Source organism: Pinus tabuliformis, chromosome 2_1 (assembly GCF_031772625.1).
Source record: "Pinus tabuliformis cultivar Carrire ecotype Pingquan chromosome 2_1, CPIR1, whole genome shotgun sequence".
Lineage (NCBI taxonomy): Eukaryota > Viridiplantae > Streptophyta > Pinopsida > Pinales > Pinaceae > Pinus > Pinus tabuliformis.
In genome coordinates, this window is record NC_142299.1 from 990,713,023 (window position 1) to 990,958,145 (window position 245,123).

Here is a 245,123-nt window from a genome sequence, read left to right on the forward strand (position 1 = left end):
CCAATGCGATGCGATGCGATATCGCTATCGGCGATCGGGGATTTCAAAAGGTGTCAATATAAAGATTTAAGTTTTTCCCGACACCCGATTGCGATAAAGCCAAAAGCGCAAACTTCAAAAATTCGTTATAGCAGAGGTATTATGATTAATTCGTATTTAAGGCCTTATCTTTCAAACAGTGATTCACCTGCGCTTAACCGCCAAAACGTCCAAGGCACGCTTAAACAAATCATGCGGCCGATAGGAGATATGATGAGCATTTAAAGGATTGGCAGGTTTTAATGGCCATTTAATGAAATAGTAAGCTTAAAAAATCTTCTCATAGATTGTATCCGCGGCCACTTTAAGTTAATCCCTCATCATGCATTGATCAATATATCTCACTCGTATTTGGTTTTCGCTACCAATTCTCTGTGTTACGCTTATTTCCACTACTGTGCAGAATTCTTCCGAAGTAATAGATTCAAGCAGAATGGGGAAGAAGTCTAAGAAAACCACAGTCGCTTCCACTACACCAGCCACAGGACAAGCCGTCGTTGATCCAGCAAATAAAAAGAAAGGATTAATATCTAATACTACATGTTTAGGACTTGCCAAGACCACTTGGCAAAGTACCTATAATTTGATCGAAGCCGAAGAACCAAAGGTGACGGCAGTACAAGCTACAACGGGTTCCAGTAGAAAATCTGATGGTACTTTGAAAGACTTGGTTGACTCTTTCCTTCATCGGATAGCGGCTCGGGAACAAATTCTCCCATGTATGGATGTAGTAAAGTGGGCAATTGAGGAAATCCCAATCACAGACAGAACTTTCTGCACCAAAGATGGGAGAATCTTCGGTTCATTCAAGGCTGATGATTTGAGGCAAATGTATCATTTGCCTGAGCCAGAGAAGAAATACAACAAGGCATTTCTGGAGAAATTCCGAAATGAGAACGAAACTGAATCCGAACCCATTCGGGAATGGAGGCAAAATCCGGCGAAACACAAGCATGAAACTTCCGGTAAGTACTCTGTTGATTCTCTATGTTCTCCGTATTGTTATGCTGGGATAATGATGTGTAGATTGTGGGGGTTGCACGATTCCGCTAATTTCACTATAGAAATGGTTCCCTTGATGGAAGCGGCATGTAATAGTGAGATAATGGATTGGGCAACCATACTGTCAGATAAGCTAGCGACCACAGTTCTTAGTTTTAGAACTAAAACTTCCGTCTCAGAAAGGATTATTCCCCCATTCTACTACAGTGCTTATATACTAGATACCCTGTGTTTTAATTATGAGTTTCCTGTACTCGGCTGGAGGTGGACTCCACAAGACCCCACGCCTATTCACATATACCATCAGAAATTGTGGAAGACTTCCTATAAGCACCATTTGTACCAAGTCTGCAACGGCTTCATGTTACCCATTCATTATTCTATTTTTAATAAACCTGCTCCCAAGATTTCTTACCAAGCAGGGATTGATTTAACATCAATAGGAAGATGGTTCGGAGAGGAGAAATTTACTTATGTAAGAATTTTCGGCAGCCAAGCCGAACCTCATGTCCTTCCTTTGTACATACCTGACAAACTGCTGGCAAGGGAGATAGCCTATCAGATTATTGCCGAGGGAGTTACACAAACTCTAAAGAAAAATAAGAAGCAGGTCTGGCCCTCCTTTCCTCTGAGATGTGGTGTCTACACTTTGCATGATTTTAAACATGCAGAAAAAGAAGCTACGAAGATGAAATCATTAACTCTAGCGACTCTCCCTAGCAGGCGATTTGATCCCAACAAAGTCGCCTATAATGCTCTTGAACAAGCCAAATTGACAAAGTTTGATCATATGGAAGATAAATTTGATGACCTGTTCTCCTCGGCTGAATCAATGTATCAAGTTAGATCGCTGGCCATAATGGAATACAAAGATGAAGGGTTAGTTGAATTCAACAGACTTAGAGAACAAAGGTTGCAAACTCTGCCTCTAGATCTGTTAGCAACAACCCCAGCAACAAGACCAAGCGAGCCTGAACAGCAACATTCAAAGGAACCGCCGGTTACAACAGAAAAACAGGAGAAAGTGCAAGAGGAAACCTAGACTAAAGAGCAGAAACAGAGCAACATAGAGGTGAATGTGGATACTCAAATTGATCCCAAATTTCTCCAGGAATGGCAGCAATTTGATTCAATTATCAGTAGTCTTGAATGTTCAAAGGACACCGAAACTTCGAAAGCAGCAGATACACAGGAAACCACTTCACAACAGAACTAGCGGCCTACCCAGTTCAAAGGAAGTAGAAATAATCCCAAAGGACCCCTCCGATCAAATTATTTTGCAGATAGAAGAAATTCCTCCCTTGGATGTCTTCTATAGCCCAAGGCACAAAGCTGTGGTAAAACGACAGAGGAAGAGAAGAAGGACTGATCAACCTTCCCTTTTCCCAGAATAAACGGTCACGGGCAATGTGGTTTGGAAGGAGGAATTTGACCCCTCTGATGACCTAACAAAACTATCACAATATGCTGGAGCCTATTCGGCAGCAATAATAGACAAGGCATCAGAGGTGAGTCTTTTATTAAAAACGAAAGACCAGGAAATCTTTTTATTGCAAGCACAGCTAACAGAAGCACAGTAGAAAGCGGAGCAGGCAGAACAGCAATTGTTAACACAACAGCAAATAAATAATCAATTAACTCAACAATTGCGGGAAGAGAAACAGAGGATTGATCACAGCGCAATCCAGAAGCAGAAAGAGTTGTTTGAAGCCTTGGCACAACTGAGGGCAGCAAATGAACAAATGCTGAAGTCAAAAGATGAGCAGATTGCTCAACTATCAGCACAGCTTGAGAAGACAAAGGGAGTTCCACAGATAGCCGAATTCAAATTAGAAGCATTACAGATAAATAAGGCATTAATAACACAAATCAAGCTTCTATGTCAACAAATCGCCCAGGCGGAACCACTATGCGAATTGACGGCATCAATAAGTAAACAAACAGAAAAGGCTAGAACAGAATTGGATCAAGCTGAAGAAACATTAACTGAATTTCTTGACTGGCAAGATACCGATCAGGGACAAACGGCAAATTTACCAAGAATTTTAGAGTCACATAAAGAAATATTGTTTACAGAATGGCAGTCCCAGTTAATGAAAGCAGAGAGGGCAATTTCAAGATGCAAATCAACCACAAGTAATTTGGTTGAATTGGTTAATAATACTCTCTACTTGTCAAACATGATTTCCCAATGCACTCCAGGTAAATTGACAGTGGTGAAAACATTGGAGCAGTCATGTTATCCAGATCTAGAGGAAAAGGGGAGATTAATTGCTGGAATTAACAGTTTAACATGGGACACCTATTGGTTCTTCTTTGCAAAACCACACAGTCAAAGAGCCGCCCTCAAATGCCTTACAGATGCAATCGGGTATATTATCCCCGATATTCAGGATGCCACCTATGCCGCCCAGCTTAACTCTCGCCTCAACAGACCGCCCGAAGTGGAGCCAATGCTTGCGATAAGTCAGCTCAAGTTTAAAGGCAAACAGCCTACTTGATGATTCATGCCGCCGACTGCCAGGTTGCTGAGAAGAAGATATTCAAGATCATTTGATACCAATTAAGTAGGATTTCAGTTTCATAGATAGTTAGTTTAATTCAGTATTTATAGACCCTTTCATGTTTTTAGAAAGGGTCGTAAAGTTTTGTACTTGACTTAAAACCTGAAGTTGCACTACTGTACTTCAGGCATATTCTTTTATAAAACTGGACCAATCATTCTGATTTTGGCAAAGAAGCTTTTATGCAAATGTGCACTATTGTCTTTGTTTGAAAGTATTTCTGCGTTAGAGGAAGAATTTCAAATAGCGATTGATATTGGAGAGTGACTCGCAGCTCATATGGTACTATTATCTATGTCTGAATCCATTCTTTTTATATGAATTGTTATTTGATCGCCTTTGCTATTATCGAATATATGTATGTGTTTTAACAACATTTCTTTATTCCCTCCACTATTGGATGTTTATGGTAATGCTTTTCTTTTGATCATATATGTATTGATGATATAAATGATGAGTGTAGCAATATTGCGTTAATCACCTTGTTTAACTATTTAAGCAAAGTAATCCTTGAATGAGTAAATGTCCATGTTTATTAGATGGAGTCATCTACATGCCTGTTAATAAACATAGATCATCAAGCGCTACACTTCAAAGTACAATAGTTCCCGGGATTAGTAGTAATTTTTTTATTTCGCTGATAAATTAAGTTATTCGCCTATCATTAGATTAGTCAATCAATCATTCATTCATCCCGTTTATTCATTGCTGGGAAACTGGTCCCATTATCCCCAGTCGGAGCCACCATTCCAAACGGAAAAGGAGCTGTATTAAGGTCCGGACCGGGTGGTTATCCCCCAATGTTGATACAACGATTTTCGGGGCATCAACATTTTTGGCGCTAGAAGGAGGGCCTCAACTGTGAATGGCAAGCAAACCCAAATCTGCAGGCCATTCTAAGAGTAATTCTCCCTTGCATCACCTCGTACTTCCCAATTGCATGCTGGTTCTCCAGTATCCAAACAAGAAGAAGAGGAATCAACTACCACTGCTCAAACCCATCATACTCCAGAACAGCTAAGTCTTGAATCCCCTGAAGTTCAGTCTCTTATCCACAAACTTCAGAGCTTCTCGATTTCACCACAGAAATCTGAGGTATCGCAAAGCAGTGCGACTTCGCAGTTCAATTTACCTCACCCTCTCACCAGACTTCAGAGTGGAAAGCTCGGTATTGAACCTACTGAGTTCCCTTTACCCAAAAGGAAAAAAGCGAAGAAAAACACTGAAGGATCTGACAGTGAAGAACTTTCATCCACATCCTCCATCTCACCTTCCCCCGTGCGAAGTCAACCATCCACTCCCTCATCACACATTGTTGTTCATCAGGGATTAGCAACTACAGCATCCCAAACTACTCAATCCTTAATATTAACTCCTTCCCAGACTACTGTAAGTTCAACAGTAATATCATCCACTACTGCGGTTACAATGGCAGATCCATGGACCAGGCCTGGTGCAGTCAATATGCCTGCCCCATTGCATGCATTACCTGATGCACCTGAAAAATGGCTACCCAAGTTTAATCCAGATGATGGAACACAAGCTGAGGAACATATTAATAACTTCATGTTGGCAGTTAACTTGAAGGGAGTAACAGAGCAAGATGTTGTCGTTAGGCTTTTCCCTTATACTTTGCAAGGATCAGCAGGATCCTGGTATTTTTCTTTACCTTCTGGTTCCATTACCAGTTGGACGACTTGCCAAGAACAGTTTCTTACTAAGTATGGTGATGATAGGTCTTTGGCTACACTAATAAATGATCTCTCCAATCTTAGGATAGAGCATAGGGAACCAATTAAAGAATTCAATGCACGATTCAATAAACTCTTGAATAAAATCCCAACGGCCTCCAGACCAAGTGAGCAAATCTGAAGCGAGTGGTATATAACTGCCCTACCTGCCAATATAGCTATTTTTGTAGACAGGGCTGGAAAACCTACTTTAGCTGAAAACATGAAAGAAGCACTTGCTGTGGAGAAACGTATTAATGCTCTAGAGAAGAAAGCCGCTCTTGAAGATAGAAAAACCAAAAAAGTTTCTTTTAAAGATGATTCAAAGAAGAAAACCCCTAAAGATCCATATGACATGGAAGGTCTTCAAAAGGTCCTCAAGACTATGTCAAATGAAATGGTTGAAATCAAAAAACAAGTAGCCGAAACCTCAACCAAAAGACCCTTTAGAAATTATAAGAAAACTGAATCAAAACCACCAAATGTTATATCAAATGCAGATTCAGATCTTGAAGAAGGAGAAGAAGAAACAACTACACCAACTGATGAAGAAGAGGAAGTTGTTGAATGTCATGGAATGTGGGATTTTATATTACCTAACTCCGATACAGAAAACGAAGAAGAAGCGTTTCCTGTCACTACCAGGAGTAAAGGTACCTCCGAACCTGTTCAGACAACTTCGAAGAAAAGAAGTGCAGGTGCTGCTACAACAAAGGAAAAGGTACCCCCGAAGAAGCCACCTGTAACAATTCCACAAAACCAACCTTCAACCTCAACAATCCCATCAACATCTAAGACACTGGTAGTGTCTGATTCAATGGATTACAATATTGTTGATGACATGAAAAAGACTAAGGCAAACATTACCATGTTTGAACTTAGTAAATTGAAACATCAGCAAAAATTGCTTCTCAAAGAATTAAATGTTGTTCCTACTTCACCTCTTCCCAGTGCTAAAGCTGCAAACGATACAGGTCAACCACCTTCTGGTATGGTCGAAGCTACTGATGCAGTCCTAATAGGAGATAGATCAAATTCTCATACTCCACCTTTCCTTCTAACCTATGAAATCTACAATAGAAACCTGCACAACTGCTTGATTGACTCAGGGGCATCTTCTAACATAATGCCAGCTTCAGTTTGTTCCAAACTGAACATTGAACCCCAGAAGTTGTTATTCATATTGTACAGTTGGACAGGACTAAAGTACAGGTTTTGGGAGAGATCAACTCCGTAACTATCAGGTTATCTGCTGATCCCAGAATAGTACAAAGGATTGATATCTTAATCGCCGATATACCTGAATTTTATGGTTTGATCTTAAGTAGGGATTGGTCTGAAAAACTACATGGGTATATTTCTACTGATTGGTCACATATGTGGCTTCCCTATAAGGGTAAGCCAAATCAAATAAGAATCGATCGAGAAAAGCATATGACCCATACAGTTACTGAATTTGAACAAGAAAACCAACCAATAGCATTTAATAACAACATTTTGGGGAATTATTCATCAGAGTCATTCTTTGGCAACTTCGCTGCCCAACCATCCCCTTTCTCAGTAAACCATTTTACATCTCAGATCGAAAATTATTCACAAACAGATAGGTCAAGATGTTTCAATGATACTGAGAAAACTGTAAATAAAATTGTTAATACTTCTTTATTTTGGTCGTTATATTTCGATGGGTCCAAATCTAGTGAGGGCTCAGGAGCAGGATGTATTTTGATTAGCCCGCAAGGAGAAAAAACAATGTTGTCCTGTAGGTTAGAATTTGAATGCACAAATAACACAGCAGAATACGAAGCCTTAGTCCAAGGACTATATAAAGCTATTGGCCTCAAGGTCCAATATTTGAAAGTGTTTGGAGATTCTGAAATTATTATCAAACAGGTAAGGAATACAATTCATTGTCTTTCCACCCATCTCAAACATTATCAATCACTGGTACAGGAACTCACCTCCCACTTTTCGGCATTCAATATTTCTTCTATTCCCAGGTCTCAAAATTCGGCAGCCGACCTGCTAGCCAATGTTGCTTCCAAGCTCCTACCTTCCGAAGACTATAGCCCAGATAGATTTTCAGTAGAATTGCTTTTTAGGCCATCAATTCCCAACAATGTAACTAATTGGAGAGTATTCAACCACGATGAAGACATTTTACAGTTTTTAACTTCCGAAAAGTCCTATGATGATCAAATCATCGAGGAAAACGAGCATGACCATCAAATGAGAGGTAAACCCGAGGAGAATTCAATCCCTAAGCCTGTGGTGAAGCTTGAGGATCTTTATGATATTAAAGACAGGTTTAAACCTGTGACTAATACAAAGCTCCAAAGTTCTACCCTAAGGTTTGAATTGATAAACCTTGGCACTGAGCAAACTCCTCAAAACATTAATTTAGGATTAGGACTTTCCTTGGAAGAAAAGGAAGCATTCATTAGACTGTTACGGAAAAATAAACAGGTTTTTGCTTGGAAATATGATGATTTAAAGACATATGATACATCCATCATCCAGCATACCATTCCAATGCTTCCCGAACAGAAACCAATTCAGCAGAAGTTGAGAAAAATACATCCGAACTTAGAGAGTCAAATAAAATCTGAACTTAATAAAATCTTGAAAGCTAAGATTATTTTTCCCGTTCGGCACTCAAACTGGGTCTCCAATATGGTGCCAGTCAGAAAGAAAAATGGCGACATTAGGATTTGTATAGATTTCAGAAATTTGAACAAGGCGAGCTTAAAAGATAATTTCCCATTACCTACTATGGAGCAGATACTCCAATCAGTAGCAGGCTCTGAGTTAATGTCCTTTCTAGACGGTTTCTCAGGATATAACCAAGTTTTGGTCCATCCTGATGACCAACTCAAAACCACATTCAGAACAAAATGGGGAACATATGCGTATCAGAAAATGCCTTTCGGACTTATTAATGCAGGAGCAACATTCCAAAGAGCGATGGATATAGCTTTTAAAGGGTTGATTAACAGAACAGTAGTCGTCTACCTAGACGATATTACTGTATTTTCTAAGGAGAAGTCCAATCATTTGCATGATTTAAATCAAATCTTTCAACGCTGCAAAAGATATGGTATTTCACTTAACCCTAAAAAATCTTTCTTTGCTCTTGACCAAGGAAAGATCTTAGGCTTTATTGTGTCTAAAGATGGCATTTATATTGATCCCGATAGGATCAAAGAAATCTCTGAAATCCCTTTCCCTCATAATAAAAAATCCATGCAGTCATTTTTAGGCCAAATCAATTTTGTCAAAAGATTTGTTCCAGACTTTTCTCAAATCATTTTGCCACTTCAAACTATGATTAAGAAAAATTTAGTCTTTAAGTGGGGATCAGCAGAAAAGGAAGCGTTTGATTTAATCAAACAATCAATAATTAATGCCCCCGCCTTAAATACCCCCAATTTTTCTAATCATTTCACACTGTATACTATCGCATCCGATTTATCTTATGCAGCAGTACTCACACAGATTAATGATCACAATTCGGAAGCACCCATTTCATTCTATAGTTCAAATCTTTAGGGTGCTGAATTGAATTACTCCGAGGTAGAAAAACAAGCCTTTGTTGTATATAAAGCTGTCAAACATTACAGACCCTTCCTTTTAAAAGCCCACACAAAAGTTATAGTTCCTTTCCCTGCAGTAAGGCAACTATTAATCCAAAGAGAACTAGGTGAAAAAAGGGAAAACTGGGTTACAACACTTCAAGAATATGATTTAGAAATTAAACCAGCAAAGATTGTTAGAGGCCAAGGTTTTTGCAGGTTATTGGCAGGAGCATCCAACATTCCAGAATCAGGTGATACAGATCAAACTGAAGAAATCAACCAGATAAGTATTACTGATTCAGAATCACAATATGCTGACTTAATCTTTTATTTGAAAAATGGGTATGCACCTCCTAACCTGTCTTACAAAAACAAAAGGGCCATTAGATTAAAAGCAAAAAATTTCACAATTATTGATGATGTGCTTTTTAGGCAAAATTATGATTCAATCTTATTAAGATGCCTAGAAAAACCTGAAGCACAAAAGGTCTTGCAGGAATTACATGATGGACCAGCAGGAGGACATTTTGGAGCTGATACAACAGCCCATAAAATCATTCATGCTGGATATTACTGGCCCACTCTGTTTAGAGATGCTCATGAATATGTAAGGAAATGCCGAAATTGTCAAACTTCTAGTGGAAGGCAAAGAAAACCAGCTTTCCCTTTGCAACCAGTCAACATTGAACAGCCATTTGAGCAATGGGGATTGGATATCATTGGGGAAATTACTCCTCATTCTTCCAAACAGCATAAGTATATCCTTACTGCTACTGATTATTTTACTAAATGGGTTGAAGCAATTCCTTTGAAGACAACAAATTCTGAGGCAATCATTGAATTCATAGATCAATTCATCATTACCAGGTTTGGTGTCCCAAATGCTCTTGTTTTTTATAATGCATCTTACTTTTCAGGCAATGCTATGTTTGATTTCGCTATTAAAAGAGGATTTAAATTAAAATATTCTGCTAATTACTATCCCCAGGGTAATGGTTTAGCAGAGTCTACAAATAAAAATCTGATTAAAATTATTAAGCGAACCATCGAACAAAATCATAAAAAATGGCACAAATCCTTAATATTCGCACTATGGGCTGATAGGATAATGCAAAAGGCTTCCATAGGATCTTCCCTGTTCAACCTTGTATATGGAAAAGAAGCAGTACTACCAACAAATCTTGTTCTTCCTTCTCTAGCCCTAGTGCAGTTTATTGAGGAAAGCCCTTCTTCTTCTATTCAACTTAGACATGACCAAATTTTAAAATTAGAAGAGGAAAGAGAAAAAGCCAAGGTTATTCATGCAAAACATCAGCAAATCATCAAGTCATCCTTTGATTTAGTCTCATCCGGTTCAAAACAATTTCAAGTCGGTGATTTGGTCTTGAAATGGGACAAAGCCCATGAGGACAAGGGAAAACACACCAAGTTCCAAAAGATGTGGCTTGGGCCATTTCAGATCTGTGAGAAGATAGGCCATTCGACCTTCATATTACAAGATTTATCAGGTTTGAGAGATTCTCTCCCTGTTAATGGCCTTATCTTAAAGAAATTCTTCAATTGAGAAGGTAACCCCTTCTCCCCTTTTTTAGAATTTTATAGTTTGTAGGATCATTAGAAAATAAAGTTGTGAGATATCTACCATTGACCTTTGTTGTACTTGAAAGTTACTCAAAACAAGTAGGGTTGATATTTACTTTTAAAGTAATAGAAGTCTTAAACAAGAGGGATAATTCTGGGAAATTAGGTGTAATTGCATTCTGAAACTACACTTCAATTTTTGTAAATACTTCCCAAAGTTTAGAAATATTGTAAATCATTTTATGTTTATAAATTGGTCACAAAAAGGTTATCAATATCAAAATAGAAACTAATCCAATTTCAGCATCCTTAACTCTTACCTTGTCATCCATTTACTCTTAAGGAGAAAATTGTCCATCCCACTCACCAAAGCTTATGATTACTCAGAGTGTAATTCTAAAATATTTGATATAAAAGATAAGAGGTCTTATTACAAGCCTGCTTACCATGATCATAGGGAAATAGTTTAACCGACATTACCATTACTGCATACCAAAACAGGGTAATGGCTTAGAATTATAAGACAAGGGGTCTCATCACGAGCCAGCTTGTTCGGTTAAATTACTACTAGTGAATGGCATTGTCACTAAGCTGGCCACCAAACCAGGACAATGGCTTTTTATCTTACAAAATAACAGAAAAGTGGAAAAGAAATACAAAATATGAAAAGCATGTTTTGGAATTCATTCTGTTAATCATACTCTCAAATGAGCAGGATAATGGACAATAGCATGGTTAAAAGGTATCCCTGTCGAAACTATGAACGTTTGCTGGCAGCAGAGGCTCTACCTATGACAAAGGAGTCAATTCTAAAAGCTGATTTGGAAAGGTTTTATGTTTTATCATTATCAACCAATAGAGGCCAATTTAAAACTTAGAATGTATCTAATTTTAAACAAGAGAAGAAATTAGCAAAGATAGTTTCATTTTAAATGCATATATACCTAGTTATATTAGAATTTTCCCCTTTTATGAGAACTCTATTTTGAAAAAGTTTAAGTATTTCCATACTTTTCAGAGATAACTGTTTCTTCCAGCGAATCGCCAATTGTTGTGCTCTACAACAACCCCCCATTTCATACCATTTTATTCATAAAACTATAATATGAAATGGGTCCCTTTTTATTTTTAATTGGTATCAACTTTGTATTATTCAAAAAGGTCCGAAAAACAAAATGAAAGCATTATAAAAACCTTTTTGACAAACCAATTATTTGGTCTTATAATATAAATAATTAATCTTTTATCATTGTGATAAAGCGATCGCAAGATCGCATATCGCAATGACAAAGGAGGCATAACTTAAAGGCCCATTGGTTTTCTCCGATGCGATGACATGCAGTAGGCTATCGGATATCGGCAATAATAAGTTCCCATAACAAAAGTGCCTCCCGCTCCGATGCGATGCGATCACGTCCCTTTCGCTCCGATGCGATGCGATATCGCTATCGACGATCGGGGATATACCATGCATGCTTTTTAAAGTGCCCATACTCCCAATGCGATGCGATGCGATATCGCTATCGGCGATCGGGGATTTCAAAAGGTGTCAATATAAAGATTTAAGTTTTCCCCGACACCCGATTGCGATAAAGCCAAAAGCGCAAACTTCAAAAAGCCGTTAAAGCAGAGGTATTACGATTAATTCGTATTTAAGGCCTTATCTTTCAAACAGTGATTCACCTGCGCTCAACCGCCAAAACGTCCAAGGCACGCTTAAACAAATCATGCGGCCGATAAGAGATATGATGAGCATTTAAAGGATTGGCAGGTTTTAATGGCCATTTAATGAAATAGTAAGCTTAAAAAATCTTCTCATAGATTGTATCCGCGGCCACTTTAAGTTAATCCCTCATCATGCATTGATCAATATATCTCACTCGTATTTGGTTTTCGCTACCAATTCTCTGTGTTACGCTTATTTCCACTATTGTGCAGAATTCTTCCGAAGTAATAGATTCAAGCAGAATGGGGAAGAAGTCTAAGAAAACCACAGTCGCTTCCACTACACCAGCCACAGGACAAGCCGTCGTTGATCCAGCAAATAAAAAGAAAGGATTAATATCTGATACTACATGTTTAGGACTTGCCAAGACCACTTGGCAAAGTACCTATAATTTGATCGAAGTCGAAGAATCAAAGGTGACGGCAGTGCAAGCTACAGCGGGTTCCAGTAGAAAATCTGATGGTACTTTGAAAGACTTGGCCGACTCCTTCCTTCATCGGATAGCGGCTCGGGAACAAATTCTCCCATATACGGATGTAGTAAAGTGGGCAATTGAGGAAATCCCAATCACAGACAGAACTTTCTGCACCAGAGATGGGAGAATCTTCAGTTCATTCAAGGCTGATGATTTGAGGCAAATGTATCATTTGCCTAAGCCAGAGAAGAAATACAACAAGGCATTTCTACAGAAATTCCGAAATGAGAACGAAACTAAATCCGAACCCATTCGAGAATGGAGGCAAAATCTAGCGAAACACAAGCATGAAACTTCGGTAAGTACTATGTTGATTCTTTATGTTCTCCGTATTGTTATGCTGGGATAATGATGTGTAGATTGTGGGGGTTGCACGATTCCACTAATTTCACTATAGAAATGGTCCCTTGATGGAAGCGGAATGTAATAGTGAGATAATGGATTGGGCAACCATACTGTCAGATAAGCTAGCGACCACAGTTCTTAGTTTTAAAACTAAAACTTTCGTCTCATAAAGGATTATTCCCCCATTCTACTACAGTGCTTATATACTAGATACCCTGTGTTTTAATTCTGATTTTCCTGTACTCGGTTGGAGGTGGACTCCACAAGACCCCACGCCTATTCACATATACCATCAGAAATTGTGGAAGACTTCCTATAAGCACCATTTGTACCAAGTCTGCAACGGCTTCATGTTACCCATTCATTATTCTATTTTTAATAAACCTACTCCCAAGATTTCTTACCAAGCAGGGATTGATTTAACATCAATAGGAAGATGGTTCAGAGAGGAGAAATTTACTTATGTAAGAATTTTCGGCAGCCAAGCCGAACCTCATGTCCTTCCTTTGTACATACCTGACAAACTGCTGGCAAGGGAGATAGCCTATCAGATTATTGCCGAGGGAGTTACACAAACTCTAAAGAAAAATAAGAAGCAGGTCTGGCCCTCCTTTCCTCTGAGATGTGGTGTCTACACTTTGCATGATTTTAAACATGCAGAAAAAGAAGCTACGAAGGTGAAATCATTAACTCTAGAGACTCTCCCTAGCAGGCGATTTGATCCCAACAAAGTCACCTATAATGCTCTTGAACAAGCCAAATTGACAAAGTTTGATCATATGGAAGATAAATTTGATGACCTGTTCTCCTCGGCTGAATCAATGTATCAAGTTAGATCGCTGGCCATAATGGAATACAAAGATGAAGGGTTAGTTGAATTCAACGGACTTAGAGAACAGAGGTTGCAAACTCTGCCTCTAGATCTGTTAGCAACAACCCCAACAACAAGACCAAGCGAGCCTGAACAGCAACATTCAAAGGAACCGCCGGTTACAACAGAAAAACAGGAGAAAGTGCAAGAGGAAACCCAGACTAAAGAGCAGAAACAGAGCAACATAGAGTCGAATTCGGATACTCAAATTGATCCCAAATTGCTCCAGGAATGGCAGCAATTTGATTCAATTATCAGTAGTCTTGAATGTTCAAAGGACATCGAAACTTCGAAAGCAGCAGATACACAGGAAACCACTTCAGAACAGAACCAGCGGCCTACCCAGTTCAAAGGAAGTAGAAATAATCCCAAAGAACCCCTCCAATCAAATTATTTTGCAGATAGAAGAAATTCCTCCCTTGGATGTCTTCTATAGCCCAAGGCACAAAGCTGTGGTAAAACGATAGAGGAAGAGAAGAAGTATTGATCAACCTTCCCTTTTCCCAGAATAAACGGTCACGGGCAATGTGGTTTGGAAGGAGGAATTTGACCCCTCTGATGACCTAACAAAACTATCACAATATGCTGGAGCCTATTCGGCAGCAACAATAGACAAGGCATCAGAGGTGAGTCTTTTATTAAAAACGAAAGACCAGGAAATCTTTTTATTGCAAGCACAGCTAACAGAAGCACAGTAGAAAGAGGAGCAGGCAGAACAACAATTGTTAACACAACAACAAATAAATAATCAATTAACTCAACAATTGCGGGAAGAGAAACAAAGGATTGATCACAGCGCAATCCAGAAGCAGAAAGAGTTGTCTGAAGCCTTGGCACAACTGAGGGCAACAAATGAACAAATGCTGAAGTCAAAAGATGAGCAGATTGCTCAACTATCAGCACAGCTTGAGAAGACAAAGGGCGTTCCACAGATAGCCGAATTCAAATTAGAAGCATCACAGATAAATAAGGCATTAATAACACAAATCAAGCTTCTATGTCAACAAATCGCCCAGGCGGAACCACTATGCGAATTGACGGCATCAATAAGTAAACAAACAGAAAAGGCTAGAACAGAATTGGATCAAGCTGAAGAAACATTAATTGAATTTCTTGACAGCCAAGATACCGATCAGGGACAAACGGAAAATTTACCAAGAATTTTAGAGTCACATAAAGAAATGTTGTTTACAGAATGGCAGTCCCAGTTAATGAAAGCAGAGAGGGCAATTTCAAGATGCAAATCAACCACAAGTAATTTGGTTGAATTGGTTAATAATACTCTCTACTTGTCAAACATGATTTCCCAATGCACTCCAGGTAAATTGACAGTGGTGAAAACATTGGAGCAGTCATGTTATCCAGATCTAGAGGAAAAGGGGAGATTAATTGCTGGAATTAACAGTTTAACATGGGACACCTATTGGTTCTTCTTGGTAAAACCACACAGTCAAAGAGCCGCCCTCAAATGCCTTACAGATGCAATCGGGTATATTATCCTCGATATTCAGGATGCCACCTATGCCGCCCAGCTTAACTCTCGCCTCAACAGACCGCCCGAAGTGGAGCCAATGCTTGCGATAAGTCAGCTCAAGTTTTTAGGCAAATAGCCTACTTGATGATTCATGCCGCCGACTGCCAGGTTGTTGAGAAGAAGATATTCAAGATCATTTGATACCAATTAAGTAGGATTTCAGTTTCATAGATAGTTAGTTTAATTCAGTATTTATAGACCCTTTCATGTTTTTAGAAAGGGTCGTAAATTTTTGTACTGGACTTAAAACCTGAAGTTGCACTACTGTACTTCAGGCATATTCTTTTATAAAACTGGACCAATCATTCTGATTTTGGCAAAGAAGCTTTTATGCAAATGTGCACTATTGTCTTTGTTTGAAAGTATTTCTGCGTTAAAGGAAGAATTTCAAATATCGATTGATATTGGAGAGTGACTCGCAGCTCATATGGTACTATTATCTATGTCTGAATCCATTCTTTTTATATGAATTGTTATTTGATCGCCTTTGCTATTATCGAATATATGTATGTGTTTTAATAGCATTTCTTTATTCCCTCCACTATTGGATGTTTATGGTAATGCTTTTCTTTTGATCATATATGTATTGATGATATAAATGATGAGGGTAGCAATATTGCGTTAATCACCTTGTTTAACTATTTAAGCAAAGTAATCCTTGAATGAGTAAATGTCCATGTTTATTAGATGGAGTCATCTACATGCCTGTTAATAAACATAGATCATCAAGCGCTACACTTCAAAGTACAATAGTTCTCGGGATTAGTAGTAATTTTTTTTATTTCACTCATAAATTAAGTTATTCGCCTATCATTAGATTAGTCAATCAATCATTCATTCATCCCGTTTATTCATTGCTGGGAAACTGGTCCCATTATCCCCAGTCGGAGCCACCATTCCAAACGGAAAAGGAGTTGTATTAAGGTCCGGACCGGGTGGTTATCCCCCAATGTTGATACAATGATTTTCGGGGCATCAACAGAGCCCCACCATTGTTTCTTTTAGTTTTTTTCAGTTTCCTTATTTGTAGCAAAATTTACTATTTTTGGCAGTTTTTCCGGTCCTAAACTTCCAGAGTTGTTTTGAGGCCCTAAACGACGTTTTTGGGAAAACCAGGAGCAACATGGCCAATAGATAGATGTTGCTCACTCAAAATTTGTAGTCCTCAGATGGGTCTTTTTAACGAGGTATGGTGTGCGTCAAACGGAGATCGTATGCCAAAGTTACGACCCCAGGAAGTTGATGTACCAATTTACCCAAACGGGGCCCATAATTTGGCGATTCATCTCCTAGGGTTAGGTTTTTGGATGTTTAGGGTTTTCCATTGTTTCTCAACAATAAATAGGCCTTCGAGCCTCATTGTAACACAGTTCAAAGGTAGGTAGTTGCCACATCTCTTCTAAGAGATAAGCTACTATCGCCTGAGCTAGTCTTATTTCCATTCTATTTGTAAGCATATTTCAGTATTTGATATTAGTGAAATGAAGTGTTATTTCTACTGCATATTTGTATTTATGGTTATATCTGTAATTTGTTGTGTTCATGTTTAAATCCGGATCAGTGTTATCAGAGTGGTCTGCTCTTTCTCTATTTTTCTTTGCATGTCCCCAACGAGGTCGAGTATAAGGAGTTAGGGCTTCAATTGGTCAAACCTTTGCAAGACCAGCCTAGAAATCTCGATGACCTCTCATGGCGGATGAAAATAAATATGAGGGGGCAGTAGATCCTATCAAAATCTTGCTCGAAGAAGCCCTTGGGTGACAAAGGAACATGATGATGGACAACTTTGCCTAAATCCTTTAGCGACTACCTAAGGGTGACGCATCTACTTCCAACAGCTACTCTAGAAGCGCCACACCCTTTAAGGTACAAGTTAACTTTGACATTCCCATATTTGAGGGTCAGATAGATGTAGATGTTGTAGATAAATGGTTAAATATGCTAGAAGGATATTTTCCTTTCATGATTTTTCTAGCTGGGAAAAGATCACTTTTGCACTTCTCAAAGAAGTCCCCTACGACAAGGACTGGTGGGAAACCTACTATGAGCAGAAGGATGAAAGTACAAACTCACTGTTTTTAGCCGCACCACCTTGGAACTCGTTCCGGGATGCCATCAAGGAGCAGTACTACCCAGTCGGGAGCTATGAGGATAAATACATAAAGTGGACAACGCTTCGACAGGCAAGGAACCAAGATGTGCCAGAGTTTACCAATTGTTTTCATACCCTTCACACGAAGTTGGGTATCAAATATTTGGAGAAGCATTTGGTCCTCAAGTACCGCGACTGCCTGCACAGGTACATCCAAGACGAGATGGAATTCCTGGACATCTCCTCGCCCAGCACGACATACCGATATGCCATCAAGATCGAGCAAAAGTTTAAACAGAAGAAGAGAGACTTTGGATTGTTGAATCTGAAGCAAGGGAAAGGTGCCCCCAAACCGTAGAACAAGGGACAAATCCAAGGCGGGGCAGCCTAGGACAACCCGCCAAAGCCGCAAGCAAATAACAATTCTGCGAAGCTGAAGAAGGACACAAGAAAGTTGTGTGAGTTCCATAAGAGCTCCACTCACAACACAAGTGAGTGTTGGGCCAAGCAGTCACTGGTGGCCGAGCTAAAGGCTAGATGCTTGTTCCGACTCTGAGTCAGAACCCGACAAGGGGAATGACAAAGGGAAGTAGATTATCGATGAAGAGCCCAATGCCATTGTTGCCACCATGAAGATCCAGAAGGTGGAACCCGAAGATCCAGAGGAGGAGGAGCGCCTATTCCACTCCCAGATGTGTGTAAAGGGTTCCCTACTACAGCTCATTGTCGACGACAGGAGCCAAAAGAACCTCATTTCGGCAGAGGTCATGAAGCGGCTGGGCTTACTGACCATAGCACATCCACAACTGTACACCATCGGGTGGCTTCACTCAGGATGGGATCTTCACGTGAGCCAACAGTGCCGCCTTTCACACAACATCAAGCCCTTCACGGATGAGGTATTATGTGACGTTGCTCCCATTGATGTTTGTGATGTATTGTTAGGCCAACCATACTTATGGAAGTGACATTTTGTGTATGAGTCAAGGCTCGTGTTGTTATTGTTACTTTGGGAAATAAGTTGTACAGGATACTGGAGGTAGCAGCACCTACCGCCATCTCTTTGGTTACTTCAAGACAATGCAGTAAGCTCATTTCCAAAACTGGGAAATTTTGTTTTCTTGATGATACGCCCTCAGGGAAAGAAGAAGACAGTGGCCATGACCTCCAGATAGGGCCCCTCCACACGACAACAGCAGATGGACAAGGTCGTGGAGTATGAGGACATCTTCACCTCCCCTGGAGGGGTACCTCTGCACTGTCAGGTCAAGCACTTCATCGATCTGACCCCAGGTGCGCCATTGCCTAATTGACCAATCTATCGGTGCTCTTTTATGGAAAACGACGAAATCAAGAGGCAGATTCAGGAGTTGCTACCAAAAGGTCACATCCGTCCAAGTTCATTGACCTGTGGGAGCCCTATTGTGTCGGTATAGAAGAAGGATGGGACTTGGAGACTCTGTATTGACTATTGGGCACTGTACAAGATCACTGTCTGGAATAGGTAACCGATCCCACGGATTGATGACCTTCTAGACCAACTAAAGGGGTGAAAATATTTCAGCGAGATCGACTTGAAAACAGGATATCACCAAGTACCAATCGAACCCTCCGATGTGTGAAATACTGCCTTCAAAGCCAAGGAGGGCCTTTTCGAATGGTTGGTTATGCTTTTCAGGTTGACGAATGCTCCTGTAACCTTCATGAGGCTGATTTATGACATATTGGAGCCATTCACCAACTCATTTGTAGTGGTATACTTGGATGACATCCTGATCTTGAGCCAGAGTTGGGAAGAGCACCTCCATCACATCCGACGGGTTCTCCAAACACTGTGGCAAGACAAGTTATGTGCCAATTTGAAGAAAACCACTTTTGGCATTACCCAAGTTCAGTATCTGGGATACATTATTGATGAAAGGTGGGTGCATGTGGATCCAGCCAAGATCCAAGTCATTCAGGATTATCCAGCTCCAACCACTATTACAGAGCTTCGCAGCTTTCTGGGTCTGGCCAATTTCTACTGTAGGTTCATGCTGGGATTCTCTCATATAACTTGGCCCTTGAGTCAAGTCACCAAGGGAGGAGATAAAGAAAAATTATTTTGGTCTGAATCTCAACAGAAGGCATTCACAGAGTTGAAACATCACCTCTGCTTTGCACCAGTGCTCACATACCAAACTTGCAACAACCATTTGAAATGGAGACAGATGCCACTGACTACGCTATTGGAGCAGTCCTTACTCAATAGGGGCATCCAGTGGCATATCACAGTGAGACACTTTCAGACACAGTCCAGAAGTATCCCACTTATGACAAAGAGATGTATTCCTTTGTGCAAGCCTACTGACAATGGAAGCATTACATTTTGGGGAAGGAAATAGTCATCCACACAAACCACCGACCACTGCAGTTCATACAGACGCGAGGGAAGTTGTAGAATTATTGCCATCAAAAGTGGTCCACATACCTGCAGTAGTTCCATTTGAATATCAAGTATAGGGTAGCACCAATAATGTTGCAGGCTACCTCAACCAACCACCGATCATGGCATTAACCACCTTCCTCAACTCTTGTGGGCACGAGACTTCTGATTGGCCACTTCTCTACGAAAGTGACCCAAAATTTGGCCGCACATACCAGATGCTCTTGAAGGTCAGAAAGTTCCATATTTTCACCTCCAAGATGCCCTGATATGCCACCTGGGACACCTTTGTGTTCCTTCAAGCGAGCGATCCAAGATGATTTGGGAAGCGCACTACAATCATGCCGCTAGGCATTTTGGGGTCAAGAAAATAGTGGCAGTACTGTAGAATTATTTCTATTGGCCGAATCTTTGACAGGATGTCAGGAAGTACATCAGATCCTGCACTGCCTGCGCCATTGCCAAACCAACCATCAAGAAGCAAGGCCTCTATACTCCGCTGCCTACCCCTAGTTGACCTTGGGAATCCATCTCCATGGATTACATGTCGGGCCTTCCTTCTACTAAGCATGGTAATGACTGTGTTTTTGTGGTCGTCGACAGATTCTCGAAGATGGCCATTATGGCAGCCTATAAGAAGAATATCACAACAGAAGCCACTGCTAAACTCTTCTTTGAACGAGTGTGGGTACACTTTGGTATCCCACAATCTATCATCTCATATTGGGACATCAGATTCCTTAGTAAATTTTTGTCCAGTCTCTGGTCGATGCTGGACACCAAGCTCACTAAGTCCACAACTTTCGATCCCAAACTGATGGCCAGACAGAGGTCATCAACAGGATGATCATACACATTCTACTCATGTACAACTCAAAGCATCCACGCACATGGGATGATAGCCTTCCATATGTCCGTCACAGTTATAACCGGGCTCTCCACAGCTCGATTGGCCACAACCCTTTTTTAGGTGGGCTTGGGATTCCAGCCACTATGTCCCATTGATGTGGCCATACCATTTGCAACTACTTAGGCAGATTCGGCTCATGTCCAGTCGGAAGCCGATAAGGCAAACAAATTCATTGAGCACATCCAACATATCTGCTAGCAATTCCATGACATTCTGGAGAAATCAAATGCCAAGTACAAGCAGCGACATGATCAACATCGGGTGCCACACAAGTTTAAGGTGGGCGACAAATTCTGGTTGCATTTGTAGAAGGAACGCCTTGCCGGAGCCTATCGGAAACTTAGACCACTCTAATATGGTCCTTACACCATTACCAAGGTTGTGGGAGACAATGCATTTGAGCTCAGCATTCCCCAATTCCTTGTCCTGCACCCAGTGTTCAATGTGGATTGCCTTCGACCATACTTCCCACCATTGCGGGACACATTAGACATTGCAGAAGAGCTCACACCTACAGAATTAAATCCATATTGCATGGAGCAAGCCACAACCGATCGAATCATGGAAACACAGAACAAGAACAGTTGACAGCAAAGGATCCAACTATATCGAGTTGTCAAAGCAGGCCAACTCCTTCACCAGAGCAAGTGGCTCACTAGGGACCAAGTTCAACAGAAGTTTCCTCATGTCATGGAGGAACTCAACGTAATGGGAACCATTGCTTCCTAAGGGGGGAGGAATGATCCAGGTGGATATTGGTGGCCACCCGCCTATTCCACTTGGACCCCCACCATTGTTTCTTTCAGTTTTTCAGTTTCCTTATTTGTAGCACAATTTACTATTTTTGGCAGTTTTTCGAGTCCTGAACTTCCGGAGCCATTTTGAGGCCCTAAATGACGTTTTTTGAGAAAAATGAGAGCAACGTAGGTCATGCACACAATTCATAAACCATGTTGCTCACTCAAAAGTTGTATTCCTCGGATAGATCTTTCTAACGAGGTATTGTGCGCGTCAAACGGAGATCGTATGCCAAAGTTACGACCCCGAGAAGTTGATGTACCAATTTACCCAAAAAGGGCCCATAGTTTGGCGCTTCATCTCCTAGGGTTAGGTTTTTGGATGTTTAGGGTTTTCCATTGTTTCTCAACAATAAATAGGCCTTCAAGCCTCATTGTAACATAGTTCAGAGGCATGTAGCCGCCACATCTCTTCTCAAAGATAAGCTACCATTGCCCGAGCTAGTCTTATTTCCATTCTATTTGTAAGCATATTTCAGTATTTAATATTAATTAAATGAAGTGTTATTTCTATTGAATCTTTGTATTTATGGTTAAATCTGTAATTTTTTGTGTTCCTGTTTAAATCCGGATCATTAGAAGATCTCTATGCCACACTTCTAACAGGTGTCGCAGAGCGCATTGCAAAACTCAAAATATTGGCATAGATGGTCAGACAACTAGTGTAAGCAGAGGAAAAGCTTGGAGAAGAAAGACGAATAGAACCTACACTTGCAACGCAGATAGCACCAATACCTTTCGGAGCCCTCCAGTTTGACTATATCGAGGTACAACAATAGGCTAAAGATTGGAGGTATGTGAACATGAACATCGAATAAGTACCACTTCAGAGATTACACAAGTTACATCTAGAGATCATAGATGAGTTGAAGCTACGCGAACAACACACTTAACAGTTTAACATTTAGGTAGAGAGAGAGGGAGATTCGCTACAACAGAAGCTCGACCAAGAAATCCAGGAGAGGGATCAGGCAGTACAACATCAACAAAAGTTGAAGGAGGTGGTAAGAGCAACATGCTGCGAGATTCCAGACATTAATGTCCGAGAAGAGGAACTAGTGGAGGACAAGGTCGTGAAGCTCGACCTTGCAGTAAAATGATACAAGAATAAGATTGCGGACATACAATTTACATATGAGATGAAGATCAGCGAGCTACAGATGAAGTTGCAACCAACCACACCACAGAGTGCGAGAGCAGAGGGAGGCCAACCTGAAGGCTGAAATGGTCGGCATCTTCACAGTAGGGGAAGATTGTGGGAAGATATTGGATGAGAGCTTACAAATTGTACTTTGCTGCAAGAAGATCCAAATGCACTGAAGCTACAAGAGGATATTTAGCAGAAGCATCAATAACTGAAGGAGATTCGGGAAACTGTGAGAACCTTACTAGTCTCACAGAAGCTCGCAAAGGCCAATGAGGGAAATTTCCTCCAGAAGAAGATAGAGGAGTTGAGGAAGTAAGAGCAGGCTCTGACAGAGAGAACTCAACCATGGAAGGATTAGGCTCTCCAACTGTCGCAAGCAGTGGATGATAAGCTTCAAGAGCTTCAAGAGAGAGAGAGAGAGCAACGATGTAGAAGGCTACAAAACCTACGACAGAAGCACTGCTGGAGGAAGTGCACAATGAAGAGAAATAGGTCACAAACATTCTGCAGCAATTCAAAAGTACCTACAACAAAATTGCAACGAATATCAGAGGCAAATAAATTGAGTGACTTGGGACAATTCACATGTGAGTTTTGGGGACTTGTTGGGCGCAACCCAACTTGGCCTAGATTTTGGCAAAGACTCCACATTTTGTGGGGCATAGCGTGCAGTGGAGTGCGAAGTGGACCACATAGTGGAGCATTTTGAATATACCGTGCGGTGTCGTAAGGGCTTCTGGGTGGGTCGAAGCCCCTCCTTTTTGTAAAAGTGCACGATTTTGTAAGAGATCAATGGTTTTGGGACCATAGTTGATTGTTTCAGGGAGTCCATGGTATTTGGGCCATGGTATTTTGATGATGTAACCAATCAATGGAATAGTATATATAGGGTAAAATAATAAGAAGAGAATCAATCAATAGATAAGAATTGAATTGATCTAGATAAGTGTTGTGGGAAAATTATTGTGATCTGTAATTTGGTAGACAAGGCGAGGCTATACAGCTGAGTGCGCAAAGGCCTGAGTCTGCAGCTGAGTGCACAGATAACCTGCAGCTTAGTGCGTAGGCCAAGAACTATTTGTTGTTCAAAGATTAATTACATTAAGCAACGGTTCTTGTGGATGGAGCCCTACACTAGGGTGAACCATGGTACATTGGTGTTTTGATGTGTATATTTGATTATTTTTTGTTGTAGAGTAGCAGTTGTTATACTTGCATTTTACTTCAGCACAATGATGGTTTATGATTTTATATGGGGTGCTTAAGTTATTAATCTAATGCAGCAAAGTGATTTATAAATTCTAAGAATAAGATAACATAATAATGCCACAACTCCTAATCCTTCAAGGTTGCAGAAACGTGGTTCTGCATCCTCCCATAGTCACTTTGAGTGAGACTGCGATCTTCTTGCAGGTCGTTGTTGAAAGGGCCAATGATTGAGGGTTTTGTTGGTGCGCAATATAGATTGAACCTGGGTCAACCCAAACCAAGCCAACAAACACACTTGATATATTGACCAAAGAATATGAATAACTAAAATTCTTGCTGATAGATGAAGCTTTATTAATTGGCTCTCGATTTCTATATAACAATGAAAAGAGACTTTGGGAAATCATGCACACTCCAACTACCCTATTTGGCAATCTCGACATAATATTTTGTGGCAACTTGTGCCAAGCACAACCTGTATGTGATTGCTAGATATTTGAACAACCATGTCTTAAAGGAAATATTGTTCCTTATAATTTTTGGAAGGACAATGTAAAGACTTATGGACTAAAACAAGTGATGCGACAAGACAATAAAAAATTCCTGGAAATTTTAAACAGAATTAGGACATGTTCTCATACTGATGTTGATCTTGTATTCTTGAACAAAAAACATTATAGACGCCCGCCAAATGATCCATCGTTTCCATATCTTTTCTACTTAAACAAAAATGTACATGAACATAATGAATGAATGTTGTCTCTTATCAACACATAAAAAATCACATTAAATGCATATGATAGAACAATTGAGTCAACAAATACAAATCGCAATAGGAACATCAAAATGCAATTGCCATCTACCATTGTGCTCAAGGAAAATATGCTTGTTGAACTAATTGGCAGAAATTACGATATTCAAGATGGCTTGGTCAATGGTGCTAAAGGAATTTTTAGAGCATCCACAACAATTGAGAATGGATCCATTTGGATTGAATTTTCTAATTCAACTGTTGGCACTATTCAACGAAAAAAAATGCTTCATTTGTACGAAGATGGAATAATGTCTAATTGGACAGTTATTACTAGAGTTTGCAGACATAATGAATCAAACAACAAAAATAGTTTTACAAGAGAACAATTCCCTATCCAATTGGCATGTGCACGAACCATACATCAATCACAAGCCTTGACAATAGACAAATTGGATTTTGATCCAAACAGAGTTACGGAATATGGACTTGTCTACACTGCTCTTTCTCGTGTTAGAGATATTAAATCTTTGTATTTGCTAAACAAATTGGAACATAAAAACTTCTCCCTCAATGACAGAGTTGTTGTTGAGCTACACTGACTTAGAGAAAATGCTTCTTAAGAACTTGAATACATCTTGTATTCAACTGAAACAAACAATTGTTTCACAATATGTTCATTGAACATACATAGCTTCTCATTGTATTTTGAGGATATCATTGTTGACTATGATCTAATGAATGCTAACATTCTTTGGTTTCAAAAAAAAAAAATCACCTCCGTCAAATCTATTTTTTCAAACATTTATCACCACATACACTTGTTTCACTTACATGGAATTCTCACATACTACACAAAAAATATTGCTATTGACAATCAACTCACTTATACAACAAGCCATATTGAATCAACAATTACAACATTTCATCTTGAAAAAAAAAAATGTTACACTTGTATGTTGCATGGTCCAAATACAAGCATTGAAGATATAATTATTTTTATCAAGTTCATTTAAGAACACACATGTAACAAATACCTGATTGTGCTTGTTGGTGACTTCAATTTGGGTATGTTACAAAATAGTCATCAACAAAAAAAACTACTTTTATTCATGCAAAATAACGGCTTTAATTTCCATACAAAAAAGGCAATGGCTGACTATGGCTCTATGATTGAACATTTTTGGACTAATCTCCCTACTAATGGTGTTTCCTTCCATGTATTTGATGCTTATTGGACAGATCGTCATATAATCTGTGTTTCCATACCTTTGTCATTTGCTTGAATCATTCTAGCAATGTTCATGTTCTACAATCCATCATTCATTTGTGACAATAGTTGTTACATATGCAAATGCCCATTCTAGATTTATTCTTTCATTTGAAACCATTGAAAAAGACAAAATCTACACACAACAGCAAACAACAAAACAACAAAAATCCAAATATCAACTGCTTGTAAGTCTCTGAACCATCAACATAAACCTGTTCGAATTGGCGTTTCTAACTGCAATTTTTTTGTCATACCTACAATGGAGTTTGCATATCTCAACTTTCACTTTGTAAAATTTTGTTCTATATACTAAATAGCATTGTTTTCTCTAATTACTAGTTCATGTTTCATTGTTTCTTGTCCAATTGCCTAAAGAAAAACAAAAATGGAACAATGTTTTGCCTGCCATAATGATTCTCAATACAACATCCCATGAATGAAATTTGTCTATGGTGCTCAATGAAATCCTTAAAACATTTTTTTATTTCCATTTATGCACATTGACTACATAGCAATCAACTATGGTTCATAGTAATAGAAAAATAAAATAAATAAGTAATATAAAAAAATTGCCTAGTGTTCATGGAGAGCCATGCTCATTTTAGTTTTTGTTAATTCACTTTGTTCAATTGGCCATTCTCTCTTCATATCCACTTGTTTTTGTTATATTATAGTTTGATCAATATATATATATATATATATATATATATAGAGAGAGAGAGAGAGAGAGAGAGATATATTCTAAAAATAACTATATAATGTATTCCTGTCAAGCATACACAGTTTTGAAGCATCTCTATACATTTGTTTAAAATTTAACCATTTGCATTCCTCTTTTCTAACAACAATTAGTCGAAACATTTGCAACAACAACATGGAAACAACTAGTTCTAGTAAACAAGTGCTCCATAAAGAAATTGTAAAGGGTGGAAATCCAAAACGGTTAGTATTGTGTTACACTTGATATTTGTGTTGTCAAATGAAAAGTTTTTGTTGACTCAATGGCAAGTTTTTCAAGCACATTATTATCATTTTTACATATTTGCAGATAAAAAACAATGCAACCAACTCCCTCCTCAATTATTGAAGTATGCTCAGGAGCACATGCCAAATTTTTTAAGGGCGATATTTTGATTGTCTATGGCCCAACACAGAGTAAAAGCGCCAACTCTCCTGCAAAATCCCAATTGGTGCATGCTGATTTGGTTGATAGCCACAATCAACTAACTATTACAGTGAACATGAGCAATAATCTAATAGATGGTTTCCAAAACATGTTTACTATTGGAAACAATGTTTGCATTTCAGACTTTACAATAAGAAACAAAGGAATTTATGAAGAAGAGACACAAAATGTTGCATCATGTTACAAGAAAAAACCACAACTGAACTAATTGAACAAACTTGCAAAAAACATAGATTGGTTCGAGACACGACAATACACAATCTTCTTGTCTCAAATGATATATAAGCAGTTGGCTCGATAGCAACAATAGTGATAGTTTGTCAACAAAATAACAAACAACTTGAACTCAATATCAAAGATGGTGAAGTTGCAGATGATAATGCAATTATAATTTTGTTGCTAGAATCACCAAACTTGCATTTTGGCCACAAACTAAATAGTTTCTTTCCAACTACATTCTTGCATGTTTGTGTTAAATCATAGTAAAACTAACAATTATTTCATGATTTCTTGTACAATTTGTTTAAGAAAATTTGTGCTCTTTGACTTGCTGCAACTACAGCTTAATGATAGTGATAAAGACCATTTTCTCAAAATTCAGCATGAATTGGAATCAAAGATGACTACACTCTATCTGTTCAAAAGCATTGTTAGAAATGATGTGAAAGGCAGTCAACAGTGGCGCTCTGGATCAACAACACTTATTGATCCATTGAATGATGAGTTTGCAAGAACACATCAATTATGTTTTCTCAAATAAAAAACACGGGTATCTTTCCTAATTCCTTCTTTGTTAAACTAACAATGATTTTACTCTAGTATACAAAATCTTGCAATTTTAACAAAACATATTCCAAGCTAATGATCAATTTTTTCTTCACATAACAAATAAAAGGAGTGCTAAAAGCCAAAAATGTTTTTCTCCTCCTTTCCAACGAATTTGCAGTAAATGCAAACAAATTGTCCATCCAAATATAGTTAGATGCACATTTTGTAAAGATAGCACAACATTTAGTTATGAGCATAATGTTGAATGCACATTGGAAACATATGGCTGCAAAATTGATTGTATGTTACAAATTCCGCAACTAGAAAAACATTGCCCAGTTATAGCTTAAACAAGCTTCCAACAATATATGTAGAGCATATCATATACAATTTTCAATTTAAGAAAACTTTGTATTCAAGGTCTTTTCACCTTAACAGTCAACACCATTATTGCTGAAATCAAAGAGTTGTGACCAACAAAAAAACTACTTCTATGTGTCAACTTTATACATTTTGACAGTTAAGATATTTGTCCTCTTTGCTTCTTTTTTTCTCTTGTGCATTTCTCTAACTCGTAATTCACAAGTTCTTGTAGAAACACTAATGTATACTTTTTCTTTTCTTGCAGGTCCCTGAATCACAACATACAAGAACATTTTGTTCACTACTTTGTTAATGTTTGCTGCAAAATCTATAAGAAAAGAATTTTATTCCTCGATAACAAGTAGTTACACTCTTCTTTTTTTAACTTTTGAATCAAACATTATTCCCTCTGTAGCCAAAAGCACAGAACTAAATGCACACTCTGCAATATGAAATGCATCATTTTTGTTAATCAAATCATAATATCTTGGTTTGACAACAATATAATGTATTTCCAAGAAACTTATTATACCACACTATATATATCGACATCTTTTGCTTTACTCTATTGAAATATTACCTTGAAGTTTTCATTTTTTGCAAGTTATGAAGTTGTGTAGTCCAAAGAGAGAGAGAGAGAGAGAGAGAGAGAGAGAGAGAGAGAGAGAGAGAGAGAGAGAGAACTAGATGTTTGCCAATTTCTTAATTCCTATATATGTTCAATCAAATGTTCTGTGTTGGAGTAGGTCTTGTTGAAAATGGCAACAAGAAATTGCTAAAAATAGAAGTGTTAAAAATAGCAGTTTGGGTACAAGTGCTGGATTGGGCAACAGGGAATGAAAAATGGATGTGCTAAAAATAGAAGTTCTATTTTTAGCAATTCAGGATGGATTCCTATTTTTAGTCAGTCCCTGGACTAAAATAGGAAGTAGAATTCGAATTTGATATTAACAGCAGTTTGTAAATTAATTAATTAATTCATCTTCAGTTAATTAGTTAAGGAAAAACAAACTTGAAGTCTATGTGAGGACATGCAACAATTTATCTATTAATTAAGGAATTTATCCATCAGTTAAAGAGATAAGGATGAGTTCTAATATTGAGTTGTAATTAGTTGGCTCAATTAATTGAGTCAAGTCCAGTTAGATTAATTTAACAGATTGTTAAATTAATGTGAGTTCAGTTAGTTAATGCTTGCATGCATGTAACTACTGCACTTCAGATAACTGAATATTCTCTCATAAATAACTCATGCATGTCAGTTCAGAGAAAGACCCAATTGAGATCAGAGGAGGGACAGTGTACTATCGGTTGGATGGATTTTTCCTATAAAGGAAAATCATCCAAGCAAAAGGATCAAGGTTCCTTGAGGATTGTGCAGTTTTACAAGGTGTGAGATCAGTGTGAGATATCAATGTTACACTTGGTAACAGGAGGATCACCCAAGAGAAACTGTGCAAGGAAATAGGAGGCTTGGAGGGCAGAGGAGAAGGCTTAGCAGAAGTCTTGATTGCCTGTGAGCATCCGGGAGGATTGCACCAAGAGCTGGATAGCTGTGAGAGCTAAGGCTTTGTGTAATCCTGATGTATTTCCACCTTCATCTGTGAGGATTGTACTGAAAGATGGCTAGCTGTGTGAGAGCTAAGGCTTTGTATAAATCCTATGTATGATAATACAGAGTTGGGGTTTTAGGCTGAGGTTTTCCCCAGGTTATTTCTTCTGCATTATGTGATTGATTCCTTCTTATCAGTTATGTGTGTTCATGCTTGATGTTGCTCATGGTTGATTAGCTTCCACAAAGTTTATGGTAGATGTAGATCTAGTATTATGCTTTAGTACATTGCATATATCAGTTTGATCTGCAGGTGAAATTTCTACATGGTATCAGTGAGCTAGCTGATTTGTACAGAAAATTCTACATGGTATCAGAGCAATGGTGATCAGAGCTGTGAACAGTATACGAAGAAGAGAAATTGAAGTAAAAAAAAAAAAAAAAAGGTCCGAGAGTTTGCAAAGCATATCTGAAAATTTCTGTACAAAACTTTCAGAAACAAATAGTAGATTTTATTCCTTGCGGAAAAATACCTAAATTCAAAAAAAAATCGGCCAAATCAAAGTTTGGATGAGGGAGATATAACTGATTTAAAATTATCTCTTTTTCTAGAAAATTTCGTGACAGTGGGAAATATGAAACAAATTGGTGTGCTAGCCAAGAACGTGTATGCACTTGAGGTACAAGATGCATGCAAAGCCTTGAGGAGCAAGGCAAAGGTTAGATACTTGGTGGTTGACAGGGAAAGTAAATTACCTCTCAACATGCAGCGCCAGAAGAAGTCTTAGACGATTGTGGAGGAGCCACGATTCGTGCAGCAGCTTCAGGAGGTTGTGGCGTAGCCACAACAGGGGAAGCTAAGAGGAGATCGAGTAGAGACATATACTCAAGCAGAGACCTCCATTAGGGGGAAACTTTGAGCTAGGTGGGCAGAGGGATCACATGCATCCATACCTCCATGTAGGAGGTGGGGTGATGTGGAGTGATCGTCCCAAGGAGGAGGGGCAGGATCCTTGAGGTACCCAACCTCTTTGATTCGAAATTGCTACAAAAGCCCCGATGAGGAGTAGCAGAACTGACTGATTGGGTAGAGAAAGATGTAGATGAAGTGGCAGAGAGAGCTACAGTGCAGGGAATCCCATGACAACGCAGAGCTAGCAGGTTGCAACAATGCGAGAGGCACAAGTGTGTTGCACTAGTGCAGGGTAGCACAGAGAGGTGTGCAAAGGTGAGAGATGCATGGAGATGTTGCAGTAGCGTAGAGGTCAGAGAGGGAGAACTTTTCCGCAGCAGGTAGAGCTTCAACATCAGAGTATGTTTCTAGCCCAACAGAGAGGTCAGTTGGGGAGTTTTTCTGTTTCGAGAATCACTGGAGCAACCACACATGGTAGAGGTGTTGCATGCAGAACATTCCGAAGGTACAGGATCGGGTTCAAGAGGAAGCCCTTCTTGTTGAGAGGGAGTGTTGAAAATGGCAACAAGCAATTGCTAAAAATAGCAGTTTGGGTACCAGTGTTGGATTGGGCAACAGGGAATGAAAAATGGAAGTGCTAAAAATAGAAGTTCTATTTTTAGCAGTTCAGGATGGATTCCTATTTTTAGTAAATCCCTTGACTAAAATAGGAAGTAAAATTCGAATTTGATATTAACAGCAGTTTGTAAATTAATTAATTAATTCATCTTGAGTTAATTAGTTAAGGAAAAACAAACTTGAAGTCTATGTGAGGACATGCAACAATTTATCTATTAATTGAGGAATTTATCCATCAGTTAAAGAGATAAGGATGAGTTCTAATATTGAGTTGTAATTAGTTGGCTCAATTAACTGAGTCAAGTCCAGTTAGATTAATTTAACAGTTTGTTAAATTAATGTGAGTTCAGTTAGTTAATGCTTGCATGCATGTAACTGTTGCACTTCAAATAACTGAATATTCTCTCATAAATAACTCATGCATGTCAGTTCAAAGAAAGACCCAATTGAGATTAGAGGAGGGGTAGTGTACTATCAGTTGAATGGATTTTTCCTATAAAGGAAAATCATCCAAGCAGAAAGATCAAGGTTCCTTAAGGATTGTGCAGTTTTACAGGGTGTGAGATCAGTGTGAGAGATCAGTGTTACACTTGGTAATAGGAGGATCACCCAGGAGAAACTGTGCAAGGAAATAGGAGGCTTGGAGGGCAGAGGAGAAGGCTTAGCAGAAGTCTTGATTGCCTGTGAGCATCTAGGAGGATTGCACTGAGAGCTGGCTAGCTATGAGAGCTAAGGCTTTGTGTAATCCTGATGTATTTCCACCTTCATCTGTGAGGATTGTACTAAGAGATGGCTAGCTGTGTGAGAGCTAAGGCTTTGTATAAATCCTATGTATGATAATACAGAGTTGGGGTTTTAGGCTGAGGCTTTCCCCGAATTATTTCTTCTGTGTTATGTGTGATTGATAGCTTCTTATCAGTTATATGTGTTCATGCTTTATGTTTCTCATGGTTGATTAGCTTCCGCAAAGTTTATGGTAGATGTAGATCTAGTATTATGCTTTAGTACATTGCATATATCAGTTTGATCTGCAGGTGAAATTTCTACATATATTAGTGAGCAAGCTGATTTGTAGAGAAAATTCTACAGGTCTCTATAGGAAAATTGAGACATTTGTGTTCTACTTTTCTTGCTATATCTCAAATCCTCTTGAAAATTTATCTTCCCAGTACACAGTTGTTGTTCATGTTGTATTCGTTTGTTAATGGGATTTCTTGTACACAAGTTTTGCTTTTTAAAGTTATCTGGCATCCCATTGTGGATATATACAATTGCAAATATATGATATAACGAATTAACAAGGTTTGGATGTCATTTGTCTTTCCTAACTTTTTTGACTCCTTTTATAATGCACTTCTACTCACAAGAATAACAAATCTCACTATCACCTAAGGATATTGTAGTTTTCGTGATGTTAAGTGCTTCGACTATGGTACCTAATAATTTGTTTGCCTCTTTTTTGCTAGTCATGAATGATGGAGAATGTGCATAGTTTCTACAACCACTTGTTCTTTCTTTGCAAAGCATTGACATTCTTACGAATGCTTGGATATGTTAATTGTTTTCAAACTATGGACTATCATGATTAATCCTTAATGGATAATGATAATGAAGGATATAAGTAGTATTTGCAGTCAAGTACTGATTTTTTATAATAACGATGCCATTGTTATGAATGGTAAACATAGTTATTTTTTTGAACTATGTCCTGTTATGAGTGCACTACCATCCTAAGGAAGGAGGAGAGCATTTTTGTTTGGCATCGCATCCAAGAAATTTTCTCACCAAGTTCATCAAAATGATCAGCTACCACGAGTTTCTCACTGGTAAACCTCCTTCTTGAATCTTTTGCTTTGAAATTGCTATTCTATGTTTCAGAGCTCTGTCATTTTGGGTTTCCATGCTCCAAAATCTATTAAAGCACCAATTTGGTTCCTTCTCCTTCAAACACATCTACATGTTCCTTGTGTCTCTAAGTTTCAAGAATGGATGTATAAGGAATTCCTTAATCATTGTCTACCAGGTTAATGATATTACTTATAGTGCTATCAACTTTTCTTTGCAACATTAACCATTGTTATCATGCTAGATCAAAAAACTAGAATTCATGCTAGTAGTTGGCACTAGTTTGATCTCATTCAATATGTTGGTGTTAGTGTTTGCATGAGACTTACTCCGATCATTTTATCTTCATGTCGTCGTGTGACATATTTTTCACTTGTTATCTTGTCTACCATTTTTCCACCAAGTATAATAGTTATCACCACATATGTGTCGTTAGTATGCAGTTTGTTGGTTCTCAAAACAGTTCGGTCATTATGATGGCTCTCATTTGAGATTATTACTCATGTGACACTATGAGAACATGACTATCTTCTCGACCTGCTAGTTGTCGTGGTATTTGAATAGCAAGTCTTATGGAACTGGGAGCTCTAAATCTGCACCACGTAGCAGAAGGTGGTATCTCAAGCATTGTTTTTCTTAAAAATGGATGTGTGTCAAGAGAAAATCCAGGTACCAATAGAGGCTAAGATGATTGGGGTTTTGGTGAGGATGAATTTCCTTAGTAGCCCGGTGAGATTTTAAAGGGCATGGAGGATATTTTGCTGACAGAAGAAGATTGGACAGGAGAACAATAACTGCTCTGCCTCAGGCTTGGAGTAAAAGATCATTTTTTAGGTGTTGATGGTATGCATAATGATTTTGATGATCACAATGTAGACCTTGATGTAGGCATTATAGACCTACATGTAGATATTGAAGGGCTAGATAAGAATGCACCTCTCAAGCTTTTATTGGGCACAAAAGAATTTAATGTCGCAGACCCTCTAGAACTTGTTGTAGGTGTAGATGGCCTTAATGATGCCCAAGAAATGGGGTGTCAATATTAGGAAAAGAACCAATGTTAAATTTTAATAATGGAAAATAGAGTTGTAGAAATTTCACCGTAGATCACCTGATAATGCAATATACTCAAGAAAAATACTAGATCTACTTCTACAATCAAACTTTGCGGAAGCTTAATCAATTTGAGCTAGATCAATCAGAACACATATAATAGAGAAGGAGAATTCATACACATGAAACACAGAAGAATACACTGGGGAAAGCCTCAACTAAAAACCCCGATCTCTGTATTATCATACAAGTGGAAAATAGTTCGGATTACACAAAGCTTTAGCTCACAAGCTATCCAGCTCTCAGTACAATCCCTCTACTGCTCATAGATAGTCAAACCTTTTCCTCTACCCTCCAAGCCTCATATTTCCTTGCGCAGTTTTTCCTAGGGTCCAGTGCTTCCACTTGTGTGAATTCCCACCTCACACTGCTCACTTGGCTCAGTAGTAACTGCGCAATACTGAAGGAGATAATTCCTTTTGCATGGATGAGTTTCCTTTATTGGAAAATTCCTCCAACTGATAGTACAATGTCCCTTCCTTTAATCTCAACTGGGTCTTTCTCTGAACTGACATGCATTGGTTATTTATGAGAGAATATTCAATTATCTGGAGAACACCAGTTACATACATCCATGCATTAACTGACTAAACTCACAATTAGTTCCTCCAACTGTTTGGAACTAATTTAACTAGACTTAACTCAGTTAACTGAGCTAACTAATTACAACTCAAATACAACTCATCCTTATCTCCTTAATTTAGGGATAACTTCCTCAATCAAAGGGATAAATGTTGCATGACTTCACAAAGACTTCATGTTTGATTTTCTCAACAATAAAGAGGCCTTTGAGCCTCATTGTAACACAATTCAGAGGTAGGTATCCGCCACATCTCTTCTCATAGATAAGCTACCATCGCCTGAGCTAGTCTTATTTCCATTCTATTTGTAAGCATATTTCAGTATTTGATATTAATGAAATGAAGTGTTATTCTAATGCATATTTGTATTTATGTTTATATCTGTAATTTGTTGCGTTCCAGTTTAAATCTGGATCAGTGGTATTAGAGCAGGCTGCTCTTTCTCTATTTTTCTTTGCATGTCCCTAACGAGGTCAGGATATAAGGAGTTAGGGCTTGAACTCGTCGAATCTTTGCAACACCAATCTCACAAATCCCGACGGACTCCCATGGAGGATGAAAAGAAAGGCGAGGGGGCAAGAGATCCTATCAAAATCTTGCTCAAAGAAGCCCTCGAGTGACAAAGGAACGCGATGATGGACAACTTTGCCCAGATCCTTCAGCGACTACCCAAGGGTGACGCATCTACTTTCGGCAGCTACTCTGGAAGCACCATACCCTTTAAGGTACAAGTTAAATTTGACATTCCCATATTAGAGGGTTAGATAGATGCATACCTCTGCCAAAAGAACCTCATTTTGGCAAAGGTCGTGAAGCGGCTAGGCTTACTGACCACAGCACATCCACAACCGTACACCATCGGGTGGCTTCACCAAGGACGGGATCTTCGCGTGAGCCAATAGTGCCGCCTTCCATACAACATCAAGCCCTTCACGAATGATGTATTATTTGACGTTGCTCCCCTTGATGTTTGTGATGTATTATTAGGCCAACCATACTTATGGAAACGACATGCTATGTATGATTCAAGGCCTTGTGTTGTTATTGTTACTTTGGGAAATAAGTTGTACAGGATACTGGAGGTAGCGCCACCTACCGCCATCTCTTTGGTTACTGCAAAAAAATGCAGTAAGCTCATTTCCAAAACTGAGAAATTTGTTTTCGTAATGACACACCCTCAAGGAAAGAAGAAGACAGTGGCCATGACCTCCAAACAGGGCCCCTCCACATGACAACAATAGATGGACAAGGTCATGGAGGAGTATGAGGACATCTTCACCTCCCCCACAAGGGTACCTCTGCACTGTTAGGTCAAGAACTCCATCAATCTGACCCCAAGTGTGTCTCTTCCCAATGGACCAATCTCTATCGGTGCTCTATTCTGGAGAACGATGAAATCAAGAGGCAGATTCAGGAGTTGCTGCAGAAAGATCACATCCATCCGAGTTCATCGCATTGTGGGAGCCCGATCATGTTGGTATAGAAGAAGGATGGTACTTGGAGACTATGTATTGACTATCAGGTGCTGAAAAAGATTACTGTTCAGAATAGGTACACAATTCCACGGATTGATGACCTTGTGGACCAACTGAAGGGGGAAAAATATTTCAGCAAGATCGACTTGAAATCAAAATATCACCAGTTACCAATCGAACCCTCCAATGTGTGGAAAACTGCCTTCAAAGCCAAGGAGGGCCTTTTGAATGGTTGGTTATGCCTTTTGAGTTGACAAATACTCCTGCAACCTTCATGAGGCTGATGGATGACATCTTACGGCCATTCACCAACTCATCTGTAGTAGTATACTTGGATGACATCCTGATCTTCGGCTAGAGTTGGGAAGAGCACCTCCACCACATCCGATAGATTCTCCAAACATTGCGGCAACACAAGCTATGTGCCAATTTGGAGAAATGCACTTTCGGCATGACCCAGGTTCAATATCTGGGATACATTATTGATGAAAGTGGGGTGCATGTGGATCTAGCTAAGATCTAAGTCATTCGAGATTGACCAGCTCCAACCACTCTGACAGAGCTCCGTAGCTTTCTAGCTTTGTCCAATTTCTAACGCAGGTTCGTGCTGGGATTCTCTCATATCACTTGGCCCTTGAGTCAAGTTACCAAGGGAGGACCGAAAGAAAAATTCTTTTGGTCTGAATCTCAACAAGAGGCATTCACAAAGTTGAAACATCACCTCTGCTTTGCACCAGTGCTCACATACTAGACTTGCAACAGCCATTTGAGATGGAGACAGATGCCACTGGCTATGCTATTGGAGCATTCCTTACTCAACAGGGGAATCTAGTGGCATATCATAGTGAGACACTTTCAGACATAGTCTGGAAGTATCACACTTATGACAAAGAGATGTATTCCATTGTGTAGGCCTACAGAAAATGGAAGCATTACATTTTGGGGAAGGAAACGGTCATCCGCAAAGACCACCAATCCTTGTAGTTTATACAAATGCAAAGGAAGTTGTAGAATGATCGCCATCAAAAGTGGTCCACATACCTGCAACAATTCCATTTGAATATCAAGTATAAGAAGGGTAGCACCAATAATGTTGTAGACTACCTCAACTGAACATCGATCATGGCATTAACCACCATGCTCAACTCTTGTGGGCACAAGACTTCTGATTGGCCACTTCTCTACAAAAGTGACCTAGAATTCAGCCACACATACCAGATGCTCTTGGAGGGTTAGAAAGTTCCATATTTTCACCTCCACGATGCCCTGCTATGCCACTTGGGACACCTTTGTGTTCCTTTAAGCGAGCGAGCCAAGATGATTTGGGAAGCGCACTATAGTCAGGTCGTTGGGAATTTCGGGGTCGAGAAAAGAGTGGCAGTACTTTAGAAGTATTTCTATTGGTTGAATCTTCAACAAGATGTCAGGAAGTACATCAGGTCCTACACTGCTTATGGCATTGCCAAACCAACCATTAAGAAGCAAGGCCTCTATACTCCATTTCCTACCCCTAGTCGACCTTGGGAGTCCATCTCCATGGATTACATGTCAGGCCTTCCTTCTACTAAGCATGGCAATGACTGTGTTTTTGTGGTCGTCGACAAATTCTCGAAGATGACCATTATGGCGGCCTATAAGAAGAATATCACAGTAGAAGCCACTTCTAAACTCTTCTTTGAACGAGTGTGGGTACACTTTGGGATCCCATAGTCTATCATCTCAGATCATGAGAGCAGGTTCCTTACTACATTTTGGTTTTGTCTCTGGTCGATGCTGGACACCAAGCTCACTAAGTCCACAGCTTTCCATCCCCAAACAGACGGCAAAACAGGGGTCATCAACAGGATGATCATACACATTCTACACATGTACAACTCAAAGAAACCATGCACATCCGATGATAGACTTCCATATGTCCAACACAACTATAATCAGGCTCTCCACAGCTCGATTGAATACAACCCTTTTCAGGTGGGCTTGGGATTCCAGCCACTATGTCCCATTGATGTGGCCATACCATTTGCAGCTACTCAGGCACATTCAGCTCATGTCCAGTCGGAAGCTGATAAGGCAAACAACTTCAATGAGCACATCCAACATATTCCCCAGCATGTCCATGACATTCTGGAGAAATCAAATGCCAAGTACAAGCAGCGACATGATCAACATCGGGTGCCACAAAAGTTTAAGGTGGGTGATAAAGTCTGGTTGCATTTCCAGAAGGAACGCCTTACCGGAGCCTATTGGAAACTCAGACCACTCTGATATGGTCCTTAGTCAATTACCAAGGTTGTGGGAGAAAATGCATTTGAGCTCAGCATCCCCCCATTCCTTGGCCTACGCCAAATGTTCAATCTGGACCGCCTTCGACCATACTTCCCACCATTGTTGGACACATCAGACATTGCAGAACAACTCACACCTACAGAGTTAAATCCAAATTGCATGGAGCAAGCCCCAATTGATCGGATCATGGACATGCAGATCAAGAAAACTTGACATCAAAGGATCCAACTATATCGAGTTATCAAAGCAGGCCAATTCCTTCACCACGGCAAGTGGCTCACGAGGGACCAAGTTCAGCAGAAGTTTCCTCATCTCATGGAGGAACTCAACACAATGGGGACCATTGCTTCCTATGGGGGGAGGAATGATCCGGGTGGATATTGGTGGCCACCCATCTATTCCCCTTGGTCCCCCACCATTGTTTCTTTCAGTTTTTCAGTTTCCTTATTTGTAGCACAATTTACTATTTTTTGCAGTTTTTCGGGTCCTGAACTTCCGGAGCCGTTTTGAGGCCCTAAACGACGTTTTTTGGAAAAATTGGGAGCAACAAGGGGCATTCTTTGATGTTTCTCATTCAAAAGTTGTAATCCTCGGATAGATCTTTCTAACGAGGTATGGTGCACATCAAACGGAGATCGTATGCCAAAGTTACAACCCTGGGAAGTTTATGTGCCAATTTACCCAAATGGGGCCCATAGTTTGGTGCTTCATCTCCTAGGGTTAGGTTTTTGGATGTTTAGGGTTTTCCATTGTTTCTCAACAATAAATAGGCCTTCGAGCCTCATTGTAACACAGTTTAGAGGCAGGCCGCCACATCTCTTCTCAGAGATAAGCTACCATCGCTCGAGCTAGTCTTATTTCCATTATATTTGTAAGCATATTTCAGTATTTGATATTAATGAAATGAAGTGTTATTTCTACTGCACCTTTGTATTTATGGTTATATCTGTAATTTTTTGTGTTCTTGTTGAAATCCAGATTAGTGGTTTCAGAGTGGTCTGCTCTTTCTCTATTTTTCTTTGCATGTCCCCAACGAGGTCGGGATATAAGGAGTTAGGGCTTGAACTGATCGAACTTTTGCATGACCAGCTTAGAAAATCCCAAAAGCCTCAAATGGCGGATGAAAAGAAAGACAAGGGGGTAGGAGATCTTATCAAAATATTGCTCGAAGAAGCCCTTGAGTGACAAAGGAACGCGATGATGGACAACTTTGCCCAGATCCTTCAGTGGCTACCCAAGGGTGACGCATCTACTTCTGGCAGCTACTCTAGAAGCGCCACACCCATTAAGGTACAAGTTAACTTTGGCATTCCCATATTTGAGAATCAGATAGATGCAGACATTGTAGATAAATGGTTAAATCTACTAGAAGGATATTTTCCCGTTCATGATTTTTCCAGCCGGGAAAATATCACTTTTTCACTTCTCAAAGCAGCCCTGCACGTCAAGTACTGGAGGGAAACCTACTGTAAGCAAAAGGATGAAAGTACGAACTCATTGTTTTTTCAGCCACACCCACTTGGAACTCGTTCCAGGATGCCATCAAGGAGAAGTACTACCCTGTCAGGAGCTATGAGGATAAATACATAAAGTGGACAATGCTGCGACAGGGAAGGGACCAAGACGTGCTGGAGTTTACCAATGTTTTTCATACCCTTCGCATGAAGAGCACCTCCACCACATCCAACAAGTTCTCCAAACACTACAGCAACACAAGCTATGTGCCAATTTGGAGAAATTCAGTTTTGACATGACCCATGTTCAGTATCTGGGATACGTTATTGATGAAAGTGGGGTTCATATGGATCTAGCTAAGATCCAAGTCATTTGGGATTGGCCAGCTCCAACCACTCTCACCAATCTCCACGGCTTTCTGGGTCTAGCCAATTTCTAACGCAGGTTCATTTTGCGATTCTCTCATATCACTTGGCCCTTGAGTCAAGTCACCAAGGGAGGAGAAAAGCAAAAAAAAATTGGTCTAAATCTCAACATAAGGCATTCACAGAGTTGAAACATCGCCTCTACTCTGCACCAGTGCTCACATTACCAGACTTGCAACAACCATTTGAGATGGAGACAGATGCCACTGACTATGCTATTGGAACAGTCCTTACTCAACAAGGACATCCAGGGGCATATCACAATGAGACACTTTCATACGCAGTCTGGGAGTATCCCACTTATAACAAAGAAATGTATTCCATTGTGCAAGCCTACCGACAATGGAAGCATTACATTTTCAGGAAGGAAACGTTCATCCACACAAACCACCGACCCCTGCAGTTCATACAGACACAAGGGAAGTTATAGAATGATCACCATCAAAAGTGGTCAACATAATTGTAGTAGTTCCATTTGAATATCAAGTATAAGAAGGGTAGCACCAATAATGTTACAAACTTCCTCAGCCGACCACCGATCATGGTGTTAACCACCGTGCTCAACTCTTGTGGGCACAAGACTTCTTATTGGCCACTTCTCTACAAAAGTGACCCAAAATTTGGCCACACATACTAGATGCCCTTGGAGGGTCACCAAGTTCCAAATTTTCACCTCCGAGATGCCCTACTATGCCACCTAGGACACCTTTGTGTTCCTTCAAACGAGCGAGCCAAGATGATTTGGGAAGCACACTATAATTGAGTTGTTTGGCATTTTGAGGTCGAGAAAACAGTGGCAGTACTGCAGAAGTATTTCTATTGGCCAAATATTCAACATGATTTCAGGAAGTACATCAGATCCTGCACTGCATGCGCCATTGCCAAACCGACCATCAAGAAGAAAGGCCTCTATACTCTGCTACCTACCCCTAGTTGACCTTGGGAATCCATCTCCATGGATTACATGTCGGGCCTTCCTTCTACTAAGCATGGAAATGACTGTGTTTTTTTGGTCATCGACAAATTCGCGAAGATGGCCATTATGGCGGCCTGTAAGAAGAATATCACAGCAGAAGCCACTGCTAAACTCAGGCAGATTTGACTCATGTCCAGTCAGAAGTCGATAAGGAAAACAACTTCATTGAGCACATCCAACATATCCGCCAGCAGTTCAATGACATTCTGGAGAAATCAAATGCCAAGTACAAGCAACGACATGATCAACATCGGGTGCCACACAAGTTTAAGGTGGGTGACAAAGTCTGGTTGCATTTGAAGAAGGAACGCCTTACTGGAGCCTATCGGAAACTCAAACCACTATGATATGGTCCTTACACCATTACCAAGGTTGTGGGAGACAATGTATTTGAGCTCAGCATTCCCCCTTTCCTTTCCCTGCACCCAGTGTTTAATGTGGATGCCTTCGACCATACTTCCCACCATTTGTTGGACACATCAAACATTGCAGAACAGCTCACACCTACAGAGTTAAATCCATATTGCAAGGAGCAAGCCACCACTGATCGGATCATGGACACGCAAATCAAGAATAATTGACAACAAAGGATCCAACTATATCGAGTTGTTAAAGCAGACCAACTCCTTCACCAGGGAAAATGGATCACTAGGGACCAAGTTCAGCAGAAGTTTCCTCATGTCATGGAGGAACTCAACGCAATGTGGACCATTGCTTCCTAAAGGGGGAGGAATGATCTAGGTGGATATTGGTGGCCACCTGCCTATTCCACTTGGAGCCTGTTGTGCTCTACAACAACCCCCCATTTCATACCAGTTTATTCATAAAACTATAATATGAAATGGGTCCCTTTTTGTTTTTAATTGGTATCAACTTTGTATTATTCAAAAAGGTCCGAAAATCAAAATGAAAGCATTATAAAAACCTTTTTTACAAACCAATTATTTGGTCTTATAATATAAATAATTAATCTTTTATCATTTGTGATAAAGCGATCGCAAGATCGCATATCGCAATGACAAAGGAGGCATAACTTAAAAGCCCATTGGTTTTCTTCGATGCGATGACATGCAATAGGCTATCGGATATCGGCAATAATAAGTTCCCATAACAAAAGTGCCTCCCGCTCCGATGCGATGCGATATCGCTATCGGCGATCGGGGATATACCATGCATGCTTTTTAAAGTGCCCATACTCCCAATGTGATGTGATGCGATATCGCTATCGGCGATCGGGGATTTCAAAAGGTGTCAATATAAAAATTTAAGTTTTTCCCGACACCCGATTGCAATAAAGCCAAAAGCGCAAACTTCAAAAAGCCGTTATAGCAGAGGTATTATGATTAATTCGTATTTAAGGCCTTATCTTTCAAATAGTGATTCACCTGCGCTTAACCGCCAAAACGTCCAAGGCACGCTTAAACAAATCATGCGGCCGATAGGAGATATGATGAGCATTTAAAGGATTGGCAGGTTTTAATGGCCATTTAATGAAATAGTAAGCTTAAAAAATCTTCTCATAGATTGTATCCGCGGCCACTTTAAGTTAATCCCTCATCATGCATTGATCAATATATCTCACTCGTATTTGGTTTTTGCTACCAATTCTCTGTGTTACGCTTATTTCCACTACTGTGCAGAATTCTTCCGAAGTAATAGATTCAAGCAGAATGGGGAAGAAGTCTAAGAAAACCACAGTCGCTTCCACTACACTAGCCACAGGACAAGCCGTCGTTGATCCAGCAAATAAAAAGAAAGGATTAATATCTGATACTACATGTTTAGGACTTGCCAAGACCACTTGGCAAAGTACCTATAATTTGATCGAAGTCGAAGAACCAAATGTGACGGCATTACAAGCTACAGCGGGTTCCAGTAGAAAATCTGATGGTACTTTGAAAGACTTGGTTGACTCTTTCCTTCATCGGATAGCGGCTCGAGAACAAATTCTCCCATGTACAGATGTAGTAAAGTGGGCAATTGAGGAAATCCCAATCACAGACAGAACTTTCTGCACCAGAGATGGGAGAATCTTCGGTTCATTCAAGGCTGATGATTTGAGGCAAATGTATCATTTGCCTGAGCCAGAGAAGAAATACAACAAGGCATTTCTGGAGAAATTCCGAAATGAGAACGAAACTGAATCTAAACCCATTCGGGAATGGAGGCAAAATCCGGCGAAACACAGGCATGAAACTTCTGGTAAGTACTCTGTTGATTCTCTATGTTCTCCGTATTGTTATGCTGGGATAATGATGTGTAGATTGTGGGGGTTGCACGATTCCGCTAATTTCACTATAGAAATGGTTCCCTTGATGGAAGCGGCATGTAATAGTGAGATAATGGATTGGGCAACCATACTGTCAGATAAGCTAGCGACCACAGTTCTTAGTTTTAGAACTAAAACTTCCGTCTCAGAAAGGATTATTCCCCCATTCTACTACAGTGCTTATATACTAGATACCCTGTGTTTTAATTATGAGTTTCCTGTACTCGGCTGGAGGTGGACTCCACAAGACCCCACGCCTATTCACATATACCATCAAAAATTGTGGAAGACTTCCTATAAGCACCATTTGTACCAAGTCTACAACGGCTTCATGTTACCCATTCATTATTCTATTTTTAATAAACATGCTCCCAAGATTTCTTACCAAGCAGGGATTGATTTAACATCAATAGGAAGATGGTTCGGAGAGGAGAAATTTACTTATGTAAGAATTTTCGGCAGCCAAGCCGAACCTCATGTCCTTCCTTTGTACATACCTGACAAACTTCTGGCAAGGGAGATAGCCTATCAGATTATTGCCGAGGGAGTTACACAAACTCTAAAGAAAAATAAGAAGCAGGTCTGGCACTGCTTTCCTCTGAGATGTGGTGTCTACACTTTGCATGATTTTAAACATGCAGAAAAAGAAGCTACGAAGATGAAATCATTAACTCTAGCGACTCTCCCTAGCAGGCGATTTGATCCCAACAAAGTTGCCTATAATGCTCTTGAACAAGCCAAATTGACAAAGTTTGATCATATGGAAGATAAATTTGATGACCTGTTCTCCTCGGCTGAATCAATGTATCAAGTTAGATCGCTGGCCATAATGGAATACAAAGATGAAGGGCTAGTTGAATTCAACAGACTTAGAGAACAAAGGTTGCAAACTCTGCCTCTAGATCTGTTAGCAACAACCCCAGCAACAAGACCAAGCGAGCCTGAACAGCAACATTCAAAGGAACCGCCGGTTACAACAGAAAAACAGGAGAAAGTGCAAGAGGAAACCTAGACTAAAGAGCAGAAACAGAGCAACATAGAGGTGAATGTGGATACTCAAATTGATCCCAAATTTCTCCACGAATGGCAGCAATTTGATTCAATTATCAGTAGTCTTGAATGTTCAAAGGACAACGAAACTTCGAAAGCAGCAGATACACAGGAAACCACTTCACAACAGAACTAGCGGCCTACCCAGTTCAAAGGAAGTAGAAATAATCCCAAAGGACCCCTCCGATCAAATTATTTTGCAGATAGAAGAAATTCCTCCCTTGGATGTCTTCTATAGCCCAAGGCACAAAGCTGTGGTAAAACGACAGAGGAAGAGAAGAAGGACTGATCAACCTTCCCTTTTCCCAGAATAAACGGTCACGGGCAATGTCGTTTGGAAGGAGGAATTTGACCCCTCTGATGACCTAACAAAACTATCACAATATGCTGGAGCCTATTCGGCAGCAATAATAGACAAGGCATCAGAGGTGAGTCTTTTATTAAAAACGAAAGACCAGGAAATATTTTTATTGCAAGCACAACTAATAGAAGCACAGTAGAAAGCGGAGCAGGCAGAACAGCAATTGTTAACACAACAGCAAATAAATAATGAATTAACTCAACAATTTCGGGAAGAGAAACAGAGGATTGATCACAGTGCAATCCAGAAGCAGAAAGAGTTGTTTGAAGCCTTGGCACAACTGAGGGCAGCAAATGAACAAATGCTGAAGTCAAAAGATGAGCAGATTGCTCAACTATCAGCACAGCTTGAGAAGACAAAGGGCGTTCCACAGATAGCCGAATTCAAATTAGAAGCATTACAGATAAATAAGGCATTAATAACACAAATCAAGCTTCTATGTCAACAAATCGCCCAGGTGGAACCACTATGCGAATTGACGGCATCAATAAGTAAACAAACAGAAAAGGCTAGAACAGAATTGGATCAAGCTGAAGAAACATTAACTGAATTTCTTGACTGGCAAGATACCGATCAAGGACAAGCGGCAAATTTACCAAGAATTTTAGAGTCACATAAAGAAATATTGTTTACAGAATGGCAGTCCCAGTTAATGAAAGCAGAGAGGGCAATTTCAAGATGCAAATCAACCACAAGTAATTTGGTTGAATTGGTTAATAATACTCTCTACTTGTCAAACATGATTTCCCAATGCACTCCAGGTAAATTGACAGCGGTGAAAACATTGGAGCAGTCATGTTATCCAGATCTAGAGGAAAAGGGGAGATTAATTGCTGGAATTAACAGTTTAACATGGGACACCTATTGGTTCTTCTTTGCAAAACCACACAGTCAAAGAGCCGCCCTCAAATGCCTTACAGATGCAATCGGGTATATTATCCCCGATATTCAGGATGCCACCTATGCCGCCCAGCTTAACTCTTGCCTCAACAGACCACCCGAAGTGGAGCCAATGCTTGTGATAAGTCAGCTCAAGTTTAAAGGCAAACAGCCTACTTGATGATTCATGCCGCCGACTGCCAGGTTGCTGAGAAGAAGATATTCAAGATCATTTGATACCAATTAAGTAGGATTTCAGTTTCATAGATAGTTAGTTTAATTCAGTATTTATAGACCCTTTCATGTTTTTAGAAAGGGTCGTAAAGTTTTGTACTGGACTTAAAACCTGAAGTTGCACTACTGTACTTCAGGCATATTCTTTTATAAAACTGGACCAATCATTCTGATTTTGGCAAAGAAGCTTTTATGCAAATGTGCACTATTGTCTTTGTTTGAAAGTATTTCTGCGTTAGAGGAAGAATTTCAAATAGCGATTGATATTGGAGAGTGACTCGCAGCTCATATGGTACTTTTATCTATGTCTGAATCCATTCTTTTTATATGAATTGTTATTTGATCGCCTTTGCTATTATCGAATATATGTATGTGTTTTAACAACATTTCTTTATTCCCTCCACTATTGGATGTTTATGGTAATGCTTTTCTTTTGATCATATATGTATTGATGATATAAATGATGAGTGTAGCAATATTGCGTTAATCACCTTGTTTAACTATTCAAGCAAAGTAATCCTTGAATGAGTAAATGTCCATGTTTATTAGATGGAGTCATCTACATGCCTGTTAATAAACATAGATCATCAAGCGCTACACTTCAAAGTAAAATAGTTCCCAGGATTAGTAGTAATTTTTTTTATTTCGTTGATAAATTAAGTTATTCGCCTATCATTAGATTAGTCAATCAATCATTCATTCATCTTGTTTATTCATTGCTGGGAAACTGGTCCCATTATCCCCAGTCGGAGCCACCATTCCAAACGGAAAAGGAGCTGTATTAAGGTCCGGACCGGGTGGTTATCCCCCAATGTTGATACAACGATTTTCGGGGCATCAACATTTTTGGCGCTAGAAGGAGGGCCTCAACTGTGAATGGCAAGCAAACCCAAATCTGCAGGCCATTCTAAGAGTAATTCTCCCTCCGCATCACCTCGTACTTCCCAATTGCATGCTGGTTCTCCAGTATCCAAACAAGAAGAAGAGGAATCAACTACCACTGCTCAAACCCATCATACTCCAGAACAGCTAAGTCTTGAATCCCCTGAAGTTTAGTCTCTTATCCACAAACTTCAGAGCTTCTCGATTTCACCACAAAAATCTGAGGTATCGCAAAGCAGTGCGACTTCGCAGTTCAATTTACCTCACCTTCTCACCAGACTTTAGAGTGAAAAGCTCGGTATTGAACCTACTGAGTTCCCTTTACCCAAAAGGAAAAAAGCAAAGAAAAACACCGAAGGATCTGACAGTGAAGAACTTTCATCCACATCCTCCATCTCACCTTCCCCCGTGCGAAGTCAACCATCCACTCCCTCATCACACATTGTTGTTCATCAGGGATTAGCAACTACAGCATCCTAAACTACTCAATCCTTAATATTAACTCCTTCCCAGACTACTGTAAGTTCAACAGTAATATCATCCACTACTGCGGTTACAATGGCAAATCCATGGACCAGGCCTGGTGCAGTCAATATGCCTGCCCCATTGCATGCATTACCTGATGCACCTGAAAAATGGCTACCCAAGTTTAATCCAGATGATGGAACACAAGCTGAGGAACTTATTAATAACTTCATGTTGGCAATTAACTTGAAGGGAGTAACAGAGCAAGATGTTGTCGTTAGGCTTTTCCCTTATACTTTGCAACGATCAGCAGGATCCTAGTATTTTTCTTTACCTTCTGGTTCCATTACCAGTTGGACGACTTGCCAAGAACAGTTTCTTACTAAGTATGGTGATGATAGGTCTTTGGCTACACTAATAAATGATCTCTCCAAACTTAGGATAGAGCATAGGGAACCAATTAAAGAATTCAATGCACGATTCAATAAACTCTTGAATAAAATCCCAACTGCCTCCAGACCAAGTGAGAAAATCTGAAGCGAGTGGTATATAACTTCCCTACCTGCCAATATAGCTATTTTTGTAGACAGGGCTGGAAAACCTACTTTAGCTGAAAACATGAAAGAAGCACTTGTTGTGGAGAAACGTATTAATGCTCTAGAGAAGAAAGTCGCTCTTGAAGATAGAAAAACCAAAAAAGTTTCTTTTAAAGATGATTCAAAGAAGAAAACCCCTAAAGATCCATATGACATGGAAGGTCTTCAAAAGGTCCTCAAGACTATGTCAAATGAAATGGTTGAAATCAAAAAACAAGTAGCCAAAACCTCAACCAAAAGACCCTTTAGAAATTATAAGAAAATTGAATCAAAACCACCAAATGTTATATCAAATGCAGATTCAGATCTTGAAGAAGAGAAGAAGAAACAACTACACCAACTGATGAAGAAGAGGAAGTTGTTGAATGTCATGGAATGTGGGATTTTATATTACCTAACTCCGATACAAAAAACGAAGAAGAAACGTTTCCTGTCACTACCAGGAGTAAAGGTATCTCCGAACCTGTTCAGACAACTTCGTAGAAAAGAAGTGCAAGTGCTGCTACAACAAAGGAAAAGGTACCCCGAAGAAGCCACCTGTAACAATTCCACAAAACCAACCTTCAACCTCAACAATCCCATCAACATCTAAGACACTGGTAGTGTCTGATTCAATGGATTACAATATTGTTGATGACATGAAAAAGACTAAGGAAAACATTACCATGTTTGAACTTAGTAAATTGAAACATCAGCAAAAATTGCTTCTCAAAGAATTGAATGTTGTTCCTACTTCACCTCTTCCCAGTGCTAAAGCTGCAAACGATACAGGTCAACCACCTTCTGGTATGGTCGAAGATACTGATGCAGTCCTAATAGGAGATAGATCAAATTCTCATACTCCACCTTTCCTTCTAACCTAGGAAATCTACAATAGAAACATGCACAACTGCTTGATTGACTCAGGGGCATCTTCTAACATAATGCCAGCTTCAGTTTGTTCCAAACTGAACATTGAACCCCAGAAGTCTGTTATTCATATTGTACAGTTGGACAGCACTAAAGTACAGGTTTTGGGAGAGATCAACTCCGTAACTATCAGGTTATCTACTGATCCCGGAATAGTACAAAGGATTGATATCTTAATCGCCGATATACCTGAATTTTATGGTTTGATCTTAAGTAGGGATTGGTCTGAAAAACTACATGGGTATATTTCTACTGATTGGTCACATATGTGGCTTCCCTATAAGGGTAAGCCAAATCAAATAAGAATCGATCAGGAAAAGCATATGACCCACACAGTTACTGAATTTGAACAAGAAAACCAACCAATAGCATTTAATAACAACATTTTGGGGAATTATTCATCAGAGTCATTCTTTGGCAACTTCGCTGCCCAACCATCCCCTTTCTCAGTAAACCATTTTACATCTCATATCGAAAATTATTCACAAACGGATAGGTCAAGATGTTTCAATGATACTGAGAAAACTGTAAATAAAATTGTTAATACTTCTTTATTTTGGTCGTTATATTTCAATGGGTCTAAATCTAGTGAGGGCTCAGGAGCAGGATGTATTTTGATTAGCCCGCAAGGAGAAAAAACAATGTTGTCCTGTATGTTAGAATTTGAATGCACAAATAACACAGTAGAATACGAAGCCTTAGTCCAAGGACTATATAAAGCTATTGGCCTCAAGGTCCAATATTTGAAAGTGTTTGGAGATTCTGAAATTATTATCAAACAGGTAAGGAATACAATTCATTGTCTTTCCACCCATATCAAACATTATCAATCACTGGTACAGGAACTCACCTCCCACTTTTCGGCATTCAATATTTCTTCTATTCCCAGGTCTCAAAATTCGGCAGCCGACCTGCTAGCCAATGTTGCTTCCAAGCTCCTACCTTCCGAAGACTATAGCCCAGATAGATTTTCAGTAGAATTGCTTTTTAGGCCATCAATTCCCAACAATGTAACTAATTGGAGAGTATTCAACCACGATGAAGACATTTTACAGTTTTTAACTTCCGAAAAGTCCTATGATGATCAAATCATCGAGGAAAACGAGCATGACCATCAGATGAGAGGTAAACCCGAGGAGAATTCAATCCCTAAGCCTGTGGTGAAGCTTGAGGATCTTTATGATATTAAAGACGGGTTTAAACCTGTGACTAATACAAAGCTCCAAAGTTCTACCCTAAGGTTTGAATTGATAAACCTTGGCACTGAGCAAACTCCTCAAAACATTAATTTAGGATTAGGACTTTCCTTGGAAGAAAAGGAAGCATTCATTAGAGTGTTACAGAAAAATAAACAGGTTTTTGCTTGGAAATATGATGATTTAAAGACATATGATATATCCATCATCCAGCATACCATTCCAATGCTTCCCGAAAGGAAACCAATTCAGCAGAAGTTGAGAAAAATACATCCGAACTTAGAGAGTCAAATAAAATCTGAACTTAATAAAATCTTGAAAGCTAAGATTATTTTTCCCGTTCGGCACTCAAACTGGGTCTCCAATATGGTGCCAGTCAGAAAGAAAAATGGCGACATTAGGATTTGTATAGATTTCAGAAATTTGAACAAGGTGAGCTTAAAAGATAATTTCCCATTACCTACTATGGAGCAGATACTCCAATCAGTAGCAGGATCTGAGTTAATGTCCTTTCTAGACGGTTTCTCATGATATAACCAAGTTTTGGTCCATCCTGATGACCAACTCAAAACCACATTCAGAACAAAATGGGGAACATATGCGTATCAGAAAATGCCTTTCGGACTTATTAATGCAGGAGCAACATTCCAAAGAGCGATGGATATAGCTTTTAAAGGGTTGATTAACAGAACAGTAGTCGTCTACCGAGACGATATTACTGTATTTTCTAAGGAGAAGTCCAATCATTTGCATGATTTAAATCAAATCTTTCAACGCTGCAAAAGATATGGTATTTCACTTAACCCTAAAAATCTTTCTTTGCTCTTGACCAAGGAAAGATCTTAGGCTTTATTGTGTCTAAGATGGCATTTATATTGATCCCGATAGGATCAAAGAAATCTCTAAAATCCCTTTCCCTCATAATAAAAAATCCATGCAGTCATTTTTAGGCCAAATCAATTTTGTCAAAAGATTTGTTCCAGACTTTTCTCAAATCATTTTGCCACTTCAGACTATGATTAAGAAAAATTTAGTCTTTAAGTGGGGATCAGCAGAAAAGGAAGCGTTTGATTTAATCAATAATTAATGGCCCCGCCTTAAATGCCCCCAATTTTTCTAATCATTTCACACTGTATACTATCGCATCCGATTTATCTTATGCAGCAGTACTCACACAGATTAATGATCACAATTCGGAAGCACCCATTTCATTTTATAGTTCAAATATTTAGGGTGCTGAATTGAATTACTTCGAGGTAGAAAAACAAGCCTTTGCTGTATATAAAGTTGTCAAACATTACAGACCCTTCCTTTTAAAAGCCTACACAAAAGTTATAGTTCCTTTCCCTGCAGTAAGGCAACTATTAATCCAAAGAGAACTAGGTGAAAAAAGGGAAAACTGGGTTACAACACTTCAAGAATATGATTTAGAAATTAAACCAGCAAAGATTGTTAGAGGCCAAGGTTTTTGCAGGTTATTGGCAGGAGCATCCAACATTCCAGAATCAGGTGATACAGATCAAACTGAAGAAATCAACCAGACAAGTATTACTGATTCATAATCACAATATGCTGACTTAATATTTTATTTGAAAAATGGGTATGCACCTCCTAACCTGTCTTACAAAAGCAAAAGGGCCATTAGATTAAAAGCAAAAAATTTCACAATTATTGATGATGTGCTTTTTAGGCAAAATTATGATTCAATCTTATTAAGATGCCTAGAAAAACCTGAAGCACAAAAGGTCTTGCAGGAATTACATGATGGACCAGCAAGAGGACATTTTGGAGCTGATACAACAGCCCATAAAATCATTCATGCTGGATATTACTAGCCCACTCTGTTTAGAGATGCTCATGAATATGTAAGGAAATGCCGAAATCGTCAAACTTCTAGTGGAAGGCAAAGAAAACCAGCTTTCCCTTTGCACCCAGTCAACATTGAACAACCATTTGAGCAATGGGGATTGGATATCATGGGGGGAATTACTCCTCATTCTTCCAAACAGCATAAGTATATCCTTACTGCTACTGATTATTTTACTAAATGGGTTGAAGCAATTCCTTTGAAGACAACAAATTCTGAGGCAATCATTGAATTCATAGATCAATTCATCATTACCAGGTTTGGTGTCCCAAATGCTCTTGTTTTTTATAATGCATCTTACTTTTCAGGCAATGCTATGTTTGATTTCGCTATTAAAAGAGGATTTAAATTAAAATATTCTGCTAATTACTATCCCCAGGGTAATGGTTTAGCAGAGTCTACAAATAAAAATCTGATTAAAATTATTAAGCGAACCATCGAACAAAATCATAAAAAATGGCACAAATCCTTAATATTCGCACTATGGGCTGATAGGCTTTGTGTAATCCTGATGTATTTCCACCTTCATCTGTGAGGATTGTACTAAGAGATGGCTAGCTGTGTGAGAGCTAAGGCTTTGTATAATCCTGATGTATTTCCACCTTCATCTATGAGGATTGTACTAAGAGATGGCTAGCTGTGTGAGAGCTAAGGCTTTGTATAATCCTGATGTATTTCCACCTTCATCTGTGAGGATTGTACTAAGAGATGGCTAGTTGTATGAGAGCTAAGGCTTTGTATAAATCCTATGTATGATAATACAGAGTTGGGGTTTTAGGCTGAGGCTTTCCCCAGGTTATTTCTTCTGTGTTATGTGTGATTGATAGCTTCTTATCAGTTATATGTGTTCATGCTTGATGTTTCTCATGGTTGATTAGCTTCCGCAAAGTTTATGGTAGATGTAGATCTAGTATTATGCTTTAGTACATTGCATATATCAATTTGATCTGCAGGTGAAATTTCTACATATATTAGTGAGCAAGCTGATTTGTAGAGAAAATTCTACAGGTCTCTATAGGAAAATTGAGACATTTGTGTTCTACTTTTCTTGCTATATCTCAAATCCTCTTGAAAATTTATCTTCCCAGTACACAGTTGTTGTTCATGTTGTATTCGTTTGTTAATGGGATTTCTTGTACACAAGTTTTGCTTTTTAAAGTTATCTGGCATCCCATTGTGGATATATACAATTGCAAATGTATGATATAACGAATTAACAAGGTTTGGATGTCATTTGTCTTTCCTAACTTTTTTGACTCCTTTTATAATGCACTTCTACTCACAAGAATAACAAATCTCACTATCACCTAAGGATATTGTAGTTTTCATGATGTTAAGTGCTTCGACTATGGTACCTAATAATTTTTTTGCCTCTTTTTTGCTAGTCATGAATGATGGAGAATGTGCATAGTTTCTACAACCACTTGTTCTTTCTTTGCAAAGCATTGACATTCTTACGAATGCTTGGATATGTTAATTGTTTTCAAACTATGGACTATCATGATTAATCCTTAATGGATAATGATAATGAAGGATATAAGTAGTATTTGCAGTCAAGTACTGATTTTTTATAATAACAATGCCATTGTTATGAATGGTAAACATAGTTGTTTTTTTGAACTTTGTCCTGTTATGAGTGCACTACCATCCTAAGGAAGGAGGAGAGCATTTTTGTTTGGCATCGCATCCAAGAAATTTTCTCACCAAGTTCATCAAAATGATCAGCTACCACGAGTTTCTCACTGGTAAACCTCCTTCTTGAATCTTTTGCTTTGAAATTGCTATTCTATGTTTCAGAGCTCTGTCATTTTGGGTTTCCATGCTCCAAAATCTATTAAAGCACCAATTTGGTTCCTTCTCCTTCAAACACATCTACATGTTCCTTGTGTCTCTAGGTTTCAAGAATGGATGTATAAGGCATTCCTTAATCATTGTCTACCAGTTTAATGATATTGCTTATAGTGCTATCAACTTTTCTTTGCAACATTAACCATTGTTATCATGCTAGATCAAAAAACTAGAATTCATGCTAGTAGTTGGCACTAGTTTGATCTCACTCAATATGTTGGTGTTAGTGTTTGCATGAGACTTACTCCAATCATTTTATCTTCATGTCGTCGTGTGACATATTTTGCACTCGTTATCTTGTCTACCATTTTTCCACCAAGTATAATAGTTATCACCACATATGTGTCGTTAGTATGCAATTTGTTGGTTCTCAACACAGTTCGGTCATTATGATGGCTCTCATTTGAGATTATTCCTCATGTGACACTATGAGAACATGACTATCTTCTCGACCTGCTAGTTGTCGTGGTATTTGAATAGCAAGTCTTATGGAACTGGGAGCTCTAAATCTGCACCACGTAGCAGAAGGTGGTATCTCAGGCATTGTTTTTCTTAAAAATGGATGTGTGTCAAGAGAAAATCCAGGTACCAATAGAGGCTAAGATGATTGGGGTTTTGGTGAGGATGAATTTCCTTAGTAGCCCGATGAGATTTTAAAGGGCATGGAGGATATTTTGCTGACAGAAGAAGATTGGACAGGAGAACAATAACTGCTCTGCCTCAGGCTTGGAGTAAAAGATCATTTTTTAGGTGTTGATTGTATGCATAATGATTTTGATGATCACAATGTAGACCTTGATGTAGGCATTATAGACCTACATGTAGATATTGAAGGGCTAGATAAGAATGCACCTCTCAAGCTTTTATTGGGCACAAAAGAATTTAATGTCGCAGACCCTCAAGAACTTTTTGTAGGTGTAGATGGCCTTAATGATGCCCAAGAAATGGGGTGTCAATATTAGGAAAAGAACCAATGTTAAATTTTAATAATGGAAAATAGAGTTGTAGAAATTTCACCGTAGATCACCTAATAATGCAATATACTCAAGAAAAATACTAGATCTACTTCTACAATCAAACTTTGCGGAAGCTTAATCAATTTGAGATAGATCAATCAGAACACATATAATAGAGAAGGAGAATTCATACACATGAAACACAGAAGAATACACTGGGGAAAGCCTCAACTAAAAACCCCGATCTCTGTATTATCATACAAGTGGAAAATAGTTCGGATTACACCAAGCTTTAGCTCACAAGCTATCCAGCTCTCAGTACAATCCCTCTACTGCTCATAGATAGTCAAAGGCTTCTCACAAACCTTTTCCTCTACCCTCCAAGCCTCATATTTCCTTGCGCAGTTTTTCATGGGGTCCAGTGCTTCCACTTGTGTGAATTCCCACCTCACACTACTCACTTGGCTCAGTAGTAACTGCGCAATACTGAAGGAGATAATTCCTTTTGCATGGATGAGTTTCCTTTATTGGAAAATTCCTCCAACTGATAGTACAATGTCCCTTCCTTTAATCTCAACTGGGTCTTTCTCTGAACTGACATGCATTGGTTATTTATGAGAGAATATTCAATTATCTGGAGAACACCAGTTACATACATCCATGCATTAACTGACTAAACTCACAATTAGTTCCTCCAACTGTTTGGAACTAATTTAACTAGACTTAACTCAGTTAACTGAGCTAACTAATTACAACTCAAATACAACTCATCCTTATCTCCTTAATTTAGGGATAACTTCCTCAATCAAAGGGATAAATGTTGCATGACTTCACAAAGACTTCATGTTTGATTTTCTCCAACTAATTAACTCAAGATGAATTAATTAATTATTTTTCAAACAGTTAGTGAGACTAAATTCGAATTTTAATTCTCAATTGTAATTCAAGGACAAATTAAAATTGGAATATATCCCGAAATGATATTTATAGCAATGTTATTTTTAGCACTTCCATTTTACATTCCTTGTTGCTATGTCCAACACTGATACCTGAATTGTTATTTATAGTTTTATCATTTCTTGTTGCCATTTTCAAAACTCCTTCTCAACAAGAAAGGAACTCAACTCGAACCTGATCCTGAACCTTTGGAATGTTTTGCATGCAACACTTCTCCCAAGTGTTATTGCTCCAGCAACACTAGAAACAAAAAAAATCGCCCAACTGACCTCTATGGTTGGCTAGAAACACCCTCTGATGCTAAAGCTCCCTCTGCCACTGACAAGTGCTCCCTCTATGGCCTCTGAACTGCTGCAACACTCCATGCATCTCGCACCATTGCACACCTCTCTGTGCCATCCTGCACTAGTGAAACACTCTTGTGCCTCCCGCATTGTTGTAGTCTGCTAGCTCTGCACTGTCTTGGGATTCCTGCACTGTATCTCTCTTTGCCGCTCCATCCGCATCTGTCTCTACCCACTCAGCCAGTCCTGCTACTCATCATCGAGGCTCCTGTAGCAAGGTCTAATCAAAGAAGTTGGGTACCTCAATGATCCTGCCCCTATTCCAGCCTTCTTGGGACTATCACTCCACATCGCCCCACCTCCGACTTGGAGGTATGGATGCATGTGATCCCTCTGCCCACTTGGCATGAAATTTCCCCCTACTAGAGGTCTCTGCAAGAGTGGATGTCTCTACTCGGTCTCCTCTCGACTTCTCCAGTTGTGGCTACTTCACAACCTCCGGAAGCTGCTTCACCAATTGTGGCTCCTCCACAATTGTCTAAGACTTCTTCTAGCGCTGCATGTTGAGAAGTAATGGGCTCTCCCTCTCAACCACCAAGTCTCCATCAGTTGCCTTGCTCCTCAAGGCTTTGCATGCATCTTGAACCTCAAGAGCATACAGGTTCTTGACTCGTGAACTGATCTGCTTCACTTGTCTCGTGGTGATGTGTCGAAGGAAAACCTTTCTCTTACTGAAGACTACATCATAGCCTTTGTCTTCTAACATTGCGATCAACACCAAATTTTTCCTCAGTCATGGTACATACTTGACATCAGTCAAGGTAATGCGAGCTCCATGCTCCCTTTGAAAAACAACCATGCCTACACCTGAGACACTATAATTTTCATCATTACTCATCGCTATGAGTATTTGGAGATCTTTCTCCTCCAAGGTACTGAACAAACTCTTGTCGTCAGTCAGATGGAAAGAAGCTCCACTGTCAAGAAACCAACCACATACCACCATGGATGAAACCATGCATGCGTAAAGGGTTAAATCCAACTCAAACTGTGAGGCCAATGCTTCACCTTCAGATCCTTCCTTGGATCCCATCTTGGATTTCTTCAGTGGACGATTTGTAGCAAAATAACCCACCCCATGACAATGAAAGCATCACACTTTCGATTTGTCAAACTTCTTCCCACCATGGGAAGAACTCGATTTGGGATGAGAAACCTTCTCCTTCCCTTTCTTTGCCTTACTTGTTAAGGCACAATTTTCTTCATCCTCCTTGGATGAAGAACCATCTCTAGTGCTTCTTCTTATCTCCTCCTGCATCAAATCTGACCAAAGTCGTTCCCAATCTGGCAGTTTTCTCTTCCATTTACCAAGTCTTGGTAGCTATGCCAGCTCTTAGGAAGACCGAGGAGAGCAAGACTCACCATGTCATCATCGGTTGTCGTGATCACTACACTTCCAAGCTCATCCCCGCAGGTGGTGAGCTTTTTCAAATATGTAGAGATCGTGTCGCCCTTTTCACACTTGATTTTCCAAAGCTTGTCTTTCAGCGCCAACTTCCTTTGATCGTTGTTGTTCTAATATAGATCTTTCAATTTTTTCCACATCGAAAACGGTGTCTCCTTCCCATGGAGACTCGAGAATCTGTGGTCTCGAACTCCCTCCAAAAGGATTGTCCTTGCTCTGGCCACACATTTCTTCCATTCCGCCAATTTTGTAGCATTAACCGCTGCCGGCGTGGGGACTTCTTGATCAATGAAGTCCTTTAGACCATTATCCTCTAATACTACTTCCATGCAATCCTTCCAAGCTATATAATTTGAGTTGTCATCAAGGGCATACTCGAGTCTTAAACCGTTGAACGCCATTGGTGAAATTGAGATGTGATAAGAACTCGATTTCTATATTCAGGAACCTCAAACTTCAAACTTCTCCCTTTTTGTATATTTTTCTTCTTTTTGATCACCTTTGCTCCGATACCATGTAGAAATTTCACCGTAGATCACCTGATAATGCAATATACTAAAGCAAAATACTAGATCTAGTTCTACAATCAAACTTTGCGGAAGCTTAATCAATTTGAGCTAGATCAATCAGAACACATATAACAGAGAAGGAGAATTCATACACATGAAACATAGAAGAATACTCTGGGGAAATCCTCAACTAAAAACCCCGATCTCTGTATTATTATACAAGTGGAAAATAGTCCAGATTAAACAAAGCTTTAGCTGACAAGCTATCCTGCTCTCAGTACAATCCCTCTGCTGCTCATAGACATTCAAAGGCTTCTCACAAACCTTATCCTTTTCCCTCCAAGCCTCCTATTTCCTTTTGCAGTTTTTCCTAGGGTCCAGTGCTTCCACTTGTGTGAATTCCCACCTCACACTGCTCACTTGGCTCAGTAGTAACTGCGCAATCCTGAAGGAGATAATTCCTTCTACATGGATGAGTTTCCTTTATAGGAAAATTCCTCCAACTGATAGTACACTGTCCCTTCCTTTAATCTCAACTGGGTCTTTCTCCGAACTGACATGCATTGGTTATTTATGAGAGAATATTCAGTTATCTGGAGAACACTAGTTACATACATGCATGCATTAACTGACTGAACTCACAATTAGTTCCTCCAACTGTTTGGAACTAATTTAACTAGACTTAACTCAGTTAACTGAGCTAACTAATTACAACTCAAATACAACTCATCCTTATCTCCTTAATTAAGGGATAACTTCTTCAATCAAAGGGATAACTATTGCATGACTTCACAAAGACTTCATGTTTGATTTTCTCCAGCTAATTAACTCAAGATGAATTAATTAATTATTTTTCAAACAACTAGTGACACTAAATTTGAATTTTAATTCTCAATTTTAATTCAAGGACAAATTAAAATTGGAATATATCCCGAAATGCTATTTTTAGCACTTCCATTTTTCATTCCTTGTTGCTATGTCCAACACTGGTACCCGAACTACTATTTATAGCAATGTTATTTTTAGCATTTCTTATTGACATTTTCAACAAGAGTATCTATTGTATAACAAGTCCTGTTACAACCAAGGACAAGCCAATGCTGAGATCTCTGTATACATAAGTGTTTTCTCTTGGTTTTATGGAAATAGTTGAAAGGCATGTCAGAATAAATGCAGCAGTTGACCTACCTATATAGGGTGAAATAGTTGTCCTTCTACTGGTTAAGTTAGTCAACAACTTGCCTTAATCATAGGCATCTAAATTGGATATTTAGATCTAGAAAATGTAATCTTTGTCATCTTGCCTTCTCTTAGTATCACTGTAATTCTAATATGCAAACCCCCCTGCAATAAGTAATAGATGTGCCAAGAGATTGACCCCACTCCAGCTTAAAAAATGGGGAGTTTCGGTTAGGAAAAAAAATGTGTTGAAGGCCTAGATGAGGCTGCATCTGTCAAGCTTGTAGTGGGGACAACAGACTTTAATGTCGTAGGCCTTGTAGACCTTGTTGTACGTGTAGATTCCCTTAATAATTCTCAAGAAATGAAGTGTCAATATTAGGAAAATAATCAGTGTTAAATTTTAATAATGGAAAACAGAGTATCTATTGTACAACAAGTCTTGTTATGGCCAAGGACAGGTCAATTCTAAGATCTCTGTATAAATAAATGTTTTCTCTTGATTTTATGGAAATTGGTTGTTTGGATCTAGAAAATTTAATATCTACCATCTTGCCTTCTCTTACTATGACTACAATTATAAGATGTAAAACCCCTTGTAGTAAGTAATGGAGTTTTTACTATAGCATAAATACCCAGTTTCAATACGCGTGCTCTCCTCCTTAGGATGGTAGTTCACTCAAGTCCTCTGGAGTGACAAGATACAAGCTCCAGTGGAGGGCACAATTCTTTCGTCTTATATTGGCAGGAAAATATCCTTTTGTGGGTGAGATCATATTCTATGGGTTTGAATCTATGGCCCTGGGAGGCCATGACCATGTGCACATCATAGGACCCAAGCCCACTCCCTTTTTATCCTTAAGGTTTTTCATTTTGATTTATTGGTTGGGATGTGGTCTAGCCTTAGATCTTTCAAAATTTATCACACATGAAAAAGGTTCAATTCATAGTGCATTCTCCATGACTATACATAAGAATCCCTAGAATGACATGTCCCAGGAGATTGACCCCACTCCAGCTTAAAAAATGGGGAGTTTCTGTTAACAAAAAAAAATGTGTTGAAGGCCTAGATGAGGTTGCACATGTCGACGTTGTAGTGGGGTTAGAAGACTTTAATGTTGCAGGCCTTATAGACCTTGTTGTAAGTGTAAATGGCCTTGATAATGCCTAAGAAATGGGATGTCAATATTAGGAAAAGAATCAATGTTAAATTTGAATAATATAAAATAGAGTATTTATTGAACAACAAGTCCTATTAGAGCCAAGGTCAAAACAATGCTGAGAATCTCTGTATAAATAAATGTTTTCTCTTGGTTTTATGAAAATAGTTAAAAAGTAGGTTGGCATAAATGCAATTGTTAACCTGCTACTGCAATAGGATGCAACAATTGTGTTGCTACTGGTGAAGTTATTCAACAACTTCCCTTAATCGTAGGCATCTAAATTGGGTATTTAGATCTAGAAAATTTAATCTCTATCATCTTGCCTTCTCTTAGTAAGACTGCAATTGTAATATGTATAACCCCCTCTAGTAAGTAACAAAGTGCTTAATGTAACATCAAGACCCAAATTCAATACTCATCTTCTCCTCCTTTTGATGGTAGTCCACTCAAGTGTTATGGAGTGACAAGGTGCAAGCTCCAATGAGGCACATAATTATTTCCTCTTATATTGGAAGGAAGATAGATTTTTGTGTGAGAGATTATATTCTATGAGTTTGAATCTATGGCGCTAAGATGCCATGACCATGTGCACATTATAGGACCCAAGCCCACTCCTAATTTCTCCTTAAGATGCCATTTTGATTTGTTGGTTGGAATGTGATCCAGCCTTAGATCTATGAAAATTTAGCACAACAAAACAAGGTTCCAGTCACAATACATTTTATATGTCTATATCTAAGAATCCCCAGAATGGAATGTCCCAAGAGATTAACCCCACTCCAACTTAAAGAAAGGGGAGTTTACGTTAAAGAAAAAAATTGTTAATTTCAAATAATGGAAAGAAGAATATCTTTGAAAAATATATTCCATTATGGCCAAGGATAGACAAGCGATGAGGTCTCTGTATGAATAAATGTTCTCTCGGCTTTATGTATTCAGTTGGTAAGTACGTCAGGATAAATGCATTGTGTGCTTAGTGTAGCACCTGGACCTACAGTATCCAATTGAAGTGTCTTTGTGAATTCTGCCAGCATGGAGGTCTGTTATTGGTTATGAGGAAAATGTTATTAGGTACATCGTAATTGTGTCCATATGTCAGAACAACTAGCATCACTTAATATGTAATTGTTCCCTTTTAGATAAAGAGAATTTTTCTATTGCCAATTATTGCATGCTTATCTTATTAAATGGTTAATGACATGTGTGATCTCAAGTTGTATGATTTAGCTGTAACAATATCCAACAACATATCATTATCTAGTTGTAGTTCTCTAGTTTCGTTTGCAACTTGTATTGATTAGTTTGTCAATAGAGTAAAAAATGCCTTAGTTGTTCGCATTGTTCATGATTTTCCTGCCTAGAAAAAGAAACTTGCAAAAGAAAGAACTCAAGTACCATTTGTACTTCAAACTTATTTTTCTGTTGTTCAACTTCTTGCTTACAAATTATAATATTCTTTCTTACAATAGATAAGATCCATAATGGTTTAAATGCTTTTTGTTGTCACTTTTAAATGCTACTTTCTGGTCTTTGTTGCCATTTCAAGCTCTATACTTTCGGTGTAACAACTGACAATATGACATTGTTTCTTTATGGTCATTTAGTATCATTTCTAGTCTTTTATATAACTTAGGTTCATCACCATTGTACTTGTTTCAATGAACAAAAAACTTTCAGCGAAGAGAACTTTAAAAAATGTCTATATTTCAAAATTACTAGCATGTTCAGACTCTTTCTTGTTGTAACTGCAAATATTGGATTCACTATAGACTTTAATAGAAACATCTTTGTATTCTAAAACTTTTGGCCTTAATATGGTAAAATGTTTGAGTCATCTTAATGTTTTGATGTTGGGGTTGGAGTTTGCATTTAGAATTTGTCAGGAAACAATATAGTTAAGATTGTTGATCAAGTACAAAAAGGCATATTGAGACCAAGAAAGCTCTTCCTCTTGGTAATTTTGTGCAATTTGGCAGAGGAGAGGCTCCAAGCATTTTTTTTGCCACCACATGCAACAAATTCTCTCACCAAGTTCATCAAAATGATCAGCTACGAGGAGATACTAAGTGGTAAACCTCCTTCTCGAATCTTTCACTTTCAAATTGCTATTCTCTATTTCACAACTCTGTCATTTTGGGTTTCCATGCTTCAGAATCTGTTAGAACACGAGTTCAATTATTTCTGCTTAGAATACATTTGCATATGCCTTGTGCATTCAGGTTTCAAGAATGGATGTCTCAAGCATTCCTTAATCATGGTCTAGTAGGTTAATGATATTATTTATAGTGCCATCAAATTTTCTTTGCAACATTAACCATTGTTATCATGCTAAGCCAAAAAATTGAAATTCATGCTAGTAGGTTTCACTAGTTTGATCTCATTCAATTTGTTGTTGTAGGTGTTTGCATGAGACTGACTCTGTCGACAACTGAGATCAATGAGAAGCACACTTCAAAAGAAAAAGTTCTTGCACTACCCATGTTTAAGATATTACATTCCACATTACATCCTTGGATGAACTGTTCTTCTCCTAGTGAAATGACATTATGTTTAGTCTCTCTGCTATAATTTTCCAGAAATGGAATCCTCTTGCTTCAAAAACTTCTTTGATTGAAGGTTCACAACAATTAGGATCTAGATGGGAAATGTACAATACTTCTGTCATTGCCAATGCAAGCACACACCTATCTGATAGAGATTACAAACAACATGTAAAAATATGTTTTTAAAGCAGTTCTTATAGTGTTTTATACTTACACAACATAATGCACATTTGTAGAATCTTTTATCCATCATTGACCATACTCCAATGTTCATCAATCTGAAAAATTTCATCAATTCTTCTTACTATGTGAACCCTACTCATCCTATAATAATAATATTAGAGTCTCATGTTGTGCAATAAATGTCTTGTTCTCTCGTTAAAAGGAGGTACCTTAACTTACCTTTTTGCCTAATCTTGCCTTACCTGCTTCCACATCATGCCATTTTTGTTGTGATATGTGTGAATCCACAAGTTCAAAACATAGCAATGAAGTAAACTAGGGTAACGACCATATGAGTAACTGAGATATGATGTGTAATGTGCAAATTCAGGTTTCTCATCTGTCGACTAAAGAGAAACTTTGGAATTAGAATTGTTTCTGGTGGAGAAGAACGCACCAGACCTTCGCTTAAATTGTTGGGTGTGTGTGATATTATTTCCACGACTAGCCCCACACACGAAGTAAGGGGGTTATAGGGGGGTGGCAACATCCCCTTCATTGTGTCGGGCATAGCAGGGGGGCGACAACCCCCTTGCACAGGGTCCGGGGCAGCCCCCTGCATGGGGAAATTATTTTGGATCCTATATTGGGTGGGCGAACCTACCTATGGTTTTGTGCATGGATTTAGCACATCGTTTTGGGCATGATGGTTTTATGCCCATGTTATCTTATAGATCCAGTTAAGGGAACTATGTTTATGTTCTAATCCAGGGTTAATGGATTAGGGTTTATGAATGCTTCGACATGTATATATATGTATTGTATCATTGAAAGGAATATAATGAAAAATTAATCTGGTAGTCTCGGTTTTGAGATCCAAGGGAAATATCTATGTATTTGTTTTATATTCTTTCCATTGCTTATTTTATGTTTTCTTTTTAGAGTTCGTGTGCAAGTAATTTCTGTACAGGGTTAAAACCTACATTTGGTATCAGAGTTGTTTCGGCTTCAAGGGGATGCATTTGTTGCTGAGGGGTTTTCCTCGGGCCAATGGTAAACCCTGTTCAATGGGAGAACTGTGAGATTGATTATTGCAGTGAAAGAAGATGGTGAGTAGTGGAAAGATAGAGATCAAGAAATTTAATGGCCAGAGTTTTGAGTTGTGAAAGCTCAAGATGGAGGATCTGTTGGTGGATAAAGATTAGTGGATTGCAGTAGATCTGAGTACTAAACCATCGCCAATGTCAGATGAAGGCTAGGGGAAGTTGGATCAAAAAGCAAAGAGCACAATACAGTTATGTATCTTAGATTCAATATTATTGAATGTAGCAAGGGAAGCTACAACGAAGGATTTGTGGGACAAGTTAGGGACTCTGTACCAATCTAAGTCTTTGGTGAACAAACTGTTCCTACGGAAAAAGATTTATAACCCGAGGATGAAGGCTAGAGACTTGGTGACAAAGCATCTCAATGCATTCAATATTGTGGTAAGCTTGTTGTTATCTATTGATATTAAAATTTCAAATGAAGATAAGTGCATCAGTTTGTTGTGTTCTCTACCATATTCGTGGGATAGCTTGGTTGTTGCAATAGGTAGCAATACAACTACCTTGAAGTTTGATGAAATACTCTCATACTTGCTATTAGTGGAGATGAGATGGAAAAATATGGAGGGCCATAATGGAGATGCCTTGTTTGTACAATGTCGGTCCCAGAATAGAACCAAAAATAATTCCTTGAGTGGGAGATCTAAATCTCCAGGAAAACTTATAAAGGTATGTTGGAAATGCGGAAAGGAAGGGAACTTCAAAAAGGACTGTAGATCTAAAGCTCCTAAGAAAGGAGAGTGGTCTGATGATGCTCCTTCTGTAGAGGTGAAAACCACCTCAAATGAAGGTGGGGATGTGTACTTGGCTTCTTCTTCAAGTACACATGTAAATCATGAGGCATGGTAGGTTGGCGCAAGTGCATCCTTTCACTTCACTCCCTATAGGGAGTGGTTCTGCGAGTATGAGAAATATGATGGTGGTGATGTATTCTTAGAAGATGACAAAAAGGATAGAATCATCAGACGTGGAAGAGTTAAGTTGAAGTTGCAAGGTGGAAGGATTAGAACAATTCCTGGTGTTCTGCATATTCCTGCATTGGCCAGAAATTTGATTTTTGTAAGCAAGATGGATGATGCAGGTGTAAAAACAATGTTCGAGAAAGATACCTGCAAGATGGTTTGGGGAGCACTGGTATTGATGTGGGGAGTTCAGATTGGAACTCTATACAAGCTTATGGGTAGTATTATTATTGATGGGTGCAACAATTCTGTGGTTCTTGAAAGTGGAGCATAAAATCTAGTGGTCTCTGGAGAAAATACCATGCTATGGCATCAAAGGCTTGGACATATTAGAGAGAAGGACCTTTAAATACTTCATGGTAATGGTATGGTAGAAGGTATGTCTAATTTCTCTCTAGATTTCAATTTTTGTGAACATTGTGTATATGGCAAGCAGAATCAAGTGAGTTTCTCCTCTGGTGCTAAGAGGGCGAAGGAAGAGTCCCACACCAAAATAAATATGTTTCCAAACCTACCTGGGCCCTATATCGTGGAGAAAAAATCCCATGTACCAGCTTTAACAGTCACTCTGCATGAGGTAAATGAACTTTATACAGATTTCCACACCAAAGCAGTAATATGCAGATTTAACGGTTTTTGGCCCAAACCAGATGCTCTTCATCAATGGATTTTCTCTACTTGGACATCAAAATATGATATTCATCTCTGCTCTAAGGGGTTTTTTATTGTCATATTTGATATAGTCAAAGATAAGGATTATGTTTTAAATGAAGGCCCATGGTTTTGGGGTAATGCGAGCTCTTCATGATACCTTGGTTCCCAGGATTTGATGCCACCACCATGGTGGTATCCAAAATTCCCATATGGGTCAGGATACATAATCTACTGCTGCATTTTTGGAACCACAAATTTTTAGAAGTAATTGGGAACTCCTTGGGGAAATTTCTTAAGATTGACGCAGATCAAATTTCAAAAGGCATCTTCACATTTTCCAGAATATGTGTTGAAGTAGATCTTAGCCAAGGTCTACCTGATCGCATTATGTTGGTCCACAACAATCTTCAGTGGACACAACCTCTAGATTATGAGAATATGACATTTCGTTGTCGTGGATGTCTACAAACAGGTCACCTTCAAAGTGCATGTCCACAAGCTAAAAAAGATCACAAAAGAAATAAGAAACAATCACAAAAACCAAAAGGTTGGCAATGCACTGAATCCCCGGAAGAGCTAGTAGAAGATGCAGACATGCCAAAAATACCACAGACATCAATGAATAGAACACCCAGATCAACTCACAAAAAGAAGAGGTCGAGCATAGCTCTGCATTAGTTCTGATGTCAACCATCCCACAACAATAGAGTGAGCAGCATACATCTGGAAAAGAGGCAAGTGGTAACAAATGAATACATGCTTCAGAAGGCTCAAATTCTGACAAAGAATTCCCAGCTACTATAAAAGAAAATCAAATGCCTATAGTATCATCCACACCCAACACTGGTGGTTGGAGAAAAGTGAAAAAAAAGAAAGGCAGAAAAAAGTAGACTAGTTTTTTTATGAGTTTTTAAAGATCCCAAGAAGTCGGGATCCTAGTCTTTATGCATATGTTTTTTAGCATCTACAACATGTAATTTTGCTAAATATGAATAAAACTATGATTTTTTCCTTGGGAAAAACATTGCTAATCTTGGTTCTACTTGGCACCTGTATGGTTACTAGAGATAGAATACTAACCCCAGCATTTATGGTTTGTTTTCTCATCTTAAGAATAACCCTGTGTTTGGACAACCGTTTCTTCTTTCATAATGGCAATGCATTTTGCTGATACATTAATGGCAATGCATGCAGTTTTTTCTACAATATCTGGGCTCGAACTTTCCATGACAAGGGAGCACCAAGAATGTAAGCTCTTCTTTTATGGAATTCTTCAATTTTTTGCCATAAAATACACAAGGCCCAAGGATTCTTAATATTTGAAACATTTATTATTTGAAATCATTGTGTGGCACTCTAAATTCCAAGAGGCAACTTTGCATTATGTTTTTTGTTCTAGGCATGGAATCATCTAAACTAAACTAAATTAATAAACCAACTTACAATACACTATATGCTCCTTCAAGACAAAGCTTTTTGGATATGTCAATTGGAGTTTGAATGATTCTAGGCTATACAAAGTTGGGAATGAGGCTTGTTTTATTAGTTTCCACATTTTGTAGGGTGTTGCATCACGAGGCTTTGTGACCGTCAAGCCCCAACATGATGATTTGGGGGGGACAAAGTCTACCTTAATTGTTTTCAAAGTGAATATATGGCCGCACACTCGTGCCTACACATTTTCAATATAATTGCACATTATATTTCTGGTGGGGGAGGAGGGAATTGGAGTGAGGTTGTCTTTATATACGTAATTAAGATAATTTCTACCAAACTACCTATTCAATAATACAAATCCATGTATTTTTAACATCAACTGAGTTTAAAATTCGCATGAATTGATAAAATAAAATGGTTTTGTTAATTTATGCATTTCTTTAGTGAAATTGTCAAATATCAATAACCAGCACAGAAAGTGCACTTATTTCCAGTTCATTATTGATATATCTAACTTTGAGCTTTCCTTAATTTTTTTAGTAAGTTGGTTGTACAATTGATTTCTTACTGTTATTTCTTGCAGATCGGTCTAGCTCTTAGCGAGTTGAGGTCCGTGACAAAATTTTATGGTTTCAAGACATTTGTTGTATTTAGTGATGTTCATCACTTCTTGAGTTCGATTGCTCCATTGTTGTATTTCCAATCTTTCTACAAAGAACAATTCTTTAACATAAATACATATTACAATTTTTGTCAGAAGAATTTCATCGTTCAACATATCCTGTGTTTCTTGCATTCTAAAATAAAATTCGCCCTTTGTTAAGCAGATTAGATAACATTAGTTAGAACATTAAATACACAATTTTTTAAATAAATAAATATGTTTTTAAATAAATATATTTTTGTTTTATGAGAAGTTTTTTGTTTTTTTTATTAAATAAGCAAACATATCATCCCAACTAAAGAAACTAAACACTACATGCACAATATTCATTTATGCTAAAAACACTGACATGCCACCACGTGGCTCTTGTTAATTATAATTTTAAGGAATGAGCCAAACTTGTTTACTAGTATATCTTATATCCAATCTCAAACACATCCCTCCACACCAAACCTGTTCCACTACTAGTCTATCATGTATCCAATCTCAAACACATCCCTCCACACCTACCCTACTTTATAAAGAATGCCTCCACTACTTCAAATCACACTTGAATCCATAAAAACAATAGATAAATAAAATGAGAAATAAATTCTACTTCAAATTCAATTTATCAATATTATATATTATCAATATTTACACCAAAAATATCCTTTTTTGAAATTGGTTAGGCTAGGCAATGTCTACCTTTTTCATCTCCTTTTGACCGGTCTGCTCTTTTGCCTATTAAATAACATCTAGTCAAGACATGATGCATCAACCCCGAACAAGTACAAATCAGAACCTCGACTCAAGTAAAAATCACTTTCCTATCAAAATCATTTGTTTCTCATGGTTAGTATACCACAACAAGATTCTCACATGGGAGAACTTGAAAAAGCGTCAATGGCACAGGCCAAGTATGTGTGTGATATGCAAGCAGGAGGAGGAAAACAATGACCATCTATTCCTCAAGTGTCACAACGTAATCCAGGTATGGGAAAAATTAGCTTTGCATTTTGATTTCCCTTATAAACAATTTCTTGACATTGCAGATTGTATGGGGTGGTGGAGTAAACAAAAGCCTGCCTGGAGGAATATTCCGCTCTTTCTTTTCTGGTCCATATGGAAATGGAGGAATAAATTCATTTTTGAAGACTTTGTTGAATACTTTGGACTGATACATGAGAAGATCATATCATTATATTCACTGTATCCTATTCAAGACATTGTACCAAAAAAAATTCATCTTTCAAGGAGAAATTGCCCTCATATGGTGTTCCTGATTGCTTTCTTCGATGGTGCGGCACAAAACAATGTTTGCGGTTGTGGTATCTGGTTAGTAATGTCAAATGAACTACAATATAGAGCACACTAGAATGTTGGTATGGGATCAAATAACAAGGCTGAGGCAATGGCACTATGGGGTATCTTATGGCTTATAAATTTTCTCAACATCCCCGAGATCCATATATATGGGGATTCTAAGATCATCTTGGATCATGTAAATGGCAAGGTACATATCAAACAACTAGCTCTTCTTGGCTGGTTAAGGAGAATTGGTAGTCTTTGGTCTAAGCTCGGGAGACCTCTAATCAACCATACTATCAGAGAACATAATCAGATTGCAGATGTGCTCTCAAAGAAAGGACTACTAGGAAATGTGGGAGGAGTGTAGATGGACATAATTATGGAGGAGAATACTATGGGCACCGTGGAGTTCATGTTTCCACGATAGTATTGCATATAGATTTTTTGGCTTTTTTGTATAACATATTTTACTTTTTTTTATGACAGCAGGTAAAAAATGAACTCAGGACGATATGTTTTCTTATATGTTTCACTGTGAATATGGGCTGATGGTTTTATCAGAAAGTTTATATTTGATGAAATATCTGTGGTGACTCTCTTTCATATCTGCTACACTCCATATGCAGCTCTTAGTTTTATTTTCTATCACTGGATGTACATGACTGTATATAGTCTGTTTATTGGGGTTGACTGTCATAACAACCTGGATTATATGGTTTTATGATGAACCATGCTAAGTAATGTTACTATGATGTATAACAAAAATCAAGTCACTGCCAGATTCCCCTTGTGCTTTATGGAGCCTCCAACACATCAATCTCTCATTTTGCCGCAATTTCAAGAGGCTCCCAAATTCTTTAGGTTGCATATTGCAACTCCAACACATCAATCTCTCAAATTTCCATGATTTGGTGAGGCTGTCGGATTCCATTAGTCATTTAAGGTGCCTCCGACACATTGATTTGTGGGGCTATCATAATTTGGAGAGCCTACCAGAGCTTTTGGTGATTTGACCGACCTCCGACATTTCAATCTTTCAAGTTGCCACAATCTGCAGAGGATGCCCGATTCGTTTGGTAAATTAAGATACCTCCAACACATTGATCTGCAGGGGTGCCACAATTTGGAGAAGTTGCCCAATTCTTTTGGTGATTTAATTAACCTCCATGATATCAATCTCTCAAATTGTCACAATTTGGAAAGGTTGTCGTACGTTCTTGTTCTATACGCATTATATATATACCAACTTAATTGTTGCACAACATTTTATTTAAAGCCAAAAAATTTTGAAAGGTTGCAGTGCGCTCTTGTTCTATAAGCATTATATATATACCAACTTAATTGTTGCACAACATTTTATTTAAAGCCAAAAAAATTCCAAATATATTTTAACATGGTCATATTTCCTTATATTATTTGAAAAAAACAACCATCGCTGTAAAACACAAATACTTAGTACATTTTTGAAGTATAAAACTTTACATTATTCTCCATACAACATCACCCATTTTGAAGTCCCCTTATTTATTGTAACTTACATGTTTTATTATAAAATCATCTTTATACAATTTAAAGAATGAGTAAAACGTAGAACATATTCTTCATATAACATCACCACTTTTGAAATCCCCTTACTTAAGTCCAATTGATGCAGGTCCTCTAAACCCCTAAAGGTATTCAAAAGCCTTAAGTTGTATCCTTCTCCCCATATATTGGGGGAGGGATACAAAACCAGAATATGATCCCTTGTTTTCAACTAGATCATCTTCTCTATCAATGTTGTTTATAGTTTGGTTCAAATAATTTTTTATTATTAATTTCCACCCTCTAGGATTTCTCCTAATACCATTACATGGAGAAGAGACATAAGAAGATGATTGGACTTCCTAAAGGTGTTTGGTTCGCTAGAATGATCTATGTTTGAAAGCTATGCTTTCATAATCTAACAACTAGATAAAATTGAAATCATCCCATTATATGAGTATCTTGTTGGGTAAACAATGATTGAGGTCCACATCAATATGAGCAAAGGTGACATAACCTTGTGAAACACAATCTCCATCTATTCTAACAAAGTAACATAGGGAGTTTCCAATAACTTCAAGTTAATGTCAAATACCACAAGTGAAGAGGAAGATTTGGAAGTCTTACACATACTAGAGTTGTTGTGACAATGATGGAGGTTGATCAAATTTTAGGAGTCATGGTTGAAAGGAGAAGTCGACTCTGACCCAAAAACTAAGTTCCTTCAACGAACACTTTTGGAAGATCCTTCATTGTTTTAAAATTTGCAAATAAAAAAACCCTTGGAGTGCTAACACAAATTTTGAAATCCTAATGAAATGTTAACGAGCCAGTATTCATTGCATCCTTGAAAGAATAGGGTTGGGAAGTGGAGGGTGCATTGGCACCTATGGCTCATCCAAAAGGATTAAGAGAAAATGCATTATAGCATCCTTGTTGATGACATCATATGCTATAAGGAAACCTTCGATGAATTTACTTCCCAAATGTAGAAACCTCTAATGATTTGGTTTGACACTCCTTTGTTTGGATTGGAAAGTTTGGCAAAACATATAGGCATGCATGCATTTAGCAGTGGCCTCTGTACCTGGTGAGACGAAAATCCAATCTTCTACTCTTTCTGCGTACCTTTGCACCTTTAAGACCAATTACTAGCATATATTGAAATCATATTTCCTATTTTAAAAACTCCATTCAAAATTTTACTTCAAATAAAATAAATCTTCAAAAATATTAATGTTAACTCCATTAACTTCTCCTCATAAATTTTGACATGGACTAATTATACACATTCAAACCTTATTTTTTATTTCAAAATTCTCATCCATATTCAAATGACAATTGTCCACCAAAAAAAAAAAAAAATACAAAAAAATGACACAATTTACCTATTGAACAAAACAATAACTATGATGTAAACTGAATTTTGTTCAATAACTATGATGTGAATTGAATTGAATATTTTTCGTAGTTAAATTTAAATCAAATCAATCACTAATATTTCACACAATTTAATTTTAAAAATACATTGTGATAATACATATTAACAAAATAGTTTTAAATATTTATTTTAATAATAAAATGATAAAGTTTTTATTAATAATGTATAAATATATATATCATGGCGAGTCTATAACGTATTGGAGTAATAGAGGTGAGATACTCATGCACCACGAGTAAGTTATAAGTTATTAGTAAGATATGAAAAGAGGAGAGGAGCGGAGCGGAGCGAACGCTTGCGACGTGTCGAACCACTTGAACGGACAGCATCCAGGCGTCCCCCAACTACCCAATCCTGGTCTGCGACGTGATATCTCGGCAATGCTCGAACCATTGGCAGTCTATGCGGGGGCCATCAACTTTTGACGCGTCCTTCGGACATGCAGAATGAGGGAGGCGGGAATCATTTTCAGGGACTGGTTAAATGCCAGTTTTCTACGCTGGTCTCGATTTTCCTTTGTTTGTCTACTTAAAGCCCAGCTACGCCACCTTCTATAATTTGACTTCTGAGCTCTGTATTGACACAGCTCACGTTTTTCCTTTGTTTTTTGCTTCGAGCCCAGTTTCGTCACCTTCTGTAACTAGCCTTCAGTGTTTGAGCTCTGCTTCGCCACCCTTTCTGTAAACGACTCAAAACTTCTGTAATATCCCTGTTAACTTTTTTATAGCCTTTGCGCCGCTGGCTGGATGGCTGTTGTATGTTTCATTTGGTGCGCACGTTTGGGGTGTTTCGGCTCTGGCTCCAGGTTAGTGAAAGTTTGTCCATAGCAAAGCTCTGTGTTTTATATTTATATTTTTATACATTTCTGCCTGTAATGGTTTAAGAATTCAAGGATGTATGATTCTCTGTTCTAGCCTTATGTAGTTCTATTGCTGTTAAGCTTTGGATTATGGCTCGAGTGTTAGTGGTGCAGTATTAGTGGTTATAGTCCATATTTCTCGGGGCTTAGATGTAGAAAGCTCAGGATGATTAAATCAATTTTTCTCAGACTCAGGAATTTAATTGTCATATACAAACCTTGCACTGATGTAAGGTTTAAGATAGGCTATTGGTGGTGTATCGTTAAGGTCTACTGCTGCTGTCTGCTCTGTGATGAGCCTTCATCATAGCTCTTAGGGTCTTTCCACAGAGGTCCTGGAATTGAATTCCGGCATCTCTGGTCGTGCCGCTACCTGGATTTTCCTTTTCCGATAGCCGATCAGAATAACGTCATTCCTTGGCTGTTCAAATTGTTCCAGGCATTATGGTAGAAGTTAAGTCAGCATAAAATCCCTATACCTATCCTTACAACTAAATCCTGGAATATATCCGTTTAGGGATTATGCGTGGCATGGACGTTGGCTTCTGAACACCGCAACAAAAGGTTCTGTCACGATTTGTACTTGATATCTCTCTTCCTGTGTCCTCTTTCTATCCTCATATGCTTTGGACATTTATTTCCCTTTGGGTGAGTCAGATAGGGTGGTAGGTTCCAACAGATATTCGGTCCTTTTCTGAGAATTGGATCTTTCTGGATTGTCCTCACTTTTCGAGGATTCCTTTTTGGCGGTGCATGGAGGGGGTCTATGACTCCATCGCCTCGGAAGACCTTGTCAATGCTATCGTGGACGCTGAACATGCCTGGTCTGCTGCCACTCTGGCAACTTTAGATGACTTGGTGATCAAACCATCTACGTCAAGGGATGGCACCAGCTTTAAGGGTATGAATCGCAATTATAATAAGCAGCACAAACCTGCCAAAACCTCCCCTCCTCCCCAGGCGATAAGAATCGAGATTGCTCAGCTTGACGAAAGAATAGACAGCCTGCAGAACAAGGCACTCATAGGGAAATGACATTTCCCAGAAATGTCTGACATCGACATGAGGAAATGGCTGGCCAGCTTCTGGAAACCAATCATTGGCTATGTTCCGGTAATTTCAAGCCTAATGAGGGAGTGGTATTGTTTCCATTTCTTAAATGCTGCAGACGCTGAAGCCATCCAGAGTCGGCCATGGGTTTTCAAAAGGAGTTTTCTTGCGTTGTATAGATGGTACATCAGCTTTAATCCTTTGAAAAACACTCCAGTGAATAATCTTATTTGGGTAAAATGCCCGAACCTTCCTCTGGAACTCTGGTCAAATGAAACTTTGGAGGTGATTGGAAATGCTATAGGTCGTTTTGTCTACGTCGATCCTTGGTGCCTGGGCGAAAAGGATAAACGAATTGCCTGGATTCTTATTCAAAAGTCGTTTAGAGGCGGCTATCCAGACCATATTGAGATTAGTTGGAAGAATCAGATCATTAATCAATGACTGGATTTTTGGGGTATACCTTTCAGGTGTGTTGCTTGCAGGAAAACGGGTCATTTACTTAAAAACTGCCCCAGTGCCAAATTATATGCATACAGACGGTTCAGGAAAAATTCATTTGTCAATGGTAGTCCTTCCTCTCCCATCTCCCCGTCTTTTCCGCTCCACAGTCCAAGAAGTCCCGAGCCACAACGTGATCATCGTGATCAATCGGTTGGCCCTTCTGTGCGCCCTCAATTCACCCCTGGTCGCTCGTCATCTGCCAATAGCCCTATTAAAACAGGGCTCCATAGTTCACCCTTTACATAGCCAAGAGATGATTGCCCTGTTCCATCGTCGGCTCCCATGCTACAGAAGGATTTTATCCCAGACTCTCATCTTGGGCTTCCGAAAGGGGTAGATTTTTCTGTGGGTTCTATTCCCATTCCTATTTCATCCTCGTCGCCGAATCCTGAACATGCTGGTCCGCACGTAAGCAAATGGAAAAATCAATGTGTTGGGCCTACTCCTTTAAATTCCCCGACATCGTCTCCTGTTAATCTTCTTGACAGTGATCTGGATCATTTGCTTAATAGGGAATCTCTCGAACTGGAGCCTCTCACGATTCATAAGCCTGGTCCAAGTGTAATGTCTGTTATAAGCCTGGATTCGGCAAGAAACATCACGATCTGGAAGAAATGTAGAGGTGGCAGTAGACACTTTAGAGGGAGAACTATAGTTTCGAATGAAGGTATTAGAAATTTGTCTTTGGTTGAGGTGCCTATTCTTGATGTCTCTGAATCACAGCCCCTTAGAGCGAGTATGGCTGTCGAATCATCCAAATGATTCCCATTATATCCTTGAATATTCGGGGTCTTGGCGTTGATCCTAAATACATAACGCTAAAAAATTTCTTTTTCCATTCCAGGGCTGCAATTATCCTCATACAGGAAACAATGCACAAGAAGGAGGATACTTTTACTTATTTCAGGAAAATGCTTCCCACTTGGTTCATGGTTGCTACAGAGGCTAATGGTTTATCTGGGGGTATGGCTACTTTGTGGGATCCTTCTTGGGTAAAAGCAAAGGCGTATAAATGCTGCGCAGGGATTATAATCGCAGCTTCCATCAGAGGATGTGATTTTCCCATTAATATTCTCAATCTATATGCGCCATATAAATCCCACATTTAATTTTGGAATAGGTTCTTTAATTCAGACTTGTATGATATTGACAATCTCCTTATAGTTGGCGATTTGAATGCCGCTCTGAAATCGAATGAGGTATGGGGACAGGGGAAGTTTAATAATGCTATTGTTGATCTCATTAATTCTGAGATGCTCAATAGGAATATGGTGGATATTGATCCTGCTATCATGAAACCGTCCTGGTCAAATGGCAGAGTGGGCAAGGCCTATATAGAAAAAAGACTTGATCGGTTTCTTCTTCATATTAGCCTCATCGATAAAATGGGTATGCCAAGGCTATCTGTGGAAAATGTTATGGTTTCGGATCAAAGTCCTATCCTTCTAACCTGGCCTCCAAATCCTTTCAGAAAGGGATATTTATTTAAGTTCGAAATAGGTCTCCTTCAAGGTTCAGCGTTCAATGAATATATTCAAAATGCATGGAAATCGATAAAGGACAGGGATAAACAATTTATTTTCTCTACCTTCAGAGAAAAATTGGCTGAGATAAGGCGATTGATGAAAAAATGGCAGATACAAAAACTACAGAAGGATAAAATGGACCTACAGAGGATTCAACAAGATCTGGATGTGGTGTTGGCATCAACGGATTATTCCACATGCTCTATTGAGATGAAGTGTCGTATTAGGATTCTGGAGAAGGAGAAACTTAGTTTGTTGCAACATGAGGAAGCTAGATGGAGGCTCAAAAGCAGAGCTTTGTGGATACAGGAAGGTGATAAAAACACCAAGTTTTTCCATAAATATGCAAATGCAAGGAGAGTTAGGAATTTCATATGGAAAATAAAGGACGACAAGGGTGGGTTTGCTGTCTCCCAGGAGGACATTACAAAGCAGGCTATCTGTTTCTTCAAGAAACAATATTGTATAAGTGAAGACATTGTTTTCAGCGACATTAGATGGAGCATTGACTTGATGCCAGAAATGTTCGACCAATAAAAGAATGAAGCTCTGTTTAGACCAGTTTCTGAAAATGAACTTCTTGAAGTTATGAAATCCTTTAAGAGGGACAAATCCCCTGGTCCTGACGGATGGACAATATATTTTCTGATCCATTTCTTCGACCTCTTCAAAATGGATCTGCTCAGCATGGTGGAAGCATCCAGACTATCGGGCAATATCCACAGCCATACCACTTCCACTCTCATTGCTCTTATTCCTAAGAAGGGAGAGCCCGAATCTTTTCTGGACTTCAGGCCGATTTCCCTATGCAACATAACATTCAAGATCATTACAAAGATTATAGCAGAAAGAATTAAAGGGACTTTGGCATCCAGTCTCTCTCCTAAAAAACATGCTTTTTTAAAAGGTCGTAATATTCTAGATGTCGTCGCCAGTACACAAGAGTGCTTACATTCTATGTCTGTGCATAAAACTGATGCTGCTATTATGAAAATCGACCTTCAGAAAGCATATGATGTACTGGACTGGGGATATATGCAATGTCTCCTGGCAAAAATCGATCTGAATCCTGGCCCTATTCGATGGATTATGGCTTTTATTGAAAATGTTAACTATGATGTTTTAGTAAATGGCATTCCCTCTCCATTCTTTCGGGCGGAAAGGGGCCTTTGACAGGGTTGTCCACTGTCACCTCTCCTATTCATATTGGCCATAAATGCATTGAGCTTGCACATCAACCGCGCAGTGGAGGAAAAAGCTTATGCTCCGGTCAAGATCTGCAAACAAATATATATCTCTCATAATCTGTTTGTAGACGATGTATTGTTATTTGCTATGCTATCCAAAGCATCCTGGATGTGTATTAAGAAGCTTGGAGTTCTGGTTCAGGTTTGGCTCCATTGGAATCAAACAAGGGTTTGCTATCTGGCTAAGTTTCAGGAGAATTGAGAAATACTTCCTTAACAATCTTAAATGGAGGATTTTCTCTGGAAGGAAAATCTTCATCGGCTTCGACTCTTTTGCTGGTTTCAGGGGTAATCTACAGGTTCCAGCTCCTCTTCTTTTTTTCCTTCACAGATCGGGGATTTTTACTTGGAAGAAGGTTATTGAGGAGTGGAGGGGGCTCTCTCCTACGCTCAAGACTGCAGCTGATATTGGCCTCCCTCAGGCCTTGTCTCTTCTTTGGGATAACTTTAAGATCGCACTTGTTCAAGGAGGCATGAAACAGGCTGAGACTGATGATCATGTGGTGTGGTCTTTATCTCACTCTCATTCTAGAGCGACTGTAAATGATATCTACTCTGATCTCATATCCAAAAAAATTATGCCTGCTAGACAGATTTTTCCGGTGTTCTGGTGGAAACTTGGTTGCCCCCTCAAAGTGATTATCTTCTCTTGGTTAGTCTTTTACAATAAGAATTTAACTTGGGAAAACTTGAGGAAGCGGTCTTGGCACGGTCCCAGCAGATGCGTGTTATGCAAAGCGGAGGAGGAAACAAACTATCATTTGTTCTTCAAATGCACGGTCTCCCAACAAATCTGGTATGAATTAGCTTCTTATTTTTCTTTTCCTCACCTCAATTTCATTTCTGTTAATGCAGCTTTTGCCTGGTGGGGAAGACAAGAAGCTTCCAAGCGCCCAATCCTTCCCATCACAATATGGTGTCTTTGGAAGTGGAGGAATTCAAAAATCTTTGAAGATTCAAACAATTCCTTCAAATATGTTCTGTTTACTTTCTCAGCACTCTATCTTTCCATCCGAAGATAGGTCGAAGGTTGCAGTATGTCTGGCGCTCAAGTTTCGTTTTTGTGCCATGGATAGATCTCTGCCTGCTTTTGGGGGCTTCCATTTGGATGCTATGGGATCCCCTCTTTGTACTTGTGGTTTCTTTTTGTCTTTTGCCATATCTGTAGCACATTATGGCAATGTTGGTGCTAATGGTTTTCATCTTTTGATCCTATGTGGTGCTCCATGTTTTTATTTTGTATGCCTCTCAGCGATTTGTCTTCTTATATCTGTTCTCAGATGTGGTCTCTTTTCATGAGATCCATTCCTCTTTCTGTTCTCACAGAACATGTTATATATTGCCTCAATATAATATATTGCTTTTCTTTCTGAAAAAAAAAAAAAGTTATTAGTAAGATATATTTTTGGTGTTCTAGTGGTATTTGATTCGTAACTATTACTCCAAACCTATTACCTATTATCTATTCATTATGATTAAATTTAACAAAAACATATTTATATTGTATATAAAAATATATTTTAATATGCAAAATTGTTGTGTTGAGAGACTTTCTCTAATTTGGTATGGAAGAAATGTTATAATATTATATAAACATTTTGATTTGATCAAATTAAAATTAAAAAATTAAAAATTTAAATTGGAAAAGTGAATTATTTAAAATAAAAATTAAATTAAATTAAAAAACTATAACAAACTAATGCTTATAAATATTGTTACAATAGTATATAGGTAATATATCTTTGCAATTTGCTTTCTAAGCATAAAAAATTAATTAGGCGCATATATATATATATAGTCTAGATCCATCTGGATCTATCAAAATTAAAAAAGATGAAATCTCTTGAAATGTAAACATTTTTTAAATTTTATATTAAAAAAAGATTTGCTCTTTAAAAAATTTGATAAATCTAAACTAACACTATTATAATAATATTGTGATGAATCATCCTGTACCCATAAAATTTAATATCAACCAATAAAAAAATGAGAAATAATATCATGGTCAGGCATCTTATAGCGATAGAGTTTGCATAGTTTGACACAATGAACATTGTACTCACCCTTTTCTTTCATAAGGTAGCATCATATATATTCAATTATAACCATTAAAATAAAATATACGTAAATTGCGACGTCATTCATGATGTGTCATTTTAGTATTATTATCCCTACCGTGTAGGGTATAGCGCATTTGGTTGATGCGTTGATCTTTAATGAGAAATTATAACCATTAAAATAAAGTATAGTATGAATTAAACGTAAATTGTGACGTCATTCATGATGTGTTATTTATAGTATTATTATCCCCGCCGTTTAGGGTATAACGTATTTGGTTGATGCGGTTGATCTTTAAATTTTTCTCTGTAATTTTAATTTTATAAAATATAAATAATTTATTTTATTAATTATTATAAAAAAAATGTAATGTTTAATTGGTTAATTAAGTTTTTTTATTAACTGCCATGTGTAATGTTAATTTTATAAAATATAAATAATTTATTTTATTAATTATTATAAAAAACTTGTAATTTTTGATTGGTTAATTAAGCTTTTTTTATTGAGTAATTATAAATTTGTATGCATTGATAGTCACATGTGAAATTATTTAATAATGACTGAAACATTGTAAAAAAAATTAAAACCTTACCATTCAGCTCCTAACACGTGGTAATCGGAGGCTTTAACAATAGGCTTCTAATTTCATGATCGTAACCTTGTCTTTCATACTATTGTTGTTGTTATAATTAGTAAATCTATTAATTTTAGTTTTCACTACTGAGTGCAAAGTTTTCTCACCACACTAGAGGTAATACGATAATGAATATAAATTTACTAATATAAAAAATAAAAAATAAAAAAATTATTTTAAATGTTTATGAGGTTAAAGATAGTGTATAAGACAGATGACATTTAAAAAGACACAAATTATGATTAGACACATGTTTATTATAATATGGAATTGTATTTTTCTAAAAATATGTATTTTTTTATAAATTAATTTAAATTTAATTTATAGTTTGAAAGTTTTTTTTGGTTAATTAAAATGAATAAAAATGGTTATAGAGAGACTTTTTCCTTCTTATAAATATAAATATAAGTTATATATATTTTAGATTTGATCTTTAGTTAATGTGTGATTTTAAATTCAGTTATTATTATTATAATAAAATTTTATTGTGAAATATGTATTAATTAAAAAAAAAAACATTTTTCTATAAATATATATATATATATAAATATTATTATGCAAGAAGTGATGAATGTTATATTATATTTTTTATAATAAATTTTAATAATTTCTAATTATATTTATCTATTTTGATTTGAGTATATATACATATACACAAGCCACTTTTATTAATAAATATATATATATATATATGAAAGTGGCGTGGTGATATTATTTATTTATGTTTTGAACTTAATAGAAATTCTTGAAAACTTAAGATGTGAAGAAAAATTACATTGTACTTTCAAGAAATAAATTTGAGCATTATACATTGTTTCTTAGACTTAGAAGTGTGGTAGAATAAAAACAACATTTTCCTTTTATAAAATAGGTATGTAAAAGAGTAATTTTAGAGGCTTGATATATAGATTGTAAGTTGTTGGAGTTTGGTTTACCTAAGGAGCACAACAACTTACTGGATGTAATCCCCCATTAAGTATTCATAATTTTCACTTTAATTTTTTGAATTCAAACATCGTGTTTGTTGTGAAAATATAATAGGTTAATATTTGATAAATTGTTGTATTTTTTACACATAACATTTTATCAGTCCATATGTTGTTTATACAAGCATTTTCTCATTGTCAATAACAACGTCATTAGTTGAGATTTCATCAACACCAAAAACCATTGTGAGCATTTGCTTTCAACAACTCACTCATCAATGCCACTCTAGTTGACATTGCTAATAGAAGGGGGCATAGGGGAAATACTCCCAATGTTTCTACAACCTCCACAATTTCTTGTTCATTATTTTTCATAATGCACACTAAGTTATTCACTATGTATGCACAATTTGGTTTCCCATGCATCCCAAAAATTCCAATATTCCTTGAGAATATTGGCCCTATATGCCAACCATTTGTGCGAGACCTCATGAATCCATTACCACATTACCACGAGATTTATTGCCACCAGGGAAGAACAATATATTCTTTAACATTGATATATTCTTTTCCACTGGAAAAATTGTAATCTTTCATTATGATTGAAAAATTACATGTTGTAGATGCCTTTCGGCATATGCTGTAAACAGATTTCAAAAATGGTGCTAAAAAAAGATGCACAAATCCTTCATCACCACGCAGGGTGTACGGATTTCAAACATGTAAAGCAAAAATATTAATGTACATGTGGGGAAAAGTCAGAGTTTTCACCCTTTTTTCTTCTCAACTTTTCTCCAACCCCCCTGTGACTTTGTTGGAGTTATAAGTGCTAGTGTTGTTTCAGCCACAGGTTGTGGATTGTCTTTATCAGAATCTGATGTGTCTGATATGTGTTGACGTTTATTTCTGCCCATATCCATAGTATCTGATATCCTTGCCAGTGCTGTGTCTATATTTTCCTGTGGATTTGTGTCTTCTACTGCTGGTTCTTTGTTCATCTGATTGGTTTGATTGGGGTTAGCAAAATCCATCTCTTCTTCCTCCTCGTCATCTGAGGGAGGTGGAGGAAATTTCCACCCCTTTACTTGTTTTTCCATTTTCTTTTTTCTGTGATTGTCTTTTTTGACTGTTGGACACGTGCTTTGTAGGTGTCCTGTTTGTCAGCAAATTCGACATCTGAATGCAGTATTTTCATAATCTAGAACCTGTGTCCAGCTCCTCTGTCTATGCTTCAGCTGAATCTGGTCTGGCAGGCCTTTGCTGAGGTCTACTTCCACACATATTCGTGCAAAAGTATAAATTCTTTCCTCCACTCGTTGGGTGTCCATTTTGATGTAGCGCCCAATAGTATTTCCAATTCCAGCTAGTACTTGGTGATTCCAAAGATGTATTGGGAGATTGTGTAGCCGCACCCAAACTGGCATCTTGGAGACGACCATTATGTTTGCATCAAAATCTGGGAACCATGGTGTGATGAAGAGTCTAGTGGATCCCCAAAACCAAGGTCCTTCCTGTATTATTATGTCTCTGTCTATTGCTGATAAAAATTTCACTATGAAAAAACCATTGGAACAGAGATGTATTTCGCATTATGTGGTCCAGTGCGTGAAGATCCAGTGGAATAGATAAGCCGGTTTGGGCCAAAAGCAGTTAAATCTACATATTATTGCTTGTCTTTCATATATAGTGCAATGCTCATCTATTTCTGGTGTATCTATGTTGTATTCTGGGGTATGATTCAATTGTTCCATAATGTATGGCCTGGCATCCATACCTGATTGATTTGGTGTTGCTCCTCTTGTGTTTTTCCCTTGTAGGATGTTTTTGAAGGAAATGCTGCCTGGTTTTTTCCCTATTGAACCAGTACCACTTCCTTCAGCCCTGTAAGGATTCTTGCTATTGACGGTTGCACCCCCTCTTATTCTCAGGTTGAGGATGATTGTTGACAGAGGTGCAATTTTGTATTCCCAGAGGTATTTTGTGTCTTGTAGCACTCTGCCCCCATGTATCAGATTTTGTGATCTGATGGGGTATCCCAACTGTTGCATTATAATTTTCTGCATTTGCTTAATAGATTCTGTCTCTTTTACCCAAATTAGTTTTGATTTGCCTTCCGGGATTTTTACAAATACTTGGAAACCTCTTACCGGGGATCCAGATCTTGTATTCGGCAGATCTAACCCTGAGATTCTACTCTGCGTCTTTTGCTCACCTCTAAACAGCTTATACAGTGAGTGGGCTTCTAGATCTGACCAGAAAAGGGGTCGATCTACAGTACGAGGGTCTGGATCGAAGAGCCCGAGGCTCGATCTGTGCACAATGCCACGGATCAAGGAAAATGTTGCCCAATTAGGGCTCAATGGTGGTCGCTCGAACAGATGGAAATCAAGATCTGCATCATAATAGTACAGATCCGAGGTCTGGGATGCAAAAAGCTTGATTGTTTCTTCATACGGTGTCAATGATTGTTTGTTCTAATAACTCCCTTGTTTCTTAAGACAGCACCATCACAAAGCATGATCTTAGGGACCCTCGCCCTTGTCCACCCACATCCACAGGTATCCTTTGCGTCTGCATGAAGAGCAGCTCCATGGCCACCTATGCCGGCTCCAATGATAATCAATTCGAAGTCAAAAGCTGTGACATGGCTTCCGATTTCTGAAGCCGATGCCCTCACTCTATAGCCCTGCAATCCTGTCCTTTCTGTTTGCCGGGCAGCCAACGCCGCTCTTCTGAAACATCACTCGGCAGGTTCTCCTAAGATTTCCTTGCGCAGACCATAGAAGGTAAGACGAGAGAGCTCGCCATCATTGGAGACCCCACGATTGTCAACCTTGGGAGGCTGCGAAGGAGCATACGAAAACACTGCAGATTGTGCGGCCTGCATGACTACCAGGTTTCGAAACCCTCGAACCCTTCCTCCCCCTCTACCTCTTTAACATTGAAATATTGAAAAAAGTGTTGCTTTAATTTGCTTTACATATGAGTACATTGAAGCTTCTAAAGTCAATCCTAACAAAAATGTTGTTTTAGTTTCAATATGGGGTATGCATAAGACCTGTAGCAATTCTGAAGGGAAAAAACACCAACAAACAAAATGGAAACGTAGCAACTCTAAAGGGAAAAAACACCAACAAACAAAATGGAAACGTAGCAGTATTATATGGTTACTAAAAAAACACATTATTCTCCCTTCATGTATATCTTTATTATTTTTTACTCTAATTTAACTATATTCAAAGTTTAATAATTACACCAAACTATAAAGAACACTAGCTATGTGACCTTGTTTAAAATAAATTCCCATACTAAACCTAACCTTATGAGTCATTCATGATAGTCTATTTAATCAAAAATTATTTTATATATAATATTTACATGAAAGATAAAATTGAATTTAAAATATTATTTAAAAAAAATTTGTTATAACAAAAATTTAGTTTTAGTTTGAATATTTAATGTTTATGAACCTTTGAATTTGGAACTCCACGAGGATAAGTTACACGAACTTAATTGGGCTTAACAAAGGTGTTTTTCCGTTTTATAGGTAGCATCACACATAGTCAATTATAACCATTAAAATGAAATATAGTATGTATTAAGCGTGACGTCATTCGTGATGTGTCATTTAGAGTCTATTCAAAATAAAATATGATATGATGCTAAACGTAACACTATGCTGTTTTTTTTTTATAGGTGGGAAAACGTAACATTATGCTGTTATTCATTCCAAGATTCCAAGATTATTATATTCATAATAAAAATTAATAAAAGTATATATATTGTATAATATTTAAATGTTAGATAAATTTAAGTTAATATGTTATTAAAAAAATATTATAAAATAAATGAAATTAGTAAAGTTATTTATATCTGGTTATTGATATAATAATTCGAAGTTATAGGTTTTTGGTTTTAAATAAAAAATACAAGGTTTGATAAATATTTAAGTTCTAAAAAAAGTTTTTGAGAAATTTTATGTAATTATAGTTTTATTTAGATATGCCAAATATAGAAAATGTGATTTATGGTATGATATGTTGTTTTTGTTTTGTTTTTTTTTTTTTTTTTTTAATAAAAGTGGATTTTATTTTCTACATCATCAAATTTTTGGTAAAGAGAATAATTTTTCCTACATTATAGCTATGAAGGGTTACATAAAGGATTTCAATGTTGTTTGTAGTTATTTGAGAAAGAGAATAAAATTTTCTACATTATAGCTATGGGTGGTTATGTAAAGGATTTCAATGTTGTTTGTAGTTATGATTTTGACAAATTGAATCTATTTAGATTTGTTAAAGTAGATTTAATTTTTTACTTCCTAAGTTGTAGCTATAGGTGGTTACATAAAGGATTTGAATGTTATTTGTAGGTAGTAGATTCGTAGTTTAATTATGGTTTATACAAACTTATCCAATTTTAAGTAAAATTAATCAAAGTTCTTAAATTTTTTATTTTTATTTTAGTTAGGAAAAAGTTGAAGTCACTAAGAACTTGTAATCATAAGCTACATATAATTTTTTGAATATATTTCTAGTTGGCAAAGATATGATGACCATTGTAAATCTAACCATATTTCTCTTTATTTCAGCTTGTCTTTTACTTTAATAAAAAAATTACAATATATGTGGTTTCTTTCTAACAACAAAATTTTAAACTCTAAATTTTATATTCTAAATTATAATAAAAACAATTTTTATCTATTTTTTTTAATAAAACATAAAATTAATAGGTACAGAATCTTTTTTTATAAATATTTAAAACCTTTATTCCTTATATTATTTTAATTTTTTTTATTATATTAATAATATTAATATTAAGAAAAACCGGTATGAAATTGATCAATACTTCATTTAAAATCCTACGAATAATTACATATAAATAAAATTAACAACTTACCACGATTCATCGATAAAATTTACACGAAAGAGAAATATATCTCAAACTTTTCTATTAAGCAAAAAAATATTTTTCTATTAAGCAAAAAAAATACACTAACAAATAAATATTCAAACATAAATGATATTTTCCTATACAAACTAGGTGCACATAAAAGCTATATATCATATAAATTTATAACAAGTCTATTAAAAAAACATAAAATTACATATGACAAAACAAACCTAGGTGTACATACAAACTATATTTCATATAAATTTATAAAAAGTTTCCATGAAAAGAAACATAGAAACTACATAGGACAAAACAAAAGGATGCATAAGATAGGCATCATCTTCACTATTATGTGATGATCAAATATGTCTCAAATATACTATCTATTTGATGATTAAAGAAAATTTTTACAATCCATAATAATAAGGCAATAATTTCGAGATGTGTCCAAAGTGATTAGCCATATCACTTTATTGGCTTAATCTATTGTTTTAATTTTAGGATATACACTTGAAAGTTGGACATTACACCAAGATATTGAGGCAACTCACCTCCTTAGTGCCACAAAACCATCTTATTTGTCCAAAACTTCGATATACTCACTTGTAATGCTCCTTTGTCAAGCTGGGCGCAGACTAAAACCTATAAAGTTACAATTATCAGGTCAAATCGTACAACCTGGTTGCCATATTTCACAAGTCAAACCAAAACTTTCTAGAGCCTTCATCATACATAAAAAGAAAAATTGGACATTTATGTTATATGTCTAATTTTGTAAAGATTAGAAAAATAAATGAGAGATCGATAAACACTTGTAAATATATAAAATAATATGATATCAGATATGAATTAATTAGTTTATGGTACAAATTAAATAGGTTATTTAAAGTATAAGTATATAGTATGCGCGAAGTAGAGTTACTGTATATATATTTTTTAATTTAACAAATATATTTTAAAGGAGATAAAATTAGTGATTTCAATGTTTTTACTAATTACAAAATTGAAATAAATTTTAAAAAAATAAAAATATTTTTATAATTATGAAAAAAATTAATTTAATTGATGTGAAAGCTTAGTGTAGAGTATATGGGTAAGCGTTTGATCTTAAATGTTAATATTTTTAATTTTTTTTAATTGTAATTTTGTTTTTATTAATAAAATTACCAATAATTTTTTTAGATAAAATAATATTATAACATGCATATCACATTAAAATGTATAACATATAAATAGTAGTTATAAATTAGCATTTTACCATAAAAATTAAAATAGTGATTCTCTAACCATATTCAAATTTAATTAATAAGCACATAAAATTTAATACTTACAATATAACAAAATTTGTAACCATGAATATTCACCTCATTTTACCATGTATATTATTAACTTCTAACTAGTACAACCACATTAAAAATATTAATATGGTTGATATAGCGGAATACATCATAAATATAACAAAAAAAATGTCTTATTAATGCACACATTTAGATTAACCATGTATCAAAAGATTATGGGTCAATTTTAACTTGAACAAAAAAAATTAGACATCTTATTATAAAATGAACCATTTTGCTAAATACAATTTGCTCTTATATTAATTTCCCCATCTAATTAGAATATGAACTTATTAGAATTGGAATAATCTCAAATCCCTAGGAAATTGGTGGGCGAGGAGCCACTTAACTTGAGAAAAAAAAAATTACACGTCTTATTGTAAAATGGACCATTTTACTAAATAAAATTTGGTTATTTATTAATTTCCTCATCTAATTAAAATATGAACATATTAGAATTGGAATAATCTCAAATCCCTAGGAAATTGTGATGAAAGGAGATTTTGGGGGTAAACCAATTTCCCCTTTCTTTATTAATTTTCGATCCTGAGGCCTGTGGGTTATGGGCCCACAAACCTATCGGAATTGTTATTTGCTTTAAACCCCAGGACCATACAACATATCGGAATACATGGATGCACACGGGAATACATAGAAACTCCGCTCCGAACCCTTTGACTGTACTTTAAAAACATTATGGCCTCAACTATAAAACGTCGGGTCCACTCCTCTAATGTTTCCAACAGCGCTGCGCCGACCTTCGTTATCTCCGGAGATCGACGCTCCATCGCTATCGGCGTATTGGCCATCGCTTATCGGCATTCCTCCGTCCTTTGATCTTGGCCCCTCTGATTTGCGATCAGGAATTAGATCGCGATCGTCGATCCTGACTCTCGATCTGACGGTTGACGATTAATTGCAAGATCGCAATCGCATTGTTTCAAGGGTCGGTTCCAATAACTCCGGAAGGTTTCCGCCGATGCGATAAAGTGAGATCGCTCATCGCGATTGGATCCGGACCGTTGATCTTCTAGATCCAACGGATCTTGTGCATTACTCTTCACTTCTCGTTCTATTGATGGACTTACGCTACGCTCGAGCTTCCTCTGCCTTACTCTGCCACTTACACTGTTATCACTCCATACAACATTCATATAACACAGTTATTCGTTTATCGATGGATCGCCATCGATCCTCCAGTGATCGATGGTCGATCAAACCTGCAACACTGGAACATTCAGACGGTTTATAAAATACACACAGGCGCACAAAATCAACACAAGGCACACTTTTTGTATTATACAAAACAATTACATGCTAAGGCGTTTCAGCCTTAGAACAAGCTCCCAATCAATTACATTTTGAATACTCTATCTCTCACTCTGTATTACTATATTACTCTCTCCTTGAACATGCACGTTCATCATATTTATATAAGAAATATTGGATCGGATCACTCAGAAGGATCCGATCAATCTTCTCCTTAATCTCCTATCGCAAATATCTCAACAACCCTTAATTCTCTCTACATGCATACATATGAATACATATGGCAAATTACATTTAATTAAGTCCATCTAATTAGCTCTGTTTTAAACATATTTTCCCAGTTTTGCTCCGATGGTCCACGTCCTCTCGTTCTCCACTTTGGATTCCTCTTTTGATTAAGGGGGGTCAGATGCTCTTGCATCGGACTCCTGAGGCACAAAAATTTATGACCTCCTGGTCATATGCTTCTCCTTATCCCTTAGCAATTCTACCCACTTCTCAGTGGAACTGCCTTCATGATCTTCTATGAGCTGCAACCAACCTCTGTAGTAACATCCTTCTCTGTTACACGATACCTCACCAAGCTTTCTCCTCTGAGCTTAGTCTTTTGGCATCCTTCTGGTTCTCTCCTCTGGAACTAATTGAGCACTGCTTGCTCCAGGTTGCTGCAAGTCTTCTCACCTTTTGCCACCGCTATCTGCACGACAATAAGACCATAAACTCTCCATAATTTTAAACAATTATACCTCCTCTCCTTCTGCTGGCACTCTTTCTTCCTTCTCGTAGGAAATCTTTCCATCTAACCTTTCCTTGCTCTGATACCAAATGATGAAAGGAGATTTTGGGGGTAAACCAATTTCCCCTTTCTTTATTAATTTTTGATCCTGAGCCCTGTGGGTTATGGGCCCACAAACCTATTAGAAGCGTTATTGGATTTAAACCCTGGGACCGTACAACATATCGCAATACATGGATGAACATGGGAATACACAGAAACTCTGCTCTAAACCCTTTGACTGGACTTTAAAAACATTATAGCCCCAACTATAAAACATCGGGTCTGCTCCTCTAATGTTTCCAACAGCGCTGTGCCGACCTTCGTTATCTCCAATTGACACTCCATCGCTATCGACGTATCGGCCATCGCTTATCGACATTCCTCCGTCCTTTGATCTTGGCCCCTCCAATTTGTGATCAACGATTAGATCGCGACCGTCGATCCTGACTCTCGATCCGACGGTTGACGATTAATCGCAAGATTGCAATCGCACTGTTTCAAGGGCCGGTTCCGATAACTTCGGAAGGTTTCCACCGATGCGATAAAGTGTGATCGCTCATCGCGATTGGATCTGGACCGCTGATCTTCCATACCCAATGGATCAAATATGTCTCAAATATACTATCTGTTTGATGATTAAAGAAAATTTTTACAATCCATAATAATAAGGCAATAATTTCAAGATGTGTCCAAAATGATTAGCCATATCACTTTATTGGCTTAATCTATTGTTTAATTTTAGGATATACACTTGAAAGTTGGACATTACACCAAGATATTGAGGCAACTCACCTCCTTAGTGCCACAAAACCATCTTATTTGTCCAAAACTTCGATATACTCACTTGTAATGCTCCTTTGTCAAGCTGGGCGCAGACTAAAACCTATAAAGTTACAATTATCAGGTCAAATCGTACAACCTTGTTGCCATATTTCACAAGTCAAACCAAAACTTTCTAGAGCCTTCATCATACATAAAAAGAAAAATTGGACATTTATGTTATATGTGTAATTTTGTAAAGATTAGAAAAATAAATGAGAGATCGATAAACACTTGTAAATATATAAAATAATATAATATCAGATATGAATTAATTAGTTTATGGTACAAATTAAATAGGTTATTTAAAGTATAAGTATATAGTATGTGCGAAGTAGAGTTACTGTATATATATTTTTTAATTTAACAAATATATTTTAAAGGAGATAAAATTAGTGATTTCAATGTTTTTACTAATTACAAAATTGAAATAAATTTTCAAAAAAATAAAAATATTTTTATAACTATGAAAAAAATTAATTTAATTGATGTGAAACCTTAGTGTAGAGTATATGGGTAAGCGTTTGATCTTAAATGTTAATATTTTTATTTTTTTTTAATTGTAATTTTGTTTTTATTAATAAAATTACTACTAATTTTTTTAGATAAAATAATATTATAATATGCATATCACATTAAAATGTATAACATATAAATAGTAGTTATAAATTAGCATTTTACCATAAAAATTAAAATAGTGATTCTCTAACCATATTCAAATTTAATTAATAAGCACATAAAAATTTAATATTTACAATATAACAAAATTCGTAACCATGAATATTCACCCCATTTTACCATGTATATTATTAACTTCTAACTAGTACAACCACATTAAAAATATTAATATGGTTGATATAGCGGAATACATCATAAATATAACAAAAAAAATGTAAATGTCTTATTAATGCACACATTTAGATTAACCATGTATCAAAAGATTATGGGTCAATTTTAACTTGAACCAAAAAAATTAGACATCTTATTATAAAATGGACCATTTTGCTAAATACAATTTGCTCTTATATTAATTTCCCCATCTAATTAGAATATGAACTTATTAGAATTGGAATAATCTCAAATCCCTAGGAAATTGGTGGGCGAGGAGCCACGCGGAGCGAATTTAATTTAACTTGAGAAAAAAAAGAATTACACATCTTATTGTAAAATCGACCATTTTACTATATAAAATTTGGTTATATATTAATTTCCCCATCTAATTAAAATATGAACATATTAGAATTGGAATAATCTCAAATCCCTAGGAAATTGTGATGAAAGGAGAATTTGGGGGTAAACCAATTTCCCCTTTCTTTATTAATTTTTGATTCTGAGGCCTGTGGGTTATGGGCCCACAAACCTATCAGAAGCGTTATTGGCTTTAAACCCCGGGACCATACAACATATCGGAATACATGGATGCACACGGGAATACACAGAAACTTCGCTCCGAACCCTTTGACTGGACTTTAAAAACATTACGGCCTCAACTATAAAACGTCGGGTCCACTCCTCTAATGTTTCCAACAACTCTGCGCCGACCTTCGTTATCTCCGGAGATCGGCACTCCATCGCTATCGGCGTATCGGCCATCGCTTATCGGCATTCCTCCGTCCTTTGATCTTGGCCCCTCCGATTTGCGATCAACAATTAGATCGCGATAGTCGATCCTGACTCTCGATCCGACGATTGACGATTAATTGCAAGATTGCAATCACATTCTTTCAAGGGTCGGTTCCAATAACTCCGGAAGGTTTCCACCGATGCGATAAAGTGCGATCGCTCATCGCAATTGGATCCGGACCGTTGATCTTCCAGATCCAACGGATCCTGTGCATTACTCTTCACTTCTCGTTCTATTGGTGGACTTACGCTACGCTCGGCTTCCTCTACGTTACTCTGCCACTTACACTGTTATCACCCATATATAACATTCATATAACACAGTTATTCAATTATTGATGGATCGCCATCGATCCTCCAGTGATCGATGGTTGATCAAACCTGCAACACTGGAACATTCAGACGGTTTATAAAATACACACAGGCGCACAAAATCAACACAAGGCACACTTTTTGTATTATACAGAACAATTACACGTTAAGGCGTTTTAGCCTTAAAACAAGCTCCCAATCAATTACATTTTGAATACTCTATCTCTCACTCTCTATTACTATATTACTCTCTCCTTGAACATGCACATTCATCATATATATAAAAGAAATATTGGATCAGATCACTCAGAAGGATCCAATCAATCTTCTCCTTAATCTCTTATCGCAAATATCTCAACAACCCTTAATTATCTCTACATGCATACATATGAAAACATATGGAAAATTACATTTAATTAAGTCCAGCTAATTAGCTTTGTTTTAAACATATTTTCCCAGTTTTGCTCCGATGGTCCATGTCCTCTCGTTCTCCACTTTGGATTCCTCTTTTGATTAAGGGGGGTCAGATGCTCCTGCATCAGACTCCTGAGGCACAAAAATTGATGACCTCCTGGTATATGCTTCTCCTTATCCCTTAGCAATTCTACCCACTTCTCAGTGGAACTGTCTTCATGATCTTCTATGAGTTGCAACCAACCTCTGTAGTAACAATCTTCTCTGTTACATGATACCTCATCAAGCTTTCTCCTCTAAGCTTAGTCTTTTGGCATCCTTCTGGTTCTCTCCTCTAGAACTAATTAAGCATTGCTTGCTCTAGGTTGTTGCAAGTCTTCTCACCTTCTGCTACCGCTATCTGCACGACAATAAGACCATAAACTCTCCATAATTTTAAACAATTGTACCTCCTCTCCTTCTGCTTGCACTCTTTCTTCCTTCTCGTAGGAAATCTTTCCCTTTAACCTTTCCCTGCTCTGATACCAAATGATGAAAGGAGATTTTGGGGATAAACCAATTTCCCCTTTCTTTATTAATTTTTGATCCTAAGGCCTGTGGGTTATGGGCCCACAAACCTATCAGAAGTGTTATTGGATTTAAACCCTGGGACTGTACAACATATTGGAATACATGGATGCACATGGGAATACACAGAAACTCTGCTATGAACCCTTTGACTGGACTTTAAAAACATTATAGCCCCAACTATAAAACGCCGGGTCCGCTCCTCTAATGTTTCCAATAGTGCTGCGCCGACCTTTGTTATCTCCGATTGACACTCCATCGCTATCGGTGTATCGTCCATCGCTTATCGACATTCCTTCGTCCTTTGATCTTGGCCCCTTCGATTTGCGATCAACGATTAGATCGCGACTGTCGATCCTAACTCTCGATCTGATGGTTGACGATTAATCGCAAGATTTCAATCGCACTGTTTCAAGGGCCGGTTCCGATAACTCCGGAAGGTTTCCACCGATGCGATAAAGTGTGATTGCTCACCACGATTCGATCTGGACTGTTGATCTTCCAGATCCAATGGATCCTATGCATTACTCTTCAATTCTCGTTCTATTGATGGACTTACCCTACGCTCGGCTTCCTCTGCCTTACTCTGCCACTTACACTATTATCACTCATATATAACATAGTTATTCATTTATCGATGGATCTCCATCGATCCTCTAGTGATCGATGGTCGATCAAACCTGCAACACTGGAACATTCAGACGGTTTATAAAATACACACAGGTGCACAAAATAAACACAAGGCACACTTTTTGTATTATACAGAACAATTACATACTAAGGAATTTCAATCTTGGAACAAGTTCCCAATCGATTACATTTTGAATACTCTATCTCTCACTCTCTATTACTATATTACTCTCTCCTTGAACACGCAGGTTCATCATATATATATAAGAAATATTGGATCGGATCACTCAGAAGGATCCGATCAATCTTCTCCTTAATCTCCTATTGCAAATATCTCAACAAACCTTAATTCTCTCTACATGCATACATATGAAAATATATAGCAAATCACATTTAATTAAGTCCATCTAATTAGCTCTGTTTTACACAAATTTTCCCAGTTTTGCTTCGATGGTCCACGTCCTCTCATTCTCCGCTTTGGATTCCTCTTTTGATTAAGGGGGATCAGATGCTCCTGCATCAAATTGGTGGGGAGGGTGTAGGTTCTAAAAAACAGAAAATAAATAATGGCGATAACATAACACATAAAACAAATATACATAGAGATTTTCCTTTGGATCCCAAAACGGGACTACCAGATTGATTTTTCATTATGTTCCTTTGAATGCTACAATACATATATATATACATGTCGAAGCATCCATAAACCCCAATCCATTAACCTTGGATTAGAACATAATCGTAGTTCCCTTGATCGGATCTACAAAATACCATGGACCGAAAACCATCGCGCCCAAAACCATGTGTGAAAACCATGCACAAAACCATAAGTAGGTCCACCCACCTAATATAGGGTCCATTTTTTTTTTCCTGGGGCGCTGCCCTGGACCCCATAGAGGGGGGCTACCTCCCCCCTCAAACCCCCCGACAAGAGGGGCCGCTGCTCCCCCTATGACCCCCCATTGCACCCCATGCAACAAAGGGGGGGCTCCGCCTCCCCTCTAAAGACTAGAAGTCATGTGGCACAAATTTAATTTTTGAAATTTATTAAAAGTCGGTGCAATCTAACAAACTCTGTAACACACTACGCTACAACCATTGATAAACAATAAGACTAAACATATCATGAGCATATTCCCTCGAGAATCAATCTAGTCAGTCAATAAAAAAAAGTAACAGATCCTCATCCACCTTAAGTTAAAATAAGAAGGCTTCAACAAATCTTTCTTAACACACTACGCTACAACCATTGATAAACATGCTTTCTTAACGCACTACACTACAACCATTGAAAAACACTAAGACTAAGCATATGCTGAGCATATTCCCTTGAGAATTAATATAAATAAAGAATAATAATAAAAGGTCAACTCCTCATCCACCTTAAGTTAAAATAAGAAGCCTTCAACAAATATGATTTTTTACAATACTACGGGCCAATACCATAGCTTATCAATACCACATACTAAAAAAAACATAATTCATTTCAATATATATATATATATATATAATTAAAACTTAATACTTACAATAAACATACAATATAACAAGATTCTTAACTATGAATATTCACCCCATATTATCATGGACATTATTAATTTGATAAATAAGCTTTGTTACAATACCATGAGCCAATGCCATGGCTTAATACCACTTGCCCAAAAATCATAACCCATTTCAAAATCAAATTATTATAAATATTTTATTTTTATTATATTTTATAGCATTTTAAAAATTAATCTAAAATGCCATGGCTTAATACCACTTGCCCAAAAACCATAACTCATTTCAAAATCAAATTATTATAAAAATTTTATTTTTATTTTATTTTATAGCATTTTAAAAATTAATCTAAAAGCAAAAAACTATAGAGAAATGTCATAGTGGTGTAAATGTTTGTAAATAGTTACATGTGAGCTCAATTAAGAATTAATAAAAGGCTAAAAGTAATTGCCTAAAAAGTCTAGTATGTAGAGATGTTGTAATGTCGTGTAAACATTTTGATTAAAAAAAATTAAAAATTAATAATGATAATTACCAAAAAAACATTTTGACTTGGTCAAATTACATGTAAATATTTTCACTCGATAAAAAAATAATAATAATGATAATTATAAAAAAAAAACATTTTGACTTGATCAAATTACATGTAAACATTTTTACTGCTAAAAAAATAATAGTAATGATAATTATAAAAAAAAAACATTTTGACTTGCTCAAATTACATAAAAAAAATGTGCCAAGAGAGATCAAATCTCCTTTCATTTTAAAAAAGGTTTGCATTCCAAGAAATTTATCTAGAGTTAAGATGAATCTAAACTGATATTTATATCTTTCAAAACTATTGTAAAACCATAAATATTATAGAGTCAATATTATTTTTAATTTTTACTCTCTATGTAAAAAAAAATAAAAATAAATTAGAATAATATTAAAACCGAATAAAATATAGTTGCTAAGTTGATAAATATAATATATAAATAGTAATAATTCTAATATTAATACGAATATTTAGTAACATTGTGATTACTTTATTATTAGTTTTTAATATATAATGATTTATATATATAAATTAGCATATTATATTTATATATATATATATATATAATTAAATATTAATATTATTTATTAATATGAATATTAGTTTTATCAATAATCATTATATATAATTAAATATTAATATTATTTATTAATATGAGTATTAGTTTTATCAATAATCATTTATATATATTTATTATATTATATTATATTTAATTTTTATTATCAATTTTAATCTTTAGTTATTTATATATATGTATAATAATATATATATTGATAAAATAAAAAGAATTGAATATTATTAATCCTAATTAGATAGAGTCCTTAACAAGTTGAAATATATATATAATTGATTAAACTTGTCTCCTCTCCCTCCCCAAGTCAAACATAGTCGTTTTCTTCTAGCTGTTAGGTTGACCCGTCTCCATATTTAACCCTCTTTCTGGTTCTTCTTCTAGCTGTTAGGTTGACCCGTCTCCCTATTTAACCCTCTTTCTGGTTCTTCATCATGTCCTGAAGATGAACCACACTTGTTGGTTCCAAAAGCATCGACCCAAATCTTCAATGTGACTTCTTCCGAAAAATTCTTTATGCATTATGATATAGATCACAGAAGCTTGAATTCGAACATAATAAAATTGTTATATTTAAAGCAACTAATTGAAACCAAATCTATTTTGATTCCAAACTAATTACAATATACACTGCCATTAGTAGGTATAAAATTTGGTTTGAATATTTAATGAAATATTTGACTTTTTTATGATGAAATTTGATAGGTAAGAATTTTTGAATTTGGAACTCAACAAATCTATCTTTAAGTTTTATCAAGTCATAAGTTATCTAACGAGTACAAAATTACAAAGTGATTAGTAATAGAGGTTTATACAACCTATTTTGTTGGAGTTTGGTCACTTGATTACACTATTTTTCATGAGTTTCATAGTAACATACCATGGGATGAAAAAGCTTGTCCCGTGTGCGATACTAAGAGGGTTGAAAATAAAAAACACTTTCTCTTAAATTATACCTCTTATACTCGCATTCTATCTAATTTTCAAAATATTTATTACACTATCGATCTTTTTTGACAACAAAACTAAAATAATCTCACAATACTTTTATTACTTTTTTTTTAAGATAAAAATAAAATGTTAAAAAATTTCAATTAATCCCCTACTTTACTCACTTTAATAATATCCCATATCTCATTTAAATTTTAATAAACAGTTCATTATCATTAACATTAATCAAATAAATGATTCTCGTAAAACTTTTCCTAATATGACGCTAGCTATAAATTCAATTTTTCATGATATTAACAAAAATTTACGGAAGAGCTACTCTGATATAGATCCTTTTTCGAAAATGACTGCCACTAATTTCTTCATTTTAAACATGAATATCTGAACACAGCTAGCAGTCTAAATTGTTTAGAACATAGTAAAGGGTAAAATAAAATTATACTAAGAGTGGAGGTATTGAGAGATGGCAGGTCCTCAGTGCTGCGAGTCGGCTCCTCATTTGCAACCAGTTGTGGGTATTGGACGCGTAGAGACATTTCAACATCTGTCGGCCTACGTTACCTCTTCTCCCGACGCCAAAGCGGCTGTCATTCTTGTCTCCGACATCTTCGGTACGTTAATATCAACCTTCGATTCTATGTTTGTTTGTTTGGTAGAGCTATTGCCACAGCTTTGGACTGTGCTGGATATTGTCAGGGGTTCCTTTATTTCACTCCCTCTAGATTTTGGAATGTATTAGTTTTTCTAATGCTCTCTACATTATATTATTCAAGTCGGAAGTGAGTTCACCTTCCCATTCATTTCACAGAGGATTCCTTCTATTGCTTTACTAGATTTGAGTTTTAGAAAAAGTTATGTTATAACCTGAACTTTTGGAAACTTACCTGATTATTCAGACAAGTGACAACTGTTGCAAACATTATTGTGTTTTTCAGTAACATTTTGATGTTTGCCATCTGAGTATCTGCTGGTTGGACACTACCAAAGTTCTATATGCAAACGTTTTGATAGAGGAATTTCATCTTATTAATTGAAGGTAACACTTATTTGGTGTGAACCTACTTTGTTTTGGGGGGGTTTTCTGTAGTGTGTTTTTAGAGATGTGTTTGACCGTTTGTGATAAGCTTAAAGAGTACATGACTCTTGGGATAGATTTCACTGAGTGAAGTTGGGATGTTTTGGCTTTTTATAAGTTATTAGTATAGCTAGAGTTGGATGTCTTGACTGGTCTTAAGTTATTAGTATAGCTGGTTTGAAGGCTATAGGATATATTGTGAGTGTTATAGTGGCAGTTGAAAGGTTTGATCTTAGAGCTTAGACCGCAACGTTTCTTAGAGTTAATTTACGTCAAGAAAATTATATCATAAATTTTTAATCCAAAACGCAATAAAAATTTCACAAATCCCCATCATAAAAATTGCCAATAAAATTAAAATAAAATTTGCAATTGTGAAAAACCCAGAAATTGATGAAAATGCTGCAGCTCTAGCTATATATTATTAATGGAAATCTCAGGAGGAAATTTACATAAATTTTTGTAGCAAAACTTGGGAAATGTTTCTTGAAAAATTAGACTCTCGTTCTTTGCCAATTTGAGCTCCAAATAGACCGAGAATTAAACCCTCGATTTTCACACAATTCGTGACTTTTCTACAATTAGAATTCGGCCCTCTTTATATGCATTTCGACCCACAATTCGGCTACCCAAAATTTTGAAGATTTCGGCCTTTGGCATTAATTAATTTTACCCCTTCAGCTGATGTGACGCGGCCTCCAAATTAGGGTTTGATTATGGTTCTTAGCTTATTGGATTTCAGCCCCATTTAAAGAATAGAATTCGCCCCTAGAACTACAGAAATTCGATTGGAAATTTCAACTCCATTTTATCGGATCTCAGCCCACACAGATTGATAGCCATTAACCAGCTTGACCCTCCGCAATTTCACCCTAGGAACACTAGGGTTTTAGACCAATTCGTCCTTTCAACAGTTGTGCCCTAGGAATTGGAATTCACACTAGAGTTTTAAGATCAATTCAACCTTTTAGTGGATGAGATTTCAGCCTCCCTTACTGCTCAGTAATTCGGCCCCTTTGTTTGGGCTGACTCAGTCTCTAAGGAAGCACAACTTCGGGATCTGCAAATACTCTTTGGTTCAGCCTCCTGAAGCACAACAATTTAGCCCTGTCTCTGTAATTCCCCTCGTTGTAGCACATTGTTTCCCTGCAAAAATCAATAATTAGTTAGGTTGGCTTTTACAGCCACTGAAACTAATCACCGCCATCTAGGGTGTGTATTCCGACGCCGAAACTGGGAACTATTGAGGTTTCCTCCCTCACTCAATAAGCTGCTCGCTATAAAATTCACCAATAATTCTTCACATGCCTTCCCTTGAGTCTCCGTCTCTTTTTAATAATATTTTCCTCCTCCGAAAACCATGGGTGATAAACAAAAAGTATAGGTCACTTTATTTTTCCTAAAGTGACTTTTACCATATTTATTTTATTCTGGTGAGCCCTTTTTTTTGGTCAATAGCCCACAGGATTCAGTTAGGCTATGACTCCAACCCTTTCATGCTCCTACAAATTGGAAAGGGACATCATAGTCCTTCCTTCCCTAGTTTGCTTGCCCTCAAGCAACTACAACACCTGTTCACCTTCCCATGTAGCATCTTCTACCAACATACTCTTCCATCGAATTAAATACTCCCGGATGACTCTACTCCTCAATTTCTTCTCCCTCCTGTCCATGACCTACTTTGGAATGAGGACCAATTGTCCTTCCTTGTCTAATGGCGGAAACTTTGTTGTGGCTCTAACTTGTTGTCCAAGTACCATTTTAAGGCAAGACACATGGAAAACATTATGGATCTTGTTGTCTTCCGGCCATTCTAATTCATAAGAAACCTTCCCAATCTTCCTAATCAGCTTGTAAGGCCCATAGAATTGCACTTTCAATTTCTCAGAACCATTCTTTTTCAAGGATGATTGCCTATATAGTTGAAGTCTTAGGAAAACAAGATCCCCCCCTGAAAACTGCTCTCCATCCTATGGCGAACTGCGTACATCTTCTGCTGATTTTGGGCTTCCAGTAGGTTCTCTTTGAGGATTCTAATAATATCCTGGCTTTCCTAGAACCAATCCCTGACCATTGGTGCCCCACTGTCTCCTAGTGCCATTTTTAAGAACTTGGGAGCATCATACCCATATAGTGCCTTGAAAGGAGACATCCCGATAGACATATGGTAGGTGGTGTTATAATAGTATTCACCCAAGTGTAGCCACTCGATCCAAGTATTATGTTGCCCGGCCACATAGTTCCTTAAGTATCCTTTCACCCACTTGTTGACTATCTTTGTTTGGCCATTCGTATGCGGGTGATAACTAGTACACGGGATTAGCTCCGTGTCTACTAATCTAAATAGCTCCTGGAAAAATGCAATGAGGAATTTGCTATCTTTGTCATTGACAATGTGCTTGGGGACCACGTGCAATCTAAACACCCCCTGAAAGAATGTCTCCACCACCTGTGCTGCTGAGTAATTGGAAGATATGGCCATGAAATGGGCAAATTTTGTTAATCTATCTACCAGCACAAAGATGCAATCCTTTCCTTACACCTTCAGAAGCCCTGTGATGAAATCCATAGAAATGCTCTCACATTTATGGTTTGGGATTGGTAGTGCCTACAATAGTCCCGCTGGATGGGTTTGCTCTATTTAGTTTGCTGGCAGATGGCACATCAGCTACATGTCTCCAAACATCCCCCTTGAGGCCTTTCCACAAAAATCTTTCTTGTATATGCTTGTATGTTTTGAAGAAACCCTGGTGTTTAGTTAGGGTTGAGTCATGCATGGTCCTCATGATCATCTCCTTGAGTTGTGACTCAGGGATCAATAATATTCTTCCTTTGTAATAGATAATGTCACTGACGATCTTGTACTTGTCATCTTGTATTATTTCGTCCATCAACTCACATGTAAACTTATTCTTTGAGTATTCCACTAGTAGAAGTGTCCTCCAGTCACTACTGATCTCCATGAGAGAGCAAGCTGCTGGCATCCTAGGAAAGCATCAACCACCACATTCTTCTTCCCCTTCACATACTTGATGTCGAAATCATATGCCTGAATTTTGCTAACCCATTTTTGCTGCCTCTTATTGAGATCTTTTTGATCCAGGAAGTATCTTAGGCTATTGCGATCTGTTTTGACCACAAATCTTGCTCCCACCAAGTATTACCTGAACTTTGCGAGTGCATGCATTATGGCCAACATCTCCTTGTCATATATAGAGTAGAGCCTCTCTGGCTCCCTTAGCTTTCGACTTTTGAAAGCGATCGAATGCCCATCTTGCATCAATATTGCTCATATGCCTTCACTTGAGGCATCACATTCTAAAACAAAAGGCCGTGAGAAATTTGGGAGTGAGAGAATGAGACAAGAACTGATTACCTCCTTGTACCTTCCAAAAGTAGGTTGTGCTTCTTTTGTCCATTTGAAAGCCCCCTTTTTCGTCAAGTCTGTCAGATTTGCCACCCTTTGAGAATAGCCTTTAACAAATCGTTGATGATAATTGCATATCCCCATGAATACTCTCAACTCCTTGTGGTTCTTGGGTGTTCGCCACTCAATGATAGCTCAAATCTTCTCTTGGTGGACTTGTACTCCTCTTGCATTTATGATGTGCCCAAGGTATAAAATCTTCGTCATTCCAAATTCACATTTGGACTCCTTGGCAAAGAGCGACTGCTCCTCTAATATGCTCAACACCTTGTCTAAGTGCCTCAAGTGCTCCTCCTAGGTTTTGCTGTAAATGAGAAGATCATCAAAGAAAACTAGCAAAAACTTCCGTAACTACCTCCTGAATATATGATTCATACATGACTAGAAGTTTGCTGGTGCATTCGTAAGTCCAAATGGCATGACAATAAATTCATAATGTCCAAATTGGCATCTGAAAGCTGCCTTTTGTATGTCTTGCTCTCAGACCCTAATATGATGATAACCCAACCTCAAACCGATTTTGGAGAAGTACACCACTCCATGTAGTTCATCTAAGAGCTCATCGATCCTTGGTACTGGGTACCTATTCTTAATCTTCTTCTTGTTGAGGGTTTTGTAGTCTATGCACATCCTCATCTGTTGAAATTATGATGTTCTATGCAGAAACAATTACTTATTCCTAAAACTTCTTTCTACTGCAATATTAGTTAAGCAATTGTAGATAGAACATAAAGCAAATGCACAATAAAAGACAACCAAGAACAAAATGAGACATAGAGAATTTAGGTCCAATTACCAAGGCAAAACCCACAAGGAGAAAACCCATCCAGATTCTTCTTCTATTAGATATCAACTTTTCAATAGAGATACAAAGTACAACGAGAGATCAAGAGAATGAGTAAGTTCCCCCAAATTTGAACAAGTTGTAGCATGAAGATCACTGGTAGAAGCAACAGGTGCAAACATTGAATCAACCTTCCCTTCAACTGAATCAACACTCAAACACTGAAGCATTGAATCAACCATGGCTCACAAAGTTTTTCTCTTACTCTCCAAGTCTTTCTCTCTCACAATCTTCTTCAAGCCTCTCCAACTTTCTCTCTCTCAAGTTCGAATTCTTCTTTCACAATGCACTAGTAGTAGTCAAGTGAAAAGGCATGAGACACATATATAGGAGGAGCAACAAATTCTTGTCATAAAAGGAGGAGCAATACACATGCCTTGAGGAAGAGTAACATATGCCATTTAGGGGAGAGTAACTCATGCCATTATGGAGAGAAACACATTCCTTAGTAACTTATGCCATTAAGGAGAGGTACACATGCCTTAGTAACTTGTGCCATTAAGAGAGGAATGCATGCCTTAGTTAAGGAGAGTATAACATATGCATTAAAGAGAGTGTAAGAGGAATCTTTTATGACATGCCTTTAGTGAGTGTAAGAGGAATATGCCATGAGTACGTAAGAGAGAGTGTAATGTATCATTAAGAGAGAGAGAGAGTTACATAGTGCCATGTGAGTCATTAAGGAGAGAGGTGCGAAGTGATTGAGGTGATGAAGGTAAGGTGACTTGTAATTCCTTTTAATAATAATATCGTAGTATCATAAAGGATAATGATAATATTAATAATATTGATGATTAAGTCGAGATTGAACTATTATGATTGATTAATGATAAGTTAAGTGATTTTCCGTCAACTATACTTGATTACCAATTGGTGCAAGGTGATTTACTATTTTTGGAAAGTCATACTTGAGATATTAGACATGACTTTCTATTTTTAGAAAGTCAGTACAAAATTGTTAGAAATGAGATTTTATTTCAGGAAATTCATCCCCGAGCTGCCAATTTTCAACATCATTGTCCCATATTTCTTTTTAACTAGTACCACGAAGGATGCAAATGGACTGGTGTTGGGCCTTATGTGCCCCATATCCAACGACTCCTTAATAGTTTTCTTGATCTCCTCCTTGAATCTCTTGGGTGCCTATATGGTGTAATGATGACTGGCTTGGACCCCTCCTCTAATTTTGTAGTGTGTTCAAAACTAAGTTGCACGAAACGCTGAAACATTTCAGAGTTTCTGAAACAATTACGTTTAGAAACGTCACCTCCCAAAAATGGAAACGTCGGCCGAAATGTCACTCACACACACACACATACATATATAAATGAATAACACATTATCTGTTGATTTTGGGTAGCATCAGATGTACTTTAGCTCCGAAATTTGGTGGAGGGGCTAGAACACATGAGATCTCCAGAACCCAGAAATCGTTTGGAGGAATTCCACCGGGATGAGGAGTTATTAAAATAATTAATATTTTTAATGGGTTCCCAAGTCTAAACTTAGGAAAATAAAAATATTAGTGTATTAATAAGAATACGAGTGAGAAACTTCTAAGTGACGAGGATCAAGTTTGTTTTAATCTTAGTCGTTGATTATAGATTAGATCACGACTGGTGATTCATCAACAGGAAAAGTATAAGAGGAGGCTTGAGGGTCAGTTGGAGATACACCGAATTGATCAAAGAGTTCGATTTTTCTGGGCAAGGTTTGCTGAGAAAATCGAACTAGTGATCTGAGTTGTAGTGTGGGGCAGTTCGGCAAGGGAACTTCAGTATGAGGCCGAAGAATACATAGCAGAGAGGCAGAGCAGCACTGGGAGAGACAACCCAATCCTAGAGAGGGTGATGCAGAGGCTGTAGGGGTTGATGCAGGTGACGCAAAAACCGTAGGGGCTGACACATGCCCTTAGAGGCAGCGCTAGGGAGATTCTGTGGGGTAGAGAGGGAGCAGTTGAACAAATTAACCTTCTGAGCAAAGGAGGCTCATTGTGGGGGTGATGTAGCTCCTAGAGGAGGTGATGCAGTTCTAGCGCAGAGTTTGCAGTAGCCATTGCTGCCCAGCACTGGGAACATCCGGGTCATCTGTGGCGTTTGATCATCCAGTTGTTGAATTTGCCGAAATATTTGTCTCCGGATAGAGGTACTTCTACGAGGATTTTTCTCTGTTGGGTGAGCCATATTTGGCACCCTAGTTGTATTCAAGAATCTGCTTAATAATACAAACCCTCTATATGCTGCACCAATTTTCCCGAATTGGGTTTTTTCGAGGACGATTGTCCAAAAATAACAGTGTCCCTTGTGTGATTGTCTCAGTGTATTTCAGTTCATGATCTGTATGTATGTGTAGGCTGCAATAGTGTTTTACATCGATATTTATGTAATTAAATAACTTGTTAATGCAAAGAACAAGTAGGAGATGTTAAACCAGTAATTGCAGTAGGGGTTTCTGATGTGTAGATTCAGAAATTTTCACATGGTATTAGAGCGATTGCAGATCATAGGCGACTAAAGACACCAGCCAAGAAATCTGGAGAATTTGTAGCAGAAAAGTAGTTGTCCCAAGTGACAGTGTTGTTCCAGAGCCAGAGATGCAGAAGGAGTGACGCAGTGCAGAGAAAGTGACGCAGAGGCTCATGCAGTGCCTGCGTTAGCACTCTGAGCTAGGTGGAGATGACACAGTAGTTGGGAGGAGCCCACACAATAGCTGCGTCAGCTATCAAGGCCAGTGCAAAGGCAGAGGGGCACAGATCAGGTTCACGCGGAGCCACATCATCTTTCTGAGCTAGGAAGGATTGACGCAGTTGGCCAGAAGGAGTTGATCCAGCCCACACAGTGGTTGTCTAGAGCCTGAAGGGCTTAGATTCTTCAAGTTGTCAGGCTTAAGAAAGCTAAGCAAATTTTTGGTTTGAGGACTATTTTTGTTGGTGTAGAACAATGTTTAAGGAGACTGAGCCAAGGTAGAGGGAATCACTACCTTGACAGATTTCTAGCAGGAAATCTAGATTCGAGTTGCAGCAACAAAGGAGGATTGGAGAGGAGCGATTCGACAGTTGGCCGGAGGATTTCCAAGAGGGAAATCAAGACTTAGAAGGAGTCTAGAGAGGAGTTGTTTCTTAGAGGGTTTCTTGCGCCCAAGGACCCCAGATCCAAATCTTGCTAGATTGACAACAAGAGAGGGAGAAGAGAACCAGTTCTATTTTTGAGCAGAGATGGCTATGAATGGGTTAAGGGATTAGGACAGATTGGATGGAGCATCCAATTGTCATCTGGAAGGCTAGGATCCTGGCAATCCTAGATAAGCATCACGTCAAGGACTATGCCTTGAAGGTGGTTGCTGTTTGGGTTGACGTTGATGCAACACAGAAGTATGAGGAGGCCCAGGCGAATCTCAAGTGCATGATCCTAGACGAGGTCAAATATCATGTAGTACCACACATTGCTGAGAAGGACACAACAAGAGAGATGTGGGAGACCTTGACCACCTTGTACCGAGGCTCTTTCGTGCAATGGAAGATGCTATTAGGAAATTAGCTGAGACAATACCAAATGTAGAAAGGAGAGGAGATAGATCCCTTCCTTCTTAGGTTGCAAGGGATTCGCGACCAACTGACTTTCGTGAGGTCTACACCAGATCCAGAGTTCATGGTCAGGACTGCCCTGAACGCAATCACTGAGGACTGGAAGACATTTGTTCAAAGTATCTTGGGCAGAGTGACTCTCCCTAATTGGGAGGAGATGTGGGCAGCGCTTTGACAAGAAGAGCTCAGGAGGTTGACCAAGGCAGGAAGTAGTGGCAAGGGAGCCCGAGTCAAGAAGGAGGAGGAGGAGGAGGATGCAGCTCTTGCATCAGTGGGACAGCAGGGGCAGCAGAAGAGGAAGAAGAAGGACATCACCAAGGTCAGATGCTTCAACTGTGGGGAGCTGGGACATTATGCCACTCAGTGCCCCAGGAAGAAAGGCAAGGGGGAGGCTTTTGACTCAAAGGTTGCTTCAGCAAAGGTATACAAGGATGTCGAGGATGACAATTGTGCCATGAGTGCTCATGCACCTCTGGAGAAGAGGTGGGGCGATATGGAGTTGTAGTCGAGAGGACTACATGTAGGGGCAGGATCCTTGAGGTGCCCAAACTCTTGGATCACATACGGTCACAGGAGCCCTTAACGACAGTAGCATAATGATGGTGTTAGTTGGCGCGAGGAGTGATGGAGCGACAGTGGCAGAGCTAGAGTGCCAAAGTCTGAGGCAACACAATAGATGTTGCAGCAGTGCAAGAGGCATAGAGCAGTTTGCAGTGGTGCGGTAGCAGCAGAGGGTCAACACAGATTAGCGGCAGAGGTAGCTTCAACATCACGAGGCATCCATATTGACCTTGATGTCAGTTTTTGGGTGAAATATCAGTTGCTTACTTCTCAACAATTGAGTTGCAGTGCAGTTGTTAGCAGTGGCAGTGTTATGGGTAGCATGATGCAACATTTTGAGAGGGATCTGCAGTACAGATGTAGCAGTGGCAGTGGCAGAGTCATGGGCAACAATACAGGAAGCAACAGTGCAATGGATGAAGGGCAACATGCTAAGCATCGGTAGCACAGAGGACCAATGCAGTGGATCAGTGTAATGCTTCTATGGGGAGGTATTGCCAGAGCACATTCCTCGCTAAGAGGGAGTGTTGATTTTGGGTAGCATCGGATGTGCTCTAGCTCCGAAATTTGGTGGAGGGCTAGAACACATGAGATCTCCAAAACCTAGAAATCGTTTGGAGAAATTCCACCCAGATGAGGAGTTATCAAAATAATCAATATTTTTAATAGGTTCCTAAGTCTAAACTTAGGAAAATAAAAATATTAATGTGTATTAATAAGAATATGGGTAAGAAACTTCTACGTGACGAGGATCAAGTTTGTTTTAATCTTAGCCATTAATTAGAGATTAGATCACGACCGTTGATTCATCAACAGGAAAAGTATAAGAGGAGGCTTGAGGGTCAGTTGGAGATACACCAAATTGATCAAAGAGTTCGATTTTTCTAGGGCGAGGTTTGTTGAGAAAATCGAACTAGTGATCTGAGTTGTAGTGAGGGGCAGTTCGGCAAGGGAACTTTAGTCTGAGGCCGAAGAAGACATAGCAGAGAGGTAGAGCAGCAATGGGAGAGACAACGCAGTCCCAAAGAGGGTGATGCAGAAGCCGTAGGGGTTGATGCAGGTGATACAAAAGCCATAGGGGCTGACACAGGCCCTTAGAGGCAACGCTGGGGAGATTCTGTGGGGTAGAGAGGGAGAAGTTTAGCAAATTGACTTTCTGAGCAAGAGAGGCTCATTGTGGGGGTGACACAACTCCTAGAGGAGGTGATGCAGTTCCAGCGTAGAGCTTGGAACAACCATCGCTGCCCAGCATTGGGAACAGTCGGGTCGTCTGTGGGGTTTGATCATCCATTTGCTGAATTTGCTGGAATATCTGTCTCTGGATAGAGGTACTTCTGCCAGGAGTTTTCTCTATTGGGTGAGCCATATCTGGCACCCTAGTTGTATTCAAGAATATGCTTAATAATACAAACCCTCTATATGCTGCACCGGTTTTCCCGAATTGGGTCTTTCTGGGGACGATTGTCCAAAAATAACGGTGTCCCTTGTGTGATTGTCTTAGTGTATTTCAGTTCATGATCTGTATGTATGTGTATGCTACAATAGTGTTTGACATCGATATTTATGTAATTAAATAACTTGTTAATGCAAAGAACAAGTAGGAGATGTTAAACCAGTAATTGCAGTAGGGGTTTCTGATGTGTAGATTAAGAATTTTTCACATTATTTTGCAATAAAAAGGGAATATGACGCATAGATGATAATTTAGAAGGAAAATCAAGTCTATATTAACTCTCATAGATGATTACATGATGGCAGAGTTTCAATGGAGGTTTGGCCAAGTTTCGAAGTTTCAGGTACCAGTACAGCCCAAAATGTTAGGTTCCTAGAAGTTTCGTTCAACATAGGTTCAAAATCCATGTCTGGTGGTCTACCAAGAGGGATAGCTTCAAAAACCTTCTGGTGTTTATCCAACAAGGATTGGATAACTATTGAGTAATGCCAATCCCCTTTTGATGTCTTCCGCTGCATTATCATGTATTGCACAACCCATGCTATGTCTCCTTGGCAAAAAATAACTTCCATCTTCTTAGCCGTGACCACCTTTGGAGTGTCGGTGGTCATTCATTTTTGTCACACCCTTTGTCCTTTTGGTATGATTCATTCCATTTCCATGGTATGATAATCATTCCAGTGCCTCCATATGGAAATGATTGATTATACCCTTAGCACCACGTTTGTATTAGCAAGCTTTACCACATAGAAATCATCCACTAGGGTGTAATGACCCATCTTCAATTCCATTTGTGGAACCATCCTCAAACACGAAATCCTTCATCCTCCATCCTCATCTTCGTCAAAACCCTCAAACTCTTCTAGAGCCAAATGCCTCCTAGCGACCAAGGATGCATCTATAAAATTATGAGTGGATTCTCCATCAATGAGGATCGTACCGTTGCCCCTGTATGACTTCCCTTCCTCTAAAGGTGTTGTATCTAGGGACACATGAGAGCTTGGTTGTACTAGCCCCAGTCGGTTTTCTTTTTGGTGGCTCTTTGTCACTGTTGCTGCTGCTATGCTCCTCCTCTTGAGTCGCTACTTGTTCTTCCTCCTCTTCATTGTCTGACATCATCTCTATGTAGTGAACCTTCCCTTTGCCCATGCATATGTGTCCTAGGACCCAAGGTTCTTTGCAGCTGTAACAAAGCTTTTTTCTTCTTAACTCATCTCTGGTTTCTTCTACTTAATTCTTCCCTTGCCAGTGCTTCTTCTCCTCATTCTTTTGTGGGGGAATGTAGCCGATGCCTTCCTGGGCATTGCGTCTTCCATATCCCTGGTTTTGGAAATAGTGTCCTGAAGTGTATTAGGCTTAAAAGCCTTCACCCAGCCGTGCAATGGATTACTTAGCCCTTCCAAGAATAGCATCACCAACTGATCTTGGGATATATATGTCACCATCACTGCTAATCTTTGGAACTTCGTGATGTAGTTGTTCGAGCTCCTTTTCTGCTTAAATTGTGCTAGATCTCTAAAATGTAGCTTCAAATTCTTCTTATCAAATCTTTGGATTAATCTATTAGTAAACTCCAAATAGGAGGTGATGTTGGCATGCCTGAGTGTGGACAACCCGTGATACCACCATTCATGTGCTTCGCCCTCCAAATGTAGTGTGGCATACTGGATTGCCTCTGACTCCCTCATGGGGTTAAGCTAGAAATATGTATCCAGCTTCTGTACCCATGCTCTAGCTATGCCACTGGAAGTGCCATTGAAAGTTGGTATATTTATTTTCCTTGGCTTCTTCGGCACATCGTTGTTCATACACCACTTGTTGTGATCTCTTGATTTACTCCTATGCATGATAACGCAGTAATCCTAGAGTGATATTTGCGCTTAGAACTCTGCTCACATTGCTTGGTACTCCCTCATGTAGTCCAATAAATTTTCATCTAGCCTTTGCTGGTTCCTCCAGGAATTTGGGCATTAGTGGCCTTGACGAAGCTTGTTTTAGTGGGGGAACTGGATTGGAGGAATTACTAGCTTCAGCATGGTGATTATCATCTCCTCTAAACAAGATGTAATTTCTGTGTGAGCCTTTTTGCTCCATTATTGGACTGACTCCCACAGAGGCTAGCCACAAATTGAGCAACATCTTTTAGGGCCTAGGCCATCTCATGTTGTCCTCTGTTTATCATCTAGGCCACTCGTTTTGTCCTTTTTTAATCACTTGGGCCACCTCATTTTGTCCTCTGGTTATGACCTAGGTTATCTCACGTTATCCTCTAGATATCTCCTGAACTATCTCCTATTGGCCTTTGGCTAAACCATTCAACATGTGTCTGAAGCTTTCCCAGGGTTGTTCTTCACGGTCCCCCATTTTTTGTTCTTCTTTCTCCTGTTCTAAGTGGAGATTCTCCTTTTCCTTCTTTTTCTTCCTATAGGTTATGTACCTTGATCTCTTGGAATCATCAACTGTGGTAACCCTTTCAGGCTGGCAGGAACATCGAATTCGATACCATTGTAATATCCCTTAGGGTTATTTTCACTGAAAGTTAGGGAATTTACTTTAGTAAAATTATATCATTAATTTTTAATCCAAGATACCATAAAAGTTTCCCAAATCCCATAGTAGAAATTGTCAACAAAATTAAAATAAAATTTGCAATTTGAAAAACCCAAAAATAAATGATTTTTTTTTTTTTTAGTTTCTAACTCTGTCAATATGTTATTAATTAGAATCCTAGGAGGAAATTTACATAAATTTCTGTAGCAAAACTTGGGAAATGTTTCTTGAAAAATTGGACCCTCATTCTTTGCCAATTCAAGCTCCCAACATACTGAGAATTAAACCCTTGACCTCCCCACAATACATGACTTTTTTGCAATTAGAACTCTGCGCTCTTGATATGCATCTCGACCCACAATTCATCTATTCAAAATTATGAAGATTTCGGCCTTTGGGATTAATTAATTTTGCCCCTTCAACTGATGTGATGTGGCCTCCAAATTATGGTTTGATTCTGGTACTAAGCTTAATGGATTTCAGCCCCATTTAAAAATAGAACTCGCTCCTAGAACTTCATAAATTCGATTGGAAATTTCGTCCCCCTTTTTATTGGAATTCAGCCCACACAGAGTGATAGCCACTTAACTAGCTCGACCCTTCACATTTTTGCCCTAGGAATTGGCAATTTGCACTGGGTTTTAAGATCAATTCGAGCTTTAAGTGGATGAGATTTTGGCCTCCCTTACTGCTCAGTAATTTGACCCTTTCTCTGGGCTGACTCGTTCTCTAAGGAAGCACAATTTTGAGACCTGCAAATGCTCTTTGGTTCAACCTCCTCAAGCACAACAATTTGGCCCTGGCTCTGTAATTCTCCTTGTTGTAGCACCTTGTTTCCCTGCAAAATCAATGATTAGCTAGGGTGGATTTATAACCACTGAAACTAATCGCCACCAGCTAGGCTGTGTATTCCAACACTGAAACTGGGAACTATTGAGGTTTTTTTCGTCACTCAGTCTACTACCCGAGCTACAAGAAAATTCACCAAGAATTCTTCACATGCCTTCCCTTGAGTCTCCTTCTCCTTTTAATAATATTTTCCTCCTCTGAAAACCATGGGTGGTAAACAAAAACCATGGGTCACTTTATTTTTCCTAAAGTGACTTTTACCACCTTTATTTAATTATTATTTATTTTATTATGGTGACCCCTTTATTTTTTCTTAATAACCCATAGTTAGGCTATGACTCCAACCCTTTCATGCTTCTACGGATTGGAAAGGGACACCGCTCTTGCCTAGATTACTCCAATGAGCTAGTGATTCACCATGGTTACAAAGAAAATAAAAGAGTAGACTCTAGAGTTTCTTTTTGAGACTAAAAAACGTTGTTTCTTATTACTCTTTGACATTTTACATATTCACTTATTTATCTTTATGGGTCTTTACTAGTTGTCTTTAGGGTTTTATACTAGAAATGGTGTCTCAGAACCAAATATCTATTCTCTAGCACAAACAACTTGTTTATATAAATTTATATCATAATAATCAAGTTGACGGTGAGTAGTCTCAAGGACTTCATTTCTGTTATTGAAATGAAGTTCCATTAAGGTGTATGCATGCTTGTGGCATAAAGAAAACTAGTTACTCTTCCAAGGATATTTATAGAAGAGATGTGTGATGTATGGGTACCATTTTTAATATAATAATGTTGATGATTATGGCTCGGATAGGTGCTTCTACATAGGCTAGGTGTCAAACATGTAGAAGTTGTCGAAGCCTCTCTAGGTACTTGCTTAATTTATTCAATGACTTTTATGATTCTTTCCTAAGTATAACTTAGAAAAATCACATTTGATTAATTTATTAATTGATGTTGGCTATTGGGCTAAGGTTTTCTAATGAAAAGTAAATTAATTTACTTTAGTGTGTTCGATATAATCTCTACCGTTGATCTAAGTGGTTTAGGTTTTAATCCTAACCATCACTTTAGAGATCTAGGGTTAGGGATCTAGCTCAATAAGAAATTATAAAAGAAGCCAAAGGAGAGGTGGAAGACACATCGTTGAGAGAGAGATTTCCTCAAAAGGAGTGAGAGACTTGTTGAATTTGTAAGTATGGTCGGTCTTCACAATGTATATTTGGTCACCTGATTTACTTGTATTTATTATTGTAAATCATATTTTAAATGCTAGAGTCAAAAGAAAAATATATTTTGAGTCAAAGTCCCATTGCGACTTTTGAAAGAAGAAAATTTGAATGTTTGAATTATAATTTTTGGCTCCAAAAGAAGTCAAGTCAGCCTCCCTCCAAATCAAGTCGGCCCAGCCAAAAGACACAGCCATTCGGCCAAGACAAATCACTATATAAAGACAGTTCGATCGCCTCCACTTGGGCATTTCACATCTCTCACACAAGACATCTTTTGGGCAAGCAAAAGAGGGACAAATAGGACGAAGAAGAAGATGGATTGGCTCTCTCTTGCAACTCACACATGTGGATAGATTTTCTTCTCTCTGGTTTGCAGTTTTTCTGGGCATTTTGTTGCAGGGGGCCTAAATTTTGGGCAACTGCAGGGGCCAAAATTCTGGGGAAATTGGTAGTTGTAGGAAGGCCAAAATTTCTGGTTCAGATAAGGTAGAGTGAATCTCTAGATTAGATTGGGTGACTTGACTTGGAGTGGAAGACTAGGTTTGACCATAGGTTTAGGTGTATCTCTTGTTGAACAGAAAAATTTCTCTATTGAAAAGGTTGCTGGGTTTTCCCAGGGTAAATCTTGTCTCTTCTTTGTGCATTTTAATCTCTACCGTTCTTGTATGGTTGAATTTCTGAAGTATAATTGCAGAATGATATATTGGAATAATTTAAAAGAAGACCTACATCAAAAGTAATTATCAATAATTCAGAAATATTGTGCTAGTCTACATTGCTCTTTGCTCTTAGAAAATCAACATGTCATCAAAGCTTTGGTAAAGAAAGGAACTTTGAGATCACTTCTGAAGAAACCCTAATTTGAGATTATCATTGTTGAAGTCCTTCTTGATTCACATCCATGGCCTCCTCTATGAAATCTAAAAATAAGTTGGAAGGAGCCTCAAACTTTAGGGCTTGGAAACTTAGAGTTGATATTATTCTTGCAAAGAACAAGGTATTGGATATTGTAACAAGGAAAGTTGTGGAACCAATAGATGTTGCAGGAAAAGAGAAGTTTAAGGAAGATGATCTCAATGCCATGAGCATCATTGTGGACTCCATTAGAGATCATCTTATCCCTTACATTGCAAAGTTGGATACTTCTAAGAAGATGTATGATGCCCTAACAAATCTATATACTATCAAGAATGTTGGTCAAGCCATGAGTTTGATTTGTGATGTGATGATAACAAATGATGACACAGTTGCTTCATATTTTGTAAGGATTTCTCAAATAAAGGATCAAATTGCAACAATTGGAGAAACTATTCTTGAAAGTGAAGTTGTGACGACAACACTCAATGGTCTCCCTAGATCATGGAATGCATTTGCAACAAGAAGGAAACACGTACATTTGAAGAATTGTGGGCCTCTTATGCAGAGATAGGAAAGAAGAAGCTTCTCAAGCATTAGCAACTCGCTAAAAGAATAAAGGAAAGAAGGGAGGTGGCTCTCAACACAAGAAGTCAAAGAAGAAGGACATTTCTACGATTCAATGTTATGGCTGTAAAAAATTTGGGCATTTCAAAAGGGATTGTCTCGAGATGGCTAACAACAAAAAGAGAAAAGGAAAACAACATGCTTCCACAGTTGATGTTGAAGAGGAACATCCAAAAAAGCCCAAAGGTGACAAAGATTTCTTCTATTTTTCTGCTCAAACAGGCTCTATTACAGATGATGATGATATGTGGTTGGTAGATAGTGGCACATCAAGGCATATGACCAGAGAGCGTGGAAATATTTCTAGCATAACAGAAAAGAGGCTGTCCCAAATGGTTGAGCTTGAATACAATCACAACTATGGAGTCAAAGGAGTTGGAAAGGCATCCATAGAGTTGGAATTTGACAATAACATGCATCTAAGCAATGTTTTATATGTACTAGGTTTGAAAAAGAATCTTGTCTCTATTTCTTGTTTGGAAGATAAAGGAGGTAGGGTAGCTTTTTGTGGATGGGAAAGTACTTGTTTGGTCCAAGGGATCTAGTATAGATGATGCTAGGGTTATTGGGATTCGTGAAGGAAGACTGTATAGACTTGTGAGTCAACCAGTTCAAGCCCTAGTTCATGATGAAATCAATCCAAGTGAGCTATGGCATAGAAGGTATGGACATCTTCATTATAGAGCATTACCTGAATTGAATCAAATAGTTTCAGGGATTCCTGAACTGCAGATAGATCATGAAGGTGTCTGTAAAGGTTGTGCTCTTGGGAAGAACATCAAGAAACCATTTCCAAGCAGTGACAACAGATCTAAAGAAGTCTTGGATTTGATACACTCTGATGTGTGTGGTCCAATGCTTGTGAGATCACTTGGAGGTTCATTGTACTATGTGACATTTATTGATGACTTCTCTCGCAAGACATGGATTTATCTTTTGAAGACTAAGGATGAAGTCTTCACAAGGTTTCAGGAATTCAAAGCTGAAGTAGAGAACTTGATAGGTAAGAAGATCAAGATTTTGAGATCTGACAGTGGAGGAGAATACACCTCGAAAGAGCTTGTAGCTTTTTGTAGAAGGCTGGAATTAAGAGGGAGTTGATTTCTTCCCTATAATCCACAACAAAATGGTGTAGCAGAATGAAAGAACAGTTCCATTGAAGAGTTTGTCAACGAAATGATGCATGACCAAGATTTGCCATTATTCTTATGGGGAGAAGCATCGTTAACAACCATATATATTCAGAACAGAAGTCCTCATCGAATTCTGGAAGGTATGACTCCTGAAGAAGCATTTTCTAGAAGGAAGCCAGAGGTTGGGCACATGAGAATCTTTGGTTGTCCTGTCTATATCCATGTTCCTAAGGATAAGAGGAACAAGCTTGAGCCTTTAGGGAAGAAAGGCATATTTGTTGGTTACAACGAATCATCTAAAGCTTATAGAATCTACATTCCAGAGAAATGACTGATCGAGGTCAGTTGGGATGACACTTTTGATGAGAAAGTGACATATTGGAAGTCCAAGGAAGTTTTAGTGGACTCTCTTGATGAGGTAAAACATGAGGGCGAGCATTCGAGTTCTACAGAAGGTCCTGTTGCACACATTTTGTCAACATTCCAAGGAAGCAATTGTATCAAATTTTTCAAAGGATCAAGATCATCGACCATCAGTTCTTGAGTCATTGTAAACCCATTCTACAAAATTTGTAATGTAAATGATGCTAGTAATACCATGTATGTATGTAACAACCTAGGTGAGCCTATTATTTTGGCGACAAATTTCATCCTAGGAGGTTTTTCGTCTCACTGATTCACCTGTGTTTCTAAACACGGGCGATCGACATAGTTTTTTCCTCCAACCTCACCCCATAGCTAGGGTGGAATTTTTCGTCAAAGTCTTAGGTGAGTCCTAATGTTTTAGTCGAGTCTTTTGTAAAAGTGATTTGGGAATAATTTAAGCGTGTTGGCTAAATTATTTTATCACAAGTCACTTGGTCTACTAAATCATATTGTGTCGCAGAATTGGGTGTGTATTTGAGGGTCTATAATGAACGGGTATTCTCCCTTCAAGGGTTGAATTATGTAAAATCTTATGTAAAAAATATTTTATTGCATGGTCCCTCATGATGATGATGATGGTGGTGGTGGTGGTGGTTAACGTCCACTGAGACCAAATTGGTCTATCAGACCTATAATTTTCTTAGTTCTTAATTGTTTGGCTTCTTGTCATTCTTGGCGAGATTGGTGCTGTAGCTTTCTTTTTTTTCTCTACGGTCTTCCAACTTCCTTTATCTTGCATCTCCTTCATCTCTTCTGGTTCTTGGGACATTGGTGTCTTAGCTTCGCGATCTGTTGTGTTCGTCCTTTTGAAGATAGTCGGAGAAGAAGTTTGGTCTGGGAGATCTGCTTTGCTGTTAAATGAAGATTTATTTTGTGCGGTATTCGAATCCTCATAACTGTTGATGCTTGAGGGGTTGTCGAGTTCACTTTTTTGCTGTTGGGCAGGGCTTTCCCCGTGCTTGTCTTGAGAGTTGTTTCTTTCTTGCCCGATTTCTTGCGATTTAGAGTTTTCTGGAGAGTGTTCTTCCTTGATGACAATGTAATGTTCTTTTTGTGCTCCTTCCCACCATGTAGATTTGTGGTGATTCTTTCTAGCATAATTTTTCTGGGAGGCTTTTGGGCAATTTTTGGCTAGATCGCTTGTCTCAAAGCACGATTGACATCTGAAGAGGATTTCATAATTGAGTTTCTGGTTCCACACAGTCTTTACTTGTTAGGTTTATTTCAGCTGGGAATCCGGCGCTAAAGTCCATTTCTATATAGATGCGTGCATAGGTGGTTCTGGCATATTCCTCTGTTTCTGGGCACCTGCAGTAAAATTTCCCAATTGGATTTCCAATGGCTTTTAGCGAGGAGAAATTCCAGAGATGCGAGGGTAGGTTTGGCAATCTCACCCAAACTGGTGCTGAGGTTATGACTGTTGTTGAGGGATTGAATGATGGGTTCCATGGCTTCATGAATAGGCCTGAGTTTTCCCAAAACCAAGGGTCGGAATCTTGAATACATTGTCTGCTTATAGGGTTTCAAAATCCACTATAAAGAAACCCGTAGCACAGGGGTGGATATTAATTTCATCAGAAATGATAGGCTTCCATACCTCTGAAATCCAACTGTGGAGAGCTGTCAGCCGCGGCCAAAAACCATTGAACCGGCAGATTAGGACACTTTTAGAAAACTTCAAAGCCTCATTGAGTGAGGCTTGGACCACCTGGACAGTGGGAGTTGGGGCTTCACTGACGATATGGGCAGGAGCTTGCCCCCTAGAGGCGGATAGAGCTGAGCCAACAACTATCTTCGCGAAGCTGGGAGCCATCTGGAATCAGAGTCAAAGTGTTTCTTACAATGTTGTCCCTCTGTCGTTTAATGAAGTCCAGATCGCCAAGCAGAGAGCTCAGGAGATCGTGGTGAGACTCGTTAACAGTGCCAATAATAATATCGATGCCAAGCATCCCAGGGTGGAAGACTTCGCCGAAGATCGTCACGCTCACAATGGTTCAAATCTCATCGACCACCATCATGCTCAAGCAGTCAGATCTGAAGACAAAGCCCCAGATCTAGCAGTAGATCGCCTAGCAACAACGCTTCCTCTCATAGATCTCGCGGCAGTAGATTGCCTAGCCCAACAATAGATCGCCTAGCAGTTTGCCCTCGCGGCAAGAGATAGATGGGAAAAATAACCCTGAAAAGGATAACCCTCGTTGCAGTACAATAGATCGCCCTCGCGGCAGTAGATCGGAGTTGAGAGTAATATCAATTGTGGAATTGATGGAAATAACTATGTAGATCGCCCAACAATTCGCCCTCGCGGCAATAGATCGCCCTCGTGGCAAGAGATAGATGGGAAAAATAACCCTGAAAAGGATAACCCTCGCGGCAGTACAATATATTGCCCTTGCGGCAATATTCCTCCGACTTCTGAGTAATGGCTTCTTTTGCTATATTAATGTCTCATGTTTTTTCATCCAAAGAATTGCCAAGCGCTGATTGTATGGGCTTCCAGAAACTGCCGGCAGTTTCGAACAGTCAGAGAGGAAATGTTAGATTTCGGGAGTTCTTCAAGGTGAGAACAATGCAGCAGGCTTTTGCGTTGATCTCGCGGCAGTAGATCACCCTCGCTGAACTGCGTTTCAGCACTTGGAGTACGTATTTGTTTTCGAGATGGAAGATGATCAGGAGATAGACAAGGTTAGACAAACGTTAGATAGGAAAAACCCGTATAGATCTCGCCGTAGGATGGAAGAACCCATATAGATCTCCGGTAGAACGGAAAAACCCGTATAGATCTCGCGGCGGAACGGAAGAACCCGTATATTTAGACACCATGGCTAAAATATTTGAGGGTGGAAAATAATTAATCCACTCAAGTGTCGATTAATTAACTTTTTTGGCAAAAATAAAATAAATCCTAGGATAGAAAATTAATTAATTAGAGTAAAAAAATTAAAATGTTAGAGAAATTAAATTCTCCAAATGGAAAAATTTGTGATTCTTAAAGAAATTAATTTTTAGAGGTCCCCCACCAAGGGAATATTGGAAATTTCAAGAAAAATTTGACCTTTGGGCCTTGGTGGTCAAGTTAAAGTCAATTTTTTGAGGATGTTAGCTCAAAATAATTGTTTTTGAGCTAATAAAAAATGGGTTTAAAGAGAGATTCGAAAATTCCTCAAAAATAATTATTTCGACGACAAAGATTAAAAGATCATCAAAGATTTATCAACGATTGAGATTATTTTGATGGGGATCAAGCCAACTAGCCATTATTTTCCACTTGGAGGATTTATTTATAGATTAGAGGTCATTTGTGTCTCAAGCCATCTGATATTTGGCTAATGTAACTCTGTAAAGTTGATGTAAAGCTACTTTCCCGCTAGGAACGTTTTTGAATAATCATAATAAAAGGTTTTCGGGTGCAGTTCATGGTGTCTCTGTTCTACTGATTTGTGGTGTGTGCTGGGCAGGGGCATTCCTATATTGCGCTTTAAATTTTTATTAAATCATTATTTCATTGTAGATGATAGGAACATTCTATTGATAAGTTTTTGTAACAACCCATCTAATTGACCCATTAATAAAAATGTTAAACCTTATAATATATGAATATATCTATACATTAAACTTTATGATATATAGTTAGACCTTACAAATATAATTTAAAAGATATATATATCATTAAATAATTATAAACATATTTTGAAATGTTATAAGATATATATATCATTAAATAATTATAAACATATTTTGAAATGTTATAAGTATATATATAACATTAAATAATTATAACATACATTTGATAAAATGTTATAAGTAGAAATCGTTTAATCTTCATAAAATATATTAAATAAAGGTTATGAGAAATATCATTTAAGATATACCATGTATTAAGGAATGTTATGAATATATATAAATTAAAAGTTATGAACTATGGAAACAGCGTGCCAACATTGATATCACATTTGTTCAAACGTATAAAAAATATCTGAACTCATAAAGACCCCCTACCTACTGAAATTTATTACTGGAAATATCGCGAGAGACTTCAATGCTGAGAGGCGGTGGCTGCAAGTGGGAGGGCGGCCACCGCCAGGCAAAGGGGGATATTTATAGCAGCAGCCTGACCCGGGAGCAGAGAGGAAAAACCGGAGGAGGATTGAGGATTGATCAGCAAAAACCAGGAGAGGTAACCTTGCAGTGGCAGAGTCTTGACTGATCTGAGTTCTGGGCACGGAGGGACAGAGAGCCTCTGTGGAGAGCTTCTCTGGATTGAGCAACCAGGTTGCTCTGTCTGGTCGGGTGGAATTGGCCGTCTCAGAATTGAATCAAATCAGCCAGCAGTTCAGGATTACCAGTTCTGCAGCGGAATCGGAAGTCGGCAAGCAGCTCAGGTAGGTGCAGATTTCAATTTTATGTATTACTGTTTTCAAATTTATATGCGTGTCTATCTGGTTACTGTAAATTCATAAACAGGGCACTACACATGGTATCGGAGCTGCGTTCAAAACCTTCGGGACCTCACAGGCCCTACGCAGCGTGAACTTCGTATAAATCCCTGTCTGTCCGAAAATATTTATTTCCTTTCACATATTTATTCCCTTCACAGGCTGGTCAATTTCCGGAAACCCTATATTAAGTCATCCCCAATACAAGAACTTCGGTACTTAAAGCATACAGCCTGCGGTTGCAAAGGATTCGGGCCTACATCTTAAACACGCAATTAAAATCGTTAGTGCTCTGGTTGGCTGTGATAAGTTAAAAACTTAGCGGTTGCATGGGTCACTCGCTCGAAACCCCGTCGAACGATTTTAGTGCAGACAAAAGAAATTTCAGAAACGTCATAAACTATAGTAATATTCCGTAGCGTATTATAATACGATTTTGTCGCTGCTCGTCTTTTTTTCCTTTTCTTCAAATTCGCGGTGCATAGTTGCTTGTGCTGTGGTTCCGTAAGATAAATTGTGTCCCTTTCTTGCGGTTAAAATGTTTATTACACAGTCACCAATTAAAACTGCCAGCGGTTCGCATTTGACGCACGTGGCTGTCAGGACGGCCCTTCTGATGCAATCTTAGCAAACACGGGCTTCCTCTAAGTCGGAATCGGAGAAAACCTGGTATTTTGTTAAGTTTCATCAATTTATATTCAATGCGAACTGTTCAAGTCTTTATTTTACGGCCTGGTGGAATGCGTGGACGTTTCAAATTCCTCTTGTCGGTATTTAAAATGAAAGGCTATTTATTTGTTTCTGCACAATAAGGATTCATTATAAAGTCTTTTCATAGGTTATCTTTTCATGTTTTTAATGAAATCCTTAATTTTGGTTTATTATTGATGAGACAATATGAAAATAACCGTTTTTGTTTTGACTTTGATGATCTTATCGATTTTGTATCTGCACACCCACGGATTTGATGACGCCAATTATTTTATACTTATGTTGTGAGAGATCCTGGAATTTATAGCAGTAAGTCTAAACTCAGTCTATAGATATTTAGGTCATCTATAACGACAAGTGATCGATTAATGTATAAAATTTATTAATGCAAATATTTATATCTAACGTGTATTCGTGTTAAACTTAGAAAAACATATTGCCCGGGTGGGGATGTGTTCATAGAACTATATCATATACAATTATAATTATGTATTTTGAATTTATGTTATATATATTTAAAAAAAAAAAAAAAAAAAAAAAAAAAAAAAAAAAAAAAAAACTAAGATGAAATCAACCTCACATCTATTATACTATTTTATAGGTAAATTAATTTTGGAAAATACGACTTTGTTTGTTTGATATGTTAAATTATTTTCTCTTAACATTATTTTTTTATTATTTTTGAAATTTTTTATGTGAAGGTTTTTATTCTCAATATTTTTTGGTAAAAACATGATAATATTATTAATAATTTCCATATTATAATGTTTTTTTTGGCACAAATATACACTCCGAATAACAAGAGTAGGAGAACTGGTGTGTTTCTTCCAGCAAGATAACTATCTGAATATCGGTCCTTCTCAAGTTGAATACAGCAATATATATTAGTCCTCTTCAGTCAGTTCCAGCAGTATATACTCGAGTGATTCGATCCAGCTACGGGTGGATACTCGTCCCCATCTCCAGTGTGTACTCAGCAGGCAGAATGGATGGAAAGTCAGCCTCTATCAGCATATATGCTCAGCCTCTAGGACCCCGAAACTCAGCCAACAATTGATGTATATCAGTCTGCAACCAAGAGAAGAGTCAACCCCCTTTCAAACAAGAAAGTCGGCCCTCTTCCAGCAGTAGTAAACTCAAACTTTGGCTTATTTGTCATTATCAAATGCCGTTGTAAATGTCGCTAATTCCAAAGGATTTCATGGGAACTGACTTGTTTCTTTGGGAAAGAGATTAGGTTCTGTTGTAAAATATTTCAGAATTCTTTCCTGGTCAATGATCCTGCCCTCCCAGCTTCCCAAATTTCAAACCCATTTTCCCAAATTTCAATATCTTAAAAGTAATAAAGCCCCAGTAGTTGTTTAAACTTCACTACTATCTCTATATTTTAAAATATACCTTTTACATAGAAAATGTACTAATTAAATAATGCCTTAAGCAAAATGTTAAAAGTATATGCCTAAAACCTAGGAAAGAGAAACAATCCTTCTTTTATGGATTAAATCCTCATCCCAGTAATATATTCGAGACATAAATATATATGAACCCTTAAATGTAATAGTCAGGTTAAGGTATGACGGGTATGTTACCGATGTACCTTGTGATCGAGACATCTAACATTTCATTTTGTGGATGTTGTTAGGTAAATAAACTTTGGATGGTCTACCTTAGGGGCTAATAACCATACACTTCTGCATTATTTATTTTTAGAAAACCCTGCATTAGGACAAGGAGGTCGCGTGGCCACCCTCCTTGACCTCGGTACCAGTAAGATCCGCCTAGCAGGTAAAAATAGCAAAACTATACCCGTTTTAAATGTGAAGTTGCAAGGAAATTGGTGTGTTAAAATTCGGTTATCCGCCCCACTTTTTTTATATATATACATTTTATTTGTGTTCAGGAACCATTACTATGGTAAAGACGTATGAGCGACGACGACGTGACCAGGCAGCATCATCACCATTAATGCCGCCACCGTCGCCATCGCCACCGCCACCGTCACCATCCCCCTCACCCTCGTCACCACCAAGGCAGCAATCAACATCAAACGCTCAAGCGCCAGAGTTGGCTGTGATAATGAACTCTTTGCAGGCCTTGTTGGAAACATTAAAGGAATCAACTAAGGCTAAAAACAAAGAGGAATCTCAGCATGCAGCCACCAGTTCAGCGGAACCACATAATTTGGAGCCCAGAGGATCGAGAGAAGACATCTCTAGAGAGCTTCAGAAAATTAGACTCCCAGAATTTTCGGGAGGTCGAGCTGGTGAACGCGCTGAGGCATGGCTGGAAGGGATGAACCGGTGCTTTAGGTTAAGAGAATATTCGCCTTCAGCAAAGACAAAAATTGCCGTGTTTCAACTAAAGGAAAGTGCCCTGATTTGGTGGGGAAACCTGGAAAAGCAGCTACACCTTACATCAGACAACGTTCCTTGGGATCTGTTCGAGGAAAGGTTCCGAGCGAAGTATTTACCTCCATATTTTCAACAACAGCAAGCCAGAGCCTTTCATACACTAATTCAGGGAAGTAAAACGGTGGAAGAGTACGAAATAAGGTTTATGGAGTTGGTAAAATACATTCCCTACTTAGACTCTGATGAACGTCAAGCTGAACGTTTCATATTTGGGTTAAACCCCCGCATCAGAGCCTTGGTAAGTATGTGGAAACCATCATCGGTAGCCGAGGCAGTCGAATGTAGCCGTTATGCAGAAGAACACCTTGGAATCAAAAAGGATATAGGGCCAGCAGGGCCTTTACAATCAGGACTCCCAGGGAAGGCTCCACGGAACTTTTTCAGAGGAGGTAGCTCGAGGCCACCTTACGGTAACAGGTTTACCCCAAGTATGGGGACAAGAGTTCCCATGGCTGTAAACACTATAGCTGCGGAATCATCCAGCACCAGACCTTGGGCATCGCGAGGGACTACCAGCAGAGGAAGGGGTGCGAGAGGAACCAACATGGGAGGACGTGGCTCGTTCTCTAGAAATTCACACCCCGATTCAAGAGGATCAGCACAGCTCAATTGTTGGGGATGTGGGGGGCCGCATTTCCAGCGTAACTGCCCAGAAGCGTCCTCGGACATACTGCAAAGCAATGGGAGGGAGCCGATATCAGCCAAGCGGAGTAATCATAGAATTCATGCAGTAGTCAACCACGACCAAGCAGCCCATCAATCCACTGTAGTGGAATCCTCAGGTATTATCAATGGTGTAAAACTCAAAATCTTATTTGATACTGGTGCCACAGATAGTTTCATTTCGTCATATGCATTAAACAAATGTGGGCTGGCAGCTCGTAGACAAAATGATTTCCACCAAGTGGAAATGGCCTCAGGAGAACTCCAAACCGTGGGCTTGAGTGTGGATCAATGCAAAATTGACCTGGGGGTCTGTTCGACTAAACTAAAAGTGTACGTTACCGCCCTAGGGACCTATGATCTTATCATAGGTATGGATTGGCTGGAAGCTCACCAAGCGTGGGTAGATTGTTATGGAAAAAGGATTTTGGGCTTAAATGATGAGGGAGAAGTAATCCAAATTCAAGGAATTAAGAGAGAAATCTCTTTACGCTACATTTCGGCAATGCAGGTGAAGCGTTGTTTAAGGAAGGGTTGTCAGGCTTATGCAATTCACGAAGTAAGCCAGGAAAAGGGACCGTCCTTAGAACAATATCCGGTGTTAGCCGAGTTCCCGGATGTATTTCCAAAGGAACTACCAGGATTACCCTCGGTAAGAGAAGTGGATCTCACTATTGAATTAAAGCCAGGTACCCAACTGATCTCTAAAACGCCTTATAGAATGACAGCTCCAGAACTTCAGGAATTACAAATCCAGTTGAAGGAACTACTCGATATAGGGCTTATTCGACCCAGTACCTCACCTTGGGGCGCTCCTGTAATTTTTGTGAAGAAGAAAGATGGATCCTTAAGATTATGCATAGACTATCGGGACTTGAATCGCGCTACAGTAAAGAATCAATACCCTATGCCGCGGATCGACGATCTTTTCGATCAAATGAAAGGAGCTTCTGTCTTCTCAAAAATTGATCTTCGATCAGGATATCATCAGCTAAGGATTTCTGAAAATGATATCTCTAAGACAGCATTCCGGACACGTTTTGGGCACTATGAATTTACTGTGGTACCATTTGGGTTAACAAATGCGCCAGTCGTATTCATGAATCTTATGAACAGTGTTTTCCGTCAGTATCTTGATAAATTTGTACAAGTCTTTTTAGATGATATTCTCATCTATTCCAAGAATGAAGAAGAGCATAAGGAGCATTTGCGGTTAGTATTGTCCTGCCTTAGAGAACGTCAGTTATATGGAAAACTGTCCAAGTGCTCCTTCTTTCAGGAAAAGATTCATTATTTGGGTCACATCATATCAGGTGAAGGAATCTCAGTAGATCCTGAGAAGGTAAAAGCGATCATGGATTGGCCAATACCGAGAAATGCGCATGAGATACGAAGCTTTATGGGCTTAGCTGGTTATTACCGGAGATTTGTGGAAGGGTTCTCCAAAATCGCGAAGCCAATCACAACCCTCCAGCGTAAAGGTGTTAAGTATGAGTGGACCGAGGAATGTAATAATGCATTCTCTGAACTCAAAAGACTACTCACCAGCGCACCAATCCTAAGAGTCCCTGATATGGGCAAAGACTTTACAGTATGTACTGATGCATCCAAGCAAGGGCTGGGTGCAGTATTGATGCAGGATAGGGGAGTGATAGCTTATGCTTCCAGAAAGCTAAAACCTCATGAAGAACTCTATGCTACTCACGATCTAGAATTGGCCGCTGTGATGCTAGCTTTAAAGATCTGGAGACACTATTTGGTAGGACGAAAGTTTACACTTAAAAGCGACCATCAAAGTCTACAATATTTGTTCACCCAAAGAGACTTAAATGCCAGGCAAAGGCGATGGAGTGAATTCCTAAGTGAGTATGACTTCGGAATATCATATATTAAGGGAAAGGAAAATGTGGTAGCCGATGCCTTAAGCAGGAGACCCCGGATATTTTCTCTCATACCCATTAAGGTGGACTTAAGACAGCGAGTGCTGGATCGCCTTATAAAAGACAGCTGGTATTTAAAAGTGAGGGCAAGTCTTGAGGGGATTAAGGCGAAAGAATCTAAGTTCGAGGGTTATGAATTAGAAAGCGATGGGATCTTGCGATTCCATGGAAGGATGTACATTCCTGATGATAAAGATCTCCGAGATACCATCCTCAGGGAAGCTCACAAAGCCGTATATTGTGCTCATCCTGGAGTAGGAAAAATGTATGCGGATACCAAGAAACTCTTCTTTTGGGCAGGCATGAAGCGGGATATCACTCAATTTGTTGCAAAATGTTTGGAATGTCAGCAGGTAAAGGCAGATCATTGTCACCCAGCAGGTCTCTTACAGCCCCACGACATTCCTATGTCTAAATGGGAGACCATCTCTATGGATTTTATCACTGGACTACCTCTTACTTCTCAAAGACACAATGCCATTCTGGTAGTGGTGGATAAATTAACAAAAAGCGCCCATTTTATTCCGGTAAGAGATACTTATGATGTTGCTGACGTGGCTCGAGTATTCATAAACGAAATTATCAGATATCATGGAGTACCTAAGAAGATTATATCCGATAGAGATTCGCGATTCACTTCCAGATTCTGGACGTGCATGCAGACAGCCTTAGGTACTCAGCTAAATTTAAGCACTGCCTACCATCCTGAGACTGATGGGCAAACTGAAAGAGTAAATCAAGTACTTGAAGACATGTTGCGGATGTATGTAATGGATCAGCAATCCCACTGGGAAAAGTATTTACCCTTGGTTGAATTCGCTTACAACAACAGTTACCACAGTTCGATTGGGATGCCTCCATTTGAAGCTCTATATGGCAGACCGTGCAGAACACCGTTAAGTTGGGACAGGTTAGAAGATCGAGTGATAATAGGACCAGAATTAATCCATGAAATGGAAGCGCAGGTCAGACAGATTAGACAGCGATTAAAGGAAGCGCAGGATAGACAAAAGAGTTATGCCGATGCTCACCGATCTGATAGGAGGTATGAAGTAGGGGACCAGGTCTTCGTCCGCATCAAACCAAACAAAAGTACTATTCGATTCGGAAAAGGGACAAAGTTGTCACCCCGATTTATAGGACCGTTTAAAATCGTGGAAAGAGTTGGACCTGTTGCCTATCGTCTTGCCCTGCCATCCCACCTGCATAGAATTCATAATGTATTTCATGTTTCTGTATTAAGGCATTATGTATCTGATCTATCTCATAACATCCAGTGGAAAGAATTGCAGGTTTCGGACGAGGGAGTCATAACGGTCAAACCGTTACGTATACTGGAACGTAGAGTTCGACAGCTGAGGAACCGCCTGGTGGACCAAGTTAAGGTCCAGTGGGACAAGTATAGTCCTGGGTCAGCGACTTGGGAGGATACAGAGGACATATGTCAGAAATACCCTAGTTTATGTCCATTTTGAAGAACTTTACACTATGTTTAGTATATATATTTACTTCACCTTTGTCAGAGAACCAAAAACATTTGAATGATTAGTGATAAACATGAAACTTTGCGGCATAATATATGTTTAAAAATTCCTGTTGGTATGTGGATACCAAAATAATGTGTGTTCAATTCCTGCTGGTACGTGGATACCAAAATAATATGTGTTCAATTCCTGCTGGTACATGGATACCAAAACAATATGTGTGATTATATGACTAAATTATAAATGTTGAAGTAAAGTTAAGACCGTCAAAAGGGTTTACTTCGGATAGAAATTAAACAATATAAATCTGTTTTAGTTTATGCATGTCAAAACGAGCAACTGAAATAAAAGACAGGAAGTGAGTACACCTATAGAAAAGTCAGAATACATGCATAGAAAATAAACAAAATTCTGTTATATGTAGATAATACATAAGTTATTTCGAATATGCTGATGCACATTTTACAAATGCTGGGTAAGTGTAAGATTGCAGGTAAACTGGCAGATAAACTATGATTGCAGATAATTGATCCAATTTTCGAGATGGCCACGTGATGACAGAACTCAGATCAGTTAAGCTCAAAGTGATTCTATGATAGGGTAGTAGCCCTGATACTACTGGAGGGGTGGAGGTGTTACCCATCGTTTATCCTCCGAAACCTGGAGTCATGGGAGGACTGTGCGAGTCACGCTCCCCTAGACGTGTGATGATGACTGCCGGATGCCTACTAGTAATCAGGTCGGTGTAGTCGACGCTGTTACCTTTGTGTTATGAATGGTTAGGTCAGTAAATTGACGCCATGGCATACTCTAGTAGAGGACGGATAGGATGGGAGCAGAAGAGATTAGGAAGGATAGGATGAGTTTGAATAGCTTGGGAACCTGGATAAGAAAGGGCATGTCCGTTAAAACCTTGAACCTGAAGCTCTAACTTCGGGACGAAGTTTTCAGAAGGGGGAATGTATGTAACAACCCATCTAATTGACCCATTAATAAAAATGTTAAACCTTATAATATATGAATATATCTATACATTAAACTTTATGATATATAGTTAGACCTTACAAATATAATTTAAAAGATATATATATATCATTAAATAATTATAAACATATTTTGAAATGTTATAAGATATATATATCATTAAATAATTATAAACATATTTTGAAATGTTATAAGTATATATATAACATTAAATAATTATAACATACATTTGATAAAATGTTATAAGTAGAAATCGTTTAATCTTCATAAAATATATTAAATAAAGGTTATGAGAAATATCATTTAAGATATACCATGTATTAAAGGAATGTTATGAATATATATAAATTAAAAGTTATGAACTATGGAAACAGCGTGCCAACATTGATATCACATTTGTTCAAACGTATAAAAATATCTGAACTCATAAAGACCCCCTACCTACTGAAATTTATTACTGGAAATATCGCGAGAGACTTCAATGCTGAGAGGCGGTGGCTGCAAGTGGGAGGGCGGCCACCGCCAGGCAAAGGGGGATATTTATAGCAGCAGCCTGACCCGGGAGCAGAGAGGAAAAACCGGAGGAGGATTGAGGATTGATCAGCAAAAACCAGGAGATAACCTTGCAGTGGCAGAGTCTTGACTGATCTGAGTTCTGGGCACGGAGGGACAGAGAGCCTCTGTGGAGAGCTTCTCTGGATTGAGCAACCAGGTTGCTCTGTCTGGTCGGGTGGAATTGGCCGTCTCAGAATTGAATCAAATCAGCCAACAGTCCAGGATTACCAGTTCTGCAGCGGAATCGGAAGTCGGCAAGCAGCTCAGGTAGGTGCAGATTTCAATTTTATGTATTACTGTTTTCAAATTTATATGCGTGTCTATCTGGTTACTGTAAATTCATAAACAGGGCACTACAGTTTTGGGTTTATCTTAGGTGATCTGATTCATTGTTGTTCTAACGGTTTATTCTTGAGAAATTTTATAGTGTTTGTAGGTTCCCTAACCCTCTGGCTCCAAGTTCACAAATTGTGGGCACAGGCTGACTATGTTTGGATCCTAAATATTAAATCTGATTTTATAACTTCACTAAGGTTGTGGTTTGACATTTATCTTTCGAAATACATCTAGCCATCGTCAAAATTTACAAAAAATTATTTCTCAAAATTTCTCTAAGCATTATACGCTTGTATATTTTGTAAACATAATTTGTATAATATACTTGTAAATTATTTTATTTTCTAACCCTTGTTTTGTCGCTGGGGTTTTTCTAGGGTTTTGGGATTTTTGAATTTATATATTGGGGTTTTGGGTTATTGTAAATACATTTGTGCAGATGAGATCAAGGGAAAAGAACTGGATTAGAGCTAGATCTAGCCTTTACAAGTTTTTGCAAGGCCAACAAATTGAACAATTATGCAGAAATTGAAGATTTGAAGCAAATTTAATTTCTGGCAAGGGTTTTGAAATTTTTTTAGGGCCTTGAGGCCCCATCGCCCTCCCTCAAGCTTGCCATCCAGCCTTTGAGCCTCAACGTTAAGCTTTTTTTCTAGCCTTGGAGGCTAGCGGTAGACCCTAGAGGTCTTGGCCTGCCTCCTTGCCCTTGGCCGTGGGTTTCTAAGGCCATTTTTGGCCTAGCCGTAAGCCTTTGAGGCTTCGGCCTCCCCTTCTGCACCTAGACGAAAACCCTAAGGGTTTGTTGTAGGCCTTCTAAGGCCTTTCCCTACCCTCGACCCTCTCCTTATCCCTTTGTCTCCCCTCTCGTAGCCTCGACGTCTTCTGTCTAGCGTGCCGCTGCCTTTTCCAGCCCTCTCACCCCCTTCTCCTCCCCTTGTCGTGGGCTCTAGGCATCTCAGCCTGCCCTCTACTAAGCCACAACCCTTGTGGGGCCTACGAAAACCCTAAGGGGCCCTTTTCTCCCTAACACAGGCCTAGCTAGGCCTTGTGTCCCTCCTCCTCCTCAACGCTGGCCGTCTAGGGCCTTGCATTGCCCTTCCTTAGCTCTCTCTTGCCTTCATTTCATCTCTGAAATTTTTGGGACTGAATATTGGTGGGTTTTGCAGGAGAAATTGTCTCAAGTTTTGTGGTTTTAGATGGCACATCCATTGGAAAAATTTTGGCAACTTGGGCAAGCAATTTTCAAGGCCTTGGGGCCTAGGGTTTGATCTCTAAACCCTCATTTTCTCTCACTGTTAGCTACAACTCTCTGAATAAATTCATAACATTGACTAAAGTTAAATCTAAGTACTCTAAAATTCACATTTAAATTGCATCAATACACAAGAAATTCATCGTATAAATTTACCAGTCATTTGGTGAATTGGGCATTGTTCGTTGGGCATAAAACTAATTGATTTCATGACTGATATCTCTGCATAAAAGTCATAAAACTAATTGATTTCATGACTCATATCTCTGCATAAAGGTCTAATCAGATCTGATATAATCTGAGGCTACATCACAAAGGGTGCTTGTTAACCCAAAATTTCATATTGGCAAACTTATTTTGGCATCTAGAAATTTTTTGGCATATTTTGGCACACACTCTCACATTGGTTGCTCACTGTTTTCATACTTTTCTTGCTGCTGTCATAAGTGTTTTAGGATCTGATATAACACTGAATAACACATCATAAGAAGGTTGACTATCTCATATTTTCACTTGGCAAGTCATTAGGTGTTTCATTGCTCATATTTGGTTCTTACATGCTTGTCATTTCTTGGATTTAGCATGATTTACTTACTGCTGTCCTAAATCTAGCTTACCAGTGAACTATAAGTTACAAAAGTGCTTTTAATTGTTTCATGCTCTACATAGTTCACTGTGGAGAAGATTTATGCTATTGAAACCTAACATTTACTTGTCTTGTGTTAGCTCTAAGATCATTAACTTAGCACTAAAATCACTCAATAAGCACTTGCACATCTAAGCTCTAATCTTGTTAGATGGTTTAAGTTACTTTGGGCATTAATTGGTATTGAGGTATCTCTTTCTCTTTCTTAAGTATCTTGGCATCTAATTGGCATTATTGTGTTGAGCATCTAATTGTCTAAGGAGCATTGCTAAAGGAATCATTAGATAATTGCTAAACACGTAGTCTTGTTTTGCCATCATATCTTAGGAGGCTTTGATAATTTTATTTTCTATCTTGAGCATTGGCATATTTTGGTAAATCATTCTAAGTGACCATCTCTTCACTGGCATTTACTTTGTTTAAATATCTTGAAGATTTTTAAATTATCGCAAGTAATTGTCATCATTGTTGAATTGGATAAGTGTTCTAAACTTGCTATCATCTATTGTTTAACGTTGGCACTTGATAATTGACATATTCTTGGAGATAAGATTGTCTTTTCATTTATCGTTGAGTACTCTTGTCATAAAAGCTAATCATAACTTAAGTATTTGAACCACGTAAGCAATCTTAACTCAAGACTCACTCATATGCCTTGCACAAGCATCCTAAGTCTAGTTGCATCAATAATATACCTCCAAGCATAAGCTTGGTTGATAAACTTCTAGGGCCACCCTTTCTCAATTTAGCTTAAGGGATTCAACGCCTTTCTAGTGGTTAACACGGTGACCATGTAGTGGTCAGAGCCATAGTCTTTGCAGCGCCAAAGGTATCGGGTGGTTGGAACACAGGGGGAGGTATCATTAATCAAGCTTTTTCTTGCTTCCCGTTGGCTTCCATCCCACAACCTACTCTAAAGACTAGTTCCAAAATAGTTAAGAGGAAGGTCTTACTTAGAATAGGCATATAACTAAAAGTAACCAAGACTCTTGCATCACACCTAGTTCTTAGGATTTGCATAGCATATAGGTTAGTGAAGCATCTAAACAATGATTGTCCATCCGATTACTTGGTCCCTAATTGATAATAAGCAAGAAGTTGACTCCATAAGGCAGTGGTCTCACATTTGAATTTAATCTAATCCTTAAATCTTGCTAAAATTAACCAAAGCTAAGTCACTCAATCGTGTTTGGCGGACTCGTTGGTTGTCAACTTGTTCTCCATCTTCACATTCCCATAAGGACTACTCCCCATAGCCTACTGTTGAGAGATGACTAGAACGAAGAGGTCGAGACTTAGAGTGACAACCTCTGACCTGAGTCGTTGTCGCAGTGCCTGTACAATTTGAGCGACAACATTTTCTGGTGCTGTTGCTAGGGACCAATTTATTGGACCTTGGCTTTGCGACATTTGTCTTAATCATCTTCATTTTTCATCACCTTATCTTTTTTCCTCTCACTAATTTGTGCATTTTCTCTATCTGCACCTTTAGCACCTAGACATTTCGATTGGTTTCCTGTTTGGGTGGTGACTCTACTTATTCATCCATTTTTCTTAGACAAGAGGCCCTCCTTGACATCTATCTGATTTTTCCTGACTAACCTTTTGATTTTCGCCTTTTGGATCTTGGAGTTAGATTCATGTTCAATTGGCGACTCCTCTTCTTTTATTTCTTACATGAATTTTTGCTAGAAGTTCGCTTCTTGTGGATCTCTTGCTTTTCTTGAACAAGGATCTCTCTCTTTAACGTCCATTGGCTCCTTTCCCCTTTAAGCAAGTCATCATGTATGACTTGTCCGCTCCTTGTCGTTTTATTAACATTCAAGGTTATCCTCATGACCTTACAAAGAAAGAGGTTAATCAGGTTAAAGAATTAACATAAATCGTTAAAAGTATGTGAACCGAGTTTAGAAATCAAATTGCCGATATGGAAAATCAACTAACTAATATGATGAAGGCTTAGGAGGATGCGACACATCAAAATGTGCCATTTGTAGACCTTGTGACCATTTTCATGATGAATCCACTTGTGCCATTGCAATCAGAATCTGAGATTGTGGAAGGACATGAACAAATGATCAAGGGGATCTTATCAGGGAATTAACTAAAAGGCGTAGAGACATGCAATTCAGTCAAGCTCAGTTCATGAAAACTATGGAGCTTAATCAAGATAAATTGATAGCAAATCCCTGCACATCAGGTGGACGACTATTGAGAAAAATCATGATGAAGAGCTAAGCCTGATAAAGGAAAATCATAAGAAAGAAGTAAGCTCTATTCAGGACAAGGAAGTCGGTCTTTAGAACAGATTATTAGCCATAGAAGAGCAGCATGCTGAGGCGCTGAAGACCATGGAAATTAATCATTCTAATCAGATGGCCACCATGCAAAATTATTTGATTACTATGGAGGCAAATCATAAAGAAGAAATGAGTTCTATTCAAGTAAATCATGATAAAGTAATAAAGGACATGGAAATCGGTTTTCAGAGCAGGTTGTCGGCGATTGTTTGGCCCTCAAGCCCCTCTGGTAATCCACAACCTCTGCTGAACTGTGGCCATGGATGCATCTAACCTCCTAGCCAGCTCCACCAGATACCAACTCAATATCTCTCACCATCCAACCTCGAGAGAGGGATCGAATGCACAAACAACATTATACAGAACAAGTCTTCCATCCAACAAATGCTGCACTCTGCGCAACTCGTGTCGCCTCTTCTCGCTAGTCTAGCCAATCCATGTAATCTGCCCAGGTAACGCGACCTCTCTCTCACCAACACGCAGAGGTGGCCCAACAATGCTGCAAGCCCCATCAATGTATGCCTGAAGGGGACTGCCATTTGAAAGTATGACAACTTTGCTGGCTGCTGATGCACTTGATTGCTCCTCATTGATGGCTGACTCCAAGGATGGCTGCTCATCCTCCTCCACCATGGGCTCAACATGAGCCACTAATTGCCCCTCCTTCGATAGCTCATCATGCATAACATCCTCAACAATCAACTATAGGTAGCTACCATCTGGAAACTCTGTCACGACTTTAGATAACTTTGCGCTTGCCAACACTTCGTTACTCGACATGTCTCTGGGCACCTCACCAATCTGCTATGGGATACTACACTTGAAAACTTGGACATGACCTTGGACACGTCATCAATGGATCACTCAACAATGAACGACACCTCATCCATGGGTACCTCATCAACAGTGGCCCTCTAAGTGTATTCTCTACTCTCTCCACTAGGGTGTCAATTAGAGCTACCAAAGGGATCTCCAACAAGGGTGACTCCTACGTCACATTGGACACATCGACATGCTCCTCACACTCCTGTGTGCCCACAACCTCATGCTCAACCTCCTCCTCTGGCTCCTGATATCTAAAGTCAGGTCTCCATCAGCAAAAGCGCCTCTTGGTCTCACCCTCTAACTGTCCGTGTCCTGTCTGCTCCTTTTGAGGAGATCTGTTGCCCTTATTCTGTCGACTTTCCCCACAGTGTAGATGGATGTACCCCCACGCCCTGCGCACCTCTAGTGTCTCTACTGTAAGGATGAGGATGGATTTGGTCTGTCACCTTCCTCAACTGGGCCAACCTCTCATCGTTCCAGCAGATTCCACCCCAAAATTCCTGCATATTGAATCTTCCTTGAGCCATGGGTTTGTCTATGGTTTCACCCGTCACTATGCATACATGCCCAAATCTTCCATGATCTTGCTGGTTACCCCACAACTGGCCAAGATCATGCTCTGATACCACTATAATATTACTAATTAGAAAATAACATTAAATACCAAAAACATGAGCTAGGAACAACAATTAAAATTAAAGTCCAAAGACCCAAATCAGAACACCATAGAAAATAAGCAGAATAACTGAGCCATTTTATTAATAAATGGGAACCTGAGTACATAATGAGTAAGAACAATGGAACCTGGGCTTGCTATGCAAGCTACGCAAACCCCAGGGGAAATCTTGTTGACCCAACTACTGAAATGTCTTCAAACTTTTAATGGACACTGCCCAGAAAATCTGCTATAGGCTACCAAATGGAATTGGAAGTTTTGCTCAAAATAATGCCCGGAATGCTCTAAAATTGCAGCCACGAGCTCCTCTCCTCAAACCCGAAATACCCAAAAAAAGTTTGGCCTATCTCCAAGCCAAAATCGAACCCACAAAGTGATGCAAATTCCCCAACTAACTAGCAATTCACCCTGCTATAAGAATGAGGATTTCAAGCCCAAATATCGCCCGAAAAATTATGTAAAATTAGCTAAAGACTCCTCTCAATAAACCCACAAAAACTTAGAAAGGGTTTGGGCTGAATCCACTGACCCCTGGAGACCCCCAACAAGTGCAAATTGCCCAATTTGGCTAGAAAACGCCCCACAGCCTTGATACTGCTGAATTAAGCCCAAATACACCATTGGAAATCTCTCCCAACTCTAGCTAAATTCTCCCTTGAGGTATACCTCCAATCTCTGACCCTTATCTCTCCTCAACTTCTATTCCTCCAGCCCCTGCGCAAGCTTGCTTGGAGACCCCTGAGCACTTCCAGAAATGTAGAATTTCGGCCCCAAGAATTCCCTCAAACTTAGACCTACTAATCACCACAAAATATCTAGATAAAGTAATGGAAAACACCTGCAAATTCTTCGATGTTCTGCTCCTCTATTTCTGATCTCCCCACAAGTAATTCGAACCACTTCTGGGCCCTAGAAGAAACACACACTAGCTGTAATAACCTACAAATATGCCCAATGGAAACTCTGAATTGAGCTCCTCAAATTTGCCTCACTAGGGACACTAGAAGTTCTCCGAAATGAGGGTGGAATTCTGCTTGGAACTCCTGTGCTAAACAACGCTTCTCTTCTTGTGCTAAGCAACTCCAAGAGAAGATGTAATGTGAATTGTAATAGACAAAAAGATGATCAACAAATGAGTCTCTCCTCCTTTTATAATTTCTCCCCATGCTTCTAGACTCCCTTTTTAATTATTATTTTATTGGCGGGGCCATTTTCCACTAAGTAAATTTTTCCTTCATTTAATTAAATTAATAGTCTGCCGCCAATCTCCAATAAAATAATACTTGTCACCTTTCTCCAAAATAATATTTGTCCCTTTTAGTTAATATTACCAAAATTGGGCAAAATTCCCAAGCTCACAAAATTGGGGATATTACATTGTCTTTCAATAAGCTACAAACCTTCTTTATCTCTTCTGATCTATCCCTTGGTTGTTTAGTTAGGAATCGCTTATAATACGAGGTCAATTCCTACTCAATACCCTGTTGCAGTTCCAAGGTATATCCCTGCAGATTTTACAATCTACAGATCTTGTTGAAGCTTCTGTTATTCATGGTGGCTTGGTGATTTTTTTTTGTGTTCTGATATCCCTCATTAATCCATCTCGTTCTCACTTTCTTCTTCCAAAATAAGTTTTGTTGAAGTTCTGGTTCCTCAATTTTTTCTATCACAATGGATTCTTTAAGGGCAAGTTTTTCAGCAAGGCCTTGGTGATCTCCTGAACTTTTTCCATTTCTCTGAAGAAAAATATTACCAAAGTCTCTTTTTATTCCAATCCTTTAGGATACCCTTTATGAACTCATGTTTTTAAATCCAGTCCTTCAGTTTAACATGTATGCATAAGTAGTTGTTGGAGTTGACACATTTTAGATAACCTTCATTTTTCAGGTTGATTAGTTGAAGGTTTGCACATTTTGTTTGGAAAAAAATTGAAGTGATGACCTTCTAACTCACTTACATAGTTGGAAGAAAGTGATGGTCTTCTAGTTCACTTACATTGTTATGTAAATGATTGAGAATTTGAAGTTGTTTAGTTGGTAATTGGTATATTGTACCAGGATAGCTTTCTCTTTGCCTTCTTTTTCCCTGCTCCCTTTGTTTTTCCCATGTTTTTTAAACTTTCCATTCTGCCTTTTTATTTTGTATTTTGAATAAACGTTTCCTTTAAACTCTATTAAAAATGATATTTACATGCATTTATAAAAATTATGGACCATGTAAAGCAGTCATCAGGGGCAATACCTAGAATCTAGCATTTGCCCAAAGGGCTCTTCCTTTTCTAATTTGAAATCTCGTTGGAGATGAATGAGAGAGACACACTGGCAGGCTTATAAGCGGTTAAGAGGTGGATTCAACAAGCTCTGGTACCACTTATAATGTACGCAGCAGTAGTTACAGGGTTCCATAATACTTCCATTAGGTTCTACATAAAGTGAGTTAAGAAGCAATACAAACCAATAGGTCAAATAAACAACATATTGAATGGACAAGATGGTTGGAATTAGTAAAATACAAATGGTAGGGGACACATACCTAACAGTTAATATACCCCTTATGAGGACATGACAATTCAGTTTTAGCCCAACACATAAATAATTATTTAGTAACATATACTGAAATAATTGATGTACGTCAGATATATAAAGTGCTTACCACTGATTCAGAGAAGTGATTCATTAATAGAAGGGTACATGTTTACAATGACATGAATGCAGTGAGAGAATCACATGATATAGTATGAAAATGATTATCCACAGTATTATCAACTTGTATCATGCTTAAATGATTGAATCTTCTGGACCTGATATTGCTTGTTTAGCTACAGCATACTACTATTTCCATGAATAAAAAATCATTTACTAACGTGTATGTTTGGGGTCAATCCAGTTCTCTTTCTCCATATTGCTATATGCTTAAAATTTACGTAAATTTATGTCTTTTGAAGTCCAAAAGATCTTGCAATTGCGTAGTAGGTTTCTTGCTTTTCATTTCCCCCCTACACTTTCTTGTAAATGAAAAGATCTGTCTGTAATGTTCTGCATCCTTGGGACTTCAGGTAAAATAGTTTAGAAATACATCCTTTATGCATCGTTGGGATGGTGTGCTGGATGGTTTAGGGATTCAATGAAAGTAATTAATAATGTTAAATTTTAATTTTCAATGTCTCCAAGCTAACAGTCATGTTTTCTGTAAATCAATTTTCTACTGTTCCATCCCTGGGACTATTATACTATATGCTGAATAGTTTAGGGAAACATATTTTATGAATCCTTATGAGTCGGGACTGTGAACTGAATGGTTTAGAAATGCAATGGAACTTACTAATGATATTAAAATGTAGTTTTTAATATGTCTCTTGGCTGACATGAATGCTTTCTGTGTGTCTTTTTGTACTGTTCCAGGATTTGAAGCTCCAAATTTGAGGTATAATCTGATGTCCATTGATGAAAGTTTGAATATGTGCATTCTAGTGTACTTTTACAACCTCCTAAAAGTAGGTTAAAATCTGTAGTGAATGTCTACATCAATATGTTGCACTTAAGTTGCCTCTCTAAGGTGAATTAATTGGTTTCAGTCTAAAGCCCTCATATTCCAAGTAAAATGAAATTCAAATGTCTTCTCTAAGCATAACTATTTTCAAATTTCAAGTGGATAATGCATTAACTGCTCAGGTATGCTGATCTGAAACTCTTTGCCAACAAATTATAAGATAAGTTGCTCAGATAGATCGGAAAATCTTGGCTAGCTACTTGCAATATTTCAGAACCTGTATTTATGGTGGTTGAAAAATCAAAACTATTATCCACAGCATAAATTGACAAATGAAATACAGGAAAGAGATTTTCTCTTGACGGTATTACAGTGTTTCACAGCTTCTCTCTAGAAGTTTATAGAACTACGTTTGACGAATAGAATAGGCTTCCCCCAAATTTTAGATACAAAATGTCTTAATGAAATATATCTCACCTTCCTATTAGTTTATGGTAGCGTTGGTCAGGTGTTCTAGTCTCAGATGATGCTAAGAGGTTAAGGAATGCGAGATCTCCAAAATCCAGAAAAGGTTGCGCGAGATAAGCTCGGGAAACATCTTAATTAAATTAATTTGTGATAATTAAATTATTTCCTAAGTCTAACTTAGGAAAAGTGGTAAATTAAAGTGAATTAATTAAGGATGTTTGAAATTGCTGTAGAGACTTCTATTGATGAAGTCTAATTGATCTTAGCCATCGATAGAGATTAAATTGTGGTTGTTGAAGGACTCAACGAGATATTATAAGAGCAGGTCAAAGGGGCTTGGAGAAAACACATTGAGCATCAGTGTGATCAGGTGTGAGAGGCAAATTGAGCAGCCTATTGCGCAATATTCAGTGAGGGTAGAGTTCGAGCCAAGGAAGGAGAGTAGCAGGGGTTTGTAGCAGGAAGAATTTCTGGAGAAATTCTTAAGAGGTTTTCCAGTTTCCAGATCCAGGAAAGGGAGGCCGAAAATCTGCAGTGCGAGTTGCCCAGTTGCCCAGAAAGTGTGAGTGCAAGATCTAGAGCGAAGTGCAGGATCTTGGATCTACATCCTGTAGGCAGAGCAAGTTAGATCCAGGAGTAGAGAAGGGCAGGATGGCTCATCTGGAAGTGATCCACAGGCAGATGGATTTTTTCTCCAGAAGATAGTGCGCATTTCTAGTCCAGCTGTGCGAACAAGCTGGGAAGTGCAAATTTGCGAGAGAGAGCCAGATCCAGTTGCTGTGAGGGAAAATTATTTCCCAGAATATTTTCCAGCTGAGATAGATTGCCGGAGCATTGCCAGTTAGGCATCCAAATTATAAATCTTTATATTTGCTACATAATAAAATAAACCCTCATTTGCTGCACCAGTTTTCCCTGCGGGGTTTTTCCTGGGATGTTAGTCCAAAATAACCGAGTTAATATTTGTGTTTGTGCATATATTTCTCATTTCCTGTTTTATTTCCGCAGCATAATTTTTATTTGGTGAAGAATTGCAGTGCGGTTTATTCACTATTTACTGAAATAATAATTACAGAAGACAAATAAATTGTTAAGTTAGGAGAATTATACTCAGTTGCTGCAGTTCAAGGAAATTTCACACTTCCTATGTTATCAAATGACTGCATTTTTGTGATCAACAAGTTTTGTGGCCAGGCAAGCTTAGGCACTCTCTAACTACCATGCTGGCTTAACCTTTGAAGCTATCTTTGACTCTGGTCTTATTTGCACTCTGGGACATCAGAGATTGTAAATATTGACCACAAAATAACTTTTGCTTGCCTTAACCGTTAAAGTGCTCAAACATGGATATGGACTATTTGTCATCCCATTGTTGTACACTTCATATATATGATGTTCAGATACATCAAAACTATATCTCCAGGAGGTTCTTTCTAAAATTGACTCGACTCTAGTATGATATAAGCAAACAGATGTTTGACTATTTTCATCTTTACTTTCAATAATACAAATCTTGTACTTTTATTTGCATTCCAGTATGAAAGTCCCTTATTTTTTGAACCCATCTTTTTCCATTTGGACATTGCAAGTGGAGTCAAGGAGCTATCGATCATGTATGGGTTGTGTTACCCATTTGTTGGCACAGGGTTACCCCAGTAAGTGTCTTCAAAGCTGCCACCGCTAATTGGCCTCCGAGTAGCTTGGATGATACTTGCCTATTGGATGTTACACCCCTGATGATACAACCTTTGCCCAACAATGTCATTGTACCTAGATTCTGGAGTGCCCTGGCTAAGATATCAGGTGGGCTATGCTAGCAAACTGAATGTGCAACCTTTGTATGCCTCTGTCAGGAATGCAAACAATTATGCGTTTGAACATAAAAAATTGACACGACATTTTCTGCAGCGGATGCAAGAATTCTTCAAACTCCTGTTGGAAATCGTACTTGACTCATACCACACTTAAAAGTTATTGTGTGAATGCCCTGATCAACACTCTAATAACATATTTCACTTTCCCCATCAAATGAGCATAACAGATCATTGTAAGGATGGTAATCAATAGACATAACAATTCCTAAATGACTGGTAAACGTTCTTAACAAATAGCTTGGATTGTCTGCATCTAAACCCTAACTGTTTTATCCAATGATGATGTAGCCAAATCAGCTACGTTGGGGCTGGTCTGCATACTCCCAGACCTTGATTTCTTTTTATGGGACTTCACCCCAGGGCACAAAACATTTATATTAGTCCTGGTGCCTTAAATATCTTCTGCCGTTACAACAGAAAATCCTTTTTCTCAGGAAACAGAGTAGAGATGCCTCCTTAATGCCTGGAAAAAATTAACATGCAGGGCATCCAATAAAGAATTAGCAGACTTGTAGTTCAATGCCCCAAAAAATTCATCAAGCTTAGACAGGAACATGTCCCCCCCAGACCTTCACAACAGCCCTACAAATCTCCTCTGGTCTTAGGTTATCACACAGGATTGACCCAGCGCACATCTCAATCAAGGTGCAACCAAAGCTCCATTTATCAGACTTCATAGAAATTCCATTTCATCCCAAAAGAATGTTTTAAGAAGATCTCTTGAATGGTTTGAATGCTTATGGGGATTCAATAACATCATGAATGTGTTTTGTAGCAATCTTACATTTATCATTATTGGCAATTGTGAAAATTTTATCTATTGCAGCTACCGGAGATTATTCTTCTAACTCAGAAATAAATTTTGCAGTTTATTTACTATGGCAAATAATGAATATAATCACAGCTGCAATTTTCAGCATAAAAATGCTGCGGAAAATAAAATATGGGAAATTGAGAAATTCTAGAAAACACACAATAAACTTGACACAGTTATTTTGAGCAATTGTCTTTGGAAAAACCGAACTTGGGAAAACCAGGGCAGTAGATGAGGGTTTTATTATTAATGTTCAACAACAAATTAAAGTACAATAATTTAGATCCCTAGCTGGCAATCTAATCTGAATAAAGCACTGGCAAAAATATTGTGAGAATTTTCTCTCACCCCTATTTTGTGCCTCTGAAATAGCTTCCTCAACCTTAGCGCTGAGATGCTTGCGTCAACCTCTGCGCAGCCCCTACGCTGGCCCTTTGAAGATTTCGACACTCCTTCCTTCGACTCTTTTGGGAACTGAAAACTTTCTCTCAGAATGTTGCTCTCCTCCTGCTCCACTTGCTACTCACCCTTTGGCTTTATCTTCTCGTTGCTCTCCTCCTGCTCCACTTGCTACTCACCCTTTGGCTTTATCTTCTCTGCTGAGTTTCTGCCATTGAGAAAATTGAATTGCCTGGGCAACTGAGTATTTGCATTGGATGATCTTCATCACCACATCGACTTTCCTTTATAATTCACAGTTGGAGCACCAACGACCAAGATTAAAACTTAATCAATGGCTAGGATCATTTCTGGGTCGATCAGTGTGAGTTTCTAGATGATTCACACCTTATATCAATTAATACTAAATAATTAACCATATTCGCTAAGTTTAGACTTAGGAAATATTTAAAAATTGGTTAATAATCTAATTGAGACACTTCTAGGCGGAATTTTCAGAAACGATTTCTAAGTTTTGGAGATCTCATGTAATCTAGCCTCTCCACAAAATTTTGTGGTTAGAACACATCCGATGCTACAAAAACTAACATCAATTTATTGCCAGGGGTTTGAAATTTAAGTTATTGGCCATATTAGGGAAATTATAGGAAACTATTGGGAAACTTTAAAAAATACAAAAATAATCAATTTTTTCCAAATTTTTATTCTTTTAAAGCAACACCAACATCAAACAAACACATTTTCACACAAATATGAAAATGAAACTGCAATATAAAATGTATAAGATGTTAAGTGGTACATACTACATCAATCATTGATACTAGATACTGAAATATGATATCTGTCCTTAGTCATAAGTTTTGACAAGATAATAAAAAATAACATTAAAACAAAATGTAATATTCCAACTAGAAAATAATAGTGAAAATCAAGAACATGATCTAAGCTACAATAATTAAATTTTTAAACATACATGTACAATCAGTACACCAAGGAATTTGGGCAAGAAATCTGAGCCACTTTATTAATACTAATGGAAATTGGGTACAATAGAGTAAGAACAATAGAACTTGGGCTTGCTTCTGCAATCAATGCAAAACCTAGGTGAAAATGTGTAGACCAAAGTGTTGGAAATGGCTCAACTAGTAACTCGCACTACCTAGAAAATGTTGCCACTGCAGCTGAAGAAGAACTGGGATTTCTCACCTCAAAATTGCTCAGGAAATTTTGCAAAATCCACACACTAAACCCACAAAAACTTAGAAAGATCTTGGGCTAATTCCAGTTGAACTAGAGAGCCCCAAAAAGTGCGAATTTCCTAGACTGCCCAACTCTTTGCACTACTAGGGAAATGAATGCCGAGTGTAGCCCAAATTCTCCTTTGGAATGTCTCAAAAATCACTGCAAATTTCCTCTTCGAAAATGGCTCCTTTCTTTAGCCCTAAACTCCTGCAATCTCAGCTTCTCCAACTCCTGCGTAGCCTCTGCGCATCACCAGGAATAAACAAATTTGGCTGAGTAATTACCCTCAATTCTAGCCCTACAAAATGATACTAATCTCCACCTCCAGCAAAGGAAACTACTCTTGCAATTGCTAGGATTCACCAACCAACTGAAGTTGCCCCAACTAGCCTATGCATATTGCCTTCTGCGCCCAAGAGAACACACAATCTAAGTGAATAACTCTTGCATTCAACTTTAGAGAAGCCCTAAATTGGACTCCCAAATTCCTCACTAGGGAGACACTCGAAGTTATTCGAAATGAGGGTGGAATTTCTGTGCTAAGCAACACTTCTCTCCTTGTGCTCAATAGCTCCAAGAGAGTTCGATTTACATGAGATAGATAGGCAAAAGATGCAAAATGGCAACCTCTTTTTGATATTTATAAGTGCTGGTCTCCTCTCCCTTGTGGGCCCCAAACTCCACTAGATCACACCTCCTTTCTTCTCTTGTCTCTCCTCTAGTGCGAATTCCTCATGTGGTTCGAACTTCCCCTTTTTGTGGCCTCCACATTCCACTAGCAAACTAATTTTCCTTTTTCCTCTAATGTGCGTAGCCTCCCTTTCTCCAAAAATCAAGTGGGCTCTACTCAACCCACTTGTCCTAAGTTCATTAGTTATCAAAATGTCAGAACGCAAAAATGAGTTAGCAAAGTTTTATTTAGTTGGAATATCACAGTCCTCCTTGCCCAAAGTTTGCTTGCCTTCAAGAAACTGTAATGCCAGATGTTGTAACACCTGTTCACCCTCCCATGTGGCACCCTCCTTTGGCAAATCCTTCCATCTAACAAGGAATTCTTTGATGACTTTGTTTATGAGTTTCCTCTCTCTCACCTCCAAAATAGCCTCTGGTACCAAAACTAAATTCCCCTCATCATCCAAGGGTGGTAACTTTGTGGCAGTTGTAACCTGTTGTTCCAAGGCCTTCTTCAAGAAAGACACATGGAACACATTGTGCACCTTGCTTCCTGGTGGAAGCTCCAACTCATACGCTACCTCCCCTACTTGCCCGATCACCCTGGACCTGTTTCCCACTAGATACTGTCGGAACTTGGCCAAGGTGTGCATAATGGCCAACATCTTCTTATCGTATATGGAATATAACGTCTTATACTCCTGAAGTTTCTGGCTCTCAAAGGCTATAGGATGTTTGCCTTGCATCAACGCTACCCCGATGCCCTCATCAGCTATTGAAGAAAAGTGCAACTAGGTTCGGTCTTCATAATGACTTGTAATTATGATTGATGTAAATGATGTAATAAAAGAGAATAAATTTATTTTGTATGCCTTGCTACATGGGTTTCATGAGCAAGAAGTGTCATAGGTCAAAATACTTCTTCTTGATGTCTTTAGGATTTATTAATATGTCAAAGAGTCAAGTCATGTATGAAGGAGCTCTTCATGAGCCTATGTAAAATGTATTCAAGCCTAAAGCAACCCTCCAAGACCAAGCTCAAGCCTCCATTAGCAAGCACAAAGAAGTTTGCAAGCAAAACAATAAAGAGATCATCATGTCGGCCTCAAAAATTGAATTAAATGAATAAAGGAATGTCATGTCGGCTTATATAAAAGACATGTCAGTTCACTTGTAAAAGTCGGCTCAAAATAGGAGGCACAAACCACTATAAATATGCCATCAAGGAATCCGCAAATCTCAAGATCAGAACTCGCATTTTCCTCTTTGAAATTTCGTATGGGTATAGGAGTAGAGATCCGCATCAAAGGAGGACCTGCACCCCCGGATGGATATAAGGTGCAGGCAGAATAGACCTCAACTATCTCTAAGTCTTGGTGGTGATTACAGTGAGTAATCACAGAAACTCACATTCTTTTCTAAGTTATTCAGATGGGTATAAGATCTGCATTACAAGAGGACATACCTCTGCACTTCGGATGGCACAGTAAGCTGCAATCTTGATGACAGTGAAGCCCTCGCATATATATATCTCTTTGTAGTCTCGGCATAATAAGGAGCAATAACTATTACAGTCTCGTCATAATGGGAAGATGATAGAACCATTACAGTCTTGACATAAATAGGATGGTAAGGATCTCAGTGCAAGGAAAAACATTATCACAGTCTCGGTGGACCTATCTCCTAGTAGTCTATGTATATATATGTATGATGGAAAAGGGCTCGAAACCCTCACTATCTATGTGCAGTCTCGGTCTCACTGTCTCGACATAAGGAGGATCACAATGATCCCACTGTTGCACTCACAGTCTCGACATACTTGTCATGAAGTACACTCTCGGCATGCTCACAGTCAACATGATGATGATCTCAGCAAGAGTACAGTGATGATCCAAGTATAGATGGAGATATGGTGCAACAATCATCATGATGATTGTCATAATGAAGACATAGAATTAAGTTCACAATGAAGACAAGAGATCTCATTGACATGATGAAGAAGCAGTAATGAAGATCTCAGTGATGCATTAGTGATGGCCTCAATGGTGCAACAATGATGATGATCTCAGCAGTGATAGAGAAGAGAATTGGTGTCTTGGTCTTGGAGTGGCAGAATGGGTCAAGGGTCATGGTCTTGGTATTCGTCAATTGGAATCTCTATAAGAAGAATTTTGTGTGAGTTTTCTTCTCCAAGAGAGAGGTTTTGGCCCTGGAAAAATGCCAAACATCTTGTGTTCTTGTCTCTTTGTTTTTGGTAGTAGTTTGATGAAGTAAACACACGCATTAATAATGACAAGAAGATCAAGCTAAGATAAAATTGTAAAAACACTTTAGAAATTGTTACCATGATAAGAAGAATCTCAATTATTCTCTATGCCCTAGATTCTTCAACATGGTATCAGAGCGAAGGTTCAGAAGTCAAAGGAAGGGCAAAAAAGAGACATTCAAGGATCAAATTTCTAGCAGAGCCTCAAAGCAAGCTGAAGGATATTAAAGAATCATCTTGATCAAACCCTAGATCAAAGGATCAATTTACAACAACAATATATAATAACAAGGTTTGTTGTCTATGCAATCAAGGAGACAATTAACAACAACAAGATCTTTTTGTCTCCACAGTCATCATCAAAAGACCACCAAGACTCTCATCAAGATGTCCACAAAGCAATCGAAGACTACATCATCTTGAAGAAGGTCGAAGTCCAAGAAGTAGTCTACAACAGCAAGGGTTTTGGAGATCAACAGTCTGAAGATGAAGCATTCAGAACTCAAGTTCATGGCAACAATTTTGATGCCTCCCATAGTTTTGGTCAATGACATATTAAAGCTGCATACTACAAGATTTGTCATCTCAAATCATTAATGTTGCATTCTACAAGGTTTAGAGCAATTCAGTCATAAGGATCAGATATACAAGTCAATTAACTTGAAGGCTTGAAGACAAGCTTCAACAAGGATCTTATCCGGAGGAAGCATCAATGTATCTACCTCAACAACAACCAACATGATCAAGGTGAAGACTTCATCTTCACAATCAAGTAAGTATCTTATCATTCTATAATCAAGTTTGGTTCTATGACTTCATAATTGCAAGGAGATCTATAGGTTGGATGGGTCATCAAAGGTCCTTGCATGGAATAAGGAGGATTGTCATAATCCTCATAGAATAAGAGAAGTTAGTGAACTGGTCTCCTTTGAATTCATAAGAGGGAACTCTTAAGGTCCTCTCATTCCTATGTAGCAAGAAAGGAGACATAAAAGAGATATATGAAATGCCAGAAATGCAGTAAAGAAGGTCATATCACTTAGACTCGATTGAAGGTATCAAAGAATGAGGAAATATCTTCATGAGATCTCAATTGGGAGATCTGGAAGAGATGATAAGAATATAATCATCACTAACTGATAAGCAAGAAAGGAAAGGGAAGTTTGGTCCTCAAACAAGACATAATAGTATAGCTAAGATTCAGTGCTATGGGGAGATTATGGAAAGAAGCTCATATCGCCGGAAGGATGGAGGAAGCTGAAGAAAAGGGCCAAGGAAAGAGGGAGTAACAAACCTCTACTATGAGTGAGATGGTGTCCCTCACAAAAGGGTCCTATCATAAGTCCTTGCAGATATGACCATGATAATAAGATGCATCGTGACATCATGGATGCATTAAAACAAGAGTTCATGATATCACCATGGGAATCATGAAGGGCATAATCTGTGGCAGTCTAACATGAAGGATGTAGCTCGTGGGAACCTCATTGGACATTAAAGGAAAGGAAGAAGTCATCCAGGACAAAGGAAACATTTGCTAGATAGGGATATGCAAGATCCTGAAGATTCTCTGATGGAAACCTCAACGGAGGATTCACTGATCTAGAGAGGTAGCAAGTGTTTCATCAGGAAATCTAACTTATGGAATTCATGAGATGATGACATGAGAAATGAAGCAGTTCAAGGGATTGAAGATCTTTTCAATCAAGAAAGTTGCTGGAAGAAGCCTAGATGACCTAAAGTTAAAATGAGGTATGTATGCTTGTGTTTAATATTGTAATATCATGTCATATGGTTGCAGGTAACATGGATCAAGGATGATCAAGAGAAAAAGGGTCTCCTCCACTGAAGGGATGCAGGAAGGCATAAGTTGCACTAGATGAAATCAACATAATTTGTCCTGTGAGGTAGTTTGACTACAATTAAAGAAACTCTGATTGAAAACTCCTAGGAATGGAAGGTGTGAGGATGGAAGAGATAGTGAAATATGCAACCATGATGAAGGCAATCAAAATCCAAAGGATCAAGAAGATTTGACTAGAAAATCTCTTGGAAAGATATGAAGAATCTGATGGAAGTCTGAAAAGATGAAGACCTTTGACAACAGATATAGTTGGGAGATGTGTCAACATGTATGCAGGGTGTTGATACCTACAAGAAGATGTCACTGGAAAAGGCCATCACCAAAAAGGTAATATGTGATTTGTTTTTAGTTTTTGACCTCTTGGAGAAAGTCTGGGTATGTGTGCAGGGCCAAGGTAAGGAGAGTTGTGAAGGATGTCACAACTATGTACCTTGTGATCTAGAGCAATCACCGTTGAAGGAAAAGTGAAGATAGATGGCCCTATGAAGGAAGCCCTAGATGTAAAGCCAAGGAGGATACTTTCTGGGAAAGAAGGAATGACATGATGAAGGAAAGTGATGGATGGCTGAACCCTACATATGAAGAAATTGATGACATCGAGGTCTTGGATCATCAGTCAACTAGAAGACCCTATAAAGTACTGATGATAGAGTCCCTGTTTAAGAGGGAGCTCTGGGAGGTTCCTATGAGTAAAGGAACTCGAGTAAGTTTCTGAGTGAAGAGAAACTTGGAACTCATCCCTGGTTAAGAGGGAGAGTTAGACACGACATTCTTGTCTTCATTTTGGAAGAAAGAATGGAGGATTGTGTAATCATCTGGCATCCGACACTCTTTGAGGATGTGGTAGGGCATCCAAGACAAGAGTGGGCAAGAGGACCAATATTCTTGAGGGTTGGGAACCCAAGATGAGAATAGTCCTAGTAGGGCATACTCGGAGAACACCCGGGTGGGTATGACCCTAAGAGAGACAATGATGATGTGTGTCTATTAGTCAGTGGTCTCGCCAACATTGTGTGCTCTAATCTAAGTGAGAGATAGAGCTGTTAGTCAAGGCCTTGCTAAATGAAAACAATGTTGGTTGAAATGGTGCTATAACAAATGGATTGCAAATTCGATTCTTCTTATGAGAAATTCTTCAGATTGAAAATGACCAAGTACCATTATGAATATGTCCCTAGTTAAGAGGGAGTGTTGAAGAAAAGTGTAACTAGGTTCATTCTTCATAATGACTTGTGATTATGACTGATGTAATAAAAGAGAATAAATTTATTTTGTATGTCATGCTACATGGAGTTCATGAGCAAGATGTGTCATAGGTCAAAAGACTTCCTCTTGATGTCTTTAGGACTTATTAATATGCCAAAGAGTCAAGTCATGTATGAGGGATCTCTTCATGAGCCTATGTAAAATGTATTCAAGCCTAAAGCAGCCCCCAAGGCCAAGCTCAAGCCTCCATTAGCAAGCACAAAGAAGTATGCAAGCAAAACAATAAAGAGATCATCATGTTGGCCTAAAAAATTGAATTAAATGAATAAAGGAATGTCATGTCGGCTTATATAAAAGACATGTTGGTTCACTTGTAAAGGTCGGCTCAAAATAGGAGGCACAAACCACTATAAATACCCCGTCAAGGTATCTGCAAATCTCAAGATTAGAACTCGCATTTTCCTCTCTGAAATTTCGTATGGATATAGGAGCAGAGATCCGCATCAAAGGAGGACCTGCACCCTCGGATGGATATAAGGTGCAGGCAGACAAGACCTTGACTATCTCTAAGTCTCGGTGGTGATTACAGTGAGTAATCACAGAAACTCACATTCTTCTCTAAGGTATTCAGATGGGTATAAGATCTGCATTACAAGAGGACATACCTTTGCACTTCGGATGGCACAGTAAGTTGCAGTCTTGATGACAATGAAGCCCTTGCATATATATATATGTCTCTGTAGCCTCAACATAATAAGGAGCAATAACTATTATAGTATCGACATAATGGGAAGATGTTGGAACCATTACAGTCTTGGCATAAATAGGATGGTAAGGATCTCAGTGCAAGGAAAAACATTATCACAGTCTCGATGGACCTATCTCCTAGTAGTATATGTATCTATATATATATATATATATATATATATATAGATGATGGAAAAGGGTTCGGAACCCTCACTCTCTATGTGCAATCTTGGTCTCACTATCTCGACATAAGGAGGATCACAATGATCCACTGTTGTACTCATAGTCTTGGCATTCTTGTCATGAAGTACACTCTCGGCATGCTCATAGTCAACATGATGATGATCTTAGCAAGAGTACAATGATGATCCAAATACAGATGGAGATATGGTGCAACAGTCATCATGATGATTGTCATAATGAAGACATAGAATCAAGGTCACAGTGAAGATCTCAATGAAGACAAGAGATCTTGTTGACATGATGAAGAAGCAGTAATGAAGATCTCAGTGATGCAGTAGTGATGGCCTCAATGGTGCAGCAGTGATGATGATCTCAGCAGTGACAGAGAAGAGAATTGGTGTCTTGGTCTTGGAGTGGCAGAATGGGTCAAGGGTCATGGTCTTGGTATTCGTCAATTGGAATCTCTATAAGAAGAATTTTGTGTGGGTTTTCCTCTCAAAGAGGGAGAGGTTTTGGCCTTGGTAGAATGCCAAACATCTTGTTTTCTTGTCTCTTTGTTTTTGGTGGCAGTTTGATGAAGTAAACGCACACATTAATAATGGCAAGAAGATCAAGCTAAGATAAAATTGTAAAAACACTCCAGAAATTGTTATCATGATAAGAAGAATCTCAGCTATTCTCTATGCCCTAGATTCTTCAACACCAGATGCATCACACTTCAAAACAAAGGGCTGTGAGAAGTTTTGTAATGCCAACACTGGACAATTTCTCATCACTCTCTTGAGGTGCTCAAAGGTCTCTTGCGCCAACTTTGGCAACTCAAAAGCCCCTTTCTTCGTGAGATTTGTGAGGGGTGCTGCCAGCTGAGAAAAGCCTTTCACAAACCACTTGTAGTAGGTACATATACCTCGGAACCCCCACAACTCTGTCACATTCTTGGGCATAGGTCAATCCAAGATGGCCCTGATATTCTCCTGTTGCACATGCACCCTATCCTCACCAATCACATGACCAAGATATAACATCTCTGTTAGTCCAAATTTGCACTTAGACACCTTGGCGTACAGTTGCTGCGCCTCTAAGATGCGTAACACATCCTCCAAGTATTGAAGATGCTCCTCCCATGTCTTGCTATAAATCAAAATGTTGTTAAAGAAGACTAGAACACATCCTACGTAGTTGCTTGCAAAACACATGGTTCATACAAGACTGGAAGGTAGCTAGAGAATTGGTTAGCCCAAAGGGCATATCTAGGAACTCAAAGTGTCTGTAACGGCATCTGAATGCTGTCTTTGGGATGTCCTGCTCCCTCACTTGAATCTGATGATAACTTGAGCGCAAGTCTATCTTAGAGAAGTATTTAGCCCCTCTAAGCTCATCCATTAGCTTGTCAATGCACAATATAGGATATCGGTTCTTCAACATCCTCTTGTTTAGAGCCTTGTAATCAATGCACATGCGAAGGGTCTTGTTTGTCACCTAAAATTTACACCTAAATGTGGGAAAAGTTCCCAACCCCATAAGGTATAATTTTAGAGGTGCAACGCTCAGAGCAAGGGCCGTCACCTATTCCCTACGCACTCTGTTTAAGCTCTCTCCTAGGCAAGCTAAGGGGGGTAGCCCCTAAAGATGAAATTAAAGGAAAAACTTGTTGGAACAACAAGTATTGGAGATCTAAGGGCAAGGCAATTACTTATCCAAGTAACTTGATTAAGGATTATTTAGCAAGTGTGATTATTAGATGAGCAGTGTGAATATTCAAAAGATTAAGCTCAATAGGATCAATAAGACAATGATAAGATAAGAATGATTTACCAATGCCTTAAAACAATACTCAACAGAGAATCAACACTTGCAAAACTGAATAAGATTTCAAGTCACAGGGCAAGTAAAGTTGCAAGATGAGTATTAGTACAAGAAATGGCACAATATTAAAATATGAGTAGAATGAAAGAAACTTGTACTTTGCTTCAAGAGAAATGCTCAAATAAGATATAACGATATCAATGGATAATGAATAAGAAAATTAAATGAAAAGTTCAAGATAGTAATATAATATTGCAGGTAACGATAAGATGCTTATAGTTAACAATATGCTAGATGAGAGAAAGTTAGATAGATGAAAGAAAAACTAAACCATGCGAGATGCAAGATCTTGGTTAATTTTAGTTAAATAATTGATCTATCGTGAAATCCTTCTTCTCATTTGTCAAAAACTAATCTTAAACAAGGTCGTATAAAGAAGTGTTGGGGAAGAAGGCTAAGGCCTCATTAACGATACCTACCTAGGACTTCTAACAACCCAAGTGCCTCCATTCCTACAAGGAATTGCCCACAAGAGAACTGCAAGGTCACCTGTTTTAATCGTTTAGTAAGGGTCTAGCTCTTAAATTGAATAGTGAAGAACGTGGTCCCAACTTTCTATACAACCAAGCTTATGCTTGGAGGTAAATGTTAAGGATGCAAATCTAATTCTAGAATGCAAATGCAAATGCTCCAATGAGATTCAGTTATAACAAGATGCTCCAATAGAGAACTTATAACCAAGATCTATGATGATCACTTAAGAGCACAAGATTATAGTTAGATCAGTTTGTAACAATGATTTATGAAGCAAGGATTATCCAATGAAACAAGAGCAATGATGACAACAGGAATTAGATATTATAGCAATACTTCAAAGTGCCTTAAACAAAAAGATATTCTCAAGATATTCTTTACTTATTTAGACAATGAAAACAAGTAAAGATTACACAATGTAAACTCAATTGATACATGGCAAATGAGATTGCTAAAAGAGAAAGATAGAAACTGCTTTAAATCTTTAGATTGCAAATGAAGCAAGACAAGAGGTATTTCAGTGGCAATTTAATCAAGTAGAAAATTAGAGATGCAAGTATTAGATCTAGGATGCAAGAGAGAATTAAATGAGTTAGTGAAGTCTAGATCTAAGTAAGCGAGTTAGCACACATACACGCAACTCCTTGAAGAGGAGACAAGGATACCGAGGGGTGAGAACCCCAATTCCCTCAAAAAATGATGCCTTTATTATGATATTACAATGAAGATCCTCCTAGACAGTGAGAGAGAACTTTGAAACCCTTGAAGAAGGCTCACAATAAAATACCCTTAAAACACTATTCCCTTCAGTTGAAGCACAACAAAATTTACAAGGCTTTTCAAGGTGATACAAATGGAATTCAACCCTAACAATTAAATGCGAATCCTTTGCAAAATATAATTGACTGTGCAAGAAGAGAATGTGCTCCTATGAAGAAAGCGAGAGACCTTTCTTGCTCTTGTCCTACTCAGAAATATTCAGATCCAAACCCCCAAAGTATGAAAATTCCTGCAAGAAAAGGAGCCTGAAACTTTAATGAAAATTCCTCTGCAAAACAAGAAGATTAACCTCCAAAAATTTTACACCATGTTGTCGCGCGGATTGACACGACAACGCTCGGATCGGGGGCTGTCACTCTGATCCCCGATCCCTCCGTTTAAGCCTGTTTCCCGCGGCTAAGGGGGGTAGTCCCTGTGAGATGATGAGGCCAACTGTCGACCAGTTGGTTGGGAAACACGAGATGCGATATAAAAAGGGCTCGATGGATTTGGTTAATTTAGCAGACCAGTGCCTTAAGAGATTGTTATTAAAATGATTACTTGTTAAATGATATGAAAGGATGGACCATGAATAGCAATCATCTATCATCAGCTAAAAACACAATGCTCTTAGAAAGACAAAAACGATATCCAGCAGCTAAAAATTTGAAAAGATGAATGCTTTAAATCACCACGAGAATCATAAACCATCAACCAGATATCAATTTCGCATCTCAAACTCGAAAATTTAGCATCTCAGCATAAAACACATAACGCGAAAGCTCATGAGACTTGCAAAAATAATTTTCCACAATTTTTTTTTTTTTTTTAAACCTTTTTCAATTTTTTATTTTTCAATATTATGGAAATTAAAAAAAATCTAAAAAAAATTAAAATTTTAAAACTAAATTAATCTATAAAAATATAAGACCAAACCTAAACCTTTTTATTTTCATTTTTTATATTTTTAAAAAAAAAAAAAAAAAAAAATAAATCTAAAACTAAATTCATTAAAAATAAAACTAAAAATATATTTTTTGATTTTTTTTGATTTTTTTATATTATAAAAATCCTAAATTGTAAAACTAAACTCCAATTAAAAAAAATAAAGAATATCTAAAAAAGAACTAACTTATGCCAATCGTATTTTTATTTTTATATGATTTAAATCTAAAACAAATAACATAATAGACTAACTTAAATTTTTAAAATCTAAAATCTAAAACGTGAAAAAAAAGAACTACACTAACATTGCCTAACGCTAATCCTACGCTACCAATATCAAAACGCAATGAAAGCTGAACTATGAAACGAAACCCTACACTACAGCTGAACGATATGCATAAAAAAAAGGCGGAAACTATAAACCTAAGACGCGGAGACTACGACAGAATCGAAACAGAGATATGCCAATGCGGTGAGACCGAAAATGAGAACCTGAGGAAGCAAAGAAACACAGGGATTTGCAAATCGTAAAACCCAAAAACGCTGAACGAAAACGCAAATGCATATAAGATGACCCACGCAGAGACTTTAGGAAAATAAGGAAACGATTTCAGGATATCACCTGCCGGGATGATGAGGATTGCAGAAAATCGACGAATTCTTGGTTGCAGATCTGATGCTGAATGATTTTGCTACTCGCGGATCTTGCTGGCGTATCAAAAGACTGAATCGTAACCCCTGAAAACTGACTCTGAACGCAACAATAAAACCCGGACATAACTCACGCTTTGTCCGCGGATACCCTTGACCGAAACGAAGTTTAAGTCGACTTTCTACATCGAATCTCTGAGCAGATGAATATGCTGTCACGGTGTTTGGAAACGGCAGATAACTTGAACGCTTTTCCGGAAAACTGAGATTGAAATTTGGCCCGTATCACAAGTGCATGGATCTGAAATAAAGCGCAATTGCTTTCCTTTGATCTGCTTTACGGCTCTGATGTGATGAAAACGATTACAAATATGGCCTTCAGTGAGCAACTATTCGATCTCTGGCAAAGTAATATTAGCTTTCCAATGGCTTGAATCTGTACTCTGGATTTTGAAATGGCACGACCATCTTCTGCTCTTTATGCACAGTATGTCTACTTGTCAATTTTGACAACAGTCCTGCAATTGCAAAACAAAAAAAGAAGAAGAACAAAACCCTAAAAAATGCATAAAACAAACATTTAAAACCCTAGAACAGTTTATTAATGTACAGACTGTGGCCCCTGAAATGCCAGATTTAGCTATAACAGCAGTAATATTTTCGAAATATCAGAAAAACTTGAACTCTGCTGTGAGCAGCAAGAAAATCTCTCATGCAAAATACGAAATAAACTTTAAATGATTGACCCAAGGCCAAAATCGGCTGGGCTCTGCAAGAAAAGCCTGTGGGAGTCGGCTGGTTCAGCCTAGAACTTCCCCAAACGCCCACCAATATTCTCCACTAAAAGGTTTTCCTGCACATCTCAAGCAACCGTCAGCAAAGAGAGAGAGAATGCTGCTAGATCTCAGGAAATAATGGAGATACCTGCCATTATTTCAGAAACCCTAGCAGCACTCAAACCCTAGCAGGTGAACAAGATACCTGTGCTCACACTACTCTAAAAAAACAAGCTATGATTAATGGCTGAAAACTGAAATATGCAGAAAATTAAAGATCTCACAGCAATTCCAGAGAGTAACACCAACGCGATTTGGACCCCAAAGTCTTCTTTTATTAACCAGAAATCAGATTACAAGAGAGCTTTTTAGTACAGACTCACAGATCAGATATTTTGAAATGACCCCCTAAGACCCTATATAAAGGAAATGATCCTAACGGCTAGTTCGAGTGATCCATGTAGAAATGATCTCGACCGTTGATGAGGATCAAGACATCTCTTGATCTCATCCGTCGATTTATTCACTTAAAATATTATTATTTTATTAGTTAGGGTTTTTGCTTCATTTTTTTAATTTTTTATTATTTTATTATTTTTATTCATTTTTTAATTTTTTTAATTCATTTTAAAATGGATCACTGAACTAAGCCTTCGGAAACATCACCTAGGACCTAGGACTTAGGACTCATGAGGGGATTTAAAACATTTCTCGACCCTCAGGACACATTACATCATGACTTTTACAAAATTACATCTTAAGGGACAAGCCCACTTAATACAGACCCTCATAAATCACCCAGCTCTGCGACACCACGATAATCTAGCAGATCAACACACTAGGATTCTCCTAAAGTTCTAATGACAAAATCAATCCCGGCTTTGGGGTCAGGTTTGAAGGAAAACTCTGCCGATCCGTGGATCGGTGAGACAAAAAACCTTCCGGGACGTAGATTATCATCAGAAAGTTAGGTCCACCTAGGCAAATTACATACATGACTCATGTCTGCTAAGATTATTTACAATTAATACATGCAGACTGGTTTATAATCAATAAGATCAAGCTGCTGATGATGGCAGGATGGCACGGACATGCTGATCAGGTGCTGCTTCTTTCTGTAAAAAAAAAACGGGGTGCACTGCATGGGTAGTTGACCAGTAGGGGTCAACACACCAAATTAAAGAAATGCTCACGGCCTTCAACAAAAATGAACAACAATCTCCAAATACTCTCAGCCTAGGTAGAAGGCAACTTCCAAAGGCTTTCAGAAATTTAATCAAAAAATTAATTAAAATTTAGATTACATTTTGTAGAATTTAGGCTGTAGATTGTTGATTTGGGGTAGCATAGGATGTGCTGTAGGCCTCAAATTTCGCAGGGAGGCTTGGGCACATGCATTCCAAAGAACCCAGAAACTGTTTTGGGAAATTCCACCCAGAGACGATTATATTAAAATTTTAAAGGGGTTCCTAAGTTTAAACTTAGGAAAATTAAAATATTAATGGGTATTAAATTAATTATGGGTTAATCTTCTAGAAAAAGACAGAGATCATGTCAAAACGATCTGAGCCTTTGATTAGGATTTAATCTAGGCCATTGGTTGTCCAACAGAAAGATATAAGAAGGGGCTTGAGGGTCATTTGGAAAATACACCAAGAGACATCAAGAAATCAATTTTCTGAAGTGAGAAGTTCTCAGGAGGAAAATTCGATTGAGGAGATTTCTTGCAGTTGAGGGGCAGGGATAGCATCTGGAGAGAGTGATTTCTCAGCCGGATAATCATCAGCAGAGAGAGGCAGAGAGTAATCCATCTGTGGGAACGCTGAGGTAGAGGGGTTGACGCAGAGCCATGCAGAGGCAGCTAGGAAAGCCAGGGGCAATCAATCTGGGGCTGGATTAACCAAGATTTCTAGTAATAGTGTGAGGTAACCTCACAATTCTTTTTACCAGCATTTCTCTCTGTAACTGAATAACCCAGTGAGGTATTTAGAGATGTTTTCAGAATTTGCCACTGCTTAATAATAATAAACCCTCAGAGCTGCTGCATCGGTTTTCCCGCATTGGGTTTTTCCAGGGACATTTGTCCAAAAATAACGGTGACCTATGTGTTTGTATTTCCTTTCTCAATTTCTATGTTTTAGAATCATATTTAACTTGGTGTAGGTTGCTTCAGTAATTTACTTCAATATTTCAAGAAGAATTCTGAAATAAGTTTGTAATGTAATTTACGATCTAGGTGAAGTAGATTCAACTGGTTGCAGTAGGATTCCAGATATTGTTAGATCTAGGAATTTTCACATAGATTTGTAACTACTCATGAAGTTTTAATCAAAATCATAAGACACATATCTACACTATTGCTTTGCTGACATTATTTCACAATTTAGAACAAAAATTTCAGACATGCAAGAATAAATAACACATGCAACAAGTATTTTTATCTGGGGAAAGCAATTTGCTAAAAAGCGCAATGCCTCTTGCATTAATCAAATGAAATAGAGATGTATTACAATTGCTTTGCTCAACTGAGCTCACCCTGCAAGTGCACAACCTATCTCTCTGCTCACTGAAGGCCTCTGACCCAAACTTAGTCAAATTTTGCCTCGGCTTGAGCTCCTATTTCCTTGCGTTGTTCCTTGAGGAATTAGCCCCTATTATTTAGAAAATTTCCTCAATTGAATTGCGCAATTCATTTAGGCTGATCATTTGACTTCATGCAACACCTGTACACTCAAGACTAGTCTACAACTGATGTTACATTGCCTTGGAATCTCCACCTCAACTGGGTAACTCGAATTCTCTGCATGCACTAGTTATTTTGGGCTAATTGATCAGTTAACTGGATGATCATTGAGTTTGATTGAAGTCCCACTGCTTAACTGACCTTCCACTAGTTCCTCCAAAAGTTGGAACTAGTTTAACTGAAAACAACTTGAGATAACTGACCTTGATTGCTACAAATTAGCAATCACACATGTATGACTAAACTCTAACTCCAACTCGAATATACTGAGTAAACTAGGTGACACAAGCCATGTCACACAAGTTAACATCATCCAAGTTGTCTGCTGATGTGGAAATTTGAATTTTCTCAATTTAATCAAGGCAAAATCAAATTGAGAATTTCTTGCTGCATTTTTCAACACTCCCTCTCAGCGAGAAAGGGATTATTGTTAATTTTAGGTATGTTCTATGTTGATAGCAAATTTACTTCAATTTTCATATTAGCTCAATATCAATTTCAGATTAGAAATCACATTTAGCATGATAGTAAAATGCAGATAGAACATAAACATAAATCGCAGAAGACAAGCCAAGACAAGAGGACACAAGATGTGGTGCCAGCCAGGGACAAACCCCAATTTGGGGAACCCTTGATCAATTCTTCTTATGTTCTTCAATAGTTCAGCAGAGAGATAGTATATATACATCAAAACTTTTGACAAAATAATAGCAGAGATCTTCTCTAAGAAGTTGACACATGAGGTAGTTGATCTGAACTCAGGTGAAGGCACACTGCTTCAATTGATCCTCCAAGTTGACTCCATCACCATGTTGCACCTCACTGTGCTGCATCTCATCATTATGCTGCACCTCACTGTGTTGCACTTCATGACACCATGTTGCACCACGTTGCACCATGCTGCACTATGCTACACCATTCATGTTGCACCTCACTGTGTTGCACTTCATTACAAAATGCTGCACCATTCATGCTGCACTTCATTACACCATGCTGCACTATTCAAGCTGCACTATGTTGCACCCAACAGTGTGCTGCATTTCATTACACCATGCTGCACCACACTGTACTTCATCATCTCGACGCTGCATGCAAATATCACTGAGCTATTCTCAACATCATCAATGTGTTGCACCATGCTACACCCATCATCACTGTGCATCATCAATGTGTTGCACCATGTTGCACCCATCATCACTGTTCATCATCAATTAGAACAGAACCATACAACACCCATCATCACTGTTCATCATCAATTGGAACAACACCATGCAACCCTCTAATAGTCTGAGATCTCAACGGTATTACACACAACAACTTCATACATAATGCTAATGATATGGGTCCTTAAATATCTCACACAGTGACTCAATCAGACTATACGTAGTAGCCCTATTGGATACTTCTGCCAAGCATAACATACCCAAATAAAAATGCAGTTGTTTGGAGCCTCCATTAGCTGCATATACAACACTTATTGATAGTGTCCTAGTGCACCCTAAGTGCCGCGGTTAGGAGCCTCCTCTCGCTGCTGTGTGTTTCCTAATATAGTGTGAAAGGATCTCCCTTTACTGCGGATTAGATCTCCCTTTGAGGACTGCGGTTAGGGCTTTTATGGATCTTCCTTTAGCTGTGTATAGAGGCTCCCTTTGACAGTGAATGGAAGCCTCCATCATGATTGCGTTAAGTGCCTCTTCTTGCTGCATACACACCCCTAGTAAGACAACGTATTAGGGCATCATTTAGCAGTGGTTTGGGCTTCTCCATGCCAGCGTTAAGGCTGGCTCCATGGACTATAATTTAGGGCAGCGTAGGCCTTTTTAGGACGACATTAAGCTTCTTCATGTTTAGGCAGCGTAGAGCTTCTTTAGGACAACGTTAAGCTTCTTCATGTTTAGGTAGCATAGAGCCTTCTTTCTCATGACATCATCTAGATCTAGGGCTTCTTAGAACAACACATTCTCTTAGGATCTTCCTTCGACCAAAACCCAGATGAGTGGAGAGGAAGAGATCACATGAGATGAGTAACTAAATGACTTGCAAGCCACCTCTTTTTATAGTAAGAAGTTTAGGATAGATGGGGGCACTTTCGTTGCTAGCCGACCTTGACGAATTGTCCCATAACACAAATAAATTCATATCTCCATGAATACATGTCAAAGTCGGATGATCTTTAGATCAATCCTACACCTCTCGATGAGAGGAATCCAAGAAAAATATTAGCTGCAATAAATAAGTAGACCCACATGGAGTTTGGCCCTAGTTGCGAATTTTAACACTCCCCCTCAACTAGGGAGAACTCCATCTGCTAATCCATTTGCCAGATTGTACTATCTCTTCCATCAGTGCCCTGCACTGCTCTGCTCTTCTGAACTAAGAAGAAGAAGTGATTGAGAATGTATCATACCATCCTCTACTGACCTGAAGTCAGTCCCATATAAAAGAGAGTGTCTCATACCACTCTTATTGACTTGAAGTCAGTTCCAAATAAAGAGAGTGTCTTATACCACTCTTACTGATTCAAAATCAGTTCCAAATAAAGAAAGTGTCTCATACTGTAAGAACCGAAAACAGATATACAGAAAACAGTAGAGTTTACCTACAGTTGAAGTACCTACCTGAACTGCTGCAGTTTGAAGATGCCTTTGGCTACGCTACTCTAGTTACCGAGAGATCGATTCCACTCAACCAGACTGAGCAGAGCCTGGTTGCTCAATCCAGTAAGCTTCTCAACAGAAGCTCACTGTCCCCCGTGCCCAGAACCTCAGAATGCTCAAGCTCTTCCAATGGCCGATTTCCTTCCCTTCCGAATTCCTCCTCCTGGTTTTTCCTCCGTTGTTCAACCCCCTCTAAAACTCCGTCTACCTCTATATGTAGCTCTCCTTGGCGGTGACCGCCCTCTTCACCAACAATCCCACCGCTTTCTATCGTAGTGACAACTTTCCTTTATGAACGTGAGTCACAATCCTTTACAGGTGTATTTACCTTATATTTAGGGTTCAGTTTAATTTAAATGTGATGGTGTTTACATGTAGCATTAAGGTATTATAACGTTTAAACATTATACATGTGTTATTGTCATTATAACATTATCACGTCTCATTATAACCATATAATGTATCATTTATAACTTTATAACATTTAAAACATATCACATTTTTATTTAAATTTGTTTTTAATATAAAGTTCTATTTATATTTATTTTAATATAAAGTTTTATAAACTTATACTTGGACCCTTTTTTTTAATTAATTATTTATATTAATAACTAACCTTTATTATATTAATTTGTTAATATAATTTCATCAATAATCTGGAACATATAATATGTATATAGTCCTCTTTGATCTAACCATACATTAGGCAATATTGATGAATGAGTAGAACTTCTTTTCCCAGAAGGGTCATAGTATTTAGCACTTATAATCAAATTTAGTATAAAATACTAGTGCAGTGTATGCGACACATGCATATGTAGCTATCTTATGCATGCACCGTATACCTGCTATTATGCTTGCATTCTTTGTATTTATAGATGGGTCGTTACACATACCACTCTTACTGATCCGAAATCAGTTCCAAAAAAGAGTGAGTTATATCACTCTTACTGACCCGAAGTCAGTTCCAATTGATCCTAGATCAATATCATCCTAGCATAGGGAGTACGGTAGTTACATGATACATCCATTGGTACTACTATGGTCCCTATCCTCATTTCCCTACTCATTGGCCAGATGAGAGGTACTTCCCATGAATCCCAGATTGCATGGGTAGGATGTCTCAGCAGGAGAAGGATGAACCACTCATCCTGCCTACATGTCACTAGGGGTATCCCAAGGGAAGGCTGAACCACTCACCCTGTACACAACAAATCACTAGGGGAAGGTTGAACCAATCACCTTATGACTGTGTCTCAACAGGAGAAGTATGAACTACTCATCTTGCCTACATAGCAGACCACTAGGGAAGGTTGAACCACTCACCCTATGGTTGCTCATTGCTCCATGATGTACCCCCAAGCCCCTCAGAGCTCCCAGAGCTCAATGTCCATATCATACAGGACCTTCAAGAGAGAGTCTCTCCACGACTCCTAGTCGTTCTCCAAAGTCAAGAATTTGACCTTTCCCAGGGGCTTTATCTGAATATCAACGATTTGCACATCAGACCCAATACGAAGGAGCCTCCTTGCTCCTTGTAGTACCATATCCCAGATAAAATGGTACCTGATGATGCAGGAGCATCCAACACTCTTCATTAAAAGAAGGAATCCAAAACGGAGCAATGAGGACGTGGACCATCAGAGCAAAACAGGGGACAATTTCTGTTAAAACAGAGTTTAAATGATGGAATGGATAAAGTCTCTCGAAGGCTTAATTAAATGTAATCTCCCATATGTATGTATGCGTATAGAGAGTTTAGGGGTTTGTTGAGTGATTGTGGGACGAAATCGTGGGGTCTTAAATGATCCACGATTGTTGTAATCTCTTATAAAAAGAGAGTCTGTGTGTGCGAGAGTGAGAACAAAGTAAATTTGTGAGAACAGAGTGATCAAAATGTAGTCGAGAGGGAGTTTGTTCTAAGGCTGAAATGCCTTAGCTGTAATCGTCTATATTTAATGGAAATATATGTGTTATTGTACATCTGGATATTATCAGAGTCGTGCGTTTGTGTGTTGTTTCATAGATAGTCTGAATATTCTGTGTTGTAGGTTTGATCGACCATCGATCACTTAAAGGATCGATGGCGATCCAATAATAATATGAGTGATGCATGTGTTAAACGAAGTATGGCAGAGAAACTGGGGTTTTAGCGTAAATCCATCAAATGACGGACGAATGTGAGTATGCACAGTAGCCGTCAGATCTCATAGATCGACGGATAGTAATGGCGGAAGGTGAAGAGAACAAGAAATAGATGTCGACCGTCTGATCGACAAATCAATAGATCAACGGTGTTAGGGCGTAGAAGTTAACCGACAGTTAACAAGCCGAAGCGGGTTGGAGAAACCACAAGTGGATTTCGTGCGGAAGAAATGCCGTAAGTGGTATTTTCCGATTGGCTCCAATTCCATACACATCGTGACACGTAGCAGAGAGGAGAGAGGGAGAAACCGCTTTTTGGGCGGTTAATCCTTGTGCTAGTTGTGCACCCGAAATCTCTGACAACAGTCGGATCCATTGAGTGTAGATCGACAGTGGAGGATCAATGGATTGTTTTGAATACTCGGAGTGAATATTGACCGTTGGATTGGAGGAAGAAATGGACGACAGAGATCGGGTGATCGGTGATCGGGGAATGCGAAGGACAGTGCAGCGGAAAGGTGATGGTTCGAGAGTGGACCTGCCAATAATTATAGTTGCGGGTGTAATGTTTTTGAAGTCCAGCTTATGTGTTCGGGTTTCCATGTTTCAGTGTGTTTCCCGTGTATTCTGATAAAATGAGTGGTCCCAATTTTATGTTCCCAGGTTTTGAGGCCTAAGCACGATTAAACGCTTTCGATAAAGAGAAGTGGGCCATAACCCACAGGCTTCATAATCAAAATTTATAAAGAAAGGGGAAATTGGTTTACCCCCAAATTCGCCTTTCATCACCTGATGTTTATATGCATAGAACACGAGATTCCTCAACAATCAAATCCCCCTCTGGTTGTCATAGAAGATCACAGTGGTATCCAACATGTGTCCAAACAGCTCACTGAAGAGCTTCCACAACCAGACAGCATCACACGAGGCCATACTCGCAGCTATGTATCAGGCCTCACTGGTGCTCAAAGCAACCGACTTCTGCTTCCTACTCATCCAGGATATCGAAGCAAAATCCAAAGAGAACAGGCACCCATAAGTGCTCTTGCAATCCTCCACACTGCCTGCCCAGTCAACATTCGAATAATCATGCAGCTTCACATTTCCGGCAGTGTATCTCAATCGATGAGAGATTGTGCCCCAAAGATATCTCAGAAGATTCTTGGCACCAATCCAATGAGGGTCAACCATATATGAGCTCAACATGCTAACTGCAAAACATATATCCGGACGGGAGTTCACCAAGAACATCAATGCTAGTATGAGTTTATGAAACTCAGAGGCATTTCCCAAATCAGGTTCGACATCACTACCACATAACTTCTGAAAGTTAAGCTCCATCGAGGTAGTCACGGGCTTGCAGTTTACCATTCCAAATCCGGAAACCAACTCCCTCTTACTTTTGCAAATGAGAGGGTCTGCATCTATTAGAAAGAGGTCGTCCTCATAAGGTACCGATATGAGAGGTCCATCATCCACAACCTTAAAGCAATGGCTTGGATCAACTTCACTCTTAGTGAATCTCAGTTTTATCATCTAGCTATCAATCCTCTCATATCAAGCCCAGGGTGCTTGCTTCAAGCCATAGAGGGATTTCTTCCAACTGTATACATGAGATTACCGAACATGAATCTCAAACCCCTCAGGTTGTTCCAAATCTGTGGACTTGCTACATAAGGGGAATGGTCCCCTTGTAAGTTTTCCTTTAGTACATCTCAGACATGTACCTTCATGCTATCTTGAGTTCAAGCATCCTTTTCACCATCTGACTCACATCGGGTAGGGCCTTATAATGAATATGGGCAAACCTTCGGTGCCATTGAAGAGATGTGTCACATGACATGGTCCCCAATGGACTTCCTGCAACTTGATACAAATTGCCAACCTTGAACCCGTGAGTAAAAGCATCTTGAAAAATTCCTTTTTTCAAACACATACCTTTCCATCGATGAATGCCACCTTGAAATCTTTGACTTCCATTGCCGAAATGGACACTGGGTTATTTTTGAGATCAGGTATATAAAGAACTTCTTGTAAACGAATTGTGCTACTCTCATTCAATTGAAGGGTAGCATTCCCTACACCCTTTCCATGATAAGTGGCATCGTCTCCAAGAATAATCTCCACGATTGTCTCCTTCTCTATCAAATTAGAGAGAGCTTCCTTGTATCCAATGAAGTGCCTTGAAGCACCACTATCAATGTACAACTTTTTAAAAGTGTTTGGAGGAGAGGTAGTGAAGAGGGCCAATATAAGATATTACTCCTTCAACTTATCAAAAACAACATTGATTCTTCATACCTAGAGTTCCTTGCTTTCTTTGAAGACTCAACCATTTACTTAATGATCTGCATTCCTTTTTCCTTTTCCATTGTACCTATCATTCCTTCAATCATTGAAGATGCCCCTGGAATGATTGTTCTCATCATCAAGTGATGTGACCCTTCTATTCAGACACTTCTTCGCATAATGGCCAAACTTATTGCAAGCAAGGCATCTGCCTTTCCTTAGATCCAGACTTCCCATTGAAGTGATCTGTAGGTAGGCCACCAAATGCTTCCATTGCGCCATTCTGATAATCTTCTTTGCTTCAACTTCACCCTTGGTGAATTTGAAGAGGGATGGGGAACCCATTGAGCCTTTTCGTCCTTTCCAACTGTCTTTGGTGATTGCTCTTTCACTTTTTGTTTGGCTTTGTCTTCACCTCACCTCTGATACCATGTTAATTGTAGGTATGTTCTATGCTGATAGCAAATTTACTTCAATTTTCATATTAGCTCAATACCAATCTGAGATTAGCAATCTAGTAAAATGCAGATAGAACATAAACATAAATCGCAGAAGACAAGCCAAGACAAGAGGACACAAGATGTGGTGCCATCCAGGGACAAATCCCAATGTGGGGAAACCCTTGATCAATTCTTCTTATGTTCTTCAATAGTTCAGGAGAGAGAGATAATACATATATATTCGAAGTCAACATTTTGACTTGACAAAATAAGAGCAGAGATCTTCTCTAAGAAGACGACACATGAGGTAACTGATCTGAACTCAGGTGAAGGCACACTGCTTCAATTGATCCCTCCAAGGTGACTCCATCGCCATGTTGCACCTCACTGTGCTGCATCTCATCATTATGCTGCACCTCACTGTGTTGCACTTCATTACACCATGCTGCACCATGCTGCACTATGCTGCACCTCACTGTGTTGCACTTCATTACACCATGCTGCACCATGCTGCACTATGCTGCACCTCACTGTGCTGCACTTCATTACACCAAGCTGCACCATGTTGCACTATGCTACACCACTCATGCTGCACCTCACTATGCTGCACTTATTAAACCATGCTGCAATACGCTGCACTTCATTACACCATGTTGCACCATGCTGCACTTCATTACACCATGCTGCACCATGCTGCACTATGCTACACTATTCATGCTGCACTATGTTGCACCCAACTGTGTGTTGCATTTCATTACACCATGCTGCACCATGCTGTACTTCATCGTCTCGTCACTTCACCCAAATATCACTGAGCTATTCTCAACATCATTAATGTGTTGCACCATGCTGCAACCATCATCACTGTTCATCATCAATTGGAACAACACCATACAACACCCATCATCACTGTTCATCATCAATTGGAACAACACCATGCAACCCTCTAATAGTATGAGATCTCAGCGGTATTACATACAACAACTCCATACATAATGCTAATGATATGGGTCCTTAAATATCTCACACAATGACCCAATTAGTGATCCGGATTTAAACAGGAACGCAACAAATTACAAAGATAACCATATACACAACGATGCAGCGGAAATAATACTTCATTTCATTAATGGAAAATACTGAAATATGCTTACAAACAGAAATGGCAATAAACTAGCTAGGGCGATGGTAGCTTATCTCTGAGAAGAGATGTGATGGCTACATGTCTCTGAACTGTGTTACAATGAGGCTCGAAGGCCTATTTATTGTTGAGAAACAATGGACAACCCTTAACATTCCAAAACCTAACCCTAGGAGATGAAACGCCAAACTGTGGGCCCCGTTTGGGTAAATTGGTACATCAACTTCCCGGAGTCGTAACTTTGGCATACGATCTCCGTTTGACGCGTACAATAGCTCGTTAGAAAGATCTATCCGAGCACTACCACTTTGGGAAGGGCAACAACGGTCCATGGACCCATGTTGCCCCCAGATTTCCCAAAAAACGTCGTTTAGGGCCTCAAAACGACTCCGGAAGTTCAGGACCCGAAAAACTGCTAAAAATAGTAAGTTGTGCTACAATTAAGGAAACTGAAAATGCTGAGAAAGACAATGGTGGGGGTCCAGGTGGACTTGGCAGGTGGCCACCAATATCCACCTGGATCATTCCTCCCCCCTTAGGAAGCAATGGTCCCCATTGCGTTGAGCTCCTCCATGAGATGAGGAAACTTCTGCTGAACTTGTTCCCTGGTGAGCCACTTGCCCTGCTGAAGGAGTTGGCCCGCTTTGACAACTCGATACAGTTGGATATTCTGTTGGCGAGTGTTCTTGATCTGTGTGTCCATGATCCGATCAGTTGCAGCTTGTTCCATGCAATCTGGATTTAATTCTGTGGGTTTGAGCTGTTCTGCAATGTCGGATGTGTCTAGCAATGGTGGAAAGTATGGCCGAAGGCGGTCCACATTAAATACTGGGTGCAGGCCAAGGAATGGGGGAATGCTGAGCTCAAATGCATTGTCTCCCATAGCCTTAGTAATGGTGTAAGGACCATATCGGAGTGGTCTCAATTTCCGATAGGCTCCAGTAAGGCGTTCCTTTTGCAAATGCAACCAGACTTTGTCGCCCACCTGAAACTTGTGTGGCACCCGATGTTGATCATGTCGCTGCTTGTACTTGGCATTTGATTTCTCAAGAATGTCATGGACCTGCTGGCGAATATGTTGGATTCGCTCAATGAAGCTGGTGGCCTTATCTGTTTCGGACTGGACATGAGCTGAATTCATGTGAGTAGCTGCAAGTGGCAAAGCCACATCAATGGGGCATAGTGGCTGGAATCCCAGACCCACCTGAAAAGGGCTATGGCCAGTGGAGCTGTGAAGAGCTCGGTTGTAGCTGTGCTGAACGTAGGGGAGGCTCTTGTCCCATGTGCGTGGATGCTTTGAGTTATACATGCGTAGAATGTGCACAATCATCCTATTGACAACCTCCGTCTGGCCATCAGTTTGAGGATGGAACGCTGTGGACTTCGTGAGTTTGGTGTCCAGCATTGACCAGAGACTGGACCAAAAAGTGCTGAGAAACCGACTGTCCCGATCTGAGATGATAGACTGTGGGATCCCAAAGTGCACCCACACTCGTTCAAAGAAGAGCTTAGCAGTGGCTTCTGCTGTGATATTCTTTTTGCAGGCCATCATAATGGCCATCTTTGAGAACCTGTCGACGACCACAAAAACACAGTCATTTCCATGCTTAGTGGAAGGAAGGCCTGACATGTAATCCATGGAGATGGATTCCCAAGGTCGACTAGGGGTAGGCAACGGGGTATAGAGGCCTTGCTTCTTAATGGTCGGTTTGGAAATGGCACAGGCAGTACATGATCGGATGTACTTCCCAACATCCTGTCGAAGATTCGGCCAATAGAAGTAGTTTTGCAGTACTGCCACTGTTTTCTCGACCCCGAAATGCCCAGCAGCCCGACTGTAGTGTGCTTCCCAAATCATCTTGGCACGCTCGCTTGAAGGAACACAGAGGTGACCGAGGTGGCATAATAGGGCATCCTGGAGGTGAAAATCTGCAACCTGCCGACCCTCCAAGAGTGTCTGGTATGTGTGGCCAAATTCTGGGTCGCTTTTGTAGAGAAGTGGCCAATCAGAAGTCTCGTGCCCGCAAGAGTTGAGCACGGTGGTTAGCGCCATGATCGGTGGTCGACTGAGGCAATCTGCAACATTATTGGTGCTGCCCTTTTTATACTTGATATTCAAGTGAAACTGTTGCAGGTATGTAGACCACTTCTGATGGCGATCATTCTGCAATTTCCCTTGGGTCTGTATGAACTGCAGAGGTCGGTGGTCTGTGTGGATGACCGTTTCCTTCCCCAAAATGTAATGCTTCCATTGTCGGCAAGCCTGTACAATGGAATACATCTCTTTATCATAAGTGGGGTACTTCCGGACTGTGTCTGAAAGTGTTTCACTGTGATATGCCACTGGATGTCCATGTTGAGTAAGGACTGCCCCAATAGCATAGTCAGAGGCATCTGTCTCGACCTCAAATGGTTGTTGTAAATCTGGTAACGCGAGCACTGGTGCCGTGCAGAGGCGATCCTTCAACTCCCTGAATGACTTCTGTTGAGATTCAGACCAAAAGAATTTTGCTTTCGCCCCGCCCTTGGTGACTTGACTCAAGGGCCAAGAAATATGAGAAAATCCCAACACAAACCTGCGGTAGAAGTTGGCAAGACCTAGAAAGCTGCGGAGCTCTGTTAGAGTGGTTGGAGAGGGCCAATCCCGAATGACTTGGACCTTGGCTGGATCGACATGCACCCCCTGTTCATCAATGATGTATCCCAGATACTGAACCTCGGTCATGCCAAAAGTGCATTTCTCCAAATTGGCACATAGCTTGTGTTGCCGCAGTGTTTGGAGAACCTGTCGGATGTGGTGGAGGTGCTCTTCCCAACTCTGGCTGAAGATCAGAATGTCATCCAAGTATACTACTACAAAGGAGTTGGTGAATGGCCGCAAGATGTCATCCATTAGCCTCATAAAGGTTGCAGGAGCATTCGTCAATCCGAAAGGCATGACCAACCATTCGAAGAGGCCCTCCTTGGATTTGAAGGCAGTCTTCCACACATCTGAGGGTTCAATTGGTACCTGGTGATATCCTGACTTCAGATCGATCTTGCTGAAATATTTCGCCCCCTTTAGTTGGTCTAGGAGGTCATCAATCCGCGGGATCGGGTACCTATTACGGACAGTGATCTTGTTCAGCGCCCGATAGTCAATACAGAGTCTCCACGTCCCATCCTTCTTCTGTACCAACACTATCGGGCTCCCACAGGGCGAAGAACTCGGACGGATGTGACCTTTCTGTAGGAGCTCCTGAATCTGTCTCTTGATTTCATTGTTCTCCAGAACGGAGCGCCGATAAATTGGTCCATTGGGTAGCGGCGCACCTGGGGTCAGATCGATGGAGTGCTTGACTTGACAGTGCAGAGGAACCCCTGCCGGGGAGGTGAAGATGTCTTCGTACTCCTCCACAATCTTGTCCATCTGTAGCTGCCGTGCAGAGGAACCCCGTTTGGAGGCCGCGGCCACTGTCTTCTTCTTCCCTTGAGGGCGTATCATCAGGAAAACAAATTTCCTGGTTTTGGAAATGATCTTACTGCATTGTTTTGCAGTAATCAAAGAGATGGCGGCAGGTGGTGCTACCTCTGGTATCCTGAACAACTTATTTCCCAATGTAATAATAACAGCACGGGGCCTTGATTCATACACAGCATGTCGCTTCCACAAGTATGGTTGTCCTAGTAATACATCACAAACTTCAAGGGGAGCAATGTCACACAATACCTCATCCGTGAAGGGCTTGATGTTGTATGGAAGGCGACACTGCTGGCTCACACGAAGATCTCGCCCTTGGTGAAGCCACCCAATGGTGTATGGTTGTGGATGTGCTGTGGTCGGTAAGCCCAACCGCTTCACGACCTCTGCCGAAATGAGGTTCTTTTGACTCCCGCTATCAACAATGAACTGTATCGGGGAGCCCTTTACCCACATCTGGGAGTGGAAGAGACGCTCCTCCTCCTCTGGATCTTCGGGTTCATTTTTCTGGATCTTTGCGGTAGCAACAGTGGCGCTGGGATCCGCATCAATGATCTGCTTCCCTTTTTCATACCCCTTATCGGGTTCTGACTCAGAGTCGGAACATGCATCTGATTCTGAAACCTTTAGCTCAGCCACCAGTGACTGCTTGGCCCGACACTCACTTGTGTTGTGAGTGGAGCTCTTATGGAACTCGGACCATTTTCCAGTGTCCTTTCTCGGCTTCGCGACGTTGCTCTTTGCTTGCAGCTTTGGCTGGTTGTCTTGGGCTGTCCCGCCTTGGCTTTGTCCTTTGTTCTGTGGTTTAGGGGCACCTTTCCCCTGCTTTGGATTCGCAGATCCAAAGTCTCGCTTCTTTTGTTTAAACTTCTGCTCGACCTTGACGGCATACCGGTATGCTGCGCCGAGCGAGGGGATGTTTAAGAACTGTATTTCTTCCTGGATGTACTTGTGCAGGCAGCCACGGTATTTGAGTATCAAATGTTGCTCCGAATCCTTGATACCCAACTTTGTGCGAAGGGTATGGAAAAGATTGGTGAACTCTGGCACGTCTTGGTCCCTTCCCTGCCGCAGCGTGGTCCACTTTATGTATTCATCCTCATAGCTTCCGACAGGGTAGTACTGCTCCTTGATGGCATCCCGGAACGAATCCCAGGTGGGTGCGGCTGAAAATAGTGAGCCAGTACTTTCATCCTTCTGCTCGCAGTAGGTTTCCCACCAGTGCTTGACGTGGGGGGCTACTTTGAGAAGAGCAAAAACAATCTTTTCCCGACTCGAAAATTCATGAACAGAAAAATAACCCTCTAGCAGATTTAACCATTTATCTACGGCATCGGCGTCTATCTGACCCTCGAATATGGGGATTTCAAAATTAACTTGTACCTTAAAGGGTGTGGCGTTTCCAGAGGAGCTACTGGAAGCCGATGCACCGCTTCTGGGTAGCCGCTGAAGGATCTGCGCAAAGCTGTCCATCATCGCGTTCCGTTGTCGCTCGAGCGCTTCTTCGAGCAAGATTTTGATGGGATCTGCTGCCCCCTCGTCTTTCTTCTCGTCCGCCATGGGAGGCCGTCGGGATTTGCGAGGCTGGTCTTGCAAAGGTTCAACCAGTTCAAGCCTTAACTCCTTATATCCCGACCTTGTTGGGGACATGCAAAGAAAAACAGAGAAAAAACAGACCGCTCTGATACCACTGATCCGGATTTAAACAGGAACGCAACAAATTACAGAGATAACCATATACACAACGATGCAGCGGAAATAATACTTCATTTCATTAATGGAAAATACTGAAATATGCTTACAAACAGAAATGGCAATAAACTAGCTAGGGCGATGGTAGCTTATCTCTGAGAAGAGATGTGATGGCTACATGCCTCTGAACTGTGTTACAATGAGGCTCGAAGGCCTATTTATTGTTGAGAAACAATGGACAACCCTTAACATTCCAAAACCTAACCCTAGGAGATGAAACGCCAAACTGTGGGCCCCGTTTGGGTAAATTGGTACATCAACTTCCCGGGGTCGTAACTTTGGCATACGATCTCCGTTTGACGCGTACAATAGCTCGTTAGAAAGATCTATCCGAGCACTACCACTTTGGAAGGGCAACATCGGTCCATGGACCCATGTTGCCCCCAGATTTCCCAAAAAACGTCGTTTAGGGCCTCAAAACGGCTCCGGAAGTTCAGGACCCGAAAAACTGCTAAAAATAGTAAGTTGTGCTACAATTAAGGAAACTGAAAATGCTGAGAAAGACAATGGTGGGGGTCCAGGTGGACTTGGCAGGTGGCCACCAATATCCACCTGGATCAATTAGACTATACGCAATAGCCCTATTGGATATTTTTGCCTAGCATAACATGTCCAAACAAAAATGCTGCTTTTTGGAGCCTCTGTTAGCTGCATATAAAACACTTATTGATAGCGTCCTAGTGCACCCTAAGTGCTGCAGTTAGGAGCCTCCTCTAGCTGTTGTGTGTTTCCTAATATAGCCTGAAAGGATCTCCCTTTACTATGGATTAGATCTCCCTTTGAGGATTGCGGTTAGGGCTTTTATGGATCTTCCTTTAGTTGCATATAGAGGCTCCCTTTGACAGTGAATGGAAGTCTCCATCATGACTATGTTAAGTGCCTCTTCTTGCTGCATACACACCCCTAATAGGACAACATATTAGGGCATCATTTAGCAGTGGTTAGGGCTTCTCCATACCAGCGTTAAGGCCAACTCAATGGACTCTAATTTAGGGCAGCGTAGGTCTCTTTAGGGGAGCGTTAATCTTCTTCATGTTTAGGCAGCGTAGAGCTTCTTTAGGACAACGTTAAGCTTCTTCATGTTTAGGTAGCATAGAGCCTTCTTTCTCATGATAACATCTAGATCTAGGGCTTCTTAGAACAATGTATTCTCTTAGGATCTTCTTCCTTCCACCAAAACCCGAACGAGTGGAGAGGAAAAGATCACATGAGATGAGTAACAAATGACTTGCAAGCCACCTCCTTTTATAGTAAGACATTGAGGATAGATGGGGGCAATTTCGTTGCTAGCCGACCTTGACGAATTGTCCCATAACACAAATAAATTCATATCTCCATGAATACATGTCGGAATCGGATGATCTTTAGATCAATCCTACACCTCTCGATGAAAGGAATCCAAGAAAAATATCAGCTGCCATAAATAAGTAGACCCACATGGAGTTTGGCCCTAGTTGCCAATTTTAAAAATTCAATCGCCCCGATCTTGTACTTGTGGAACTTGAACTTCCCTCTTGACAAGGCCTTTGTCAAAATATTAGCCTCTTGTTTCTTTGTCGAAATGTACCGCAATAACAATATCCTCTGCACACAATCCCATAAATGGTGATATCAGATATCTATATGCTTGGATCGATCATGAAAAACAGGATTTTCAGAGAGCTTGATGCAACTCTGATTATCGCAATAGATCACAGTTGGATCCATCATCTAACCAAATAGTCCAACAAGTATCTTTCTCATCTAGATCGCCTCACATGTTGCTTGAATGGCAACCATGTATTCTACTTCTGTGGAGCTGAGTGCCATAGGTCTTTGCTTCCTATTGTACCAAGGAATCGCTGCAGACCCAACACTGAAAAATCCACCTGATGTACTCTTTCGGTCTTATGGACTCCTTGCTCAATCTGCATCTGTGAAACCACATAGCTTCACTCCCTCTACTTGTCTGTACCATAATCCAAACTGGGTAGTGCCTCTGAGGTACCGTAGAACATGCTTAGCTGCCCTCCAAAATAATTTGGTTGGCCTAACCATAACTTGGCTCGGCTGGTTGACTGCATAGCACATATCTGGTCATGTGTTCACAAGATACATTAGTGAACCCACCAATTTCCGGTAAACAGTAGCGTACACTTCCTCACCTGAAGTGGTATCCACTTTCCTCCAGTTAGTCGCTAGAGGTGTCTCCATGGGTTTGCAACTGTCCATGCAGAACCTCTGAAATATCTCGTTGGCATACTTGCCCTGAGAGACAAACAATTCCCCATCAACTTGCCATACTTCCAATCTGAGGAAGTAGTGCATGAGACCCATGTCCATTATTTCAAACTCCCTTGCAAGGTCCTCCTTGCAAGATCTGATCAGTTGCTCATCACCAATTAAAATCAAGTCATCAACATATAAGACAATAATCAACAATTTACCTTCTACTAAGATATGATAGTGGTTTGCATCGGCTTCACTTTTGGTGAAGCCCAAACTGGTGGGATAGTTATCCACAGGGTGCTTGCTTGAGATCGTACAACGCTTGTTTGAGTCTGCACACATGAGACTCTCAATCATAAGTCTCGAAGCCTTTTGGTTGCTCGATATACACCTCCTACTCAATAACTCCATTGAGGAATGCTGTTTTCACATCCATCTGGTGAATCTTCCACCCCATTAGTGCAGCCAAAGCAAGAATTGAGCTGATGGATGAGTACCTTGCTATTGGAGCAAAGGTCTCCTCATAGTCAATCCCCTCAACTTGAGAGTACCCCTTGGCCACAAATATGGCCTCTTACTTTTCTATGCTTCTGTCTGCTGCATGCTTTACCTTGAAGATCCATCTCGAACTCACAACTGATTTATTTGTTGGTCGTGGGACCTGTTGTCGCCCGGATTGTACAGGCACCGTGACAATGCTCGGGACGAGGGCTGTCACTTTGATCCCCGCTCGCTCCATTCTAGCCGTCTCCCAACAATAGGTTATGGTGGGTAGTCCATATGGAATGAAGTGAAGGAAAGAAAGTTGAGATGAGTGGCCTAGCTACTTGGTTGAAATTAAGCAAGATTATTGATTAAATTAGATTTTCTATTAGGAGACTAGTGCCTTAATGGAGTCACAAATTCTTGCTTCTTACGAATTGAAACCAAATGACCGGATGGACACCTGCTACTTGAATGATTGACTAACCTATATGATATGCAAATCCTAGGACCTATGTGGGATGCAGTGATCTTGGTAAATTTGAGTTAAATTCCTAGTCTAAGTGTAACCTTCTTTTAACTATTTTGAAGCTGGGCTCCAAGGTAGGTTGTGGGAAGGAGGCTAACAAGAAGCAGGCTAGGGTTTGATTAACGATACCTTCTGTTAAATTCTATCACCCGATGCCTCTGACGCTGCAAAGACTGTGCTTCTGACCACTGCAAGGTCACTGTGTTAACCACCAAAGAGTTGCCGAGGCCCCTCAAGCTAGATAAAAAGGGTTGTCCTATATCTCTATCAACCTAGCTTATGCTAGGAGGTAAATTATTAATGCAAATCTAGATCTAGTATGCTTATGCAAGAGATTATGAGTGAGATTTATCTTGAGTTAAGATTTTCTTAAGTTGTTTAAGTACTTAATTAGAATCCTTTTAAGAGTACTTAACAATAATGAATTGCAATCTTAGACAAGATAAAATGCTTAGAGATACAAGTGCAAATTTCAACAATATTTCACAAGATACCAAATAACCCAAGATGCCAAATGCTAAAAATAGTCAATCAAGATGTTGATCACAAATTTATGATAGTTTATACCAGCAATACTACTTAAGAAAAATCAGATCTCATCAATGTGTAACATTAGTGCATAAACCACTTCAAATGATGAAACTTGCCCAACACATTGAAACATAAAATTTCCAGTTTGACAAAAAATGTAAATTAGCTTCTTTAACACACTTTATCAAGGTGTATTCAGCGACATTTCAGATCTGATTTTAAGATTACCGCAGTGAACAATCACAAATCAGCAAAGCTAAGGATGCCAAAAATAGATGCCCAATATTTCTAAAAATAAAAAAATTTCGCCAAACTTATAAAATAATTTTAAGAGGTATTTAGAGGGTGTGATTCAAGAATTTCAAAACTGATATGTTATTACAGCACTAAGATAGTCACAGATCAGCGAGCTAAAAATACTGAATATGTTGCGCCAAATGTCTAAAAATAGTGAGTTTTTGCCGGAAACTAAAAATTCAAAATTTTTAGTCCTTATTAAACAAATGCTTCAGAAATATTTCAGACTTGAATTTCACAGTTATGCAGTAAATTCCAACAAATTAAAATGTTAGATCTAGGTCAAATTAGAGATGCCCAAGTGGCCAAAACAATGTTGCACGAATCGGGGACATTTTTTGGAAGCGGAGACGTGGAAGTGTCATTTCCCAAAAATCTAGGAAGTGAAGCATCTCATAAGTGTCTACTATATATATATATATATTTTATATTTTTTGCATTTATATTAAAAAAAAACATCCAAAATACCAAATTAGTTGTAGAAGACATGAAAAATGCATATTTTTACATAAATCAAAATAGATATGGCATCCATTGTACATCAATGATTAATTATTTCAGCATCAACCATCTACAATCTAGATTCCTCTTCTTTTGTCTGGCCTTTGCCTCTACTTCAATTCTATAGGGATTTTAGTCAATATAGTCTAATTTTGATCAAACAATTTAATCCAAACCTTATAATATAGTAGAGAAAGCTTAACATGCCTGATCAATGATTTTGACTTGAGTGAAGGGTGCATAATTGTTAAGGCCATGAAAAAGGAGTTCAACAATCAATAACACCAACACTAGGGTACATATAGGGATTCGTGCTCTTGATTAAATGCCAATCACATGCCCTCATACATGATATAATCCAATGAAACGCCACAATCCCATTGATCTTGAAAATTGTTAAGTCTGCTAAATTTTGAATGGGATATGAAATTCTATTTTCTCCATATGAAGTCTGATGAGGTTGGAACCACTCTTAAACATCCCGAGCCATTTTCATGGTAATGTTAAAAATTTAAGTAAAATGATGGAAACGAAGGATAAAGGAGAATGTCACTTCTATTTTAAGAATTTAACATTACCATTAGGGAGCATCTAGGAAGCGTCTAAGAAGCATCAAGGGGCACCTTGGGAGTATTCAGAAAGTGTAGTTCATCACATAACAGTTCAAGATTTCCAAAAAACAAAACAAAAGAAGCCCCGCGGAACCGTGTGAACCGTCCACCTTCTCTTGGATCTGCTCGCGATCCGTGGTGGATACACGCCCGAACCTCCACAGATCTGCACCCGATCCTTTCTGGAACCGTGGATCGGGCAGTAGGAACTGTGGATCGGGCCCCCATGGATCCAATTTTCTAGGAATCACCAAAAAAAGGCGGAACTGTGGATCTAATTTTCTGATTTGCAGTTCTGTCGAAGGATCGTTGGTCGATCCGTACGGGACGCGGATCTGCCTCTGGATCCTTGGGGGGCAGATGATTCCTGCAACACCGGGCCAAAACTTGTGAAAATTTAGATTTTGCAATTTTAAGCGATTTTGACCAATTAAAATATGATTTTAGGGCTTAGATATTAATGAATTAACTATTGTAATAATACTAAAGCAAAACAAGGGTTTAGAGGTCAAACCCAGGGCCCAAGACCTTGAAGATCCCACCGTTGAAACTTTGGGATCACATCGCTGCTTGGAAAATAAGAATTTTGAGACCTTAATTCTCCAAAACCGCCAAGTATTTAGCCTTAAAACTTTAGATTAGGGTTTTAGGTCAATTTTGGGGCAAAAGAGGCCAATAATTGGAGAACAACACTAATGGAAACAAATTTGCGAGGATAAATGAGCTAGGATGATAGATCAAGGCAAAAGGATGAAGAATATGGCCAAGAAGGGACAATGCTTTGCCCAATGAGGTTAGGGTTGGGGAAATAGGGGAGTAGGGACCTAGAGCAAGGCCTAAGGCCTATCGCCTAGGGCCTAAAGGCTTAGCAAGGGAGCCGCAAGCCCTTAGAGGGTTGCGTCCAAGGAAGAGGAGTGGAGGACCAATGGAGGAGGCCTGAGAGGAAGAGAAGAGGTTGAGAAGGTTAGAGGAGGAAGACGGAAGGGAAGGAGGTCGAGAAGAGGGATGCCTAGAGGAGGGGGGCTAGCGGCAAGCCTAGGAGGGCTGAGGAGAGGAGGAGGGAGGCCGAAGTCTTAAAACCTCACGACAAGGCCTAAAAGAGGCCCGAAACCCAGATGCAGAGGGTAGAAGAAGAGACGCTGAGGCTAAGGAGGGAAAAACCGAGGCTAGAAGCCCTACAAAGTTTAAAACCCTTGCTCCATATTTTTTTATGCTTCAACTCTTTGATTTTCTGAAAATTCTTTTGTGGAAACCGTGCAAAAAGATTCCAAGAGACTAGATCTTATCGTCAAGTGCTTAGTTCTAGCTCTTCTTCCACTTAACTCCTTGATCTAACTTGCAAAAATGAAAATAGAAATACCCAAACCCCAAATATATACAAAATGAATCTAAAAACCCCAACCCAAGTTATAAAAATAATTTACAATTTAATTTACAAAATACACATGGGTTTTTAAAATAGATTGTGAGAAAATAATTTTTATGATATTTTTTCCTTGAAAGAATGACTAAAACGCTTCAGAAAAATTAATGATCACTATAGCCCAATCGAAGATTCAATCCACCATATAAAAATCAGCGCACAGTTTGTGAACTTGGAGACTAAGGATCGAGTACCTGTAAACACTATGTATTATCTCAAAATAATAATCATAAAGCACCACATAGGAAGCCCGTAGTCAATACATACCATAGATCAACGCTCAAGTTGCACTCCAAAGTCTTTTATTATGGTAGAAAAAATAGTTCCCAATGGGACAATAGTTTACAAAATGCTTCAACAACAATTCTAGCCAGAGATCAAGATGACTAGAGACTCAAATGACTCTCTAATTTATAGATAAATCCTCCAAATGGAAAAATAACGGCTAGTTTCTTTGATCATTGTCAAAAAAATTTTGGCAGTTGATGAATACTTCAACATCTTTTAATTTTGGCCCTTGATTTCTTATTTTTGAGGAATTTTCGAATTTATCATTTAATTCCATTTTAATTAGCTCAAAATTAATTATTTAGAGCTAATTTCCTAAAAAAATTGACTTTGACTTAACCACCAAGGTCCCAAGGTCCAAATTTTCATGAGAAAAACAATATTCCCTTGGTGGAGGACCCTTAAAAATTGATTCTTTCAAGACCCACTAATTTTTCCATTTGGATAATTTATTTTCCTAGACAATTCAATTTTGACTCTAATTAATTAATTTTCTGGTTTAGGATTTACTTTTATTTTGTCAGAAAAATTAATTAATTTACACATGAGGGGATTAATTATTTTTCCAACCCTCTAATACATATGATTTTTTCATTTACAAGACTCAAAGAGAGAATACACATTCGTCTTAGACCCTCAAAACACATAACCCATCTGTAATTCAATATGATCCAGTAAACCAAGTGATTTTTAATAAAATAATTTAGCCAATTAGCTTAAATTATTCCCAAACCACTTTTACATCAGACTCGACTAAAACACTAGGACTCACTTAATAATTCGAAAATAAATTTCACCCTAGCTTTGGGTGTTTAAGTTGGAGGGAAAAAACTCTTCTGATTAGCCGTGTCGAAAAACACAGGTAATCTGTGAGGTTAAAAAACCTCCTAGGATGGAATTCATCATCAAACTATAGGCTTACCTAGGTTGTTACATAGACTCAAGGTTTTACTAAGATCTATTACAGTATATAACTTGCAGAATGGGATGACTATGACACATGGACTGATGATATGTGATCTGATCCTTGTTGGGAAAAATTAGCACTTCCACTTCCTTGGAACTTTGACAATTTGAGTGCAACATCTGGCTCCATATGGGGACACGTTGCTTCCAAGAAGTAATGTGAGAATCCCAGAATCCTGCATCCAATGAAACAAAAGTCCATCAAATAGATATCCATTCAACATCAAAATCATCATGCATATATAGAAAATACTGCTGGAATAGGAAATCTACTCTAACAAATCGAAATATAAAAGACATAATATAACAACGTGAAATGAAATATCTAATGACATCAAATAAAAAGGGAATAGGGTTAAAGATACTATACAAAACGATGCCTATGGCATCAGATATCATTGGTGAGGAACAATCTCGGGCATCTGTCCGTTGACTGGTAGATCACTTAGCTGCTTTTCAGATGTCCCTTGTTGAAGTTTGACCCTCTTAGGTTAGTGTGACTGCTCATCACTGTGCTGCATATCTCTGTCAATTTGAAACCTTCTTCTTTTTCTGCTTGGCAGAGGGGATGGGTGGTGGAAAAAGTGACATATCTTTGATTCAAAATGAGGCGAATGTTCCTGTGGCACAATCTGTTCACCATTTTCCAACTTCTTTGGAACTTCAATGTGGTATCTTCTCTCTACTTCCCTGTACAACCTGACCATGGCACTTACTGCTGCTGGAATAGTAGCATAAGATAAATCCATCTGAATGCATCCACTTAAATCAGTTGCAAATTGTCGGGAGAGAAGCATCCCCCATACATTGGGCGCATCAATGACTGCAATGTTCATGGTGACGGTCTTGTATGGATAATCTGCTAAGACAACTTGTAAATCTTTAACCACACCAAGGACTTCAACCTTTCCAGAGTCCATCGAAAAAATGTTATGATATGGTCTAGAAATTCTTAAGTTTAATTGCTCCATGACCTTCTTGGTCATAACATTCTTAGATGCATCGGAATCTAGCATGTAGTTGTGAAGTAATCTGTCATTGATGTCCAAAGTAAGAAATAATGGTTCATGATTTTCATTAGTCATATAACAGTTGATATCCTTTAATTAGATTTCTTCGTCCTGATGATTAATTCCAAAGCTTTGAAGAAAAATGCCCTTTGAGATAAAATATTTAAAAGTTCAAGTATAGGGACAGACATCTTAATATTATTTATCCATGTGGCCCAATGCATGTTCAAACCAAATTTGTATCTTTCGGCGGGAACCTGCTTGTTATGACTTTGACCTTTACCCTTCCTTTGATATGTGTAGCCCTTACTCTTTGCAAGTTCTAGAACTTGTTCCTGAGTTGGTTTATCACCATATGCCTGAGTAATGGGGTCCTTTTCTTCATCGAAGGTATTTATTGCAAAGGTTGAAAAAATCATATTGGTGCATGGGCTCTCACTCGATTCACCTTGACTTGCATTATTAATTCGTTGATATCTGCTTTCTTCTAAGATCTTTCTAGCCAAAGCACATGTACTTTCTTCATGAAAACTATCACAAGGTCTGCAGAAAGGAACAGACTCATCAACTACATTGGCAGACTCAAGCGATGTAGGAGGCCTTTGATCATTTGAGGAAATTTCTTTTTGGCCACTGATTGTTATTGTTTCCCCTATTATTGTTATTGTTTTGGGGAGGCATACCTTGTGTTTGCATCCTGACATTCCTTTCCATTCGTATTAATTGATTATGCATGTCACTTATCTGCTTGGCATGTTTAATTTCCATGCCCCTAACCAATTTGGATAATTCTTTGACTATTTTTGATTCTTCTTTGATTTTGACCGGAGTTCTTTCGTAACCAAGGATCTCAGATTTACCTGACATTCCTTTCCATTCGTATTAACTGATTATGCATGTCACTTATCTGCTTGGCATGTTTAATTTCCATGCCCGTAACTAGTTTGGTTAATTCTTTGACTATTTTTGATTCTTCTTGGATTTTGACCGGAGTTCTTTCGTAACCAGGGATCTTAGATTTACCTGAATCCTTTTTATCCTTTTCTAACTCTTCAGCTGTGTTTTGGGCAACAGCTAAAGTGGCAGGGTGAGCCCGCCTTATTTCATACTGAACTTCTACATGGTAAGCCTCAAGATATGTTTCCAAGACAATTTTGTTAGGAGGCTTGTAATCCTGAGTCATGTCCCTTAGCAATTTGTTGAACCTCTGGTTAAATTCTACCACTGTTTCATTTTCTTTCTTCTTGATGGTATTGAATTCTTTCACCAAGTACTTCCCTTCCCTCTTATCCCCGTATTTGTCTCGAAAAGCATCAAGGAGGGTCCTTAGAGAATCGAAAGCATTATTAGCCTTGTCATGAAACCAATCAATTGCATTACCCTCCAATGATAAGACAAACAACTTCATCTTGACATCTTCATAATTATAGTCCGTAGAATGAGCATATCTATGGAGGAATGAATTAAACTTCTTTATATGCTCTTAGCATTGATAACATTATTCGCCTCAAAGATTGGTAATCTCTTCATAGTTGACTCAATTGGAAAATCGTGTGGATACCCCTGGATGTTGGTGAAATTGTGAGGACCATAGTGGTCGCCCATGATGTTTTGATTCAGAGGATCGATAAAAAGCAAATGGAGATCAAGGAGAGCTTCTTGTCTGAGAAAATTTAAACGATCTCTAGAGTGTAACTTGTTCAACCGAGTTCTTAAAACCTTTTAAGAATCGGGAGTGGGGTTAACCAGGTTACTAGCATTCCTTCTAGAGGACGTTCTAGTGAATGGATGAGTAAGTGGAGTCGCCACCAAAACAGGAAACTGACCTAAATGTCTAGGTGCTAAATGTGAGAATGAACAAGATGGGAGGATTAGTGAGAGAAAAAATGATAAGGTGATGAGAAAATGAAAAATGATGAGATAGAGGTGCCAACAATGAAAAGATGGAATATGGTTTAGAAGATTATGAGATATTGTCGTAAACCCCGACAACAAGATAAACTTGTCCCCGATAACGGTGCCAAAAAATGTTTTGCTGCTTGACGGGATAAATGGAAAAATGAGAGATCAATAATGAGAATGTCGTCAACCCCAACAACAAGACAAACTTGTCCCCGACAACGACGCCAAAAAATGTCATTGCATAGATTGTACAGGCACTGCGACAACGCTTAGGACGGAAGCTGTCACTCTGATCCCCGCCCACTCTGTTCTAGCTGTCTCCGCCAACTCTGTTCTAGCTGTCTCCCAACAACAGACTATGGGGGGTATTCCCTATGGAATGAAGTGAAGGAAAGGATGTTGAGAATCAACTTTCTTGGGAGACACGGATGGGTGGCCTAGCCACTTGGTTGAAATTAAGCAAGATTATTGATTAAATTAGATTTTTTATTATGAGATCAGTGCCTTAATGGAGTCACAAATTCTTGCTTCTTATGAATTGGAATTTGGAACCAATTGACTGGATGGACACTGGCTACTTGAATGATTGACTAACCTATATGATATGCAAATCCTAGGACCTATGTGAGATGCAGTGATCTTGGTAAATTTTAGTTAAATGCCTAGTCTAAGTGTAACCTTGCTTTAACTATTTTGAAATTGGGCTGCAAGGTAAGTTGTGGGAAGGAGGCTAACAAAAGGCAGGCTAGGGCCTGATTAACGATACCTTCTATTAGGCTTCTATCACCCGATGCCTTCGGCACTGCAGAGATTGTGGCTCTGACACTACAAGTCAATGTGTTAACCACCGAAGAGTTGTCAAGGCCCCTCAAGTTAGATAAGAAGGGTTGTCCTAAATCTCTATCCACCTAGCTTATGCTAGGAGGTAAATTATTAATGCAAATCTAGATCTAGAATGGTTATGTAAGAGATTATGAGTGAGATTTATCTTGAGTTAAGATTTTATTAAGTTGCTTAAGTACTTAATTTAGAATCCTTTTAAGAGTACTTAACAATAATGAATTGCAATCTTAGACAAGATAAAACGCTTAGAGATACAAATGCAAATTTCAATAATATTTCACAAGATAACAAGTAACCCAAGATGCCAAATGCTAAAAATAGTCAATCAAGATGCTGATCATAGATTTATGACAGTTTATACCAGCAATACTACTTTAGAAAAATCAGATGGAGAAGCATCATATGACCCCTCAAGGGATCCTTACTACACTTGGAGGAATCATCTAGCACATACTCTGGGAATCAAGTGAGATTGACATCATGGGTAGAAGAAGCATAAGAGCATCACGTTGGACCATATTTAATGTCAAACCCATCAAAGTACTTTACACAAGTATCATTCTCAAATGTCTCACTAGCTTATGATTGTATACAAGTTACCAGACTTAGGTATGAGAGGGTTATTGCTGACCCTATTAGGTGCTTCCAACCCTAAGCGGAGGAATATTTCCTAAACTGACCCTTTCAAATGATAGGTGTTATAGCTTGGGGTTTACTTCATAAATGTTGATTTGGGGTAGCATCGAATGTGCTCTAGCCACGAAAATTCGTGGAGAGGCTAAAGCACATGAGATCTACAATACCTGGAAATGGTTTTTGGGTAGATTCTAAACAGTTTGGGAGATAGTAAAATAATTAATATTTTTAATGGAGTCATAAAATATTAATGTGAATTAATATAAAACTGTGTTAGAAGGGTCCAAAAGTCATGGATCAAGCCAGAGTTAATCTTAGCCGTTGATTATGGACTTAATCTCGATCGTTGAATTGTCAATGAGAAAAGTATAAAATGAGGCTTGAGGGTCACTTGGAGAACACACCGAGTTGATTAAGAGTTCGATTTTATGGGGCAGGGTTTGCTGAGGAAGTTGAGAGAGTGATCAGAGTTGTAGCTGAGGGGCAGTGAATACAGAAATAGAGCGGCAGAGATAGTACCAGGAGGATTAGTGCAAAAGCCGGGAGAGAGAGACTTAGAGCCAGCCAGAGGTTCACGCAGAGCCAGCCAGCGCTCATGCACAGGCAGCCAGGAGCTGTGCAGTGCCTCAGAGAGCCAACGTGGGTGATGCAGAGGCTCTAAGGGTTGACGTAGTGCCTCCAGAGGCTAACGTAGGGCGAGCTAGGGTGGCGCTAGGCCAGAAAGGGCTGACGCAGTCCCTAGAGGTTGGCGTTGGGGTTTTCGTGGGGTAGATTGGAGTTGGGAGATGTCAGAGTGTTTATCTGGGGTTTCAGCCAAAACATCTGTCTTTGACTGAGAGGTACTACTGCCGAGATTATTCTCTGTTGGGTGAGCCAGTTTTGGCACCTAGATTGTATTCTGAAACTGCTTAATAATTAAAACCCTCAGATAGCTGCACCCGTTTTCCTGCATTGGGTTTTTCTGAGGACATTGGTCCAAAAACAACGGTGTCACTTGTGTGCTTGTTTTGTTTCCTTCAATTGATGATCTATAATGTGTTGAGCATGTACTTGTATTTATTTTCAGTATTTACATGGTAATTAACTTGTTAATTAACCAGAACAAGTAGGCAGAAATAAATCAGAAAAATACATGAAGGGGGTTTCTAATAGTTAGACTTAGAAATTCCAACATCGTATCAGAGCGTGGTTGCAGATCATAGAAGAACTGAGAACATCAATAGAGTAGAGCAACAACAACAGAAAATAGCTGTCTCGAGTGACAGAAGTTGTTCCTAGTAGAGAAGCAACAAGGAAGGGGTGACGCAGTGCCTGCGTCATCCAAGTTTGAGCCGAGAAGAGGATCAACGCAGTGGCAAAGAGAAGCAAACTCGACCTACACAGTGCCCGGTCATCTTTCTCAGTCAGGAAGGATCGACGCCCGTGGCCAGGAGGTGCGGATTTTGCTGGTGTTGGGATTGCGTAGAGCCTAGAAGCTCTAACCTTCAGTTTGTTGGGGCTTAGGAGGCTGTGGGTAAGTTGGAGAGTGACACTGGTGGGGCACTGTGGTCAAAACAGTACCTAACAGGGCAAGACCAAGGAGGAGGGAGTTGTTGCTGAGGATTTCTAGTCAAGAAATCCAGATTAGTGGTACGACTGCACTAAGGATCGGAGTAGGGGCATCTCGACATTGGCAGAGGGGTTTCTAGGAGGGAAATCAAGGCTCAAAGGGAGTCACACTGAGAACTTCCAGGAGGGAGGTAGAGGAGCAGCGAGATGGTAGTGAACAGGGTAAGAGAGCAGGACAGACTAGACGGAGCCTCAAAATTCATAGTCTAGAAGGCCAGAATCTTGTTTGTTCCAAACAAGAATCGTGTCAAGCTCTTCGCCTTGAAGACGATAGCGATCCTAGTTGACCCAGCTGAGAACGACAAGTATAAGGAGGCAATGGCGAGGGCCAAGAGCATCATCCTTGACGGGGTCAAAGGACCATGTAGTACCACATATTGCTGAAAAGGACAGGCAAATGAGATGTGGGAGGCCCTAAAGAAATTGTATCAACATACTTCCGTGTAGAAGAAGATGCTACTAGAAAATCAACTGCGGTCATACCAAATGCAGAAGGGAGAACAGATCGACACCTTCCTTAGTCGATTGAAAGAGATCCGGGATCAGCTGACTTCGATAGGGGCCACGCTGGATCAAGAATTGATGGTGAGAACAACCTTGAACGCAGTCTTTGAAAACTGGGAGGTGTTTTTCCAGAGCATACTGGGTAGGGCGACCCTTCCAGGTTCGGAGGAAATGTGAGCGACTCTTCGCCAAGAAGGGATCAGAAGGTTGACCAAGGCAGGAAGCAGCGACAAGGGGGTCAGAATCAAGAAGGAGGAGGAGGTGGATGTTGCCCTAGCATCTGAGGGAAAGCAGGAGAAATGGAAGAAGAAGGACCTCTCCAAGGTCAAATGCTTTCACTGTGGGGAACTGGGTGATTATGCGATCCAGTCTCCAAGGAAGAAGAGCAAGGGAGAGGCTTCTGAGACCAAGGTAGCGCCAGTGAGGGCGGAGAAAGAAGTGGAGATAGATGATGACTGTGCCATGAGTGCTCATGCGCCACTTGAGAGGAAGTGGGGAGACATCAAGCTGTAGTCATACGTACTACAGGTGATGAGGGGCAGGATCCTTGAGGTACCCAACCTCTTGGATTATACTTGGTTACAGGAGCCCCAAAGAGGAGTAGTAGTACTGGCGGATGTCAGTAGAGATGGATGCAGATGGAGCGTCAGAGGGAGCTATAGTGCAGGATTCCCAGGACCGTATGACGCAGCAATGCAAGATGCATAGAGTTGTTGCAGTAGCGTAGAGGTCAGAGAGGGAGCACTTGTCAGCAACAAAAGGAGTTTCAGCATCGAGGGTGTCTCTAACCTGACAAAGATGTCAGAGTTGGGAGATCAGTTACTTACTTCTTAGTAACTGAGTTGTAGTGCAGTAGTTAGTAGTGGCAGTGCTATGGGTAACATAATGCAGCATGATGAGATGGGTTGCAGTGCAGATGCAGCAGTGGCAGTGGCAGGTCCATGGGTAGCTGCACGGATGCAGAGGGAGTTGCTGTATAGATGCAACAGTGGCAGTGGCAGGGCCATGGGTAGCTGCACGGATGCAGAGGGAGTTGCTGTATAGATGCAGCAGTGGTAGTGGCAGGGCCATGGGTAGCAGTACATGATGCAACAGTGCAGAGGATGTTGGGCAGCAGGCTTAGCATCAACACAGGGACCGATGCTGAAAATACTTAGTGAGGAGTATTAGTAGAGCACAATCCTCGCTAAGAGGGAGTGTTGATTTGGGGTAGCATCGGATGTGCTCTAGCCACGAAAATTGGTGGAGAGGCTAAATCACATGAGATCTACAATATCCAGAAATGGTTTGGGTAGATTCTAAACAGTTTGGGTGATATTAAAATAATTAATATTTTTAATAGAGTCCCTAAGTCTAAACTTAGGGAGAATAAAATATTAATGTGAATTAATATAAAATTGTGTTAGAAGGGTCCAAAAGTCATGGATCAAGCCAGAGTTAATCTTAGCTGTTGATTAGGGACTTAATCTTGGCCGTGGAATTGTCAATGAGAAAAGTATAAAAGGAGGCTTGAGGGTCATTTGGAGAACACACCGAGTTGATCAAGATTTCGATTTTTTGGGGCAGGGTTTGCCGAGGAAGTCGAAAGAGTGATCAGAGTTCCAACTGAGGGGCAGTGAATACAGAAATAGAGAGGTAGAGATAGTACCAGGAGGATCAGCGTAGAAGCGGGGAGAGAGGGATGCAGAGCCATCCAGAGGTTGACACAGAGCCAGCCAGGGCTCATGCAGAGGCAGCTAGGAGCTGGCAATGCCTCAGAGAGCTAGCGTGGGTGATGAAGAGGCTCTAAGGGCTGACGCAGTGCCTCCAGAGGCTGACATAGGGTGAGCTAGGGTGACACTGGGCAGATGCTAGGCCAAAAAGGGCTGACACAGTCCCTAGAGGCTGACGTTGGGGTTTTCGTGGGGCAGATTGGAGCTGGGAGCCGTTAGAGTGCTTATCCGGGGTTTCAGCTGGAACCACTGTCTTCGACTGAGAGGTACTACTGCCGAGATTATTCTCTGTTGGGTGAGCTGGTTTTGGCACCCAGATTGTATTCTGAAACCGCTTAATAATTAAAACCCTCAGATAGCTGCACCGATTTTCGCGCATTGGGTTTTTCTGGGGACATTGGTCCAAAAACAATGGTGTCACTTGTGTGCTTGTTTTGTTTTCTTCAGTTGATGATCTATAATGTGTTGAGCATGTACTTGTATTTATTTTCAGTATTTACATGGTAAATAACTTGTTAATTAACCAAAACAAGTAGGCTGAAATAAATCAGAAAAGTACATGAAGGGTTTCTAACAGTTAGACCTAGAAATTCCAACAATAAAAGGTGTCATAGTCATATACTAGGTTATGTAAAACCATCACCCATGAGCACCTTTGTAGAGGGAGCACTTAGCTGCTTGAGTTACCTTCCCTCACCTTTGTTTTTTCGAGCCCCCTTATTTGCCTTTTTCTTCATTTGATTTGGCTTGTTTAACAAGCTCCATTGATTATTATGTAATAAAGATAATATAATCCCCTAAATGATGGGTCATTTATTACTTCATTGGGGTTGGGATGTTCTATGAGTTCCTTTTACTTTGTGTAATATCCCCAATTTTGTGAAGCATGGGAGTCACTAAGGAATATTGCCCAATTTTAGTAATATTAATTAAAAAGGGGCAAATATTATTGGAGAGAGGTGGCTAGTATTATTTTCTTGGAGAATAGCAACAAATTATTATTTTATTAAAATAATATTGAAAACGGAGTCTAGAGGCATGAGGAGAAATTATAAAAGGAGGATGGACTCATTTTGTGGATCATCTTTTGGCTATGACACTTCTACTTCATCTTTTCTTGGAGTTGTTTAGCACAAGGGCCAAAGTGCTGTTGAGCACTAGGAATTCCAAGCGGAATTCCACCTTCATTTCGGACAACTTAGAGTGTCTCCCTAGTGAGGCAATTTGGGGAGCTCAATTCAAAGCTTCCATTGGACATCATTGCAGGAGTTTATTCAACAATGCATTTTTCTTGGGCGCAGAGGTATTTTGTGGAGCACATTGTGGGAGCAAGCGTCGGTTAGAGGCTCCGAGATTTTGCAGGGATTTTTCTTATTTTTAGGCAGGAGTTTGGACAGTGATTTACTGAGTTGGATTGGAGGCTATTACCTGGGTCGATTTTTCTATCTTTTGGCAAGGGCGCAAAAGCTATTAACGAAGTGCTGCACAAGGGTTTAGAGAAGTAGAGTTGGGAGAGATAAGGATTGGAGATAGGAGGTATTTCTTAGTGGAGAATTTAGTCGGAGCTGGAAGAAATTTCCCATGGTAGATTTAGGCATAATCCAGTAGTATCAAAATTTTGGGGCGTTTTCTGGCCAGACTGGGCAATTCACACTTGTTGGGGGTCACTGGGGGTTGGTGGATTCAGCCCAAACCCTTTATGGGTTTTTGTGGGTTTATTGAGAGGAGTCTTCGACTAATTTTACAGAATTTTCCAGGTGATATTTGGGCCTGAAATCCTCATTCTTATAGCAGGGCGAATTGCTGGTTAGTTGGGGAATTTGCACCATTTTGTGGGTTCCACTTTGGCTTGGAGATAGGCCAAACCTTTTCTAGGTATTTTCGGGTTTGAGGAGAGGAGCTTGCGGCTGCAATTTCAGAGCATTCCGGGCATTATTTTGAGCAGGACGACCAGTTCCATTTGGCAGCCTATAACAGATTTTCTGGGCAGTGTGCATTATCAGTTTGGAGCCATTTTAGTAGTTGGGTCAATGAGATTTCACCTGGGGTTTGCATAGCTTGCATAACAAGCCCAGGTTCCATTGTTCTTACTCATTATGTACTCATATTCCCATTGATTAATAAAATGGCTCAGTTATTCTACTTATTTTCTATGGCATTCTGATTTGGGTGCTTGGACTTTAATTTTAATTGTCGTTCCTAGTTCATGTTTTTGGTATTTACTATTATTTTCCAATTAGGAATATTACAGTGGTATCAGAGCCATGATCTTGGCCAAGCTGTGGGCCTTAAGCCAAGTGATGACAAGGGCATAATAAAAAGCTAAGAAATCATGCGATCCACAAAAAGATTAAAATCAAACAACATGGCTATATTGTTGAATGAGGTGATTATGATGCAACAGATGATGATTGGTGTGGGGGAGCAACTAATTCACACCACGATTGGGAATCGGGACCATTCTTAATTAGACAACAAATCCACTATGCCCAAAATTATGGATAATGCATCAAGATGGCAAGACATGATTGCAACTGATGTGGAGTTATTGGCACAAATTGGAGGGCATACAAATCATTGGGACATGGAATTCATGCGTTAACTAAGAGATGTGCACAAATAAGTGGGAATTCAATGAAATTATGCAGGGATGATGAGGAGGATCAAGGCAGAAAATGAAGGCAATTGAAGGGGCCATGGTTGGCAAGGAGACAATTGAGGCATACACTCGTTGATGAGAGGCTGACAGTTGAGGCATACACTCGATGATGAGAGGCCGACAGTTGATGAAGTACCCAGTGTTGTGATTGAGTTTTCAGGTGACAACATCGCACCACAAGTTGATGATGTGTTGGGAGACATCTCCATCATTGATGAGAAGTCGATAGGTATAGAGGCATCCTGGTCTATGACAGAGCTTCAGGACGAAAGCCACCTACAACTGACTGGTGAGCATGTCTTGCATGTCGGGTTGTCTATGGAGGAATAGTTGGAGGCTCATGTTGAGCAAATTATTATTTTATTAAATGGCAGCAAAATTAACTTAGTGGAAAATGGCCTCCACTAATAAAATAATATTAAAAAAGGAGTCTAGAGGCATGAGGAGAAATTATAAAAGGAGGATGGACTCATTTTGTGGATCATCTTTTGGCTATTACACTTCATATTTCATCTTCTCTTGGAGCTGTTTAGCACAAGGGCCAGAGTGTTGTTTAGCACCAGGAATTCCAAGCGGAATTCCACCCTCATTTCGGAGAACTTCGAGTGTCTCCCTAGTGAGGCAATTTGGGGAGCTCAATTCAGAGCTTCCATTGGACATCATTGTAGGAGTTTATTCAGCAGTGCGTTTTTCTTGGGCGCAAAGGTATTTTGTGGAGCACATTGTGGGAGCAAGCGTGGGTTAGAGGCTTCGAGATTTTGCAGGGAATTTTCTTATTGTTAGACTGGAGTTTGGACAATGATTTGCCGAGTTGGATTGGAGGCTATTACTTGGGTCAATTTTTCTATCTTTTGGCAAGGGCGTGGAAGCGATCAACCAAGTGCTATGTAGGGGTTTAGAGAAGTGGTGTCTGTAGAGATAAGGGTTGGAGATAGGAGGTATTTCTTAGTGGAGAATTTAGCCGGAGCTGGGAGAAATTTCCCGTGGTAGATTTGGGCATAATTCAGTATTATCAAAATTGTGGGGTGTTTTCTGGCTAGATTGGGTAATTCACACTTGTTGGGGGTCATTGGGGGTCGGTGAATTCATCCCAAACCCTTTCTGGAATTTTTTGGGTTTATTGAGAGGAGTTTTTGACCAATTTCACAGAATTGTATGGGTGATATTTGGGCCCGAAATCCTCATAATTATAGTAGGGTGAATCGCTGGTTAGCTGGGAACTTGCACCATTTTGTGGGTTCCACTTTGGCTTGGAGATAGGCCAAACCTTTTCTGGGTATTTTCGGGTTTGACGAGAGGAGCTTGCAACTGCGATTTCAGGGCACTCCGGCATTATTTTGAGCAAGACGACCAGTTCCATTTGGCAGCCTATAGGAGATTTTCTGGGTAGTGTGCATTATCAGTTTGGAGCCATTTTAGTAGTTGGATCAGCGAGATTTCACTTGGGGTTTGCATAGCAAGCCCAAGTTCCATTGTTCTTACTCATTATGTACTCATATTTCCCTTGATTAATAAAATGGCTTAGTTATTCTGCTTATTTTCTATGGCGTTCTGATTTGGGTGCTTGGACTTTAATTTTAATTTTCTAGTTCATGTTTTTGGTATTTACTGTTATTTTCCAATTAGGAATATTACACTTTGATAGGCGTGATATGCATGGATATTCTTGGGGATGAGTGACTATATAATAAAGGGTAGAGATCAGCTATAATTGGCTTTTGATTGATTCACGTCCCTTGCCATTCTTTTGCGTTTTGACATTTGGCTTATGTTTTTTCTTTTCTTAAAATGACATCAACCTCGAGTATTTGTAACCTCTTCTTCTCATAGGACAAGGCCTATAGTGAACTAGTATGAGTGACTGACTACAACCGATCGTAAGACAGAATGATGTCAAGTCTTAAGTATGAATAACATGGAATGCTACCATCATTAGAACCTCCTATTTGTGCCCCTCCTAGACAGTGAAAGAGAGACCCTAAGGAAGGTCACACTGGCCTAGGGGCAAATGATAGCCACCAAGGTGAAATAAGGGAACGAATACACAACCAAAAGCAGTCTCTAATCCAATTTCAACCTGTGATACATAATAGAATGTCTTAAATATTAATGAAAGCACTTGAATGCAAAAATGGTTAATATACCTCACAGGGGATGACCCACTTTCATTGGAGAGTAGGCTATATTAATGAATAGACTGACTGATAAGAATGAGTGAGAGGCATTTGAGGTTGGCTATCTGTGGATCATACTAGGGGCTGTTGGTTGGTAAGCTACATCATAGGAGAATTTTTTTTTCTATATATGGATGGGTAACATGGCCTAAAACAAACATTGAGGGCATGGTGCTTGAAAATTGATGAGCGTCTAATAGTTGAGTAGTTTTCAAAGGAGTACATTTGAATATGTGCATCATAAGTAGTTAGGGCGTCATTATTATTATTTATGTAGATAATCTCATAATCAAAGGAGTTGGCGTAGGTGCAATTGATGAAGTAAAGCACAATTTAGAAACAACTTTTGTGATGGTGGATTGAGGGCTTTGACATTGTTACCCACCAAAAGTGGGTGATCGTTAGGAGAAACTTTTCTCCTATTCATCTTTTCTAGTTTACAGCCAACAACTCCTAAGAGCCACTTTGTAGCTGATGTAACTTGCCATTCATATCTTCGCCATCTGCATCAGTCATATGCTTCCTCGCCCATTTGTTATGAGCGCATGTTGTGAGGTGGGCTTTTGATCAAAATATACATTATTCATTATGCAATCGTGTGCTTATGCTTGTTTGTATTTGGGCATTTTAACATGAATTATGGTGTGACTTGGAAGAAAGAAGGGTCTTGGCCATAGTCTTGTTCCCTCACCTCAAATTGGGGGTTAATTTTCAATCTTAGTCTAGTAGGACCACCCCTAATGGTTTATGGCTTTAGAAGGGGGCACTACTTGGGAATCCATGATTGAGATAGCGTGTCCCATCTATCCTTTTCCATACTTGTCACTTCCTTCTGTACATTATGAGCCCTTATTCCACCTCTCTTTTTTGGGTCAACTAACCATTGGTTCATTGGGATTTGGCATGCACACATCCTCATACTTTGGGTGGGGCCTGGAAATGTACCTTGGGAGGTTGATGCAGCTAAAAGAAAAGAAAGATCATATAGTGGACACAAGAAAAACAAAAGAAAAAGAAAAATGCAAAAGATGGCTAGGACTTACGAATTAGCATGTGGGCAAAAGCCAAGCATGAGCTCTACTTCTATCATATGGCCATCACTCGGTTTGTAGTCCAATGTTGCCTTATGTTATGGAAGACAAAGAACCCTTGCATGTCCCAATCCTTGATGGGCGATAAACTGCCCCATCCTAAAGGGGCTAATAACTGCTTTACATCATACAAAGCAAGCTCTCATTCTTTGAGCTATGAGCAGTATTACAAGGAACAATCAAGAAAAAGTAAAGGGCAATATAGAGGGGTAGAAAAACAAAGGCTGAGGTAACTCATGCATCCCTGAATTCTCCCTCCTCTCATCTATACACCCAGGATGAGGTATTACATCATAGTTGGTCCCTTTGACCTTGACACTTGGCCATGGAATCCCCCCCCCCCCCCGTTCCATCATTATTCATATGGAACCTATCGATTGAAGGGAGGATTGAGGACATGTCACTTCCCTTTGGGGGTTGGAAACACCTAATAGGGTTGTTTATTAGCCACTCCTACTTAGGGAGGTAACACCATTATGTCACTAAGGCCCCAATTTTGGGAGAGAAGCCACATATGAAGTGTTATTATGCCCATTCCTTTCAAGCTTGGTTCACTTAGATGCACTAATGCTTAATGTACTTGATGATGAAAGTTGCAGCACTGGATATTGCATGTAATTGGCAGTTGGTTCCATCTATAGGTCTAGGCAACTTAATTTAGGTCCAGGTCCTCCAGAGGGACATATTAACACCCATAGGTGATGCGTTGAGAGCCATGGGACTTCAAACATTTGTAGAGCATCATTCATAGCCTTGGGCACCTTCAACACCCACAACTTCTGCACCTTGCCCTATATTATCCATGGGATGATGCGCTTGGACCAGCATGGCCCCAACCAACTTAGCACTTCATGAGGGTTAGGTAGTTGATCCAGGGCCCAAATGAGGTTTCTCTCATACCTTGAGACATGGGAGGGCTAGCATCATCTTTAGTGCCCTTAGCGGTGGAGTAGAGACAGATTTCGCCACTTGGAGATCCATGAGACCCAGTTTTGTGCCCCAAACCATATTTAGGGGTCCACAAGATGATTTGCACCAAGACAGAGGGGCCAACTCCTCCATCATGATTTTAAAGGCCCCCTATACCTGACATGGCACTGTTAGGCCTCAACATCAGCCCTTGGAGAGCCATCACATGCATGATGTCAACATTTCAGCACTTTTGTTGGAGATTTATCTTATGTTCACATTGGTTACTAGGTCGGCTTGTGATATAGAGGCTTTCTTGCACATTATTTTATGATTTTAGGGGCTTGTATGTAAAATTAGACCTAGGAGGACTCATATATATTTGTGAGATGTAATTTCATCTCACATCATCACACTTCTTTCGATTTTTGGCCTCCTTAGAGAGACTCACACTTCTTGTTCTCTTGGATGCACTTTGACATTTAGAGCTGATTTTTGGATATTCTTTGGAGCTATTCTTGGCATAATGGATGGATTTCTTGCATAATTGTCTTGCAAGTGCTCTTAATTATTGAAGATCTTTATTTTTATGTCTAATGTATGGAATGATTAATTCTAGTTCATGCTAAATTGTGCCCTAAATTTTGTTGAATATCTATTGAATGCTAGCTAGAAGAAAATTGCATGCATTACTCATACATGACATTGTAAGAATTGTCCTAGTGGTGAAACTCTTTGAAGCTCTTCCCATAAACTCCATTATTCCTTGAGTGGGTAAATGCTTGAAATTTGTGTTAGGGCATCAAATTTCAGCCTCCTTAGAAACAAGATTGGCCTATCTTTGACATCCTTGACTCCATATACCCAAGGGACAAGGCACTAGTCCAAACCATTGGTGATCAATCCTATTTTTCATCCATCTTTTCTCCCTCCTAAAATTCGGTCCTTTTAAGGCTAGACTAGTCAACTAGGGCTTGGTGCGAAATTCTAGGGAAGGAGATTTTTGGTGGTTGGAGAGCCTAAACATCAAGAGTGTCTTGGCTACAAGATCTCTCATTTTGGTGGGCATCCACTTCAATTTCATCCATAAAATCTCTTGCCCTAGGTGTTTTCCCTAAGAGGGAAAACCCTAGTTTTCTTCTCTCAACTTGAGGACTTCCTTGAAGGTTTCATGAGCCTTGACCTTGTTGAAATCAATCATAAGGAACCTTTTCTCCTTGCCTTGATTTTTGGGAACTCCAACACTTGCCTAACCTATCAAACCCTAGGTCTTGCGCATATCTTTCTAGGTCTTATTGTAGAAAGCGGATTGCTTCCTAGTGAAGCCTTGAGCCATATATTGAGTCTTTCTTAAGGAGATCCTAGCTTATCACCTTATTCTCTACCCTTAGAATATCTTTCATAGGTGATCTTATCCTACCAAGACTCCTCCAACCAGTGAAAGTCCGTAAAGAGCGGGGGGTTTTAACTTTTAACTTTTCGCTATGGTGATAGTGGGCCACTACCCTTTTGTTAGCACTTGTTTTAGCTTTAGCCTTGTAGGGTCCCCTCTCCAAGGCCTGCTAAATTTCGTAGAGCAGGTATCATTGTCTAGCTTTAGGGTATGTGTTCAATTCGAGTTCATGTATGATTTCATTGACTAGGAAGAAGTAGAATATATTCACGATATCAAATTTGTGAGGCAGTATGGCTTGGGATGTTCCTTGTGGATACCATGAAAATTAGGGGGTATTGAAGCTGGTGAAAAATCCAATTTACCAATTGAAGACAAAGCATGTAGGGTTCATCATCACTTTGTCTGGGAGAAGATCCAGAACAGAGAGATGGAACTCTTCTGTATTGTCCTTCTCAGGATCAGGAAGCTGATTTTTTCATTGAGCTTTTGTGAAAGAATAAATAGATAAAGTTTCATAACAACTTGGTGTAAAAGTTACGAATTGGTCATCGATGAGGGCCAGGAGAATGTAATGACTAATGGTAACTTATGTAAATAGATAAAGGTTAGTCCCAGGTAAAATTAAATGGGAATGTAACTTAGGCTAGTTTAGTTAAATAATGTGAAAAGGTTAATTAACTCAGGTAGATAATAAAAACATACTTCTGTATGTTCTGGAAATTACATCAATTATGCTGAATATGAATTGAATACCACCTTCTATAATGAGAAAACATCTCATATCTTGCATTTTTCCTACTCCAACATTTTCTGAGCAATATCCACAAGCAAATTTGAATATCAATACAACTTTTACAGACTTTAATATCCAAAATTTTAAATTTTTTATACATCTTTAGCAACTAAAAACTTTAGTGTGGTAAGTCTAACCTGTTTGTATGTATAATGTGACAAACAAGTATCTTTCTAGAAAATAGTGAATATTGTAGGAGTTGTTCATACGGAAAAATTGGTTTTTAGTTCTTGTCGGTCAATTGAACTTGTATAAGACACTTTGACATATTAAGTATTTTGGGCAATGTTTTTGAATGTGGCCATAGGAAGCTTGCTGACAAAGTAGCAGCGGCTGGATACTTAGTGGTTGTTCCTGACTATTTTTATGGGGATCCATTCGTACGAGGGAGTGGTGAAAATCCCATGGCTGAGTTTCAAGATTGGATTAAAAATCATGATCCAGTAAAGATTTTTCACTTTCTTTATTTTATTTCTAATGTTAAATTTGGGCATATGAAATGGGCACCTGAGTTATTTCTAGATACATTATTTGAAATAAGTTGAGTGGCTCAAATTAGTTTCTTTAATTACAAAATACTCTTGTTGCTCATTTCTAATCTTGCAACAGCTTAGATGTACTGCACTATTTACGAAAATGGGAACACCATTTTGATTAGTCACTTTTATGCTTCATTAGGCCAAGGGATTTGAGGACTCCACCAAAATTATAGAGGTTTTGAAAAGCAGAGGCATATCTGCGATTGGTGCAGCTGGCTTTTGCTGGGGAGGTGAGAACTGCTTCTATTGTTTCCTTCTTTGTATGGTGAGTGATTATTAAAATTAGATTGGATTTCAAACATGCCTTACATCATGGTGGACTATGCATGCACATAGAGGCTGTGTAGTTCACTTGTAAGATCCCTGATGCTATGAAATTAGACATTGATCTTTAGAATGCATTCAAGCAGACACAGATATGGGGCCTGGGCATGGGTGTAGTAACTCTGTTGAAGAACACTAACACTGATGTTAATCACAATGGCAGCCAAGGTGGTAGTGGAGCTAACTAAAGGGGAGGCTCTGAAAGCAGGAGTACTATTACATCCGTCACGTGTAACAATTGATGATATTAGAGGTATGGATATAAAGCTTATTGCAATGTTTCTTTGTAAACTGGGTCAAGTCTATAGGGTACACTACCACATGGACATTAACTTGCCCATCTGTTATTAATGTTTCCTTATCTTTCACAGTTTCAGTTCGATATCTTTAGTTTCTCTTTGTTCTTAAATTTAAAATAAGATTTTCTAAATTAACAAAAAGGTGTATGATTTGCTCCAGTGGTTAAAGCACCAATTGCAATTCTGGGGGCTGAAATTGATAAATCTAGTCCACCTGAACTTGTACAGCAGTTTGGAGCAATTTTGTCTGCAAAACCAGAGGTACATAAATTGACTCAATTGCTGGATTGTTTAGTGCGTGCAGATTTATTTGTTCCAATTATTTCCAAGGTTTCTTTCAAGTTCAATGGTGAAGCAAATGAGAACTGGTTAATAGAACTATACCCATTTTTTATGTCAGCAAATTTTTATTACCTACTCTTGTGTAGAAGAGAAGGCGGTATACTAGCATTGATATTATTTATGTGGTCAGTTAAATTCTGAAAAGGTCAAACTCCTACAATTTTAAAAGTGCTGAAACCTTGTTTAAAAATACTTGGCAAATGCAGCTAATGTTTTGGAATAGTCCTTGAAAGTTACTTATAACAGACAATTCAGTGTTTTCAAAGAAATGAATTTGTCAAAAAGGCTTTAATGGCACAGCGTTTAATTTCTTTCCAAATTGATGGAAGTATTTCCCAACTTGTTAAATTTCATCTCTTTAAGGGAACCTTGTGGACAATATGGGGCACTATTTAATAAATCCGCATTCATATTGAAAAGTTAAAGACCCAACAAGTAAATTTGTGTTTCCATTAGTGTCAGGGATGCAATGATTTCATTTTGCCCCTCATGCGGGAAATTATTGCTATGACCATAAGGAACATAGTACCTCTAAAATCTGCACTTCAAGGATATTCAAAATCCAGCCATCAAGCATGAACTGTAGGGAAACTTGACAACATCACCCATTGTCACCTTGGTGATTGTCCTCCTCCCATTAAGCTGTCTCTCCTTGGCACAAGTGGGAAATTGCTAATAAGAGTACAGATCCAACCCCTAAACATTGATATCAAAATTGGATCTGCAGAATAATAATGTTTTTAGTCTTTTTGGATATATAATGAGAATCTAAGCAAGAGCTAGCACCTTGTCCTTGGGATGTGGAGTCTAGATGATGGATAGAACTTGAAAACAGGAGGAGCAAACATGAAAACCACCGAACAACAAGAATTATCAGCTAGACCTGATATGTATATAACAGTCTCAAAATGTTCGAGAGAGACACAACACATCCATAGACGTTTTGTAACCACATAAGACATCAAAGATGAAAATAGAGTCTGATAGATTGCCTTCCATTGAATGAACAACCCATTGACATATAACAATCCAAATATGATATCAAAATGGAGCGAAAAGGGTTTAGAGACAACACTTAGCCTTCTCTTCATGCAAATAACAGCCAACTATGAAAAGTCAAAACAGCCCTTTACACAAAGATATGTCGGCTATACATCAATTACAGCCTTACGTACATACAAGATCAGCAAGGAGAATATGGAAGCTTCAATTGATCAAATCCTTCCACCTTACTTGCAATCACAAAGCCTTTGGCCTTAGGGGGATTTTCATCCTCTAGAGCTTCTACCTTTACAAATGAGAGATCTGCAGAATAATAATAATTTTAGTCTTTTTGGATATATAATGAGAATCTAAGCAAGAGCTAGCACCTTGTCCTTAGGATGTGGAGTCTAGATGATGGATAGATCTTGAAAACAGGTGGAGCAAACATGAAAACCACCGAACAACAAGAATTATCAGCTAGACCTGATATGTATATAACAGCCTCAAAATGTTCAAGAGAGACACAACACATCCATAGACTTTTTGTAACTACATAAGACATCAAAGATGAGAATCTGAACAACCCATTGACATATAACAATCCAAATATGATATCAAAATGGAGTGAAAAGGGTTTAGAGACAACACTTCAGCCTTCTCTTCATGCAAATAACAGCCAACTATGATATCAAAATGAACAACCCATTGACATATAACAATCCAAATATGATATCAAAATGGAGTGAAAAGGGTTTAGAGACAACACTTCAGCCTTCTCTTCATGCAAATAACAGCCAACTATGAAAAGTCAAAACAGCCCTTTACACAAAGATATGTCGGCTATACATCAATTACAGCCTTACGTACATACAAAATCAGCAAGGAGAATATGGAAGCTTCAATTGATCAAATCCTTCCACCTTACTTGCAATCACAAAGCCTTTGGCCTTAGGGGGATTTTCATCCTCTAGAGCTTCTACCTTGGCCCTAGTTAAAATTGGCAACTAGGGCCAAACTCCATGTGGGTCATCTTATTTATGGCAGCTGATATTTTTCTTGGATCCCTCTCATCGAGAGGTGTAGGATTGATCGAAAGATCATCTGATTCCGATAAGTATTCATGGAGATATGAATTTATTTGTGTTATGGGACAATTAGTCAAGGTCGGCCAGCGACTAAACTGCCCCCACTTGTGCTCCACGTTTTGGTATAAATACAAGTGCCTTGCAAGTCATCTGAACACACAACTCTCTTGAGATTTCTTCTCCACTTGTTTTGGGTTTTAGTGGAAAGAAGAATCTCGAAGGGAAAAACGCAGGTCTAGAAGGAGATGCTATACGCAGCAAAAGAAGGATGCCCTAGCTGCAGGTCTTGCGAAGGTTTGGCTGCAGTTCAAAGGGAGCTCTGTCCACTGTTTAAGGGAGCTTCAATGGCCCTAATCTTGGAGCCCTAGCTAAACGCAGTCATGCCCTAATCCATACACTGTTTTGGAAGGGTTTGAGACAGCCCTTAGATGTGGCAAAAAGGGATGCCCTGGCCGCAGTAAAAAGACTCCTATACGCTGCCCATAACCGCTCCTATACGCTGCCCATACCTGCTCCTATACGCTGCCCTAATCTATACGCAGCAAGGCAGCCCTAACCACAGCAAGAGAAGAGCCCTAGTGACAACATGAAGAATGAATGTGTTTGGGTGCTGGCAAGTGCTATTAGTTAGGCATTTGGATGCCACAGCTATGTTAGGGAGATAGGTAAAAGTGTTGGGCCTGAAACTACCTCAAGGGGGCAGCATGGAGGGCAGCATCTCTGTGGAAGACAACATCAGTCATTAAGTGCAATTCTGGTCTAGTTTTGATGGGCTGTTAGGGACTGTGGTTAGTACCCTAACCTGTCCCAGAATTGCAGCAGTGCACAGTAAGTACAATGGCATAATGATGTGATTGGTGGCAGAATGATGAAGGCAACATTGTGCAGTATGGTGCAGCAATGGGACAACATGGTAATGATGGACATGCAGCAGTATGGACAGCAAGAAGTATGGTGCAGCAGTGGGACAACAATGCTACATGGTGCTGCAATGATAAGCAATGGGACAACAAAGGCAACTTGGTGAAATATGGTACATCAATGGGACATCAATGGTCAATGGCATATAGTGCACAACGGGACAGCAATGGTACAATGGTACAACATGGGACAACTAGTACTTAGTGCTGCAATGTTTCATGGTGGATACATAGGACAGCAAGTACATAGTGCTGCAATGGTTCATGGTGGATACACAGGACAGCCATGACATTGTGCAGTAGTGGCACAATGGGACAGCCATGACATAGTGCAACAATGGCACAACGGGACAGCCATGACATTGTGCAGCAGTGGCACAATGGGACAGCAAGCATGTGCAGCATGGTGCTGCACAATGAGGTGCAGCATGATGACGAGATGCAACACAATGATAGGTGAAGGAGTCACCTTGGAGAATCAATTGAAGCAGCATGTCTTCAACTGATCTCAAGGATCATCTTGTTAGAGATGATCTATTCTCTTATCTAGAAAGTCAAAGTGTTGACTTCTGTTGTAAATGTACTATCTCTCTCTCTCTCTGCTGAACTATTGAAGAACATATAAGAAGAATTGATCAAGGGTTTCCCACATTGGGGTTTGTCCCTAGCTAGTGCCACATCTTGTTTTCTCTTGTCTTGGCTTAAACCCTTGGTTAGCGCCACATCTTGTGTCTTCTTGTCTTGGCTTGTATTTTGCGATTTATATTTATGTTCTATTTGCAGTTTACTTTAACGCTGATGTGATTGCTAATCTGGAAAAAAATATTGAGCTAACTGTGAAAATTGAAATAAATTGCTCTAGCATAGAACATACCTAAATTTAACATGGTATCAAAGCTGAGGTGAAGACAATGCCCAAGCAAGAGTGAAAGAGCAATCACCAAAAACAGTTGGGAAAGGACAAAAGGCTCAATGGATTCCTCATCCCTCTTCAAATTCAGCAAGGGTGAAATCGAAGCAGAGAATATTATCTGAATAGCGCAGTGGAAGCTTTTGATGGCCTACCTAAAGGTCCCTTCATTGGGAAGTCCGAATCTAAGGGTGGAAGGAAAGTCAGATGCCTTGGTTGCAATAAGTTCGGCCATTATATGAATGAGTGTCTGAATGGCTGGGACACATCACTTGATGATGATAACAATCATTCCAGGGAAATCTTCAATGATCAAAGGAATGACAGGTAATGTAGGTCATCAAGGAAACAAGCGACTCTTCAAGAAAGCAAGGAACCCTAGGTATGAAGAGTCAAATGTTATTTCTGATAAGATAAAGAAGTGTTATCTTGTATTGGCCCTCTCCTTCAGATTCTTTGGGAATCTGGCTTATTGATTGTAGTGCTTCAAGGCACTTCATTGGATAGAAGGGTGATCTCTCTAATTTAGTATAGATGGAAACAATCGTGAGGTTATACTTGGAGCCGATGCCACCTATCCCAGAAAGGGTGTAGGGAATGTTACCCATATATTGAATGAGGGTAACTCTATTCATTTACGAGAATCTCTTTTTGTACCTGATCAGAAGAAGAACCTGGTATCCATTTCGACAATGGAAGTCAAAGGTTTCAAGGTAGCATTCATCGATGAAAAGGTACGTGTTTGAAAATAGATTTTTTTAAAGATGCTTTTACTCATGGGTTTCGGGTTGGAAATTTGTATCAAGTTGCAGGATGGTCCATTGGAGACCATGTCAGTTGTCACATCTCATCTATAGCATTAGAGGTCTACTTATTATGGGGCCCTACCTGATGTGATTCAGATGGTGACAGGGATGCTTGAATTCAAGAAGAGCATGAAGGTACATGTCCGAGATGTACCAAAGGAAAATCTTACAAGGGGACCATTCCCCTCATGTAGCAGGTCCACAGGTTTGGAACAAACCGAGGACTTTGAGATTCATGATCGGGAATCTCATGTATACAGGTGGAAGAAAGCCCTTTATGGCTTGAAGCAAAACATCCTGGGCGTAGTATGAGAGAATTGATAGCTGTTTGATGAAGCTGAGATGCACTAGGAGTGGGACTGATCCAAACCATTGCTCGAAGGTTGTGGATGATAGACCTCTCATACCGGCACCTTTTGAGGACGACCTTTTTCTAACAGGTGCAGACCCTCTCATTTGTAGAAGTAAGAGAGAGTTGGATTCCGGATGTGGAATAGTAAACTGCAAGCCTGTGACTACCTCATGGATCTTAACTTTTAGAAGTTATATGGTAGTGATGCTGGACCGGATTTGGGAAATGCCTCTGAGTTTCATAAACTCATTAGCATTGATGTTCTTGGTGAACTTTTGTCCGGATATATGTTTTGCTGTTAGCATGGTGAGCTCATGTTTGATTGAGCCTCACTGGATTGGTGCCAAGAATATTTTGAGATATCTTCAGGGCACAATCTCTCATGGATTGAGATACACTGCCGGAAATATGAAGCTACGTGATTATTCGAATGCTGACTGGGCAGGCAGTGTGGAGGATCGTTAGAGCACTTTTCAGTGTTGGTTCTCTCTGGATTCTGCTTTGATATCATGGATGAGCAGGAAGCAGAAGTCGGTAGCTATAAGCACCGTCGAGACCGAATACATAGCTATGAGTATGATCTCGTGTGAAGTTGCCTGGTTGTGGAAGCTCTTCAGTGCGCTGTTTTGTACACATGATCAATACCACTTTGATTCTTTGTGACAACCAGGGGGGATTCGATTATTGAGGAATCCCGTATTCGATGATTGCTCCAGCAGATAGACATCAGATACTACCTCAATTGGGGTATGGTAAGTCAATGAGCGAGGAGGCTCCATCACATTGAGACTGATGTACAAGTCGCAGACACTTTGTCAAAACCGCGGGGAAAGGTCAAATCTGTGATTTTCTCGAAGGAATTGGAGTCGTTGAGAGACCTTCATACAAGGGTCCTGCATGTTGCATGCTTTGAGCTCTGGGGGGCTTGGGGTACTTACTGGAGTGACATACGACCACAGGGCGACTCACCCTCCCCTGGTGGTGTGCTATGTACAGGATGACAGGTTCAACCTTTCCCTATGATACCTCATGGCGACTATGGAACAGGATGATTAGTTCTCCTGTGTGCCGGGGTGATTAGTTCTCTCGTGGAAAATATGGAACAGAATGATTAATTCTCCTGTGTGTCGGGATGATTAGTTCTCCCATGGCAACTGTGGAACAGGATGATTAGTTCTCTTGTGGGATGGGATGATTAGTTCTTCCGTGGTGACTGTGGGACAGGATGATTCGTTCTCCTGTGGACAAGATGATTAGTTCTCCTGTCAAGGCATCCTATCCATGCAGTCTGGGACTCATAGGAAGTACCTCTAATATGATCAATGAGAAGGGAAATGGGGTTAGGGACCATAGTAGTACTATCGATGGACGCATCGTTGTATCTACCATACTCCCTATGCTAGGATGATCTCCATTGATCTGGAATCAATAAAACTGACTTCGGGTCAGTAAGAGTGATATGACACACTCTCTTCAGATGAAACTAACTTCGGGTCAATAGAGAATGGTATGAGACATTCTCGATCAGTTCTTCTTCTTCATGGTTCAGCAGAGCAGTGCAAGGCACTGATGGCAGAGATAATACAATCAGACATATGGATCAACGGATGGAGTTCTCCCTAGTTGAGAGGGAGTGTTAAAATTGGCAACTAGGGCCAAACTCCATGTGGGTAATCTTATTTATGGCATCTGATATTTTTCTTGAATCCCTCTCATCGAGAGGTGTAGGATTGATCTAAAGATCATCCGATTCGGATAAGTATTCATGGAGATATGAATTTATTTGTGTTATGGGACAATTCATCAAAGTTGGCCAGCAACTAAACTGCTCCCACTTGTGCTCCACGTTTTGGTATAAATACAAGTGCCTTGCAAGTCATTTGAACACACAACTCTCTTGAGATTTCTTCTTCTCCACTTGTTTTGGGTTTTAGTGGAAAGAAGAATCTCTAAGGGAAAAACGCAGGTCTAGAAGGAGACCCTATACACAGCAAAAGAAGGATGCCCTAGCCGCAGGTCTTGTGAAGGTTTGGCCGCAGTTCAAAGGGAGCTCTGTCCACTGTTTAAGGGAGCTTCAATAGCCCTAATCTTGGAGCCCTAGCCGCAGTCTATTCATAGACTAACACAGTCCTATCATGCCCTAAACGCAGGTCATATCAAGCCCTAGCTAAACGCAGTCATGCCCTAATCCATACGCTGTTTTGGAAGGGTTTGAGACAGCCCTTAGATGCAGCAAAAAGGGATGCCCTGGCCGCAGTAAAAAGACTCTTATACACTGCCCATAACCGCTCCTATACGCTGCCCATACCTGCTCCTATACGCTGCCCATACCTGCTCCTATACGCTGCCCTAATCTATACGCAGCAAGGCAGCCCTAACCACAACAAGAGAAGAGCCCTAGTGACAACATGAAGAATGAATGTGTTTGGGTGCTGGCAAGTGCTATTAGTTAGGCATTTGGATGCCACAGCTGTGTTAGGGAGATAGGTAAAAGTGTTGGGCCTGAAACTACCTCAAAGGGGCAGCATGGAGGGCAGCATCTCTGTGGAAGACAACATCAGTCATTAAGTGCAATTCTGGGCTAGTTTTGATGGGCTGTTAGGGACTGTGGTTAGTACCCTAACCAGTCCCAGAATTGCAGCAGTGCACAGTAAGTACAATGGCATAATGATGTGATTGGTGGCAGCATGATGAAGGCAACATTGTGCAGTATGGTGCAGCAATGGGACAACATGGTAATGATGGACATGCAGCAGTATGGACAGCAAGAAGTATGGTGCAGCAGTGGGACAACAATGCTACATGGTGCTGCAATGATAAGCAATGGGACAACAAAGGCAACTTGGTGAAATATGGTACATCAATGGGACAACAATGGTCAATGGCATATAGTGCACAACGGGACAGCAATGGTACAATGGTACAACATGGGACAACTAGTACTTAGTGCTGCAATGTTTCATGGTGGATACATAGGACAGCAAGTACATAGTGCTGCAATGGTTCATGGTGGATACACAGGACAGCCATGACATAGTGCAGCAGTGGCACAACGGGACAGCCATGACATTGTGCAGCAGTGGCACAATGGGACAGCAAGCATGTGCAACATGGTGCTGCACAATGAGGTGCAACATGATGATGAGATGCAGCACAATGATAGGTGAAGGAGTCACCTTGGAGAATCAGTTGAAGCAGCATGTCTTCAACTGATCTCATGTATCATCTTGTTAGAGATGATCTATTCTCTTATCTAGAAAGTCAAAGTGTTGACTTCTGTTGTAAATGTACTATCTCTCTCTCTCTGCTGAACTATTGAAGAACATATAAGAAGAATTGATCAAGGGTTTCCCCACATTGTGGTTTGTCCCTGGCTAGCGCCACATCTTGCGTCCTCTTGTCTTGGCTTGATTTTTGCGATTTATATTTATGTTCTATCTGCAGTTTACTTTAATGTTGATGTGATTGCTAATCTGGAAAAGATATTGAGCTAACTGTGAAAATTGAAATAAATTGCTCTAGCATAGAACATACCTAAATTTAATAGAATGGGAATCTAAGCAAGAGCTAGCACCTTGTCCTTGGGATGTGGAGTCTAGATGATGGATAGAACTTGAAAGCAGGTGGAGCAAACATGAAAACCACCGAACAACAAGAATTATCAGCTAGACCTGATATGTATATAACAGCCTCAAAATGTTCAAGAGAGACACAACACATCCATAGACTTTTTGTAACCACATAAGACATCAAAGATGAGAATTGAGTCTGATAGATTGCCTTACATTGAATGAACAAACCTATGACATATAACAATCCAAATATGATATCAAAATGGAGTGAAAAGGGTTTAGAGACAACACTTCAGCCTTCTATTCATGCAAATAACAGCCAACTATGAAAAGTCAAAACAGCCCTTTACACAAAGATATGTCGGCTATACATCAATTACAGCCTTATGTACATACAAGATCAGCGAGGAGAATATGGAAGCTTCAATTGATCAAATCCTTCCACCTTACTTGCAATCACAAAGCCTTTGGCCTTGGGGGGATTTTCATCCTCTAGGTCTTCTACCTTTACAAATGAGAGATCTCTGTTGAATGGTGTTGTCATTGATGCCAATGTTGGTCTTTGAACGCTCTTAATATACATCGTAGGTTGCATCACTTGAAAGCTCCAATAACATAAATTCTAGAAGCTAGCTATCCCCTGCAGTGTACCCCGCATTTGATGAAGATTTTGGCTAAGAAAATCAGTAATGTTGCAAGTAAGACTAACATAAGATGATTGTCCTTGTCATGTCAATTCCAACGATAGGTGGTACGTCATGTGGTTCATCTCAGTTGGGGAGATGTGCTCATTTAAAGTTAAAGCCCCGAAAGTTGTTCAAGGAGCCCCAAATCAAATATTATCTGGCAGCTTGATTTTTGGTTTATTGGTGATATATTTGGTTCAAAATTTAAATAAAATTAATACGGTCAAGGGCAAAGAAAGTAGTCAAGTCAGCCTCTATACAATTGTTTATGGCTCCAAAGTGTCAAATTGAAATTTTAAATTTTTAAAAGATCAGTTTCCCTCCTTTTATCAAGTCGGCTACATTGTCTGGAAGCCTCTTTATCTAGTATAAAAATGAGGCTCAGCTCCCTTCAAATGTGTATCATCTTTTATGCTCATCTACTCTGGAGTCTGAAATACTGACGCTAGGGCAACAATGTGTTTTTTTTTAAATGGTGCAATGGAGCATGAATCTGGTCTGGCGTTTTTGGAGATCCAATTCACATCCGGCGACAATCATGGTTGGTTCTGTGTGTATCTTTCTACGTGTGTAACCTGGCGCGATGAGGAAATTGACAATCTGTTGATACAAACAGCATGAGATCTGGTGTTAGATCTAGTGTCTAGTGTATGGTGTAATGCAGTGCAGAGAAGCCCATGTGCTACTGAAGATCTGATATAATGTTCATCTGGTGTATAGTCTATATTGTTCATTGTTTCTCTGTGAATGATAAAATCGATGTGCATTTCATGTGAATTGTTGGCTCTTGCATTGGCATTCTTCACAAGTGTTTCAATTTATTTTACATTGCACTGGAATAAGTGCGAATGGATCAGCCAGTTTTTATTTTGCGTTGATGATTTGATCTAAATGTTAAACAAGGGCAGGGTCAAATGCTCCAGTGCGCAAAGTTAGAGCGAATTATACATTGAATGATCCAACGAGAGTCTGAAAGTTTGATTTTCTGTGGTGTGCATATAGACTATAAGTTTTTACTTGTTTCTTGCTTGGATTGTTTGCAACTTCGCACACTCTGAGCTGTATTTCCAGATTCATAGGGGTGTGGTCTGTAGTCAACTTTGTATATGCATAGATCGAAGATTCTTTTTGCAGGATATTCGTACAGATATAAGTCATTTACTGAATGAGCGCACTTGTGATTATTTTCTGAAAAGTGAATTGATCTATGGTCCTGAATGTATGGCTTTGATTACACAATGATTGCACAGGGTGTTGACAAATGTTTCTTGCAGAAGTATCCATAGAGAATATTCTCTTGCTAATTTTCTTTTGCAGGGATCTACGTTCTCCACTTGATGAGCGCACTGGGATTAAACAGAGTAGGGACAGAGATCCTTCATATTGAGATTAGAAAATATTTGATCGATCTACAAGGTTCAATAAATGTATTGCTCCATTCTTATGAACTTATTTGCTGCTGTTGTATTGGAGAATGATTCACAATGACTGAGGTTTGGCAGTGTCGTCATAACACATAGTTTTGTCTTTGTGAAATTGTTGTGCACAGAAATCAGTGCCTTGGCAAAGTTTTTGTTTTGATTATATTTGTTTGGCTATGGATGCAATAAGCCTGTGAGTGTGTCACATCTTGGAGAACAGACTTTTGCAGGGTTTAGAGACCCTTGTGGGCTTGACTGTGAAACCTCCTTGATTGCAATTACTGGATATTATTCTCCTAACTGTTAGCAGTTTAATTGTTTATGACAATTAACGAATAATTCACAATTGCAATCTTCACCATAAAAATATGTTGCGGAAAATAAAATCAGGAACTGAGAAATAAATGCACACATAAAATTGACACAATAATTTTTGGACTAATAGTCCTTGGAAAAACCTCAAAGGGAGAATTAGTGCAGCAGATGAGGGTTTATTTTATTATTATGCAATAAATTCTGGGAGTACAATAATCTGGATGCCAACTAGCAATCCTATGGTAAATACACTGGCAAAATATCTGGGATATATTTTTCTCCCTCTGCAAATCAACTGGGCCTCCATTGGCCTTCTCGCACTGCCCTCTGGAAATGCACACTGCCTGGCCAGGAACTATTTGCACTTCCTGCTCGCTGGCTCCAGATGAGCCTTCTTGCCTCCCAATGCCTCTGGAAAAATTCCCTTTGCCTCATGGATGATCTTTCCGGCTTTCGGAAACTGAAACGACCTCTTTCCGTTACTCGCACTGGGGTTTATGGCTGCTCACACTGATTGCACGACCTCTCTACAAACTAATTTCGACCTCCCTTTTCCTACCACTTCAGCGCTGGAAATCTACTGGGAAACTGTTTGGAATCCTCCTCCTGGATTATCTATTGTTCCCTCTCTTCGATTCTCTCTCCCTGGCTCAAACTTTCTCCCTTGCTGAATCACTGTAACTAGGTAGCTCGATCTACCAAGGTAACTCGCTCTCCCTCTTGTGTCATTCTCCATCTCTTCGAATTGCTGTTATTATCTCTTGATGGAGCATCAATGGTCAAGATTTAGTAGTGATCAATAGATAAGATCATCTTAGATTTGATCCAAGTCATTTTCTGGAAGTCTCTAGAGCATAAGTTGATCTGCTCAATTAATTCCTGTTAATTAACCACTTTTCCCAAGATAGACTTTGCAAATATGTAAATGACGGCTAATTAATTTAATTAAGGCGTTTCACAAGCTTATCTCGCGAAACCCTTTCCGGGTTTTGGAGATCTTGTGTTCCTTAGGATCTTAGACACAAATCGAGACAAGGACGCCTATTTGATGCTACCAAATCAATAAATGCTAACACTCCCTCTTAGTGAGGAAGGTGTTCTCTCTCCCCAACATCTCTCCTCTATAACCGAACCACGCTTCTGGTGTCTAACATCTGCAACATACTGTCACTATCCATGAAGCCACTGCGCATACTCTGATTCACTTTCTAACCCTGTCGCTGAACCACTCTACATCTGCACTACTGCGAACACAACACTGTGCCTCCTTTGTTAGTTTTTGTAGCATCGAATGTGTTCTAGCCTTGAAATTTGTGGAGAGGTTAGAATACATGAGATCTCCAAAACCCAGAAATCGTTTCTGAAATTCCGCCTAGAAATGACTTAATTAGATTATTAACCAGTTTTTAAATATTTCCTAAGTCTAAAGATAGTGAATATGGTTGATTAATCAATATTAATTAAGTAAAGGTGGGAATCATCTAAAAACTCACACGGATCGATCCAGAGATGATCCTAGCCATCAATTATGTTCTAATCTTGGTCGTTGTTGCTCCAACAAAGGATTATAAGAAGAGATCGATGTGGTGATGGAGAAGACACTTGAGATGTTCGATTTACAGAGTAGTAGCAGTCAGTTGCAGGAGAGAAAGTCAGAAATCAAAGCAGTGAGAGAGGGGTAGAGACAGTGAAGCTAGAAGAAGATCTCCAGATCCGGTGAGTGCATTTGCAGAGAGGCTGACACTGGGGCAAGACAATAGTCTCTAGAGGTAGTTTCGATTCTGCTGGAGAAAGCCGAGTTTTAGTGTTAGAAGCTAGACAAAGGTTCGAGAGGCCAGGAGAGACATTTTCCCAGACAACAACAGACTAGACGGCTTGAGGAGAGGCGATCCAGACTGAGCGCAAAATGGACTGCGCTAGGGTGACTCAGAGCCAACGCAGAGGCAATTTGGACGACTCACTTGGAGATGTAGTCAGAGCTCATATTTTCTTTTGGGGTGAGGAAAATTCCTCACTAGATTTTTGCCTGTATTTTCTCTGCAGGATTGCCAATATTCAACATCCAGATTGTACTTAGATTATTTCACTGCTGCTTAATAATAAAACCCTCAACTGCTGCACCGTTTTTCCCAAGTTGGGTTTTTTCGAGGACTTTTGTCCAAAAGCAATTGTGTTATTTTATGTGTGTGTGCTAGCATTTCTTCCAGTGTTTATTTTTCCGCAATTTTATTTGTGTAGATTGCAGTGTGATTTATTCAGTATTTGCCGTAGCAAACAACAAATAAATTGTTAAATTAAATCAACATTTAGGAGAATAATTTCCAGTTATTGCAATAAGATTCTAGTTTTTAGAATTTTCACATGGTATCAGAGCACAGTTAATGAACCGGAGAGCTCAGAGGCAAAAAGAGAAAGACTTTCACTACTCATTGTGGGCAACAGGCTGAAATTCTCAAGGGCAATGCAATCATCTTGCTAGGAGGCCGAGTTACTTGTGGAGGTTCGATTATTCTGAGTGGTGCAGAAAAATTCGATCCTACCAGATTGAGTGATTGCAAAGGCAGAGGGAGCAACTCATATTTTTCGTTGAGTAGATCTCTAGTTGGACGCAAAGGTTTTGCAGCAGTACGCTAGAGTAGAGCCAACGTCGGGTGGAAGGACGAAGAGCACACACAAAGGGAAAATTTTCCTCAAGGAACTTCTAGACTCAAGAAGTTTGATTTTTCCTTGCAGATCAACAGTCGTTGTGAGCAGATTTTCTCACCCCAGAAGGGAGTGCGTATAGCAAAGCAGCACTTGAGCAGAAGGAAACAAGAGAATTTTGACATTTTATTGAGATGACCACTGTTGGGCTTCGTGATCATGATAGGTTGGATGGGGCTTCCAAATATGTCATTTGGAAGGCAAGGATGTCCTTTCTAGATGAGTTTGGCCTGAAAACATATTGTGATGTAGTGGTAGCAGTTCCCTAAGATGCAAATCAGATGAAGGAGTACAAAAAGGAGATGCCACGGGCGAAGCGATTGATCCTAGATGGACTCCGGGATCATGTGGTTTCACATATCGCTGGCAAAGATATTGCCAAGTAGATGTGGGATGCTCTCGCCACGCTATATCAGGGTACTTTCGAGCAGCGGAAGATGTACCTCGAGGAGAAGCTGAGGCTCATTCGAATGTAGAAGGGGGAAGGCATAGACCCCTTCCTCACCAGGATTCAGGAGGTCCGGGACTAGTTGTCAGCTGTTGGGGTAGCGCCTCAACCCACAAAGCTTTTGAGATTGGCACTCAACAGTGCCTCCAAGGAATGGCAAGTCTTTGTCCTAAGCATATTGGGTAGAGACAAGCTACCAGATTGGGACAGAATGTGGGCTGACTTGCAGTAGAAGGAATTAAGGCAAGCTCTTCTAAAGAGCTCCATCAGTGGTAGTAGTAGCGGATCAAAGTAGGTGGAGGAGGAGAATGTGGCCCTCACATCTAAGGGTCCTAGTCATGGACAAGGGGAGCAGAGGAAGAAGAAGAAGGACCTGTTGAACGTCAAGTGCTTCAGATGTGGTGAGCTTGGTCACTACAGTACCTAGTGTCCTCTTAGAGAGAAGGACAAAGAAGAGAAGCAGGACCAGGCTGCAGCACATGTTGAGATCGATAGGCTATCCTTAGAGCCCTAGAGCGCTACAGATGGGCAGGATCCTTGAGGAGTCCACCTCATGGATGAATACCTTGCTACAGGGGCCCACAAAGTTCAGTAGCAGGATGGATCAGGGACAGTTGATGCAATCATATGCCGGAGTGTCAGTTGCAAAGACTAGTAGCTTTCAGATGTTGGGGAGCGCATTGCAAAGTTGGCAGCAGTGCAATTATCACAATGCAGAGTCGAAAACAACGCAAATTCTTTAGTGACAGTGCAGATACTAGCAACAGTCAGAGACTCAGGGGACAAATCTATTATACTGCTTTTCAGTTGCAACAACAACAGATGAGAGGGAGTTGCAGTGTTGGTAGCAGTACGACAGTGTCAGCAAGAACACATATGTAGCTTATATCAAAGTTGCGCAGTGGTTGGTGGGCCGTATGTCCAGACATTAGCAACGTGACAAGAGATGATGCAGAGACATGGTGCTGCTACAGGGTGTGTTGTAGCACTAGAACACATTCTTCGCTAAGAGGGAGTGTTAGTTTTTGTAGCATCGAATGTGTCTAGCCTTGAAATTTTTTTGAGTCTAGAATACATGAGATCTCCAAAACCCAGAAATCGTTTCTGGAAATTCCGCCTAGAAATGACTTAATGAGATTATTAACCAGTTTTTAAATATTTCCTAAGTCTAAACTTAGGGAATATGGTTAATTAATCAGTAGTAATTAAATCAAGGCGAGAATCATCTAGAAACTCACATGGATCAATCTAGAGATAACCTAGCCATCGATTATGTTTTAATCTTGGATGTTGGTGCTCCAACAAAGGATTATAAGAAGAGATCGATGTGGTGATGGAGAAGACACTAGAGAGGCTCAATTTCTGAGTAGATCAATTTCCAGAGTAGCAACAGTCAGTTGTCAGAGAGAGTCAGAGATTGAAGCAGTGAGAGGGGCAGAGACAGTGAAGCAAGAGGAATATTTCCATATCTGATGAGTGCATTTGTAGGGAGGCAGAAGAGCCACAGAGAGGTTGATGCTAGGGCAATGCAGTAGCCTCTAGAGGTAGTTTTGATTATGTTGGGGAAAGCCGAGTTTCAGTGCTAGAAGTTGGACAGAGGTTCGAGAGGTTAGGAGAGTCATTTTCCCAGACAACAACAGACTAGAGGAGTTGAGAAGAGGCTGATCCAGAAGCGCAGAAGGGACTGCGCTAGGGTGATGCAGAGCCAACACAGAGGTAGTTTGGACGACTCACGTGGAGCTGCAGTCAAATCCCGGATGCACTGTCGGGTGAGGAAAATTCCTCACTAGATTTTTGCCAGTATTCGAAATCTAGATTGTACTCAGATTATTTCACTGTTGCTTAATAATAAAACCCTCAGCTGCTGCACCGATTTTCCCAAGTTGGTTTTTTCCGTGGACTTTTGTCCAAAAGTAATTGTGTTATTTTATGTGTGTGTGCTAGCATTTTTTCCAACGTTTATTTTTCCGCAGATTTTTTGTGTGTAGATTGCAGTGTGACTGGTGGCAGGGGTAGCCCAGGCAGGTGGTGTCACCTGGAAACATTACAATCTCCCAATCCTGAAATCCTGAAAAACTGATAAGTCTGCTGGATTTTAAATGAAATCTAAAATTCTACTTTCTCCATATGAAATCCAATGAGGCTGGAACCACTCTCAAACATCCTGAGTCATTTCATGGTAATGTTAAAAATTTAAGTAAAAGGATGAAAATGAAGATTAAGGAGAATGTCACTTTTACTTTAAGAATTTAACATTACCATGAATAGCATATCCATCCTAGGGCCCAGACTGGATCATTAAGTTGCCCCACTCAAAAATTATTTGTTTCTTTCAAAAAAAATTGCATGAAAAAACCCAAAAATCATGACCCCGGGGATTTTTAAAGTTTTTATCATGATTTTTCAGTAAAAATTGGCAAAAAAAAATACCAGCGATTTTTTCGTATAAAAATCGCGATTTGATCGGCAGAGGCAAAAAATCGCGATTTTCACAACACTGGTCTTAGTGACTTGCTTCTTGATTTCTATCATTTCATTTGACATAGTTTTGAGAACTTTTTGGAGACCTTCCATGTCATAGGGATCTTTAGCCACTTTTTTTTGGAATCATCTTTGAAGGAGACCTTTTTTGATTTTCTATCTTCAAGAGCAGCTTTCTTTTCGAAGGCAATGATGCGTTTTTCTACAGCAAGTACTTCTTTCATATTTTCTGCTAGAGTTGGTTTTGCAGCTCTATCTACAAAGGTAGCTATATTTGAGGGTAAAGTTGTTATATACCATTCGCTTCTAACTTGCTCACTTGGTTTAGAGGCAGTTGGAATCTTATTCAAGAGTTTATTGAACCGTGAATTGAACTCTTTTATAGGTTCTTTAGACTCTATCCTAAGATTTGAAAGATCATTAATTAGCGTCGCTAGAGATCTATCGTCACCATATTTAGTCAAGAACTGTTCTTGAAAAATGTTTCAACTAGTAATGGATCTTGATGGCGAGGAAAAGTACCAAGACCCAGCTGATCCTTGTAAGGTATAAGGGAAAAGCCTAACAACCACATCTTCCTCTGTAACTCCTTTTAAGTTGACTGACAACATAAAGTTGTTAATGTGCTCATCGGCCTGTATGCCTGCATCTGGATTAAATTTCGGCAACCATTTTTCAGGATGAGCTGGCAATGGGTTTAATGGTGCAGGCATCGTGACCGCACCAGGATTATTCCATGGATTTTGTGCCATTGTCGAACTACTACTAGATGACAGTGCCGATGAAGTTCCAGATGATTGGGAAGGAGTAGATATTGAAGTTTGAGGAGGTTGAGAAACAAATGTTGAAGTTCCAGTTCCCTGTTGAACAACAATCTGGAGTGGAGGAGTGGATGGTTGACTTCGCACTAGAGAAGATGAAATGGATGATGATGATGAGAAAGTTTCACTATCAGATCCTTCAGTTGTTTTCCTTGCCCGTTTCCTTTTAGGCAAAGGTAACTCAATAGGTTCAATACCAAGCTTTTCACTCTGAAGTCTGGTGAGAGGGTGAGAAGGAATGAATTGCGAAGTTACACTGCCTTGAGATACCTCAGATTTCTGTGGAGATATTGAGAATCCTTGAAGTTTATGGATGAGAGACTGTACTTCAGGAGATTCTGGAGTTAATTTTTCTGAGATATTTTGGGGTTGAGCAGTGGTTGTTGTTTCCTCTACTTCTCGCTTGAAAATTGGAGTTCCAGCTTGCAAGGGAGAAGTCGGAGGTGAGGTGGAGGGAGATTTACTCTTGGAATGGGTTGTAGATTTGGGTTTGCTCGCCATTCACAGTTCATGCCCTCTTTCTAGCGCCAAAAATGTTGATGCCTCAAAAATCACTGTATCAACATCGGGGAAAACCACTCGGTCTGGACCTTAAATGCAACTCCTTTTTTGTTTGGTATGGTGGCTCCGAATGGATCTAATGGGATCAGTTTATCAATGATTTGTAAATAGGATGGATAAGTGATTGGTTTTCTAATTACTAATGGAAATGATGGATGATTTATTTTAAAAAATGCAATAAAATAACTAATCCATCCCGGGAAATCTCTGTCTTAGTGCAACTCTTAATGGTTCTTATTGAAAAGTACGCATGTAGATGACTTTACTTTTAAACAAAAATATTCATTCATATGATAATTACTTTGTTCAAATAGTTGAACAAAGTAATAATTAAAACATTATTGCACTGATCTTTATATATCATTGACACATATATAGATGAAAGATAACAATTCTTGAACATTCAATAGTGATAAGTAAAAGAGATTGTTGTAAGAACTTTATACATACATCAATAATAGCAAAAATGAATGAATGCTAGTTCACATAAAAGAATGGAGAAAAACATAGATAATAGTACCATATGAGTTTGAATCCCCTCTGACATGAATTTGCATTTGGATCCCGCTCTCTAACTTAGAAATACTCTTATAGGAAGCAGTAGTGCATATCAGACAAAAGTACTCTTCATTAAAAGCTCAGAATATAGGTCCAGTTTCATAAAAAAAATATATATTGGAAGCACAATAGTGCAACTTCCAATCCAAGTCTTCATACAAAATTTTTAGGACCCTTTCTAAAAACATGAAAGGGTCTATAAGTACTATTTAAACTAACTAACTATGAAATAAAAAAGCTGTGAGCGGGTGTAATCGAATCATAAATACATGAAAATCTCCCCGAAATAGATATGTTTGCAGTCGGTAAGGATGGTTCATTGTTTCAACTGAATTTCTTTTGGCTTGAGCTGGCATATGGCGAGCATTGGCTGCAGCTTTGGAGGATGACTCATACGCGAATGCAGCTGGGCAGTATAGGTGGCATCAGTGATTTCAGGAATCATATAACTGATTTCTTCGGTCAGGCATTTGATTGTTGTCCTTTGACTGTATGGTTTCACAAGGAAGAACCAAAAGGTTTCCCATGTCAATGTTTGGATGCCCGCGATTAATCTCTGCCTCTTTTCAAGCTCCTGCTTCCATGTCTGCTCCAATTCTTTGACTGATGGTAATTTTCCTGGGGTACATTCTGAAATCAAATTTGACAAATAGAGAGTATGATTAATTAATTCCACTAAATTACCAGTTGCCGATCTACATCTCGATGTTGCCCTTTCTGCCTTCATCAATTGAGTTTTCCACTCAAGGAACATAATTTCTTTGTGTGATTTCAGAATTTGAGGCTGATTTGCAGTTTGCCCTTCCTTGGTTTCTTGCCTGGAAAGAAATTCTGTTAGTGTCTCATCTGCCTGCTCCAGCTTTTCCCTATCGTTAACCAACTTATCAATCATGGACGAGGAAATCTCATAGAAGGGAGGAACAAGAGAAATATTATTACATAGCAAGTTCAATTGAGTGGATAATGCTTTGGTTATCTGGAGAGCCTCTGATTTGAATTCCTCTACTTTAGGAAATTCTTTGAACTTTTCTATTTGTAATGACAATTGAGCGATCTGTTCATCTTTTGATTTGCTCAACTGTTCATTCATTGTCTTTAGCTTGTTCAATGCTTGAGATAGCTCTTTTTTCTTTTGAACTGCATGTTGGTCTATCCTCTGTTTCTCTTTGAGCAATTGCTCATTTAATTGCTCGTTTGATTGCCTCTGTGCCGCTAACTGCTCTATCCTCTGCTGTTTTTTCCTATACCTGTGTCTAGTGAGATGATCGCTTGATCCTTTTCTTTAAGCAAATTGCTGACTTCTGATGCCTTATCCATAGTAGCTGCTGTATATGCCCCGACATACTGAGAGAGCTTAGTAAGATCTTCGGAAGGGTTGACTTCCTCTCTCCACACCACATTAGTTATCTCCATCTGTGTAGGTAAAAGAGAAGATTGATCAAGTTTTCTCTTTTTCCTTTGTCTCTTTATTACAACCCTATGCTTAGGGCTGTAGAAGACATCTAAGGGTGGTATTTCTTCTACTCGCAGAACAATCTCATCAGAAGGGTTCTCTGGAATTATTTCAACATCTGTCTGAGTCATGGGTGGGCCGCTAGTTCCTTCAGATGGAACTGTATTAGTCGCTGTCTTCTGTCTAGTTGTTGCTTCAGGAGTACTAAATCCCTGCAAGCTCTCAGTATTGTTGATAATTGAGTCAAACTGTTGCCATTCTTTGAGTAGTTTGGGATCAATATGAATGTCTGAATCAATAAGTTCATTGCCCTTTTCTTGTCCTTGCTCCTGCTCTGGTGTTTTTTCCTTTTCAGGAATCTTTTCCCTTGCAGGAGCTTTATCAATAGCTTGTTGTTCAGTTTCGCTTGATTGAACTGTCGGGGTTGTGGCTAATAGGTCTAGAGGCAGAGTTTGCAACCTCTGGTCTCTAAGCATATTAAACGTTTCCAGTCCTTCATCTTGATACCTCATCCTAGCCAATGTTTAAACGTGGAATAATGATTCAGTTGAGGAAAATAGATCATCGAATTCATCGGCTTTATGATCGAACTTAGCAAGTTTGGCTTGAGACATGACATTATAAACAATCTGTCTTGGATCATATGGCCTGTTAGGAATTGTGGCTAGATTCAGCATTAATATCTTTTCTGTCTCCTTCTTTGCATGCTTGTAGTCATGTAGAGTGAAAATGCCACACCGTAAAGGGAAATTTGCCCAAATATGCTTTTTTGAATCCTTAAGGGTTTTGGATGTCCCTTCTACTGTTATTTGGTAGGCCAACTCCTGAGCTAACATTTTATCAAGCACATACAAAGGAAGAATATGGGGTTTAGTAAGGCTACCAAAAAGCCTTATGTAAGTAAATTTTTCTTCCTCGAACCAACTGCCTATTGCTGTTAAATCAACTTCTGCTTCCGGGGATATCCTTGAAGCAGGGTTATTAAAAATAGAATAATATACAGGGAGAATAAAACTATTGCAAATTCTATACAAATGATTTTTGTAATTCGCCTTCCATAACTGTTGTTGGTAAATGTGGGTTGGATTCGGGTCTTGAGGCGTCCATTTCCACGCAAGTATTGGATATTCCGAATTAAAGCAAATAGTATCCATATTATAAGCACTGTAATAGAACAGGGGAATAATCCGGGAAGTTTTATACGCATTGGCTCTGTACTCTAAAATTGCTGTGGCTAGTTTATCTGACAAGATATTAGCCCAATCCATTACATAACCGTTGATTGCAGCTTCCATTAGGGGTACCATTTCTATGGTGAATTTGGCCGAATCATGTATTTCCCTGTAATATCCCGTTCAGAGATATTCCCAAACCCCAGTAAACTCCAACCAAATAACACACAAGTGATGTAGTAGCCGGGAAGCTCAAAGTGATATAAATAACAGTAATGCAACATACAATAATATAAACACGGAATACAAGCAGATACTCAAGAAATGCAGAGAGAAATGCTAAGCCATTTTATTATACTGAGTAATGGGAAGAGTACAGGAGGTGATCAGGAAGATAGCACCTCGATTTGCTCAAGGCAAGTGAAGAAATACACTCAGAATAGCAAGGAAATGGCCTGCGTCCAAGCTGCCGGTGAATTGTTGTGCTGCTGTTACTGCTGGAACCGAATGAGGATTTGGGGTTGTTCCTCTTTGGAAAATGTTGAAACTCTGGAATCAACCTCTACTCAATAAACCCAGAAAAGCCCAGAAAGCTTTTCTAAAATAGCTGACCCTCGAAAATCACTCCTTTGGGGATCTACGCTGTCCCTCAAGGCTCTGCGCTGCCACTGGATAGAACCCTCCAAAACTCTGCCTGAAACTTTGCCAAAATCCTCCAAGATGCAAGGGTTGATCTTGCTCAATCTGCTCAAATCCTTCGCAAGAACCCCAATCCGGAACTCCCACTAAAAGAAATTGCGTCCCTCTCTCAAGACTGTGCAGTCATCAAATATGCTCAGTTCCTCCTCAACTCCAAAGATCAATCCCCCTGCAAAATACTACTGAAAACTACCTTGCCCGAGCAGGCACTCAAAGTCCCCTGGGCCTAAGGGTGAGATCTCCGAACGGAGACACTCATTGCACTAAACAGTGCTGCAGACAGGCTAAACAGCCAGTGTGCTCTAAGTCGAAGTGACTAGCTCAAATGCACATAATCGAATGCCAAAATGAGGAGGTTCCTCTCTCCTTTATAGCATTGGCCTCTCTCAAACCATAATGCCCACCTCTCCAACGTATCCCATCTCTCTTGCCACGTGCTCCTCTCCATCTGCGCAGTCCCTCTAAGTGTCTATGTGGGCCCCTTCTCTACGTGGTCCTTTGGCCCCCTTATCTCCCCTTTAAGTTACAACGTTGTGCTACTAGGGAGTGACTTTATTCTAAAAGTGAGTTATGTCCCCCTTTCCTCACCTTTTTATTTATAAATAACTATAGAACGCAAAATTGAGCAAAATCGAATATTCCAATTAGCCATGGCTAATTAGGAATATTACAGTCTTCCCCGGGAAAATGTTGCTTGTCCTCAAGAAATTGAAGTGATGGATGCTGCAGGATTTTCTCACTTTCCCAAGTGGCATCCTCGTCTGGTAAATTCGTCTACCTCACCAAGAATTCCCGGACCGTCTTGCTCTGCAGCTGCCTTTCATTGGTATCAATAATAGCCTCTGGTTGCAACACCAAATGCCCCTCATCATCCATGGGTGGTAGCTCATCTGTCATTGTCACATGTTGCCCCAATGCCTTCTTTAGGCATGATACATGAAAAATGTTATGAATCTTGCTACCTTGGGGCAGCTCCAACTCATACGCAACCTGTCCAATCCTGCGTATCGCCCTGTACGGACCCATAAAAGTGGGGCTTGAGCTTCTCAGCCCCCTTTTGCTTCAGTGACGACTGTCGGTATGGTTGTAATCGTAGGTAGACCAAGTCCCCTACCTCAAACTGTCTCTCCACCCGACCCCTGTCAGCGTATAACTTCTGTTGGTTCTGCGCTGTGGCCATATTATCCTTGAGAGCTCGGAGAACATCCTGACTCTCTTGGATCCAAATCTTGACTCTTGGAGCCTTGCCAGCACCAAACATCATGTCAGCAAAAGATAAAGGATGATATCCATACAATGCATAGCATGGAGACATACCAATGGACATGTGATGTGTAATGTTGTAGTAGTACTCCCCTAGATGCAGCCACTTCAACCATGCTCGATGCTGCCCACTGACATAGTTACGCAAGTAGCCCTCCAGCCACTTGTTACTATTTTTGTCTTCCTGTCCGTCTGTGGGTGATAACTTGTACTCGGTGTCAACTCTGTCCCCACCAACCGGAAAAGTTCCTGCCAAAACCTGCCCATGAAACCACTGTCCTTGTCACTGGTGATGGTCTTAGGAAGACCATGTAGCTTGAAGACCTCTCTGAAGAATAGCTCGGCCACCTGCGCTGTTGTGTAGTGTGTGGATATGGCGAAAAAATGTGCGTACTTTGTCAATGGATCAACGATGACAAAGATGCAATCCTTGCCTTGCACCATGGCAACCTTGTGATAAAGTCCATCGAAATTCACTCCCATTCCCCTCCGGAATGGGAAGAGGCTGCAACAATCCTGCGGGATGGCTCATCTCCCCCTTGTTCCTCTGGCAAATATCACACTCCCGGACATGTCGGAGTACGTCCTCCTTGAGGCCCTTCCATAAGAACCTCTCTCTAATGGCCCTGTAGGTTTTGGTAAACCCCTGATGGCTGGCCAATGGTGAATCATGTGATACCTGAAGTATCTTCTTCTTGAGCTGAGATCCCTCAGTCAAGAAGATCCGGTCCCTGTAGTAGATGATCTCATCGATCACCCTGTACTTGTCATCTGCCACTTGCCCATCCAGAACCTCACATGCAAATCTGTCCTTGGAGTACTCGACTAAGAGTCGAGCCCTCCAGTCTGTGTCCAAGCTCATAAGAGACAACGTGGCTGGTCTACGTGAAAGGGCATCTCCTACCACGTTGTACTTACCTTTGACATACTCAATGTCAAAGTCATACACTTGGATCTTACTAATCCACTTCAACTGCCTTTCCTGTAGCTGTTTCTGCTCTAAAAAGAACCTGAGGATGTTGTGATTAGTCCTCACCCTGAACCTGTTACCCACTAAATATTGCTAGAACTTGGCCAATGCATGCATAATGGCCAACATCTCCTTGTTGTATATAGAATACAACCTCTCGTGCAGAAGGAGCTTCCGGCTCTCAAAGGCTATAGAGTGACCTCTCTGCATCAACATTGCGCCGATCCCCTCTCCCGACGCATCACACTCCAAAACAAATGGCTGTGTAAAATCTGGCAATGCAAGCATTGGGTAGCTGCTCATAACCTCCTTGAGCCTGTCAAAGGTTCGCTGCGTTGTATCCGACCAACTGAATGCCCCCTTCCTCGTCAGATCTGTCAGGGGTGCAGCAAGCTGTGAGAAACTCTTGACGAACTTCTGGTAGTAAGTACAAATGCCAATGAATCCTCGAAGTTTTGTCACGTTCCTCGGCTCTGGCCAATCTCTGATGGCCCTGATCTTCTCCTCGTGGACCCTCACTCCGTCCACCCCTATGATGTGTCCCGAGTACAACATCTCCGTCAACCCAAACTCACACTTGGAGAGCTTGGCATAGAACTGTTGCTCCTCTAAGATGCGCAACACTGTCTCAATGTGCTGGAGATGCTCCTCCTAAGTCCTGCTGTAAATGAGGATATCATCAAAGAACACCAACACAAACTTCCTTAAATGACTGCGGAAGATGTGATTCATGCAAGACTGGAATGTAGTTGGGGCATTGGTTAGCCTGAAGGGCATCACCAAAAAAGTGCCCATAGTGATACCTGAAGGTGGTCTTAGGAATGTCTTGCTCCCTCACGCGAATCTGATGGTACCCAGATCTCAAATCAATCTTTGAGAAGAACCGTGCTCCTCTCAACTCATCCATCAACTCATCGATCCTGGATATAGGGTACCTGTTCTTCAGGGTCTTCTTGTTCAGGGCCCTGTAGTCAATGCACATCCTCAACGTGCCGTCCTTCTTCTTCACCAACACCATAGAAGAAGCAAAATGGCTCGTGCTCGGCCGAATGTGCCCAAGAGCCAGCAACTCATGAATGTCCCACTCAATCTCATCCGGATAGGCCTTGGGATGCCTATAGGGGGTAGTAATCACTGACTGTATACCCTGCTCAAGCTCAATGGTGTGCTCAAACCCCCGGTCCGGTGGCTGTCCTAGCGGAATCTCCCCAAACACTGTGGCATACTGATCAAGGATGGACTGTATCTCTGAGTGCACTGTCTGCCCTGTAGTCCCTGCCTCTGATGCATGCAACTCCACTGCCCACTCTACGTCTCCCTTCCAAAACACTGCCTCCATCCGATGAGCTGAAACAGTCTGAGGCGGATATGTGTGTTGTCCCCATATCTTCTCATGCCTCCTTGTCTTCTCATCATCCCACTCCATCTCTAGAGCCTTCCAATCTGTTGTGACCTTCCCTAGAGTGAAGGGTCACTGAACACCCAATACCATGTTGGTGTTCGGAATATTGACCACGAAAAAGTGGTCGGTCAGTGTGTAGGTGCCCATAGTCACTGATAACTCTGGAACATAACGAGCACACACCATGGTTTGATCTCTTGGGACCAAAACTGAAAATCCATTGAAGCTCTCTGTCTGTATACCTCTCCGCTCAACCATCTGTGCATCGATGAAGTTGTGGGTTGCCCCACTGTCAACCAAAACTGAGACTTGCTGGCCACGTATTGTCCCCCGTACGTGCAGTGTCAAATACTTGGGAACTCCTCGCAATGCTGCAAGGGCCCCTCCGGTAGGTGCAAAAGCTGCACCACCTGTTGCTGGTGGTGGAGGTGGCAAAGGATCCCGCGCGGCATGACTATCTCTTGCCTCCACACCATCCTCCTCATCCTCTTCCCTGCTACTCTCGGAGAAGACCTCGATAAAATGTGCTTTGCCAGTAGCACATCTATGTCCTGGTGCCCACGACTCCTGACAGGTAAAACACAACCACTTCTTCTTCAGCTCCCTCCTGGCATCATCATCAATCTGTGCTTGTCCTGGATTCCCCTTTGGAGGCGGAATCCTCACATCCTTCCCCTTAGGCTGGAAAGTCTGTCTCTGGGGGTAAGGTATCCCGGTCCTGGGTAAGACATCCTGTAAGTCCCGGGTCCTACTAATAGCATCCTGAAGTGTGGCTGGTCTAGCGGACCTGACTAGACCTTGAAGTGGCTCTGCTAACCCCTCAACAAACATGTAGACCCTCCATGCCGTGGATAGATCTGGCACCATCACTGAAACCCGCAAGAAATCTGCAATGTAGGTCTCTGGGCTCCCAGTCTGTTTGAGCCTTGTCAGCTCAACAAAGTGCTGTTCCGGATCCCTCCGGTCAAACCTCTCCATCAATCTCCTGGTAAACTCGGCATATGTCGTCACTGTGGAGTGTTCGAGTGTAACCAACCCATGGAACCACCAGTCCTGGGCCTCACCATCCAAATGTAATGTCACCACCTTGATGGCCTCTGTCTCCGACATCTGGTTAAGTTGGAAATAGATGTCCAACTTCTCCACCCAAGACCTTGCCGAACTGTTTGATGAGCCATCAAACATAGGCAAGTGGAATCTACTAGCTGTGCGGTGGGTGTCTCCGTCATGATAATGCCGGTATCCTCTGTGATGGTCGCGGGGTCTGCTATCCCGCTGGAGTTGAACAAAGTCTCTGAATGAGAGGGCATCCCTGAACTCTTGCCCATAGGCCTGGTACTTTGCAAAATAATCGCCCATATGACCGGGCTCTGCCTCCTGCTGGGCTTTGGCCCCCGTGTCTGCTCCTAGGAAAGTGGGCATGGTAGAACGTGTAGGGGCATGTGAGGCCATCTGTTGAGTAGTATCACGCCAAGTGGCACCCTGCCCTGGAAAATGGTGGGATGTACCCGATCCCTCACCAACCTGGAAAATCTGTGGGTTCTCACGCTGTCTATAGCCTCTACCGCTGTTAATCTCTACCCCATCACCTCGATCTGCCTTGACAGATCCTGTACTAATTTGAGGAGCATGTCCGCAAATCTCTTCCCATCCTCATCTGCCAACAGATCCTCCTGCTCTACGTCCACCACAGGCTCCTCCTGTTCTGCGTCCACCACAGGTTCCTCCTGTTCTATGTCCACCACCCAAACACAGTCTCCCTCTCCGTAAGTGTTCTCCAACCTACGTTCAATATCTTTGTATTTCCTACCTCTGTAACAGATGTAGGGTTTCTCCCTCGGTGTCATACACTGCTAGCTCCACAGGCTGAGCCAGATCTATGCTCTGATACCATTGTAATATCCCGTTCAGGGATATTCCCCAATCCCCAGTAAACTCCAACCAAATAACACACAAGTGATGTAGTAGCCGGGAAGCTCAAAGTGATATAAATAACAGTAATGCAACATACAATAATATAAACACGGAATACAAGTAAATACTCAAGAAATGCAGAGAAAAATGCTAAGCCATTTTATTATACTGAGTAATGGGAAGAGTATAGGAGGTGATCAGGAAGATAACACCTCGACTTGCTCAAGGCAAGTGAAGAAATACACTCAGAATAGCAAGGAAATGGCTTGCGTCCAAGCTGTTGGTGAACTGCTGTGCTGCTGTTACTGCTGGAACCAAATGAGGATTTGGGGCCGTTCCCCTCGGAAAATGCTGAAACTCTGGAATCAGCCTCTGCTCAATAAATCCAGAAAAACCCAGAAAGCTTTTCTAAAATAGCTGGCCCCCAAAAATCACCTCCTTGGGGATCTACACTGTCCCTCAAGGCTCTGCGCTGCCACTGGATAGAACCCTCCAAAACTCTGCCCGAAACTCTACCAAAATCCTCCAAGATGCAAGGGCTGATCCCTTGCTCAATCTCCCAGCTCAAATCCTCCGCAAGAACCCCAATCCAGAACTCCCACTAAAAGAAACTGCGTCCCTCTCTCAAGACTGTGCAGTCATCAAATATGCCTAGTTCCTCCTCAACTCCAAAGATCAATCCCCTTGCAAAAGACTACTGAAAACTACCTTGCCCGAGCAGGCACTCGAAGTCCCCTGGGCCTAAGGGTGAGATCTCCGAACGGAGACACTCATTGCACTAAACAGTGCTGCAGACAGGCTAAACAACCAGCATGCTCTAAGTCGAAGTGACTAGCTCAAATGCACATAATCGAATGCCAAAATGAAGAGGCTCCTCTCTCCTTTATAGTGTTGGCCTCTCTCAAACCCTAAGGCCCACCTCCTCCAATGTAGCCTCTCTCTCTTGCCACGTACTCCTCTCTATCTGCGCAGTCCCTCCAAATGTCTATGTGGGCCCCTTCTCTACGTGGTCTTTTGGCCCCTTTGGCTCCCCTTCAAGTTACAACATTGTGCTGCTAGGGAGTGACTTTATTCTAAAAGTGAGTTATGTCCCCTTTTCCTCATCTTTTTATTTATAAATAACTATAGAAGGCAAAATTGAGCAAAATCGAATATTCTAATTAACCATGGATAATTAGGAATATTACATCCCCATATCCTACACATCAAAGTCGAACATAACAATAAGGGGAAGCCAAAGAGTCAACAGAGTACTTACCCGATGACTCGTGCTTGTGCTTTTTGGGAAAATGTCTCCATTGCTTTATCGGGGCTGACTCTGAATCATTCTCCTTTGCGTACGCCTCCAAGAATGCCTTGTTGTATCGCTTCTCAGGTCGAGGTAAGTGGTACATTTTCATGAGATCCTCAGGCTGAAATGAACCAAATATCCTCCCATCAGTTGTGCAAAAGGTTCTGTCGGAGACTGGAATTTTCTCCACCACCCATCTCACTACGTCTGTATATGGCATGATTTTAGCTCGCGCTGCTATCCTGTGTAGATAGGAACAAGCCAATTCTTTAAGAGTCCCTTCCGATTTGTTGGTGGAGTCCGCTGTGGCTGACTCTGATAATTCCTCAAGGTCCTTGGCTTCTATTAGATTGTAAATGCTTTCCCAGCTTGTGTTTCCTAGGCCAAGGCATGTCGTATCTGAGATTAATCCTTTCTTGCTTGGTCCGGGATCTTTGACTAGATGAGCTGCTGCTGTAGGGGCTGCTGCGGCGGACTTCTTTGATTTCTTTCCCATTTTCTTTGGTTCTTTAGTTTCGGAAGAATTCTGCGCAAATAGTTGCAAACAGTGATACAGAGAAAATGTTGCTGCAAGCTAATATGATAATATTTAGAATTACGTCGATTGGCATAAAATACAATGAAGTTAAGGATTAACACGGATGAAATCCTTTGAAAGATCGATCCTTAACTGCAATATTGAATAGCCGTTTAAACTATCAATCGTGGTGAATATCATCATAAATGCCCATCACGTTGCCCATATGCCGAATGATTGTTTCAAGCGTGCCTTAGATTTTAATGATCGACGATCAGCGATAAATCGCTGATCGGCGATCGGGAATGTCAAAGGGAAGGCTTTTAAGACTTGCTTTAAATATTTCCGATCACCGAAAGGTGATACAATATAATGCATGCAAGCTTCCTTTAATATATTTGCTTTTCGAGATGTGCGCCTAATTAATAGATCGCAGTCGGGATTTGACATGGGCTTTATCCCTTTATCGTGTGTCTTCCGCCGATTGCGATTAGCTTTATCGCATCGGAGGAATTGAGGGTCTTTGCTTTATGATGCATCGGCATTTGTTTTCCCCGATTTACCGATTGCGATTGCCTTTTCGGATCGGAGCATTGGGTGAGGTTGTTGTTTATGCGTTTCCTTTAATATTGCGATATGCGATCTCCAATCGCTTTATCGCAATATTGAATGATTTTTAAGTGTTATAAAGGAAACATTTTATTTCTTATTAAAAGTTTGTATAAAATGATTTCTTTACATTGGGGGCTTTTAACAAGGATTTTCCTTATGATGAGTTACATACCATTTTATTCACACATCTAACTAAGTTTATTTTAAAGGGACCTATTTCATATTAAGATTTTGTATAAAAAATTTATGAAATGGGGGGTTGTTGTACAGCACAACAAGACCTCAGGAGGAGGAAACTGTGCTTTACTTGTCGGGAGCCATGGGCACCAGGTCATCGGTGCACAGCGGGCAAGGCCCATTATATTGAGGTCTTTTCAGATAGTGATCAAGAGGATGATGTGGAGCTGGAGTATGGTGGGGGAGACAGTGAGGGTCCGACAAAGAGGGGACCACCACCACCACCACCACATGGGGGAGCATCTTTTACACCATCTGGGGGAGTCCTTGCTTCCTTGTGCGGGGTCCCCAAATTTCTGACCCTAAGGATCAGAGGCACAGTGCAGGGGCAACATGTCTCAGTCCTAGTAGACAGTGTGGCCACCCACAACTTCATCGGTGCTCATGGTCCAAAGGAGGGGCATCACCACAATAGAGTTTGAGTGGTTTTTCGTTCTGGTGCTGAGGGACAGAACAATGCAGTGCACTTGGTATGTTCCCTCTTTGACAGTGACCATGGGGAACTACTCGATGACAGACCATTTCTTCGTAGTGGATGTACTAGACACCAATCCTTGGTCGAGTCACCACCGATTGGAGGAAGCTGGAGATGGATTTCACCGAGATGGATGGCAAGTTGGTAGTCCTTAGGGGCATGCACTCGTATCCTCCACAAACAGTTTCAGCACATCAAATGGAGGCAAATTTGAGGCACGGAGACATAGCGTGGGCCGTGGAGCTAAGGATTTCAGAGGCTGGGGGACAGGCCGAACCACCACACCTGGACCTACAAGCCATATTAGACAGATACTCAGTGGTATTTGGGGATGTCGCACCGGGGCAACCACTAGATAGGGGATTCGAGCACACCATTGAGTTGGAGCCAGGGGTGCAGGTAGTTATTACCACCCCTTATAGGCACCCCAAGGCCTATAAGAACGAGATTGAGCAGGGCAATAGGGAGTTGTTGGCATTGGCTACATTAGTCCGAGTTCCAACCCCTTTGCTTCTTCAATGGTGTTGGTGAAGAAGAGGGACGGAACCTTTCACATGTGCATTGACTACAGGGCGCTCAATAAGAAGACTTTGAAGAACTGATACCCCATCCCGCGCATCGATGAGTTGATGGATGAGCTTAGAGGAGCTAAGTACTTCTCTAAGATAGATCTGCGCTCGGGGTACCATCAGATCAGGGTGAGGGATCAGGACATCCCTAAGACGGCCTTCAGATGCCACTATGGGCATTTCGAGTTTTTGGTCATGCCCTTTGGGTTGACCAATGCACCTGCCACCTTCTAGTCGTGTATGAACCATGTGTTCTGGGGGCAGTTGAGGAGGTTTGTATTGGTGTTCTTCAACGACATCTTGATCTATAGCAAAACCTGGGAGGAGCACCTGTAGCACTTGGAGGCGGTGTTGCGTATTTTGGAGGAACAACAATTTTACGCCAAATTGTCCAAGTGTGAGTTTGGGCTGACTGAGATGCTCTACTTGGGGCACATCATTGGCGCAGACAGGGTGAAGGTGCATGAGGAGAAGATACGGGCTATTCGGGATTTGTCGGTGAGTTTGGGCTAACTGAGAAGGTGCATGAGGAGAAGATACGGGCTATTCGGGATTGGTCAGTGCCTAGAGATGTGACAACGTTGCGGGGATTTTTGGGCCTCTGCACCTATTACCAAAAGTTCATCAAGGGATTCTCGTAGTTCGCGGCACCCCTCATATATTTGACCAAGAAGGGGGCTTTTGCATGGACGGATGAATCAACTTTTGATCACCTTAAAGAGGTGATGAGTAGTTGCCCGACGTTGGCACTCTCGGATTTCACTCAGTCGTTCATAGTGGAGGTGTGATGCATCAGGGGAGGGGATTGGGGCAGTATTATCTCAGGATTGGCATCCCATTGCTTTCGAGAGTTGGAAGCTCCTACCACATGAGAGGTCGTATTCTATATATGACAAAGAGATGTTGGCCATCATGCATGCGTTTGCCAAATTCTGACAATGCTTAGTGGGTAACCAATTTTGGGTGAAGACAGATCACAAAAGTATTCGCCATTTCGTGGGGCAGCAGGGCCTCAATGACAAACAACAGAGATGGGTCAGCGAGGTTTAGGCCTATGATTTTGATATTGAGTATGTGCGTGGAAAGCACAATGTAGTGTTCGATGCATTATCTAGGAGATCCATAGGCCTTTCACTCATGAGCATTTTTCATGACTGGAAGGCACAATTGTTAGTAGAGTACACCAAAGACTGGTGGGCATTCGAGATCTTGGAGGGAACATGCAAACAAGCGCTACCGGGTGATCGCTGAGGTCATATGTTACAAGGGGAACATATTTTTGGTACCGGGCTCACAGTTGAAGGAGAGGGTACTCCATGCAGTGCTGGAATTTCTAAGTCTAACTGTTAGAAATTCTTCCTATACTATCTGATTTATTTCTTCCTACTTGTTTAGTTACTTAACAAGTTATTTACCATGTAAATACTGAAAATAAATACAAGTACAATATCAACACACACAGATCATCAACTGAAAGAAACAATCACACAAGTGACACCGTTGTTTTTGGACTAATGTCCTCGGAAAAACCCAATGCAAGAAAACCGGTGCAACTATTCAGAGGGTTTTATTATTATGCAGTTTCAAAATACAACCAGGGTGCCCGAAATGGCTCACCCAATGGAGAATGCCCTCGGCAGTAGTACCTCTCAGTAGGAGATAGATATTATGACTAAATCACTGGATAAATGATCCCACAACAACAATACAACTTTCAACTACTCTGCGTCACCCTATCCGGCTTTCGAGCTCCAATCTGCCCCACGAAATCTCCCAGCGTCAGCCTCGAGGGTTTGAGTCAGCCTCTTTGGCCCAACGTCAGCCTATTTGGCCTAGTGTCAACCTCTCGGGGCTCTGCGTCAGCCTCTGGAGTCTCTGCGTCTCCCACGCTAGCCCTTCTCAGGCTCTACGTAGCTCCTGGCTGCCTCTGCGTGGCCTTTGGCTGGCTTTGCGTCAACACTCTCCTGGCTTCTGCGCTGATGCTCTCGGTACTATCTCTGCCTCTCTGCTACTGTATTCACTGCCCTCTGCTACAACTCTAATCATTCCTTCAATTTCCTCAGCAAGCCTGCCCCAGAAAATCGAATTCTTGATTAACTTAGTGTATTCTCCAACTGACCCTCAAGTCTCTTCATATACTTTTCTCCTTGACAATTCAACGGCCGAGATTAAGTCCTTAATCAACGACTAAGATTAGATCTGGCTTGATCCATGACTTTTGGACCATTCTAACTTAGTTTTATATTAATTCACATTAGTATTTTATTTTCCCTAAGTTTAGACTTAGGGACTCCATTAAAAATATTAATTATTTTAATATCTCCCACACTGGTTAGATTCTGCCCAAACCATTTTTGGGTCTTGGAGATCTCATGTGCTTTAGCGTCTCCACTAATTTTCAAGGCTAGAGCACATCCGATGCTACCCCAAATCAACACTCCCTCTTAGCGAGGACTATGCTCTAGTATTACTCCTCACTGAGTATCACCCTGATCATTTGGCATCTGTCCCTGTGCAGATGCTAGGCCTGCTGCTGAACATCCTCTGCACTGTTGCATCATGTACTGCTACCCATGGCCCTGCCACTGCCACTGCTGCATCTGTACGATAGCTCCCTCTGCATCCGTGCTGCTGCCCATGGCCCTACCACTGCCACTGCTACATCTGCACTGCATCCCCTCTCATCATGCGGCATCGTCTTGCTCATAGCACTGCCGCTGCTAACTGTTGCACTGCAACTCAGTTATTGAGAAGTAAGTACCCGATCTCCCAACTCTGACATCTCTGTTAGGCTAGAAACACTCCTGATGCTGAAGCTCCCTCTGTCGCTGACAAGTGCTCCCTCTCTGACCTCTGCGCTGCTACAACAACTCTATGCCTCTCGCATTGCTGCTTCACGCTGTCCTAGGACTCCTGCACTGTAGCCCTCTCTGTCTCTCCATCCGCATCCATTTCTACCGACATCCACCAATCTTGCTACTCCTCTTCGGGGCTCCCATAGCAAGGTATAATCCAAGAGGTTGGGTACCTCGAGGATCCTGCCCCTCATCGCTTTTAGTCCATCTGTCTACAGCTCGATGTCTCCCCACCTCTTCTCTCGAGGTGCATGAGCACTCATGGCACATTCGTCATCAGTCTCCACTTCCTTCTCTGCCTTAGCTGGCGTAGCCTTGGTCTCAAAAGCCTCTCCCTTGCTCTTCTTCCTAGGACACTGGTTCGCATAGTGACCCAGTTCCCCACAATGGAAGCACTTGACCTTGGAGAGGTCCTTCTTCTTTATTTTCTCCTGCTTTCCCACATATGCGACCACATCTTCTTCTTCCTCCTTGATTCTGACCCCTTTTTCGCTACTCCCGCCTTGGACACCCGTCTGATCTCTTCTTGACGAAGAGCCGCCCACAGTTCCTCCCAATCTGGAAGGCTTGTCCTGCCCAATATGCTCTGGACAAATACCTCCCAATCCTCTGAGACTGCGTTCAATGCGGTCCTCACCATCAGTTCCTGATTTGGTGTGGCCCCTATGGAAGTTAGTTGATCACGGATCTCCTTCAATCCACCGAGGAAGACATCTATCTGCTCTCCCCTCTGCATCTGATATGACTGCAACTGGTTTTCAAGTAACATCCTTTGCATAGAAGTGTGCTGGTACAATTTCTTCACAGCCTCCCACATCTCATTTTCCGTCTCCTTCTAGGCAATGTGTGGCACCACTTGATCCTTGACAACATCAAGGATGATGCACTTTGCCCTGGCCATTGCCTCCTCGTACTTGTCATTTTCAGCTAGGTCAACTGGGATCATTATCGTTTTCAAGGCGAAGTGTTTGATGTGATACCTGTCTAGAATGGACAAGATCCTGGCCTTTAAGACTACGAAGTTTGAAGCTCCGTCCAGTCTATCCTGATCTCTTAGCCCATTCACTGCCATTTTGCTGCTCCTTTTTCGACTCTTTCAAGTCTCTCTACTTCCCTCTGAGCCTCGAATTCCCTTCCGGAAATCCCTCTGCCAATCCTCGGCAGCAACTCCCTCCTCCTTGGTCTTGCCTTGTTAGGTATTGTTTTGACCACAGTACCCCACCTACTTCGCTCCGCAACTTACCCACAACCTCCTATGCCCTAGAAGTATGAAGGTTAGAGCCTCTAGGCTTTGCGCAATCCCGACACCGGCACAATCTGCAGCTCCTGGCCACAACGTCGATCCTTCGTAGCTGAGAAAGATGACCGGGCACTGCGTAGGTCAAGACTGCTCCTCTCTGCCTTAGCGCTGATCCTCCTCCTGGCTCGCACAGATGACGCAGGCTCGTTGCGTCACCCCTTTCTTGTTGCTTTCTGTTAGGAACAACTTCTGTCACTTCGGACAACTGTTTCCTTTGCTGCGGCTCTGCTCAGCTGATGCTTTCAGTTATCCTGTGATCTGTAACCACACTCTGATACCATGTTGGAATTTCTAAGTCTAATCGTTAGAAATTCTTCCTGTACTATCTGATTTATTTCTTCCTACTTGTTTAGTTACTTAACAAGTTATTTACCATGTAAATACTGAAAATAAATACAAGTATAGTATCAACACATACAGATCATCAACTGAAAGAAACAAGCACACAAGTGACACCGTTGTTTTTGGACTAATGTCCCTGGAAAAACCCAATGCGGGAAAACTGGTGTAGTGATTCAGATGGTTTTATTATTATGCAGTTTCAGAATACAACTAGGGTGCCAGAAATGGCTCACCCAACAGAGAATGCCCTTGGCAGTAGTATCGCTCAGTTGGAGACAGATATTCCGGCTAAATCATCGGATGAACGATCCCACAACAACAATACAACTTTCTGCTGCTCTGCGTCACCTTGATAGCGACTGCGTCACCCTATCTAGCTTTCTAGCTCCAATTTGCCCCACGAAATCTCCCAGCGTTAGCCTCTCTGGCCCAACATCAACCTCTCGGGGCTCTGCGTCAGCCTCTGGGGCCTCGGCGTCTCCCATGCTGGCCCTCCTCAAGCTCTGCGTCAACCCTCTCCTGACTTCTGCACTGATGCTCCTGGTACTTTCTATGCCTCTTTGCTACTGTATTCACTGCCCCTCAGCTGCAACTCTGATCACTCCTTCGATTTCCTCAGCAAGCCCTACCCTAGAAAATCGAATTTTTGATCAACTCAGTGTATTCTCCAACTGACCCTCATGCCTCTTATACTTTTCTTGTTGACAATTCAACGGCCGAGATTAAGTCCCTAATCAACGGCTAAAATTAGATCTGGCTTGATCCATGATTTTGGACCATTCTAACTCAGTTTTATATTAATTCACATTAATATTTTATTTTCCCTAAGTTTAGACTTAGGGACTCCATTAAGAATATTAATTATTTTAATATCTCCCAGATTGGTTAGATTCTGCCCAAACCATTTATGGGTATTGGAGATCTCATGTGCTTTAGCCTCTCCACCAATTTTCAAGGCTGGAGCACATCCGATGCTACCCCAAATCAACATGCAACACATTATTCCCCACTATCACGACATCAGGGGTTCAGGAAGACGTACATGGCAGTCATAGAGCGCTTCACCTGGAAGGGCCTCAAGGGGGACGTGTTGAGGTATCTAAATGTGAGGCATGCCAGAGGAACAAAGGGGAGTTGACCCATCCAGTTGGGTTGTTGCAGCCCCTTCCCATTCCTAAGGGGAAACAGGAGAGTATCTCCATGGATTTCATCATGGGGCTTCCCACGGTGCAGGGCAAGGATTATATTTATGTGGTGGTTGATCAACTAACCAAATATGCCCATTCTTCGCCATTTCGACCTGGTATTCAGCCTCACAGGTGGCGGAATTGTTTTTAGGGAGGTCTTCTGTTTGCACGGACTCCCTAAGAATATAGTCAGCGACAGAGACAATCGGTGCATGGGGGGGTTCTGGCAGGAGCTCTTTCGATTAGTGGGTACTGAGCTTACCCTGAACACGAGTTACCACCCACAGACAGACAGTCAGATAAAGCGAGTTAATAAATGGTTGGAGGGCTATCTCAAGAACTAGGTGACCGGGTAGCAAAGGGCATGGATTCGATGGTTGCACTTGGCGAGTATTGCTACAATACCACTCATCACATGTCCATCGGTATGTCACCCTTTCGTGCTTTATATGGTTATGATGCCTTATCTTTCGCTGATATTGTTTTTGGAGACAGCAGGGCCCCAAAGGCCAAAGATTGGATCCTAGAGAGCCAAGACATTCTCAAAGCTCTCAAGGACAACTTATTGACAACACAAAATCAACAAAAGATGTATGCTAATAGGCATCGGGTTGAGAGGCATTTTGAGGAGGGAGACTTGGTGTATCTGTATAGGGCTACAACGATATAGATAGTCTACCTTGAAGCAGAAAGGGGGTAAGAAGTTGCAACCACGTTTCTATGGGCTGTATAGAGTGGTTAGGAGAATTGGAGAGGTGGCCTACGAGCTAGAGCTTCCCTCGAGGAGCAAGATTCACAACATCTTCCATGTTTCATGCCTTAAGAAGGTGTTGGGCCAGCAGGTGACGACAGCTAGAGAGTTGCCTCCACTTGATGATGAGGGGCATCTAGTTTTGGAATCGGAGGCCATTCTGGAGACTCAAGAAAGGAAGTTAAGGAACACAACCATCAGAGAGCTTTTGGAGAATTGGAAGAACTTGCCAGATGAGGATGCCACTTGGGAGGGTGAGCACATATTGGAGCATCATCCAGTGCTAAAGTTGCTTGAGGACAAGCAACATTTGGGAGGGGAGGACTGTAGTGTCCCTTCCAAACTTATTTTGTTACAGGTTTAATTTCCCACAATTTTGGATAATTTTGGAGGCCATGGAACACACTCAATTTGACTTAGGGACTTAGGGAAGAAAAGGAGGTTGAATTACTTTGTTAGTGGAGTGTGGGGGCCATCCACATGGGAAAAACACACTTGGCCAAGTGAAGAGTTCGAATAGCCTTGGAAGGAAGTTGAATGGCAAGGTGGAGGGGCCCACGTGGGAAGGAAGGCCCACAAAATTATAAATAGGAGGAGCTCATCCTCACAAAGGGTCTTTTGTCAATTGAACTCATTTTGTTGGTCGAGCTGCTTAACCGGTCACTTGTTGTTTAGCAACGAGTTTTCTGTGCAGAGAAGTCACCCTTTTTTAGGGGGACTTTGAGTGCCACCCTAAAGATGTTTGTCACTTCATTCCGGAGGAGAGCTGAGGGACATTTCAGCACTTACATTCAGACATTCACTCAACCATAACGTGTTCTAGGAGGACGCAAGAGGAGCACACATGGGGGTCATTTTGGGTTATCTTCCGGGGAGCAATTGCTAGGAGGAATTTGGTGAGGGAAGTTTGGGGATATAGCAGATTTTGGGTGGAGTTTTGGAGCAGGAGGAGGCAGCTACAGTTCAGCACAAATTTGCAGCTCCTGGGCCAGTGCAGAAGCCTCTCACTGGGCACACGTTGGAATTGGAGGCTTGTTTTGCGAGGCTGGTACTTGCCGAGGAGATAAGGGAATCTTTGGGGGGAGTGTTTGCAGCAATTTTGGAGTGCTTGGGGAAGGATTTCACTAGTGTGCAAGCAGGCTGTACTTCCCAGCAGTTTGTGGAGGACGTGGTGCTTTGGGGGCCGAATTTCGGGGGTCAAAACCAGGCCAAACCCTTTCTGGGTTTTGGTGGGTTTTGCTTGAGGAGCTTGGGCTTAATTTGACAGAATTTTCTGAGCACTAGAGATGGGGTTTTCAGCAGCATCTTTGCAGGAGACAGTGCGGTTTTGCAGGGGCAGTGTAGGGCATCATTGAGATAGCTGATTTGGCCATTCAGGCTTGTAGTTTGATCACCTGGGTTTTGCTTCACTTGCCTTTTGGGCAAGCCCAAGTGCACTCCCACATTATTGTATTATTGCTCCAGATTCATAATAAAATGGCTCAGTTGCTTCTCACTTTCAGTCTATTTAGGGGTGTGTGTTTGAATTTTTCTGTTGTTGAATTTGTTATTTGCTTTCCATATCACTGTGTTTCCTAGTTTGGAACATTACATCCTAAGGATCATAATCAATGCCTGCTTGTTCAAAACAATTTTTTCATTACAAAAAAATGGTAAAAAATTAAAACATGAAGTAACAAGATATAAATATCAGGAGGAAACTCAACAGGAAAATCAAGATTTCAAAAAGAAATTCAACAATGATCCAACAGAGAAATATGAAGAAATTTCTCCTCTCAAAAATCATAGTCATGCTCGACTACACAAATCAAAGTTAATAAACAAGGAGAAGATGCAACAGGAAAAAAGTGGAACATCTTATCAACAAAGATTCTTTGATCGACAAGGAAACAATGACTTCGAAGTTTGAAGTAAAGCAACAGATATAGAGAGCTTAACAATTCCAAATGTCTCGACTACTGATATATCATTGCTCATCAAGTGACAGAAGTGTACGAGTAAGATATAATATCAAGAATGAATCAAGAAACTAAAAATTTTGATAAAGAAAAATCAAGTTACAAGTAAACCTTTTCTACATCTTAATCACAAGAGTGGACACTTCAACCATTCAACTGATCAACATTGCTCTAAACAAGGACAATATTTGGCCTATATTCCAAAGAAGATCAATTCTAGTGTAATTAAATCTCAAAGAACAGTAATTCTTGGAGTCACGATGCAAAAAGTTCTATTTATGAGCCCTGTAAACAAAGTTCCATAAAGATTGAACTAGGTTGGAGTTACCCTTCAACAATATGACAATTATGCTTAGCACTAAAAAGATTTCACTACCTTGTTTCGTCGACTATGAGACATCAAAAACATAGCATAAGGCAGAAGCATTACAAGCAAGAATGAAGACAGTGTTTATGTTTTGAGGAAAAAACATCTTTGAAAGGGAGAGGCAATGTAACATACATAAAACATATATAATAACAATAACAGTGATAATGATATTCAAAGAGCACCCGTAAAAGGCATGTCTATTCAATGTATATACACAATGTCACATATTATTGTTTCAATTCATTTATTCATTATCAATTACATATTTCTCAGGAAATAATTATCAATTTTATATTTATTTCTGTATGGATTCTTTTATGTTATCCTTCTTCTGTTGGACATTTTACTGTAAATGAACTGTTGTTCAATGTCATCAAAGGCATTGTTTTTATTTGTTACATTCAACACTTTCTTTTCTCCTTTTGTGCAGGAAATGCTTGTTTCATTCCCTGGGTTATTAGATAAACATATTTGGATAACTCTATAGGTTGTTGCTTGTTGCAGGTAGATAGCTTTGTTAAAATTTATCCTGGGGTTGCTCATGGCTGGGCTGTAAGATACGATGAGAATGATGAAGTTGCTGTAAAGAATGCTGAAGAGGCTCATGTGAAAATGCTAGAATGGTTTAATAAGTATATAAATTGATAAGATACATCTATATATTAGAACATATTTATGTTCATTGTATGGATGAGATCTCATTTATTTACTACTACAAAATGACTTCATAAAATATGTAGATATGTCCTCCATTTGAATCCCTTAAAGGTATTTCAGTTGACTACTTCTGGTTTTGTGCCCTGATATTTGGCCCATTTCTCCTTTCTTGTCTTTCAAAACACGATGTATGAAATGTCTTGGAAGCAGGGTATGGTATTGTCTTGGAAGCAAGGATAGTAATATACATTGTGACTTTTAGATTCTAAGAGACTGATTTTCACTGAACTGGGATTTTGTCCTGGTTATAACCATTGCTTCACATGGTTGTTGCTTTATTACTCTTTCATCTATATTTACAGAACTAAGGTAATACTTGTTTAATTGAGTTTTAGACCTCTTGGTTAATTCATAAGCTCCATTTTAATATCTAAGTATTTTTTCAGAAAGAAACCTGATTTATGCCTTACACCATTATAAAGCATTATTGCTTATGCATACAGCTTAAATTTGTCTTAAAAGAGGATGATCATGAATATTTCTGTGATGAAGAATTGACTTGATCTCACTAAATTCAATTTTGCTGATGATGTTTCCTAATCATGTTGGCCACCCTCCACACAGGGGAACAGAATGAACGAAAAAAAATGCTAGATGGGGTGAGGTTCCTTCACAATTCTTATGGCTTTGATGCTGTTTTTGCCATGCCTTTGTTGATGACATATGTACCTCCATGGGAATTCAACATAACATCCTCTGTCTTACCATGATACTAGCAATTTGACATGCATGTTGTCATGGCAATGGAATTTAGCATTTGTTTTTTGGGTTGCAACTTGCACTACACATTTGCTGTTTTGTTTTGTTTTTCAAAAGGGGTTGAGAACTTGCAGTCTTCGTATGTATTATTTTAAATATTGGTTGAAGGAATGGTGACTTGTCCTCTTGGTAAAATATTCCCTCTTCGTTAGACTTTCTCAGTTTAAAAGTTGGCTGTTTGTTTATCTAGATGGTATTTTAGAGCTTCCAGTTGCAGTGACAAGTAATGTTAAGTTTTAGACCAAGGGTAAGGACATATGATAGACATGAATAATAGGGGTGAAACTTCTTGAAATGTTCTCAAGATGCAAATTCTCAGTTGATGTCAATATTTCATTTTGGTGGCATGCCAGAGCTTTGATTTTTGTGGTGTGATTGGAGGAACTACTTCATTCAAAATCTCAAGTTCTGGTGTGCTGGTAGACATTGGGGGTAATCTCTTATGAGCTAAGCAGGGAATGTCCTAGGGAATATTAAGGACAGTAATGGATGTGATTTTGCATGGATATCAAAACTAAAACTTGAAGCAAATTTCATTATAGCAAAAGGAAGCATACACATAATCATATATTATATAGATGTGGGAAAATGATATTACATTCATTACATTAGAGAGAGAGATATGTGAGATGGGCACCCACAAATGGTATTCCCTCTTATCCATTCTTCCTTGTCCAATACAATGCACCCACCTTCATACAATTTGTATGTATGCCTCTTTCGACAGAGACTGAAAGGAACTTTTCAAATACTATCACATTCTTAACACTATAACATCATGTTACTAGAAAAATATTTAATAATATTGATGTTTTCCACACTCCTCTTCTATAAATTAAATTTGGAACATGGTTATCGAGTCTCTTACAAAACTCCTCTAAACCATCTTTATAAGGAATCTACTTGCAATATCAAGCTAGACACCCTCCATCTGCATCTTTGGAATCACTTGTCGCATACTCAACTACTCGTCTCAACATCTTTCGTGAAGTCCCCAAAAAATAGCGTTCCAACCCCTTCAACATCTTTTCGTGAAGTCCCCAAAAAATAGCGTTCCAACCCCTTCACAAGCACTTCGAGCACTTGCAATGTTGGGTTAAACCATCTGTTGAATCGTTTCACATATTTAGCAATCCCTAACATTCTCTCAGCTGCCAGTGGTTTTATCTCTTCTCTTGTCAACTCATCATGTTTCCCACAGAAGTGGGAAACTCGTTAGGAATTCTTACTGCTTCCAAGACAAAATCACTTGGGTTTCCTAGGACCAAAATACATGGCTTTATTACCATGTTAAACAATTGAAAACACAAGGCAAAATGATGGAATCCACATATATTAAAATGACCTTGAACAAAAACTTGTTACAACAAAATAGATTATGTACATAATCATATATCACAAAGATATGTGCAGAATAACCAAGGCATTCACTACAATAGATCCAAATCTCCTTGCAGTGGATACAATTAATAAACAACCCCAAAGGAGCATTGTCTCACCAATCTCCCCATTTTTCAAAATACACTTGTTTTCCTTTTATATGATTTCTATACCTTAGTCAGATACATTAAAGAAACCGTCCAAATATTTCCACATTCCTAAAAGTGGAACGTCACTAAAAAAAAACATATTTCAATAGTAATGTTTTGCAATCATAATTGGTTGGTCTTCCCAGTTAAATAGATAAGAGGATGTTTAGAAGATGGTCCTGCATTTGGGACAATATATTCGACAAAATCTGATGTTTAGAAGATGGTCCTGCATTTGGGACAATATATTCGACAAAATCTGATGTTTAGAAGATGGTCCTGCATTTGGGGCAACATATTAAGCAAAATCTTCCAACCATTTCTAGATTAAAGAGGACGAATTGAGCCCACCACCTTCCAACTTATAACAAGAATGCCTTTGTTGAGTGATGTAGAGCAATTTGAGAATATGATTTATTAGGACACAACTTGACATTATATGCACCATTTGTGTTAGTATTCAAAACGATATTAGAAAAATAATGAGAACAATCACAGATAAAATTGCAACACTTGGGCAAAAACCAGCAAACAATAGACCTTGACTTAAGCATAGCCAAGCCAACCAACATCCTAGCCCCAGCCAGGTGAGCCCTCACCGCTCAACTCTGACACATTACAGTAGAGAATTCCAAGCCTTTTAAATGTTTGTTCACATGTAATACCATGGGCTCAATCCCACAACTCATCAATATCAGGTGCCTAAAACCACAACTGTGAACCTAACTACCTTAACTCCACCAAGTCAATTTTACTTAACAATCCCCTTTAAACCTTGACATGGGATTTCCTTTGACCAAACCCAGCCAAACCAGCCAAGTAAGCCCGCACCACTCACCTCCAAGCCCTACCCACTCAAAGTTTATATCCAAGGTATCCGATATTTCAACATTGCCCCCATCACCTAGGTCTAACTCCAAATTTACTAGTAATTTCCCAAAAATATGTATGCCTTTCCAGGTCTTACAGTGTAATGCCCATTTACATGTAAAAAATTTGATTTCATTACTGCGACCTTCTCACCTTATTATTACTAACCTCTCCCTGCTTCGCTCAGAAGTCATCTAGTGATTCCACCAACCAACTCATGGCCAATGGCATTTATATTTTGCACTTCATGCATTTAATAAAACTACTTTTCAAACTTCTCCATATATTGTGACAGTTCCAAAAGTCAAGTTGGGTTCGACCAACAAATTCAACTTTTCTTAAAAAAAATCGATAACAATCAATATTTTTTATCAACCCAGTGGCAGATATACGTTAATCAATGTTTTTTTATCATCCCAGTGCCCCAGTGCTTGTGGCCTTCACGGTTCAAGAATTTCAATGGAATATTAATATTTTATCCCAAATTTTAAATCCAGGCATAAAGAATTTTCTCTTTGGATCATTCTACAATATTGTATTGAATTTGAAATCACATTCATATTTCTTCTCACCTTAATACTTTTCTCTCTATTGATTCATACATAGGTACTGCTGTGTGGTACTTACTTACGAATTATGCTACAACATTTTGCACAAGTTACGCCGAGCATGGAGTGTCAGATTCTAACTACATTCAAGGTTGTCATCACTCAGAAGCATCATGAGTGATGACTTATGCTTGCTCTTAACCTGCAATTGCCCAATGTCACTGCTAAACTCCTCTATGTTTCTGTACACTCTAGAAACTTTTAAAATCTTGAACCCTGCCATCGCTGACCATGTGGAGATAGTGCTACCAATTGGTAAGACATCCATCGATGTTTGTGGCGAGCCCCTAATCATTTCCACTAATTACAAGAGGATAAGATCTTGCTTCTAGAGCATGAAATTGATACTGCCCAAATTTTTTAGAAGACAGGCACAAACCCTAGATATTGCGGCTGCCAGTGAAACCAAATTCAATAACGAAATTTAGTAGTTATTGCATTATTGCTCCAACAAGTTCACAGGTTCATTATTTCTATTTTCCTCAAGGGTATTTGTGCAGGGGCCGATGCGGTTATTTCTTAGTGCTCCATTAATTTTAGGCAACAATGGTAAGTTCTATGCTTTAGAGCAATTTTACTTCAATTTCTTTATGAGACCAATACCAATTTCAGTTTAGAAATTGCATAAACATGTAAGTCAAACGCTGATTAGAACATAAACATAAACAGTAGAAGACAAGCCAAGACAAGAGGAACAAAATAAACGTAAATAGTAGAAGACAAACCAAGACAAAAGGACACAATATGTGGTACTAGCGAGGGACAAACCCCAATTGGGGAAACCCTTGATCAAATCTTCTTTTAGTCTTCAATAGTTCAACAGAGAGAGATAGTACAATTTACAAATTCTGATAATTTATAACAGCAACAAAAGAGCCCTAACCAGAAAAGTTAACGCTGATCAATAGGGCAGATTTGACCCTCAAATATTCAGTGAACTTCGGCCTCAAACAACAAGATGAAACAACCCTCAAAACAGTGAAATTCTGCCCAGTCAAAGTCTGGTCAAACAGTCAACCTGCGGTCAACCCTAGCCACAGTGAATGCTGCTCAAACAGTTCAGATAGCCACGATTTTTGTGCCCAGAAATGCGGCCTGCCCAAACAAGAATAACCCTCACAAAAACAGTTGGCTGGTCAATGCTAGTCACATCCAAAACAAAAAATTGATGTCCTTTCTTCGCATGTGTGGAGAGAGAAGCTGCCCAGAAATCCGTACCCAATCAGATGAGGAGGGAGAGAGAGATGTATGCAAATGAGTGATGTCCAAATGAGGATGAGGCATCATGTATTTATAGGCAAGTGTTGAGGATGAATAGATGTGACTGTTGGGCTTCTGAGCCTACATGAGTTTGTTGCGAACTTGACAATTTGTGCATAATATAAATACATTCATATCTTCATTTGTACATGTTAGAATCAGGGGGGTCTTTAGGTCAATCATACACCTCTCGGAGCGAGGAATCCAAGAAAAAT

General features: G+C 39.6%; 1 protein-coding gene across 1 annotated transcript; it reads left to right on the forward strand.

Moving 5' to 3' along the window:
* The first annotated feature begins 97,779 nt into the window (after positions 1 to 97,779).
* On the forward strand, positions 97,780 to 240,251 carry LOC149203961 (endo-1,3;1,4-beta-D-glucanase-like). Its single transcript, XM_089403633.1, has 7 exons — positions 97,780 to 98,074; positions 138,707 to 138,728; positions 198,009 to 198,144; positions 198,380 to 198,470; positions 198,728 to 198,817; positions 199,024 to 199,124; positions 239,670 to 240,251. The coding sequence occupies exons 1-7, from the start codon at positions 97,927 to 97,929 to the stop codon at positions 239,808 to 239,810; spliced, it is 729 nt and encodes a 242-aa protein (XP_089259759.1). The 5' UTR covers positions 97,780 to 97,926; the 3' UTR covers positions 239,811 to 240,251.
* Positions 240,252 to 245,123: the final 4,872 nt, after the last annotated feature.

What these genes read in the sequence shown, in the direction of transcription:
- LOC149203961 (XM_089403633.1), top strand. Translation starts at nt 97,927, where the DNA reads ATGGCAGGTCCTCAGTGCTGCGAGTCGGCTCCTCATTTGCAACCAGTT. An exon ending in TTTGAAGCTCCAAATTTGAG is followed by an intron (nt 138,729 to 198,008) that starts GTATAATCTGAT and finishes ATGTGGCCATAG; the next exon opens with GAAGCTTGCTGACAAAGTAG. An exon ending in GGATTAAAAATCATGATCCA is followed by an intron (nt 198,145 to 198,379) that starts GTAAAGATTTTT and finishes ATGCTTCATTAG; the next exon opens with GCCAAGGGATTTGAGGACTC.